The sequence below is a fragment of the Sander vitreus genome, chromosome 10 (assembly GCF_031162955.1).
Source record: "Sander vitreus isolate 19-12246 chromosome 10, sanVit1, whole genome shotgun sequence".
NCBI classification, from domain to species: Eukaryota; Metazoa; Chordata; class Actinopteri; order Perciformes; family Percidae; genus Sander; species Sander vitreus.
The window spans coordinates 16,087,234-16,375,591 of record NC_135864.1 but is presented as its reverse complement, the minus strand read 5'-3'; the positions used below and the strand labels follow the sequence as shown (position 1 = coordinate 16,375,591).

At 39.0% G+C, this 288,358-nt stretch overlaps 1 protein-coding gene across 2 annotated transcripts; it reads right to left on the bottom strand.

Moving 5' to 3' along the window:
- Positions 1 to 49,785: 49,785 nt before the first annotated feature.
- Positions 49,786 to 179,075, bottom strand: pcdh11 (protocadherin 11). Of its 2 annotated transcripts, XM_078260523.1 has the most exons (7): positions 178,702 to 179,075; positions 172,303 to 172,883; positions 163,346 to 165,853; positions 123,686 to 123,745; positions 102,414 to 102,449; positions 96,635 to 96,833; positions 49,786 to 54,186 (listed from the first exon to the last, which is right to left on the bottom strand). In XM_078260523.1, exons 2-7 carry the CDS (start codon positions 172,840 to 172,842, stop codon positions 53,726 to 53,728), a joined length of 3,804 nt encoding a protein of 1,267 aa, XP_078116649.1. In that variant the 5' UTR covers positions 172,843 to 172,883; positions 178,702 to 179,075; the 3' UTR covers positions 49,786 to 53,725. The 2 variants fall into 2 exon arrangements, with proteins under 2 accessions (XP_078116649.1, XP_078116650.1); XM_078260524.1 differs by lacking the exons at positions 49,786 to 54,186; positions 96,635 to 96,833; positions 102,414 to 102,449; positions 123,686 to 123,745 and adding an exon at positions 158,525 to 158,763.
- Between the last annotated feature and the right edge of the window lie 109,283 nt (positions 179,076 to 288,358).

Sequence of the window (288,358 nt, the reverse complement as noted above, 5' to 3'; positions counted from 1 at the left end):
GCCAGTTTAGTTGTAATAGAATCCATTTCTTTGTGGAAACAGTAAACACATATTGGGATCATGAGTTTGAAAATCTCTCCTTAGAGTTATTTCTCGGCATGCAGTTATACTTTTCTTTGAAGACAGAACTGCGATGTAATCTTTTTTTTTGGTGACATTCTGCTCTGTCCTCCTGCACTTACTTTGAAAAGTAAATTTGGATTGCTTGCTGTTAATGGAAAAATGGAAGAAACCTCAGGAAGAGCAACTGAGGAGGGATCCCTCTCCCTTGACAGACATGCAATCAATGTTGGTTGTACAGAACAATACAATTCCAAAATACACAATCCAAGTGACAAACATTGTACATGGAATATAAACATATATGAAGAAAAGGGAGTTAAGCAGCTTCCAGGTGTCATTAAACAGCTAGAGCCTCCTCTCCACCATGTACCCTGGCTACACAAACACACAAGAAGCAAAACTGAAGCACATCATGCACACAGAACAGAGCATGTAACAAACACACACACACACACACAGGGAGAGAGAGACAAGAGGAAAGGCTGAATGTTCTGGTGGACAAAGATCCAGATCCAACATGTGGAATGAGGCACTGAGATCCAGGAGAGAGAGAGAGAGAGAGAGAGAGAGAGAGAGAGAGAGAGAGAGAGGTCTCAGGACGGGCTCTTCTAATTGGAGAAAAGACTTGTTACACGAGTGAGAAATTCACCACTGATCTCAGCTGGTTTAGGTCTCACATTACTCATTGTCCGCCTGGGTGATGAAAGCCCTCAGATTAAAAAAATCACCACATGCAGAGATTGTAGCCACATTATGTTCATATACAGTATATATGAATCCTGCACGTATCATCTATATGAGAACATATGACAAATGATGAGCCCATGCCCACTGTGACTTTTACTTTGAAAAATAGCCTATTAGTGACAGAAAAAAAGTTTACTGAATGTTTCTAGTCATAACAAAGAACAGTTGGTTTAGTTATTATCAGAGCAGTTTTATTTGTGAATGATGAAAATTGTCTGTGAACTACAGGCAATGCTGAACTTATCAGTTGAATACATTGCAGGATTTTTATCCTGTTAATATATCCTTCAAACTCATTTTTAATACATATTTTATCGCCTAGGGCTAAACTCTGTTTCTTTGATCCTCTGCAAGTCTGTGCATAAAGGATCATAAGGAATTGTGCCATTAGGATTAGGGGAACAGCTTCTTTTATCAATTACATCAAAGTTTCAGATGGTGCCCATTAAATACATGCTCACACAGACACACAAACATACAAATGCACATGCACACCATTTCATTCTCTGGACACCCAAAAGATTGTTGGTAAAAATAAGGACCACAATTTTGTACTCGACTTGACTCAGTGTCTGCATAGTAATCAGCTTGTAAATTTGGGTTGAATCACAAGTCAATCCTCAAAGCATCATGCTTGTTAGACCCATAGGCTTGAGGCTAGGAGCTTGGAAGAAAGCCAGGGGCATTTAAAAACAGTCTTCTATCCAAAGAAGGAATGAAAGCCTCCTTTTAACTCCTGCTATGCTGCCAGTGTAGAAAGTGCACCGCTGACACTGTTGCTGTGTTCTGTGCAAACATGCTGAAATGTGCACCGTCCATAGATGACACTAATGATAGTAAGCAGCAGGGAATGTTTTGTTATTACCAAACTGTGTAGAGACTCTGTAGAATGTAGCTACCTTTTACTTTTAAAATAAGTTTACATCAAAAAGAGCATTGTTTCTGATCAAGACAGAAATACACTTTATTTACAGTACTCCTGGAAATAAACCAGCGGAATTAACACTTAGTTGTAGGACGTAAAAAAGCCCAACCTCTACAATGCCCTTGTGAGACGGTAAATTTTATGATGGAGCCCTCTGTGTTGGGCATTCATTGAATAAAATCCCTCATGACTTGTTATATGGCAGCTAAGAGGAGATGAATGACCCGTTCAAAGCAGATGTTGCAGCCACACACAGGGTCCTCTGAAAACAATGTGATCCTCGACGACTCAGTAAAGCACACACACACACAGGCAGACAAAAACAAAACACGGACTCACACACACTGATCTTAATATATTGCATGGCCCTGCCCCCTGCTAGTACACTTCGAAGACACACACACACACACACACACACACACACACACACACACACACACACACACACACACACACACACACACACACACACACACACACACACACACACACACACACACTCTATCTCTCCTTTTATATACTTTCAAAACACACAGACACACAAATACAGCCACAGATACACAATGGGATTTTGCTTGCACACAGAAACGCACATCACCAAGCTTTATTTGTTTGCGTTTTATCCTCAGAGCGGCTATAGCAGAGAGGACATCACACAGCGAAGAGCTGTCGATAAAACCCGCTCAGCATGCCCCGTGGTGTTTATTTTAGTATGAAAGGTAAGGTCATACCATGCTACAGACAGCAGGTTACTATAGAGCAAATATGTCCTGAACACTGATGTCATATGCAATCGCATAGGATTTATTCTGAATTTGTATTCCATAAAGATTTAATTGATGTGTTGAACTCCAATGTTATTTGTTTTCAAATAAAGTAAAACATGAATTCAAAACCATGCACGCTCTAAAAACTTTGTAAATCTCTGAGCTTCTTCCTAAAAAGGAAGCAGCTCATAGCGGACCATTTTTTAAATCCTTTTTTAATATCCCTTTTTCCTTTTAGAAATTCAGATGCTTGCATGTTTTGTAAAGTCACCATTGCCATGGGAATAGAAATGGAGCACATGCACACACAGAGCTAAATGTCAACCTGCATCCCTTGGGTAAATGACTCATATGGTGTTAGGAGACTGAAGTAGAAAGGTGTGTAAAAGTCCCAAGTTAAAAGTTGGTGGTTGCTGGCCTATTAAAAAGAGAGCATTTATTTTGTCATATTTCATACATTATGAAACTATCTATCTTAACCTTGGTGTCTCAGCTGCAATTGAATTGAGATTAAGTGTTTATTCAGTATAAAGAGAGATGCATGAGCACACATAATGTAAGCTTACAGAAAACTTTTATCTTGCAATCTTAGGTGAAAGTCCATCTGTCCTCAGCAGGAAGGACAATGCTTCGAGCTCTATGTGCAAACTTCCCTCATTGTCTCTTTTGTGTGATCTGTAAATGAGAGACAATTTGCATTTGGTGGCATTGGGTAAGGGAATAAGGGACATGATTTATGCTCGAAAGACATTTATCGTTCAAAGCAAATGAGTTTCTTTTCTCAGCGGAACAATGGAGGGCTGCCTGACTCCTCCCTTAATCTTTGTGAACAAAAAAGGCTCACTAAACTGGAACTGAGGGTCCATGTAATTCAGACCCTGATTAAGCCACTTCTCCCTAATTTTACATTAGCCTAGCTTTCTATTCCCCCAGTTATGAGCATTAATCACGGTTACACAAGCCAATCAGAGGTCAAAACAATCTGATGGGTTACTTTTTTATTGGTTATTGTCGAGACACGGATCCAAAGGATTAAATCAAAGGTCTTTTTTATTGTAATAGTTTCAAAATTCCAAGAAGCCAACGATTTTCCTTTTTTTCCTTGTCCAGAGAGACATTTGTAGAGCTAAAGGTGCCTTTCATTTCTCTGAAATAGGCAGCCGCAAAAAAAAAGTACTGTTTACTACTGTCCCTTTTGAAAATGATTTGTTGGAATTGGTCCCTGACACAGCTCCAGGATATTTTGTAGTTAACATCCAAGATCTGAAAATGTTTTTGACCTCCTCCAGCACAGCAGACCTGCACCACAGATCTGAAAACACACACTGTAAGTCCTGTTTGAACCTCGGTCCAGAAATACCATAGTGGAGTGCTCCTTGTTTAGTGTACATTATGTGTTTTCCACAGTCATCAGAGGTTTGTCCTTAATCATGATGAGCCCAAGGGGACGTCAGAGTCAAAGGAGTCAATATGATTGGCATGACTTTCAACCTAGGTGGTGGGGCTTGGCGGTGAAATTTGGGAGGGGGGGGGGGGTTCTTGGCTGTTAACACATGGCATGGTACTCAGCCAGGGAGATTAATGGTTCTGACTGCATCAGCCCAGTGACTGGGGATCTGAGGATGTAATTGGGTTGGGTCCTAGACAGCTGCTCATAGCAGGAGCCAATCACATGCTCCCATCCCTGCCATGCTTCCAGTTGTTTGCCACCTCAGGTAAAGATACTTCAATCTCTTATGCACTGGAGAAGCTGCTTTGAGATTTTGATTACTTTGAAGAGGTTCTTACCAAAAATCAAACATCAATTAATCCAGAGACTTAACAGCTACTCAGAAAAAATAATCACTTTTTAATATCACTCTGAAGAACTACTTGCAAAAATAACATTAAACACCACTGTATTATATTAAATGGGTTAGGTAACATTGATTTATTTTTAACCCTTGCATGGTGTTCGGGTCTGTGGGACCCGTTTTCATTGTTTGCTAAAAGAAAAATTATGCTATTTATTATTTAACTAACTAACTCTAACTCAAACTCACTGGCCTTGGCTCATTTTCTGTGAAGAACATAAAAAATGACTTATTTTCAATGACTGCACATGCTACACCCCCCCTACACATAACTATTACATATGAGGTATTTGGGTCTACTGGAACCGAGTGTATTTAAATGTAGGTGCTATGAAACTATGTTGTCTTTCACACCTGCTATTCCCACACAAAGCACTTTCACCTGTTCTGATTAAGTTCTAAGAAATAAGCACCAATAATGATCACAAATCTATTTTTATCTGTTTTTATTTATTTTTATTTATATCTATCTAATTTTTTTTACCTTTTTTATAATTGAATTTCCTTATTTTCTCACAAAAAACGAAAATGATCATGTGATCATAAATGTGATCTCACAGGGGTAAATGGCATATGTGAACCATAAATGATGTATATATAATTGCTAATTGAGCTAAAGTAAACATCTGTTAAGTATTTTTACATAAATTGTTATGGCTGTATTGATTTAAAAGCCTAATAATGTGGTGGGTCCATCAGACCCAGGAACATTGGCTGTGTAACAAAAATATGAACAACATACAAGGGTTAAATAAGATAAGGTACGATAAGATATGCCTTTATTGTCTCCTATAGGAGAAATTTGTTTTGGAGAACAAAAAACTGTTTAAAACTTCATTTTAAATACAACTACACATATTTTACTGTAACATGGCCACCTAATATCCATTACATATGCTGTATAGAAGAAATTATTCTAGCACATTTTTTCCCATGTATCAAAAAGCTGGGTGTCCTGGTAGTCGAGTGGTTTATGGCATACCATGTAACTGCAAGGCTCCTGGATCTCCTTCCTCTCTCATACTGCAAAATACATGCAACATGGCTTTTAAAAAAGCATATCTGTAAAGCATGATCAATTAAAAAGAAAGTCATATATTTCTCAGTTGAGAGGTACAGTGTATAAGTATTGTCATGTCTACACATTGGTGATTAGAGGGTTTTTCATATGTACAAATTTTACCTAACTGTACCTAAACGAAGTAATAATCTTTACTTCAAAACTAGCCAACTTGAAAGGAGCTGGTCCTGCTCTTTTGACATTGTCACGCTCCCCTAATTCCAGCAAAGTCCCCACTCTGATCCCAGCTGTAGCAGAGAAGAAATCATGTAAATTTATTGGTGACATTGAGATGGTTCTTTGCTATTCAAATGAGGCCTGCCTCGTCAGACGCTAAATGGTACTGCGTATTGGCTGGTAGCGGTAACCTCCCTGCAAACAGCTGTGACCCCATGCAGGAAGTCAGACATCCCACTTCCTGTGGCAAGCTGTGCCGCTGGCTCTCTTGGCCGAGAATGGCTTTCTAATTGGTGTCCTCTCACCCTTTTACTTTGAGATGCTCCTGCCTGACAGGTCTTGGCAGCGGGAGGAGATGTCCTTGGGGAGAAAAAAAGTCAGATCTGAGAAAATGCCAGAGTACAACATTTTAGAAAACGTCCCTCAAAGTCTTTTCAGAAAGTAAACTGAGGGGGAGTTTTATTGGAACAACGAAAGAAATAATCCATGTGAGGCTTCCTTGAGCTACAATGTTGATTTATTTGAGACGCTTTGAGAGCAAAGAGAACTCCTTCAGTGTATTACTTATTGTATCTGCTAGTTTAGGAGATGGCATTCTGTCAATCAAATTGTATCTTTGTATGAGAGGCTGAATAGGTGGGTATATAATGTGTGAATTGTTCATTTATAAAAACTCACCCAAGGTTTTAGCAAGCTGTAAAAGAAGTCATGAAGATTTTTTCTTCTTCTTTTTTTTCTGGTTTTGGTTGAAAGTGCAGTATTCAGTTGTATCTAAGTAGCCTAAATGTTTTTTCCAAGTAAACTGAAAGTCAAAGGTTGAAAAATAATTGAAGGGGTTTTATAAACCGTTAACAGGAGAAAAACATAGGACATAAATATTTCTTTGATTGGTGATGATCCTATGCTGTGACATTATTTCAATACTAATATTTCAAAAGATAAATCTCTGTGATAGGCAAAGGCAACTAGACTTGTTCCACATTCTGAATGCTGTTTTTGCTTCTTCAGTTCTGACTGAATAATGGGGAGTTCCAGATATTTAACCTCTGGTGGGTTGTGTCACCTGAGGGTCGTTAACTTCAAAAGATAAAAAACCCTAGTATAGAGCTAGAAAATGATATTGAAATGAGGATTGACGCAATAAGTTCAGAGCCGTATTCCCTGCAATGTAACATGCACAGTATGCTCAAAATGTTCTTTGCTCTGTAATTGGCTTTTTTTTAAATGCATCTAGCCATATCCATCATCAAAGAAACAAATACTACCCACTTAAACACACAGGGGTCACTTTCCCTTATGATTCACATGCTGCACTTTTGACTTCAGGTTCAGTTCTGGATCACGCACCTCCAGCAGTTCTTTGATGATTTCGTTATAATAGGTGTCTAGTGGAGTAAGGAGAAGCATCTGCAGCTAAATGTCAGTAAGATCAAGGGGCTGCCGGTGGATTTCCGACAGAGCGAAAGCTACTGACATCTGTCATCATGCGAGGTGAAGAGGTGGAGATGGTGAAGACCTACAAGTACCAGTGCGTGCACATCAACAAAGCTGGCTAGTCTGACAAAAGAGAGACACTGTGCGAGAGAGGGCAGCGCAGACTGCTCCTCTAGGAGACTTATGTGTATGCAACATGCTGCTCTTCGTGTTTAATCCAGCAGCTGAGCCCAGGGCATGTGGTTTGGGTCTATACATTTAAGAGTTAGAGTCAAAGGTTTAAATACAGGCTGTACTTAAGAAATTGTGAAAAAGGCTGAACACCTCCTACTGCTATTTTGTTCTTACTGCTGTATTTTAAATATTGTGGTACACTGATTCATGCAATTCACTGGAGTTTAAGCTGCTCTAGAGCTGAAACTATCTATTTTGTGTATTTTGTGTAGGTTTACATTAATTTATTTTGCTCTATTTCTATTAATATTCTTCCCTGAATGTATCCCGTTCTCCTATTCTCCATTTTCTTTTGTAAGTGTGTCCCCATGCAGTGATTCAATTTCTGTTTTATCTTATCTTCCCATTGACAGAACACAATATTTTCAACTCAAATGTCTGCAACCTATATACAATCAAATTGTATGGGTATAGATACTGCAGTAAGAGTTAATAGAATAGAGGAATTCAGTGTGTGGCACATACAGCATGCCTGATTTTTGATATTGAGTGCACTAGCTGTGCTTTCAGACGTTATCTGATGATGCACAGAGGAAAGAAGCACTATCTATATTGTTAAAGCCAAAGCCTGTGGGCGTCAAACATTGACATGTCAGAATTGGGCTAAATTCAAAGGATTAATTATTTATATGGCCCCGGTAAAGTAAAGGCTGTACATGAGGTCACCAGCAGGCCTCACAAGCAAAGGAGAACTTGACAGGGAGCAGCATACAAGTAGTCTTCCAACCCCTGTTAGGAAGAGGGGGTGGGGGTGGGTCATCACTGAAGCAGCTGTTCAAGCAAGCAGGGTAAGTGACCTGCTCAGTAAACCATAAACAAGTGTGAAGAATATGTAAAAAAATAAATAAAAAAAAAGGCTTCTGCACTGTACAGTGAGAGATAGCATGCTCACCTTGGGGAGGTGATGAATTGAGATGAGAGAGGCACGCCAAGTCAAACACACTGATGTCACCGCAGATCTAAGAAAGCGTTTGATCACGCTGATGTACCCAGCATCATGACAGGAATCTTTGCCACCACCTATTAGATGACAAGAAAACAATCTTGGGTCAAATGAAACACAATGTTGTTGATTGAGTTGCACTGTGGGTGCGAACGAGTAAAATAAATTTGTTCTTTTCTCTCAGTTTAATTTAGATAGCAATAAAGCTTAGAGGATTACAGACACATCGAGACAAAAGACTAAGACAGGTAACAAACATTTGATCTTACAGTATGTCTACTGAGGAGTAACTCCAGGTAGATATGATAGCTTATAAAAGATTATTTAGGCTGATACAAAGGGGAAAGACACGGAGTTCCAGCTGTTATCCTTATTTGCTGGGACAGTTCAGTCTATATTAGACAACATTTAGATTCCTTACACAGCCAGTGAGAGGACAGAAGTGTTTATCTGTTCCTCCTAATCTGTAATGTTGCAGGTTGAAGGTTTAAAACTGATAGTATTAAGCTTACTTAGATTAAAAACTTGGTTCAAAAATGGCAGTTGATAAAATCAGTCTCCCATTATTTGCTAAGAGGCAAAGGTCAAGGCTGTCATTTCTCTGTGTAGCCAGCAGTAAAAGCGATTCCTTTCCAGCCACTGTAGTCTTACACAGACATAGCACCTTCCGCTGCCTCATTCACATTACAAGATATAAGAGGGCAATACGAACACACATTGTGATTCCATCCCTACCTTGCCTCTCTGGTGCTGCGCAGCGATTCTCCCAGGTACGTCAGGCCAAGCTTCTCTAGCGACCTCTAGTGACTCTGTGCCGAGCCCCGCTGTGATCCGCAAGACGAAAAAGACAATTGTAAATAGTTTTGGCTCACGTTGTTGATGTAGCATCATATTAATAATATTTTATTTGTTGATAATTTGCTTTGTATACATTGTTGTCGTTCTTTGTGTATATTTTGGGTCCTTCCAAAAGTTGAATTGCTTAGCGTGATGGTAGTTTGTGATTCCGTGGATCCTGTGAACTGACCATTATTTTCTTTGTGTTTTATGATCACAGACCAAGTGGCGTGATCATCCTTTCTAGGAGTAGGGGTTCAGTTGTGATTAGGGCCCTTATCTGCACTTCACTGAGCCATAATTGTGTATGTGTGGAGTAACGGCGTCCTGAGCAGCGAATGAAGTCACACTCCCTCTATGTATGGTGTAATGTAACCTCTTCTGTTCTTTGTTCTCTGTTTTTTGCTCACTCAGCATGTGCATGTGAGTACATGTGGACTGAAAACACGCCAGTATTTCACGCATTAGGGAACAGTTTGTGAGAGCCGTGTGGAGGCAATACCAGCCCGCTGTTTTTTTTTTACAGTATTTCAAGTACAGCCCCTTTAATATGTAACTGATCAGCTGATGTATTTCAACTAAAGTAGGCCTATTCTTTAATAACTTGTTTGTCTATAGTGTATTGCTTGTTTAACCCAAATTTTTATATAATACACATTTTACTCTTGGGAGAAGCCCTTGCCTCTACCTTTTGTTGACTACCAACTGTATAACTTATTGAATCTATGGGGTTTAGCTGGTTTGTAGTTGTTTCACTTTAATGTGATGTTAAAGAGCCATTTTAATCCAAAGGTACTAGCTAAATTAGGCCTTTCCACGGCCTGGCCACACTCGATTTCACACATTAGCTAAGATTGTTTAAGAAACATTGCCCATGTCAAAAATACTGCTTCAAATGTCATCAATCAAACCAGAGTGGAGTGTTACCTTTGTATGCAGCAAAGTCTTTTTCTTAGTGTGCGTTCACATACTCATATTGTATACTGTGCACACATCTAGCACATTCTGAAAACTGAGTTGCTCTTAAGAGAAAGGGTGTATTGAGCCAATTAATCCCTAAAGACAAAAGCAACCTCTTCCTGTCTTGCAAAATCTTCAAAAACACAGATTGCTATATTTCTATAGTGCATCTCTGTGGCAGTGACAAGGAAACCAATGCTGACCTTCATTTAGACTATAGAATGATAATACCGGAGGGGAATAAGAAAGTGAGGGGGAAAAAGAAAAACGGAAAATCAATAGCTCATTTTCTGCTTTTTTGTGTAGGGATTCAGATGTTTGCTGAGATAAAGGTCGACAAGCCTGAGAGATCTCTTGCACCATATCAACTTGAACAACCCTGAAATTGCTATTGTGTCCATGGCAATTTAAACTGAGGAATCAGATTCTGCCCGAGACCCTTTTAATGTGACTAATGGAAATAAGGCTCAAATGTGTGCATATTTATGTTGTCCTAATTCCCCAGAAAAAATAAGGCATATTATTCCTCATGTATGTTGAAAACTGAGCATTAATTCAGATGCCTAATCTAAGATCTGCAGTGTATATTGTTTATTAATTATCAAAAGATTTCTTTGATTTACAACAGTAATTGGTGTTAACATTAAGGGTGTGACGAGACACAGCTCACGAGACGAGATTATAATGTAAACTTCAATGTCGAAATATGAAATAGTCTTTTTTTAAATCAAAAGTCACAAAATGAAAAACAAGCACTGTGAAAGGTTTTGCCACAAACTCAAATGACGGGCTTCACTCCTGTATAACTAACCTCTTCAGACCCAATAATTACAGAGTGAACTTCTATCTTCTAATTAAAGCTGTGTGACCTTCTAACTGAACTACTTTAGTTTTTAAATAAAAACAGTAAAAATAATTTAAAATTAATGACTAAGTTTTTAGTTTAGTCTGTTTAGTTTTAAGTAGTACTCTCTCAATAATCAAAGGGCAAACAGAGAGTGAACAATTTGTTTCTTGAAGCATGATACACTGCTAAGCCTAAGATATGTACAGGTATGTTCTTTTTCAGGAAGATGAGCATGTCCACGTTTTCTATCGTATCAAGATCTATCCATGGAGAAATAGTCGCTTCACTCAGAGAACCAAGGTTACAACGTAACCAAGCGTTTTCTGGCTGTAGTTGAGACCAGTTGTTTTGTACTTGAATTTGTCATTGTACAATGGAGGGAGAGAAGTAAAGCTTATTTTATGATTGTTTCACAGTAATTACATTCTAAAGCCCTAATAATTAACTATCAAACACTCAACAGATGATATTGTGGAGATGCTCTTTTCTCCTCTGCATTTCATTCATTGCAGCAGTAAACAAGGAAGTAGCTACTCTAGTATTGATTGATGACCATTTTAAGACGAGGGGAGAACATTTTTCTTGGTTTAGTTTTGCTTTGCCAGACTCTCCTCCAAAGCGCGCTGAAGGAGGGTCTTACGGTGGCCCTGAGAGGCCACAACACGCAACATTAAGAAAATGCACACAAATAGACCACAGCACGTAACAATAAGAAAATGCAAAAAAATAAACCACAACACGCAACAATAAGAAAACACACGCAAATAAACCACAACACGCAACAATAAGAAAACACACGCAAATAGCCCACAACACAATGGAAGTGTTTCCAGGGGACACTTTTAAGTGATGCACACACGGCTGCAGAGATGTGCTGTTTCTCAGTCTCAAGAATGCAAAGAACGGATTTGTGTTCTTGGGGAGAACGTTCCTGCTGGTGGTTCTTGGAAGAATGAACTCGCAAGTTCACAAGCACAGAAACAGTTTGAGACGATGCGTTCTTGCTGGTTTTGCGCAACATCCCCAGCACAGAGGCTACCTGCAGTACTCCAAAATAACAGCTAGAAATAAAAACCACAACAATATAACCACTTTGTATTTAAACAATCTCCGGACAACAAAACCTCACAATGTTACAACTATTGCAATAATATTGAAAAATAAAACTTATTGAGCTTTAATTATTGTTTATGGTTTAGCTCAAACACCCCTAACTTATTCAAAAGAGTGGAACACGATCCCAACTATTAGTGTATTAGTTTAAGTCAGTTTAAATTACAAAAAGAAGTAGGCCTATACACTGGCGTGTCCTAGGTGTCCCTATTGGTGTTATGTGGAATTATCATTTCTATATTATTGTAGTGCACTGTATATGCCCAGGGACAACAGATGGAAATTAGCAATTCAAATTATAAAGGTTGGTGTCTCCCCTTTAGTCTACATAACATGCCATAGCATGTTACCACTTTATGTACAACTGTTCATTTGTTCATTTATCAACCTTAACTTCTAATAAATCAGAAAACAAACACACCAAAAAAAGTATGAACTAAATACCAAATCTAATGTATATAGCCTATGTCATAATTTAAACAAGTCTCCCAAAGAGAAATGGGTATCTCTCTCTCCCCCGCCTCTGCCTGCTGCGCTGTGGCTGTATGTGTGTGTGTGTGTGTGTGTGTGTGTGTGTGTGTGTGTGTGTGTGAGACGGACGGCCAGTGAGGTTGTTAAGCCTGCAGGCACTTGTGGAGTTCAACTCCGAAAAGGCAGCTAACCACAAGTTCCCTTTAATCTTATGATGGACATGTGTTGTGATAAATAAACAAACGATCCATCAAAATAAAAGCCTCTTATTTACAAGACCGGTCTGAGAGACCTCCAGCTTACAGCGGGGTCTCCGAGCATGACTGTCCGAGCAACGAACTAGAGGCCCCAGCAGGCGCTAGCTGGCTGTCACGTCACTTTATGGAGCTTCTCAATTCCGAAAACTTTGAAGCAAACTGTCAATTCGGGCAACGATTTTCGCAAGACTGCCTATATTCGAAATCTAAAAAGTTCATTTCTGGCGAAAATTGTTAAAATTGTCCCGTTGTTGGTCCGTCTATGTACGGGAGACCGGACCCTCATTGAATGCCGAAATGAATGTTGCCAAGTTCATACAAGTTACCAAAGCCGCTCTACGGAAAGCCTTTCCACTCCCTATTCAGCCCCATTGTACCAAATTTGGTTGCAGTTCCACCAGAGTTCCACTGGGGGGTGATCTTGGCAAGTGCTAAATGAATGGGACTCTATGGAGCTAGAGGGCTAAATTTGTCTCTTTCGCCTGATTGTCGTTGAGAAATCTCAGATTTGATTGTAGTTTTTGCAAGTTCAACATGGATTATAGGTCAAAAGTTGAATGAACGAGTACTTGTGTCCTTTCGATTTCTTACAGGTTGAGTCGTTGTTGCCCATAACACGCTAGCATTCTGCTAATGAATGCTGTTTGGTAAGTGAAGGACTGATTACGACCAGAGATCCCGCTTGATGGCATCCAAAGCAGAACCAGAATGTCAGAGTGAATATTTCGGCGTGGTCTTTAAAACATTAGCAAACCTCTTTCTAGCACGTGTACTGACAGGGAGAGTCTAACCTGTCAGCTGTGTTGTATTAACAGGGAGAGCCTAACCTGTCAGCTGTGTTGTCGATGCTTCGAGAGAACAAAGGAAGTGACTCAGAGCTTGCCGTAAAGCAGTATCTCTGTCCGTATATGTGTATGACGTCATTGACATTTTAAAAGGCTTTTTAGGAAAAAAAAGCCACTTTAAAAAAATTTAACACCCAGCAGTGTGTATTTTCTTAGCCTCCCCTTTCGAATGCAACGTTAAAATTACTAGACAAAAAATTATATCCTGAGAAAAGTGGATTTTGAGGGGTATAGCTCCATAGAGTCCCATTCATTCTGCACTCGCCTGTGAGCGCCCCCTATATGGATCAAGAGTGGAACTGCAACCAGTTCAGAAGCTGGAAGTAACGAGAGAGTGGAACTTCTTCCCATATTAGAAATTCTTTGAAGTTATCAACCAATGCATCCTCGGTAAAATGGGTCAAGAAAATTTCCGGGACTCTTAACTGTTGCGAACTTGTGTATTGGGACAGTACTTTGGCAACACAAGATGACGTTTCACAGGGACACAAGAACACAAGTCAATAGAAGAACACAGATTGAAACCATAGACATATATAAAATGGACCAACAGATCCCGTTGCTCTGGACGGAGACCAGTGAATGATATTAGAAGCACTTTTCCGTTGATGGCTGAGCATTACTGTGCAGCCTCCAACTGAGAGAGACAACGTAAATGTGACGTGAGCAACCTGTCTGAAAGTTGTAAGTCTTCTGGTAGCTGTGCCAAGAGAAATCTCAGTCATTCTGAATCGTGCAGAGATGGAGAGCGTAGGTATGTGTAAGGAAATAACATAGGCACAGGCTAATTATTGCTAACTAAAATAATAGTTAACATTAGTAATTAAACTTAAACAGCTAATGTAAGCCGAAACTGCCTGCAAGCTTCTCCTGTACAACTGTAATTCCTCTGCTATGCGACAGTAAGTCGCGTGGTTATGACACAATCGTTAGCCTATTTTTACAAAAACGTCCACTATGGAGCCATAATGTGAGATACAAGGTAATGGAGCATTTTATACATTATTGTGTTTCTTTATAAATAAACAATGGCCAAATAGAGTCTTTAAACGCTTCAGATGTAAAGTTATTCGCTGTCAAAGTGGCACCAAAATGAATGGGAGTCAATGGAATGCTAACGGGAGGGGATGGCTTGGTAGCATCAAAATGACGCCATAGGAGCTACGTGTTCTGGGGAGAGGCTTACCCCCTTGATTGAAACGCCAATGGTTGAGGCACGTGTGCATCACTTAAAAGTGTCCCCTGGAAACACTTCTGTTGTGTTGTGGGCTATTTGCATTCTTATTGTTGCCTGCTGTGGTTTATTTGCGCGCGTTTTCTTATTGCTGCATTCTGTGGTTTATTTGCATGCATTTTCTTATTGTTGCGTGCCGTGGTTTATTTGCATGCATTTTCTTAATGTTGCATGTTGTGGCCTCTCAGGGCCACCGTAGGGTCTGGCTACTCCACATAGCATTCAGGAATGGTAGGAAAACGTGCTCTGGTTTAATGGCATTTCTTTAAACCAATCAGAAGCTTCATGGGCGGCGCTATGCTCTGCACAGAGCCGTTGCAAAATAGTTGTGCGAGAAAAAACTCAGATTGGACAGATAGTATAGCTAGCTGTCTCAATTTACCCTGCAGAGATCTGAGGAGCAGTCAACAATAGTCCATACACAAAGAAAGCAGAAGGAAACGGAAAATACCTGACTAATTTTAAAAAAGTGGGGCCACACTGAACTGCAGGCTGCAGACGTGTGTCTCGGGCGGGGAAGAGAGGGAGAGCGGTGGTACTTTCTAACGTTCTAACGCTGGGTTTTGGGTTTTACAGGCAGTTTTTTCCGATTGCAACTCCACTGCCGCTGTGTTAACTTGGAGTCAACTGGGCGGGAGGATCTTCTATGCTAATTTTGAGGTCAAACTCAGACTCTTTTTTGCCTGCTGCTGCTCTGTACTTGTGTACTGATATCGCGAGACAACTTTCACCAACGAGAAATCTTGTCACGTTTTAATATCGCGTGGGACTCTCGTCACACCTCTATTTACAGTAACATAATCCAATTGGATTATGTTAGCACATATGGATCACAGCAGATAAATATGGATTTTAGAGAAAAGCATCCACACAGCTGTTAAGGTGTGTCTAAGCTGTGTATTAAACATTAGATACAAGATACTTGAAGCAAAACACCAAAAACAGCTTGGATGGGAGGACCAACCAGATGTTAAATTCTGATATTATGAATTACGATTGATGAGGGGATGTCTTTGAAGCAAAGCTATTGACTAAATTGGAGCAATTAGCTTGTTGACTGAAACGGTAACAATTATAAACATACACACATCTGTCCTGTGATCAGGATGAGAAGAGAATAAAGTTACATAAGTATAAGTGCATCAGATGTCTGAGAAAGGGAAAAAAATTAAAACTGACAAAACCATAGGCATTGGTCATCTCGTGAAAAAAACTGAATACACTATTCCGAATTTTACAAAAAAGGAAAATTACCAAGAAGCATTCTTCTTCGTTCATCAGAGAAAACAGCTAAAAATCTTCAGTAATATGGATCATTCACTAATGTCAAAATGAATTCCTTCTTCCCAGTTCAGCAGAGCTGTCTGTCCCTTACCAGATGCTCCCCGTTGTGCGTTCTCACAATAATTTGTAGGTCCTGAGAATGGTGTGATTATGTCCACAGGAGACTTCCACATCCATCTTCACTTCCATCATTTCTCCCATTCAAAAGGGGACAAGTGTCAAGTTCACGGCCTCTGGTAATTATGATGTCTTTTCTCAGCAGGAGGGATGTGTCGGGATGGGTCAAAACCTTCAACTCAACCTGTGTCAGGGCTACTTTAGAAAGACAAAAAAGTGGACAGTAAAAAAAGGTTCTTCATTGTGACATCTTCATTTATAGCTGTCCACTCCTCCATATATAGCCTCAGTACTAGTGAATCATGAACATGAGTGTTTGTGATGGAGAATGAGAACCAATGTGTTGATGTGAAAGAGCTCGCATGATCAGCCAACCCACCCTGTGTACACAAACATCAAATAAATGACATCATAAACTGCTCTGCCCGCTAGGGTGGGTGTTTTAAATTAGATATGTTTGTTTCTTCAACGTTGTACCATGCAGAATTAAACATTAGGCCATCAATCAACACAACCAAGAGAGTGTGTATTGAATTATGCTGTGTACTGAATTTTATATTCCATATTTTGTTTTCGTTGAGACTGTGTTAGGGAGGTGTTGATCCATTTTTAGGCCATATTTTGTGTGGTTTTTATTTTCTTAAACTTGGTTTTTGCAGTTATTATATATAGTATATATAAATATGTACTATAGTGATGTTTATGATAGTGTCCAACTCTATAGCAGGTGTGCTTAAATACACCCTCATTGACTTATATAAACATGACTTAGCGCTTAGTGCCATTTGTGGAAATTACGCTTTTAAACAAATCCCCTGAAAAGACCCAAACAAACAATACGTTATTCTGTCTGTGGCACTCACCTCCAAACCAACTAATTCCTACTGAAGTCATAAGTCTTTAAAAACAAATCACAAATAAATAGTTCCATCAAAAAAAAGGCTCAGTAATCTCCTAAAGCAGCTTGGCACTATAGTTTTTAGCCACTGCTACTCAAACAGGATTAAACAGTATATTTGTTGGGACCTATTTTCAGCTGGGTTGCTCTAGTGAGTATTTACCACAGCAGGACGGTGTATGTGGGACTGACTTATGCAACACCAAAGCACTTTCCCTCTTTGGTCCCCCTACAGGTTGGAAGCGGAATTGTTTGCAATGCAATGCATTCGAACTACAGATCCGCTACTCGATCAAACTTGCATAGTGCGGTTATAGCCGATAGAGGTCCACAAAGCGAATGCAGAAGTGCCGTTCACCCTGTTACGAGTTGATGAACCACTGAAACAATTTTGAAAACATTATTTTAAGGTACAAAATAATCGTTGGTGTTGTTTTAAAGGTGCCGTAGGTAGGATTGTAGGTAAGGTAGGTGTAGGTAAGATCCAGGACTTAGCCAAAAAATTTGAACATCGACAGTTTCTCAGTCCCTCCCCCCTTTCCGCTAAAGCCCAAAACGGTCTTCTAAGCCCCTCCCCCCACAAGGGAGAATGAATGCCTGTGCATGAGCAGAGATTGACACACAGTTAGACACCCCCCCTGGCCCTGATTGGTGCATTTGAACAGGGAGCGGTGGATTTTTGCAAATCACACTACAGGCAGTAGGTGGTGCCAGAGGGAGCCGTTTTTTTTAAATTACCTGCTTCATGTAGTTCTACTGGAACATAGGGTCAGTTTCAGCAAATATGACAGAATGTTAGTTTTATAAGGCTTACCTACTGCACCTTTAAAACAAACACAGCGCCCATGTTCATTTTAATAAAGAAACCTGTCACTGCAGTGATATGTTTTTAATAGTTTGTGAACAACAGTTGAGCTCTATGGCACAGGTGATTAACATATACTGTAATAAGCTTCGGATAGACAGACTGTTTGCTAATAGCGTCAATTCATTGTTGGTTTTGGTCTTTTTATGGGTTATGTTGGAAAAACAAATATAGAATATCTCCAGCCTTACAACTTAAAGCACCCATATTATGCTCATTTTCAGGTTCATAATTGTATTTTAAGGTTGTACCAGAATAGGTTTACATGGTTTAATTTTCAAAAAACACCATATTTTTGTTGTACTGCACAGCTCTCTCTCACTGCTGCAGATCCTGTTTTCACCTGGTCTCTGTTTTAGCTACAGAGTGAGACCTCTTTTCTTCTTCTTCTGTACTATCTTTAATTGCACTCGCACATGTGCAGTAGCTCAGATGTAGATCATGTCAGCTAGCTAGCTCCATAGACAGTAAAAGAAAGGCTGTTTCTCCAACTTCGGTCAGTTACAAGGCAGGATTAACTGGGAGACTTCTAAATGAGGGCGCACATGTAAGTAGTTCTTTTGTAGATTATGGTGAACGTGTGTGTTGTAGCAGTGCTTTGCTATTGAGAACGAGGTAGCATGCTAGCGTTAGCATTAGCATGCTAACGCTACGAGCTAATGGTTGCGGTTAGCCAGCTCGTTTCGGCTTGTGATGTCACAAGCCATGCCGATGACTGAAGGCAGGACACATTCAGAAACCGTATCTCACTCAAAACAGCATGGATGGATTTTTTTCAAAGTTTGTATGTGTGTGGAAGCACCAGAGACACAAAAGAACACCCCAAATCCCAGAAAAAGTGTTTTTTTTACTTTAAAGGAGTCAGTGAAATATTATATTGTTCAAATTTAAATTGTTTTTCTATTTTTAAGGTCTTAAGTGGTGAGCGTATGATGAATTGTCATCTTCTCCTATACATCAGCCACTTGTTTGTAGACTTGTCCGTGAATAACAGTTGTCGTCAAGCCATGGGCAGTGTGTCAAATCATGTGCTCTTAAATCTGTTACAAAATATGCTCAGCTCCAATCTGTCAAGCTGAACACTAATAAAATAATACATGTACAATAATCTCCAATACGACACCAACTTTGTTTATAAATAATGAATCAGGGATAGGGAAAGGTAATGCAGAAGGCTGGCTGTTAAAGTACCTGTAGCTGTAAAACCACCTGTTGTATGTGATTATTTGTGACATTGATGGCATAAGGAATGGAACCAAATAACAGATGCTTCCATCTAACCAGTCTGCTGGGCTACTAATGAATCACAAAGCCCTTGAATGCTAAGTGGCATTTGAGACGTCCCAGGGTATGCTTGTTTTTTTAAAGCCAGAATGGTTTTCCCAGTGCACCTGCACTATGACAGCTAGATGCCTCTCTTCCAGTGCATGATATGGGCAGCTTGTCAAGTGTTTGGTAAGGGATTGTATTACCTAATGGGGAGATTAAATTGCTAACTGGTTAGAAATGGGTCTAAGCTACAGACATATACTGTATTTATGGCATATTTGACCAAAATGTAACTATATTTCTGAAGATAAAACCTGCCAGGTTGATTTTCTGTCCATAACGATGCCCACCTATCAGTGAGAGTGACTAGTGGGATGCTAGAGATGTTTTATCTGAATAAGCAGCATCCTTTTGCCCCCTACAATTGACTTGCACACATCAGCTGTTGTCTGCTGTGATCAATTACCTCAGATGAAAGTGACAAGGCTATTGCACCTTTATAATGCAGCATTTCCTGCCTCAGCCCAAGGAATGATGGGATGTCTCTGTCAGCAAATCTATCTCTTGAAATTCAGGCCTCTCAGCTGTGACACATGCTCAAACAGCAACAGAGATGTGACTAAAGTATGGAAGAGAGGTGTCAGTTATTGAATGACCCCCTCATATATTGGTGGAAAAGAATGAGGTGTCAGAACAAAAGTGGTAATAGACTGGAATACATTAAATTATGTGGTGTGTCTATCGGACTGGAACCAATTCTGCCCGTTTCTTTAAAGCTCAGTTGCCCGAGAATCAGCAGCGGAGAGTGGACCTGTGTGTGGTTTAGGGGATTATGTGAGGGTGGGGAAATAGAGATGAAAAATTGAATGTAAACAAAGCTGTGTGTGCTCAAAACCATCTTTGATTTCATCTGTATTTGGGTGTCAAATTGGAAATTGTTATTTTTTATTTTGTTGTCACAAAGTACATCTACAGCATATTTGTTTCTTATAATATCACAGTCCAGGAAATGATGAAAGAAAATACTTGTAATGATACCATAATAAATGCCTTTTAAACCACATAATTGACATAATTATGACATTAATTAAGTACTTGCAAAGTATTTACATGGTTATGTTATTTACCTTTTGAACCTAATTTTGATTAAAATAATAGATTTTTGCTTTGAATACTAATGTGTAGGTAATTTGCAACAATTGATAAGCTTGACACTTTAAAGTGCATATAGTAGGCTTTTATCCATTTGCTGAGCCTTTCAAAAGAAAAACAAATGTCACAGCTTTATTGTACTATCCATTTGCATGCTTATTGCATGTACACTTAAGCTTCACTGCATCATCATTATGGAAACATAATGCCTCTTGTGACTCTTATTTGTCTAAGATTTCAAAATATTTCAAAGTACATCTATGCCCCTCCCCATCACACACACACACACACACACACACACACACACACACACACACACACACACACACACACACACACACACACACACACACACACACACATACACGCACCCTCCTCTCTAGTCTAGTAAATCTTATAGCATCGGCTGTGAAAGCTGCTGGGATCTGCTATTTTGTTCTCTTTGGGATTGCTGCCTCTTCCCACTTGATCCAAACAGTCAGCTTAGGGAGCTTGTGGCACACAGGCGTACAAGTTGCCAAGGAGCTGTCACAGAGATGTCCGCACAAAAGATTTCTGCTGCAGACTAGTGGAGTTTGATATACAGAACAGCACTTCCCCTCGGTATTTGAATGTACATAGCGGTAGGGGGTGATCCAATTGCAGCCCCAGGAAATGCTGAGTTTTATGCCACAAACCCAGTTTAGTAACAAAATGACAGCTTGAGAAATAAATGGGTGTGGATGAGGTACAAGATGCAGCTTGACAATACTGATGACAGGATTTATTAGCAGAAAACAGTTAATATCTGATGCCATGCAAATAAGAATCAGGCAGAACTAGTAGAAGGCAGTTGGGGGTGATAACATGATTATCATGTATTTTTTCAACCTGGTGCTCTAGACAGGGTGATATAAAGTATATAAACAGCAAGAAGACAACAACAGAGTAAGACAGGATTTGAAATACACAGCGAGTGTTGTGAGTCTTCAACTACGACCAAATCTGTAGTCTTTTTTCTGATCATAACTAAAAAATAATTAGCCTTCTTTCCTTCTGATTATTACTGTAATAATAGCACAGCCCTCAATGATTGTTGTTTATATTTTTCCCGTCAGTGTGCCCCGATGATTACTGACACACCAGTGTCGCTCAGTGTGGACAGGTTTGGTTCAAAAACTCCAGAGTGAATCTTCAGCCGCTGTCCATCTAATGGCATCAGAAGCTGGAGCGAGCCCCCGACCACAGACAGCACTCAATCAGTCTGAGCCTTCAAACTGACCTTGCTCTGCAATCATCTAGCTACAGGGGATTAGGCAATCACTCAAACCACCTGGAAAGGACTGTTTGTTCACATCCCACAGCCTCCATCATATTACAGATATACGTCTTTTTTTCTTTTTTTTTTTAAAGCCCCAAGATTCATCAATATTGTTCTGATGAGGGAGTTTTTCAATATGTCAATTGTTCATTTATCTCTATAATATTTTAGATTGAGGCATGCCTATGCATCCCTAATTGGACATTGTGGCTTGATTATATTTATTATACAATCAGGATTATGAAGTGCTTCACAAGAGACATGCTGCCTCGACTGCTTTTAGCAATTACTGATACAGAATATCACATTCGCTCATTACTCTACATCTTTTTCTTCTTTAAAGTTTTTTTATAATTGTTTGTCTTTGTAATTGCTGCAGTATTCAAAAGCAGTCTTACATTTTGACACTTATTCCCACCAGTGGGAGGGTGTTATGGAAGTGTCCCCCTCCCTGCCTCCCCCAACAGCATCACCAGGTTGTTTTGTGACAATTATTCCCCCTTCTCCTCCCAGTGGTTTTCATAGTTTACAGTTAGCTCTTTAATTGCAAATGAGACGATCAAAGACTAACGATGACAGTAGATCGCACTGATATTGTTCTGTTTTTTTATTGCCTTTGTATTTTTTGATTGGTGTCATTCTTTTCAGAGAAATTGACACCATTTCAATTTTCTTTTGAACATTCATGCTAGTTTTTTTTTTCTAAATGCAAATGTTATTTGGAGAGTGAAACAACATTCATGATCACACTGTGTCAAAATGGACGTGTGTTTCAGTGGAAGCACATGTAGCGATCAGCATTAAATAAAAAGTGTAGCTGTGCTTTTACTTGCATTGCTGATCAGCTGAACAGAACCACATCAGGGCTAAGCATGAAGTGAAGGAGCATCTAGAGCAACTGACACGTTTTAGCACTGTGGTAAATACATGAAGGATGCAGAAAATATATTCAGCACTTCCACAGAAACCAAAAATTGTGTTTTGGTTTATGAATAGTCAGAATTTTTTTACTCTAAATGTTTGTTTGTCGAGCAAAGCCATTGCATCGGAACTCTGTGCCCTTGAGAAGGTAAAGTGAACTTAAAACGCAATGACAAATGTCAGTACATTATATATATTATGCATATTCATTCAAATCTGATGCCAGCTGTTGGAAAGTAGCACCTGAGCACCTACTCAATGTCATGCCTTTGCAAAAATGCTAATAAATATGATACTCATGGCTTCATGTGGTACAAATAGAAGCAATAAAAAAAAAAAGCATTAACATGACCATCTTCTTCTATGGTACAATTTCTGGTTTAAACCTGCTGCCGTAACTCAGTGACATCTGACCAAACAGTAAAAGGAAATTTATTATTGCATGAAGTGAGGGAGCCAGCTCAGGAGTGACTTTTCAACTCAAGACACCAACCATCGACTCGGCTCGTTCCTTGACTCACCGCTAAATGTCAATGTGTTACTACAAATGAGAGGGATTTGCTGGCGGTCATTTTCAATTACGCAGCAGCATCTCTCTCATCATCTCAGTAGTGTTCTCTATTATAAAGCCTTGTTTCAGGAGCAAAAAAAGCCCTGTCGCATCGTTGCTTTACGTGATTTTTCCTGCATCGAATTACGGGCCACATTAGGGTAATTTTCTCCGAGTGCTGCATTTGCATTCTGTACGAGACAGGCGACAGGGATGTCAGTCATTAATCATGGCCCAATGAGGGCTGTCAGAGCATTGTCATGCTTGTCAAATGTCTGCTCTCTAAACTCCCTCCAGTTATCAAATCTAGATCTCTGACCCACCTGCAAAGCTTGACAGAGCTGGAGGTGACCTTTTTGAGCAGGTAAAAGCATGGAGGAAGGGGAGTGCGTGTGTTTATCTGTCTCCATGTCCTTCTTCCTCCCGCACTTGCCCCATGTCACTCTCTTTTTGTGTGTGTGTGTGTGTGTGTGTGTGTGTGTGTTTGTGTGTGTGTGTGTGTGTGTGTGTGTGTGTGTGTATTCTGTTGTCTGAGATCTTAATTAGCTAATTACTGTTTGTTGCTTGTGTTTTCAGGGTTTGCGCAGCTGATAAAAACATAATAGCTAACTGAGTTCTAACAGAGACTGGTGATTGTGTGCGAACATAAAGAAGAACCCAATGATTAGATAGTGCTAAGCAATGCTAATTCAGCTGTGGCGATGCAGGAAAACAACAAAAAACACTGTTTTCTAGAGCCTGGTGGTGACACTAAATCCATGCCAGAAGCGCCAGATGTGAGACAATGAAATGTTTGAATTGGCTTTATGTCACCTCTTCTTTTTCAGTCACTCCAAATAACACCTTGATGTCCATTATATGCACACATAATTGCTATATTGATTTTCCCTGTTGCTTCTTTCTTTTCTTTCTTTTCATCCCACCGCGCTTTCGCTTGCCATTGTTCAATAGATGTTCTTGAAAGTAAAGGTTGATTTGCTAGAATAATACTTAATTGGAAAGGGATTAAAGTACCATACCAATGCTTTTGCCCAATTACTAAAAATCACACATATTTTACGTTATTGCTGTCGACTTTTCAAACCACACTGTAGTATTTTAGATTTTTTTTGTTCTGTCCAGGTAATCGTTTTCTTCTGTCCATATTACCACTGCATGAAAATTTGTTTGCTCAGATGTGAACTTGTTCAGTCCAGCACAGTCAGTTTTGTTGTTGTTGCCACAAGTTTATTTTCACAAGTTTATGGGAAAGGAACAAAGAGCAATGGATATGTGGAAAGTAGGAAAAAGATGATTACAAAAATCTAAAACACACATGCCTATGAGTTGCTAATAACAATGTAAAGTATACATGATATGGAATAAACAGGTTAAAATAAGCAGGTACAGGATATATAGCAGATAGACCAGATAAAGAGATAGGTAAGCAAAGTCAACATACAGTGTGGGGTATATTATCACATTCATTATCCATTTAGTAATCTAGCAACAATACAACAACAAATAAAAACCTCTAACCATGGAAATTGATTATATATTCAAATCACAAACACAACACACTCTGCATCAACACTGTTGTTTTGTTTGATCTTCTGGATTTCAAAGAGGAGGTAGAGGCGTCCTACCATCGGAGAGACTCTGACAATAAACTCCATGGAGGAAGAGCTTCAGGGACTTGCTGCCTTAACTGCAGGAAAGCTGCGTGTGTGCTGAACGAGAACAGACTTGTCAGGCACAGTGGCTGCCCTGTGATGCTGTCTTTAGATTCGCACAAAGAACTCGCAGTAAAAGCACTTTCTCTGATGTACTTCCTTACTGCGATAGGGCATGGTATGAACTTATTTTCTCTTTATTACCTATCAGGCAATCCAACACTATACATGTTTTATCTTAGTTTTTTACTTAGGCAGGAAAACCCTAAAGGGGAATATCGAGAGAGTGGTGGTTTTATTAAATAATTTAAAGTAACAAACAATTGTATACTGATACATTTATATTTTCACTTTTTTTTAGGGGCAAGGCTCTATGGCAATGATGGTCTGGCTGCTGCAACACATTGGTTGACTGAAATATCGCAAACCTTTGAATGAATTGTCATGAAATTGTATACAGACGTTCATGGTCCCCACAGGATGAATCCTACTGACTTTGGTGCCCCGTGACTTTTCATCTAGCACCACTATGATGTTGACAGTGTTGGTTTTGACTGAAAAAGTTGATCAAATATTGATGGATTGCCATGAAATTTGCTACATATATTCAAGGTCACTTTGGTGATCCTCAGACCTTTCTTGTAGTGCCACAAGCGGGTAAAAATGTCAGTTTTACCAATATAACCAAATACCTACAAAACAAATAGCACTCCTATAATGCCAGTCAACTATTTAATACTTGACATAAATGCATCAATTAAAACTGAACTGAATGGTTAAATTGTTAGTTAGTCTCACATTGCCAGACCTATGTATTGTGGAGTAAGGTCTGGCTACAGTTCAGATACATTTTGGGAAAGAAGAAAAAAATGCTCTGGGTTGTTTGCATTTCATTAAACCAATCACAGTCATCTTGGGCGGCGCTAAGCTCTGGACGTAGAGAAGGTGGCTCTGCAAAATAGCCTGGGTAAGGAACTTGTTTTGGTGGAAAATTTGCATCCCGCAAAAGAAAACGCCACATACAATATTAAATAAAGTAATGTGAGCTTTAAATTAGCTGGATACCAGTGTATCACTGTGTGTATTTCATCCATAGCAATCCCCACCAATCAGTCCCATGTTCCAGTTAGATGGTAAATATCGTAAACATATTTTTTGTAAATCTTTACAAGCATTCCCCCAAAGAACCAAGCACGCCAGCCTTGTTGCACAATTCAAATATTCTTCAAAACTTGCCATTTTCAGGGTGTAGCTTGCTAGATCGAAGTTTGCTGTTGTTTCCCGAAGCAAAGGGATTTTGAGAACAGCAACACACAGAGAGCACGGGCTATCAGGCTATTATCCTGGAAATGTGCTTCCGTTGATCCAGACTAAAGATACTGTGATCACTGGGAAGGGCAGTGCAGACACATTATAGGAGTGCCTACTTACAGTAGCATCAACAATATCACTAAAATGAACAAGAACATATTGCAGTTCACAGTAATATCATTACAAAGTACATAATACGTAAATGGCTATGGCCTTTAGTACTTTGCAAATCTTCTCAAATCAGGCTTTCAGAAGTGTGTAATAAGCATTTTAAGAATAAAGACACACAGCTGCATGATTTATTTTGCTGTATGGTCTACTGTCTCCTATCGGTAATTGCTGTCTAATGGCAGGGGGAGATTTTCTGGCATGGCTTCAGCTCTCTAATGTCCAAGGGGACAAGGTCAATGTTAATTACCACCAATTACCCAAAATTTTGACTAATCATTTAGGTCCTTTATGATGGCAGTATGAGCGCTTTCACTGACCCTCTTTCAAAACCTCCCATAAATACTCAACTGAGATCATACTGAATGAGGCTATTCAAAGGGCCCAGTCATATGTTTTACATCATTGTCATGGTGCTCAGTCCACTAGGTGACTAATTGTGCCTATGTAACAGAGACATTATCAACCTGGAAGAAGTCCTTTTGTTTTTTTTTACTCCTTAGGCAGAGCTGATTTTTTCCAGATTACCCAGATTCCTCATCAGGTTCTTCTGGTGTCACTTGAGTTCCACATGTTGCTTTGAGGACTAGTTTCCCTGCTGTTTAAGTATTTATGTCTAACAGAGATGTGGAAAACATTTCTTTGCAAGGTCCCAGGAGTAATTTCTCAAGGTTGAGCAGAGATGGGAAATGAACTCTTCAGGACCTCTGCCCTTTCTGTGCTGTTAGTGGTTGTTGAAAGTCACCGTAGGAGGATGAATCTGTTTAATCTGGGTCAGTGTATCTTTTGGTCATTCAATTTTCATTTCATAAACAGGTATTAAAAAACAAAAAACTAATGGTTGTTTGATTTTCATTTTAAAATACAAAATTTGAAATTGAAATACAGGGCGTTTTTTTCCTTTTCGTGGTCAAAAGGGGATGAGAGATATTTAAAAATATTCTTTGATATTAATTTTCTATTTCATATAACAAAAAATAAAATCACTCGAAAATAGAAACTAAAAAAGGCCAGTTTTTTCACATTCGAAGACCGGATGTTGTCATTTCCAATGCAACAGCGCCAGTTTACCAGTGTTGCTTTTAGCACAGGCTTTTAGTTCACGGCCAGGGACGGACTGGGACCAAAAATAGGCCCTGGCATTTTGGCCCAGACCGGCCCACCACATAAGATCACAAATACCACCCTTCCTTGCGCTCCCCTGAATATGTATACCAACTCCTACTCCTTAAAACTACTAACGCCATGTAATGAGTAAGAAAGAATCAGTGAGAGTTGACACATAATCATAATAAATACTTCAAAAAAGTGCCATTTATTAATACAATAAAACGGTATACTCCTCATCAGTGTTGGGCAAGTTACTTCCAAAATGTACGACATTATTGATTACTAGTTACTGTCATTTGAGAGTAATTAGTTATATTACAATATTACTGTAGCTCTCTTCACGACAACACAGACACAGGTTGATTCTTTGAAACGGGCGTTTATTGCTTTGCTCTTCTGTCCTTAATGCATCCACGTCACGCCGTGAGAACTACATGAATGAAAATAGTAAGCACTTCAAATTAATTATACATTACTGAAGAAAATAAAGTACAAATTCCGCTTGCGCGAATATAAACAAAGTTTCACATGTAAGATAAAATACCTCGTTGGCTGCTTGTCCTGAAAAGAGGTTCTTAAATCCTTTGGAAATCTTTACATTTCTTTTTGACCTCCGACAACAGTGAAACTCCAACTTAATTAGCAGAGCGCCATAACATGTGATCACTTTACATGCCCCTGTACTGCAAGACAGCACCTCTCCACAGTAGGCCTGCACGATATTGGAAAAAAACTGACATTGCGATATATATTTTTTATGCAATAAGAAAAAAAGACAAATTTTTACAAGATGACATACAGTAATAAATAATTCTCGACTACTGATTTTGTAGGAGAGTGCATCTACATAGAAAATAAAAATAACAAAGGAAAGTTTCTAATGTGAACCATTCTTTGTTGAACTTTAATGCTTTATAAACAACCAAAGCAAGTATGTGTTGTGATTACTCTTTTGAAGAGATTTTGGAGAGGGAAATTAGGTAGAAATACACTAGTTGACTGATGTGACGATGGCTACCTGTTTTAAAGGGGAAGGGTTGCCGGTGAGAACAGTGAAAGTTTACTTTTCTATCAAGCAGCAAAAAAGTTTTAGCGTCAACATCGCAACGTCCTGCGATGTGACTATCGCGCATGCATACATCGTGATGTAGACAATGAAAGAAAATAACGTGCAGCCCTACTCCACAGGCTGAGGAGGTTCAACATCGACTCCAGGATACTCTGCAACTTCTACAGATGCATTATCGAGAATATTCTGACCGGCTGCATCACTGCCTGGTATGGCAGTTGCTTCATCCTCACCCAGAAGGCTCTACAGAGGGTGGTTAAAACTGCACATCACCAGGTTGGAGCTGTCATCTATGGGGGACCTCAAAATCCAGTGGTGTAGGAAGAAAACCAACAGGATAATCAGAGACCCAAATCACCCCAGTCAAAAACTGTTCTGCCTGCTGCCGTCTGGGGGGGGGGGGGCAGTAGCCTACTGCAGAATCTGGACCTGCACCGCCAGTCTCAGCTTATTTCATCCCACAGACCAAGACAAAGCAAGAATGTTGAACTCTTGAGCTCATCACAGGACACTTTCCCATAATGATGTCACTTTACATTTTAATTACTTTTTACTTTACACCTCTCTCTAACCACCCACTTCATTAGGTACACATGGATAATGTAATGCAATCAAATGCAACAGCTCTGCCATTAATTATACTTTTACAAAGCTTCAAATGTATAACTCTACTTTATGTTTCACCCCCAAATCAAAAATACAAATGTTTTCTGTCTCTTACTTTAAGTATCCATTGTTTTGGTGTGAGTTGCCCAGTGTCAGAGATATCGGCAATAGAGTTGCCTGACTTTTTTTAATATAATGCCACTATATGGCACTCGGCTTGCGGTGTTTAAAGCACAAAAAAACATTGTTTTTGTTGAAAAACATAACAACAATGTTTTTTTCATAATGTTTTTTCCAGAAATCATGACTCAATTACCCAGGGTTACATGCAGACCTCTTTGCAAGCAGTTTCAGGTTGGAACTACAAAAATGAGTATGCTGTACATGAAACTGCTCACAACAAAGCTGTAATTAATCAAAAAAGGCATCTCTGTGACCGATATCTCCAAAACTCGGCTACTCACACCAAAACAATCTATGATAAATAGCACTACAGGAAAAATATTTACTTTGATTTTGGGGTAAACTGTCCCTTCAACCTTGACTATAAGAATGTTAGAATAATTGAATGTTTAATTTATTAGCTGTTAATATTTTGCTAAGAACCTCATTAAAGATTAAAGTTATGTCTTAATTTCAAACACTGTCATTTTTAATAGATAAGATTTCAGGTATTTCCAATTGTAAATACGGCTACTAAAATGTCTCGGACAGGTGCATCTGAGGGATATCATTTTCTATGTACAGTTTTAAAGAAGTATTTCTGCACACTGCCTACTAAAATCAGTTTTATTAAATACCATGTGGTGTTCCAACATTGGAACAATAACCTACATGCAGGTTTGATGACCAAAACATGGTATTCAACAAAGCTAATAGTAAGTAAAGACATGGCACTCTGGCCTCATTTACAATTACTGGCTTTTTCTCAATGCTCTTATCTTGTTTTAAACTCACTGTTTTTTAAAAGATGAATCCTTGCAAATGTGGACAGTTGGGGTTTTAATGTCTGTGCGTCTTTAACACGTCTTTAATTGACATTTATATTACGTCCAAAAAGGACGTATAAAAAACTTTCATTCTGGCTCCTGTGAGGACGTCTTCTAGATGTCTAACAATTACATCTTTAACACATCTTTAATTGACGTCTATACACCATCCAGAAAAGACGTAAAATAAACTTTCATTCTGGCTCCTGTGAGGACGTCTTCTGGATGTCAAACAATGACGTCTATTATACGTGTTCTAGACGACTTTTTGCTCATTGGGTGGTGGAACATCTTCTCAACGTCACACATTATGGCAACTGGACCTTTTCTAAATCGACATAACACTCCAACTAATGTACAGTAGAACAGTCGAAAACCACACAGATCTTCCCTGGTTTGTGGGGGTGGTAAACTCCATGGTGTGGAATGTACCATGCTGGCTGGTTATAGAGTTCAGGCTGTGGAAACTTCTCAGCATCTCCTTGGGTTATTATGTAATTCATGAAATGGACATAATCCACATAGTACTGCTTATTTCTCCTCAGCCGTCGCTCTGATGAGGTGAGCCTATGAACTGCACATTGTCTATTGTCTGGTAGATTAGGTTTGTCCGTCTTGAAAGGAAGCGGGAGCTCATAATGGCCGTCTTCCTTCTGCCTTATGCCTTCTTTCACTTTAAGCAAGAAGAGAAGGTCTTCCTGAGAAACTGGGTTATCATCTGTAGTGTGATCTGTGAAGTCAGATTCGAGGACTTTGATTATGTCTGTTGGGTTGATTTCTTTGACTCGAGTTTTACAGACAAAGTGTACTTCTTTCTTCAGCTCAACGGATGGTTGCACAGCAGATGTCACTTGTCGCACTATGATTCTGTGACTGGTTCCTATTGCGCTGCCGTAGTCACTTGCTGGATTCGAGCAGCCGACAATGCTCCAGCCGAGATCAGTTCGCTGTGCAAATGGAAGATTTTCTTCACCACAAAGGATCTCTCTTGGAAGAAGGGCTTGATGACAATTATAGCCTATCAGCAGACCTACTTCGCAGACCAGTGGTGGTGGGATCTTGTCCGCCAATTGCTTCAGATGAGGCCATTTTAGAGCTGTTTCAGCGGTTGGAATATGTGATCTGTCGGCAGGAATAAACTCGTGTGAAAAGTGGTGGCAATGGGATCCTTTTCTCTAAGTTGTATCTTCTCACTTGTAGACTTGTCAGTTTCTGGCATGGTATATCTGTCGATCTTGAAGACATTGTGGACAGACGCAAACTAACACTCTCTTTATTTGTGTTGAGCTCTTGGGCCACTTCGTCTAGGATGAAAGTTGTATCGCTCTGCATGTCTAAGAGCGCGTAGACTAGAACTTCTTGATCTGGCTGTTTTATGGACGAAACCCAGACTGGTATGATTGAGGATGTTTGTATGTTTGGGCCTACTTGTACGACTCTGTTGGTAGTTGCTGTTGCAGCTATTTTTTTGGTATCTGTTCCGTCCTTTGAGTTGTCGTCTCTTTTTGGGGGTGTTGACCTTTGATTTGGCTTGAATTTGTCATCATGCAAACATGTTGGATGTCTCTTCTGACATATTTCACATGTGCTTTTGTTATCGCACATTTTTGAGTGATGACCAATCTTCAAACATCCAAAGCAAAGTTTTTCTGCTTGCACAAACTTAACACGATCTTGAACCATCCTTTCAATGAACTTCCTGCACTTAGCGAGGACGTGTCCAGTTCTTTTGCAGAAGACGCATGATGAGATGTTGCTCTGAGTTTGTGGACAGTGTCTTTGCTTGAATGGTTTGACTTCACAGTTGCTTTGGTTTCTCGCTTTCTATACTCTTAAGAGCTTGCACTGAGGAAATAGGATCACATGCAAGATCGGCTTCCTTCGATATAAAGTCTACAAACACTTTAAATGGAGGGCACTAAGAAGTTGCTTGTCTGGCATGGTTTTGCAGTTCCAACTGGATACCAGCCAATCCGGCAACTTCATCAGAATTTTCTCATTGCAGTCATTAAGAACATCCAGTGACTTAATGTAGGGCATTGCAGCTTCGCAGCTCTTGAGAAAGTCTGCAAAGTCCCTTAGCTTACAACCATTCTTAGAGCTTACTTTTGGCCATCCATGCAGCTTGTCTCTAAAGGACTTCCCAATTATGAATGGATCTCCGAAACGTTTTTCCAACAGCTGCCAGGCTGAGTCATATGCCGCACCAGTACCTAGGAGGAAAAATCCTTCAACAGTTTTCATGGCGGCCCCCCCTAAGTACTTTCTTAGGTAATACAGTTTTTCCTTCTTTGGAATGATTTTCCTTTCTATTAATGTTTCAAAGGATAGGCGCCAGTCTTTAAATTTCAAAGGATCTCCAGTGAATACTGCAGGCTCTGGTGTTGGGAGATGATTTGAACTCATGGCTTCTGCAAGCATGTTGACCAGATCAGAGCTATTCTGCCCGTGTGGCATGGATATTGAAGTTGGTAGGGCTTGTGGCACAAATTGCGGACTTTGAGAACCAGGACTTCTTAACTGGTAGGTGCTGAGGAATGAAGGAGGGACTTAAAGCGTGGAGGACTTGTGTTGTGACTGGCGGTAGTTCAGGAATGCTGGGGAACTTGTGGAGTTAAGAACTTGAAGTTCTCCTGCTGGTTCAACTTCATGCAGAAAGTCAGTTGGCTCAATGCTTCCTTTGACTTGATCGTAGACCTTTATTCGAGCGTTTGCAGCATTCAGCTTCTTCATTTCTTCTAGGCGTTCAAGCGTGTCTTGCGTCGCCTCTTTTCTAACTAGGTTCTCAGATTCAAATTGTGCCAGGAGCTGTTTACCTTCAGCTTCTAGCCTTTGAAGCTCTGTCTCTTCCCTTTCCTGTTCATCCAACACTGCCAAAACTTCCTTGGACGCGGCAGCTTCAGCTGCAGCTTCATTTCTTCTGACTGAGTGAATGCTAGAGCGAGTAGATCCACATTTTGAATGACGAGAGCGTGACTTTGATAGAGAATCTGTTGAGTCTAGGATGGAGCCGACATCAGGCCAAAGTTCATCCTCCTCATCTGCAGTATGCCCTTTAAGTTGTCTTTCTGCCCTTTGAATGATGAATCCTTAAAGAGATATGCACAGGTCAACTCTGCGTCGCAGGCTTGGTTCAGGAGTTTGCATTTGACGTAACTCTTCATAAATGGCTTGTACATCAGAACACGTTCCTTTCATGTTCTCAATCAGTTCATTTAATTCTTCCTCAGAGGCCGCATCAGTCAATATCTCCTTGCCAATTCTTGCATTATACTTCCATTTCTCATGGATGATTCTGTACCGACGCTGTACTCTCTTCAGCCTTTCTTGAAGTTCTTTTCCTTTCTCTGTTAGTGTTCGGGTTCTTTCATTTCTTCGTATTCTTTCCACTTCTTCTGTAGACTCAGTGTCTGTAACTTCGGGTTGAGCAGGTGATGGGGTATTTTCACGGCAGGTCTCAGTGCTCGTGTCTGACATTTTGAGAATGCTATGGTGTGTGTAATTATTGAGTTAGATTTATATTAGGCTGTGTGAATGTGAGCTACAGTAAGCCTAAATGTTGGATACTAAGAAGGTTAAAAGCAATATGAATTCCTTAACTGTGTGAAGACTAAATGAGTAGCCTAATTTTTAAACCTAAACTTCAATATTGCATCAAGAAAACTGTATCAGAATGTAAACTTAGCTACACTTCAAGTTGACTTCAATTTCAAAACATGAAAATTAGACATTACTTTGGCAAACTTAAACTTCAATATTGCATCAAGAAAACTGTATCAGAATTTAAACTTAGCTACACTTCAAGTTGACTTCAATTTCAAAATATATGAAAATAAGACTATAATATAATTACTTTGGCACAGATAAACACCTTGTACACCTTAATCAGTGAGCTTAGAAATGAATTAATGTATCACTTTACATAAGAAATATTTTCACATCAGCAGAGGTGCCCTTTAAATTTCACTTAAGGTGCTCTTTAGGCTTGGTTAGCACCGCTCTTCATTAAGCACAAAATTCACAATCTGGCTCATCTGATCAGCGGGACCCTCGTTGAGTCGGAACGGCGCGCGGCGGCCTGGCAGTCTCTCCTACCCGTGTTGAGCAGGCGAGTTCTCACTGTAGCTCTCTTCACGACAACACAGACACAGGTTGGTTCTTTGAAACGGGAGTTTATTGCTTTGCTCTTCTGTCCTTAATGCATCCACGTCACGCCGCGAGAACTACATGAATGAACATAGTAAGCACGTCAAATTAATTATACATTACTGAAGAAAATAAAGTACAAATTCCGCTTGCGCAAATATAAACAAAGTTTCACATGTAAGATAAAGCGCCGTAACATGTGCACACGTTAGGTTTTCTTTGGTCCATTAACAAATTCCACAGCAGTGGAAACCACAACAGAGAACTTTAGTTCCGAGAGAAACAAAAAACACAATGGACTAAAATCTAACTATTACATCACATTAATTTTAACTTTTACATTAAACACATTTCCTATTTATTTACTGTATGAGACTATGAATATAAACTATAAATTTGCTATGAATTTTGCATTAATTATGCGTCATAAACACAGCACATATTTAACAGCACTTACAATTACTGTCTCTGTCTACTTTTGCGTTACTTTTGAGTTACTTAAAAGCGGAAGTCTGACTTGGCAGGTAGCTTGTGAATTTCACCACCGGATCAATAAAGTCTCACCTTTATCCACTATATACATCATCATTTATTAATATTATTTTGTATTATTAATCTCAATCTGCAAAGTAACTAAAGCTATAAAATAAATAGTTAAGTAAATCGTGCAATAGCCTACTTGACTCTGACTTGCGGTGGAAGAAGTAGAAGTAGCCTAATAAGTAGGAGAAAATTTAAATACTCAATTAAAAGCACCTTACAATTGAATCAAAGTAGCCTACAGTAGTATAGTTACTTTCCACCGCTGATCAAATGTAATGATATTACGTGTAGCAAGACTAAACATTAATTCCCGACATGTTGTTATCTGTCAGGTGCTCGGGCACATTGCTGTCGGCACTGACAGGACACAGATGTCCCTGGCCTACCGTCTCTGGTTCTGGCTCTGACCACGGGAACAGTGACAGGACACAGATGTCCTTAGCCTACCGTCTCTGGTTCTGGCTCTGACCACGGGAACAGTGATGGGACAGCTTGCTTCAACGCAGCGTAAAAAACTCCTGAAAATAATGTCCATGTCGCAAATGTATCTGTCTCTGCAGTCATTTCAACCACCGAATACAGCAACAGGAAATAACACTCTAACTCTAATAACACTCTCTAATTTTTTAATGTGCCGAAATGTTTTGCGGTGTTGGTGAATTCTAAACAAACGGCACTAAATGCCGGGTTAAAATGTGTTGTAACTCGCGTTACTGAGATTGGTTTTTGCTCAGTTTTATCAAAGGGCAAAGTGTTTTAAGGGGAGTTCTGCTTACCGCAGGTTCTACACTCACTCCCTCATCTCTGTCCCTCTCCTCCTGAGTCTCCTCCTCACTGTGCATGCCACTGCCGCCGACACCGACACCACCACCACTATCATCAGCCACGGGAGCTGATGAAGGTCCTGCTACTGCTGAAAACATGTCTGTCAATTTGACACATTTGGCAGCGTCTGCCTGAAGGGCCTGTTTCTTTTTCTCACACAGCTTCTCTGCACCTCCTTTGCGTTTCTTCTCCATGATCTCTATCACTATTCTAGCCTGGCAGATGCACACTAAAACTGCATGCATGCAGACATCCCAAAGAGGATGCTGTTTAAAGATATGATTGGGCCAGTCCAGTGTCAATTAAGAAAACAACCAATGGGCCGCTGAGCTACGTGTTTCATGGGCCTCGTCTGTCAGAAAAAAAAAAATCTAGCCTATGTGATATTTTTGACTAAAGTGTTTTGGGCCAGCAGCCCACTGTCAATTGAAAAAACAATGGGCCGCCGATCTAGGCCTAGCACTTTTATGGGCCAGTTCATGGGCCGGACAAAAAAAAAAAAAAAAAAAAAATAGAAAATTTAAATAAAGTGTCGGTGGTCGGCCCAAAAAGCCCACCAGGAAAGTGCCAGTCCGTCCTTGTTCACGGCTGTAACGTTACTGTTACATTAATGTTACTGTGCCAAGGTCTGATCCCAGCAAACTTTCTGTTGCTGCCATTGAGTATGCTGATCTGGCGGAGAATCACAGGCGGTTCGGGATCAGATCATGGGATCAGACCTCCGGTGCTGGGTCTAATATTAGCTGCTGCCGTTTTCTTCAAGTAGCAGCTAGCTAGCAGCTAGCCATCAGCCCATTGTGACCATAGGTTGTGACCCGGGTCCCCGGTGCTGACTGACTCTGGTCCGTGTGTGAAGCTAGTGTGACCCGCACTAGCTAACATTAGCTGGATATCAGACGAATCTGCCGAGCTCTTGTTTTATTCATGGGTGTATTAAGGTTTTATTTCCTTTGGCAGATAGTGATATGGTTTGATGCCAGGGAGGCTAGCTAGTTGCTTTTAGTCTGTAAGATAACCAAACTTAATTTAAATATAACGTGCAAATAGGGAAATAAATGTGTAACGTATATAAAATAAAGTCCCCTGAAATAAATAAAAGTAAAACATATGTATTTATTGAACTATACTGACAAATTTATATCTTTATATGTAGTGCCTCATTTATTAATTTCAGGATGTATTTCATGGCCATATTTATGTATATTTATGTAAAGAGGTGAAAAACAACAGAAGATCAGTCGCTCAGGAGGTTTCCCTCAACTGCAGAATCAGACGCTGCTGGTGTCAGATGAGTCCATACAGTCTAATCAAGTCTCCTCACATTTCTTGCAGAAAATCCTCTTGCACCCCCACTTCCCTGTGAAGCCATGTCTAAAATCACATCAGAGTAGAAATCCAAAGTAATTTTGGCCTGTGCTGAAAGCAACACTGGTATACTGGCGCTGTTGCCTTGGAAATGACAACATCCAGTCTCAGAATATAAAAAAAAACATTTTTCATTTCTGTTCTCTAGTGATTTTATGAAATAGAAAATGAAAATTAAAGCATATTTAAAATTTCTCTCATCCCCTTTTGACCATGAAAAGGAAAAAAAAACGCCTGTATTTCAATTTTAAAATTTTGTATTTTAAAATGAAAATCAAACAGCCATTTGTTTTTTGTTTTTTAATATCTGTTTATGAAAGTAAAATTGAATGACCAAAAGATACACTGACCAATCTGACACTGCTACATCTCTCTTTCTCTTTTTGTATTTCCTTTTGTCTATCTCCTCTCTTTTAAGTAACATTATGCATTTCGTCAACAGTTTTTCTCATGTTCTTCAAAAGATCATTTTTTATCTCAACGGGGTGTCAAATATATTTAAACAAAAGTTAAATAGGACATAATATACATTATGTTTTTGTAGGTAGTAGCAGACAGTAGATTTAATTTGAATTTGAATATATTTTATTTTTTGTTAAATAGATAGCAGGTAGAAACTAGCCTGGCTCTGCCCTCAATTTTTTTTTTCCTTCAGTACTCCATTTGGGTTTGCGGTATATTTTTGGGTTTTCTCTGGCCAAATATTTGGCGGTCCAATCAGCGAACAGAGGGAGTGGCTGAGAACGATGACGTTGAGGACGTGCGCTAGAAAGATGCGAGCGAAGCCATTCGGTCCATTGTGGCAACGCTGCCGAATATCCAGAAGTTAAAGACCGAGCAAGAACAATATTTGCTGAGTTCCCTCCTCCCCACGCGGTTCGGGAAACGTTTGATTTTCCAGCTCGCTCCGTTAGTGGTGAAGGAGTTGGCTAAGGCTAACGCTAGCGATGCTAATGCTAAATATAAGCTGATAGTTGTTGTCGGTCTACCCTCTTGTTGCACATGTGCATGACATGTTACGACCAAACGTTAGCAATTGGTTATGGCAGATCCAGAGTGGCTCTGGGCAGATCCAATAGTTTTAAACTTCAACAGAGTACCCGCCTTCAAGGAACACTTGTCAATGGAGAGTGGCCAGACTCTCTTTACAAATGAAATGTACAAGAATCTGGTAGGACCAGGCTAGGTACAACCACCAGTACAAGGATTTTTTTTGACAGTCAGCAGAGTTGAGTCCACTGTAAAGAAGAGTCAACTTGCACAGCAGGATAATATTGATTCTTAAGCCACCCTGTGACAAGGCCATCTTCTCTCTGAAATCTTTTACATTAACTTTACATGATTCAGTCTATTTTCTGGTCGGTAATATTCTTCTTTGTGTCGGAACACATTTAATTTGGTCTTTCAGGGCTTATCACAACCATCTAATTTTCTCTTTCACAAAAAAAGCTACAGTTTCATCCATCTGCTGACCTCATTTTCATGGCCAGGCTGAAATCTTTGAGTAGAATTTTCTGTGTGTGTACACTCAGCCGTCCCTTGGATGTCGTTGGCATGTCTCCGAAGCAATTTTCTCAACTATGAATAATTCACTACATATTATTTCAAAGGTCATCTTATAGTAATTAGTACCCTGCTGTTGACTAAACAACCTCAGGGTACCTGATGGCCAGTTTAATTACAATTTAAAATGAGTGTACTGTTTGACAATCTCTATATGTTCTCCTGACACTTCAACAGATGACACCTTGAGAACTAAGTAGGCTAACAATAAGTTGGCTTGTTAGCACATGGGGATGGAGGGTGTGTGTGGGGGGGCAAGAAAAGAAAAAAGAAACTGAGAGCGCTGTTAGGATCACGAAGTCCTATCTGTTCAAATATGCAGTAATTACTGGAAATGCAGATTGGTGAGGTTGGGTATGCATGTGTTTTGACAGTGTGGACATCCTCTGCACTGTCACTGTCTCATTATTAGCCAATTACCATGGAAAAGTAATGGTGATGGTCACAGCCGGCTCTCTTAAGGAGATTGGGGACTGAACATATGCTAAAGATGTGGCAAGATGACACAGTCCAGCAAACCACAGTAGTCTAAAGTAAATCAAAGTTGACATTCTGAGCAGCCACGGCACATGAATGAATACATACTTTTTTCTACTCCTGACATAAACTTACATTTACTGCTTGGCCCAAGAACCAAAAAGCTGAAATTATGGTTTATTGTATTGTATTGATTTTCCTCTGAAATGTATAGGCTACTTCCTAGAGTCTGTGGCGTACACTTTTATGATAATGGCTAGACAGTCTAATTAGTAAAGGAGCAACCTTGTGACGGGAAGCTCATTGATTTGTATGGTTTGACCAAATCAAAAATGTAAGAATTGATCAATGAGTGCTCTGCCTTTCCTAAACAGAAACCATCCAAGTGCCCTTTAGACTCTAAAGGTGCCACAAGCTACATTTTAAATTCTTTTCACCACATACATTTGAGGTTTATTGACATAAAATGGAAGAATTTGGCTTACTCTATGAATGAAAAATCTGCAGTTTGAGTTTCATTCTAATTTCATGATAACTGCTACAATGTTTAAAACATTCCTGAGTTGTCAGGGTGAAAACACAAAATCCAGAGCACCAATTTAGGGTGTTATTGATACCATGGATGGTATAAAGAATACCTGTCTGCGATTAATTTAGCAAAGTTAGATGCCATGCACATTGTGTGGAATGGAAAGTAGTGATGGAATTGATATTAACAGTGGATTTTATGACTAACTAGAAAATACATTTCCTGCAGAAAATGCTTGTGAATGCTGAAAAGCTAAATTGCTAAGGCTAAACATTGCTAAAGTAACTGATCGCTAAAGTAACTGAGACACTTCAGCAGGTACGTAACGTTAACGTTAGCTACTATGGTTAGCTGTCTATGAAGTGGAAGTAGACAACTTATCAACTAGCTAGCTAATCTGTCTGCTTATCAACTCCTTGAACGGATTATAGTAACTTTTAGTACGATTTATTGTAGAAAGGCTACCGCAAGAAAAACGTTATCAAAAAGACATTGGATCATTGATGTTTGTTTGACTGCCGATATTAGCTAGCAGCGTTAGCATGCTAATGTTAGCTCTGCTAACATTAGCTCTGCTAGCTAGCGTGCTGCAATCATGTACGATGGCAGATGGAATTGCAAAATAAAAAGCAATCCAACAGCACATTATGCAATGTAAACAAAGACACGTTATAGTGTTGAGTCTTTTACAAATGATTCCGTTTGGATGCACTTTTTTTTTTTACACGGTTCCAGGGAAGACGGGGAAAAAAAAGATTGTTTTGGTACGTGTGGTCGTGGCCTAAGTGTGTTGAAAAAAGTCATAAAAAAGTCATAGTATAGTAAGTCAAAAAAAGTCATAGTATAGTATGTCGAAAAAAGTCATAAAAAGTCAGTATGGTGTGTCGAAAAAAGTCATAAATGTTTAGTATAGTGTGTTGAGAAAAATCATGAAAGTCATAGTATAGAGTGTTGAAAAAAGTCATAGTATAGTATGTTGAAAAGTCTGTACATGCCATAAAATGCACATAAATGATTGGCAATAAATAAAAAAAATTGTTTTCCTGTAAAATACATAATTGTTATTTCTGTATTTACCTAAATTTGCAGTGGTAGCAAGCAGGCCTTGAATCCAACGCAGGTACCTTATATGTCTAGAACCAACCTAATGCGCCACCAACGTAATTACACTCAGAGGCGTTTTCTTGGCTTATTTGAGGTGTGAAACCTAAAAACAAACAGACCATAATCAGGTTAAAATCCATGACCAGTGGGGTCTTCTAACCAGCATTATATCACACTGAGCCATCTTATCTGACACTCAGCATTATTTCGTACTATATTTGACTTCTTCATTTTGGGTTTAGACCTTAAAATTCAATGATTCTCACCGGGTTTGAACCCACACTCTTTAATATTCAGGCAGATCACCAGGTATTTAACACACTGAGCTATTTACAAAGTTGTAGTGGTTGGACGTTGTGTTTATTGTTCAACGTTACTGAGGATAGTAAATGAAAAACCCTGGATCACAGGAGGGGATTGATCCTTCAACCTCAGATGGTGGACTATCCGTAAAGTCAACATCTTACCTTGGTGAGATATACCTAAGGCATAAAGTTTGCCATTTTGTGTGTTTATTAGTTCTTCACACCACTGAGAGGAATACTTGGATAATCTCAAGATTGTTTTGTTAGACTGGGGAGCCGGGATTTGACTCACTTGCTTCTCTTGTCAAAAACTGGGTCCATATCCATTAAAAAAAGTTTAAAAAAAAGCCATTGTATAGTAGGTCAAAAAACAAGTCATAGTATAGCATGTTGAAAAATTTCATTAAAAGTCATAGTATAGTATGATGAAAAAAGTAATTAAAAAAAGTTCTTGTGTATTGTCGAAAAAAGTGATAAAAAAGTCGTAGTATAGTATGTCGAAAAAAGTGATAAAAAAGTCATAGTATAGTATGTCGAAAAAAGTCATATTATAGTACGCCAAAAAAGTAATAAAAAAAAGTTGTAGTATAGTATGTCGAAAATGACATAAGTCATATGGCAGAAAAAAGTGAAGAAAATCATAGTATGTTATGTCGAAAAAAGTGATTAAAAAAGTTGTAGTATAGTATGCTGAAAAAAGGGATAAAAAAATCAAAGTATAGTATGTCGAAAAAAGTGATAAAAAGTCCAAGTATAGTACGTCAAAAAAAATCATATTATAGAATGTTAAAACAATTGTACTATAGTGTGTTGAAAAAAGTCATATGTCGAAAAAATTTCATGAAAAGGGCCAACCCAAACAAAATAAAAAAGTCATAGTATAGTATGTCAAAACATGGTACAGTATGTTGAAAAAAGTGATAAAAAAGTCATAGTATAGTATGTTGAAAAAAGTCATAGTATATGTCGAAAAAAAGTCATAGTATAATCTGTCGAAAAAAGTCATTATATAATAAGTCGAAAAAAAGTGATAAAAACGTCATAGTATAGTTTGTCGAAAAAAGTGATAAAAAAGTCATAGTATAGCTTGTCAAAAAAAGTCATACTATAGTATGTCGAAAAAAGTGATAAAAAAGTCACAGTATAAAAAATAGTATAGTATGTCGAAAAAAGTCGTAGTATAGTCTGTCGAAAAAAGTCGTTGTATAGTATGTCGAAAAAAGTGATAAAGTCATAATACAGTACGTCAAAAATGTCATAGTATGGTATGTCGGAAAAAGTGAAAAAAGTCATAGTATAGTATGTCGAAAAAAGGGATAAGAAAGTCATAGAACAGTATGTCAAAAAAAATCATAGGATATTATGTCGAAAAAAGGGATAAAAAAATCATAGTATGTCGAAAAAAGTGATAGTCGAAGTATAGTATGTCAAAAACATTCATATTATAGAATGTTAAAAAAAATGATAGTATAGTGTGTTGATAAAAGTCATATGTCGAAAAAACGTCATGAAAAGGGCCAACCCAAACAAAATAAAAAAGTCATAGTATAGTATGTTAAAAAAATGGTACAGTATGTTGAAAAAAGTGATAAAAATGTCATAGTATAGTATGTTGAAAAAAGTCATTGTTTAATGAGTAGAAAAAAGTCATAGTATAGTATGTTGAAAAAAGTCATAGTATATGTCGAAAAAAAGTCATAGTATAGTCTGTCGAAAAAGTCATTGTATAGTAAGTCGAAAATGTGATAAAAAATCATAGTATAGTCTGTCGAAAAAAGTCATACTATAGTATGTCAAAAAAAGTGATAAAAAAGTTGTAGTATAGTATGTTGAACAAAGGGATACAAAAATCATAGTATAGCATGTAAAAAAAAATCATATTATAGAATGTTAAAAAAATTGTTGTATAGTGTTGAAAAAAGTCATATGTTGAAAAAACGTCATGAAAAGGGCCAACTCAAACAAAATAAAAAAAGTCACAGTATAGTATGTCAAAAAATGGTACAGTATGTTGAAAAAAGTGATAAAAAAGTCATAGTATGGTATGTTGAAAAAAGTCGTAGTATAGTCTGTCGAAAAAAGTCGTTGTATAGTAAGTCGAAAAAAGTCATAAAATGTCATAGTATAGTCTGTTAAAAAAAAAGTCATACTATAGTATGTCGAAAAAAGTGATAGTCATAATACAGTACGTCAAAAATGTCATAGTATGGTATGTCGGAAAAAGTGAAAAAAGTCATAGTATAGTATGTCGAAAAAAGGGATAAGAAAGTCATAGAACAGTATGTCAAAAAAAATCATAGGATATTATGTCGAAAAAAGGGATAAAAAAATCATAGTATGTCGAAAAAAGTGATAGTCGAAGTATAGTATGTCAAAAACATTCATATTATAGAATGTTAAAAAAAATGATAGTATAGTGTGTTGATAAAAGTCATATGTCGAAAAAACGTCATGAAAAGGGCCAACCCAAACAAAATAAAAAAGTCATAGTATAGTATGTCAAAAAATGGTACAGTATGTTGAAAAAAGGGATAAAAAAGTTGTAGTATAGTATGTTAAAAAAGGGATTAAAAAGTCATAGTATAGTATGTTGAAAAAAGTCATAGTATATGTCGAAAAAAAGTCATAGTATAGTCTGTCGAAAAAAGTCATTGTATAATAAGTCGAAAAAAGTGATAAAAACGTCATAGTATAGTCTGTCGAAAAAAGTCATAGTATAGTCTGTCGAAAAAAGTAATTGTATAATAAGTCGAAAAAAGTGATAAAAACGTCATAGTATAGCTTGTCGAAAAAAGTGATAGTCATAATACAGTACGTCAAAAATGTCATAGTATGGTATGTCGGAAAAAGTGAAAAAAGTCATAGTATAGTATGTCGAAAAAAGGGATAAGAAAGTCATAGAACAGTACGTCAAAAAAAATCATAGGATATTATGTCGAAAAAAGGGATAAAAAAATCATAGTATGTCGAAAAAAGTGATAGTCGAAGTATAGTATGTCAAAAAAATTCATATTATAGAATGTTAAAAAAATGATAGTATAGTGTGTTGATAAAAGTCATATGTCGAAAAAACGTCATGAAAAGGGCCAACCCAAACAAAATAAAAAAGTCATAGTATAGTATGTTAAAAAAATGGTACAGTATGTTGAAAAAAATGATAAAAATGTCATAGTATAGTATGTTGAAAAAAGTCATTGTTTAATGAGTCAAAAAAAGTCATAGTATAGTATGTTGAAAAAAGTCATAGTATATGTCGAAAAAAAGTCATAGTTTAGTCTGTCGAAAAAAGTCATTGTATAGTAAGTTGAAAATGTGATTAAAAAGTCACAGTATAGCTTGTCAAAAAAAGTCATACTATAGTATGTCAAAAAAAGTGATAAAAAAAAGTTGTAGTATAGTATGTTGAACAAAGGGATACAAAAATCATAGTATAGCATGTCAAAAAAAATCATATTATAGAATGTTAAAAAAATTGTTGTATAGTGTTGAAAAAAGTCATATGTTGAAAAAACGTCATGAAAAGGGCCAACTCAAACAAAATAAAAAAAGTCACAGTATAGTATGTCAAAAAATGGTACAGTATGTTGAAAAAAGTGATAAAAAAGTCATAGTATAGTATGTTGAAAAAAGTCATGGTATATGTCGAAATAAAGTCATAGTATAGTCTGTCGAAAAAAGTCATTGTATAATAAGTCGAAGAAAGTGATAAAAACGTCATAGTATAGTCTGTCGAAAAAAGTCATAGTATAGTCTGTCGAAAAAAGTAATTGTATAATAAGTCGAAAAAAGTCATAAAAAGTCATAGTATAGTCTGTTAAAAAAAGTCACACTATAGTATGTCGAAAAAAAGTGATTAAAAAAGTCATAGTATATTATGTTGAAAAAAGTGAAAAAAAATTATAGTATGTCGAAAAAAGTGATAGTCGAAGTATAGTATGTCAAAAAAATTCATATTATAGAATGTTAAAAAAATGATAGTATAGTTTGTTGATAAAAGTCATATGTCGAAAAAACGTCATGAAAAGGGCCAACCCAAACAAAATAAAAAAGTCATAGTATAGTATGTTAAAAAAATGGTACAGTATGTTGAAAAAAGTGATAAAAAAGTCATAGTATAGTATGTCAAAAAAATGGTACAGTATGTTGAAAAAAGTGATAAAAATGTCATAGTATAGTATGTTGAAAAAAGTCATTGTTTAATAAGTCAAAAAAAGTCATAGTATAGTCATTCAAAAAAAGTCATTGTATAATAAGTCGAAAAAAGTGATAAAAAGTCATAGTATAGTCTGTCGAAAAACGTCATTGTACAATAAGTCGAAAAAAGTGATAAAAACGTCATAGTATAGTCTGTCGAAAAAAGTGATAAAAAGTCATAGTATAGTCTGTCGAAAAAGTCATTGTATAGTAAGTCGAAAATGTGATAAAAAGTCACAGTATAGCTTGTCAAAAAAAGTCATACTATAGTATGTCAAAAAAAGTGATAAAAAAAGTTGTAGTATAGTATGTTGAACAAAGGGATACAAAAATCATAGTATAGCATGTCAAAAAAAAATCATATTATAGAATGTCATGAAAAGAGCCAACCCAAACAAAAGTGATAAAAAGTCATAGTATAGTATGTCAAAAACAATGGTGCATTATGTCGAAAAAAGTGATAAAAATGTGATAGTATAGTATGTCGAAAAAAGTGATAGTATAGTATGTCGAAAAAAGTAATAAAAATGTCATAGTATAGTGTATTGAAAAAAGTCATACTGGATGTCGAAAAATGTCATATTATAGAATATTAAAAACAATTGTAGTATAGTGTGTTTTGTCGACAAAAGTCATATGTCGACAAAACGTCATGAAAAGGGCCAACCCAAACAAAAGTATAAAAAAGTCATAGTATAGTATGTTGAAAAAAGTCATAGTATATGTCAAAAAAAGTCATAGTTTAGTATGTCAAAAAAGTGATAAAAACGTCATAGTATAGTCTGTCGAAAAAAGTGATAAAAAAGTCATAGTATAGTATGTTGAAAAAAGTGATAAAAAAGTAATAGTATAGTATGTTGAAAAAAGTGATAAAAAAGTTGTAGTATAGTATGTTGAAAAAAGGGATAAAAAAATCATAGTATAGTATGTCGAAAAAAGTGATAAAAAAAGTCATAGTACAGTATGTCGAAAAAAGTCATTTTATAGAATGTTAAATAAATTGTAGTGTATTGTTTCGAAAAAACGTCATGAAAATGGCCAACCCAAACCAAATAAAAAAGTCATAATATAGTATGTAAAAAAATGGTACATTATGTCGAAAAAAGTGATAAAAACGTCATAGTATAGTCTGTCGAAAAACGTCATTGTATAATAAGTCGAAAAAAGTGATTAAAAAAATCATAGTATAGTCTGTCGAAAAAAGTAATAAAAAAGTCATAGTATGTTGAAAAAAGTCATATTATAGAATGTTAAAAAATTGTAGTATAGTATGTTGAAAAAAAGTGTTAAAAAAGTCCTAGTAGTAGTATGTCGAAAATAGTATTAAAAAAGTCATAGTATAGTATGACGGAAAAAGTCATGGTATAGAATGTTGAAAAAAGTGATAAAAAGTCGTAGTACAGTATGTCGAAAAAGTCATATTATAGAATGTTATAAAATGGTAGTGTAGTGTGTTGAAAAAAGTCATACTGTATGTCAAAAAAACGTCATGAAAAGAGCCAACCCAAACAAAAGTGATAAAAAGTCATAGTATAGTATGTCAAAAACAATGGTGCTTTATGTCGAAAAAAGTGATAAAAATGTGATAGTATAGTATGTCGAAAAAAGTGATAGTATAGTATGTTGAAAAAAGTAATAAAAATGTCATAGCATAGTAAACTTAGTACAAAAAGTAAGGACATTTGTGTTTGGTAGATTATTTCTCTGTGGTAACAATCCTTTTTGGCAATACATTTTAAACCGTTGGAAACCCTGTTTAGTTCCCTTTCAAATGGTGCCTCATTTTTAAGGAACATGCATTTGTGGGATGAGCAGCAGCGCTGAGTATGTGGGTTGCACCCATGAAAAATTTGCCAAATCGTCGAGATAGATTCTACCCAACCTAAAAAAAACAGCATGTTTCTAACAGTTGTGTGATCAGAGATGTAACAAACCGCGTGTAAATATTGGATATGTATTTGAAAGATGGAGACAGCTTAGAGCCTAAAATGTTGCAGAGTTGGCTAATTTCCTCCTGAACAGGTAAGCATTAGCTTCAGGCAAATTAATCACAGCTACAAGGGATGAGCATTTTATGTCATTTCAACATTCGTGTACTCATGTTGAATTATATAGCTAGAGTACCCAAGTTGGTTACTCGCAAAAACAATAGAGACACCAGCCAGTAAAGTGATCCCGACTGGTCCTGGCTAACGCTGCCATGCTAACCCTGCTAACTGCTAGCTAACGTTACTGGAGAACCAGGCAAGCGGGCCTACACCGTGTAGCCTGTTCAGCGGCCGGTGCCAACAACGGTGAGTTATTTTAGGCCAAGACAGGGGGGCTGTAAATCAGGAAGAGAGGACCAAGAGTTTGCAGTGTGTTTAGCCAACCCGTTCTCACTCCGAAGTCGTAAAATACGGACGTTTGGACAGTGGCTGTCAGTGTCTGAAGCGACGAAAAAGGCGTCCGTCAGCGTGTTTGTATAACGTACCAGGGAGAGCAGACAGCTACATGGGGTTTAGCGAGTAGTATGTAAAGCCGAAATTCCGTGTAAGGAGGTTGGTTGGGGTGGCAGATAGGTCAAACACAGGACTTTCACACAGTAGACCGGGGTTCGTGTCCTGCTTGTCATGTTTCCTAAAGTCGCTTTCTTCTTTAACCATCCTGTTATTCCCGCGTGACACGGAAGCATAAGCCCACCCACGACCTTTTTCTAAACCCAACCGTCCCGTTCTTCCCGCGTGTCACGGAAACGTAAGCCCACCCACGACCTTTTCCTAAACTCAACCATCCCGTTCTCGCGTGTCATGGAAACATAAGCCCACCCACGACCTTTTCCTTAAATAACTGCATCAAAAGAGACGCCAATAGAGCACACAGCGGGTTCCGGAAGTAAAAATACAATGCAATTTCTCCATTGACAATTGGAGTATAAGCCATAAATCGTAACCGTCGACGGTAGACTTAAAACCAGCATGCCGACATGACTAAGCAATTGTATATGCTCATATAGACAAAAGTTCGTGGGGCACCAACCTTGTTTTGAGATAAATGTCTTTTATTTGTGATGTCTTGGATAAGTACTTCATTCAACAATCCCACAATCCCACAGTGGTGCCTCTGATTGGTGGAACTCATGCTGGTGAGGAGGGGGAGCTGTCGGTATCCGATCTGTGCTGCCTGCACGATCCGACCTGTGCATGCGCAAGATGATAATCCTGTTTTTTTCGAGGATTTACGACACTGCACAAATCACGATCTGTTCCACGTTTCTGCCGTTAGCCTCCACCAGGAAGCTAACGTTAGTTTAGCTAACCACTAATTCAGCTAACCGCTAGCTGACAGCTTGATTCAGTCTAAAATAACGTTAACTCAAACTAAACACTGGGAAAAGCAGGCTACAGCTGACGTAACAGCTGTTATATATTTTAACGGTTATTTTCAGGTTTTATTTTGACAGTCTTTTAAAGTTATTTCATGCTGTCTCAGCTAGCGGTTAGCCGAATTAGCAGTTATCTAAACTAACGTTAGCTTCCTTTATTCAGTGGTGCGCGGTGGTTTATGGGATGAGTAGTTCCTTCACTCGATAATGAAAATATGTACACAGTCTTGTACCTTTGACTTTTTGGGGATTTTCACTCAAAATGATATGTTGTATGCTTATGAGTCACGTCACGTCTGGTTAGCCTAAGGCATGGTCTAAAACTCTCTATATATGGATTTTTCCAGATGTCATTGGGAGAAATGAATGGGAAATTTACTTCCTGGACAGCAAGGTAGTATTATTTTTAGCGGTTCTCAGCATATTTCTAAGCCGAGGAAGTGTCTGTCCGTCGAGTGGAGAGGACGGTGAGGCTGTTGTGTTTTTAGCGGTTCCTACCATAATTCTAAGCCTAGGAAGTGTGTCTGTCCGTCGGGTGGAGAGGACAGCGAAGTTGTGTTTTTAGCAGAGCTCCGCGTGAGCACAGGCTTTTATGACTGTCAATGTAGCCAGCATCTAACGTTAGCTACTCCGCTGTGCTGTGAAGTAATGTCTGGCTATGTGAGACAAGCATCTAGCAACATTGTTGTGGATACTGCAGTCTCAGCCTGGCAACCTCCGTGAACTTCGAGTCTGGGGACGACTCTCTCCAGTATTTTCAATTTGTACTGCAGTAACTATTTTAAACCCTAGCTGTCAGTATTACATATTGCACCTTTAAAACAGTTCTTGACAGTATCTGTCAATTACTTTTCTACTTTTTTATGTTTAAAAAATATAATAATAATAATATAATATAAATATGAATGTTAATATATATTAATATAAAAATAATGCAAAGCATTAGTTGCCTTAAAAGAGACATATCGTGCAAAAAACCTGCTCAGTCCTTTGTTGTAGGTGTGAAAGTAAAACCCACTGTTGAGCCTACTCCTTGTAATTTTTGCAGCTCCTTACCGTGTTTAATAAGGGTTGCATTTTTCTTCTTCTTTTCTCGTCCTATAAATATACACATATATGTCATAGGTTGAGTTGTATTAGTTTCCAGAAACGATGAAGGTGAAATACCATGTCCAATGTGATTGGTCTTATATCATTAGCTTGTAATTGCGATAAATAGAATACAGTATGCTCTCATGTCACATCTATCAGTGTTCAGAAAAACCTAATCAAACAACAATGTAAAGTGTGTAAAGTGACAAACGTGATCCGTGCATACTTTGACTCAATATTTAATGGCTCAAGTAAAATTCAATGACAAGAAAAATCATTTCACCATATGGAAGGTCATTTTTTTCAGAGATTTAAATGGGATATCTTACAAAGGCATGACAACACAGACTATATAGCTTTAACTGACCAAAACAGATTTGCTGGCAAGCACTGAAGCCTTCTCTCAAAGCAAAACTTTACCTGACTCACTGATGACTAATTTACAAGCATATACTTAAGTCTTATATCATATTTTGATACAGTTTTTGTACAAGATACATTTGTGTACATAAAATATTCTGGCAAGGTGCATGCCAGTACACACATATGCACACACACACACACACACACACACACACACACACACACACACACACACACACACACACACACACACACTCATACATGCAAGGAGACACACACTCCCTCACAAGATCACCTATAAACACATTCAAACACTCTCATCATTATTATGCATATGTAACCATTTACATTACAAGAGAGATTGTCATCTCATCACTTCTTATGTTTTCCCTTTTCCTTTTTATCAACATAGCGAATTTCAGTATTTAGCCTGTAGCTTTTAGTCTTTACTGTATGTGTCTTTCCAGTTTGTAATCAGTATTACTAGTTCTTAGGGGTACTGCTATGTACAGTTTAAAATCCAGTTTACCTGACAGTATAGATAGTTGTGTGTACGTGGAGGCATAGGTGGTATGCACACTTCACAAAGTTTGAATGTGTACACTGTGTAACATTTGTTTTGTTCCATAAGACAGACAAACAGGTAGAGCCGTAAACATCAATACTGACACTGAATCTAATGATGGATGCATGAACTATATAGTCAAGTGTCAAAAAATGCCTTGTGGAGGTCCAAACAGTTCATGCAAATTATGACACAAGTTGACATGGTATTCATGACACACATTTTAAATAGAAAAATTCTGAAAAAAAAAAAAAAAAAAAAATGTTCAGTTTTATGTATACTATATTTGCTTTTAGGGCAGAGGGAATTAGAAAAAGAGAAAATAACAGTGAGAGCAAAATCATGCAAAGTGAAAACCTGTGATCACCCTCCACATTTTGGCTACTTCACCGTGTGTTTTGTGAAAGATGAAAACCTTTGTTGCAGAGCAACTCTATTTACTCAGGGAGCCTCATCCTCCCCAAAAAACAAATGCACATTCATATGGTATGCTCTTTGTTTGTGAAATAGATAAATATATAAAACACCACTACTTTTACTTCTATAAGGGCAAATGGTAAAACAAAATCGGACTGCAGTAGACAAAAAAGTCATGTTGGTATCAAAAGCAACATCCTACAGATGTACATTCATGCAGTTATTATATTATTCCCTCGAAGTTGTCTTTCAATTAATGTGCTGTAGCTGCTGCAAAATTACAATACACAGGAGTTATGTAGGCAGAGTAAGTGAAAACACAGTGAGCGTTACAGATAGGTAATATTGTGCTAACTGTACACATGTGATTGGATACATTAATTCGAACAATCACATTTTTTATTAAATTGTGACAGTGTATTATCCTGTAAATATTCCATGGATATTCTCTTCCTCCATTGTATGAGGAAGGGCACAATTTAATGTGTTATATTTATAAACACTCCAACAGCAGATATTGTCTGCACTTCTTATTGTTAATGAATGGGAAAGTTTCTTAAAAACCTAATTGTTATTTTTCAGATTTATTTTTGTTGAAAAAAGATCCAACCAGGAATTTATTTGACCTACTTATTCACATAATTGTAAACAGAGACTGAAAATACTTTTTTGGGCAACATTTGGATAAAAAACAAGTGTTGGATTTGCATTTGTTAGATAAAATTCCAATTTTCAGTGACACCGTGATGTATGTTCTCGTTGATATGTGCTCCTTTTGATTAAATATGTATTGTTTATACCATTTGATGAAACATGTATGTACTTTAGCAATGAAATGAGATGAAAAGTGATAGAGGAAACATAAGTATTAGTAAATGAGCTGAAATTGGATTCCCAAACTGGGACATTTTCATCAAGGGATGTTTATAGGAGAATGTATTTAAGTTGTTTGTTTTGAATTCAATTCATTTGCGTAATTGCCTGAGGTAAAATTGAATTGCCCCTTTTCCGTGTCCTTGACACACCGTTCCTTTAAGTGATCATTTCACTGACTCTCAGATAAATCCTCTTTATAATGATAAGAGTCCTGACCCCAAGTATCAGAGAGAATAGGCGTGGTAGGTAAGAGCATGCAAATACAATTTGCCTCGCGCCTTCCCTCGAGAATGCCACGTTGCATTATAGATTTAGGCCTGTTCCCAATTTGCAAGATGGTACAAGAAAATGAATCATATGAATCATATACCTGATGATGTAGACACCTGGCTTGGATGTTACTGGAAAGAAAAATGGATATCAGCAAAGTCACTTATTGCTATAGCAATAGCTTATACTGCACCCAATCTGTTAGAGCAGCAAGTTAGTCTGAAATAGTTGTCATCATCAGAACAATTTATGCACACAGGCAATGATCCAGTGCATATAGGATGAAAGCATGGCAAGGGGCAGCCTGCAGGGAGGGTCTTTCAAATACTGCCAATGCCTATCCCTACGATAACTGCAAAAATAACATTACCATCAATAATTTAGTTAGCCTCCGGGCGGTGAAGAAATTATTGCACCCTGGTCTATTATTCCAGTGTTAACATATAGTAAAAACTGATAATAAAAACTTTGCAGCCAATCTGAGTTGAATTAAAACACACAATAGCAATTAATAGCAAGAACAAAAGGTGTTATTAATGATATGATGGGAAGAGAGGGAGTGTTTTAAGCTGCTATTTCTGAGCACTTTTCACACATTTCCATTGCCTCTGCACATGCAGAGCATGTTTCTGGCTAGCCAAGAGAACCATTCCGACCTCGTAACCACAATGATGGTCGCTACTGAGATCACACATCAAAAAAATTAGAATAGAAAATTTCATAATTGGCTCCATAGCTTTTGTTACTGTGTGTGAGTGTTTCTGAGCAGCAAAATGTGAGAAATAGAAACAAAGGGTACATTTCCAAAGCGCATCTGTCTGCGCCTTTCAAGGCTAAGCTGCTGAGATAAAGAGTGAACACTTTAATAGAGTTGGCAGAGATGGAGCAACCACCATATGAAAAAGATCTTGGGTATGTGTGTGTAAGTATTTTTTTTTTTTTTTTTTTATATGTTGTGTGCTGGTCCACGGTGAAAATGTAGAATGCAAAAGATTACCGGTGTTGTCTACCATTGGCCTAGTTATGCTGTGTAGACTTTTTTTTATCCTTCTGCAGTCCCCTGACCAAAATAGACTTCTGAAAAACGTTCAGGCAAAACAAAGAAACATCTTCCACCACCAAAGGAGTTTGTGCTGTGTGTTATACAGAGCAATACTTCACTAGAACTTGAACAGAAACACCATCCACTCAGAGCTCATAATTAACATTTAGCCCAATTTAGCTCACTCAACACAAAGTACTGTATTTGCAAGTGTTTCTGCACAGAGTAATAGTCTTTTAGGACACAGTTTCACTAAGCTGGGCCCAAGGGGCTTAAAGCCTACATTGCCCTTTCTTATCACTAAGCAAACATCACCAAACTGAAAGCACAATTCTTTTTTTTGTGTTGGAACTACTTTGGTATAGAACTACCTTTATTTATTATAATGTAGATGGGCCTGCTATGTTAAGCCTTACATTTCCTTCCAAATGCTTTAGCTGTCAGTCTGATCCCATGTGATTTTGTCTGAACAACATTATCATGATTGAATCTATTCTCAGATGTCTTTATCAGTAAAATGGAGCTGGTCAAAGTTATTCAAATTATGCATACCTCCACGCGTACGCATACATACTGATCATAAAGTCATTGACAACAAGCCAACTATGGATCGAGTCACATGTATGTCAGGGCGATGAAGATCTGTCTTTTACTCTTTTACAACTGGTGCTCATGTAAGAAAGAGCTGCTGCCCCCGCCAGTGGGTGTCTGCTGCCCAGGGGAGGAGAAGCTCGCCAGGGGGATGACCTTGATGGGGTCCTCCTTCTTACTGCAGTGTCTATCCAGGGTGTTGTAGAACTGCGGCCGGTTGATCCCTTTGTCCAGTTCATCTTTTTTGGGCACAGACCTGCCCAGGGTATGGCGCCCATCCATGACCCCCATGCTGACCATGTTAGCTTTGGCTCCCCGGGCGCAGCTCTGCTGGAAGCCAAAAGAGGGCATTGTACCGGTTATGGCGGTAGTGATAGGGGTGGAGGTGGGGCTGTTGCTGCCAGGACCCTGGAACTGGGCCAGGGCTGGGGGCATCCAGCAGCTATCAGAGTGGCCCAGTATCAGACACTCCTGGGTACAGGTCTCAGAGGCCTCAGCCAAGGCTTTCTGTAGGTTCACTTCAATGGCTGTAAAAAGGGAAAGGAAGAGAGAAAGAAGAAAACAACATTGTTATTCCAACAGGTCAGAACATACAGAGAATGCAAGGATTTTACCGGGGTGCTGCAAAAGCACTGCATAAACTCATGAATCATAATGTAAGTAGAAGAAAGTTGTCGCCTTATCAGTGGTTGACCCACAAAATGTCAGCCTTTTAACGAAATGAAAGTCAGTGATAAATGTTTCATTTCATCTTGTAATGAGAAAAACACCAGCAGAGCATTTAATTTCCATTGATATTCCCATGACTCTGTCTGTTTACCTACAATATGCAAGGAATTCCCTGTAGCTTAATTAGAGTTAGAAAAAATTGTCTTGCTGTTTGTGTCTCGGATTGACTTTACTCTGTTAAATATTTAATCAACATCTTAACAAAGCATTGTTTATTTTAATCACTGTCAATGTGGCACACCTTATACCTTTCTGATCTTCCAGAATCCCAAATAAATCTGGTCAAATAAGAAAACTCAAACAGGGAGAGCTGGGAATGATAAAATACCATTATCCCAGAATCCCGCGAGCATCGTTAGCATTCAGGTACAATTAATATACATGGTTAATTGTGGCAGCATTTCAGTTGCATGCTTGAAAGGGAAGAAAAAAATGAAAAGTGAATGAGGATGCGACTGGGCAAGGCTAAGCACTCAAACTATCTTATCTCATTATGCCGGCAATGACATCACGTGGAATAAGTCTGGGATGAGGCCTCAGCATTGAGCCTCAGCAATAAAGCCTGTCAAGCCAGATAATTAGAATGTAAAACAGTGTGCACCAAGGCAACCAGGAGCCTGCAGTGTTATGTTTCCTAGGCCATGCAAAGAATAGAGGGGTCCTCATTCAAACATCACAACACTCCTCTAGGCCTCAGCTTCAAGCTGTCATGTATAAATTATTTATTATATTTGCATAAGTAAGGATGCTATATATATTGAAGCGGTCTTTCGACCCCCAGTACACAGGGATGACTATTTCCTTCACTCACACAAGTTCTGCATGCTCTGTGTAATTCTATTTCACGAACATCTGCAAATCTTCTTGCCACCTTGTTTATTGTTTAATGACATTCTACAAAATGAAAATGAATATTCTGATTACTCCAAGTTAGTGATACCAGTTTGGCCTCCCAAAACTATCTAGATTGTTGTATAATGCCCCAATGCACTCTTTTATTTTTTTGTTATTTCATGCGACCGCAGATTGAATAGCACAGCGTCAACTTTAATTATGAGGGCAGTGTCTGAAAATGAATCGCCTGGTATTAATTGAGAGGATATATTTGGAGTGCCCATGTGGAGTCAAATCTGTCCTCTCCATATTGAACTGGAGCCTTGGAGCAGAAGTGTATAAATCCCCTGGGCGGTAAATGTGTCACCTTTCAGAGGGTCACTAACTTCATTAAGGCTAAAATGGATGCTGCTTTCTCATTCTCTGAGTTAGCACAATAGGGCCGAGCCAAGTCTCAGCCGTGCCCTGACTCAATGCTTCTCCAAATGTTTTCTGCTGTGGGTAATGCCTTTTCAGAGTACTGTCATTTTTGATGAGGTAATGCTAATATCATGAACTTGTTATTCCACAAGCATGCACTCTGAAACACAAATAAATGTTCCTAACAGAAACACACATCCAAAAGTGCATCCCTGCCAGATTTCTTTCCTCCTCCTTAACTTTAAATGATCAGTGCAGCCAGAGGTGAAGCTGTCTTTAACATAGCATACTTTACAAATGAAAGGGAAGTCTGTGGCTCTGTGACTTCACACAGCTTGATCTCACATCAGTTCTGTGTCAACAGCCTTCGGTGCCTACAAATTCTGTATGCAATATTTCACATCCAGCCTTTCAAAAAAAGATATGGGCCTGTACTATTTTCTATTCCTGTGGGATAGTTGGGATAGGCAGTGGCGGGTTTGGGAGGGTGGGAGCATGGCATAAATGATGTCGCTGACAGCTCTGGCTGCTTTCGTCAGCTCGAGGTATGCCGCAGCATGCTTGTGATGCCGCTGTCTTTTGTATTCAGGGGAAACAACTGTACCCCGCGGAGCTTTCGGGAGGAATCACACATCACTGATGCCACAGATCCCCTGATGCTGAGACTTATTTTCTATGTTACCTTCAAGGAAATTTGAATGGCAGACAAGTGGGGATAATGGCAAACAATTGGATGTAATAGACAGCATGGCTTGGATCAGACCTTCTGTACTGTTCTCATTTGAGATGATTCATCTTCAATGAGCAGTGGGGATGTGGTTGAAACAAAACTGTGATACCTGTGTAGTTACTCTGCAGACTTTACTGAACATCTAATACTAAGTTCACCTGCAATTACCCCGATTAAATGACTGCTGTTGACTCCAGGAATGAAGTGGTATTCAATTCATGTTCTGATTCCAAACAGCTTGCACGCTAATTTGACTGCTCTTTCATAAGGTCATCATCCATGGTCTTGTTGTGAATTTGTGGACAACCCGCAGTGCCACGGTCTCAGGTTTTCTATTTGATCTTATGGTTATATGCAAGGTCCATGCCAGTGGCAGCCTACAGTAATCTTGTTTTGCAACATCATCAATCCTTTGGCCAGCCACAGATCGAACACTGCTGCGTCACCTCTTCAGCTGACCTTTCATTCGTGCGGTCAAATATTACAGCTTGTATAAACATTGGGCATGTGAAAGAGAGAGGTAAGAGAATCCTGAATGCCATGCAAAAAATTACAGAAACGTGTTTTTTTTTTTATACAGCTGAGAATTTGACTGGACACATTCTGTATGATGTGATTACTTAAACTCTTTTAACTTAGAAATGTAAGAGGGTTGGACACAATAACTTGAATGCTTGCTATCTTTGGCTGGAATCCAATCCAATCTAGTGGCCCCATAAAACTGTGTCAGACTTTTTTTCAGGGTAAAAAGTAACATGAGCACAAGCATCACGTAAGTCATTCTAATGCAGTCCAGTACACTACCTACGACATGAGCCCACTACAAGCTGAATAAAAGCCTTTCTGAGTCAGTCTTAACAAAAACTTCTGTTTACATCTTTTGTATTAGGTTATATTATAGTGTAAATATGTTCAACTTATTGTATAAAGCCCCTGTTTAAACACAGTTTATAATATTTCAACAAGCTGGCATTCAGGTGATTCATTGATAATAATGTCCCTTAAGTGCACCTCTGTTACTGTACCATCCCAGAAAACAAATCCATGTTCTATTTTAAAACAATTAACACACCAGTGTCTCCACTACAATGTTTTATAACAGAGGTGAATATGTGGCTACACTTGTTGTGTTTGTTTGGCCATTTCTGTTTTGGATATTAATACAGGTTGTAATGCTGAAATAATAAGCAGTAATTAAAATTCCCAGGCCCATGCTGCAGCATGCTAATGGTGAGGTTACTGTACACAGTCGCTAATATAAAGATAATTGGTAAAATTTCGGCATAGAGTATGTAATGTAATGATTTGATTTAGCCATAATAAACAATGCACAGCTCAGTCCCATGAGGTTGTTGAAGTGCTACCTTGCCAGCCAGATCTCTGGAATGTTGACATTTTGTATGTATTATATTTTACCTTTTCATTATACTGGTATGCTTTCAATCTCACTTATTTTCTCTGATGGCCATGAAATCCACTAATGCAACTACAAGTTCTGACAGGTAGACACACGCACACAGCTAGGATGCATGTTAGCCGGTGTTTCAGTACAATAGCATGAGATATTTAACATGACAGTTGATGATATTTACTGACAGGGCTTGTTACATCTTGATGAGCTTCACATCAAGGTCTGCACACATATCACGATTCAACTTATTATTTCAGCATGCACAAACTCATTACTGCTAATTAAAAGGATAATTGCATGCATCTAGGACATTAAATTCCTCAAACAACCATCAGGAAGGTGGACTACGCCTCTGACTCATTCTACAGTGTTGATTGGTGAAGTCTTTTCATTTAAAAAAAATCCTGAAACATATATTAAAGGAAAACTTTATCACATGTTGCAGACTTATGGCCATATTTAAATCATTTTGTTTGTTTTTTTGTCACGTTTGCTGTATTATGAATACAAAGGGTCCACATCTAGCCCATGGCTGCAGTAATGTCCCCACTGTTGAAATCTTGTAAAAGAATTTTTTTTTTTTACCATGATCAATTGGGGCTGAAGGTTTTCATTTCTTTTTCTTGTCTAAGGTTTTAATACATGGGCTGTCACTATGCAACATAGTTTCTGCCAACATTCACTGCAAAACTCAAAAGTTTATTTTTTATCTAGTCACAAAACATTCACAAAAGTGCACAAGTTCATACATATTCCTGAATGTAACTTTGCCAAGAAAATAAACCTTTTAATACCCAAAGCATTATCACTAACAACGCTGCCTCTCTCAGTGTCAAATAAAACAGGTTTAATGGTGCCAGAAAAGAGCAATGCAAATAGGCTTATATTCAGCTGTATTTAAACAACATGCTTTTCATCAAGAGAACCATTATGTGTTCTTGTGTGATAGGGGATGAGATGAGACCGAGGGTGAGAGGAAAATAGACACAGATTGTACATGAGCATGTGTCTCGTGTCTGGAGGGAGACCAAAAGACAGAAACACAAGAATACGGAAGCTTCTTTCAAACAAATAGAATCACAGTAGAAATAATTGGGTTTGTAATTACCAAGAATTTATCACTTCATCCGGACTTATACCCACTCCAAATGTACAATCTGAATAAGCAAAAGGATGGTCATTAATAATAATAGTGCTATTAAAACCCCTTGGTATTGCACTGAAAAAAGACATGCCATTACTTTCATCACAGCTCTGGCAATCATTGTTTGAAGGAGAGACTAATGTCTCACTTTCACAGAATTACAAATACAAGACAGCTCTTAAATTCAAGATTCTATTCCTGATATCGCAAAGCTCATGAGAGTCTGCTTTCTGAATGAATGAAAATTATAAGAAATACTAAGAAGTCCTGAATATACATTATACTTTTGAATATGCAGGCTTGAAGACGTCTGTGACTTCTCTGGAAAAAGCCTGTCGCAATGAGTCTGAAAATTAACTTTCCTCTGCACGTCAGACTCTATGCTATTTGGTTTTCTTTACTTTTATCAGGAGGAGGTACGGTATAATCCCTGGCGAAGGCAATAAGAGCTGTCATTGTCACTACTGACAAGGGCATGGAGGAGTAAGTAAATATTCCAATGTACCAATAAAACTTGCCGTGCTGTTTGGGGGGCAGATATCAACTGTGCCGCAGAGGTCAGTGGTGCCATGTAGGCGGCTGACGTGTATTAAGATCTATACGGAGACGTGCTGGGGCAGACAGCTACTGTAGAATTTTATTATCACGGTTTTATAGAATGTGGAATGGAACAATAGAAATATCTCTATACAGCCTGTCTTCATTTAATAACCATTCTCACCAGCTATCACATGCTCTAAGAACTGCATGCCAATGAATGGTAATGAGTTACCAATGATAATAGCGTATTGGATTTTTTCCACTGAAACATAAATTTCAAGAGCAATTTGGTGCAGCAGCGATACAAAGTGGGATATAAGAAATGGCAAAGCCCATTGCTCCTGCTTTTTTGTTTTACTTACTTAAGACAAATAGTGCCAGATGCAATGAATGGCCTTTTTTAAAGGAGACAATGTGACGCAGATAAGAGGGGAGTGGGGTTGACCATATATACTCTAGACTAATTACTTTTGATGCATTTACTGAGACGCCGCTGAACACCGTGAGTCTCTGAGCCACATACGTATTTATCAGCACTTGTGGGACCTATACAGTTCCTCATCTGTAATCCATCTAGCTGTGTCTACTCTCGACCCCTTTTGCTTTCCTAGTGTTTGACCCATTGTAACTGAAAGTAATTGCAGGCAGAAAACAACATCTAATGATTACTTTATCTGGGAGTCTGGGAGAGAGTGAAAAGTCACAGACAGGTACTTTCAACAAAAGGAGAAGGCCTTTTTGTTCCCGACACACAATTTCAGACAACAAAGAATATTATTGACTTGGCTGAGATTAGAACACCAAAACAAATAACAAAGCACAGAGAGAGGACAAAGTGCACAAAGAGAGAAAGGATCTCTTGAACAACCCAGTGCCAAGCGCTTGCTTCTTTCTTTTTGTTACAATTGATTAAAAGTATGTTGTAGGTTGAAGTACCCATTTCTTTACTGAGAATTTACAACAGCTACACAATGTACATACTTAATTTAAAGTTAATTCCTTTATCTTGAAGTCACCTTTGTTGTCGAAGGGAGAAAAACACCTCAAAATGTTCATATCGCCTCAGCATAAAAAGTTTACAAAAAAAACAAGCCGCAACATCAACAACAGGAATTGCGTGATTTCCATCAGCAGAGAGCACAGTTGGGAAGGTAGAGCACAGAAACAGCTTTCTTCTTGACACTTTACTTTTTTGTGTGTGACATTGGTTGATTACATCTCCTTCATTATGTCTGGACTACTATTGGGCCTCCCCACCCAAGGACAAGCTGCCGGTGTCACCATCAACACAATCAGGCCTGGCCAAACACTCAGCATGGGCCAGATAGATGAGAGGTGCAAACACCATAACAATCTGCAATCAGCGCTCATCACCACAATGACACACAGAGGAGGAGGCACAGAGTTTCTATGAGGGGGGTAGAAACACAAGACATGTCATGTATGAACACACACACACACACACACACGCACACACACACACACACACACACACACACACACACACACACACACACACCAGTACTCTTTGTTTGAAATCTCATACAAAAGCAGCCATTCGTTCTCTTCTTTGCGTTCTCTTTTTCGTCTGCACTTGTTCAAATGCTGGAAGATGCTGTAGGTGCGCTGTCACTGACAAGGAAGCAATACATAAATGCATATTTATAAGATAAAAAAAAAAAGTGAATCCAGCTTTAAATTCATTGCACATGGATGAATGTCTGAATATTTCCATATAGTGTAGATATTGTGAGGTCTAGGAAGTGCAAATAAAAAGCGCAGAATGAAAAGGAAGTGAAATTTATTTTAGAGAGATTAAAAAAGAAAGGAAAATAGGCTGATTAAGTGGGACCCAACAAAGCTGTTTGATATTTGCAAGGAGATTGGATTGTTCCAGCAGGAATACTATCTAAACAATCATGATTTTTTAGGAAATGACTTTGATCTAAAAATGTGAATGTCACTTATAACACTCTTAGCTTTCCTTTTAAAATCAAATTAAAAGCTGTTTCGAAGCATAAGCCAGTCCTCAAAGAAAAAAAAGTCCTGTTGCGTTGGGACCCAATACGACTGGATGTTTTCAGATAATAGCTAATAAAAATGAGGCCTTTGCTTCACATGATGGAGGAGAAACGAGAGAGACAAACTGTACAGCAGCCACCACTGTGCTACATCCTGTGTCATGTAACGAGCAAATTCATCACACTGACCCATTGCCCCCAATTATTATGGAAAACAAGAATAAATCAAATTAACATTGAAGAAGCTCTGGCAGCCTGTCTGTATAGCCGATGGATCTAGCAGGAGGAGAAAAGAGGGTAATAAACAAGGTGCCACTGCATATGCTATATATCTTGCAGTCATTGATGATTAGTTCTGTTTTCCCTTAGCCATATATTACTGTTATTGCCTCCATGGCCAGGCAGATAGCAAGTGGATACAAAGGCATCGTCAAGCCCATCTTTCAATGGATAACTGGCAGGCTGAAAACCACTCAGCACCAGCGGCGGCAGGATTTCAGTGCATGAGTGATCTGGGCATGGTGGAAATTGTAATCTCTTATATGACAGAGCTCAGAGGAGGACCTGCTGTACTGTTTTTGTTGTGTGTTTTTTTCTAGGGTGTGTGTTTATTGTACAGTGAAGTGAAATCATTCAATGTAGTCACAGAAAAGTGAGAGTTTCTCTTCAACTGTCAACAGCTCAAGTCCCCGTGTTTTGTCCTACTAGGCAATCCTGAAAATGTGTAATCTATATGACGTGTCAGTGTCAGGAGCAGACACACATGCGCTCCCTTTTCTGTTTCCTTTTCTTCCTCCATCTTCAAAATATTATGAGGACAGCTTAGGCATGAATGCAGACTATATACAGTATTGGTCACGATCATTAGTGCTGAGCAAACTTATTTGCAATATCAGTATGTAGTGTAGCATGGTGAAGGTTTTAACATGAGGGGCAGACTCTCTGCAGATCCCCCTGTGCATGTACACTTTAAAGGTTTTCCTTTTCCGGAGCGCCACAGACACTCCTCCGGGGACAACTATTAATTTTTCACTGAAACCTCCCTTGAATAATGAATTCTGTCCTATTTATACGCTGTGATAAGTCCATTGAATGTCTAAAAAGGGGTTATCATGAAAAGGGTAAGGCTTTCAGAGAAAGACCTGTTCCTGCATAACATGTTTAATTCATCCGTATCGCCATGTTCTTGAAAGCAGGAGAAAAGTCATATAACGTATCACTGGCAAACATGAAAGCAGACTCAAGCGGCACATTCAGTAAATTACAGCTTTTTTTTTAAAAGATTTCTTTGGCCATTTTGGGCCTTTATTATATAGGACAGCTGAAGATGTGAAAGGGGAGAGAGAGGGGGAATGACATGCAGCAAAGGGCCGCAGGTCAAAGTTGAACCTGCTACCGCTGTGACAAGGACTGAGCCTTTGTACACGGGGTGCACCCTCTACCAGGTGAGCTATCCAAGTGCCCCAGTAAATCACAGCTTTACTTGTACTGTTTTGATGTTGACTGTCACAATCCTCCACCCAAACACCAACTGTTGAAAGTTCAGATATATGCCTTTTACTCCCCCAGGCCCAACTGACAGATATACTCTCACTAAAATCACAGAGGTACTCAGTGGCTGGCTTGTGTTAATGTTTCTGTCACTACGCACTTTATTTGGGGTGTGTTGAGTGCAGGCATTGTCAACTAACATTCCCAACAGCGAAAGCAACAGAAGCAGACAGACACATGGGTGTGGGGGAGGAGGTAGGGGGGGGACAAAAAATATGTAAAGTTTAGTCCATGAATAATGCCATAAAACAGGAACATGTTTTAAAATAGGTGAAGAAACTGAAATTGATAAATATTTTTGATACTTAACATAGCTGTTGCTGTAGTGACTTCAATTTACTCCAGAATATAAAAATCCTAATTTTGTTGCTGTTTGTATTAAAACTGAAGGAAATCATTCATTACAGTTTCAATCTCAGACCAAACAACCATGAGGCTGTCTCATCATAAAAACTGTTCCCCCTACACAAACACAATTAATTGACGTTACACCAAGTTGTATCACACAGTGCTATTGACACAAATTACCTACACATAATAAAGACGTGTGGTGATCTTATTCAATACTATAACTCAAGTATTTTTTAATCATGTAAAATGCAATTATAACTGAATGCAATTAGGATTCACTTTGTATTCAGTTCAGTTCTACTTATACACTGACAAATTGCATACATGGTATTGAATTACTGATTATAATAAAAATTTGGCCATAACTAGTTTCTAAAAAACAATTAGCTTTTTCCTGTTTATTATATGTATGTCTTAGTTCACTGCCATTGTTTTAGATCTGATCTAAATATATTGTGAGCAGTTTTCATCACAAGGCAATCAAACTATTTGGGCTTAAAAACCTTTTTTTGTGTGTCTTCAGCACTGCTTTCATTCCTTGGGTGGCAAGTCTAACAGCTCCTCTTTGGTTTCTAAACAGACTCAACAGGAAAGAAAATTTATAATAAAATAAAAGGGCAAAAGCAGAAAGTAGGTTCACTGATTGTGCTCTGTCTGTGATGATGAAGAGAATGCTCCAGTGGTTACAACAGTCCACAGAGGAGGAGACGGCGAAAATAGCCATGCAACTACTTTGCTCTAGAGACTGCCAGCAACCCATTGACCTCAATGTCTTTTATGCTGTTTAGCCTTGAGCGCTAACTATCAGATATTAGCACCCCACTTCTTTGATTTTGTGTGCCTGTCAGGCCCTGAGGACACTTGTATATATTGTTTGTCCTGGGGTGCCATCCTCTTTATATCAGTTGTTTCATCCTCCTCTAACACGACGAACACCCACAAAGAGGCAAGGTTATATCACATTTCTTCTGTCTGGCATCTAGTATCGACTCTAAAGTTGACATGTCTTAGTGTAGCCTGGGGTTGGCACGGAGAGACAGCAAGTTCACAAAAAAATAAATAAAAAATAGCCCTGAATGTCACCATGTCCGGGTGTTTGTAGAATTGTGGGAGAAAATTGCCAGAGCTTCGTGGCTCATTACCACCACCACCACTCTTAGGATGACATCACTATAGCCAATTTCATCCTGCAGTTTATTTCAAGCTACTGTGTGTGTGTGTTTGTGTGTGTGTGTGTGTGTGTGTGTGTGTGTGTGTGTGTGTGTGTGTGTGTGTGTGTGTGCACGCATGTGTGCAGGTGTGTGAGTGTGTGACGGAGAGAAACAGCCTCGCCCTCCATGTAATTCAGAGTGTGTGAAGGCACCTATACCCATCTCTATGATAATTTCCTATTCACTATGAGCAAAGACAGCAACACTGATACAATTCATTTCCCCTTTATTAACTGGTGCGGAAATGCTGGGCCCGGCAGAAGTGACATCTGAAGTCTTCCGGGGCTGAGAGGTGGCAGAGTTTGTTTTACGGGTGGGAGGAGAAAGCTACTTGTACAGGGTCGATGATTTTTCGGAACCATGCATCCATAATAATGTATTTGCAGAAACAAGAAACTTAGTTTCTATGAACGTTTAGTGGCCACTGCATGAGACCCTGGGTCAAAGCAGTTCCAACGATACACTTGCCTTGTCTAAGAAAACAGAAATGACTACTGTAGTCACCTCTCTAAACTTCTGGCAAAGTTTCATGTCTTGTTTGCATTACTTGTTTGAGTTTCATGTGTGACACCCAAAGTCATGTCCAGTCAATCACAATGACATTCAATTCACTCGAATTGATGACTTGCCACCAGTCAGCCATTTTTATCTCTTTATTTTTCATCATCCTAGACTCTTCCTCTCGCCACTCTGATATTGCTAATTATTTCAAACTATCAGATAGACAGTTTCAATTTCAATTAAATCTCGTCTTCTCCGCTGACCTTGGGGTGGGGAACAGGGTTGCTTTCTCAGCCCTGAACAGTTTCTCTGGCAGTTATGGGTGCCATTTAAGAAGAAATTTAAACTCAATTTCAGCCTGTCTTCAGTTGAATACACGCTGAGTTCACCCTTGTCCAGACAGAAGTGTGCTCAGTATATGTATTCCAGTATCACACTTGATGTGATAATTAAAAGGGGCCCAATTAAAGCTTCAAGGCATAACTGGCTACTCTGATACATCCTCGGGTAGCTGTGAAGGAAAGATTTACAACCATATGCAGCATAATCTACCCTTCTAGTATGGGTTATGAATCTCAATGCCCTGATGTTACGATGACATATTGGGTGATGGTAGCGTACAAACACTATGTTTTGCTCACAGTAGCATCACAAGAGTAAATGTAGCCATAAAATCGCTGTCTTGGCAGCTAATGTGTGCACTTCATAATAACGGATCAAAATGATAATAGGTTCTGCACAATGGCTGCCATGCAGGCACATGTAATAGTAGAGGTTGTAGCAAAAAACAGAGGGCACCATGTATGTAAGAAAAACAATTACGTGATATTGACAGCTAGTGCAATCAAAGGCTCCCCTGCCAGACTCAATGAGGTGCCAATCAACTGAGTGTCTCTGCCTCATGTTGCCGCTGCTGCCTTTCATTTTAGAGTCAGAGGAGATTCTGCCATGGTGAATCATCAGTCAATAGCTCAGAGCTGATGGTTAATGCTGATTGATGACATTCACCCAAACCCCCCTAGACACACAATAAACAGTCAGGGTGCAAGCTTAAAATCCGGTGGGGAAAACAAGAGGAAACAAGCAAGGTCTTTTTCTCAAATTATTATTATTATTATTATTATTATTATTATTATTATTATTATCATGATTAGTAGTTGTTGTATAGAAGTTGTAGGAGAAGTAGCAGTTATAGGAGTGGTAGTAGTTGTAGGAGTAGTTAAAGCCTTGTTTTGAGTAGCATTGTTCAAACTAGCTTGTTTTGAAGGCTTTATTGTTTCTCTTTGCGAGAAACCGGTTGCTCATCAAATGTTACTAAAGGTCGTCCGTGATTGATTCAAGCTATAATTAAAATGATTATTAAAATAAATGATAAAGCACCAGATACTTTCTCTTCACTCTCCCCTGAAATAATGTGAGAATTAGAACGTCATTCAAAGCATGGCATTAGCCAACACAATGTACAGGCGTCGGAGAACAATTTAGTGTGCGTGTGTAATCAGTGTGATTGTATCAAATGTGACATTTCTATCACCATGATATTCTGTCTTGCTCTCTCCTCTTGCTCTTCCTTCCCATCACCTGTGGTGGCTTGGTCATGACCAGAATAATCTAGCAAGATCGGTCTTCAGCAGCAAAAAAAAAGATAATGACTGCGAAATATCTTAACGTGAATTTATGTGAAACATGGCTATGGTGAGCTGTAAGAGGTACTTTCTAACCCAGAAATGTCAAGCAGGAGGAGGAGCAGTGCAACAAAACATGGGTATGATATTAAATTTGCTAGAAGTGTCACCCCTAGAAATAAAATAAAATAATTATCTTCCTCCTGCGGTCGTTGCCTCTGCTCTCTCTGTCCGTCTCCATCTCTTGTTATCATCTCTCTTATATACTTTCTTCTTGCTGTTTCTTTTTTCTAGATTTCATTCTCTTCTTGAGGGGACAATTCCAGGTGTTCTGCTTTATTATTAAAGCATGCAATGGATCAGGGAAGTTCTTCTGCAGGTCTTTACTATATGGAAAAGACAGTGGGGTACAGTCTAAAAAAACAGACTTTATGTTGGACATTATGGTGATGTTTTCCTATACAGCAGGGTTCGTAGCATTTCTTTTATTATCTCTCTTCCACTCACAACCCACACATCCACTTTATTTATTTACAGTGGCTCTCAGGGAGTCAACATATTGAAGTCAGTATGAAGAAAGGCTGGATGTTAACCATCCATCTCTTTGACAAGCAGATTGAACTCATTTTCTAATTTGCAAGCATGTGACCCAAGTCATTTCTATTCATAATTCATTATGGAAATATAATCAGACATCATACCTCACCTTACGACAAAATTGAGATTGTTGAAAAAATTGTACTGCAATGTACAAGGGACCTTTAAACAAACTATCTGCGGTGCTGAAACAATCTCAACATGTGCTCAGTGCTTAGAGACTGTGAGGAATGCGTCTGGCACCCATCCTCTTCGTTTCAATTGCTCTTTGATTCATATAGGTCTTTAAAGAGCAAGGTGGGACAATTACCATTTTAAGTGGTTAACATGGCCCAAATGGTATTTCTTTCCATTTCCATCTGAAATATTATTAATTTTTTTACTATTAAACATATTTAGAGCACTTTTGTTTGCTGGGCTATATTGTACATCTTAGTAAACAGACAGAAAACTCCTGAAACCAAGTGGCAAGAGGGGAATAATCATTAAGAAACAGCTTCCTAGAGACACTTTCCAGTCAAAAACAATTATCAAGAATTAAAATGCTATAAGGAACAAATCACAATGATATTCCATATACGACACTTAACTCCACTTCTCATCCTCGTTCAGTCCGCACTTCACAGAGCACACGACAAAGAATTGTAAACTCTACTGGCAGAAGAAGAAAGAGTATTCATTTTCCAACCTGGAAAGTGTAAACTGAAAATACCTGTGAAGTGGATAATTCTGTCAGGGGGAGACATGTATTTTCCCCTTCCTTGTGTCAACACAACTTCTTTTGAGGTGTGCAGTGATGTCTGTATGGACCTGATAAGTCTCTTATTCTCAGCAAAGAATAATTTGCAAAATGCAGACGGCTGTACACAGACTCTCCACATTGGTAATTAAATCATTCTGCCTTTGATGTGTTCTCAGGTTTTAATGGGAAAATAACAAAATGAAATAGGATGCTGCCTTCCCTCCTTGCAAAAAGAATGATCCATGGATGGTGCATAAATTATTAAAGCTGAAATACTGTAAATAAATTAAATTAACCATAAATAAAACTGCATGACTTCCTACTAAAAGCAAAGTATTGTTTTTCTTTAAAGCTGTCAAGGCACTGGCATGCATGTGAAATCAGGCATATCTTATTCACAGTTATTTGCACCTTTTACCTGTTGCCAAATGAACATAGAGCATATGGCAAAAGGGTGGGGACATTCTTTGTATGGTTTCCCCCAAGCAATGTGTAGTTTTCAGTCCAACCCGACATTAACATGTATACATGCAAGTCAGACCAATCCAGTAAAGCCGATTCAGAATGAAATAGGAAAACATTAGAGGTCGCTTAGTTGACATGGTGGTTTGGAGCCCGATGATTGTGATAATATTCACTAGAATACACCCGTCATCCCGTTCTCCCCTCCTGCAATCTGCCTTTTAATTTGATCAATAAAGTTTAATTTCTCTCCATAATGAAATTCTCCCAAGTTTTCTGAAATGTCAGGCAATAAAAGGAGATTTTGTTTCAGAATAAAAGAAACTGCCTAATTAGTTTACTCTGCTCAGCATGGGGCTGCTCAACAACAGTCTTGCTGAAAAGTACAACGCCATCCATTTTGTTTAGTCACTAACTTCCAGGGCCACACATATGCTGGGAGTATTACATGGCGACCTTTGCACTAATCAATCTACGATCACTTTGTGTCTAAAGAGTAAGGTCTGCAAATCAGGTGTGGACAGTGTATTTTCCAAGTAGGGTCAAGCTGATAACAGAATACAGCCCCTAAAGTGTTAATGGCAGGCTGATTATCTGAATGGTTGGTGTTTTTCCCTCCGACCGCTAATTACTTCCAAGGCTAGTCTTTGAAAAAGCAATTATGAGCTGGGCTAAACTGTACATCTCACTTTAACGCTTCAATGCTTTTATAATTAATTTGTTCTCATTTATAAATATCAGCAATAAGTAGATTAAAAAATAAATAAATCTCAGTTTCCTTTATTTCTTGTACAATGTGCCTCCATCTGATCATATCCATTCAAAGTCAAATGCCTATTATAATTCAACTCTGCCGTAATGAAATCTACTTAACACGTTCACACCTGTAATCATCCCTGCAAATAAAGTTAATGTATTAACTTGCAACATGGTGCAAAATTAAGCAAAAAGCTTAGAGGGTCATGGACACACAACACATTACTTATTTACTTTGCCTATGTACCTACATGTGATATCTGTATCAGAAAAAATAGAAAATGAGTAATATTGAGCACATTATGTCAAGTGAGCACATAAGGAAGTCTCAACTAAACTCTCCTGAATTATTTGCTTTTATCCACCAGTAGAGGGCATGTAGTCTCCCTCAGTGTGTATTTTCAATGTATTGCTGTATTGAAAAGTTGCTTAAGACCTCACTAATACTGCAGCTAAGCCCTGTGATGTGCCATTTGGTCTGAGGTACTGTACCTCTGGAAGAGTCTCTGTTGCAGTGTGTTACTAGCAATATATCCACCAAAAAACATATGTGGCAGTGCACAAAGGGGAGCAACAGAAATGCCCACTATCAAGAAATGTGCAATGGCTTTCTATAGTGCACACTTGACAGAAAGTGGATTTTCTTGTCTTGTGGTCCTCCTTGAACAGTAAAGTGCGGTCAAAATGAACAAAAAAATGTATTTGCATATTGTGTTTTTTATTCTTGGTATATATACGTAAGTTCAACTATATTTAATAAATCAAATGTATTTAGTGAGAGCTGCACGTGAGGTCAGATTATTTTAAGCTATTTTGTAGGATTGTGAAGGTGTGAAGCGCCCACTTAAATAATGTGTCCTGCTTCTGTCTCGCCACAGATGTCCGAAGACAACTTGACAGCGTGGCCCCACAGACAGGCCCAAGATTAATGATTTGTGACAGCTTCAACTACCCAGGATATGAACAGTCATCCTGCAGCCATTACATAAGTAGAAACAGCTGTTGTTTCAGCAGAGGCTTTGATTTCTTACTGTACCCGTGCCTCATAGAAGCGTGGCAGGAGAGGGGGACATTCCGTCATATACAAATAGGCTGAACAATATTGTGGAGGCAGCAGGTTTTGTAGAGAGCCAGCGAGTGGCTGCTGCACTGGTTGCAATTTTAAGAGCTGGATGAAGTGACTCTCTAATGTCCAGTGTTCCTTGTAGCACTAGAATATTGAGACATCGATGAAAACAACTAACTGTATCTATGTAGTTTATATTGATGGCTTTGGAAGCTCCTGCTAATGCCTGTTGTGTAATTATAACCTGAATTATGTTTGGCGGTAATTCTGCAGAACAGACTATGCTGTGATTACCACAGGTATGAATGGAGCTAGATTAAACCCAGTTGGAGAATATAGTGAAGAAACTGCAATTAGATACAACATTATTCATTTTCTATTTGATTCGGAGAACATTGCCTTGTTCTGCCACAATAGGATTTAGATAGTGCCATTGTGATGAAAGCCTATTTTGAAACCTGGTGAATGTACAGAACATGAAGAACCACTTTGTTTCAACAAGACAAAAGACAGGCTTGGCATGTGTTTTCTGACAATTGCCTTTGCTTGCTATTTTCTAAGTCTTTTCTTTCTAGATCACCCCAAAGAGCCATCCAGAGGGGCTTTGAATAGACGTCCTGGAAACAGTCGAGAGATTGCTTTGTACTAAATTGGTACAAATGCCAGGTTGAATCCTTTTGAATGACCATCTACCTTGGTTTGTTACATCATCACCACTCTATTATTTTGAGCTGTTATTCAGTTGTTGTGATTCGGAAATAGTAACACTATTCATAATTTAAATTTAACAAATATTTAATTTAGCACTTATCAACAACTTCACGTCACACAACTGCAACAAAAGGATGACTGACAATTTCTGCCCAATTTTAAATCATTACATGATCACCTCCACACTACCAAAATACATATTATCCAGGAAAGCTACTTCCTGATACATCCTGAAAACAATTAACAATTCTTCCCCATTCACCTTGTGTACAATTCTACATGAGTTGTGCAAGATGTCAGTGTCTGGGTTTGCATGCCTGCATGCACTGTCCTTGCTTAGGATTCAGCAGATGGAACCATGGGATGGAGGTTATCAGCCATCCCAGTCCCCTCTGGACTGTAATTCGTTGTCGACAATGTGCTATGGACCCTTAAGGCCTGCCATCTGCTTACTTTCGCTCCTTCCAAAGGTGAGATATTTCAAATCACCACCTGGTTGATGTTTTAGCCACGCGTGCCACCAAGTCACTTCTGCCCATGTACATATTGTGTAAAAATAGAATGTTTACATGCAATAAAAGACGTCACTAGCTAAAATATAATTAGCTGTGTAATTAGCAAAATTAGAAAATTCTCTGTAGTGACAGGGTAATCTTAAAGACCGCTTTAAGGTTTACAGCAAATAATACATCTTTCTTCTTGAGTTTTAATAAAAAAATTCAAACGTAAAAAAGGAAAACAACTTTTTGTTATACATGTAAGAACAAACCTTAATACCAGTCTAAAAAACTATTTCACTTTCGATAGTGCAGAACAAAATTACTATTTACAGTATATGTTTTTAAACATGTTTTTTATATGTATTGAAGTGGCCATATAAAACTTTGTCACTCATATTCTGCTCATTCATAATGTGTCCAGTCATTCATGTTCTGCTCTCTGTGGTCACAGACTTACTCACAGAGGGAAAATAATTGTCTGGCTCTGAACGGATGTCTTGTTGCTTATGGATCATCACTGTGTCCAGAGATTGCTTTTTGACAAGCAAGCCACCCTTAATACTTAGTCGCACACTGTTGTCAAGTTGTGTGCATTTGCGAAAGCACATTTGGGGTGTGTGCAGTGGGGTTTACACACAATGTAATAATCTGATCTGGCTGGAAAATGCTGGATCTTGTACAGTATATTATGTTTCCTCATAACAAAAAAGTTTCATGATTAATAGTGCAGTCAATTTAGTGAAGATTTTCAAAATGAACCGGTTGGGAATGGAATGCAAAAACACATTTAAATATGAATATGTACATATTATAGTTGTTAATTCAGCTGGTGGACTAAATGACTAAACATTAATGGAATACTACCAGTATATTTCTACATTCTCAAAGGCATTGACATTTTTTTTAATAATTCTGAATCAGATTTTTAAGTTAACAATAAGCACCTTTGTAGCCATGTCTCCTCACATATTTTGGGTTAACTTTACAATTTAAGCAGCTGATTCAAGCGGCCAATTATGAATATGGCTCATTTAGCAAAAAAATATATGAGGATGTACTGATCACGACTACTGCACATTTACTGCAAAGTTGGGCCATTTCCCAGTGCAATGCCGTGCCACGTTTCTTTTTGCTGAATTAAGCAGATGTGTAAAATGTGTAGAAAACATAGAAGGTGACTTAACAGATACATCGTGTCCCATGTGTCTCTTTATACTTAAATATTGAGCTCTTACTCCACGCTTCCTGCCTAACCCTCAATACATCATCAAATTGATCTAGTGAGGAAGATTTAAGCCTGAGCTCGGAGACAGAAATCTCGTTCCAAGGTCAGGAAGTGGGAGGCAAGGTTCAGGGGTCACCTGTCTCCTCACAACTGCCCTTGATGTATCCCCAGCTCAACTCCCTGAGGACCGAGGAGATTCCTATTCTGCTGATGAGTTAAACCTGCTTGAGCCACAGAAATCCACAGGATTTCTATCGGCCTTGTCTGCTGCTGTGTAGGACAGCAATCGCGCTACTTAGCTACATCAATCAATATCCACGCAACATGGACACAGCATGTAGCCACTGATGTAGCCAATGCATGATGTCCAAAGTTTGCCCAGTGAACCAAAAGTTTATCCTAGAAAAACTTCAGGCAATTCATCATCAGATGGATTATTCCAAGAAACTTTGACTCTGCATGGGCACATGGATTCCTCAGGAGGCATAATCTCATTACACTAAATCAGTCATTCCCTTGATGCATAGATAGGAGAAGTGGTAAACTGTGTTGCCATACAGTACAATTCAGGGTTGCTAAGTATAGATGCAGCCCATAGAAGCTGTGGACAGAAGGCATCCTCTGTGCGCTCAGAGAAATATTACGTATTAAATGGAGTGGCAAACTTTCTCTTTTTTGAAATGGGGCATTATGTATGCATGTGGGGATGTTTGTTAAAAACCCTTGTCGGCTGTCAGGCTTCACCTCCTTTCCCCTAAGCTCGGAGAAGGAAACGTAAGCTGTTTACAAATACAGTATGACAGGTTGGATACTGCTAACTTAAGTTTTCATGTCAAAACCTGTCGGTGACATTTAACAAGAAGAAAAAGCACGTCAGATCTAAAATGATTCTAGAGAAAAAGACCAAACCAGCTGACATGTGGTTGAAAATAGCACTTAACCTGGGATGCACTAAAGCACATCTGTTGTAATACAAAATGCTTAATAGCTTAATTCTATATGTTGATGTGTTGTGATCCAATATATATTTCTATGTTTTGATGTGGTAATGTAATCTTATAATAAGTCAGTGGTAAAGCAAATCGCGTCATTGCATAATAATTATTTATTGGATGAACTACAGTTTCTTTGTATGTGGGCAGGTTGAGTAAATTATACTGTAGGTATCCTACTGTAGTTCAGTGCCACAACTAATACAGTTTTTGATGTTTCTTGTCCACCTATAGCAGAATGTATACAGGAAAAATATTGAGTTTGGTGAGAATAGGCTTCAGGCTGTTTTGAGTTGAACTGGGAATAGATTTCTTTTAAGGGCAGTGTGCAATCATGGAGCTGTGTTATTCCCTATGATTGCAAGTCCACTGGCAAAACGCACACACAAACCAAACACGTGCATGTAGCCAAACGAAGCTGTGTGAAAATGTGACTCCACAACATCAACAAAATATTCAAAGGGAAGAAGATCAGAGTGAAGAGACATCACACACCCAAGTCCAGGTGATATTACCATTTGTGTGCATCAGGCTGCCCTTTTCTATGGCCCAGCAGTTGTGCCCCTTGCACTGTGGATTAGCCAAGTCTGTTGTCAAGGCAACATGATGGACATATAAAAATAAAGATTAGGAGGCTTTTACAGTTACAAGAACTTCTCAACATGATGCTGCAGCAAAACAGGTCAGTGTAAAAGCAACAAAGAGTAACTGGAGAGAGTGGACAGAAATACGGGTTCAGTGTGCAGTTTCAAAATAAGATGGACAGCAGCTGTACATGTTTTTGACAATTAAAATGGATATGTAGAATTTTGATGCAAAATATGTCATTCAGTGAATATGATTGGGAGGTTGTGTCTTTTTTTCTGATGGAAAAAAAAACTTTTTGTGAAAAAGATACATGGGTATACTCTGTGTCACCCATTTATGCAAAATACATCTTTTTATTTTTATTTACTGTGCATGGGGGTGTTTTGTGATTATCTGAGCGCAGAACACAGCTACCTTTGGTCAAATTAAAGAAGACTGCACTAAAATGTCAACAATCAAATGTTTTGCTGGTCAGATTAATTGCTTTTATTAAGTTATCATTCTTTTTATGTTCCAAACTTTGTGATTTGTGTGTGTGTATATATTTTCGCCTGCCTGCAGTGCTTTGGGGGGTTTTAGTAATAAAAGGTTAATAACTTCAAAGAGATTAACTCATCAGCAGCGGATAATAATGAAACAATGAGATAACACATTATTTTCTCGTCCTGTTGCAGCCTCTGTATTAGAAATCCAGACAGAATATGTTATGTTATTTGATTAGATTTTCTTTCTCTGTTTTTTTAGTTACATTTTATTAGAAAGAAAATTTCAGGGCAAGGGCAGCCCAATGGCTAACAGCCAATGAAGTTAACAGTGGGTTTAGGAAACCATGACTGAGCCTGAGATCAGAGGCTATTGTTCTTCGGTCACTGAAAGCAGCAGTGAAAAGTCAGGGAGCAAATCAGGCCAGATCATGAACCCAGTTGGTGGGAGAAATATTTGTTTTCCACAGTAACTTATGGTAGCAGCCAAGTTAGTTACCTAGGAACTCAGCAATCAACTTATCAAGGCAAAGTATATTAGAGAAAGATACAAATGTGCAGCTGAGACTGTGGGTGGTGAATAGCTTCGAGCTTGTTATCAGGGCCTGGTCAAGTTATGTCGGATTTTAACAGCCATTCGCACAGATTGACCTCTCTGGCACTCTGAAGGCCAATAAAGCCTGATTCATCGCCCCTTTCGTTTGCAGAGGGCATGCAGAAGGCAGGGAAAAAGCAGCGCTCAGGTATGCTAAAGTAATCCATGATGGAATCTGTCAACTCTGCAAATGGTTCGCTTTCACCCTCTTGCCTTGTGCGTTTTATCAGCTGAAGGAGTTGATGACAGAAAGTCTATTGAACTCTGACTGTCTCTCCATACAAATTATTTATTTTCTTTGGGAAAGGTTTGTGTAAGGACAGAGCTTGATTATCAGTCAAATTTGGGCCTGGCTTGCCCAAGAGGAAGGAACCCTTACTTGTCAAAAGTGCTCAGCCTCCTTTTTGCTGGGAGCATCCCTGTTTGCTTCATATCAGCTGTTCTTTTTTTACCTTCCCTTTGGTAATTACAATTATGTTGGGAAATTCTATTTCGTTGCAAGGCAGCTGACAACCCTTGAGAATGAAAAATACAATTTAATAATTTTCCGCTGCCGACACATCTTCAAGCACAGCAGGATTTGGGGGCAGAAAACAACGGGTGGGCTTTGCAGCATTATAAATGCTATTGGATCATGTTTTGAGTAACAGATAACAAGCTCAGAAGCCCAATGAAGTTTTCCCTAGATAGATGCTTTACGCTAGTTAACAGACCTGTTTATTCTCATCATTAAAACACATTATCTCCTGAGTGTAAATGTGAAAATAAGATTGACACACTGAATCCATTTTCAGTAGATTTAGGTTTTGGTTGATCAATAGCTAAGCTTCGAATATGTGTTTTAAATATGTATGATATATTAATCATTCATTCTGTCTTTTCCTGTAAAAGCCTTTGGTTTTCTTTTCAGAGTTTCCCTGCAGATGCTCTGATACATGCATTTGTATGTATGTATGTATTGTGAGTATTTATGCTGTTGATAACAAGGACAATCCTCAAAGTAGAGTAGCTTAAGGATTTCTTTCTTTTCTTCAGAAAGTCTTAGTCTACCATTGTGTTGCTGTGGTGGAAAATAGAGTTTCGGATTTAGGCATACTGAGTGCGAGGCTGCCTCCCTACATTTTGTTTCCCTCCACTAGTCCAATTTCATATTGATGAGCTCTGCAGCAATTCAAATTGCATATCTTCTTTAAACATTTAACTAGTAAAAGAGAGCAATCACACTCTTTGCTCAAATCCTGCCTCTGTTGAAAAATGCAAATGCTAGTGCTGTGAAAGGAAAATCAGAAAGAGGTACCTGAAGAAGCTCAGATTTTTCAGCTGATAAGATCAGGCTTCAGGTCTCATGACCGGGACACAGTAGGTTGAAAAAATGCAACCACTCCACATGATGGATCCTTTGTAGTTCAGCTTCCACCCAGGATCAATAATAATACTGAATTGTAATATCACCATCTGTTTCAATACGAAATTGTAACTTGCTCTCAAGGATTTGCCGTGCTGCATATGCATTGCTCAATGGATGTCAACTGTATAAAACAATAATGTCTGATATTTGCTATGAAGTCCATGGAGAGACCACTGACACTCGTTTAAAAAAATAAAAGAGTCCTCCCTGTGCACTCTTGAGTTCAGTTCTAGGGCCCTTTTTAGAAACTAAAGTTCATTTGAATTCTTTAAGAAAATGAAAACGTACTTTTTTGCATCAGCACTGGGTATGATATTGCTATGTTATTCCCTAAATAAAAACAAATCAACTTGGAAATGCATTATTCTGATGACAGTAGACTGTTTTGCTCAGTCCTTGAAATACATAGATATGACAGCAATGTGGTGAGGCTGTATGTGTCAGATGGGGGACAGACAGACAGACAGACGGATAGATGGATAGATGGCTAGATGGCTAGATAGATAGATAGATAGATAGATAGATAGATAGATAGATAGATAGATAGATAGATAGATAGATAGATAGATAGATAGATAGATAGATAGATAGATAGATAGATAGATAGATAGATAGACAGATAGATAGATAGATAGATAGATAGATAGATAGATAGATAGACAGATAGATAGACAGATAGATAGATAGATAGATAGATAGATAGATAGATAGAGAGATAGAGAGATAGATAGAATACTTTGTTAATACTAGGCTCACAATGCTTTTTGGACAAAATACTTGCTTGGATGGGGGTGATCATTACATTTTTAAAGCATATGAAAGAAAGTAAATTGGAAAAATAGTTAAATTGGTAAGGTCTATTTTTTTTTTCAACCCTGGCTTTTATATTGCTCATTCTGGATGGTCCCAAGAAAGCTGTTTAAAAATGATAATCTAGGAGAGGAAGGGAGATTCTCCACAGACTTGCCTCAAGCCCACTTTCAACCCTGTAAGAAAATATTATGCAGCCTTCCAAAGAAACCTAAACTCCTGCCTTAAACTCTGCTGCCTGCATGCCTTTCCCTGGCCTCATCGCTGTTGCTGAGCATGTATCACAAAGGAAATCCCAGAGCACCTGTCAAATTACTAATTGCTAATTAAATGGTTTGTCTTTGTCAGATTTCTATACAATATAAAGTACATTGTCAAACATTACAATTTAACATTTTGTTCTGTTTTTATTTGATGTAGTCATTTTGGACTTAAATCCTCCTGTAATCTTAGCAAGGTAAACATTACAACGCAACAATAAGGCACCCAAAGGCCCTCTATCCCCTGTTATTGGAACATACTTGATTTAACCCTTAGCTCAACCAGACAAAATGTACTTCTTTCAATTAGTTTTTACAATGATTAATAAGATAAAAAAATGCCCAAAAGTTGTCCTGTATGTACCTCAATCAAGGTGAAAAATAGAGATCTTAGGTTTCTCACACTACCAAACCAAATCCCAAAACAGTGACGAATAGAAGAGGGCTCTGCTTGGCTTCGAGCTATATACGTGACACTGCCTCGGGCAAACTGTGGGACTCTTCATTATATTTGTCAAACGCTTCATACCGGATCAGAATGCATTGCAGATTTTACTTTTTGAAAAAGTAGATTTTACTATAAAAAGCATGCAGCTCTTTCCTGGTTTTATCAGTAAGCTTGATTCAGATGTGAACCTTTCTCTTAGCTGTTTTAAACGAGGGTGATTAAAGTGCACTGGCTACATTAGTTTCCTACTGTTGGGTTATAATTCAAGGATTCTACTGTTTAGCTTATACTGTAATGTTAGGGAATTACAGCTGATATGTCTGCACTGAACTGTAGCTAAAGGCTGTCTCTCCTACTGCTATCCAACACCTTATGATCACTGTTAATGTACATTTTCTTTTTAGCAACAGTGTCTTGTAACACTGTATAAATGGTCAGATGTGTAGAGATTCAATCAGGTATGAATAGATGTTACGATATAACATCTCTACCCATCAGGTGGCCTTGTTCACCCAGCATGCATTTCAAACAAGGGGAAGGCAGACAGAGTTCAAACTCAAGTACATTAGCTTCTCCAATGAAGGCTTATGTAGATTTTATATTTTGAATGAATGCATTCAAATTGCAATATATTTGATTTGTTTTAAGTTACTTTCAATAGTCATAGACAGCAAGCGCCCCTCCAAACATTTAATGTGGCTAAGGTGCTGTCCAGCTCCATATGCTTAGTGATATTTTATGGAATTACTGGATCCGTGTGGGCCCTTGGTTTGGTTTAAACTCAGTGATTTGTCAATATCCATCGCGGCTAAAAATCTTCTAGTACATGCAGTGTTCAACGACTCCTTTAAAGACGGTCTCTCTTGTGGCATATATGTCAATTTGTCGGGTGATTTATTTGTTGGCTAACTGAGCTGGTATCACCTAACTCATTCAGGTAGACAGAGTGTGTGTGTTTTTGTGTGAGTCAGAGAGAGAAAGAAAATGAGTGAGAGAGCGAGAGCGAGCGAGAGAGAGAGAGAGAGAGCGAGAGAGAGAGAGAGAGAGACAGAGAGAGAGACAGAGAGAGAGACAGAGAGAGACAGAGAGAGACTGACTATGCAATACAATCATACTTGGCCTGCATCCACTCACACTGTAATGGGAAAAGCAGCGTGCAGGCATAACTCTCATGAGAAAACAGGGAAAGATGAGAAAATAAGTGGGTCAAGCACTAGGCGTGATGGGCAGGACTGGTGAAGAGGACCCCACAGAAATCAATGCACTTCTCAAGGCTTGCTTTGGTTGGATATCGAACACCAGAAAAGTGTACTGTGGTGGTAAATGACGTGCTAAAAGCTGGAGGTGCCCTATCTGAGTTTGATTATATCATTCCCAAGGCATTCTTCGTCATCAGATCTTGTGAGTTAAGTATCATAATAGTTGTGTATTTTTGCCGTTACAGTAAATGCTACCCAAATTGTCGGCCATTATAACGCTTGTCTCCCATGAGAGAAGAAATGATACATCACCGGTGTTCTGGTGTTAAAAAAGCTAATTGGTCTGTCAATCCCTGTAGTAAAAACAGCTGGCTTTTAAGGCAACCAAACCAAAGGTATATTCCAATAATAGTAGCAAAAAAGAACACTCACAATAAACAATATCATTTTAACTTTTAAGTCAGACCTTTATTTTTTTGTCAGTTTTACATTTTGATTCGTTATCAAGACCAATTGGCCTAAAGCCTTGACCTTTCAGAGGAAACCTGTTCTTTATTGGTTAAAACGTGATGAATTTGCAATTATGTTCATTATAGTCTATTATATTATTAATCTATGTAAAAATGAATTGAGCAAAGGATCTTAAAATAACAAAGACATGTATTAAGAGGCCTACAAAAAATGTTTTAACCTGGACACTGATTAATCTGACTAATATTCTGGTAGGTCACACTCATCTATTTTACTTTCTACTGCCACTGCGCGTGTGAAGTAGAAGAAGACAATAATGCTATCAATTTTATATTCATAAATTTTGATATTCATTAACATAGCAGCAAATAACTATTTGCTATGTAAAGATATAGTTCAAAAGGCGTCCTGAGCAGAGCATGAAGTCACACTCCGTCTGTGTGTGTTGTAATCCGAGTTTATCTGTTCTTTGTTTTGATAGCTGGTCCGGCCGTGCGTGCATGTTAGTGCATGTGGCTGTGAAAAAGCGTAGGTATTTCATATATTGGGGAATAGTCTGTGAGAGCCATGTGGAGGTAATCCCAGCCCACTGTTTTTTTCTTCAGTATTTCGAATACAGCCCCTTTAACATCTTATTCTCATCCTCACACTCTCAAAATGTATTTTTTGTGGCTTTTCAGTGGTGCCGAACATATATGTAAAGCCAGCAATGTGCTATAACAGTAACAACCATTCTATTCTATCTTTCCTAATGAAACCAGTGCTTTTTCCTCACACGACAAGATACTGTATGTCCGAATCACATTATGTGTCCAGATGTATGCAGATGAGACTGTTATATGTGTGTCAGACAGGACCACCATCTCAAGCTTTCGCACTACAGCTCCATACATATCAAAGTTAATTAACAAAACAATGTCCATGTGCTGTTTTTGGTTCAGAAGACAGCATTTAAAAACTGCAGCAGTAATATTAATGAACAAATTATACAGGTTTCAGGGTTAAAAATCTTTGTCTAATGTTAAATTGTGCACACAGGAGCAAAACTGAATTAATACACATTTAAATTAGTTACAACTTATTCACCCATTTTATTCAGCATTTTCCAAATAACTGTGAAGGTCTGATAATTGCTTTAAATTTGCACACTACACTTGTCTAAATGTTGACGTAACCTGGCTGCTGAGATTCTTAGTGACATGTTAAAACCTTTTTGGGCTTTTGGCTCAATTACCAGAGGCGCTGCTGTGGGAAATTGCAAAGTGCTCTGTCACAAAACCTCCTTTAGACAGACAGCTTTTTTCTATAAAGGGTATCAACATATGGAATCCCTTACGCACACAACACAAAATTGACCATAATTGGGACCACTTTAAATACAAAATGGAACACTTTCTGAAGAGCAACCAGCCATGATGGAATCATGGGTGACCTCGACTCTGTCCCTGCCTGCTGCATCTCTCTGTATTTCACTCTTTCTCCAGCCCAATTGCACTCTGGACATTTTCTACATATGTTTTTTCGAAGCCAGTCACATCAATCACAATTTAGCTTATGATACAAATATTAAATTTAATATATATATATATATATAAAATTGTCAATATATTATACATTAAATTATTATTTTGATTCATGTGCACTAAGTATATGTGGAATCGAAGACTACTGGATGGAGTTTCAGTGACTGTCAACCATTCATATACTGTTGACTTAAATTATTTTAAATCATGGCTAATTCAATAATTTCTGCCAGCAGGCACAACATTTAGCCATCAACACAACATTTTTACACTTGAGCTTCAGCAAAATGTAAGCAAATGATAAAATGACAGAAATATAATATAACTTTTCCAGAGCCTTCAGGGGACAATCCAACATTTCAATGTCATATCCATTTTATATAGCATATCAATATGATTTGGTCAGCGCTTTAATGTGATATAAAGCACCATGGGTCAAGTTAAAGGGGGGGTGGTGGGGGGGATCCCATTTACAAATTGTGTCCTCGTTTGTTAGTGCCACAGCACCTCAATTACCCAGTGAGCAGGTTTTTATTTATTCATGCAGACAAAGTCACGTATTCATGAGGATTAACCTGAAACTCGCTCTTAGACTGGCAGGCACAGATTGCATATTTTACCATATGAGGAATAGCTGACGCATTTACCCTCAGAAGATTGAGAGAAAGCAAAATGAGAGGCGGAATGGCTGCGTGAGCTTTTGGTTCACTGCATGGTCAGTTTCACTAACTTTATATGTTTTCAAGAATATATAAGGAGATATTATGAATAATACGTGTGCAGTGGAGAGTGTTCTTGCTTGGGAGAAGTGAAAGAGCATATGGCACTATAACACAGGAAATATTGTAACCCTTTGTATTTGTAACCCTGTTTTATGTTTTTCCCCGTGGAATATGTGACTTGTATCTGAAACTGCAAAAAACTATTTGAAGGGAAATATTGCCTGAACAAATCCAAATACAACACCCACAGTCACATACAAGCTTAGAAACAAAACAGACAATATGTGCACCAATTCCTATAACTTCCAAAGTCATACAGTGTTACACTGAATGGCAACAAAATACATTCCCTTCAGATCAAATGTACTCTCTCCGGAAAATATCAAATCATCCTAATAGCCAAATTTCTCTTCAGAAATTGTTAGGGAAATCCTCTGTCCCCTGTCATATTACCCACATTTATCAGGATGCAGCTTAGCCATTACGTCTGGGGGTTTATCAAATTATCTGCTTGCAGAATGGCCGAAAAGGGACACATTACAACCAGCCAACTTTGTCTGAGCTGCTGCAAAGCAATATTCCGGGATGCTGCAGCAACCAAAAGCAAATTATGGTGAACATAACACAGAGTTCAGTGGAGCGTTAACAGAATGGATGGCCCTATCCTGATTTTCTATCTGTTGGGACAGATGTCCCTAAGTCTCTGTGACTCGTGAGGTGGACAGCCCTGTAAGCGATGGCAGATGCTCTAAAGGTAAGACAGATGGGTTTTGCCAGGGTTCTGTGAAAGTATGCACATTTGTCACTATGGAAAAATTAATATTAATCCTGTACAACACTACAATAGTAACTGTAATGCCAAGCTGAAAATTAAGAAAACACAAACTTAACGTCCTTCATGCAGCGATAAACAAGATATATCTTTACAAAAGATTTAAAGTGCTCATATTATGCTCATTTTCAGGTTCATAATTGTATTTAGAGGTTATATTTAAGAATAGGTTTACATGGTTTAATTTTCAAAACACCATATTGCTGCTGCTCCTCTTTTCACCCTGTGTGTTGAACTCTCCGTTTTAGCTACAGAGTGAGGAATCTCACTTCTGGACCATCTTTGTTGGGAGTCACACATGTGCAGTACCCAGGTAAGGACTACTACCCAATCAGAAGCAGGGTATGAGGGTGTGCCATGCTAGCAGCTGGGTGAGCATTATAACATGTGTTACAAAGTGACACACGTTCGTCACGGAATAAAGGCTGGACTAGAATAGAGCAGTTTGGAGCAGTTTGTGAACAGTGTTTTCTGTTGGAGATGGTAAGTGCCTTTGGGGTGGACTTTGGGCTTTTTCACTTTGTAAACCTATAACGTGCACAAAAAAGATATATAACACAATAAAGGAAAAGGAAAAATCCAAAAAGCATAATATGAGTACTTTAAACTGTTATATTCCAGTATATAAAATATATTTTCAAGGCTTTTTATAGGGAACACAAATCTTTAGAATAACCAGAGGCTGGAACTTCTTTGCCTTCTCGACCTTAATGGCAAAACATGTACAGAACACAGCACAGTAAAAAGAGATATGTGGCTCTGAGCAATAACTGAAAACCATTCAATGCCTTTGATGAGCGTGATTGTCTTTCTGTCTGCATTTATCTGCAAAACAAATGGACGTGTGGGTGTACAGTATGTAAAGTAAATGAGTATCTGCTTAGAGGAAGCAGGCATGTGTCTGTTGCGCATGTGAATATGTATGCACGTATGCCTGTTATATTCAAATGCCAGCAGCTGCTGACAAGTAGCCCAAACCCAGTATTTCACAAACACCATGCCTTCTAATACACTGTGTTATCGAGCTCTCATTGTTGGGTAATTGCCACTGATGGAGAAAAAAAGAACAATATCTTATTCAACACAATCTGTGGTAAACTGAAATCAATGAGGCTGAATAGTGTGATTAAAATCTGATCGGATCACTGACGACCAACAATGACAACAAACATGGAACAGAGCTCGTTTTTTTGAACAGACAAAGCCGCTCTGTGGTTTAAATGTTGCTCAGTGTGGCCAGGATAATGGCAGCCTACTGATCCTTTAAATTTCTGAAATTTATTCTGAAAACCCCAACTTTTTCAGTGCCTTACATTCATTTAAAAAAAGAGAGAGTGACTCTATGCGAGACCTGGTTATTGAGAAAAACTGGGAGACTTTTCTGTTTGAGTTTTGGAACGTTCTTTTGTTGGGCTGCTGTGTTTATGTTTGATCTCTTGCAGCAGGAGAACCACACTGAAGAAGGATCAGCAAGTGGAGGCTTTCAAAGACCCTTAGGTTTTCAATTGTAGTGTTTTGTTCTTCTTAGTTGTACAACGTGGGAGGTTTGTTCAGCTAGATGCAGATCAAGGTGTATGTGTATGTATGTGCTTGTGAATGCTGGTTTTCTCTGTATGCCTGGTGTTTTGAAGTATTTGCTTGCGCTGTGCATCTGTGAAAAAAATGGTGATTAATCAAGTAACCAAATAGGATTTTAAAATGTTTTTTTATAGAACACAGCAAATATACAGAAGAGAGGAGGAAAGTGGGTCAGGCTATAAGTTTAAAGTATGACAAAGTAGGACTTTAAAAAGGAACAATCCTTGCAACCCTTTCTCATTGAAAAAATGAACAATTACGGAACAATTAGTGATTATTTTTAAATAACACATATTGTACATGTGTGGTCCATTTTGTTTTATACTATAATGTGTACACTGAACTGCATTTATTTTACTTAAGACAAAAATGGTCCCAGATTGACATTTTCTGGTGTTTTTAGCAGCTGCCTCTTTCTTTTACGCATTATCTCTACCTCCTTTCATCTTGAACATTTATTGTTTGTGCTTTTCCTCTCCATTGTATGTTTAGACATGCATAACAATGAAAGGTTTAAAGATCAACGTTTTAAAAGAGAGCTTTTAGTCATACAATTTATTGAGTTCCTTCAAGGAGGACTTCAAGCTTGCATTCATAAGACGTTGAGGTGCGAGAGAAGGTTTCGGTTATGGTGTGTTATATGGACCTGTGTTCCCTCAATCATCCTTTATACCACACAAAATACAAGCCAGCATGAGACCCCCATGGCACCTCTGTCTACACCACCATGTGTTGCATTAAGGGTGTATTATAGCATGGACCAGTGAATCCCAGATGCGACAGCAGGGCTGATCATCAATTATTATACCTCAGTGGATCAAAATGAGCATATCCGCTCATTCCAACATCCCCAGAGCTGGCCTGTGGCGGCTGAGCGGCAGCTTAGTGCACCTCCAACCCCCCGTCCACCATCCCCTCTGCACCTGTAAGCTCAGCGACACCAGCCGGAGCCCTTGCTGAACCAGTGGGACATGCCTCGAGACAACATCTGCCTCCCCTTGGTGACCTGCCGAGTTAAGCCAACTGCAGAATCAAGGGCATGCTCGCAGAGGTCTCTGATTTTATCATAACAGAGACTTTGCTGCCGCTGCTGCCTGTAACTAGCTTCAGGAGACGTGCCAGTCTATTTTCTGCTAACACTATGAAGTCACTCTGTCTTTCTTTCACTCTATATCTCTTTCCCTTTCTCGCCATTTTGTCTAAAATGAATCGAGGGATACATTTAAAGAATTCTGATTTGTGTCTGTGATGACATCAGCTGCTTGTTACCAAAACAAGATTCAAAAATGATTTTAGAAACTTTGAAAAAAAATATTTTTTCCACAAACAAATTGGAAATATGCTAATTCCTTTTGTTAATCCAATTATTGTTGCATACTCACAATCAGTTCTGTGAGGGTTTTGCTCTTGTGAGAGTGCTGAATTAGTCTGCATGAGGGCGCCTCCGTATGACAGATGTTTGACACTTGAAATCCAGCGGGACCCCCGGCTAAATGGAATCAGGACAAATCAATGCAATCATGCAGGTGTCTGGGGGATATGGGGACAAAGGCACACAGTCTGTGCGCCTGCTCGCAATAGCTCCTAGCAAGGCTTGAGCACCAGGACTGCTTTCGTCTTCTGCATGGCATGGCAGAGAGCTGACTGACCTCACAAGTGCTACATTGCCTTGAGGTCTCCACAGATGCCTCACAAAGAGCCCGGGCAGAAGTGCCTCGTGAACCTGACCACGATAAATGTGATGAATGCCACGGCTCGCTTGCTGAGGAGGGTACACAACAACTGGGTTTATATATTCAGTGTCAAGACCCTCAAAACCCCATGTCATTTTCTGCCAAACATGTCCTAACTGAAAAACTACTCCATCAGCATATCCCATCTGAAAAACCGCATCCTCTTCGTTCTCTCTTTCTTCATGCGCTCATTCAGCACAACTCCTTTTTCCTTTGCTTGCCACACTCTCACTCCATTTGTCAGAGTTACCAGCCTGTGAGTGGTTTCCAAAGTGATCCATTTGTTTGTGAATACTAATTTATCAACCAGTCAGTGCATACATTGATCGGGTGTGGATAGGGCCCTATACAGTACAGTGGGGAGTAATCCCGTTCATGTGTGTGCATTCAACACCTGGATTAAATCACAGCGGTAACACAGAATGCAGATTAGAAACATACTGTAACCTGCATGATTTATTATGTTCCGACCAATTGAATTAACTGCTGGTAACTTCATCAGAATTCTAGAGTGTATGTGTGTGTGTGTGTGTGTGTGTGTGTGTGTGTGTGTGTGTGTGTGTGTGTGTGTGTGTGTGTGTGTGTGTGTGTGTGTGTGTGTGTACGTGCGTGCGTGCGTGCGTGTGTGTGTTGTGTGTTGTGTGTGTACTGTTATGCATGAGATTTATTGAGATTATATGCCCGTGCTTGTGAAATAAATGATTTCACATGAAAATGTAGCATTTCTTGTGAATGACACATTTTACTTGAAATATGCTAATACGTGAAATATAGACAGATGGCATTATAGTTGTAGCCGTCTGTCATCATATCATTGATGTCATTGCAGCAATAGTGCAGCAATCACTGTAAATTGAATCTAATCAAAACTGCAGTCTATTTCATAGTGATTTCTTATTGAAAAATAAGTCAGAGCAATATAGCATTACATTGGTCACAGCATTTTTGTTCCTTTTTTTCATCTGTCAGCATACTTGTAACATTCATTTTGTTCTGATACATCAATAAACATGCTCTTTTTTTAAGACAATGAAGCTTTAAAATGACTTTGCCATACTGCATGTTTCTAGCCTACCATGCTGTTCTGCAGCATATCAGGACAACCCAGGTCAATAACACTAAAGGCTGAGAGAGTTGGTGAAAATACAACCCCCGTGATGCGGTGGTCCGCTCAGCCTTCAGGAGACATATTGATGCACAGTTATTTTGGTCAATAAGTCCATCTGAGTAGAGGCCATCCTTATCCTTGAGACCAACTGCATGTGAAAAATGAGAAAGGGACGAGACCATGCATTTTAATCTGTCTATGGCGCGATATCTTAAGGAGGGAGAAGGGATGGGGGAGAGAGGGAGTGTGTGGGGAGAGAAAAAAAGGAGGGAGACAGATGCACTTCCTCTAACCCCGTCTCAGCCTCACTAATGCAGTTGTTAACAATAAACCATCCTATCGGTTATACGGAAATACACCACATCCAAGCCAGAGCATAATGGTTTTATTGAAATACGAAGCAGGCTAACCTTTGACCTCATAACAGAATTTATATAACATTAAATCTCTAATTAGGAGATTTTGTGTTCCCACATTTTCATATACACCGATTTTTTTTCTTTTCGTTTGAAAGCCAAAGAAAAATCCATCCCCATTTCAAATTTGATATTTGTTGCCAAGACACTGGAAATGACATGGGACATAATGCAATGCCTTGGGTTTAAGTTTAAACTGGGAAGTGGCAAGTGTGTACTTCGTGTACACAGTGTTAGTGTACATAGTAGGGACAGGAGCAGTTAAATTGCAGGGTGAAATGTTAATGTAAACACAAGCTCTAAAACTAAAAATGAAAAGCATTGGGATTTTTTGTAAAATGCTATCTATAACAAATGGCCTTGAATAAAACACGAGCACATCTATATTTTATATCTTCCCATATTTTCCTCCTGCTTCTGGGGGGAGTAAAAGTTTCTGCTCTTTCAGACAGGTATAACCTCAGCTCATCACACTGAAAGGACAGCATGGTTCGTGAGAAATGTTGGTAGGTTTGTGGTGTCCAGATCTGCCGTGAGTTTTCGTTAAAGTTTAAAAGTTCCAGTAAGTTAGAAATGATCGGAGGAGCTCTGACTTCACCGTTTTTTTTGGCTGCTTGATTTCAACTAGATTAAATTAAACGAGGAAAAACAATATTTGATATATCACCTTTTGTATCATAGGCCACAGACACTACTAGCATCCATTTCTTTTCACATCAGGTGTGTTGTTGTTTTTAAAGATTCATGATTGATGTTACTGGGATCATATCAGCTGCATGGGATCAAGGACCAAGGTAGTTCACCTCTTCTGAACCCAGCATTTCACAGGTTTAATATGCAGTCTGAGCCATATTCCAGTTTAGGAATCACAGAGTCAGTGAAATGGAACAATGTAAATTGCTGGCTGGGGCCTTTGAGCCTCCATCCTTGTTTGAAGTCTCTCTCTTTCCCTGCCGAGTTCAGAATACATTGTCCAGAGACATGATCAAACTTGGCAGCTATTGATCCCTTCCCAAACCAGACAGAAGACTTACTGAACATGTTAACAACTTGGGAATGAGTATTTTAATTGAAGAGGTCTTTAAAAAGCCCACTCAAGTCACAGTCCTGCTGAATGCATTTGAAGCAGCACCTTTTGGACAGTCAAACATGGTGTAGTCTCGCTTTGCCAGACCCTCTTCCAAACCACGCTGGAGGAATGTCTGGCTACTCCACATAGCATTTGAGGATGGGAGGAAAATGTGCTCTGGTTTAATAGCTTTATCAGAATCGTCATGGGCGGTGCTAAACTCCACACGCAGCCGCTGCAAAATAGTCGTGTGAGAAAAAAAAAACTCAGATTGGACAGATAGTCCAGCTAGCTGTCTCAATTTATCCTGCAGAGATCTGAGGAGCAGTCAAAAATAGTCCTCATAAATCCACCGAATTTAAAATTCCAAAGAAAGCGGAAGGAAACGGAAAATACATGCATCCCAGAAGATGAATGCGAAGGATATAGACTAAGCATGGTGTATCCAGCCAACTTTCCTGTTTTTCTCCAAAAAATCAAGCTGAAGTCTAGAGTATTCAATTCACATCTCACAGGGCACACTAGAGCTTTAACACATGTTTTAATAAAAGTATGAAATGATGCACTAGCAACAGAATTTTATGTCCTATTTTAAAATGTTATCTTATACCCTAAAATAGTTAAATAAAATAACTAAATAAATACAGTTTAATTAAAAATTGTTCATTTCTAGACTTTTGGTCACAACCAAAAAAAGCAATCATCTCTTGCACCACAACTAAGTTTAAAAATAAATACTAAGTATGTGTCACTCATAATGTTTACAGTCAAAACACTGCTTGTTTGTTTCAATTAGTTTGAGTCAGCTTTTAGCACTGTGATAATGTGTTCGACTTCCATTATGTGTTATTTTCTTCTGGTTGTGACATTGAAGCACTTACAATGGTGTGATAAACGTTAAATGCCATGCTCAGATTGTCCCAAAATCTTTTAATATCTTTTTCTGGCTCATCCTGTTGAGATCTGGATGATTGTACCAGAAAGCCCCTGTCTCAACTTCACAGAAGACTTTGGCAGGGCAACAAAGACAGGGCCTAATACTCTGGAAAAGGGGGTTTCTAACATGACACTTCTTAGTCGTTTGAAGGAGGGTGGAGAGAGATTTCTGCGAGCTGAGTTGACTCCTCCAGATCAATAGCTTGTCTCTCTCTCTCTCTCTCTCTCTCTCTCTCTCTCTCTCTCTCTCTCTCTCTCTCTTTCTGAGACAACTGGTGTGGCATTTGAACCAGATACAACAAGGGTTCCCCTTCACCTCACCTCTGAGAACTGAGCACTTCCACCAGATCCCAATCGGTTGAGAAGGATACAGATGAGTCCATCTAAATCCCCTTCTGACTCAGCTTTAGACCCCCGGCAGTCAAAAAAATGAGAGAGGAGAAAAAAATCTAACATCATCTTAAAAGGAAAGGTCCAATCTATGTAGGTTAATACTCACTGTTGCTTCATTTAGCTCTGTTGCAAGCCCACTGGGGCAGTTGTAAAAAGTTCTGTGAGCCAGAAGGCACAAAGGCTTTTATTTATTTATATGAGGGAGAATATATAGCGAGAAGCAAACTGATGCAAATTATGTGAAAAAAGGAGTTTGAAAAAGTTATCTTGTAGATTGTGGGAAAACTGCAGAAAAGGAATGGGCTGCATTACCATTTTATGTGCGGCATGAATTAAATATACACACCGCAGCCGGAATATCTCTGATAACACGACAATTTGTAAGGTCATGATGTGAAATGAAAGAGAAATGCTTCCTCCCATATTTCAACAACCACCAGCGATGTACCCTTAAGCAAGGCACTTCATTCTTAATTACTTTAGTGAAGCTGCTCATTTGTCAGCAGCAGATGACGAGATGGGCTGGCAGGAGGGAAAGGTTGAACTCAGTGTGTAAATGTGGAGAAGGGCATTACTACCACAGAGAATGCCTGCTCAGCAAACTTTACATGAATAAAAGTTGTAAAAAAAATAAGCCTTACAGTCTTGCAACAGTTCATCATCTTTCCTACCTGTGGTCAGCCAATTATCTGGATCTTGCTACAATGTTGGACTTTAAACTCTCTGAACAAGGGTCCTCTTTTACTTTGCCTTGTCAGCTTAGTCTTTCCCCCTGGTCGCTGATGACATTGTAACACTAATTACAGCTAATTGTTCTATGCTGAATGGATTTAGTCACATTGTAAATTATATGCCATTGGTCAGTGTCACAATGTTTCCACAGAAAAATTCAATGGGGAATGGAAATTTGCACAAATGAATGTAATTAAGAAGCACATTCATTACTTCTAATTGCATATGAGAACCCTCAAAGTGAAACTGGGATTGGACTCATATGAATAATTAATGTATCTAACTGAACTGAACACTATGACGTTGTTACCGACACATAATGTTGTGCTAAACTACTGGTATGTATGACAAAATGTAGTGCTACAGTTTTGCGCAGATGTTGGTCCCGCTTAGTCGTAGAGTTCCAATCACAAACAACCATCTTTTTTTTTCATGCTTCCTCATGAAATCCCTTTTGTTCATGGGCAGATTGTGTCTAGACAGTTGAATTCCATCTTAGCGCAAGCTTGGTATTGGTGGCCAGACATAGAGACTGGGTAAAGTCAGATGTTTGAGAAGTATTAAAAATTAAAGTGGTCCCTGCACACTAGATCAAGTCAAGTGGCCTTTTCTGAAGACATGGAAAAGGGCAGTTGTAAATCAGTCAACTGGAAACTCCGTCTGAGAGCTATTATGAAAATTTTGGAACTACAGAAATCAAAGAGTTGGGAACATAACCCAGACAAAATATTAACCCAGGAAGCCTTTAATCAGATTATTTGTCTACTGGCATCAGGCACTATAGAATGTGCTATAAAAGCCTGAGACACAGAATTGCACAAAGAGAAAAATAATTGAAATATCAAACAAAATTATTGAATGAAATCTGTTGTTTGATGAAGCTATTGCCTATTGTAAAAAGTCTATAGATTTATAAAACACTGTGCAGCATGTGTAAAACTATAATCGTATTATACTTGCAGTGTTTAAAAAGGATTGGCTTATTTTAATAGCAGATTTAGATCTTAGACAGACAAGGTGTAAGCTGGTCATTTGAAAGCCATATGCCACAGATTAAGATACGGCACTATACTGTACAGCTTTTTCATGTTTCTTCCAGAGACTAATGCACTGCGTCAAAACTGCCTATAGTGAGCTGCTTGTAAGTGGGCAAAAGCACAGGCTCTGAAATCCCTTAGCTCCAGCAACAGGAGAAAGAAATAACTATATTACAAATCATCCAGAGAACAAAATTGTGTATTGTTTGAAAAATGTGAAGGATTTAGACTCAGGGATTTGCTCCCACTTTGCTGCACTTTGTCTGAGGGCTTAGCTTTGTTCGCTGTTCATGACATGATGATTCCCATCATTCAGAATAAAAGCTTTTCAGGACATCAGGCTGTCCAAAATTAATAAATACATACAAATAAAAACAAACCTTAATTGATCACATGTGCAGTCACATCAGAACAAGGCCAATGATCATTACTATTAAAACACAAGAAGGACACAGTGTCTGAGCCAAGATGGGTCGCTTTTATTTCAAAATGTTTGTGTAATGGCAGCCATAACATTAATGCACTGGTGCTGAGAAGGAGAAGAATGAAGAGAAAGAGAGACACATATATATATATATATATATATATATATATATATATATATATATATATATATAATATGTTGGCCTTTTGCGGGGTTATGGCTGCAAATTCACTACAGAGGTCTGTGTGACCGGATGACTGATTTGCACACCAGGACCGCTATGGCCACCAGATTTTCCTCTGGCTTCGCCCTGCCCAGGCATAGTTCACCATCTTTCGGGTCCTATCGCACGCACTGAGGACAGTCCGCCCCGGTTGACAGCCGCACCGGGAGCAGTGGGCCCCGTCCCTCCCCACGGAGAGAGAATGCGCAGCGAGGGTTATTGAGGTAAAAGTCACATCAAATCCGCCTTGGTTGTTCACACTGTGGCCGTATTGAAAATAATCAGATCTGGGTCTGATTCAGGACCACATATGGAAGTGGCCTGAATCTGATTTGAAAAAATCAGATCTGGGCTAGATTTGAGTGTTCACACTACTTCTGAAGAAGTCTGACCTGGTCACTTTGACCCCACTTGGGCCACTTTTGCCTGCAGTCTGAACGTAGCCTTAGTGAATCCAGGAAAAGTCAGTCACTACTGATGCCTAGAAGGCAAAGCTCTATGAAAGTGCCGAGGAGTCACTGCATGTATATGAGAGAACAGCAACTGAAACAGTACATCCTTCTTATTTGAGGGAAGAGATGCATAGCATATCATTATGCATTCCTGTTTTTGATGTTTTGATGAAGTGTTGCAATTTGGCCCAAAGGGACAGGTACGATTCATCATGGCTAATTGTTCTGGATGTGTAGTTCTGTAAGAGCCAGTTGTCAGACGTATGGGGGTTGGACCTAAAAACACTTGCTAATGATATTAATTTGCAGCTTTTATCTTTTTGTCGAGACAGAGGAGGAAATATCAAAACCTTTGGAACAATGTGTGACAAAAGAGGCGACAGCACAAAGACTGATGGTGGGTGGTGAAGTAAGCCTGGAGGGGGAAGCAAGAGCCCATAAAATGAACAGCCGCCTAACTCATAAATAATAGAAACATAAAATGTCATATGAACTTTATTTCAAGAGTGGGTGGTCTAATAAAGATGCAGGTTTAAAGAGGAGTTGAGAAATTCATTGTCATAAGAAGGCCACATGGCTTGCCTTTGGCACAGACAATTATTCAGTGCAAGTTGACATTCCGGTCTAAGCTGAAGCACCTTTACGAAACAATACCGTGTTTGACTCCAGAAATTCTCCTTGTACCCCGTTGACGCTTGGGTCTTTCAATCTCTCAGCTCTATTTCCTCCTCTTCACTTGGAGTCATTCCATCTCCTCTCTCCTCTTTCCACTTGTCCTTGTTCTTTCTGCTTTACAAATTAAGTCAACATGATAAGAGATTGCTACTGCCATGCCAGCCTGGTACTCATTGATAAAACTATATAAAATCCATCTTAGACCCCCCTCTGTCACCAATGCACTCATCTCTGAGACGGTCAACATGCACAGGATCCATCCATCTCTTTTTGAACTGAGCAGCACAGTCAGAGTTTATCTTTAAACTTCTGGAAGGAGAAAATGGAGCCAGATGAGTCGGCAACTTTCACTATGTCTTCAAATAATGTGCAATTGTGTGTGTTAAATCAGCGGCATCTAAAAGCAAATTAAAGAACTTTTTGGACTTTAGGTGAGAATATGTGGGGTGTAAAGTGTATTTACTTAAATTATAGGAATATTAAATATGAACTTACTGTATTTATTAGCAGCCTGGAAAGGCAATCAATAAATATCTGAAAGCTGCATAGTTCTACATATATTTCATAATGAACAATATATATTTACGTACACTTAATCACTTCTTATATGGTGTTCACACAACCCTCAAATATATACAGGTATCTTTTTTTACGGTAACATCAGTATGAATGACATTAACTTTAATATAATTTGGTGTGATACAGTTACAACAGAGCATTACTCTGAGCTTTGTGGTCATAACTATAACTAAAATGACTAATATTAGACTCCAATATCACATTCTCGGTCTGTTCACACTCTCACTCTGATTTCTAATGCAGCAATTTGTAAAAGTACACATGCATTTACTACATTAGCATGGTCTTCTATCTAAAACTAATCCACTTCAACAAATATTACCCCAGAGGGAAAGTGGGTAATAAGTGCAGAATTGGAGTAAGTGTGAATGAAGTATGAGATGTTTATGTCACTGAATATTGATGAGATGATGAGCCTCTGTTTGTGAATGAATAACATATATGAATCACTACTGTCACCGTGGTGAATACATTAAAGGGAACAGCTAGGGAAGGAGAGGGTTGATCATTAGATGTATGTGTTTGTATGTGTGTGTGTATACATGTGCCTGGTGTACGGAGGCGTGTGCGTGTGTGTGCGTGCGTGCGTGCGTGTGTGCGTGCGTGTATGTGTGTGTGTGTGTGTGTGTGTGTGTGTGTGTGGAATATGGAAGTCATCTGGTTGTGTGTGGCTATCTTGCTGTAACTTGCAATATCCTCTGATCAAAAATAGGAAAAATCTCACATGGGACAGACCTTTGCATGTAAATGAACAGGAATCCATCGCCAGGATGTCACCCATCTTGTCTAATGTCTAACAAATGCATTCACAATCCCACTCACAGTGACACCCAAGCCCTGTCAGTGCAGCTGCTTTGGAGGCAGATGCACAAAGGATTGTTGTCTCACTTACAGCTATGACACAATGGCTATACTGCACGTAGGTGTATGCAATGCAATCTATTTCTACCTGTCCTGGAGTTTTCTCTGCTGGATAGAAGACAAAAAAAACGGACTTGCATTCATTATTTTTTTGACAGGTCACTCCGTGCAATGGCTACAGCATTTCTAGAAATGATACACATGGGCCATAGTGGGAGTGAAGGTCTGTACTGGTCTGAGTCTCGATCCAGTCTGCAATATATAATGCAGGGTTACCTCCGGAAAATAAAATCTAACACACTGGACTAGAATATCCAGCTTGAAGTGGAGGGTGGATATGACACGGACAGGGATTGGGGACTCCGAATAGCCTTGTTCATGAGGTTCATAAGGTGGAGCAAAATCCTTTCAGCAGCATCATTGGCATGCTGCTGGTACACAGGCTTTGGATCTACACTACCACTGGTGGAATAGTCCACGGTCCTCTATGGTGTGTCTAAAGCACACTTCATCTCCCCTCAGCCAGTTATTTGAGCAATGATTTTAAAGAAATCTGTTGCATACAGTATGAGGAAGGAGTGGTGCATCCCTGCGTTCAATGGGGCTTTTCATTGAGAACATCATTGGGCAGTAAGCCATGCAGTGACAAGTGTCTTGTGAATCATTTGAAAAAATTCAGCAACACAGTTCCAACTTCAGAGGTAAAATGTCCCTCATGTTGTACAGCTCAGCACTGGACAACATTTACAAAATTCAGCCTTACATAATGAATTGTCGAAAAAAGATGCACCGTTGTGAAAGTGACACAAACAACAGATTCACTGTTTGTTTTGATCCAATAAATCTGATTGATTGAATCCAATTTGTTTGCATTTCTAATATGACTTAGGTGATTTTTGGTTTTAAATTCCAACACATAAAAACATATAAATATAAATATAAAGATAAATATACATAACAATAACAAGAGTTTATTTCCCTCTCAGCAGTGCAGCCCTGCATTTCAGTTGTCCTATTCATCTAAAGAATGACCTCCCAAAAACAGCATGTATAGCAAACAACATTTTGCTTTGTGTTTCTACTAGTTATTTGACAGAAAATGGTATATTGTTAAATGTTTACAAGGCTGTGTTGTTTCTATTAGAATCACAGCTGTAATCTCAGTAAATTATTTTACTGTCTAAAAACACAGATGGCCAGATGTAAATTACATTATGGAGAGTCAGCCTCAAACATTCACACAAAAATTAAAACCATAAAATAACAGATTTGCCTTCTGTGTGAGAGAAATTCAGTACTCACTAGATTCAGGGTCTGAGTTCCCATCTCCCTCAGTGCGGCTGTTCGGTGATGTTTGCTCATAGTACTCCTCCTGGGGGAAGCTGAGGGGAAGAGGCTGGGTGGCGCTGGCCGTGCTGCTAGGCTCCGGGTCTCCCAGCCCGCTGTCACTGCAGCTCTCCTGGGAACCGTCAGGAAGATGGAACGTCACGCGGCGCTGGGTCTGGAACACACCAACAAACAAGAAATGTTCTGTTAGAAACTCGTCTGTACTGTTCAAAATGCCCAAAAAGTGTGAAAAAATAAATAAATAGACAACTTTAAAAATAGGAAGTACAACAGTGTAGTGTGTGTGAGAATGGAATAAAAGTCTGAGAGCCAGTGTCATTGTCCTGTAGGTCACACCTAAAGACTAAAGTTAATTCTATTGACCAAGAGCTCGAGACGGCTGAAATACCAGTAAGATAAATCATTTAACAATTATTAAGTAACATGTCTTCAAGGGCCCTAAATAATGTGTAGCTACTCTGACACTAAAGACAGTTTTTACTGTAGAATAAAGGGTAACACTTTACAATAAGGTACACTAAAATGTAGGTAGTTACTGAGGAACGAATGAGGAACAAATGAGTAACAAATGGTTTACTGATAGACTGTAATTCAAGCACTAATGATTAGTTACTGGTAAACAGACTGGTAGCTACTGTTAAATGAGTGAGTAACGAATGCTCGTCCAATGCAAACTGTTCACAGTGAGGTACAGTATGTCCAGAGGAACAAGGACATTGCTTCTGAAGGACCCATTGTCACTGAATAAAAAGAAAGTCAATGCTTGAGCGCCACAGAATTCAAAATTCCTTTCCCATTCATTGTATTGAGGTAAGGACAGATATCTCATCGATCTCAAAACCTGGGCACATAAAACCATAACTATCGTCAGGGCTATATCACAAGGAGAAACTATTTATTTCTTTTCTTATGTGAATATTTCTTTGACGATGTCATCGTCAATTCAAAGTTTGACCCTTGACCTCAGTTATTGCTAAGCTGTCTTCTGTGTATTCTTATCAAAACACAGACTTATTTATTGGCCACCAGAAATAAATATTTAAAAACACGTCATATGTTTCCAGGGATACATGCACCTTGGTACAAAAGAAAGACTCCTTTATAGGTATTCGCTGTCTTGGCACACCACCACTGACAAAGATTATTAATATCATCATGAGGGGTGACAACAATGCTTGTTTATGAGGGAATGAGTACTGTGAGGTGGTATTTACAAGGGAAATCCTTTCCTAATTGCATCAAGTTTTGTTGCTACATGCTCAGCACCGCATCCATCATCTTTACCTGCTTTTACTTGGAAAATGTGCAGCCTGTCACCAGGGGGATTATTTGAAACAGTGACCTCATAACCCAAAAATGATTTCTGGTAAAGTTCTAGCGAATTACTTTTGGGATAGCCTAATAAACCGACTAAAAAGATTTATAATTGAGACTTCCCGTCCTGATAATAGATGGGATGTTTATTAACAGGTTGAACTATGTCCTACTTTTCTCTCTCACCCAGTTTAGACCCAAAAGAAGTGGAAATGTGTGTGGAGGCGGAGACTTTTGATTTGTAGTAAGTGTCTTGGGAATCACAAGAGTGTGGGCATTTTCTTGTGAAAGGTGCAGGCCTCTTTGATTTCTCTGGTGGTTTACAGAAGTTCATGTTGCGACCCTTATTTGGAGCTAAAAAAAGGAAAACACATCCTGTGTGAGCAGTGATGTCTGCTAACATGTTAGCGATTCCTCCAGAAAACAAACCACACCGTTACAATCATTCATATTGTGAGGCACAGTGTGTTTGTTACTTCAGTTTTCTTTACATCTTTTCCTTGGAGTTTGACAAAGAAAAGAATGAGGAATAAGGAGATCTGACTTAAAGTAATACCGGTAAAATTGTCGCAATGATATATGCTGTAGTTTAAATTCATGTCTTCATATGACTTTCTAAGTAGCATAATTCTGCATCACACATGTATAGGAGCATAAAACACATAAAATATAATTACGCCCTCAGCTTCAGTTAATGTGGTGAATTTTATTCGTCCCATTATTCAAACTGATAAGAGACTTTTTTTATAAGAGCAAATACAACTGGAGCGCAAATTACTATCTTGATTTTCTTCATCGCTGTAGTAACAAAAAGCAATATGCGAGTCTTGAATTAAAAACATCATTAACACATGCTCCTTTAAGCTCAGGAGCAGGTGATGTCTCTATCGCAACATATTTTTTCCTCAGCCACTATAGTGCGTAGATAAAGCACATATTGTTCTTTGATAAGACTAAATAAGGCTTGGAAAATAGGAGAGAAGGAGAGTGAAATAAAGTCTGGCACTAATGAAGGACACACTGCCAAAAACCAAGTGCACAAAAAGCTTAATTTAAAAACTATCAGAGAGGGTTGACTAACCTAAATCCACACAATTAGCACCCTAAAAGCACAACTGAGTGGTTTTCAATGCTGGGATGTTGAAACAGCTAGCCTAATATTCTATTTTCTTGATGTACTATCTACTAGATTTATCTTGATCCTGAGGCCACAAATTACTGTGTGTATGTGTTTGTGTGGGGGTATGCTTGTAAGTAAAAGAAAGATAAGAAATAAGAGAAAAAGAGTGGAAAAAAGAGCATGCAGTCAAAAAAACAAACACAAAAAAACACAAACAACCTTCAACTCCTGTGAGATAACAATTGAAAAACAAAAAGCTTTTTTTTTGCTGTTTGTGTTAGGAAAATAAGAAAGAAAATAGTTATGTGCTCACATGCACCACACTAATTTATGAACCACATACAAATATATGATGCTGGACTCCTTGAGATTAATCTTGGTTTTTACAGCATGTTGTGACATCTTCTGCTGCCAAATGTAGTGGTACACTTCTAAGGTTCTATATAGAAGAAAAATGTTTTTTCCCTCTCGTCGTGCGGTTTTATTATTTTTCTAAGACAGATAGGGGACGAATACCTTGTTGGCAGTATCCTATACTTTAGTTCTGTGTACCATGTTTCCCCACGCTTTCAATAGTCTAAATATCTACTTGTTCTCAAACAGTGTTGGCAGCTGTTTCTCAAATTACTGGAGGATACATGCAAAAACCAAAGTCCAGGTTCCAGCAAAAGAAAGAGCCCACTTATGGAAGGTTGGCAGCTCTACAAAAAGCATGCTTCCTCTCCACATGATTCTAATTATTGGAAACTTGCTCCAACAATGGCATCCAGAATCTATTAGAACAAACAGCTGTCCGTGACAATTAGGACATAATCATTTTGCATAAGGGAGTGTCTTCATTTTTAGACTGCTGTTTATTCAAGCCCATTCAAGTTGGTGCCAGATGTTAAGAAAAGCCTAATTTGATTTCACGATGCGCTCAATACTAAGTCATTTTGAGCTCCAAAATTAATTACAATTAAATACCATTAATGGGTCTTAAATAAATAAAAGTTTTGCTCTCAGTGGGAAAGGCTAATGTGAATAAAACATTAATGTCGAAAGACAAACATGACAAACAAAAACAAACATTCGCGGAGGAGTCAAGGTGAGTGTTTTGCTAAGCATTATCACTTATTTAAAGAACCTGCCAGAAATCCATAAAGCAAAGACAAGCTGCGGTAAGAGATATCAAGACCAAACAAAGCCCGTTCAGCCAAACACTGCCTTGAGAAGTATGTACACAGAGATAAAACGAACAGGAGAGATGCATGCCAAGTTCTACCATATAACAAGCCAGCCAATCTAAAACCCTCCCTCTGGTAACCACACAGACAATAGGCAGATGGGGCTGGATTCATGGGTTACCGGATTAGAAGTCCGTAATATTTAGATATAGATGGAGGAGAGGCCAAGTGGCTGCAACCTTGTCCAAAGCTCTTTGAGTTTTATTATTATATATACTTTGCCCCCCAACACCATTCTCTAGAAATAGCAAGGAAGTCAGTGCTGTGCAGAAAAGGACTTGGCTGACAACCACCTCACTTTGAGTGATAAACAGGGACCACTTAGGAGTGAATCAGGGGAGATTGGCTCTGCCATTTCAGATAAGGATCAGCTTGCGGGCACACCTAGACCTGCATAAATCTGTTCAGAGGGGATGGTGATTTGTCATGTCGCACATGTCTTATATGGAGAAAAGAAACAAAAAAAAACAAAACAGCAATAGCAAGGCATTTATCCAAAAAAAACAATATGACATAATAATAAGAATAATATAACAACTATTCTTGATAGGATACAAAAAGCTGTCTGTGATTTTACTTTGCGGGTGTGTCCTTTTGTTTTGAACATGCTGTTCCAGTGCAGCCTATTATGTGTGAGGTGATATGCTACTGTGTGTGAAATGATGAGTTAGCGGGAACATGCAAGAGGGAGGTGATTGTAGCATGTGGGCTGAGAGATTACTAGATGATTTCTGACAAATCAAATTTTTTTTTTATCAATTCCATCAGTTATTGAGTCATATGCTGTGATGATCCTTTCTGTGCAACATGAACTATGACAGTATATGTAATATTCCTCAGTCCTAGCAAAGCAGTGTCACCGAACTGTAATGTTCTTCACAGCACTAAAGAAATGTAATAATATGTAGAGGGATGTTACCAATATAATGGCTTAGAAATACATAAGCAAACACATTTCTAGCAGTTGTATTATAAATCCACATCAAATAATAGCAATATTTAACAATATTAGACTGCTCCCACACAAGCCATTATGTGCAGCAACATTCTCTGCTGAAAAGTGCAGGAGGAACTCCCTGCTCTCATGGACCAAAGACTAGTCAGCTCTGTGCCTGTGTGCAGGCATGAAATGTGAGATAAAGAGAATAACTGAAACATTTAAAAGAAAAGAAAGGGTATGACGGTCAGATGCCACAGCACATTTGGATTTAATGTTAATGGAAGTGTGAAATGCCCTTGAGCTGAGTAGAATATTTCACTTAAACAAGCAACAATACAGACATTACAGACATACAGAATTAAAAGTAAAGACATTTTCATGTCACTCTTTTTTTTAAGATAATTTTTGGGGCATTTTCGGCCTTTATTTTGATAGGACAGTTAAAGACATGAAAGGGGCGAGACAGGGGGAATGACATGCAGCAAAGGGACGCAGGTCGGGGTCGAACCCAGGCCCGCTGCATTAAGGAGTAAACCTCTATATATATGGGTGCTTGCTCTACCAACTGAGCTATACGGGCGCCCAAAATACAGTATAATTTAAAGAAGCTGTTGTCCTTAATACAAAAATATGAATGAACACATTTCTGCTATTCCCATAAATACTACACGGTTTGATAAAAAAAAGAATCTGGCATCTTAAAAACCTCCCCCACAAATATTTCCATCATATTCATGCAAGAATATGGTCATGACAGTAACAAAGCAATTTTACAGAAAGCTATAAAAATAACAAGTTGAGTCATTAATAAGATGAATAGATCAATAATCGCTGTTGGATAAAAGCCTTGCATCTCTAAAATATTCTATTTATTAGATACTTTTACCGAAACCACAAACTTGTTTCATGACCCTGATGGATTCTTAACGTTTAACCCACAGGCCCTTTTAACTGAAGTTAAAACATTAACGTCAAAGTGTGGTTTTGAGGGTTTTAAATCGCAACAATATGTAGATGTAGATCGGACAAGAAAGATTATAGGGGAGACATGCTTATGTACCTTTTGTGAAATATAGTGATAGACCTTATGCTTATGAAAATGCACATGCAAGAAAGAGCAGAGAACATACTTACATTCACAGAGGTTATCTTGCCAAGTTGACAGGCCTCCTGCAAAGACAGAAGAACAGTCATTTCACATCACTGTCAGACTGTAACTGGATATTTGGAGCCAACAAAGGAAACTGCACTAGGAACTTTTCAGTCTTCTAAAAGTCAGTCAGAGTTCACAATTGACAACCTCATAGATTATGTGGTAATCTTTTTTTTTTTTAGGTATTGAGATTTAGGATACATATTGATTTCTTCCTCAGATGCAGCTTTTTACAGCATATTTCTGTGCTCAGTTGGCACGCCAACAAACTGGGCTGCAGAGTACACACCCTCTCCCCAGAAATGTAAAGAATAGGCCAAACCTGACATCCTGACAACACAAGCCATACAACTGACATTTTGATAAAGATGTTTTCTCTGCATGTCAGGGAGGAAAGTGAACAGAATATCAAATGAAGCATCAAAAATTAACAATAAACAGCGACAAGCTTCTAAATTGGGAACAAAAGACACCCGCAAGCCTGCAAAATAGCATCCTCTCTCTGGGGACTGAGATAACTCACAGAGAGATAAGAGTATTTGATTTTTAATCACCAATTTTGTTTTCTTTGTACTGTGTATAATAATCTGAGTACATGACTTGATTTGCAAAGGAAATAGAAGAAATCTGGTAGTGTGGAGGCACTTAGACAGGGGAGAAGCAGAGAGGACTGCTGGGGTGGAACGGTAAAACAATTGAGCGATAGCGCAGCACACCCAAAGCTTTTCATCAAAAAACATAAAGAAGCTTCATAGTGGACAACAATTCCAATGTAAGGGCTCCAAACTTCTGACAAATAACTGCCTGGTAAAACAGTTGTAATGTAGAGTATTTATAAACTTAAGTGAAGTTTGTGTGGAGGCATATTTAAAACTTATGCAGATAACCATTAAATCATTGCCATGAGGTAGCCTATCTAGTCTATCTAAAGGCATATCAACAATATGTCACCAACAGTTTGTCTCTTCTTCAACAGTCTTAAGATTCAGATTTTCAAATATATTTTTTTGTAATATTGTATTTTTAGCACTTATAGCCATCACGGCACTGCTCTGCTCTATGCCAACATCTTAATTTTTCAAAGTTGTGCTGAAAAAGGTTGTTTCGGGACTGGCTGTTACTTAGCAACAATAACTTAATGTCATGTCCAACCTCAAAAATGTTACATTAGTAGGGCTTTTTTCCCCAGCAAAATAGCTCTAAAAACCAACAACCTAACCAGTACCCAGCGGCAGACAAAGTTAGCGACCAACTGTTGAAAATAGTAGAGCATTTAGCAACTAAAAAGCCAGATATTTCTCACAGGAGTTGGTGGAGACCAAATCAGAGTTAATATTAGAGTAAATATTGGACTTGCATTCGCCAGGTGGCGAGAAACATGACTCCTAGAGTGACAATGTTGCTTTGCTTTAAGTCTGCTTTATGCAGTAATAACTTTATAAGTTAAAAAGTCACTGTTGTGTTTACAGCTTGCTATGCTTCCCCCATTTGGCAAAAACATAAACAAATGCAGGTTTAATTTCTGAAATAGGTGACATAAAAGAATATTATGACATATGGCACATCAGTGAGGTAAGTTTGAAAGTCAGCTCAGTAAATGTTTTTATATATAATATTAATTCTATGAATTATGATCTCAAACATGCAGTCATCAGACTCATTAAGGATAATAACTTGGGAAAATTACAAAACACAATGGATTGGTACAATTGATGCTGTTTAGATTATTTTCATTTAACATGAGGCATGAACAAGAATGCTATGCACACGTTGCATATAGACACATTATTCACGAAGTGCTGCATATGGAGATATATATATATATATAGGTTATGTCTAACTTAAGATCTTATAATCTTGTCATAAGCTGGTAAGTTTAATTAATACTCTACCTATCACTACACCAGACTGACATCATGGCTGGAACATAGCACTAACCCTATACATTAATTGATAAGGATAAGGAAAGTAAAATGTTTCAACTTTATTTCTTAATTAAAATGTAATACAAAAAAAATAATATATTTTTTTATTTTATATATATATATATATATATATATATATATATATATATATATATATATAAATGTGTTTTTTCTTCTACTTTTTTGCATATATGAGCACACTCATTTGCATCCACTGACTGGTCATTTAAAGCAGCATTTTACTTGAGGGTGCCATCAAGCAGTTGTTTCTTCTCCAAGTAATGTTTTATTCAGCATCTCGTGACACATACTTCAAGTTACAGACCTTGCCAACCAATTAAATATATGATAATGTACATGGGGGATCTGAGAAGGTGACCTATGCTTGTCTCATATTTAGATGACATTCAAAATAGTCGTAGTACATCTGATTGCTAGCGATCATAAATGTGCGAGTTTTCTCTTTTTTTTTCCTCCTTAATTTGGATTGGTCAGTGAGCTTCTCTCTGTATGTACTGTGCGTCTCTCAAACTAGCGGTTTCAAAACACCCGCATGCAAGCCTGGGAGAGTTATGCTTAAGATAAGTGCATTTGTTGGTGAACCACATCAAAGTACAGAGGGATGTCTTAGCGAGCAAAGGCAGTGGAGCGGGAACCGAGTCTTTGATCGCCCCAGGCACTCTGATCATTAAAATATTGAATAATAATTGATTAAAAACACCAGACCTTATTGTGCTCTGTTTCTGTATCCAAATGAATCCCAATTTTGAGACACAGTGGCTGCACAATGCATAAATGTACAGGTATGTAGGTAGGAGTGCAAATTCTGATTACAGTGCAGTCTTTGAGTTCCCCAGTTACAGTATGAACTGGAGACAGGTGGAAGTGCTGCAATAACCCATCTTATTCAGAGAGGGTCTCTGAGCATGGCAGGTTAGCACACAGGTAGAAGGACAGGGTTATAATCAAAAGGCATACACAGAAGGAAGGTAAGAGTGCATTCCAGCTGTGCATAGGTGACTGGAGGGTATCTAATATTACATCTCTGGTGTAAGCCTGCAGTGTGCAAGAAAAAGACAATGAGCCCACTGTGTGCATACCAAGGATATTAAAAAGAAAATTTTCCATCAGCTTTAGTACATACGCTAGTAAATCTCCCTTATTACATTCATGTTTACATTTAGAGTATACAAATAGATCTAAATTAATCAAGATTTCTAGAACACAAGGCCACAGAGTTATTTATGTATTACTGTGCATGCCTCTAAGTATTAAAGCTAAGCAATATATTTCACACAACTATTGGGTTGCCAACATAAGCACAGTAAGTAATTTTATTAGTAGGCATGTGTGTCATTTTAACACAATTCCTGTACTGTGATATAGGAACAATAAAAAAAAAATAAAAACTGCAAGTAATGCTGTGGAGGCCACAAGAAACACGGCAAACCCGTTCACTGTAAGGGATTGACAATTTTTGGTGAGCTGTCTCATCTCAAGCTGTTCTCATGAAACATTTGTACATATAGCTATGAAAAGTAATTCACTGTAATTTGTATGTAGTCCATGTATTTATTACTGTATGCCGCTCATTGATTGCCACTGTACAAGACTGCAGAGATTGCGTAGGGAGGAGGCTGAGGGGGATGTTTGGGTCATAAAACAGAGGGCCTTCAAGCGGGAGAGTGGAGTTTGTGTCCCGGAAGAAGTTAAGGGGAAAATACAAGACTCTCACTCAGGAAACGGATGTTCGTGTCCCAGGAGTACTACTTAAGGGGATTGGTGTTTTAACCAAAACCACAAACTTGTTTCTAATCTTAACTAGTCATTTTGGTGCCTAAACTTAACTGTCATCAACGCATGACAGTCAACTTTTATCATCTAAACATAACTGTAATAACTGTAACTGTAATACTGTACGGCCGCTGTCATGAACGTCACGTGGCGGTACCCATCTCACAGTCACCTTTTGTCGGCTAAACTTAACTGTAACGGCCGCTAAACTTAACTGTCATGTGACAGGTCATCTAAACTTTGATACGTGACCGGCTGGTGGTCACCGTAATTTTGTACGATATCATACAAATCCGAATGTGGCTTGGGAAAGGGAAGTTTGCGGTCTACTGCTGAAGCTGCTGAAGCTGCTGACCCCGCGACCCAGCCAGATGTGCTGTTTCCAGACTCAGGCATATTTAAACAAATAAATAAATATCTATATCTAAATTTCTAAGGTCTTGTTATTCCAATTTCTTTGATGAGATTTGCTCTTTATGACACAGAGGTCTGTCAACATGAGATTACTAAGGGATAACAATAAACTTCATATGCATTATGCAATAACTATGGTGGGTGTCAAAATAATCAGTTGGCTTTACAAGTATGTATTTCACTATATTATAATCATATAGAAAATAAAACCCAGTGTTTAAACCTTTTTATATGTCCTAACTAAATTGGCTGACCTCTTCAATCTGTCAGGAATAGGACAGCACCACAGCACAAAGCTTTGCTGAGTTATTTCCATTAGCAATAGGTTCAAAGTTTAAAAAAAAAGGGTGCCTCAAGATGCCTTGCTACAGTTTTTGAAATAATATTTTTAAGAGTGTATGATGTGATAACTCCAAGCTATGAAAGCCTTAAAACACCTCCTCCCTAGGGGTCCCCATGCTCCTAATAGTTTAACACTAATGAGATCTGCTGCTCCCATCTCTACAGCCTCCCACATTACAGTATACTTCGTAGTGTAAATACCTTTGAAGGTGGGGAGAAGCAAGAGACAGGAAGCATGCTAGCTAGCCCCGGTCTCCTAAACTGCCAAAGTTCGCCCTTGCGTATTTCACATTTGTTTTGACTCTCACTCAGGGGTTCATTGTTGCGGCTCATTTCAGCGTGCTGCTGTTCAATTCCGCTAGTCTCAATGCATGAAGTCTGTGAAAATAATGGTCAAGCAGGACTTGTCAGGACTGTTCAGTATACCAGAAATGTCAGGGCAGTGCCACAGTCTGCGACTTCAAGCTGTTTAGAGAGGGTGGGAGAAAGGCATGTGGCCTGCTATCAAGGGCATTGTCCACACGGATGAGATGGTTGTGCCTGAATTTATCAATAGAAGATAAATGACAGCTTTGTCAGGTGGCCGTGTCACAGTCACACACATGCAGACATATGCATGCATAATACAAATATCCACAGTGGAAAACTTGGACGTGCATGCCATCTGCTCTTGTGTGCAGGTACAAGTAATGTGGACATCTTAGCCAAGAAACACTGGGCAGAGTTCAAGTTTACATCTCTTATATTTCTGGCAAACACAGCATGTCTTAGACAGTGTGATAAAAGTGTTGCAAACAAAACACCTCCTCATCAAAAGGGGCTAATAAAGTCTTCAATATACTTAAGTGTAGCCTTAGATAAATAGAATCCCCATTTCCCTCTGCATTGGTGTCCAGTTGTCCAAAGTGTATTGATGTACTTATTGACATTCAATAAAGGGAAACCCTCTCAGCAAACCACACAGAGTGGTGTAAATCCTGTACACGTCTTGAGTGTGCACAAGGAGCAACTTTCCTTTAACACAATTACTAGACAGCAATAATGTCACAGTGTGTTCGAACCAATTTTGATTTACAAGTGGACAACATGTTGCCTTTTCATCAGCTTATTATTATTAAGTGGTCTGTATATGTTAGATTCCCCTGGACAATCCCCCCTCTGGCTTCACTCTTAGCGAGGTATTGATCCTCCCAGTGTACCGGCCCCTCCGGATTTCATTAGGCTAGCTGCTGTTAATTACTCCACACTCTAACCTTTTGCTGTTTCATTTGGACCGACAAATTGGGTGAATTAAAAAAGAGGAGGAAGGAAGAGGGAAAGAGAGAAAGGAAGGAAAAAAGCTCCTCAGCAGCTGTGGTGGTGGAACCCCCTCCCTCTCTGTGGCACTTGTGTCAGAATCCCAAGCGGCATAATAATTAAAAAAGTTCATCAATTTTCTCTTTGCTCATCAAATTATGCAGAAAGAGGCTACTCCGGTAATTGTTGCAGAGGATTCATTTATGAAAACCATACCAGCTAGATCTAGTATGGTTGTCTGGGGACTTGGAGTGCCTTTTTAGATGCCTTTTTTTTTTTTACTTCTTTATGTATTTGTAAAAGTTGTTTTCAGCTTTAAGCAAACACATTTTATTAATTTATTCATATTTATTTACAAGGATCATGTGATGAACGGACATCACTAACTTTTAAATTCCGTTTTACACCCCTTTACTGACACACCAATTTGTCTTCTTAGGGAAGGTATTATAAGACTATGATATGACACATAGCTGCAAATTTATAATTAGACTTCAATACCTTATGTCATGAGATTACATGTGCGGTGCATGGCGTCTAAAGCATACTTAAATCGCAGGGGAATGTAACTGATTAACCATTTGAGACTGGGAACCAGATGATGAGGATGATGCTCTTAATCCATTTTAAATCAATGTAGCCACTTCCTACACAGTGAGGGATTATTGAGAGAAATTACTAGCAGCTGTAATTGCTGATTTACAACACATCAGATAATTTCTGGCTTGGTGCATCAACCTGTTTATGCGTACAAGTGAGTCACAAACATTTCACCAGGACTGCTTTAAGTAATTACCTCCTTCAGAATGGGACACTGTTTCAACATAGATACATTTCTAACCAAGCGAGAGACATTTATAGGATCTTCTGGATCCTTAATATGAAAGATGCCCTTTCCTCAAGGTTGAGTACATTATAGTTGAAAAGATTCTACATGATGCAGAAGGAGCCATTCAGAGTACTCCCTTTGGCTGAGATAATAACTTCATCATAATTAGCTTGTGGTGCTCAGGAGTGTTGAATTGTCGGTTGCAGTGGGATCTGGGCTGATTTATTGCTTGATTTAATTACGTATCAAAATTCAATTAGACATGCTTTCAACCAAATTCAAAGTGAGTTTTGTCAAGCTGTCCCTTGAAATCAGACGTGGCTTGAAGTACATCCTTCATAATGCAGTTACATCTAACTTAATAATTATCGCTTACCAAAAATCACTCGTGCTAAAAGATGAAGATAGAAAAAAAAATTGCTAGGCCAGTTTTAGAGAAGAAGTGCTTTTTTTACTCTTTCATTACTTGTTTCACATATCAACTGATATCAACAAGCTTCAAATAGTGCGAAACAGACCTTGATTCAGTAGTGATGTGTAGGGTTGCAGGTGTACTTTACCAAGTGAAGATTCATGACAAAATGCTCTTTGAGGTTGACTCCAGCTAAGCTTTCTTTACCCACATCACTCACTGCCTGCTCACCCCCTTTTGCTCCAGACTACACTAGGGAAAAAGGGGAGCTGTTTTGAAAAAGTGTCACACCAGCCTCCAAGAGCTACATTGATCTTTACTACTATGCAAATTCAGGATATCATGGTGGCTGTGCTAAGAAGCTAGGGAAGGGAAGGAATGTTTCAGCCAGAGTGTCCTTTACCAGTGTTGTAAATACATTCATTGACAATTTTATGAGATACACCTTGGTATTTCTGTGCATGGTGTTCTTCGACCCTCAGAACAGCAACATCTTTTTTTTTTTTTGAGGCATTGATTCCACAAGGTGCCAGAAATGTTCCATAGGGATATGATCTATACCGACTTGACAGCGTAGTTGTTGCAGTTTTTCAGTGGCACAAATTCTGTGAACATCCTACTTCACCTCATCCCCAAAGTGTTTTATTAGGCTGTGATCTGGGGACTGTGCAGGCCATTGGAGTAAAGTAAAGTAATTTCCTGGAACCATCTTCAGACAATGACACATTATCTTGCGAGAAAATCCCCTCGAATAAAACAGTACACTGTCAATATGAAGGGTTGCACCCTGGTCAGCAACAATGTTGGCTGTATTTATAGAAGCAAATATATCATAAGTACACCAACTACTGGCAGACATAAGGCATTTTCTGCTTTCATTCAAGCCTCTATTTGGTCCCTATAATATGAAGTAATCATTGCATTGCACAGATGAACACCTTGCCCTTCCATACCACCAAGACCTTTTACTTTCTGTGTTTACCTTGCATACAGTATATGTGCAACCATATTGCATTTACTGTTACAATACACAACAACTAAACAGGTACTGTACTTTTTTGCACCATCCCAATGTAGTTATGGTGTATTGCTAGCCACTCCATTAGCCATGTTTGGCAGAAATTTGTGTTATATTGTTATGTCAATATAGTTTAAATAAATGCTGAAGCAATAGTCAGTTTGCTCCTGTTGTCATTGGCATTCTAGCTCCCTTGATATTGATGTGGGTAACATACAACATGCATCAAAACAGTCATGTTTCCTGTTCAAAATGAAACACCTGGTAGATAGACACCCATTGGCATGGGTGGATGCATGTGAAAGAATATGCCAGCGACCTATTTTGCAGCATGGACGCCTGTTGATGTTCCACAAAACCATAATTATTTCTCAGATTCACTCCCTCAATTAGATTACTTGACTCTTGTTTGGTGATAGCATGTCAGCTGTAGCTGTCACAATGCATTACAAATACATGAGCTCTATCCATATTACCTTCTGGTCATGGGTCCAAACTGCCAAACAGGAAGTGGGAGCTTCCAGTGTGTTTAGAGCATAGACATTATATAAAATGGACCAACAGATCCCGTTGCTCTGGACGGAGTCCAGTGAAGGATATTAGAAGCACTTTTCCAGTGAGCGCTGAGCGTTACTGGGCAGCCTCCAACTGAGAGACAACGCAAATGTGACGTGAGTCTTCTGGTAGCTGTGCCAAGAGAAATCTCAATCATTCCCAATCTTGCAGAGACAGAGAGCGTAGGTATATGTAAGGAGATAACATGGGCACAGGCTAATTATTGCTAACTAAAATGCTAGTTAACATTAGTAATTAAACTTAAACAGCTAATGTAAGTTGAAACTGCCTGCGAGCTTCTCCTGTACCATACGGTAATTCCTCTACTATGCAACAGTAAGTCGCGTGGTTATGACACAATCGTTAGCCTATTTTTGCAAAAATGTCTGCTACGGAGCCATAACGTGAGGTACAAGGTAGTGAAGCCTTTTATACATTGTCGTGTTTCTTTAGAAATAAACAATTGACAAATTAATTTAAATCATTAAACGCTTCAGATGTAAAGTTATTCGCTGTCAAAGTGACGTCAAAATGAATGGCAGTCAATGGAATGCTAACGAGCGCTTGTTAGCATCAAAATGGCGCCATAGGAGCTACGCGTTGTGAGTAGAGGCTTACCCCCTTGGTTTAGAGGGAACACAGACCGTACGATTTTGAGAAGAGTACAGAGGGGGGTTTTTATGGTTTCAGGAAATGGTTTTCAGTCATAGATATATATAAGTAGATACCGCATTGGGTGCTGCTGTTCATGGAGCATTATGTTGATGCTGCCTTGATATTGGTACGCACATGCCGCGCCTCCTAAGGCATGCATGTCTATCGAGGCAGGAGGTCTAGCCACAATTAAAATCATATTTCCTTGCTAAATTTCCAACCAATATTCAAGCGGTTTGCTTTGCTAAATAGGCCACACATGTATTAAAAATGTTGGTTTTCATACCAATATACCTTATCTTGTGAAGATAGTAACATTACACAGCTTTTAGCCTTAATATAATTTAAACAGGTGAGTTATAAAAGATTTTAACCCCCGCACAGTTTTTGGTACCAGGCTGTAAACATGTTTATTTCTGCTGTAGAGTTGGATTCTTTTAACATGCACGTCTATGGGGATTGACTCGCCTCAAGTGGCAACTCGAGCAACTGCAGTTCAGCCCCGGAGCTGCTGCTTTAAAACACACATGAAAAACATCCTTTTCATCATCTTACTAATATATTACCTAATTTTAATTAATTAATTACTTAAATAAAAAATACTTTAACTGACACAAGCTACCATTAGCTTAATTTAATATCAGGACAGTCACATAACTTTATGTTAGCTTTAAAGAAGGATTAAGGTTACCTCTTGTGATATTAAATTCAACACGTGTGTAACAGTAAAATCTTGTAAAACACATTTTCATCTCTGAAATGTAATTCCATGTTGTTTAGTTTTGGCTTTTCCTTTGCATGAATATCCAAAAGCAACACAAAAGTCACATACAAGTCGCACAAAAGTCTGTCTTTTTCTATGAGTCTTTATGGTCAGAGGTCCACCCAAAGATGGTGGAAGGATAAAGGCTTCTCACAAGCCGTATCTATAGCTTTCAGTACCCTATGTTTTTCTCAACCTCATCAACACCAACCTGAACTGCTTGTTTGGGTTATGTAAACATCATATTAAACATACCCTGGATGAAGATTACTCCGGCCTCCATGTGTAAAACATTCCTCTGATGTTGATACCAGACAGGAGAGATCCATATATTTTGGCGATCTTCATTTTGCAACAGAAACAAAGATTTGTAAGACAAGTTAAGATTTCTTCTATATGCGCCTACTGAAGCTTCTACAATATGTTATGTCTATTTCAAAGTCCAATTGTCTCCCTCCATGCAGCCTTTAACTTAAATGAATATAGACACTGTAGACTGTAGATGATAGTGACACATAGGTTGAGCCTACAGGGTTACCTGGACAAAAAGTAAACCTCTTAACCTCATCTGCTGTCTGCCTGCATAGTGAGTCACAAAGGCTTGACTCACTGTCTGGGGGAGTGAGCTGCATTAATGGGGAGGTGCGTGTGATAAAATGGGCACTAAGTGTACTGTCAAAGAGGAAACATGGTGGAAAAGAGAATGGAAAGCCCCTTCATGTGTCAAAACTTCAGTTTTATCAAGATTTGCTAGTAACGTGAATTGTTCATCTGTTTGATCTCTCTCCCATTGACAGATCTGACAGTCTTCTTCATTGAGACTGGCAGAGGCATTGTCCGTAGATTGTGATGCGCAATTACATACTGTATCACAGGCTCGTGTTTGAAGCAAAGAGACAGAATCATTGTCATTAACTGACAAACATTAGGCACAATGATGATACTGATTAATGATTATTCAGAACATTTATGGTAATGATCTTTTGGAAACTGGGAGTTGCTTATGACTTTAATGTAAAAAATACAATTGTTAGCTGTAATAACATTCTGCTAACTTCATCTCTTTTTCAAATCTCCACTATCCCCACAAGCAAAAGGATTTCAAAAAGAAGCTTGTTAAACATTAACAATTCAAACAGAAAGCAGGAATGAAATGTGAAGTGTTGATGGGTCTCACTTCAAAAAGGCTGCATTTGTTGCTATGTAATTTGATCACTACAAAGAGATCAATTTTTATTGTATAGAGAACCAATTTATTATAGAGAAAACTGCATTATATGTGTGCATCTGGAATACAGTATATGTACAACCATATACTGTGGGTTGTAAGTCAAAAACTTCTATCATTGTTGTTATCTGTTTGTCTCAGTAAAAAAGTAAAGAAAACCCTCTTTGAAATGTCCAATTAGATAAATACATCATCATATAACCTCTACTATGTTATTCCACTTTACAAACAGCGATCACAATGGCCATTTCTTACCATGACTAAATGAAGGGAATATTTCTCAGAGCCTGCACAAGTTTGATATAATTGAAATACTACCAAGCCCAGTCAGACTTATAATTATTCTTGCAATTTTAGCATCATCAACACATTCCTCTACTTCCCACCTCATCAATACATTTTGAGAGTGATGCACGATGCTGTTTAGTGAAAGCATGTGTGATTATCAGGAGGTTTTACGTATTGTAAATTTGGTATTATTTGCTCTTTACTTTGGACAAAACAAGTAGAGATTGTGCACAACACCCAGGCAATGTCATGTGTTTACTTCTACAAGTGAAATGGTATTAAAAGCTTAAGCACACACAGTAAAACAGGAAAATAGACATTGTTGACATGATTGTTAAAAATTGGCAACTGCATACACATGAAAAAGACAAGTTGCTGCTTAATTTCAGTAACATACAATGCACACAAGAACTAGCCTACTTTGACTTTGCTGCAACTGATAACATATTTATAGTCAACATACTCAATATTTAGGAAGAGACATTACTTCTGCCATCGTATCGGGTGAGAAAAATGCCAAGTTCATTAATATTTTCTCAGGTAATCCACATGAATGTGAAAACCAAGCAAGACGATTACTTAATCGTCTTTGGTTGCAGCGAATCCTTGTCTACATAAGCTCTCTATATCTAAATGTTGTTGGAAGTTTTTGGAAGGTACGCATTTCTAAACACACAGTAAAAAGGCAGTAGGTTCAAATACTGGGTGAGGGCATTGTTTTTCCCTCTATGTTCCTTAATGATGAACGGCATACATTTGATTGATTATTTTTCTTTAACCGACAACTTCTTTCTAATGTGTACTGTACTGTAAACTCTTGAGAGGGAACACAGACAACCCTTCTTGCAAAGCCAGTGGCAAATACTTAGTAAAACATGAATAAAGCACAGAGACATCCTCATTTGCTCCATGCATATCTTCCTCAAAAATGTTGATGTCAGTTTTTTTCTGGCAGTGCAGTCAGTTAAAATGTGCCATTGATGTAATTCAAAAGCCACTACAGAGCTGTCTCTCTTCCCCAGCCTGCCTTACCCAATTGGGGTCCATCACCAAAACAAACTGCTCCTCACTGCCTGGGTAATTTTTCCTTCTCTTCCTCCGCTGAGCACCAGTCATATTAATATCTTTGTAGAAGGCAAATCTGTGCTCCAGGAAGCCAGTCACATGTGTTTTTCTTCCCTAAACCTCTTGCTGTTTCTCTGGCCACAGCCAAGTGCATTAACATATGTTCTCACAGTGCACAGTGCTACTCTGCATTGGTAAATGCCTTATTACAGCAAGACCTGCTCTGTGCTCTTCCACTGAATATCCATAAGTAGTAAACACAGCCATATCTGCCCACTCAGAACAGTAGGGATGTGTCTCACATGACAGGGGGGCTCCTTAACATTTAGTCAGAGGCCCTCTTTGAACAATTGATATTCCTCCCACTCACAGTAATGGCGGGTGGTAATAATGACAAATAAAGGCAATATTGCTACTGCATGGTACACACTAAGCGTAATAAGGTCATCTGCTGGTTATGTTTTTTTTTGCCTCTCATATATATGCCTTTTTAGCATGCAGAGTCAAATTCTCTCAGCATGACTTACATCTCCAAAGACTACGCCAATGTGAAATATGCAAAGGCAGAGTGTGAGAAAAATATCCTGAGCAATGCAGCATGATCTTGCCTAGAGAGCTTACACCCTTGTAATAATTTCCAAACTGCAATTTCCTCTTATTATTCCATTTGGTTTTCCTTTCTGTCTGAAGTGATACAAGGCATTTTCAGTGATCATGGAATCTGTGTCACAGTACTAAAGCATAAGAACTGTGTCCTTTACAATAGGTGCAAAATTGGGAGATGACACTCACTATTGTCTAAACAGTCTTTCGGCAACGATGCACAAACTGCAGTGCACTGAATAAAGCAAACAAAAAAATAATGAGGCACATTGAGGTACCTCTCATAGTGTAGAGGGATATTTTGACACAACATGTGTTTGCATTAATTTAACTGACGTGTGGGCATGTAGTAGCTATATTTAAAACCTAAATAACCTCTTCACTTCGTAAAACATCGAGGTGAAGACATCCAGGGAAACTCTTGACATATTAACATGAATCAGAAATGCAGCTTGATTAGCATTTACAGTGAAAGTGTTGCTTGTATGACGATAATAAATTGTGAAATTGGAGAACCGACAACACACTTGGGCTATCTGTGAATGCAGCTTGCTGATGATTATGTTGATTGCTGCAAAAATATGGCTTTGGGTAGAATGTGTTTGCAGATATCAACCGGCCACTGGGGTCGTTTCAGTTTGTATGTTTGTGGTCATTGGCTCCTTGGGAGTTTTTTTTAAAGATTTATTTTTAATTTCTAATTTGGGTGATCTTTGTTCTTTCTGCCAAAGACACAGTTGTACTGTGTTGATATGAAGACAGACTCTAAAAGAATGAGTTTCAAACACTACAGAGAACTTCTTGCACAAAGAACTGAGTGCTGGCATCTATGTCATCCCACAGCACTGCACTGATTTATAATGGTAGGGAGGGAAAAATAGGATACATCACTGAAACATGAAGGCATTGAATAATACTTTGCTCATGAATAAAATCATTAAAATAAGCTATTTTATAACTTAGACCTCAACCGTCAATCTCAAACGTATGATTAATGCTTCATCTATAAATTAAATGTTTAGGAATTCAAAGGTTTTTATTTATATATTTATTTATGTTTTTGGTTATTTATTTTATTCCTGTTTTGACAGGCCAGATCACCTGAGGACACAAGTTTGGTTTGCTTTAACTTCTGACATCTCTTTTTTTAGAGAATCTAGTTCGAGCTGCACCACTGTGCAAACTAATGAGGCCTCAAAGGCTTTGTTTAAGTCATTAAACATGGAAATCTAACTACACAGTCTTCTTCTAATGGCAAACAATTACATGACAACGACCTGGCCAAGAAAACCAATGCCTGTGAAAACTAATGTAGTTTCATTGTTTATGTTTCAGCCAGGGGGATTTCATGTCTGTCCAAGTATTAGAAATGCTTGACTGGTCACCCACAAACAAGTATGGAAAACATTATATATATATATATATATATATATATATGAATAAAAACATTCTCTGTAACCCTGGCATACTGACATAATCTCATCCAACCTAACCAAGTAGTTTTGTTGAATAAACCTAACCAAACTGGCTTTACAGTTTTTCTAGTGCACTTCAGTTCGTACATGAGAAGCAATCGTATTACTGTTCACAACGCTGCAACACTCAGATCTGCTTCTGACTGTCTTCAGTTCAAATATAGGTTCCATCTGTTGGTGGTTCAAACTGTTCTGTCCAGTTCAATACAAAACTAAAGCTTCACAAGCACTGTTTGTGAGGTCAGTAGCTCAGCATCCACCATCTTGCAACAGCTGCAACAGTTACATTGCGATTTATTTTGTTCTGTAGCTTTTGCTGCGTTTCAAAAAGCTTGAAAGTAATCATGGCTGATGCCATCATTCTCTAGATGGAAATCACTTTCCACCTTCATTCAGTGGATCAAGACAGTGTAAAGCTAGTTTAGCTAACTTTAATTCCGTCAAGACAAGAAGGACACATAAATATGCAAACAACCCCAAGACACAAAAACATGCACCTGGTGAGCCAGAGCAGCAACAGCTAAGCAAAAGATTATGTAGAACAGGCCCTGCCACACTGACCTAAAAAACGTAACTGTAGGTGTATTCACTGAAAGGTGGGTAGCTGACACAGCATCAGTCCATGAGAGAAATGAGACCAACTGTATGTTACATGCATCAACAAAATAAACCCATAATGAATTGCATTACCTGTACAGGGCGTATATTCCATGAAAGTATTTCTGTATTTAGTGACGTCAGTCAGTTCTTCCGTAGTGCATGCATGTTACATATCATTCTCTTCACTCAGGTGAAATTGCTTAGAGTTTTTGTGGTTAAAGCGTGGAGTTGGTATGGTAAATACTCTAATCACAAGAACAGAGTTTACATCTAATATTCCTCCCACTATTCACCACTACATCAACAGGGGCGAATTGCCTTTCTCTCAAGCCTGTTTAATGAGTGAACCAATCACACATTAATGACACAATCAACAGAGGAGTGCTCCTTGTTTGGAGAATTTCCCCATTCGAGACGCAGTTTGTGACTATAGAATTGCCTTTTGACATTGTGAAAAAGAATTGAGCAGCAGGGAAGAGGAGTTATCAATGACTGATGATGATGATTTAAAGGATATAGGGAACCCAAAATCTTTGACTTGAAGCAGAATAGATGTTACATGTGTTGGAATAAATACCATTAACTATTCTTTACTTGTATCACAGGACATTAGTATTTCACAGGAACAACATCAATAAAACAAGTAGAGAGCCTGATTTTTACACTGAAATATCTTCTCAATATAGGCACATCTGTTTTTTTTTTTTGGTGAATTTGTTAAAACTGTTTTGCATGTTTTTCTTCTCATGGTACAAGTTAACATTATGATTTACATTTTCTGCATTTATGTTACATCTGCCATCAATATTTGCACGATTCTTAATGTATTATTATATCTCCCCCTTTGCCCAGTTATTATAATGAATGTATGATAATTCAGATCACTGCAGTGGCATTTTATCAATTATAGATTATATAATTTATTTCACACACCATAACTATATGGTTGTTTACCTATTCGTCAGGTTTTACTGTCAGTACTTGGTGCTCTTGATCTTAAGTTTCCACTTTTTCTTTTATTTCACTGTACACCCTTTTTATATTATCACTGCACTGTACGTCTTGAGTTCAGATGTATAATGTTTTCTGTCCAGTGTTGACAAGAGAAAACATCACCTGCAGCATGTGCACTCACATGATGAAAATCTGAATTTCTGTCCTCCGCTTCAGTGGATTGACTCATGTACTAAGGTATATTTTGTCGCAGCAGGTCAAATGTGATAATGCTGCACTTCAGAAATGAACCTTGGTGCACTTCCTGCAGCTTCTGTGCAGTCGATATGAACACCTCAAGTAGATCTGTAAAAGTCACATTTCTCCTGCCTTAAAAATAGTCCAAATCATTATGGTAGCCTGGGACTAAGTATTATCCAGTCAGGCTAAGATGCTCATACATTAGCAATGTAGGGGACCAGGCAGCTGGACAACAGTCCTGGAGCACTAAAGGACTTCCCATTAATAGGTTGCGGAGCATCGGGAGAGTCCACCCTGAGCAGAGATTTCCATGTGGATGTGGCCTTTGGCACAGGGGTACCTGCCCCCAGCCATCTGCACTGATTTGACAAATGATTCTATATCAAAGGGCTCTGCACTGATTTGGGTGGTAATTGATTGGAAGTGAGGTCCTCAAATCCCTGATTGGTTTAGATGGATGTAGGGGGGAGATATTCTGTGGCAAGGGAGAGGAAAAGACAGCCAGCATGAGAGAGGGAGAGAGAACGAGGAAACGAGAGAGAGAAAGAGAGAGAGTACAGTGCAGGAGATCTGGTAAATATACAGAACTCTGCCTCATTTGCACTTTGAGAGAATTCAGAATGACATTTTATGCAACACGCAATTTCTACACGCAATATTCATGGTGTAGTTTTTGTTACAGAACCACCCATGTCATCCCAGAGTTTCTGTTTCTTTTTCTAATGTAACTGTCAGTATATCCAATTTGTTAAGGTGTCCATGAAAATTGGATTCCACCATTCAAAAAGAGGAATTTGGTTAGAAATGGAATATTATTGATTTGTTCCACATGGAGGTGTGGTCTGATGCAAATATATGAGCATGGAAAGCCGGCGGGGAGGCAGGGATTATTTATTCCTTTATCAATTTCCCCTGAATTTTTTATGCTATTAACCCTTGTTGTGGAAATCATGTGACAAGAGAGATAATATCAAACATGGAGGCTAGCGATATTTAGTGATTCCCCTGAGGATTACCTCAACCTCATAAACCATTATAAGAAGTGCACTGCATGAGAGCACACAGACATGAATGAATGATATGCTTAATACTTATTATATACTGTATATATGCCATGTCATTTGCTTTATGTTAGGCATACATACTGAATATTTGAATATGTCACAGAAAAGAACTTTTGAAGCCATTAAACATATTCTTTAATGACATCAAATACAATTTAGGATCATTTTGTCAAATGATCACTATAAATGTGAATCCAATCGTATTTATTTATAAAGTACTTCATGTGTGGTAAAGCTTGCACAACGTTAGCCATGTTGTGAGTAGCCCTCAAGTTATCCAACCAGTCATGTATACAGTATGGCATGTTGGATGTTCTGCAGATAAGCCGAGAGACTGCAGAGCCCTGAAAATGCAACTGTAGTCCCATGTACACATAGGCCTACCGCCTATATTACACGGCAGGCTGGCTGCACTGCATACCTTTTGACATTAGACACAGACATGTGGTGCTTGCCAGTGACAGATGGTGCACAGTACTGGTCCCAGAGGTCACAAATGACCTTTTGGATTGTCTTTTTCAGTCACAAAGAATTATTTGTTTGACGATGGCCACCAATGCAACCCCGGGCACCCTGATGGAGCTGCTTGTCTTCTGAAATCACATTTACCTCATATGAATTGTGTGTGTGTGTGTATGTGAGATGAGTTGAGTGAGTGAATGTGTGTGTCTGCAAACTTGAATGTGCCAGGACGTGCATGTGAACGTACGTGTTTAGGACGATGCCTCACTAACCACCCAAAGTCAGCTTGATTCCTTTAACTAAGCTTAATTGCTGCATGACTAGCCTCTTGTTTGGGTGCCAGAGGGATTTTCTTTTATTATACAGAATGAATCATCATTAAGATGTGCTTATTCATTGGCTTAAAAACACTGTTGCACACAGGATACCTTTATTTTTCCACCTTTATTTGACAGGACAGCTAGGTGAAAAAGGGGGAAGACATGCAGGAAATCATCACAGGTCAGATTTGAACCCTAGACCTCTGCATCGAGGAATAAACCTCCAAGTATATGTGTGCCTGCTCTACCCACCGAGCCAACCCAGCCACACAGCACACAGGATATCTTAAGCATTGTATCTGTGGCAATCTGCTTGTTTACATTTGCATCCTAGTCGGATCTCACAGGATAAAGTGTGCTTCAAGAAGCAGTGTGTCTGTCTCGCATGTCCATCACTCAATTTCTACATTGTTAGGTGACATTTCACAGGAGAGGTTCTCCTTTTGTGCGGGAAGTAAAACTGTGAAATGGCATCCTGGAGTTGCATGGCTTTAGTTTACCTTAGCAATTTCAGAGCTGGCAGGAACAGGGTGCAGTGCAGGCCCCATACTGTCAGAGGTGCTTGATCCCCACCCCCACCCCTCGCCCTCTCCATCTGTCACCTAACCAGAATGCACTGTTCACATAGACACAACATTTATTTATGCATGCATGCACACACACAAATTCTTACGCACATACAGACACAAACACAATAATATCAGCCAGTACACTGCCCTCCAATATCAAATAACTCATAACTACATGTTTACTATAGAACATTTTGTCGAACACAGAAATAAACTTGTGCTTAATAGTGATATTTCAGAAGTTTCTGTTTACCATCTGTGCTAAAAATGTGATTCTACAGTTTATGTAGGAGGACATGAATTCATGTGCGTATCCCTCTTCAAGATTCCTTCCTTTCCTGTTGTGCCATAATGGGAACATTTTATTTATGCTGTAGATTCAGAAGAAAGCCTTATGAAAAACTGATAAAATTTTCTGCCGCCTGAAGCCTCGTGTCAGAAATATGATCTTACCCTCACCTCTTACCCTGACTGCGGTACTGTAATGATGCTCTGAGGTGAGCCCACTCATCAATTATTCACAGAATGCAAGATTTTCATTCTTTATCTTCTCGCCAGCTAGAGGAGACCATTTAAGAAAAATCAAGGAGGAAAAAAAGGAAAGGAGAGAGAGAGAAAAAAAAAGGCAGCAAGCTGCTTGGTGGATGAATAAGAGAGTTTGCGGTGGACGGACAATGCTCTCTATGTGAGTTATAATTGTAGTTTAACAATGTGTGGACGTCTGGGATTTTCAGTATGCAATATATGGCCTTTAGACTAGGATTGCTATGGAAACCAAAGGGCCTGAACGACCTGCAGTGCCCACCCACTCGGACAGCCGTTAATCATCTTCGCTCAGATTCTGGCACTGCAGAATTTGGCCAATGTGTCAAGAAGCAATTATATATACTTAGTGCTCCGGCACCCCATCTCCTCCCTCCTCTGTCTTTCCTCGCTCTCACAGTATTAATATAATCACAGAGCAGTCAGTTTAAAAGCCCTCTGTTCATTTCAGTATCTATCTGGGGGATGCACACAATGCAGATGAAGAGAAGTGTAAAAAGACAGAGGATATTCTATTCTGATAGCTATTATAATCAGAATATTCTTTTCATATAAATCATATCCAGCCATTTACTCGTTTAACCAGCCTCCTGAGCTGACTGACATAATAAATTAGCCCAGCTGGCCCATTGCATTCGCTGCACATATTAGGTTGGTGCGGATCATGGAGACTAATGTTAGCTGAGTAGAGGGAGATTTTGTTCCGCTGCTAACAGCTAAAACGTGAATAACACAATCCACAAACCCACGGTGTTCCCCCGTTACATCAGCCCTGATCAGCTGTGTGAAAATGGAAAGAGCGCAAGGGAGAATGAGATGGAAATGTGGCAGACAGAAATAACAGGACATAGACAGACACTCTCTAAAGCTATAGAAAGAGAGGTGTCCCCGTATTAAAACTTCTGTAACATACCATCCTATACCAAACTATGCAATTTCTCATTGAGAGCAATGTAAATATAAAAAGTACAGGTCCTAAGTGAAGGACATGCTGTGTTGGTTTGCATTGACAGACTTCCAAACAAAAGTTGATTGCCTTCCCTATGATTTCCCAATGACAGGCACGGGGGAAGGCGTATCATATTTTATTATTATTCACCGAACTACCACCGTCTGCAGCTTTCAATGCCACCAAAGTCCTTTTAGACAGCCAGCTGTGCATTAGCGATGTAGAAGAGTGTTAAGCTTTGAACAGTTGATGACAGGCTGTCAGACAGCATCCCTCCATTGCCCTCCTTCTACCAAGGTCCACTCTTGAAACAAGCCACTCTCCTCCATACCGGCCATTCATCCAGAAAAGGACACAGGCATTTTTGGCACATTCGGTGCTAAGTGAACTGAAATTGTGTGAATTTCACTACATAGCACATTATCACATTTGCAAGAGGCATGCACCAGGAGCAGGAACTGAAGGGGAAAGTTACTTCAGTGTGTGGGGACAACTTGAGACCCTCTGATGGTCTGATGGAAGTGAAGACTTTGACTGTGCATGTACTGGACTAATTAGCATTGAATAAATCTGCCCTTCTCACCCCATGTTGAATAAGAAAGAAGTAGCAGAAACAGAAAAGAGATGCTTTTTTTTTTTTTAAACATTGTCTTTTTACTGATCAAACAAATTCATTTGCAATTATTTTGATTCAGACTATTGTGAGTCATATGGTGAATAGAATATCAAATTTGAAAACACGAGAAGGGTCTTGACATTATATAAAGCTAATTTACAAAATGTAAATAGGCACACAAACAAAACCTAATAAGAATATTAAATGCTTAACATGTCTGTAATTATTTTAAATAATGTTGTTTGTCCCCTGCCTGAAAGCAAGCTGGAGCTTACCTTATGAGGACAAATGGGGGGCGGCGAGTTAAATGAGATCTCCGGTGTCTGGCTCAGGTTCTACAAGAAAAACACATTATCAGGGACATGTTTTTAGTGGAGGGCATCTCCTAGCAAATTTTCAGAAACAGAAGTTGCAGCTTAATTTCTAGTCCTTTCCATTAGCATGTTTGCAATATATTTTAGAGGGGTTTGGCGACTCTCAATCAACAAGCATGCAGGTCTTTGCCGGCCGCTAATCCTTGACCACAGCTTTTGTTGACAGTCGTATTTTAAATCTTTATCTTGACAATATCATCTTATTGCCGTGTGAGTGGGTATAGTGAGTATAGTGATGTATTTTGTTTTGTTTTCCAATTCCCCCTTCCTTCTATCCCTCCACAAGGATTATAAATCCTTCTTTGTCAGAAGATTTCACTCAACATATGGTCAGACTTTTGCATACACGCCTGAATGCGTTTTTTGAGGTTAAATGATTATCACATTGTTAATACACCAATACATCACTCAGATACAAGAAAACACCATTAAAAAGCAGACACAAGGTAAGTCAACAAGCCAACAACAGATGGTCCCGCTGCTTGTGATTATGCAAAGATCCAAAGTATTTGCATACTCACAATGCCATCATAAAAAAAAGAAACAAGAAGCCATCTTGAGGCTGACCTCAGTGAGAAATAAAAAAAGAAATGGGTGAGGCAAACCCAGCAGGGAAGTGGATGGGCTCTGCAAAGTTCTTTGGGGATCTATCAAGGGCCTGCCTCCTGGGAAGGCCCTGTTGATTTCCAAGCAGGTGCTTTCAGTTATGCCCTCATATCCAATTATGTGCCTGTGGTATGTCTGATGCTCCCTGACACTATTAATGGCTGCCTTATGGTATCACCAGGACAGATGAGACACTCAACTCTCCAGACTCTTAACATCTATATTTCATTGCAACATAGAAGGAGAAGACCTAACTGGCCAAGGCAACTGAGAGAGAAAAAAAACAGCTAGGCTTTCACTGCAGCATAAACACTGCATCATGAAATAAAAATGAATAAATGGGCCTTGCTGGGATGATCGAATTAGTGGACAAAATTTTCCCTACAGATTGAAAAGTCTATATAACTATGATATCTTAATTGATGTGACAAATAAATATGAGTTATTTTCTTTGGCGATAAGAGCAATAAATGGAATGACCTTGATTCCAGGCAATGACTCCAAAATTGTGATTTACATATTCTATATTGCTGATTAGATATTGTATATTGACAAACTGAGGACAGTCCAATTAATAATGACATGAACCACAGCTTTTACAATTTGCAGATGATTCTGCCCTATACCACTACTGATGGTTAATCAACTGTAACAATACGGAAGATAGAAAGCTTAGATAAAACTCACACCAAACATTTCCAATTCCACTCCCAGTCACTCTAGAATAGTTTGAAGTGTTACTAAAAAAGTAAAAGGTCAAAATCTTCTGTGTAATCACTGTACAAAATAAGAACCGCAATATGCTAAATGAACTGAGCAGAACATTTTGAGATTTATTTAAAGTCTGTTTAAAATTGCAAGCAAACAACAGTATTTATATCCCATCTTTATCAACCACCTTAATTTGAAAGCACAAATGATGTGGATGAAGCAACATTTAAAAATACAAAAATAATGTGCTTAAAACTTTGCTTGGATTCAGTGCTTTATTTCTTAAAAAATAAAGGAGCCTATTAAAGCTTGATACCAACTATAGATAATCTAAATCCCTTTCCCTTTCTTGGACACACACACAAACACAAAGCAAGATATCCCCAGGCTATAATCACTGTTGTTTTTTCCCCATTACAATCTCCTTTTATTTTTTGAGCAGAGCAATACATCACTTTTCATTTATGCCATGTTCCTTTGTCACACAGCTCCAGTGTAAGGCACACATGTAAAAGGTAAGTATTAATCATTAATTTTTCATCAGTGCGGAATGCATGCAGCTATATATAACTCATATTCCTTGTACTGTTTTACAGGAAACACAAATGTGATGATGATCAGAAGATATATCAGATAATTCATAAATGCAAATGGAATGGAAGGGAGGAAAACAACTACTGTAATTTTTCAACTCACCTTTGCTCTGGAACATTTTGCATCTGATAAGGAAACACTACTGACAAGCCATGCAACAGAGGGCCTTGGATTACACCATATATTGATGTTCTTGTCTTTTCAGAGTGCTTGGGGTGGTTATTGTAATTTGATGAGGCCCAGAGAGCACACTGCTATGATATACAACAACATTTATTTTCTGAGGAAACGGAAAGATAACTGAAACATGATGTTTCTTTGTCTGATTTCTTGGAGACATGCTAATTTAGCAAGGATCTTTTCTGAGGTTTGTTTTCCTTCAGCATAATTCCTACCCTCACTTGAGAACCATTATAACCTACAAATTGCCCATGTCTTAACTATGTACTGCATAATACATATTTAGGTGAACCTTCAGTGCAATACAAAATAACAAAGAAGCAACTCAAGCTTGCTTAAAATGAATATTAGTCAAACCTTGCTTAACTTCCTCTCTGTTTCTATTTGCCAGATGTAGTAGTAGTCTGGTCACATTCAACAAGCCAACTTCCCTTACAAGTCCCATAAAAAAAACAAGAACACTATTCAGTGCTGAGTGGACAGGGACTTGTGGCACATTTGTGTTTCTAGCCCCATCAGCTCAGCCTCCATTCTCCACACACACAAGCAGGCTTTATGCTGTCGTCTTCCCCGGCTCCCTCAAAAGTGCCATGCTACATTTAGTAAACTGCATTTCCAGTGGCTAGTTACTGCGTTTCTAGCTCCGTCTGCGACCCGAACATTGTTTCCCCCCTCTCCCCAATAAAATATAGTTATTTCACTAGGATTAAAGGAGCAATGTAGTTCAAGGATTATCAAATGCCTTTGATCATGTGACTGCCATGTTTTTGATCTGCAGCACACAGCGCCAAATATATTCTCTTTTTCTTGCCTTCAGTCTCAGTCCCTCTCCATGGATTTCCCTTTGCTTGATGGTTCTCTGCAGTGTGAGAAGACCTCTTGACAGGCAGTGAAAGAAGAGGGTGTAACAAGCGTAAAAGACAAGTGCTATACAAGATGTTGTATATATAGCATTGTGTTGAAGTTTGATTATCACGTTTATGACATGTAAGAAGAATAAGATGCATATTTATTTGAGCATAAAAATGTTTTTTGAGTCCTGTATAGCTTTTATCAGTATATTAAACCACTCATACAGTTTAAGGCAATGACATGTTTTCGAGTATTAAGCAATAGATTATGTGTAAGTGCCTTTGAAACCAGAAGTAAGGTTTTAGATGCCTCAATCCCCCCACCGCACCCCAAACTGCACCCCGCTGCTGTTCATTAGCAATTTCTGAGCCTTGGGCTATTTTGCACTGTTTCAATCCCTGCATTATTATTATTATTTAGTGGCTGACTTGGACATGCAATCAAAGGGACACGCAATACGTGCAACACTTGTATTGCAAAGCAATGCCTTTACCATGATGCCCAAACTAAAACCCTGTAATTGTGAGCCAGGGATTCAGTGGCTCAAATTTAGTCAACATACCTCAAAAAATGGACATATCAAAACAATTATTTTGATGTGCCTTCAAGCAACACAACGTTTCAACATGAACGGCACTCAAACCTTGAATCATTATGAGGCGTGGTTTCAGGCAAGAAAAGCCCATCAAAAAATGATTGAATATCATTTTAATGGGTAAAAACCCTACAAGGCTTTCATACTGTCTACCTGCCATGTTATTAGATAGACCATGTCAGTCAAGCTAAGCAACACAGAAACAACATACAGACAGGTTGACAAGACACAAGTACGCTGCCTTCCATCTTCGGCTTGGCATGTTTATCTAGTCTTCCATGTGAGCTTAGTGCAGTTCTGTGCATATGCATACAGAATGATGAAGGTTCAGAAACTAGTGCCTGAAGGAAGCTGCACATATAGTACAAACTCTTTGAAATTGTGCCAGGGTGGGCCTCATTTGCAAAGCAATTTGATAACAAAAGTAAAATACTCACAACTTCAAACCAAAGTCTAGAGATGCCAACTAGTACAGCTCTGCAGTTTGCTCTGCAGTTTACTCAGAGAGGGTTACATATGGTGTCTTGTGTGTGTTTGCTTTTGACATGGCTTATTTGCAGACCTAGCATCGCACCAGTGCAATGTCATGATTGCTTTGGCAAGGGAAGAGGGCCTAATTTACATGGGTGGGAGTTTTACAGGCACACAGGAGCTTGCCTTTGACCAAGGTGCCAAGAAGCCTGCAGAAAAACACTGTAATTACAACCTGCAAAGCTGCTTTGTTGAGAACAAACTTACTCTAAATACAGCAGGACCAAATACTAGTAAATCACTATTATCCAAATGGGCATGACTGAAAAATGTGCTAAAATAAAGTTTGTATAATGGTTAGAATTCATTCATTGTTATACACTTAAATCATATGTAAACTATAGAGGCAATTTTGGATTCATGATTTCATGTATGCATATATTTCATGCAAAATGTCCAGTACGTTTTATTCTCCCCAGATAGACTGGAATCCAGTGCAACTCCAACATTAATTAATCGGTCACTATCCACTCCATCACCAGTCCTCATTCATTGGAGTTCATTGGATTTTTTCCTCCATCCCTGTGATTTTGAACAGTCTCTGGTACCATGCATTGTTTTGACAAGTGCAATATTGCTATGGATTAACTAGAAGGGGATTTTATACCATGTGGGTTTATGATAATCTAAAATATGTCAAGGAAGCTTAATATTGTTTTTACTGCCTCTACAACTGCTACGACTTTGCATTAGGCCAGTGAGTGTTCAGAACCCTGATACCTACAGAAAAGGCACATAGCTGATACTATTTAAATTGAGCAATAGAGCTGCTGTGTACCACAATGCATGCAGGGCATATTTGGTGTATCAATTCTGTGCCACAACCATGGAAACTATTCTTTCTGAAGTCAAAGCTCTACGTCAATACTAAACAAACAAAAAAAAACATTTAACATAGCATTTCTTTCCTTGTTGAAATAGTGAATTAAGTAATAAATTCTGAATAAATACTTCATCGGTGAGAATTGTATTAGCATGGTATTATACCGTACAAGCAATGTGAATTTTTGCTAATAATTTCTGTAATTGTCCTGCGTGAGTTATGTAAATGTCCTGGTGAATAATGGGAGAGGGCTCCTTGGATTATGTTGGATATAATTACATGTGTTCAGAAATTTGTAAATATTCCAAGACTGTTGGTGTCTTCAACATGAGCTAACAGGCAAACACTACAAACTCATCGTCCCTCAGTATAGTTTGGAGAGGAGGAGCAGTTTGATACAAATTAAGGCCACAAGACTAGAGAGTGTGTTGAAAATCTCTCTAATCCAGTAATATTTTGGGTTACTTTCTAAGATAAATACTTTGGCATTGTCTTGATGAGAGAGCTTCGCCATATTTAAGTGTCTTTGGGATCCGGCTCAATCCACAAGGCGGGAGTCAGACTTGTACACTTGACCATATAATGTGGCATGCTTGTCACAACCCAAAATGCATTTCTCTCTTCAAAGTATATTTCTTGGCCTGCTCTCGTCACTCACTCCCTCTAACCAATTTGTCATTCTAAGCCGAGCCTCTCTGCTGCCAGCGCCTAGATGATAGCAGTGGGCCTCTCTGATCCAGGCAGTGGCTAGGGAGCAGGCCAAGTGTTACGCGAGCCACCCTGGGACACCAAGCAGGCGCTTCTGCCGGCTGATGCACTCCTCCACGGCCGAGAGGAACTGGCTTTGCAGATGCTTTCAATTCGACACAGAGTAAGACTCATCGACTTTGTGAGGACATTTGCTTTGTGTTTAGTGCACTGCATGCTGTGCTTGTTTGTGTATGTTGTGCACAAGTGTGCATGAGCATACATGTGTGTGTGCGTCAGAAAGATTAAGAGAGGTCTGCGTGTGTGTACACATTTGTGCATGACTGAATATAGCTGTGTGTGCATGCATGAGAGCGTGTGAAGCTGTTTTTTTATATAGAGACACAATTATCCTGAAATGAGGCTGAGCTTTTTTTTTCTTTTTTGGTTCACAATTATAGTATTCACTGTTCGAATTACAGCTGGTATTGGGGGGATCTGACCCCCCTAGATGAGACTTGAACCCTCCCAAAAGGGATGACAATAATAGTTTGGGGGGTACTGAAAAAAAATGTAATAAAAATAACGTTAGCCTCTCCAAAATCATATGTATTTAAATGCAGTATTACCATCACATACCAACAATTCAGGAAATAATCTAATGAAATACGATTTTCAAACCCTCACTCCCCATTGGGCTGTACCATTTCTCTGGTACGTTCAGACTGTGTTGCCAATTCAGCAACTTTTCAAACCCCTTTAGCGAATTTATTTTCACAAAAGTGACTAGTGACAAATCTGCCGACTTTCTGTTGAAAAGACGCCAGTATTGTCTGGCGAGCATGCAGGGTATTTCTCTCTTGTGGCCGCCAAAACAGTCACCTCTCTCCAGGGGCGATTCTAGGCTCAGACCTTTAGGGGGGCTCAGCCCCTAATGAGAACGTGACAAGGTGCCTTGCAAAAGTGTTAACCCCCCCCCTTGCTAAATCAGTAATTTCATTATCTGATAATCTCTGAGCTAGCTACTGAACAAACACTACACGACACTATTAACACTATGATGGAACTAAACCTGACACTTTATAAGTCACAGTAATAACAACCAATTTTACACAATGTTCTAACATTCTGCAATTTTAGTTTGTTACGTTTTAATTTGGGTTCTAATCTGCGCCGTGAAATGACCAACTTCTTCTCTGGGGACTACCAACGTTAAACTTCACAACCGTCTCCTGCTCTCCCTCTGACAGATTAGATAGATGCCCCGTTTACACGTACATGGTTATTTTGAAAAACGGAGACATTTCCCTTCGTTTGTGCCCTTCGTTTACACGCAAACGGAGAATTTGCCTCTGAAAACGAGTCTTTCTAAAACCTCCGGCCAGAGTAGAGATTTTGGAAAACTTTGTTTGAACGTTTGCATGTAAACTGAAACAAACAGAGGTTTAGGCAGCCAAGAGAGAGAAAGAGGAAGTGATTTGTTGCTGTTGTTGCTATTTTCGGGATTCTGATTGGCTAACGTGGGCTTGAGCGTCTTGTTACACTGCCACCTACAGGTTTGGCATGCTCTTGTCGGCATTGACGGCATATATACACGGGTACGTGTAAACAAACACTTTTCTGAAAACTGACAGCTGTGCACAATGTTATTTTTGAAAACGGAGAGGTTGAAATGTCCGTTTATGAAAATAGCCGGACACGTGTAAACGTAGCAATAGACTCAGCCAAAGGCGGGAGTCTGGCACAACCACTTCTGATTGGCCAACACTACTTTCTGTTGACCCTTTCCTTGACTGGGTTACAGGTGCATAGCATCGGCTACAGACACACAGGATAAAAAACCTGTTTCAAGCCCTTTGAACCTGTAATTGTTTGTCCTCTGTCACGAACAGACACGTTCGCAAACTCTAACTTGAAGCACTAAGATTGATTTAAAAAAATAATTTTTTTTTTTTTATTATTATGATATTTAGGGGGGCTGAGATGAAATTTTGTGGGGCTTGAGCCCCCCTAAAAAGGGTCTAAAATCGCCAATGGAATGTGCTATGCATTAGTAAATCCATTCTACTGCCTTTTGATATCTTAGTAGCTTTTGATTTAGGTGATACAAAATATTTGAGGAACAAAAGGATGCAACACTAGTTGCAAGCAAATTTGGCAAACGTATGCTAATCATCATCTGTTTGTGAGATTACAGAGAAGCCGCTGTGTTGTGATGAGCAGTCTACTCTGCTCTCATCACAAGTGCTCAAAATCGACCTTTTAGACCCCTATGTTTTTTTCTGTTAGAGCCATTTACAACTGTGTTTAGGATTAAACTATGTACTGTATGTCTAATGCATTTTTACACGAGTAGACATATTTATCTTTAGCGCATAGACTGTCACCCACTATTCGGCACCCAACAAACATTCTCTGAAAACAGACCCCTTCCTTTGTCTGCATGAGAATTGAAACTTAAAGTAACTTGTTGAATGCTTGGCCTGAGCTTTCTCGTAAGACATTGATACCCATCTCACAAAGCAACACCAGCCTTTTATCTGTCTGAGCATGATTCAGTATTTGATTGGGAATGGAAGGCTCCAATCAGTTTCCCTTGTATGAGCACAGTTAAAATGTGTGTGACTGCTCCTTGAGCACTGATGGCAGAGACATGGGCGATTAAGGCCAGAGCCCCAATCAAACCAGCTGTGTGCCATTCCCTCCATGGCACTGGTTGTGCCAGGCATGTGTTCCACACTACTAGCAGGCAGAGACGCCTCGACCAAACTCCCAGTCTGGGGAGTTATGGCCACACATGAACAGGACATGTAGGCAGATTGGGGTTTAAACTATACAAACATTTTTCAGAGACAGAGCTGCTATGCAAACAGAAATAATCTCATTGGTTGCGTTAAACCTCAGTGGAGAGTTTTATGGCCAAGCAGCAGTAGGCTGCTGAAGCCCAGTGCAAAAGGCAGGGGGTAAGGCAGTGGGTAGCTAATATTATGGATTCCTGAGTAAAATAATGCATTTTACCAAAACTCAGACAATTAATCCGGGTTAGATTGATACCATTTCTAAAAATGACCATTTCTTTTCTATTTCTGACCATTCCAGTTAGTTAGCCTTTGCTCTGAAAAATAATATGATTATATAAACCTTAATAAACAACACATTTAAACACAAATCAAAGTAACCAATAGCAAAGACAAATTTTAATTAAGTAAAAAACATCTAAACATTTCCAACAAGAATACATGGTTTTTAAATTCCATTTTACCATCTCATATTTAATAAGCATTAGCATTGGATCCATCTTTGTGGTGATTGTGGGTACTTGCGCCAAATAAGAGAAAATAAGTCTGCTTTTGTGATTACACTATTTTTATATGACCCTCACTTTTTGAAATGTAATTTTCAAAGAAATATAACATTCTATTTACTCCATAGCTAGACATTGACATCTAACAAAGAATATAATTCATACCAGTCTCTTAGGTATTATATTTTCTACAAGCCCAACTAAGACTGAACCTCACATTCCCAGTACCAACTTCCCATTTTGTTAGTGGTGATAAACATTTAGCTAGCTCACACAGAGTATATCACTAGCTTCTTTCTTTCTTTTTAAATAAATCACAATACAATTAATTCCTCCAATCATGCCACCACATAGGCTACAGTAGCACACTTGTGATTGGTTTAAAGAAATACAAACAAGCCAGAGTATTTTTCCCTTATCCCAGAATAGATAGGTAGTGTAGCCAGACCATACTCCATCGTTGACACAGTGCTGGGGAGATAGATTTGGCAATGCAAGACTACCGCCAAGGTAAACAAACACAGATTTTGCTCTGACTGTGTCGTAGTTCATGTGCTGAACTTCTGGCGGTAACCGACTGGCTTTGGCAGGAGCCGCTTCTAAAAACGCTTTGATTTATTGGGGACCTCTCTTGCAGGTACGCGGTTGTCAGGGCGGTTCCCACATAGTGGTGTGAAAGCAGCTTTAAATTCAATATAGCAAAAGTTTTTGGATTAAAATTGGGTGTTTTTTACCATCAACATTACAGTACATTATGTCTTAGTATAACACAACTGGGCAATGGGAATCTTGTAAGAGGAGTAAACTCAAACTGCAGTCATTTAGAACAAAATACTGTCTTAAAGACGTGGTCAATAACTAGTGTTGCACAGGGATCAATCAGTAACCAGTAGCCCTGCAGGCTGCCCTGTCAATCCCTACATGTTTCTACCATAAACACTGGGGTGTTATGATCATGAATGGAATTGCAAATCTGTTTTTTCTTTCTGTTTCAGGTGGACATACTGTACATGAATTATGCAAATCTACGGTGTTACAAATCTAAAAGAAATTGGTTTTGAATAGATGTTCTCGTTCTGCAGTCAAGACCTCAGCGGACCTCCAAAAATGTTGGTCTGGCTTCCGCCCCGCCTCCTCAACACAAACCACTTCTTCTGAATGACATGCCGAACGATCAGTCAGCTATCAAACGAATTGAGCTATACGAATTGAGCGAATTGAGCTATACGATCAGTCAGCTATCAAACGAAGGCACTTGCAAGGCCTTCTAAACACCTATTAGAGCTATCGATGGCAGAGGCAGAGGTTATGACCATGAAATGGGGCGGATATTTGTGTCTCTCACTCCGCATTACCAGCATCTTTGGAAAAAGCTTTTATAGATTTGGACAGAGGCGAAGGAAGGCTTTATCAGCACCAACACAGAGAAACACATTAAGGGATCAGAACCCCAAAGGTCAATTGTGGCTCTGTGCAGTGCTTTGTTATGGCGTCCTGTCTGTTTGCACTGAAGCCAAGTGACATATAGTGTACTCACATAGTGAAATATGTAAGTAATGATACCAATTTTGTGTACATTTTAGAAGTTAAAAGTTCTCATTCTAAAACACAGAAACTGAATATTTTTCTTTCTACTTAATATACAGTGTGTTAACATTTATACATATTCCTATTTTCTGTGAGATAGAAGGATATTGCTCTGTATTTGCCCTCTTTTATCATAACAATAGGATAATAGATGCTGATGTAATAAAAAAAGGTGACAGTGGAAACAAAATGTCAGAAAGCTTTTTGGTAACCAGCTTGCAACTTCCTTCATCTGCCATCTGTGAACTCATATGTGACACAAGAATATAAAAACTGAGCCCAAACGCAGTTTCTGTTACTGAAACTGTAGCTGAACTCTGCTGCCAAACATCATTCTTTTTCAAACCTCAATTCTATGACATGCTGTCATTAAAACAACACATTGCTTCAGAGCATATACAACCTCTCATTTTTTATTTTTTCAGGATCTGAACAAAAGACTGTGGCACTGTGTTGTGATTTATTTATTTTGCAGGGCAACACTCACTGTTTGAGACAAATCCTTAATCCCTCACAAGATAGTAATAATACTAATAATAATGTAATCCTTATTCCCAGATGGAACCATTTTTTGGCCCTGCAGAGGTTCCATTCAAGAAGAAGAGCAATGGGATGTTATTTAAAATACACTGCAATTAAAAAAAGACACACTGCCCAATTCTACCCACCATGCTAATCCTCTCTGACAGATGTAGCTATTGCAGTGCAAAATGTTTCTCAATTTACTTTATCTATTGTGTATCAGGTTATAGTATTGCACTCTTACTCCATCCCCAAGTGTATTTCTTCAGAAAAATTTATTCTTTTCAGCTGCCAGTAGGTGCATCTAGTGATCTGACTGCTTGTCATTGTCACAATCTTTTAGTTTAAAAAAAGCAAGTTTACAACATGTTAGGGAAAAAGGGGAAAATATGGCTGCAACAGCTGCTGCAGTGCTACTGTAGAATAAATGCAGCACAGATGAAAGATGATGAGTGCCTTTTAACTCCTGGACTTCACAAGAGTCTAAGAACACACACATGCGCAGGCGTTCATACAAAGAAACGCATCAACAAATGCAAAATACGGGCAAACATACGACTGAAGACATGCTGCTTAATGTTTTTCCTTTCTTATGCAAAAGACAACCAATGCGAGGAACAGATGGAATCATTTCTAACCATGAAAATCATTCATGGCCACAATTAATGATGGTGAATAATCCTAATGAATGCTACACCATGTTCGTGATTGCCATCTTGCTATCTGCATACAGGCTGGTGGAAAATGTTAATTGTTGTGATAATCTTTTAAACAGAGATGCATATAGATGAGCAAAAGCACAAGTATGAGGCATGTCAACATTGTTTTTTTATTACAAGTCTATATTTAATTTATATATTTAAACTTTCTCTTTCATTTTCTGCCTTTTTTTCTGTTTTCTATTTCTTTTTGTCTTTCATTCTTTCTTTTTGAATGGCAGTCTCTCAAAATCCAATACAGTTTCTCTCAGCATGAGGCAGCTTCAAAGCCCTGCTCTGTGTTCAGGCCCGTCGATCCTCTCACCCACCTCCTGGTTGTTTAAGAGAGCAAAAGCACAGCAGTGCAGTTTCTTAAACACACAGATTCACCCCAGCACCAACAGAGGGACCGCTGTTTGGCAAAAGAGCCTCTCTCTCTCTCTCTCTCTCTCTCTCTCTCTCTCTCTCTCTCTCTCTCTCTCGCTCTCTCTCTCTCTCTCTCTCTCTCTCTCTCTCTCTCTCTCTCTCTCTCTCTCTCTCTCTCCTCACCTTGGACTCTGACACTCCCCCCTCTCTCATTACCCACCCTCCTCCATAGACCTCATTATACCCACATACTTCTCTCTCTCTCTCTCTCTCTCTCTCTCTATATGTATATATATATATATATATATATATATCTCTCTCTCCACCCCTCTCTCTCATACAATTTATCTTCCGTTGCCTCTCTCACACTCACTCCATCTGTCAGTTACCTCACCCTCTCCATTCCTCTACCATCATTTACCTTTTTTCATCCCCAGCTACTTCAGCTGTCCTCACTCTTCACCTGGCACTCCATCCCAGTCCCGTGCCTCCCCTCTATCTTTGCTACAACTCAATCCCTATCGCCGCCTCTGCGCTGCCTTTCGCCTCACTCTCGATGTAAAGTGATTGATGCCAAGCCTGGGCTCCGGGCCATCCCTCCTACCACACAAGCAGGGACATCACACTGAACCCGGAGGGTATGCTCAGAAAGGGAGTTGAAGTGGACGCTGTCTATTGAAGGATTGGCGAACAAGCCGTGCCCACCCATGTCTGAGGGGAGGCAGGCCTGGGAGGCCCCTTGGTGGGGAGCACGAATTGGTACACTGGAGTGCTCATTATGGCTCTGTAGGGACTGTCCTGCGGGGCATCCACTGTGTGGCTGTGGAGCTCATTACGGCAGGCAGCCACAGAGCTCGAGGCACCCAGAGGCAGCAGGGCTCGTTGCAGAGATAAGAAAGGGGAGGGCTGCCCAGATTACCCTTAATCAGAGGCACCTGTAGACAGCCAGTGCCTCCCTCCTCAGTGCCTTCCGTTAAGCCTCAACCCCTCCCAACGTGCACGCACACTCTTCCTTGCTGCTGTAATTATTGCAATTGCTCCACTTGACTGTCATTTCTGAGCACGAAGTTGCACAGCTTGCCTTCTAATGAGAAACCCAAGCTATGATCCAGAGGTGTTATTTTTTTAATTTAATTATTTATTTAACACAGCATGTATAATGTCAATTATTTAAATTAGTGTGATTTTAACACACCATGCTCTGCAAAGCTCTCTCTACTGTGCGCTATCTGCATTCAACTCACATCACTCTCCATCCACCTTTATGTGGTGGATGGAGAGTTAATTCAGTTTTAATGCGACATGTGCACCAAACTGAAGGGCTATGATTCAAATCGGCTATTATTGAAATTGGAGGCGACACATATACTTGGATTACATAAACATCTGCAGTATCTAGTAAAATGAAAAAGTAAATGGTTCAGACAGTGCCCAAAACAATACATGAAGCGTGTGTGAATGGATTAGAAATGCCTGGTTCAATATCATTCAGATGCAATCACAGTTTAGCTGCTTTAAATTAGTTGTATTGGAGCCGAGGTAGTCAGATTTCAGCAGTTTAAACTGACAGAAGGTCAACTACTTCAAATTACATCATTTCAGTTTTTAGGTCAGCAGGAACTGTGGAAATCAAATTTTGGAAGTGATCATTTAATTCACCCAGTACATCACTTTTCCACTACCTGTAACCTGATGTGAAACCAGTTCTGTCATACGCTGAGAACAACGCAAACTCCTACCTGCATATTTGCATAATAAGAACTGTTACTGTCAGTTGTTTGGGCAAATGTCTATTTCTGAGGATGACACAACAAACAAGTGTTGACTTTGATGTGAGTTAGAGGGTGCTAGCTAAAGTCTGTTTTAAGTGCTGAGAAGATGTATAGTAGGGATTAAAAAAAACAAGAACGATATGATGTGCATGACTGAACCACTTTTGTTATTCTCTCCTTCCTTACACACCTCCCTTCAGGTACTGAAACATTCTTTGAAACCAACTGTCAAGCTGTTGTCTGTGCAGGCAGCATACAAAGAGTTCATCCAAAACCTGCACTTTATTTTTTTTTAAGCGCTTGAATGGATGTGTGGCTGGGCTTTTCTTATCACACTATTCGTGATATGTTCGAGACAACACTAACCAACATTTATCAATGTTGTCTAATTCTAAACAAACATAATATCAACCACGGCGCTCAGTGTGATTAGTTGTATTATGTGTATTATACAACATCTAGGCCTACAGTACGCCATAATCACACTACAGGGGAAAAGTAAGACTCTGTATTGGAATACGTGAATTGTTATTCCTCTGGCAAATTACATTATTTCATGTCACTTAATGGGTATTAAGAATTATAAAAACCAAAAAAGCATAAACATTTAAACTCCTTAGCAGCTCAAACTCCCCACCCACATCCCTCTATCATGTCACCCAGCAGATTCTGCCTCAATTAAATTAACACGCCCACTTATGAACTGGTTTGCTGAATTTATGGTTTCAACGTTTTAATTTTAAGCGATTCATTTTGGCTTTTCATTTTTGTTTCACTGTTTTGAGCCTCTGTTGGTGCAGTATTGTGGTTCAAAGAGCTCTAACCTACCCTGCATACTAAATGTAAACAATGCAAAGGAATTGTAATATGATCTTTGGTTAAATAATCACAATAAACAACTATTTGACAAAAGAAGAAAAGTTCATAATCAAATAAATATCAAAAGACTTGTGTCACTAATCATGGAACATGGCCTCATTATATCAGCTTGATGAGCTGCGACACCTGACAGAAATATGACATGAATAACAAAAAACAAAAAACTTGTGTTGAGAGGCTGATCAGCTCATTCCCTCGGTGCCCAGTCAGAACACATGCTTCATGGGCTACACAGTAGCTGCACCATGGGGGGAAAAATCAAGTTCAAAGAAGTTTAGAAGTCTCACTTACTGGAATAAAGTGGTGAAACATTCACAAAACATCCAGTTTACTGTAATACGTGTTTTATCTCCGAGTTTAGTTGATGAAATGGAACCGCCACACATTTTGTTTTGCCTGCAGTGGAAAGGCAAGAGGTGAAACAAAGAAACAAAACGCAAGAAATAGAAAAGAGACTCTTTCAACAAAGAAAGATGTATTTTCAAACTCTGTCATGGTCACATATCAAAATCCCCCAAGTTTTATCAAACCTGCCGCCCCACAAGCCTTCACTCGTACTCCTTTATTCTGTTTGTAGTTATGCAACTCTGAAAACTAAAAGCTAAGGGCTTATGACAGAGTTACTGAAACTAAATTGTCATACATTTCTGTTACTTACAAGATGATGGATTATATTCATCAGTGTTAGGCCTCTAATCTAATTGGGAGCTGCGCTCATCAAACTCCTCTCAGAGGAGGTGTGCTGATCTGGGATCACTAAATATGTCCTTATTTTCTTCCATTTTCGGCGTGATCTAAAGCTTACACTGATGTTAGAGCAGCATGGGCACTTTGGAAATAATAGTCCTGATCTCATTTGTGCTTTTGATGAAAGAGCTATAAAAGACGTAATCATTGAAACATCTCAACATGATACCCAGATTTGTTACTGCTGAAACAAAATGAGAATTTTGCAATTCAAATAGATAGATAGATAGATAGATAGATAGATAGATAGATAGATAGATAGATAGATAGATAGATAGATAATACATGTGTTCTGTACTGCAGTAAAATGTCTATGGAATAACTGCAATCTGGTTTTCAGTTTCAACAGAGGTCTGCTATTAGGACACATTTTGGCTTTCCCTCTCCCTGCCCACACATAACGACACACATGAGTTGTTAAGCCTGACATTCTGCATAGACCAGGGCTACGGTCCTCATACCAAATTACACTGGAACGTGAACTGTGGTGGAGTGTATTTCTTTTCTTTGCCTGCCAGTACATTTGTTTTCATTAGATGGGATTGGTCAGCAGTCTAGGCCCTTGTGTCCAGTAATGGAGTGTACAATTGCGGGCCCATTATAGACTCACAGTGAAATAAATGATGTATTGATCTTAAATATTTCACAATCTTGTGTCTCTCTGAACAGCTGTTACTGCCAGCACACAAACATCTTTAGGGAATATTCAATGTACTTCATGCATCTCGCTCATTGGGTGTAGGTACATGCGGTATACTGTATGCAACATTTCTTAAGATATTAAGACCTTGAACGATAATGCAACAGACTTGGTAGAGCGATCACAGCTAATGTAAAGCTGTAATGAAAACAAACTATACGCAGAGGTGCGACACTGAGCATTAATGAAATTACAGAGCTGGAACTCAGTAGACTTCTCTGTGTATTGTGCAATGAAACAGAACAGGACAGGAAAGCAACTGATGCATGCAAGTCACAGTCACAATTACTATTTCATTAAGGAGCTGCTACCATTGGCAGCCGTTCTCTGGCATTGTTGTGGAGAGGCTGGCACGGCACCGGAAGGGGAGTGGGGGATGAGGGTTTGGGGGCGGTGTCAGGGGGGGATTTGCAGCGGAAGGGGGAGCGATGGGTGGGGAGGAAACATGCTTTAATTTGGGTCATCTCCCAGTCTGCACAGGGTCGGGTGACAGAGCCTCCCTTTCACCTAATCTAAAAACACATATGTTGTACTGGGCATCCACCTGAATTAATTAACCTAATTATTCCTGATACAACAAGGAGGGGGAGTTAAATACAGAAAGAAATTGTGTAAAATGGTATAGCATGTTTGTCCTACAAACGCTCATTGCAGTGGCATGCATGTATTTAGGGAGATGGAGGCTATACCTGTCAAGATGACAGGTTAGCCCTTAATTGCTTTAAAAGGGGGAAGCACATGCTTTATGATAAAGAGTGGAGTGTGGTTGTTGGGGGGGGGGGGGATCTTTCTTACCACTACACTCACACGCACACACTGAAGCAGACAGGCGCCACGGGTCAAGATGCTGCCTTGATTGACACATTGCACTGCACTGAACAGGTCTTATGTTCCTCAGTTTTTTATACTCAGCCAAAAGGACAAAAAATAACCCAATAAACAGCAATAAAAAATTGAGAATTTTGAGACAGAGAGTAAAAGGTGAAACCTACAACTGGTAGAAATTAACTTTTGCTGTTGTGACACAGTTTAACTGACTCGAAGAACAGGATATCTCTGAAGCTAAGGATTACAAAGGGCTTGGGGGGGTTTGATATACAAATGTACTGTATATGAAAACATTTCAAAACCACACAAATATGTGTTGTGGTAAAAAAAAGAGCTGCTACTAAAATGTCAGTGGAAAGACAACAAAAGGCTAAGCAGGGAGCAACTCACTGCAAAAATAGCTAGAATTATAGTTCATTACTGTTTATGTCTAAATTGCCTTCAGTTAGCCTGACCACTTTAACCATCACATAACATTGGCTGATGATGGCTAATTTCTGCAGGTGTTATACTGCACTTTATTCATCTCACTTTATGTGTAACTGGTTATGTTAATAGGATTTCAACTCAATTTATTCAAGTGCTGATCAATGGCATGCAATCTCGGCACTTCATGCATTATGTATTTTAATGGAACTCACTTGCTTTATAGCTGAATGGCTAAAGGTTAACAGTCCCAATAGGTGGGACTCCCTGAAGACTAATCTGAACTTCAAACACAGCTTTTTCTTTCACTCCACGAGGCAAAAGCGCACAACAACAGAAAAGTTGTTTTTATCACCACTTCTTATGGCTCATTGGGAGAAAGAAAGCGATTTATTACCCCACATCCTTTACTCATATTAATGTGACTATAAATGCCCATTCATTTCATCAGACATTTTACTCTCTGTAGGAAGTGAGGCAGAAAAAGGAGGAGTTAGAGGTTGGGGAATTAGGAAGAAGGGTACTGGCGCAAGGGAGGGAGTGGGGGAAAGAGGGAGGGTGGAAGAGGAATGAGTGGGTGGGGTAGAAGTGAAATGAGAAGAGGGGAGAGGGTGGGATAGCAAAAGTGGGATAAAATCACACACCAACAACATAGATAGATATGTCACAGTCTCCATAATTATGCTACTTTAACTCGCATTTTGATATTGAAAATGAAAGTAATTTCACCAGTGAGATCTTAAGCCTCTCTCTCTGCAGTTTAATATAGAACACATCCGGGTGTCTCTGAGGGTCCTCGTCTCTCTCCACTGCCACTACCTGCTCAATAAAACTGGCATGCTATTCCCACGATGAGAGTCCCACTGGACTACGTGAGGACTGTGAGGTATAAAAACCCTCCAGTCCCTACTAAATCTAGAAGTGGAAGACAGAAGGTGCTAGAGACATATTCTGTGAGGGTCACTTGGCAGTTTTCACCTTATTGTATTCTCAGTCATCAAGATTTGCCTGTGGCTTTTGGAAAATGATGTTGAGCCGCCCATGAGATGACTTTTTCTATTCCTATGGAAACTGTACATTTTTGTCACCTTGGCAAAGCGAAGCAATATGAAGATTTCAGTCTATTATACAGAAAATATTAGCAGTGTAATGAATCAGTAAAGATGTGATCAGTGGTAATTTAGAAGCAATCAAATGATGAAAGATGAAAAAATGAAATTTGGCTTTTTCAGGGCTTAAATGGACAAGTGCTGCAGTGAGTCTCACAGCTGGTCTGCTTGAATATGGATTGCACTGCTGGGACACTTTACACTATTGCTAGGTAAACAGGCATGAATATATGAATCAATTCAAAACAAATTAATGAGAACAAATCTTGACTCGTGCAATCAGAATTTGGCCGCATTAGCTGCCATTATCATTCTGTCATTGTTTTAGTTTCACATGGATGAAAGTGGATTAATGGTAAGATGTACGATTGCTGAGGGAATAGGGGTATTTGGTGAGGCGAGTGGAGGCTTAAAGCTGTCAGAAAATCACTTAGTCGACAAAAGATTCCAGTCAGAAACATGACGTATAACCTGTAAAAAAGCACTTGCCTTCAACACAGGCTGAGCTGGGGCCAACCGTTTTAACTGGCGCCATCAGTCTTCTCCAGGTAATGCAATTAGATGCCACTAATATCTTGGGATGCTCTTCATACTGCAAATGCACTTTTGCTAAATAGCACGCACTATAATAACTAGTGACAGCACTCAAGGAGCCAGATTGAAAAAGCTTTTGCATGTGATTGGTTCAAGTAATTGCACATACAGAATGCTCCCACTGATATAACTCATGAACTGAAAACAGATGTTATCCAAGACTATGCTAGCTTGTTTGCTTTGTTGCCAAGCAACACAACTCACCTTGGGTTAAAACACGCATAGTAAATTTGTAAAATGGGCTTGGGCCAGTCCTAAGGTGCAATTGCACTTCTGTGGTCTGTTAGTTGGAGTTCTGCCTATAGATCAAGTCACCAGGTTCACAGACCACAGAAAAACAAATCCACTTGGTGGACGCTATTTGGCTCAGGCCTGCAATTTGTGGGATTAGTGCTCCATTCCAATAAAACAGGGAACCAAGTGTCTTGGAAACCATTTCTTCCACTGCTAGCACATACATACAAAGAAATTAAAAAATAAAAATGTTGTTTTTACTTAAAACAACATTAAGAAAACTCTAGCTCTCCCAGATCATGTCTATGCTTTGTCATTCAGGTCTAGAATGTAAACCACCTACAGTAGCTCCCAAGTAGCTTAAGGAAAGCTGTGGGGCTGTCAGACCATCGATGGCAATGCTCTCCCTATCTTGTAACAGTCAAAGTCGCTCACACAAAAGATGAAGACAGCCACCTTACTTAACACACACAAACACACACATATATACAAGTTCACATAATGTGCATCAGGAATATGACTTAGGGCTACAGACATCAGTAGTGCATCATCAAAAGTTCATTGAATCACTGTAGTCTTGGGCTAAATCTCTTAACTTGACGGATTAACTGAAATATATATGATAGTGACTATGTATCCAGAGAAAGCGAGATAGAGAGACAGAGAGGGAAGGAATGGGATCTGCTGCTTGCTCCCACTATTCCCCTCAAGGCAACGTCAGGATAAATCTTCTAAGGGATTATCCCAGCTACACAATGTTCTCTGTTCTGCCCATTGTATGCCTCTTTAAGCACAATTGATAAATTAGTTATTTATATTGTGGATGGATGAAAGTCAAACACTGGATTTTCTTTTGATTCAGCTGGTTTGGGAAGCATTATGAACAATGAGCTGTGTGTGTTCTTCCCGTGCCAGATTTCACTGAGTAGACATTCAAGAATCTGTATAAGATTACAAATTGGAGTCAGGAAACTTTAGCATGCTAGAAGTTTGTACTTGCAGATATGGTTTTTAAGTACAGAACTGTCAGCTGTGTTTCCAAGCTAAAGAAAGGACACTCAGCCAGCAGGTTTTAGACAATACTATGCAGTTGAGATGCAATGCTTCACTAATTTTAGTTCGCTTGCCAGCTCAATAGGGGCCCAAATCAGTCTTAAATGAGTTACACATGGGATCAGATATCTCTGTGGGAACCCTCCTGCTTTTAATTTAAGGTAAACTAATAGCTTCATTTATTTGTAATTAGAATATCCTGCTTTAAAACTGTATCATGCTTTCAACTGGCAGCTCACTCTTCAATAGTTCATGAATTTTAATTCATTTTGGTGGTCAGGCCAATCCCCCAGTTGTATGAAGTGACAGAGAGTTTTAGTCAAATTGAATTACCCTCTATGTTTCAGTGGTCTCACCCCCTACCGTCCTCATTTCCCTTCATCATTCTCCTCCTCCTCCACCCTCCCTTTCATTTTACCCTTCCTATGTTTCCTTATTTTACCCATCCCTTATAACTTCCTTATTTCCCTCCTAGACTGCCTCTAGACAGCAGCAAGTTGTATCTCCGTGTTTTAACTCTAGTTGCCCCTAGCACATGTAAATGACTTTGGTACTTGATGTTTGAAGAGAAAAGATGAAGAAAAAAATCCCTAAGTGCAAAATCAAACAGATACGAGGCAGGAATTTTTACTTTGCTGGGGAATGTGTGTCTTGACATGCACTGCCTTTTATGTTTTCCTTTTTAAAGTAGTCAAGGACAGTTAGTTTGGGAGGCATTCTAATTCTCAATGTTAGGAATACATTGATGCGTTTCCATTTCTGACATAAAGTCTTTTTTTATGAGACATCTTATAGAAGGTGAACAGCCATTGCTATAACTTTCAAACTAAGCCAAGCTGATGTGTACAGGTTGGCCCTTGTGTTATCACCCAGCCCCATATGCTCTGCACTCCGGAAATAGTCTGGAGTGATCATACATACAGTAGTGTGAAAAAGTGTTTGCCCCCTTCCTCATTTCCTGTTCCGTTGCATGTTTGTCACACTTAAGTGTTTCGGAACATCAAACCAATTTAAACAATAGTCAAGGACAACACAAGTAAACACAAAATGCAATTTGTAAATGAAGGTGTTAATTATTAAAGGTGAAAAAAAATCCAAACCATCATGGCCCTGTGTGAAAAAGTGATTGCCCCCTAAACCTAATAACTGGTTGGGCCACCCTTAGCAGCAACAACTGCAACCAAGCGCTTTGCGATAACGTGCAATGAGGCTTTTACAGCGTCCCTGGAGGAATTTTTGGCCCACTCATCTTTGCAGAATTGTCCTAATTCAGTTACATTAGAGGGTTTTCGAGCATGAACGGCCTTTTTAAGGTCATACCACAACATCTCAATAGGATTCAGGTCAGGACTTTGGCTAGCCACTCCAAAGTCTTCATTTAGTTTTTCTTCAGCCATTCGGTGGTGGACTTGCTGGTGTGTTTAGGATCATTGTCCTGCTGCAGAACCCAAGTTCGTTTCAGCTTGAGTACACGAACAGATGGTCGGACATTCTCCTTCAGGATCTCTTGGTAGACAGCAGAATTCATAGTTCCTTTTATCACGGCAAGTCTTCCAGGTCCTGAAGCAGCAAACAGCCCCCAGACCATCACACTACCACCACCATATTTTACAGTTGGTATAATGTTCTTTTATGAAATGCAGTGTTCCTTCTACGCCAGATATACTTGGACACACACCTTCCAAAGAGTTCCACTTTTGTCTCATCGGTCCACAGAATGTTGTCCCAAAAGTCTTGGGGATCATCAAGATGTGTTCTGGAGAAATTGAGACAAGCTTTGATGTTCTTTTTGCTCAGCAGTGGTTTTCTCCTTGGAACTCTGCCATGCAGGCCATTTTTTGCCCAGTCTTTTCCCTGATGGTGGAGGCATGAACGCTGACCTTAACTGAGGCAAGTGAGGCCTGCAGTTCTTGGACGTTGTTGTGGGGTCTTTTGTGACCTCTTGATGAGTCGTCGCTGCGCTCTTGGGGGTAATTTTGGGCGGCCGGCCACTCCTGGGAAGGTTCACCACTGTTCCATGTCTTCGCCATTTGTGGATAATGGCTCTCACTGTGGTTCGCTGATTCCCAAAGCTTTGGAAATGGCTTTATAACCCTTTCCAGACTGATAGATCTCAATTACTTTCTTTCTCAATTGTTCCTGAATTTCTTTGGGTCTCGGCATGATGTGTAGCTTTTAAGGATCTTCTGGTGGACCTTACTGTGTCAAGCAGCTCCTATTTAAGTGATGCCTTGATTGTGAACAGGTGTGGCAATAATCAGGCCTGGGTGTGGCTAGAGAAATTGAACTCAGGTGTGGACAACCACAGTTATAGTATGTTTTAACAAGGGGGGCAATCACTTTTTTCACACAGGGCCATGATGGTTTGGATTTTTTTTCTCCTTTAATAATAAACACCTTCATTTACAAATTGCATTTTGTGTTTACTTGTGTTGTCCTTGACTTTTGTTTAAATTGGTTTGATGTTCGAAACACTTAAGTGTGACAAACATGCAAAGGAACAGGAAATGAGGAAGGGGGCAAACACTTTTTTCACACCACTGTACATACGCAACCAGCCACAGTCATATAATAAAAAAACAGCTAGAGAGGAAATAACTCACATGCCAGGAAGTTGGTTGCTCATTGCGTTTGAGGCTATACGCCCACATGACCCACATTACATCCGAGTCATTCAAATGACCTCTGAGGTGTTATCTCCAAAAGGCAAACATGGCAGCATTACTGCCCCCTCCTCCTTGCCAAGGATGGCAGAAAATATCTGACTTTGCAAAGATCCAGTCTCGCTGCATCTGCAAATTCACATTTCCAAGGTCAAATGTTGTATCGAGAATATGGGAGATAATGGTGTTACAATAAATTATGGGAATGCATCTCTTACACAGTTCCGGACGAATACATTGATGGTTGAACAGTCCTCAGTATTAAAAGGAGGGACAACCTAGCATGTCCTGTGATACGGACAGCAGCAACCTTGGCAAGACTTAGAAAGAGCATCACGAGCAAAAGGGATAAGATTTGGTGGGAGTTAAGGTTAAAGGTAGAGTGAGAATAAGATTAACGTTTAGATTATGAAATCTAGAAGGTTGAGAGGTTAGGGTCTGTCTTGTGATCCCTCTTAAGAATCTGTTCTTAACTTCTGGTGTGGAGCACTTTGTCCTTTTCCGACCTGGATCATCAGCAGTAAACCCATTAGAAAGAGAACACCAGATGACAAATACCCCAGGATTATGCTGAGTATTCATCTGCCACATTTGTGAGTGACAAAGCATTTCCTGCTGGCAGGGAGGGTCAATCTACAGGGTTACCATGCTTGTGGCCAATGGTTACGTTCTGTACACAACTCAAAATCAACTCTCTTGATCTCATTGACAATGTCTGTCATGTCTTAGGATGGAAATAATCCATGGACACTTCCATACAGTGAATCCCACAAAGGCTTAATTGACATTGTCTGGGGAGAAGACGCTGGCCTCCATTTCTTCCCAGCATGTGTCTAAGCCCTGAGACAAGCAGTTGAACACTGAGAAGAGGATAAAACTCCATAACTTAACCAGAGAGACTGGACACCCCTGGCAATCTCTTTGTTGTGTCTAAAAATAGTGGGTCCCAACGGTCTCTCTTGGAAAAAGCAGGCACACTTCATTATTTCATTATATCCCCCCTATTCTGATTTACATTCACAGCAGAGGAAGAGTAATTTTTATCTGAGCGTCATGGCTGTGGCGAGTAGCTGTGTACTGATCCCCAGCAGAATAGCAAGACACAAAAACAAGCCAGAGATCCACTCAGTGCATCCCAGCCTCAAGAGGCAGACATGATCTCATGTTATCCATGTTTCCCCCGAAGCATTAAGACACATATGCATCATGTCAATGAGACCTGGACTAGGAAACTCAGCCTTTTCAGTCACCATGTTAAATAATGCATCAAGTAGCAGAATGGAGTTTAATTTGAGGCAAATCCAGGATTCAGTGTTGCATCATCATTTCTAATGCACTCAGCTTCATTCACTTGATGTTTTATTTTGCCATTTTGCCTGTATGTGATGCATACTTAAGTACTTAGATGTATTTTCATATTCCCTAAGAAACTATGAATAATTCTTCATTCATCTTATTACATCGACTCACATTGCTTGGCATTACTGGGCACTTCCATTGATAGTTGCCATTGAACTATTTGTGATCTCAGTGACTCTTCCTCTGTGCAGTCAGCACCCATTGTGAGTACATAGCAATAATGGACACACCAATAGCAGCGTGCTGTGCAGCATTCATCGATTACACTGTATATCATATCGTTGTCCAGTTGAAAACAAATGAGGCCCACTGATGCATAAACATGTATGTCTTGTGGCTCATATCTGTAAGCTTGTTGCATCCAGAAAATGATGTGTAGGATGAAATACAGTTGGTTACTTGTGGAGTTCAACTTTGGTTTGTTACCAGAAATCTAAAGACCTTATGTCATGTAAGGAGGGAACAACATGTTTTCTTACACCTCCCAGGACAATAGGGTACTAAAAAATCAGGGTTTGTTCTTGTAGGTGTATTTAATCATCCTGACACTCCTCCCAAACAAGTTATCAATGGCTAATGTTTGCATGGAGGAGGAATCCCACAAAAGACTACCAAAGGATTTGCAGACGTAGGTCGTTGTGAGTCACCGGGGGTTCAAACCAATGTGGTGTGACTTTGTGACCTTAATCATTTCCAGGTTCATCCAGGCTCGGATTTCACTTGCGTGCCTTATTTCAGGTCACTGCCTCAAAGTCAAAGTAGGGCACAGTCATTATCTGAGGGAGCATAACACAATCATCCACACAATACAATAAGGTTGGCACAATTCACTGAAGTGTTGTCCATTACCTCTGGGCTTGAACATGTGTGCTCCATCACAAGCAGTGCTTGTCTATATGTATGGAGCATTGGTAATATATGTAGAAAATTTGTCTGTAATACATGTGCAATTTTCCTGGATGTCTGGGTCTCTCTCTTTTGCTGAAAAGAGAGAATGTAACCCCAAACATGGCAAAACACAGGCTGAGAAAAACTGATTTGGAGAGAACATAGTTGAAATTCCAGAGTATACATGTCTGTGTACATGGGCTCTTAAAATATAAAACAAGGTGAATGCAGGCAAATTGGATTGAGGTGTTCTAATCCAACTATTTAACTATTCTATTCACATTGGATTGGCTACAAATTTATTGGAGAGGAAGACCTTAAACCAAAATGATCATGAAAGTGGTCAGATTCTTGTTTCATTGGTTTCACTTGTAAAAGATAGAGAACCTGCAATAGGATAAACTGTAAACTAAGTCAGTTATTTAAAAAAAAAAAGTTACAGTTATAACCAAGACATAACTGCAAAGGGGTGTTAAAAAAGAGGCATCTCAAGGGGTTTGTGAGAAGCCCCAACTTCCCTCAAAATTCATGGTGCAGCATGACGTGAAGCCATTTTACTTCATAATGACCGTCGGACCAGTCAAGCACAAAAACCTCTGCAACAAAACAAAACTGTCAAAATGACATGTAATAATCTGTCTGACTGATCTTGGGAATGGGTTGGTGCTCTTTTTGAAGACTGCATGCACATACATTCTTTATGATCATCAGTGAATATCACACACATTATTTAAGAACACTCTTTAACATATCCCTGATTCTATTATGCTTTCATGTTTAACACTCTAGCTTTCCACTTTATTGTGGAATATGATCCCAGGCACTATAACTTTATTCTACATTACTACCTACTGTATATTAAAAGCAACATGCTATTCAGTTAAAGGTATTAAAGAAAGCAGAGCTGCTTCTGATGGAGGAAAGAGATTAGGTCAAAACTTTGTTAAAGGCTTAGAGATGTTTGCTTTTGTTTGCTGTACAAGTTAATGCTGTGGGTTCGACTCAAACAGCCAACGGTGTCCTAACATTGGTATGGTAGAGATCCAAGCCATTAGAGTGAGCTGTACAATGGGTATTACCACTGACTGGTATTAGCTTTTTGTGGTCCACCATCTATTACTGTATTCTCTGCTAATGGCTCTATGCATACCTCCAAGCTGATATGCAACCAGTTTTCACACAAATTTCAAGCGCATGACATACAGTGGATTTATATTATGAGGAAGCAGTTACATAGCACAGCACTGATGTAAAATGTAATTACTGCATTAATCATAGCAAGTATGACACAAAGATATCAAGCTGTGGATGTAGTTCCAATTATACCGTGTAACGTTCGTGGGTCTCATACAAACGGCTTTCAATGTAATCAGATATTCATATTTGACTGTTTCTCAAGCATTCCCTTTGAATCCTTTTGCTTGTCACTGGATGAAGCGAAAGAACAGAAAGAGAAATCAGCATGCTTTTGTGTATGTGTGGATTAACTTGCACTGTGTACATGTTTGAGCGAGATGCATTTGGGGCTTCTGCTTGTCTTTTGTGTTTCTGCCCCAGATTGAGCCTGACAGCCATGTACAATATCCTGTTATAAAACACAACTGAACAGACAAAGGGTGAAGGAAAAGCATCAAATGCTTTGGTTAAACAGTCCTTCCGTACGTGCAAATCTTTCCACAGTCATCCTACTTATGTCATGGAAAGCTCTAATTAGTTAATGGGCTGATCTCATTAGACACATGCTTTTGTTGCAGGTGTCCAGTCCAAGCCGAGAAGACTGCCAGAGGCATAAGGTTAGAGATGTGGGTTTAGAAAACCAATATAAAGGACTTAATAGCTTACAGTATATGCAGTCATGTTTACACATGGCATGTGATCAGAGGTATTGCATTGCCATTACTAGAAATACATGATTCTGCATTTTATAGTTGTTACAGTGAAATTATATGCACACTGAACTTAAATAAGAGTTGTCTTGACATCTGTTGCAATTTCCAATATGGCCAATTCTACTATGTGCAATTGAAATAAGAGCAACTGTTCTTTTATTCTGTCTTTATTTTTTATTGTACGACATAGAAGAGAAGGGGCTTGCCTCTGTCTATAATCAGAAGAGGTCAGCACACTCACTGTTTAGTCCTGAAGTATTACAGTTACCCTGGAGTAGATTTCCGGGTTGATAGTGTGAATGTCATCACATTGAGGAACAGGCAGCTTCAAACGCAAGTACGTACGGAGATATCACTCATGAGATGTCTTCTCACGGCAGGATATGGCATGCACCAAAACAGGGGGTGTTCGAAATGCAGTGATTAGTGCAATGTCCAGTTAATTTTAACAGGGCTCGCAATGGGACTAATCAGGAATTAAGAGCCGGCATTGACTTTAAAACGCCTTCTTTACGCATTCGTTGGGGGATACTGTCAGGATGGAAAAAGGCAATTGTCTGCGGTCTCCTGATTATCCCCTCCAAAAGCCTATAATCTGGCTGAAAGTACTTAAAGAGTCAAGCAGCAAAATAAACAACACTGATTATCATCCCACTGTTCTTTTTTTTTCTTTTTTCGAGGTGGACCATGCAGATAGGGAGGGGGTTGGATGCTAAGGTTGTGCCATCCCCCGTCAGCGCCATCTGCTTTGGCAAATGTTAAGGCAGGCCAAATACCCCCTGATTCCTCTGTTTAAAACAGATTATCAGCTATTCTAAAGAGGCGGACGAGCATCTTATCATCTCCCAATCTCTTTTACAGAAGCAGAATCCTGTACAAGGATTACCAGGATTAAGGAGGACAAAGACATGGCCCTACTTGGACAATGTCTTAAATTGTTGGCTTTCAGTCTGGCTACCTTCTACAAACATGCACTGTTTGGTTGTAGTTTGTAGAGCTCAAACTTTCAGCAATGCTTGTTTTTGTGATGACTTATTTATGGTTAACAGTTTGCAACACAATACATCAAGTATAGCACCACGGTGTTCAATTGCATTCATTTATGACTGTTGGAACTCAATTAGTTGTAGAGCTCAGTTACACTTCAGAAAAGAGCCTCTGCTTTACACAATATTGGCAGCATCACATAGTGTTGGCCAATGCCCCACAGTGGGATGTGGCTAGGTTTGAAAACTGCATTCATTAGCCCCAACAGCATGATAGATTGCTGGACAGGTTTTCCACTGTATGCTTCAAAGAGGATAACACGAGGGCCAGATTTTAATGCAAATAACTTCTATGTGGCTGTAGCTTAGTCGCAGATGTCCACAGAATGCAGATGCACCTGGTAGCTAAAATGGTACATATTGCCTTCTCTTTACTGTGTTTGGCTTTGTGTTCAGAGGGGATTAGTGTTAAATCTGCCTGGGCAAAACTAAGGTTGAAACCTCGTGATTACTTCAAAGAGGGGTGGAGTGAGGGAAACAGGGGGAGCGGGTGTCTCTCAAAGAATGCTTGTAAAGCTCACTTATCCCTACTGCACCAACTGGAACATATATTCAACAAAATAATCAAGCACCGAAAAATCCGTGCCAAAGCAACTACGTTAAGCATGCAAGGGCATTATTAATCCCACATGAACGATCAGGGTGGATTTTTCTACCTGGGATATTTTAGGGAAGACAGAGGCACACTAACTGTCTTGCAGGCACACCAGCAAACCATATGCTCCTTGCATACTATCAGCAACTACTGTTTTAGATCACACTTTTAACAAGGAACAAACAATTCTACAAGCAATCGATGTTCCTCAGATCCCCGCTCCACAGTCACACCTCGTTTAATCAACAGAATTGTTTTCAATGAAAACAATCTCCGGGCTGTGGAGCTACTCAGTGTCTCAGAAAGAACCACTCGGCGGGCTTCCACACTGATTTGATTGTTGCACACACAAAGGTAGCTAGACCACCGCAGCTATGGGGGATGATTGAATTATTCAGTTTGGCAGAGATTTGGCAGCAATTGTGAGGAGTGTTGCCTTGAGTGGAGTGCAACATTAAGACAGCATCTTCTTGTTTCCTGCACCACTGCACAGCACATGCATAAATAGCCCCTGCTTAGACAGTCAGTAACACTCCAGGACAACTTCACATCATACCATGAACATGCCTGCTGCTCTGCTAATTGACTCACACCTCCCCATAGACACATTTAGGATTAAATGATCAATTTAAAATAATGTATCACATATATATTTGAACATTTAAATGAGAGGCATGGTTAAGTACAAAAACGTCAAACTACAGTACAAGTTCCATGTTTAAAGCGACAATATGTAACTTTGTTACCATAGAATAACAGCTTCAAAATAATTTTGATGCTACTCTGACTTTTAATAGGGAGAATGGGGCTTCTGTCATTCCCCCTTCGAGCCCCAAATGCCTGTTCTCGCACTATGTAACTTTGGTGGGCGGTTACGATCTCACGGGAGAAGTGCTGCAATTGCTTAAATGCCACTGATTTTAGTGAAACTGGATCATATATTATGAAGAAAACGTTTTCTGGTTTTCCCTCTGATGTCGTCCAGCTGCTCTGCCTGGATTATTGTTTCTTTTCGGAGTTTCGTGATGGACAGAGAGCTTTATTTGTTGCTAAAGTCATGCTAAACATTGTAACTAAACGTTGCTGTAACAAACTGTATAGCTGCTCCGTCAACTAGTTGGCTCAGTTAGCTATGCAGCCAGGAGAGAGAGCATGGAGCAATGTTAATGTTTACACTGCTAGCACGGGAGTTTTGGGCCGATGGGAGAAGGTTTTCAGGGATGGCGGTGGCCGCCTGTTCCTCACGGCAGAGGCTAGAAGCGGAAGAGGACACGGAGGAAGCTAAGAAGAGAAAAGGACAGAGTGACCGAACTGCTGTTGGACAGCTCGCACTGGCTTTTAGTCGTTGGCGAGAGCTTCGCAAAGTAAAAGGCTGCAAGACAAATGGCGAGCTGGCCATCTTGCTGTTGGACTAGTAAGTAATATTAGCTGGCTTGCTATGTGTTAATTTGTTGCACTTGCTTGATGTTTGGCTGTGATAGCAAAGTTGTTGACTTTCTGGTTTTTAATCATAAGAAATGCATAATTACGACAGTGGTGTATAAATGAATTACACTCTGAAATTGTAAGGGCGACAAATTGCAATAATATCAAAAGTTCCTCAGTGTTGCTTTAAGGCACCTTTATGTATCTGATGTCACCACTTAAAAACACACTGATGTTTTAGGATTTCATGAAGGCACGAGTGGCTGCCAAAATCATTAAATTTGTAACTTGTAAAGAGGAAGAATAAATCCGTACGGACTTTCAATCACTGATTTCCTACAAGTTTAGAGAAAAGTCATAAAATACCCTTGCTCAGATTACTTCCTGCACATTGTTTTTTTAAAAGTTAGCTGAGACAGCGACTGCAGGGATCTTTTATTTTAAACAATCTGTAATCTTGAATTGTCATTCTACACCGCCTGCAGCGGATGACTGTGATCTCAGCGGAGAATGTGAGTGACTTGAAAAATCAATGTAATATGAAGAAAAAAATGTGTTTTGCCATTTCAATAGCTTCTTTACAATGTTATCCACACGAATAACGAATAGGTTCTAGTTTTATGTTACATTTATCAGAGGGGAAGAATTGATAACAGGGGTGAGGTACTGATTGCAATGATTGTATTTTCAAGGTTGTGGAAAGTCACTGGGCTTTTACCACTGCACTGTCTTCACAATGACAAACTTTATATGTGGTTTTTGATTCATCTTAGAACGTATTATTCGTAACTGATAGACATGTATGCTCGATGACTGCAGTGCATCGAAAGGTTTATATTACAGGAAACTGCTGTGCATAACAAACTTTACTGAAAAAGCCTGATAGCCATACTGTGAATGGTGAAATAAAGAAATCAAAAAAAGGAAAGAATACAATTAATGAAGACCATATGGATAGCCTCACCCCCACAGTGCAATGAATTGCTGTGTGTGTCTGTGTAAGCTCCTCTGTGCGGGTCTGTTTATGTTGCTCCATCTGCAGACATATCATGAAATGTAATCAAACTGACTACATATAACTAGCTTCCTGATCTGTTAGATGAAATTGAATACTGTGTCCTCAAAAATCATGAATCAATATGTCAGCAAATAAACTCTGGAATCACTTTCGTCAGTGACATACTGTAATACAACCACAGCACAACCTTTTAAAAGTCACTTTATGGATGGTAAAAATCGCCAGGAATGCACTTAATGTGAGCTGACCAAAATCCCAAGCACATGCTGGGACCCCTTTAACAACTGCACATTTCTGTGAGAACAAAGGAGCAACAACAAAATGGTCCAAAGACATACCAAAGACATTTTCTGTTATAAACCAGACTGGCAACTTCCCCTAAATCCTTTCTTGCCATCCCTTCTTTCTCACCTTTGACTTTGCACTCCAAAGCAGAAAAAAAAAATCCTTTTATCGCCTACTCTATCTTCATGCACAAATGTTAAGACTCATTAATGCTAGGGCTTTGTTGGATTTTTTTTTAAATTAATTAATTTATGGCTCATTTGAAAACATTATATTACCTAATTATGCATAACACAAAAAATCAAATTATAATTTATCTAACTCAAAGAGATACAACTACCTTATGATCTACCCGGGCTCTGTGTTATTTAAGTAAGAATGAGGCATTTAGCAGGTTTACATTTATCTATTAATAGAAGGCTGACATTTCTGCACTCACTATATGAGAATGCTCTACTTGAGTGTGCACCATTTTCTCAAATCACCAAGGATACTTTCCCCAAGGGAACTGATTAGCTCTTTCTCATTTTTAAATGTGAAGTAACTTTGATAAGCAATTAAACATGTTCTGTTGTCTCTACTCTGGCTTTGTTTTATGCCTTTCAAGTCTGTATTTTTGGATCAAATCCGCGTAAACACTGCATAACACAATGTTAGAGTGGCGGTTATTGCACCCTCTAGCATCAATTTCCCTCTAAGATGTGTAAAACCCTATGTTTGTGTACTACTGTACATCACAAGCAGGGTTATCATTATCAAATGATCATAATCAGCTCTCATGAAGGAGAAATAAAATGTTCCAAAAAAAGCTTTTCTTCTACTGTTTTGTCTGTGCACTTCAAAGGATGTGCTCCCACCAAATTTCCATAACTTATCTGTAATCTGTTCCTAATGAGCAATGTATATCTAAACCATTTCTTCATCTCATTATCCTAGTTAAGAGCTATATTGTTGCAAAATGTAGCAGAAAGGGAAGTATGGAGAGTTTTTCTAATGCTGAAATGAGTCAATTTACAATGTCCAAACCAACACAGCCACACATACTTCTATAGGCCACAGCCTGTTTGATATATACTAGATGCTACTGGCTAACTGTATATAAGAAAAACAAATGATTATTCTACAACATGAGTTTTGCCTCACTTTAGTTTTACTGTTCTATTTTGTATAGACTTCGCCCTCTAAGAGCTGCCTATTCTCATAGAATCTTGAGTTACAATACATAACTATCATTCTTTTTAAGCAGATGCCGTATAGTGTGCAGAAAACTGAACTGACTGAGGGATGCAGACTAATATTGAATGCTCAAAGCAATGAATAAGAAGAGTCGTCAACATGTGCAATACAATGCAAAAGACTTTAATAAATTTCAGAAGCGTACACATACATAAACAAAACATTTACAGTTTTCTCCACACTGGCAAATCAAAGTCAATTACAAAGATCATGTAAGGTGCATATTGTACTTCACATTGAATACAAGTGAGGTTGTCTGTCTCCCTTACAAGGACAAAAGCTCTCCCCATGTATGAGTATTTTTTTTCTTTTCTCCAAAGATCAGGCAAATCTAATCATTACACAGTGCTAGGATGCTATGTATATTTCATACTGTGGCTCCTACGCAGTAGTGAATACATTTGATACCATAATAACATGAATATACCTCCTTCAATAATAACAACCTGCCTCACAAAGAGGCAACACATACAATTAAAAGCTTTAAAATAGACACAGTCTGTAGAACCATGACATATTAAGACTGGAACAAAATTAAAAAGGCTTCTGGCCCGTGCAGTATTTTCATTTAACTATATATAGTCCCTCACAAGAGGGGAAACAGTGTCTGGCCAAGTCCATCTGTACATTTCCAATTGAATACACAGGCTATGTCCATTTTAATGACTCTAATTCTATGGTTATACTGTATGTATGTACTGTAGGTGTCTTTTATGCCTTACCTATCAAAGCAGTCTTTAGCTTACCAATAAACAGGACTATTGAACAACAATGCTGCTAACCCATCAAGCCATTTACTGGTGTATACTGTAGAAATTATTCTATTCAGGACATACTCTACCATAATGATTCTATAGGTGTAGAAACAGCAGAAGCAAAATGATGCTCTGAACCAAACGCTTAAGAAGTAGTAAGTGCCGTTTTTAAACTGAGGCCTGGATTACCTTTTCATTTTGGTGTTCGATGTTCTTCTCATCAGAAAATTTATTTTGTCAGTGTAACTAGGTGCACAAAGTCAAGTCATGTTGCTTAAGCCACAACTCATTTTAAAAAGACTGCCTAAGGATTATTATTATTCTTTTGTTTGCCATCTGGAGTCATTTTAACATGGATCTCACATATTAAATCACTTCCGAATTGAAAGCGGCAGACAAAAGGTCAGGCTAAGTGCTATTCAAATCTGCCCTATATAAACAGCTTTTGATTTTAACCCCAAGTAGTTAGTCCCTTGTGATTGTGGCTTAGCGTAAAGTATTAAACTTGTACTACTATTCCTCCCACTGTAATAACAGCATGGCACTCGGTAGCACGGTTGTAAAATTACTACAGATGTGGTAGTTGTATTGTGGGGCCATGTGTATTTCTGTAAACTTAGCCACGATTGTCACTACCAATGCTATCAGTGGCATCAAAAGTGGGACAGAAAGAGGCGAAAGTTGACAGAAAAGGTACACTGTGATGTAGGCTTACATTGGTGTTGACACTAATGTAAGCCTACAGGTTGTTGACCTTGCAGCATAAATACACTATAAGTCATAAGCTCCATGAGCAAGCCCACATAGAGCAATGTCAAATGATACAAAAATCAGAAAGTAAGAAAATAAAATGGCCACCAGGCAGTTTTGAAAACAAGGCAAAGAATTGGAATCAATAAATATAAACACCATCAACTGTGATAGATATACATACATACATATAAACATACTGACTGTATTTGACAGCTATTTTACAGAGTGGGTGCTGGAGAGGGACATTTTTTGAGGAGGGTTCAGGGCATACAGTACGGTCCTCAATGACACAGGTAAGTAATAGCATAGGACTCAATAAGCATGTCTAACTTCCAACAGATTCACAGGAGGACTTTTGTCAAGTTTCAGGCAGGCATCATGAAGCGTCTCTCTTTTTCTAAAATGCCCCCCCCTCCCCTCCCCTCCAAGTTCATCTTTTCTCTCGATTGTATGAAGAGGTGGGGTTTGAGGCTTTCGAGACAGTAAAGTACTTGTTTCACCTCTTCAGCTCTCGCCTTCCTTCTTTCCTCCCTTTGCCCTCTCTCTCACTCTTTTCTCTCTTTTTCTCGCTTTAGGTAGTGGGAGCTAGAGATTGATTTTAATCCTGTGGGAGCGAGTTGTACCTGTGCCACAGAGTGTGCCATAGTGTGGTGGTTTCAGTGCCGTCTCCTGAAATATAGAGAGACAGACAGATATAGGGAGATTGTAGTTACAATGTCATCGAGCTCTGAGCAGCCTAAGCTGTACCCTTATCAGTGTGAGGCTACACTGAACACTAAATAAAAAATCTCCGAAGAGAGTGTATAAGATTTAAAAAAAAAAAAATAGCATTCTTCAAGGCACGGCTGGCAATCAAGTCATTATCTTGTCAGGTTTCCTTGAAGAATGCTACAAGTGTCACAAGCTTGTGCATTTTTCCTGTACTTATCAGAGCATGCAATCGTATCCAATTATCACTCCCAATTTGTCTTTTTGTCTCCCACCACACTAGTGCAGCACTCTTCATTTCCCCTCAAAAAGCCATTTGGATCAATTTACGCCCACTCTTTCTTTGGGACCCTTGCCAGTGGGTCCTCTGATATGTACAGAATATGACATGTTGCTGTTCCCAAGAAGGTTGCAACACATCTGCCAATATCTGAATCAGGAAGAATCTGACCGGATAGTGCTTACATTAGCAAGGCCCAGTGATGCATAGGTGCAATGACTCAACAGAAATGAGAAAAAACAAAAAACAAAAAAACAATGATAATAAAATAAAATAAAGCCACAATCAGTCGCAAGGATTTAATACTGGCATCATATTTGATTAACAAGCCAAGTTGGCCTTTTAAAATCATGGCTTCTAGCCTTGGCTATGCACCCACTATGAGTCAGCACAAGCGCTTTGTCATCAGACCATGGGTGGCTGGTGTGAAAGGCCCATACCTGCACCCACGCAAATGAATGACGGAATGCAAAGACTGTGTTCACTGCTGCCCTCGTTATCCAATGCTTCTATTAGATATTATTTTTTTAGTAAAGATAATATAATAAATTGCATTATAAATAAGGCATAACTGCAACACTTATAGTCTAGGGTATATTTAATCAAACTGCAATGTATGAGTATGTGATACTACAAAAACACTAACAGTAGGTTCTCTTATGTTGTGATATTCATAGCAGGTACGTTTGGTTAAGCACTGACCCTATGTGCTCCATGGGGCCAGAAAGACGGGCCAAACAAAAGAATGTATTAGCCTTTTTTAATTCATGGTGATGTCTGAGATCACTCAATAGGGTGGTACTCATTTAATCTGCCTCCGCTAAAGCACATAGTCTCACAAGAGCTCCTCATCACTGGAGGCAGATTGACCTCTAATATCATGGGGTAGGGGTTAAAAGAAGATGATGAGATGCGTAAAAACTGAGAAGAGAGCGGAGAGGTGGGAGGAGGGTTACATTTGCAAATACAGCTCTCGCTGTATAATGAAGCCATATGGTGACACAAATCTGTGGTCTCTGAAGTATTTTTTACAAGCTTTACTCTTTATCAGCTACAACTGTAAAGTCCCTGAAAACATTTTGGTGACCTTCAACCATAATTATCTCCTTCTGCTTGCCCTCCACATCGTTATTCCATGGGTGGGCTTTTTGTCTTTGCTTTACTTTCAGCTGCTTTAGGTGTGTGAATGGTGTGGGCCAATGAGAGATCACTGTAAAGACACTAAAGGACCATCTGTCAGTCTGATGAACAAAAAGAAGAACAAAAAAAAAACCTGCATGTGATCTTTACTTTTGGACTTATGGTTTTAGGTTTAGGCTCAAGAGAGACTGCATCGTTAGCAGTGACAGACCAAATGAAGCACACTTAAAATAATCTCTTGAAATTCTCGTGCTCAAATATTCTCTTTTTACCTCCAAAGATTAAAGCAACAGCCATGCTTTGTTGAAGACATGCTGTTTTTAAGTGTTCCGCTTTAGACTTTGAAAATAGATTTTCTTTAAAAGAGCACAAAGATGAAATCAAGCAGAGATGAAATTATAATAGATTCTACAAACAGGAAAGCTGGTCATCTATTGTCACATCACTGTGGATCCTGAGAACGTGACTCACCCAAGGATAGTACGTGGCATCAAGGACGGCTGTCTTTTTTTCTTCTTTTTTATCAGCCTCATTCGAAACCTAATTACGGTGATTTTAATCATACTGTATTACGAGTGATTAACCCTTTAGTGCATTTAATTAACCTTTGCAGCCACTGATTCTCATCAGGCAAAGCTTCATGCTATTTTTTTCCATGACACAGGCTTTAAATAAGCACACTTAAAACTGGTGGGAAATCTAATGTCTAAAGTGGGAGGCATCACTTGTCAATTGCTCAAGGGGATGGGAAAATTTGATGTATTATCAGCTTAACATCACTGAAGATATGGTTGGTGAGTAGAACCAATGAGGACATATTTTTCTTGATAATATATTCAAATTGTAGGAGCATGTGACAACAAAATATGAGATTATACAGATTAAACCTGACCTCTCTTGTAGAGAAGTGAATAAATATACAGCACCTAGTAGAAATAAACTGATTCAAACAGAGCCTGAAGATTTGATAGGATGTTTACTAATCATATATTCACTGGTTTTAAATAATTCCGACAAAAATACTCCACTCTGATCAGCAACGTAAGTGAAAATCAATTTAAATCCTTGATGCATAAAATTCATGAAGGATAATAATTCAGAATTGTAGAACACATACTGAATATTTCTGCATATTTCAGGGCAGTCAATACTAGTAAGAGGGGAAAATCATCCTGACAACTTGTCTGTGTGTCGTGTTAACACATTATGAATTAAATCTTTGGTACCATGGGCATGTAGTTGGCTTATGTATAATGTACCATGGCAGAGCATAGCTTTTAACCAGGATTTCAAATAAAAGGTATATGAAGGGAATGACTATCAACTCTGTGTGGGTGTCTTCATAAATTATCCTAAGCACAATACTTCACGGGATCAACAGTAATTTATCAAAACTATGCCATGAGGAATTTAATGCTTGCTAGACGTCACACAGAAGTGTACTGGGAGAAAAACTAAATAAAAAATGAACCAACTATCTGAAAAATGTGTGCAATATGAGGGAAGACACAAACAAAAGCAAGCACCTCATCAAACAAAATCAATTATTGATGCAATATCATGAAATTGACCCAGAATTGGATGAATGGCAGTTGTGATAAGTATGATCAAAACAGTAACACAAAACGAAAGCCAATGCAACCAAGCAACAACCAAGCCCTATAAAAAAAAAAAAATTACAAAAAGAAACAAAATGAAAAACAAAAAATGAAAATGGCTGAATATGCCAAGAAATTCAACTGGATGTTTGACACTGAGGGGAAATATGGAAACACACTTATCAGTATCAATACATTGCTACCCCGTGCACAGACTAGTCAGCCTTGATTAGTTCCATTGTGCTGATGATAGCAGGTAAAAACATCAACACAAACATACTCTGTCATGTATTAGAGATACAGTTTTCTTCAGTGTCTTCTCTAACACAAACTACACATCACAGCGGCAAACCTTTGTTGTGATGCCATTACAGCCTCTCTTATGTGAGGTAATTTAAAGAATGTAAAGAATGTGTATCTACATACATGCCGTTTATAACAATAATTGCGGCCATTAAAGTAGAGCATTTATGGCCTGAATGCAACGTCGGCCTGGCAGGCTTTTTATGGACTACTGCTCCCTTGGTGTTTAAGTATATTGGTCTCAAGGCTCTCCGTCACCTTGATCCCTGTGACCCCCTACCCCCGCCCCAAGAAGTACTCAGTCTTCCCCACAGCGATCTACTCTGGCTGTCAGCACTGAGCAAGGCCACCTCTCCTTACCTCTGATTTACATTTATTTCCCCCGCCAGCTTTTATTTATTGGGGCACTTCGCATTTGGCACATATCTCTTACGGAATCATAAGCCCTTTGCTGTACCCTGGCATTCAAATGAGTTCTCTCCCACAAAGCCTCACTGGCAAAGCTAAGACAGCACTTAGTTTTTTGAGTAAAGAATCCACAAAAGTGGGACTATTAATCAAGCTGTGTTAGCGCATCAAGAGCAAATTTTTTTGTTATGTGCTTTTACCTTCACACTTTTTGCCCAGATAAATACCTGATGAATTGTCAGTGTCAGTGTGTTTCTTATTTTCGTATTTATTTTTTGCTTTGCCTCGTTAAAACATGTCATTCAAATATATTAGCACACAACATCATTTGCCCTTGACCTCAAATACATCAGTAGAGAGTGCAATCATTGCCGCCTATCCCAGGCTCTCCTAAATCTGGCTACATTGCCACCAAGCACTCACACTGAAGTTTAAAATAGCTAGCCATCATAATTGCACTGCTGCCATTACTCAAGCTTTTGAATATGAAATTAACCTGCACATGTATTTTTGTAAATGATTATGCAATTACGGTTGCTTATGAAGGAGGGTGAATACATGAATTAATAACAGTCAGAACAGTGAAAGTTTCGCTGTGTTAATTGCGACAAATTATGTTCCATTTTTTTGTTTTGTTGCACACTCATTTTTAAGTGCAAATTACATTCATGAAGACATGGTCATGGTCTGTACGGGAAATCTCCCTGGCTCCATGCTGCCACCCTCCCCCTTTCACATCACCTACCATGGGACAGCAAGGGGAGTGTGAGTGGGGACTAGTGTGGGTGGGTTTAAAAAGGAAGTCATGAATTACCTGTCGGGTGGTGATTTGCCCCGCAGTCTTGAATCCCCCCTGACAGCTGCACTCTGAGACACTGTATGGGTCGGAGCTAGTCGATGAGCACTTGGAGAGTGAGTCACAGCCCACCACAAACGTGTTGTCCAAGGGGAGCTCCTGGATCACATGGTGTTTCTTTGGGGCCACTGGAGTCTCCGGTTTAATTTGAAATGTAGGCTGAGGGGAAGCAGACTTGTAATGCTTGGCTAAATCTGGGCTGTCGGGTTTGAATGTGGTGGGCGTGGTGGCCCAGTTGTACTTCCCCATGGTTTGCTCCTCTAACTCCACAGGGAGATCCAGTGTACCATTAACATGCTCATGGGTGGGGTCGTCAGGCTTGGATTCATCTATGGTCACAAAGTTCAAGAGGAGGCTCTTGGGGGATCGCTTCTTTCTCTTCTTCTTCTTCTTGATCTGACGGTTGTCTTGGTTGGGTGACACCCACTCGCCACTCTGCTTGCCCTTCTGTACCACCTTGTGTCTGGGTGTCTGTCGGCAGCGCACCAAGGCAGTCACAAATATCACCAAGATGACAGTCATGGTCCCTGCTATGATTGCTATGACAACAATCACATATCCGTTGGCTTGAGGTGTTACCTCACTGTCCCCTATGTTACGATCCAAGGGAGTCTCCATACTTTTTCGCAGCTGCTCTTGGATAAAGGTAGCATTTGACACAGTGTCATTGACAAACAAATGAATAAGTGCGATAGCATGTAATGACTCAGGCTGGCCTAGATCTTTAACTTTGACTACCAGCCTATGCAGCCCCTGATCAGCTGTCACAATTTTCTCCTGTAGTGTTATGTTACCCGTTGTTTTGTCAATGGCAAAGAGACCTCGAGGGGAGACCCTAGATGTGATGATGATGCTGCTGATAATGCTGTACTGCAGCTCAGCATTCATACCTGTGTCATTGTCAATGGCAAACACTCTGGTGACCACAGCTCCAGGGGTGGTGGTGGTTCGCACTAGGTCATATGAATAATTGGAGGATGGGAGGACGAACACAGGGCGATTGTCATTCACATCGACTACATTGATAGTGACCTTGGCGTAGGAGGAGCTTGGAGGTTGCCCTCCATCAACTGCCTTTACCATAAATGTGTAGGAGCTTTGCTGCTCCCTATCAAATGTGATATTTGGTTTGATCACACCGGTTTGGGGGTCGATGATGAAATTATCCTTCCCATTCAAAACGGACAGGGTTATAATGGCATTATCTCCCGCATCTGCATCCGTCACTGTGATTAAGCCCACAGTTCCATAGAGAGGCAGGTTCTCAGGCACATAGAAGTTGTACTCAGGGTGTGTGAAAGCTGGGCTGTTGTCATTAAGGTCCTGGACGATTAGCCTGACAGTGACATTGCTCTGCAGGGACGTGGAGCCATTGTCCCTCGCTATGACAGTGAATGAGTACCTTTCCTGCTTCTCTCTGTCCAGTCGCTTGCCAACGGAGAGAATTCCTGACCGTCTGTCTATGTTAAACCCGTCAGGCGCATCAGGGCCAAGAGTATAAATAATCTCAGCATTATGTCCGCTGTCTCCGTCAGTGGCGCTGATTTTTATTAACTGTGTAGAGGGGTCATTGTTCTCCGGTATAGAAAGTTGGATTTCCGGCTGGGGGAAGATGGGTGCATTGTCGTTCTCATCCTTGATTTTAATTAAAACCATAGCTGAAGTGTTCAAAGGAGGCGTTCCCCTATCCGAGGCCACTATCTTAATTGCATATTCTCGAGTCGTTTCATAATCTAGGGGGGCAGCTGTCTCTAGTAAGAATTGATCATTAAAGACAGGCTTCAACCGAAAAGGAACATCATGGTCAGTGTAGCAAGCTACTTTGCCATAAAGATCTGCATCCTTGTCAGTAACAGTGATGAGGGCTATTTTGGTGTTGAGAGGTGCATTCTCAGACAGCAGAACAGTCCCATTAACCAGGTTGATAATGTAGCGAGTGTCTATGGAGGGAACATTGTCATTTACATCTGTTACATTAACAATCACTGTGGCTCTGGAGGGGGTGGAGCTGCCATCACTGGCAAGGACGATGAGTTTGTGAACAGGAGTTACCTCCCTGTCCAGTGGCTGCTTCACAGTGATCAGTCCCGTAGAGCTGTCGATGGAAAAGTGACGTTTGGTTGAGGCAGAGATCTGGTTGCTAAAGGCAAAGTGGATCTGTGCGTTGGAACCCAGGTCTGCATCCGAGGCGTGAAGCTGAGCAACTGATGTCCCCATGGGGGCATTCTCTGGCACTGAGACCTCCAGCTCACTGTCCTTGAAGACGGGACGATTGTCGTTGACATCGGAGATGGTGACTTGGAGGATGGCAGTGCTGGACTTGGGAGGGTTGCCGCCATCCTCTACCTTTATCTTCATGACAAATGTGTCCTTTTGCTCACGATCCAGGTTCTGCTGAACAATAAGCTGCGGCCACTTGTCACCTTCAGGAGTCTCTATGATGTCTAAGCCAAACTCGCTGACACTCTGCAAAGAAAAGACAACATTTTGAGTTACATTTATTCATACTCATAATATTCATATGTCAATACCACATGCAACATTTTACCAACAAAAGTTTTGATTGTTGTTTAGATTTTTTTTTATAACAAAGAAAAGTGCAGATTTCTGTAGTGATGTATTATGTATTCTGAAGCATTCTTCCTCCTGTTTTTGTTCTTGTATCACAGATTTGTCAATTGTCTTAGAAAGCCGAACAGCTTGTCAAGGTTTTTCTTTAGGTTACACAGGTTCATTTGTAACCTTTCTTGGGATCAGGCTTTTATGCAGAGATGAATGTCAAGAGCAAATTAAACGGCCCAGGACATTTTTAAACAAGGCAGCTGGTTCTTGGCTCTGCTCTGCTCTTCTCAGTTGGGCACCCGTTAATCAAAAGCGTTTTCAAACATGCTAATCATCAGCTTGTTTTACTTTTTCTCTACCTTTCCTACTTACACTATACAATACTTTATTAGTCCTTTTACAAATGTGCCCATTTATCGTAGCAGTCAAGTCCCTCAATCCCTCCGAGCAGCTACTGCTTGAAGGGATTCATTTACCTCTTTAGCCTCCTCATTCTGTTTTTTTCTGCCTTCACTAAAATGAGATTTCACTCTACCTTCCTATCTTGTGTCGAGTTAGAATAGAGCAGGAAGCCTTGGAACATTTCAACTTTATAATGGGAGAGAGAAAGCAGGAAATGGAGACACAACAATGAGCTCCCATTTTAAATACACTGCAAGACCAGATCACCACAGATTAAGAGAAGGGAGTGAAAAACCCTGCATATTAGAAAGGGTTTTTACACAAGAAGGGCTAAATCTAGGCAAATGTAAAGCCAGAGGAAAATAAAAACAAATGCATAAGTAATCCCTATGAGAAACCGGAGAAACTGGCACTGGCTGTTAAGAGTAATTGCCTTCCACCTACAAAACTTACACTAATATTTACAATTTCAGATGGGGTATGGTATGGTTCCATAAATGTTTTCAAATTAGATGAGAGAGGAAGGAAAGGAAGGATGAGAGCGAGACAGAAAAGGAAAGGAAGAGAGAGCAGGGGGAGAAAATAAGAAGAAGATCAAGCCCATGAATGAGCTGCATGCACATTATGAAACAAAGAAGCCCTTTGAAGCTCTTTCAGTCAGAAGCAGTTTCATGGTAAAACAAGAAAAAGCATTCTCTTTAAAGAGATAAGCTTCATGCTGCACATAATGTTGGAAGAGATTACTCTGTCTAGGCACAGCTATCAAATGAGATTAAGATATATACATTATCCTCGTTCAAGGAAGGAACATTTAAACCAAATTGTGAGCACAAGAATCCTCACTAGGTTTTAAAATCTAGAACCATCCTCATGCCAGCATAGTATTGTAGCCGACACAAGGAAACGTGCAGCTGCAGCATGTAAATTATTATCTACTCTGAAAAACTGCTTGCAGAGGGAATGTTGTCAACATATCAGTGATTGACAGAACTACTTAAACCAGCGAACGCTGCAGCAATGATCTTTCAGACCTTATTTTGTGATCCTTCTGGCAAGCAAGAGTCATAGGAATAAGCAGACATGGTATATATTGTAAAATATGTGTTGAAAATGTACAGTAGAGAAACTGCCATATGGATGAACTGTGCTGAATCTTTATGCACATTGCAGAACTATTTCTGTCATAACAGAAAGGTCCAAGACAACATTCTGTGGGCTCCATTGCTAAGCACTACTCTATCCGCACAGAGCTCCTCAATCCCCAGTTGTTTGAATAGTTCACAGATTTGGCACAGTAGCTGAGTATCTGCACACTGATATTTGGCAAAGACTGATTTAATAGTAGAATGTTGAGTTAGGATGCGTCAAAGGGAATGCTGTACAATGATTAATGAGCTAGCATTTCCTCTATGCTTTTGTCTTGGTTTCACACAATTTTACAACTGACAAGGCAGCACTCAGCGCATTTCAATAAGTTGAAGGGAGCTATCTCTCAGGCTGTGCATCCTCCTGAATGCAGAATTAGTCTGGTGGATTGTGATAAGATCTAGGGCAGGCTAAGAAAAGGCCAAATACTTGCATGAATCACTCAGTGGAAACCATAAGGCTTAGCGAGAAGGACAATGCTCTCTTAATAACTAGGTGTGAACATTATTATGTGCCTCACACTTCTGCCACACATATAATGTACAGGTCCATGTCTTCTTGAACTTTGATGACTTGCCATTCATTCCTCATTAAAGGTCCCTGCAGTGATCAGAGAAGTATCAGGGCACTGTATTTGTGGGATGTGTGCGGTTAACAATCTAATCAGAGTTGGCTAATTCAAATGAAAATCATTGAGGGATACTGACAGAAGCAGAAGTGGCTGATGATGAGGGAAGGATGACTCTGAACCCCTTTTTGCAGACAGCGCCTCAGATTATCAGTGGATGCATCTTTCAGTCAAGTTGATAACCTTATTAAAACTAAGAGGAGACTGAGATTGGGCTGTGAATATATCAGGAGGACTCTAGTCACGGTGATGCCCATGGATAGGGCTAACTGGGGAGAGCTATTCATCACAAGCTATAGCACCTCTTTATAATGCTGATAAAAACTCACCCTTTTTCTCTCTCTCTCTCTCTCTCTCTCTCTCTCTCTCTCTCTCTCTCTCTCTCTCATTCCTCCCTCATTCTTTCTCTCCATTACTCATCCACTTTTGCCCCTGGCCATCATCTCATGCATATAATTAAGACAAAAGAAGCTGGGAATTGTTTGTCTCTTTTTGTCAACCCCTAGAAGAGGATAATGTGTCAAAATAGGATGCTAATGAAAACTGGAAATGCTTGACAGTGAGCTATCTGCCCAAAACCCATATTCACTGCCTATAGGCAGCATGCAATACATTAATCACATTTTTCTTGCTACTTGGGAATGGAGCTTGAATAAATTTTGCATCTTCAAATGCAAAGTTAGAATCAGTTAAGGAATAAAATTATTCAAGCTCCGACTTGGAGTACCAGCAAAAATACCACTCCAACTCAAAAACCTATATTTTCATTTTTATCTATTTTATTATGTTTGTATACTTCAGAAATGTTTCAAGGAAAAAGCTAGGTAAGTGGCAAAAGGTTAAGTCTAAGAGCCCTCCAGATTGCCCAACCAAAATACAGACACCCACTCTGTCATCCACTTTAAGTGAGGTATACCCCAGCCAGCAGTAGAACATGGATCTACATGAAATGACTTGAACAAGATGCCCACCTTAAATGTGTCTGAAGATGCTGACTTAGATGCAATTTTGATTAATATAGTGTGTGATGTTGGTGACTCATACACCAATGGAATAAGTAAAGGGGCCAATGTTTGTGTACAGCCAAAATCCTGAGCAAACCCAACAGCAGTATCTTCTTTAGTCTTGAGTATTTATCCGTGTTGGTCTCTTAGTTATACGTAAAGTGATCAAATCTGCTTTCATGGGAGATCTTCCTCCATCCATGCATGTGATTGCTTTCTCTGACCTTGAGTATTTCTTAGGACGCCTTCTCTGCAGTTCAGGTGACGTAGCACACCACTGCACTACACTGATGGAAGAGTTTCACTAAAGGGGTGATTACCATTACCATTATGTGTGATGCTGGAGCACTGTGTTGGATGAAATTACCCATTGTCCCTCTTAGCTTTGGAAAAGTACAAAGTTAGACTACTATGTTTCTTTCATTTGTTCTTTTGACAATCCAGGCATGCTACATGTGAAGTGGTGGACCATTGAGTGTTGGCTCATTGTGCAACACAATGGTAGTAATTCCTGCACCATGCTATGCACAACACAAGGAAATTGGGCAAACTATCATTCTGAGGGAGCTTCTGAGACAAATCTCACAGGACCATACAAAGATAGTCCATGGGTGGCTTAGTGGGCCAAGAGCTATTCTAGGAAATGCTTGCACATTCTTTGCCCACTAAACCCTTGGCTTTACTGCACTTCTGAAATAAAAGATGCCAAAGGATGCCATGTTTCTGGCTCCTTTAATACTTGTTCCTGTGTTTTACTCCTATGGAACCTGGAACACAAGGAAATTAATCTTGAGTACAATGAGACTATAATGAGAAGAACTGAATCAGGGTCTCAGTGCTGAGGATGCTCTAACAGGAAATTCCTGCAAAAGAGAATACAACCACAGTCTAGGCGAGGGTTTTCGAATGTGTTATATTGTGAAAAGGGCAAAGAAAATGATTGCAGATGATCTTCATAATAAGCAGAACATTTGGTTGGTGATTTTCCAGGCATGAACAATTCAGGACATTGCGCTGCAGAGGCCTTGGCAGTGAGACTCTTTAAAAATGCAAATTGGTATTCAAGGCAGACACGGACAGCAACGATTCTGTTCATTCCAACCCAGTGTTAACTTCATCTGAGGCTCCAAGATGGACTTGTCATTCCTGTCTCGCATCATGCCCTCAAAATCCACTAACCCTTTATTTATTAGTGCTTGCATCTCCCTCTTTGATTACACTTAATTTGTAAGAGCTCATGTCATCTCCAATGTCTATCCACAAAGCATAGTCTAGAGTGTTGTCTAGACAATAAATGAAGAATGCATGATATTATCCTACATTTCTAGATGTAGGGCTGACTCCATTAGGCAACAGAGACTATTGCACTGCCGTTAAATAAAGCATCAATTAGATTATACTTTTTTTTTCATAGTTCTGCATGAGACACCTATTAACATAATACAGTACACATTTCTGAAATCAACTATGTTCAGCACATGTAACATGTTGCTGGAAATTGGACATGCAGAAAATTCTGTGTGTGCACTACTGCGTGTTCTCTGATAAGAAAGAAAACTTCTTCTTTATAGCCTTCTCTCATTATGAAATAAAGCATATTGAAATATTAATGGCTGGTATAAAACATTGTAAGCTTCATGACATATTCCACTTTATGAAAAAGTAGGTCATTTTCAACACATCAAAATTAATTTCCTATATGGATGTAAACTACAGCACTACAGCTCTAGCAATATAGCAAGTTTAGAGGAGAAGCTATAATGCAGAATCGGAATCATATTGCATGAAAACCATATGGGAGGAAAAATCTGCAGAAAGCAAATATCATAAGGACTCACTGATTTAAAAAAGTCAACCAATCAGACCTTATGTAGACAGGTATATGCCTATGCTGCAGGCATAGCAGTGTGTCAGAGATCCATTAGTAATATGTGTGCGGACTAGTGTTGGGCAAGTGACTCAGGAAATGTTACCCTTTACTTATTACTCCTTAAAAAATAAATTATATTACTTTACTTATTACTTAGTATCAAAAGTAATTAGTTAAGTTACTCGTTACATTACTATATTACTGCCCCCCCCCCCCAAAACGCTTAACCTTCCAGCTCCTTTAAAGCTCATACTACTTTATTAGAACAATAATTAACCTTACAGGAGGTATCAGCATTCAGCCAAACTGTAGAACTGCAAGCATTCTGCATTCAGGCTGTTACTGTATGTTATGAAGACTATAGCACATTCAAATAGGCCTATTAAGTTTTTTTGTCGAATTTCACATAGAATTACATTATGAAAAGGACCCGGCGACGCAGATTCCCATCACCATAGTAACTCGCTCTGCCTGCATGCACAAGGCGAGAAAGAAGAGGGACGCTGCTCTGCTCACAGTGACATGTTGGATGGCATCAGTGTTCCCACTCGGATCAAAGCCTCTATATAATGACAATACTTCCAGTTGTTGAAATTATTCCTCTCTCTGTCATCGTTAAGATTTTGGCTAGTAGCCGACGTGACGTGACCTGCCCTGGCCCTGACCTGCCACACGTTAAATTATGCCAAGTGTAATTGTTTCTCCAAGATATTGTAGATTGCTACAGTGGTCTTTGGTTTATCAAATATAATCGTAAGCCTATTTGTTCTACTAAAAGCTTTTTATTCTATTAAGTCCATAAAGCAACCAGTAATGTGAAGACTGTACAGTAACATGAGGCTTCAGGCCTGTATCTTTCACTATCAATATCTTTCACTCATTCACTATTGATCTAAATGAATTTATACAAGATGGCTGAGATGGATGATATTGCAGCAATACAGCAATGGCCTCTATCAACTTCAGTTAGAAATTCAGCTTCAGGTACCAGCAAATATAAAAAACAAAGATATATAGGAGTCATGATTGGCATGTGTAGAAGTCCTGGTGTTAGACAGACAAAATCATCATTCATAAATGAACCAAATGGACATTCAGCATTTAGCTTCATATATATACACAAAACGTTTTTTTTACTGACTGTGATTAAAAAAAAATGTTTTCTTTTATAGATGGGTTTAGAAAATTATTAATACTTCTTTTTATCAAAATTAAGATAACTAAGGCCACCCTGTCACATACAAACAAAATACATATTCATTTTCTCTTTCTATGTGAAAGATGAAACAGGAGTGAGCCTCACCTTGACCAGTTCATAATGTTGAATCCCATTGATCCCTACATCAGGGTCAAATGCTGAGGGCACCGGGTATCGGGTGTTGATGGCTGTGTTCTCCGGGATGGATATGTTTATTACAGTGGACTGGAAAAGGGGTGCGTTGTCATTGACATCCTCGATCAGGAAGCGGATCTTGACCAATCGGAAGATCTCATCCGGCAGCACGGCCACCTCAATCTCATAGTAGCAGCGTTTCTCAGCGAAGACCCCTGAGCACAGCTTCTCCCGGTCGATTCTGTGATTGGTGGTAAAGATCTCCCCTGTGTTGGCCTCCACCCTCACCAAAGGCACGTCACCTGTCTTGTACACAGGCTTGAACTGCAGTGGTGAGGATAGCCTGATGTTGGGGTCCAGGTTGAGGTCCAGGTCCTTGCGCAGGTTCCCTATGCGGACGTTCTCTGGCTGCTCCTCCTTTACCGTGTAGTCCCTCTCCTGGGCCCGGCATAGCAAGACCACACAGGTGAGCAAGACCACCAGCACATGAGCCTGACTTATTAAGTCCATACTCAAGGGTGGATGGAAGCTTCACTTCTACAGCAGCAATTCTGCCACAATAGAGACAAGATAGAGAGGGAAAAAAGAAGAGAGAAAGACAGAACACACGTCAGTGCACAAATTACATGGCATTCAAGTTCTGCTGCAATTAGTACTATTTTCCCTCACGAAGAGTTTTCAACTTGACCTATTCATCCTAACTAGTTATGAGCCCACATCCTTCGCAAGTCTTTGAGAGCAAATTAACGGTGGTTTTACACAATTAACCTTTGATGACATCCATTGAGCAAGCGAACACGTAAAGGTTAGTAGTTCACGTATTCCATCAATCCTTTTCATGGCTGTAATGAACCATTTCATATTTGTACTGAGAAGTATGAAAGCAGTCGATTTCAGTGTCACAACAACATTGTTTGCCTTGAAAGCTTGTTCTCAAACTACTGTGCATGAAAAAAAGGGGTGCAGAAAAAAACTTGAACTCGTATCTGAGTCAATGTGAATCAATATGGTGCAGCGGTGTCTTCATAAACTGCACCTTACATCCAGACTTCAGCTGATGTGGAGGCAGCAGAACTGAGACTAAAACATCGGTGCTTCTATGCACACACACACACACACACACACACACACACACACACAAAAGCACACACGCACACACAAACACGCATGTACGCACACAAACACTCGCACACACGCATGCACACACACACACACATACATGCACACACACACACACACACACACACACACACACACACACACACACACGTAGTGGTACCGCTTGACAGCAGCAATAATGGAAAACCTCATTTGCTCTGAATGTAAACAATTGAGCTCTGAAATATTTCATGAACACCCATGTGTGTAAACATACACAGTATGATAAGAGCACTGTTTAGAGTATCTGCTGTGGAAGGAGACAACAATGTGAAATTATTTATTGTGGGAGGCGCCATCAGTCAAATTAGTGAAATTTAATCTTAACCTGATGAATGTGTTTTCTCCAACATCAAATTTGAACAGCATTCAGTTTACGGTTTGTGCTGAATGATGCCTATGATAAAACACCTTTACAGAAAATGTGGTGCAGATGGGTTTACCATCACTGAACATTATTCATTAATACATTTTCTTGTGTTCTTGTATGTGTTGGTTACCACTTTATTTGATGCTGTTGTTCTACAAAATCTTTAACTGTTTTATATGTGCACATGCTAGCCAAAGGGCATGAACCCCATTTGCCAAAACCCAAGTAGGTCATTGGAAGATGATGGAGTCATACTCTGCAATTCCTTCCCTGTCAGTATATGCTAGCATGAAATATTGACGGCTTTCCACCAGTTAATTAGTAGCATATTTAGTAAGTTATTAGGGGAGTTACTCCCTGTGGTTTGCTAGCTCACATTTGGACTTATTTATGTAGATATCTTTAATAAATGAAATTCCATAATTTCCACCACAATCACACTGGTCTTTAAATGCATGGCTACACAGGCTTTAATTGGCTTTTGACATTACAGTGGTGGTAATGGAGTGTAATTACCAAAGTATATCCATGTTGGGTTTTTCAGTAGAACAAAATGACATTACTGGTCTTTAGATTGTTTTAAGTCATGACGCGTCAATGCTCAGCTATGTTTACTTCTCATAATAATCCTGGCTCCCCATGTGTATTCCAGCCCAATATATTTAACGGCTAATATAATTTCATGGCCCCTATCCCACTGTGTATTTAGATTCACTAACCCCCCATATAGTTTATCAACTATATGATTTCCCTCAGGATATTGGTTTGTATTCATAAGGCAGCTGCCTTGAAATCAAACATCCATTTCCGTCAAAATATGGCAAAAAGTGTATGACAGCCATCACAGAAACAACGTACAGCTGGTGCTGAAAATGCTCACATACCAGCAATAACAAGGAACCACAAATAGCTCTTTGGGAGCCGTAATAGTTTCTACTTTATGAAATTTCCATCCATTTACATGAGTCCAACAATATCCTGTAGAAAAGGTACGACTACCTAAACTGCACTACAGGGGTCCTCTAAATTGGCCAGGCAACAGCGTTCATAGGCATTGAAGCTCTCGGCCTACAGACAAAGGGGAATTGATTAAAAATAAGAATTTAATTAAGCTGGTTTTGAATCAGCAACAATTGCAAGGCATTAAAGACAGCCTGTAAAGACAGATTTCTTCTCACACATTTTATAAAGTAGTCACATGAGACTCATTAAAGAACAGTTGGACAGGAAAAAACATGGCTGACATTGATCAGTGTGAGGGTTATTCATTCTACACATATAGCACAGGCAGTGTTGTACTGTCATGTCAAAATATTGATGAGATATATCCCATTAGCAACTGTGACACACTTTACTTTGAAGTGTATGTCATCTTTCTGAGAGTGAGCACCAATTGCTTTACTGTGATGATCGCCAGGCAGTCCAAGGCTGAGCTCGCACAACGCATAATGAAGTTTAAATTACATCCTTAAATGGGATGTGATTCGGTGAAGTGTAAAAAAAGAAAGAAAAGATCAAAGCATGATCTAGATTTCCTCTCCCTTGTAAGTGACAATAATGTTCCGCAGGATGAAGTGGTGTAGTATGTTTTTGACTCAGAGTACATGCAGTAGTACAAATGTAGCAACAAAAAAGATACCCCTAGAATTGCTAATGTCATGTTAAGAAACCACATTTTATTACTATAGGAGATCTACATGTATACACTAGATGTATCTAAATGCTAAAATGATGTTAGGTATTTTAAAGACAAGAGGCACAAGTTGCCCTTCATCACTTTACGGCCAAACGTGTTTAGTCCTCTTATTCTTGTAACTTAATGCAGGTACATTTTTCTTAGCGATGAGTTTCACTTGTCACAACTCTTTATAAGTCTGTCCATGAGGATATCCTAGGTGAGAGAAGGAATTGTGCTGGAGGGGAAAAAAGTAAGAGGGAGGGAGAAAGAAATCCTAGGTGTCAGTCAGAGTGTCTCCTTTGCTTACATTTCACTAGTCTCCTGAAATGCTATTTTGAGCCCCAGACAGCAGGTTGAATCCAGTAGGCAAACTCAAGCCTCCCTCTTGGGAGATACAGAGTGAAGAGGAGCAGGCCAGCCCAGGATCACTTTACACAACAAAGTGATGGACAGGCCTTCCTGGAGTTTGCATCAGCTGAAGGTAGCAGTGAGAGGGGAGACATACAGCTTCTGTCACCCTCTACCTTCACCCCTAAATATACCCTATACTGGAAACTTTCAGTGTAGTTAATCTGAGGCTGGGAACCAAGACATATGGCCCTTTAACTGTCAAAGGCAGGTTTTCACCACTGTTGTATCTATCAATATTGCCTTTGGATCCAAAGAGATTTTCAAAAGAGGGCATTGGTAGAAGTAATACTTTTGATTGTCTTGGGCTTTTCTCTTTTAACCGCTTTAAGGATCGCTGAAAGCCTGACAGACCAGGTTTCTGTCAAGATCAATCAGTTCTTTTTCAGTCCACATAGCCAGAACAATTCTCTTTACACAGTGGAGGAATAAATGTTGTTTTCTCTTGGGAAACTTCAACACTGAATATATTATATTAAGCCATGCTGAAAAGTGAGAAAGTGCGAGAAAATTATGCTCGACATAAACGGCCACATTGACAATGTTAAGAGTAGATTTAATACTGACAAAAGATTGATATTGTAGTTGAAGATCAAATTTCACTGGGATTTGCACATTACACTATCTCGTATCAATGAAACGGGAAATAGATGATATATCAAAATTCTGACATAATTTGTGGCACAATGTTTGCATAAAGTCTGGCAATGCTGTTAAGCTGCATAACCCAGTGGCTTTTCACATTTCAATCAGTTTCTTAATTCTTAGATAAAGTTGGATTATAAACATTTGTACTTCTTGGATAATAAAATGGTCGCTAGGTAACATTTCTTACCCTCCTGCATTAGCAAAATGGCGTACTAATTTACAACGTTGTAATCATGGACCTCAAGAGGGCAGTCCATACATGCAAGTGTAATCCTAATGCTAAATGAGATTTTCCGGTGTAGCTTAACGTCATCTTTAATGTTAAATTTGACTTTAACATCCATTATTTTTAATGAAAATATGACTAAATTCTAAATTATAGACAAGTAAATAAATTGTCAGAGAAACCATGCAATTAAATGAAACTAATTAAAAAATGAATGTAACTTTAGTCTGAAACCATGTATATTATGAATAATTGCTAAAAGTAATCATTTAAATAATAGTGAAAAAAAAAAACATATTGGAAAACATTTTCATATATTTCAGTGTGGTCATATGTCAGGTCAAATTTGTGCTGTACACAATATCACGGGTTCTGAAATAGGCAAATTCAATGTGGGTAGTCATTTAATATATGATCCTTGATGGGAAGTACACTTCAACTACTACATGGCGAATATTAGAAAGCTATTCAGGAGATCTAAAACTAAAGATGGCCTTAAATGATGGACACTCTTAACTGACTGAGTTTTTATATGTGACTGTGGAGGCAGAAAGTTTAAAGGAGCTTGATTGTGAACAACCAAACATAGGCCTACACTGTGAGATAAAAACTAAAAGCAAAAACGATATTGACACCTAGGAAGCATCTCTGAGACTACAAGTCAGTTACTCTATGAACTCTTTATAACACATACAGTTTCCTAACCCCCAAGTCAATATTTAGCTGAATTTATCAGAGGCATTCAAAACAACTGGATATATGGTTGTAACACATACAGTATATTAGGATCAATTGCTCTGTACTACCTACTGGTGAATTTGAAATGTGGATGTGCATGAGCAGATGGTTTTATTGCGATTTTCAAATCAAATACTTAGCCTGCTTCCATTTACTCACTGGCTCTTCTTTTAATATAAATACCTCAGCCTACAGCCCAAATATGCTGCTCACCTTGGGAAGGTTCATATTACCATTTGATTTAATTCTCCAGCAAATACTGAGTTCAGTATAGGCCTTATGGGACTCTTTAAAAAAAAAACAGGCCCAATAATAATCTATTGCATATTGAGGTATACCATATTTGGAAGCCAAACAACCAACTGTGGCGGTTAATCTTCAGGGCAACGGGGAATTACATCATGACTATTTCAACTATTCGTAATAGAAAACAATGAAATATTTATATATTATTTTCCTAGAGTCTGAGCGTGAACAGACTGAGAGCCCCTGGCCTGAGGTGATGGTCTGTGACAGTTGAACCGCTTGACCAGGAGCGCGCTGGTACCGCGCACCCACGCACCGAGCTAAGCGGCCAGGCTGCTGAGAAATCTGCACTGACAAGTCTCTGCAGTTGGATGCTCTTAGAAAGTAGGCCTATAGATCTATCTAGCGATCAGTGTTGAGCAAGACTAAATAACGTCCGTAGTCGTGACCAATCCCGCGCGGTACACATTCGTAATGCGATATCTCAGGTTAGATTCTCCACGACGCACCATGTCCGTGGATAATTTCTATTTACATCAGGTGCGCGGGGAAGCCTGTTATATCTTTGGAACAGCTCTAGGAAAACCCACGGAACATCAAAATGACCCACAATCGCAACACACTGATTTGTCCAAGTGCCTTGTAGACTATTACTACATTTTCGCCCAGCTTATGTTGCTCTCAAGTGATTGTAAATATAGCGCAGGTCTTTGCCGGTATTGAGACATCAATTTTATTTTATATGGACCACATAAATTAGACTGTTGGGCGCTAGCGTCTCTGAATGCGCTCCGGGTACAGACCAGTCATGTGCATACGTAGCCTATGCTCAGAGACCACTTAAGTAAAATACATTTTGATCTCAAAAGTAAAGTGATGATTAAGAGCAAAGCTTACCTTTTCCGCTCGAATAGGATGAAAAATCAGCCGTGAGTACCGTGGCGAGACATCACTGATTTACAAAAAAAGAAGTGCCATGAATTAAACTGAAGTGGGGGAAAGGATCCTCATCAGAAGCGGCAGCAAAACGCAATGCAAGTAGAAAAAAATGTTATCCACTACAAAAACTTATCCATGCGCTAGAAAAGCGGTGGTCCTCATGTGCAGGAGAAAAACAAAATCATGCACAGCAATCAACTTTGTTCGAAAAGGACGCTGTAATTCCTCTTCAGGAGTCTTGGGCTCGCAATCCCACGGCCGGAGATACGCATACGATCCAAGCTCGTTTTACATTAACTTTGTATCCCTAGCCTACGTTTGCCTTGAAATTCCTACTTACCAGCTTAAAATCGTTGGCACCAAACTTACACGTGTGCGTTAAAGGCTTCTTGACCCGCGCGTAAAACGTCAATCCATGAGCGCGAAAAAAGGACTTTTGATGAAATACTGAAAGCTTAAACCTTATTTATTTTATAACCACTTGTTTTGACTGATTCGAGGTTGTACACGCTCCCCAAAAACTCTCGAAGGAGGGATGCAGAGAGCGCATCGCCCCCCAATGGAGTTGGATCAAAGTGTGCCTCAGTGCAGCATCACTTACAGGAGCCGCGATAGGCGGTTCACCGTATCTGTCTGCTAAGCTGTAGATGTCTCAGTAGTATTGTATGAACTCAGTTCCTCAAAACTGCCCACCTCTCTCCCTCTCGCTCTTCCTCCGACTGACATCATGGCGGAAGGAGGAGCCAACCGCAGATTTAAGAGCCCCGGCCCGGTCCTCTTAAAGCCGCACTGCGTTGGAGAGATGCTTGCACTGAGATGTAGGTGGATGGCTAGGTTTGTGTGGACCACAGATGCCTTTGCTGTTTGCAGCAGCCACAGTGCTCCAGAAATCCGCCTGAAAGCAAGAGGGGGGCACTGTTCACTTTTATATGGAGCTTTGTTTCTGCTTTTCATTTCTGCTTTTCATTTCAATTAGGTGTAGACTACTGTATCATCGCCACCTCTGAATAATGATGAGGTTCAAATTCTTTTCAGACATTTCCAAGAGTGACAACAGGCCATGGCAGAGCTCTTATCAGAGATGAGAAAAGAAATTAGTCTGATAATGGATTTGTTCACAGTTTCCATAGTTTCCATGTATAAAATGGTGTTGAATAATCACAGTTCATTGTATTACCATGACGAGTTGAACACTTGAAATGCAAGAAATGATAAAACCTTGAAAATGAAGGCAAATGTCGTATAAAAATTAAAAAGGTAACTCAAATGCCTCTTTAAAATGATACTGAAGTATCAGTCAGATATTCAGTATCAGCAAAGTGCTAAACGTGGTTTAACAGCGTGCAATTTGGACCATAAAACCTATTGAGCTGAAACATCAACAAATGTGCTTGCAGCTGAACGGCACAAGGTCAGACATGCATCAATGCAACATATCGATTGGCTCAAAAATCCCTGATCACAACCCATCAAGCTGTCACTTTTCTGCTGCGGCAAAGTGAATGGGTGTTCCATTACCAAATACCCTAAAGTAGATTCTAACAGGTGCTTTTATGGGGGTCATAAAGGGTTATGGTCATACAAAGGTCAAATCCTCCCCACCACCATGTTACAACTGATTACCCTCATTCTTTTACCATCACCTCATACAAGAAATGGCTGTAACTTTGCATTTTAACAAGTTTAGCCCAGGGCAAGGTTTCAAAAAAAGCCTCATTCACCTGACCAACATTTTCCCCCACATTATTTCATGTCACAACACTCATCCCTGAAGACAAGGGGGCAGGGGTAGGGCCAGATGACTGTTTTTTGTTTAGGCCAAATAATTGCAGAACCATCTTTATTTTTCTATTGAGAAAACATCATTCAACAACAGTTTCTGAGGATTTCTTACAGAATTCTTTGAGGAATCTGAGCAGTATAATCTGTCACAATCATGCATATCATTCCTCATGCATGATGCATATGGCTATTTTGATATTTTCAAAAATATCTTTCAGAGGAAACTTTTGGCATTTCTAATAAATTGGGGTAAATAAATCTATTATATGCACTGTGTCCAATCGTATAGGATGCATTAGTGGACTGTTATAATTCACTAAACCAAATATTATGTGTGTGAACCCTGCCTGACACTGGTGGAGATTACTGTTTTAATCTTGATGATTATTCAATGCTTACTTAAAACACAAAATCAGGGGACTACTATTGTGTTTTTCCACTACAATGATAATGAGCATTAACATGAAATGCTAATTTAAGACATTTATAAACATTTTGTCTGAACAGTACAACCACAACTGTTTCCCACAATGTTAAATCAAAATGGTGCCCTGCTAAAAGACTAAATGGCAGAAATGTAGAAAAGGAAAGCCTGCTTTTGTTTTCTAAAGATACTGATCAAATAGACCTTTTTCTCAACATTGCCTTTAATCATGCTTGCTGTTTGGCCTCCCACTGAATCCGTGACTCGTCATGCACACATGTACAGTAAAAGAAATAATTGGAAGAAAGAGCACTCACTAATATACCTTATCAGTCTGGCACAGCTGGGCAAGGGGATGGGTGAAGGAAGGGGTTGCAGAGCTAAATTGCAAGGTTGCCGTGTATTAACATACAGCGGTTTTGAAGAAAGGATTCTTTGCCCACCATACTCGATTTAATGCCATTCTGTGGTTTTGTATTATCCTCTCAACTTAAACAGCATAAGTTGTCCAAAGAGACCACGGTGCAGTAACTGCTGTAAGGTGTGTGTTTATGTTTTTTTCTTTATTTTATATTTAAGCATTTCAGCCTAAATTGTTAATGTTGTCTGTCCAGCAGTAAAAATGAATACCACATAGAATGACAGCAATCATGTCCCAATCATTTTCTAATTCATTTTCTGTGCCATTTTTGAAGAGTTGGAGACATCCTGACAGTCTGTTTCTTTCTCAAGTATCTCTGGAGAAAGAAAAGGATTTGAGAAAGATGGAGTGGACAGAGGGAGAACAATTCAATATTTACTTTAGTCTTTTTGGCAAAAGAGGTCGAATTTCAGAGAAACGATGTAGAAACCCAAGATAGAAAAAAAGATACCCCAAATGAAATAATATTTGAATATTTCAATACAGTATGAATATGCAGAAATCATGACTGGGGATTTATCAAGAGCAGTGGATAATGAAGAAGAAAAAGCATCCAGCCAAGACGATTACAGTCCGTCATGTCTGAGGTGAAATAGCTAACAATGGAGAGACAAATCCAGCGGTATCACAGGGTTATCCACATTAGACTATTGCTTGTATTATCAATTATTTATGGGAAGTCCCCAAATACGAAAACAAAGAGATTTCTAGTTCTGTTTTAGCTTTTGAAAATCTCTGATTAAGAGGCAAAAATCCTCACTTTGAGAAATCAAATGTATCTACTGATACGTTGTCTACTTTGTATTTATGTACTGTATACTTTGCAAAAGTAGTTCTCAGTTGCAAATCACATCCTCGGAGTCGAAGAGAAACTTATTTTCAATTGCTCTGTATGTCTGGCACATATTGCAGAATTGACAATAAAGTTGACTTGACTTGACTTGATCCTAGTGATTAGATTCAGGGAGAAACCGAAAGGTTGTTGAACTGAACATTAAGTGTAATTTCTTTAGACTGTTTCCCAGAAACAGCGGTTTTGTCAATTAAGTACATATAAAAGACACCTGATTGTGTCACTCCAATGGGTGATGCTATATAGGAACCAAAACCTACACCCTGGGCTGTCATGTGATATTGGACTATAAAAATCCTAAATTATCATAGATCTGAAATAATTTTCTTCCAAGTGCGATCACGTTACAGTAACGCAACATTATGTAACTATTTTACCTTTAAAAAATTGTTACTGCAGGGAGGAGGAGGTTTTCAGGCCCAGGGCAGGGGGGAATGCTGGCGGGCACAGCGCCGGTGTCATGCCAGAACCGGTGCCGGGCGAGCAGGCAACAGAACCGGGTAGCCCCTACGAACATCACGAGGCAAAGAGAACGTTGGCGGAGGTAGATAAGCAGAGTGTGACCGAGAGAGAAAGAGGCTGCTGGACAAGAGTATAAGGGCTCCTGCACACTGCCTGCATGGCGTGAGCTTGGCGTTTCTGTTGCGTGTCAGTTGCGTGGCGGCTGCGTTGCGTTTTCTATGTCTTTGCACACCAGAAACGTGTATGATGCGGCAGCACTACTGCTGCTAGCCTTGTCTGTACACATGTATGTTTCACATTGATAAAATTAAATAATAGCGTGTTCTTCAACTTTATTTTGTCAATATTTTTGTGTTTGTTTGCACATATTTTGATAAATATATTGTTATATTTCAATTCCTTTTCCTGAGATAATAAAGTCCATTTTATTGTTTTATCAGAATCCAACTGAAATACAATTTAAAAAGGAGCTCAACAGATTTAGCTAAATTGTTAAAATGTTAAAAGCATAGGCTATCCTGCAGTCCAGCATCCCTCTTTCTTTCCCTGATTAAAAAGCTGTAGGCGACGTATTTCCAGGGAGGGCTATCTTGGGACATCTTTTCGTATTCTATTTTGCCTGGAACACGCTTGCATGTCACGCAGGCAGTGCTCTAACCTGTTAACATTGGAGCCGAAAATAAAAACAGATATGCCACGCAGCTGACACGCTCACGCCACGCAGGCAGTGTGCAGAAGCCCTAAATCTCGGACTGGCTTTAAGTCATTGACGAGAGTTTTGTGAAATGAAAGGCTGTATATATATATATATATATATATATATATTATATATATATATATATATATATATATATATATATATATATATATATATATATATAGACTATTCATGAATTTTTCATTCTAATTTATATATTAATCAAAGGACTGCACATGATCTTTAAATGTCCTAAGCACAATTTTATTTGTCTCAATCAACCAATCAGCCTCAAGTCAACATGAAATTCTTATGCTGAGAAATCCACTGTCAATAATATCTCGTCAGATGAAGTTGAAGCATGGCTAAAGCAAGATGAGGCAGAATTCTTTACAACCACAGAACTCTTGAGGCTAATGAAGGGTCTTGCATTGAGTGACGTGTATTTGCAACACACCAATTAGACTATAGCCAGCACTGTGAACCACCATTATTGTCAGTTGAAATGTCCTCCTAACCCAATGTTCCACTGGCAAATGATTGTGTGTGTGTGTGTGTGTGTGTGTGTGTGTGTGTGTGTGTGTGTGTGTGTGTGTGTGTGTGTGTGTGTGTGTGTGTGTGTGTGTGTGTGTGTGTGTGTGTGTGTGTGAGAGAGGTCCAGGTTATTGTTACACGAGCGCTGATTCAAATGTGTGTTCATGTCTGAAAACTACTAATTGCATATACAAGCACTGTACAGGTCTGGTTGACTTCCGTGTGGTTTTGTCATGTTTGTCCTTGATAGGTGCTAGACTGCTAATTGCTTTTGGCAAACCAACAAGTAAGGGCGCTCTTACAGTATCAGAATATACTTGTGTTTGTTTCTAAGAATGGCCTTAAAACTTTTCATGCTAAGGTTAAATACAAAATCCTGACAGGGTTAGGGTTATTTAGCCAAAAGAAGAAAAAAAATAAGCCTTTCAATGTGAAGTCAGCAATGCCAATTAATAATTTATGAGTCACCTATTTACAACACATAATAGGGTCTGTGTGCTAAAACGTGTTCCATGTTGTGTTATAAATAGTGCAAACTGAATGTGATCATTGTATGATGGGTGGACAAGTGTCAGTTAATGACAACATATGTAAATGATTAATGAAACAGTAGTATTGTGTTGTTGTGCTCTGTTTCTTACATCACACATCTGCTTTCTGTAGCGATGCGGTGCAAGATCAATTTGTAGAGCAAAAGAAGAACAAATGTTTCACCTACTCACTTGTATCTGTCACTTTCTGCTCAAAATAAACAAATATTACAAATGCTTTAAAATACATGAAGAACATCAACAGAAATCAACTTGTCAGTGTTTCCTTTTTAAGATACATGCCTAAATCATAATTCTGCTGTCTTGGAAAAGTTTTTTTTTTTTCTCAAGAAGTAACTGTTAGAACAGCCTTTGTGTGATGTTTGATGAAGGCGACTGTACATGCTGTGGTGATGTTTCCTTCCATCTGTCTATTGTGAAACACAGCCTGGGGCAACACTGTCAGAGGACCAAAATGGGTGACATGGCTGTATACTGTACATTTAGCTGAATAAAGTCCCACCCTGTATTCATGCGGATTTGTGCATTCATTCATTTGCACAATAGTTGGGAACAAACTAAAAAAATCCTTAAGAAAAGCTCTTTGGACTGTTGATTTAAATCACTTGCGAATACTATTTTGATCAAAACACTCTTTTACAAAGGTTACTACATGTCCTTAAAAGTGAAAAGATGAATATGATGACGTTTTAACCTATTTCATGTTGCCTAGAGAGGTCTTATTCATAAAGAAATGCAACACTTGTTAAACAAAGTGCCTTAAATTGGGATGGGTTTGACAATGCGCTTGCATGGTGAAGGTCACTGAATTGATTTCAAATAAAATTTGATGTGATAAAGATTTCGATCTTAATGTGAGGTCAGGAACTAGACTGGCCGTGGTGAAAACAAAAGCAAGTGGAAAACAAACTGCATGGAAGTGAGTTAAGAGTGGGACGAGGGGTATGAAATCAATCGTCTTTGAATTGGCAGTTTTTTTCCCTCCATGTTAAAAAAATTCACCTCGCTGTTTCCTTTTCACACAGGAACGGAGAATCAGACCAATGTCACAGGAATACATGGTAAGATCAATACTCACACATATTTCTCTATCATTAACAATGTTTTGGGTGTGTGACGTGAGAAAAAGAATAGTGGTTTCATAATCACTAAGGAGTCATTATTTGGCACTCTTCCTTCCCAGATGGCCGAATGCTTGATGTTCATGTCACGTTGTGTTGCATTTTCCCTGCCCTGAATGGGCTGTGTACACACCCATTGTTTGATGAGTAAAATTGAAGGCAAGCCTTGTAAACTGTGGATGCCCCTTTGCCAAAGACATGGCACTGAAAAGACAATGTGTTCAGACATCTCTTTCACACTCTTGAGACTTCATGCTCCTTAGCTTGAGGTTTAAGAGAGGAAGCAGACTGTAGGCCTATTATGTGGGGAAAATGGAAAACTTTTATATGCTATAAAGCTTGAAAACTGTCGAAAGAAAATAACATTTGACCATGTTATAATTACCATGCTAAAACCACAGATTAGGTGGCACAGAAGATTATGTCTAACTCTTAGTAGTGCCCATCTGTCATAGCCCCCTCTGCCAGCACCACATATAGAAAATATTTTACATTTTCTTTCATTTAATTTTTCATTTCAATTTTTTTATCTGATTATTAGACATTCTTACTATACATGCTTTTAGGAACACCAGAAAAACATCAAACATAGCCAATATTATTATAGAGTTTTATAACCCAACCGCTGGATCAATATTGCACCGGACCAATAGTAGTTAATTTGACCCAGCAAGATGGGTTGGTCATTTTTAACAGATGAGTTAAATATTCTACCCAAATGCTGGGTCAAATTAAATACAATTCTGGGTTGATTCAACTACATATTTGTTATATAGTGTACCCAAATTCTGGGTCAAATTAACCCATATGCCAGATTGAAAACTGTTAAACTACAAACCTATAACAGAATACATGCTAGATGTATGCATATATTATGCAATAAACACTTAAACAATACAAAAACAAAACAACATAATGGAATCTTTGAATTTATTATAGTACATTAATTAATAACAACAATATAGTAGAACTGGTGCAGTTCATATCGCTCAGGTAGGAAAACATTCAGAGCAAAACAACAATTACGAATGAACTGGCTGAACATTCAATAGGCAACAGTCAACAGGTCTATAGTGAACAAATTCAAGAAATTCAAATTCCTATTAAAACGCTATTATTAAGAGCCATTAGCTCTACTTGCAAGCAAGTATTCTACTTTGAATAATCTTTACCATTTTAGACTCCCCTCCTGGCATTTCATATATTACAGTCTGTATGAATTCCCACACATGTTCACACTGCTTCGGGTATTTAATGTCAAAGACAAAGAATGCCTTGAAGCAGACATCAATGGCCTGAAGCAGTGCTTCTTGTTCCAGGGCCTGTCCACCTATTATGACGAAGGCCTGAAATGCACTCTGATCATTTCCCAGCGTCAGGATGTGGGGGTATGGTTTGCATGCCTTGGCCTCATGGAGGTACTCCACCATGTTTATTCCAGGCTAAAAAAGAAAGAATACAAGACAGCAAGTGAGAGAGTGCGAGTGAGTAAGGACCAAATGTCTACCGACTACTATAGTAGAATTAAAATATAGACATTGTTAAGACCATTTTCCTGGTCCTCACTAGAGAAATTATTGTTTTATGATAAAGTCTAGTTAGCTTTACAATTTGGAAAAGATTCAGTGCATCTCTAATTCATAAAGTTGAACTGTAATAGTCTACATTTCATTGCACATAACAAAATATTCCAATTTTTTTTGATTTATGATGACGGTCAATCTCCCTCAGTCTGGGGCTCCATGCAAGATCTCACCTCGTGGGGCATCAATGATCATGAGGAAGGTGAGGGATCAGCCCAGAACTACACGGCAGGACCTGGTCAATGACCTGAAGAGAGCTGGGACCACAGTCTCAAAGAAAACCATTAGTAACACACTACTCCGTCATGGATTAAAATCCTGCAGCGCACGCAAGGTCCCCCTGCTCAAGCCAGCGCATGTCCAGGCCCATCTGAAGTTTGCCAATGACCATCTGGATGATCCAGAGGAGGAATGGGAGAAGGTCATGTGGTCTGATGAGACAAAAATAGAGCTTTTTGGTCTAAACTCCACTCGCCAACCGTGAAGCATGGAGGTGGAAACATCATTCTTTGGGGATGCTTTTCTGCAAAGGGGACAGGACGACTGCACCATATTGAGGGGAGGAAGGATGGGGCCATGTATTGCGAGATCTTGGCCAACAACCTCCTTCCTTCAGTAAGAGCATTGAAGATGGGTCGTGGCTGGGTCTTCCAGCATGACAACGACCCGAAACACACAGCCAGGGCAACTAAGGAGGAGCTCCGTAAGAAGCATCTCAAGGTCCTGGAGTGGCCTAGCCAGTCTTCAGACCTGAACCCAATAGAAAATCTTGTTCTCCCCACTGTATGTGTACAATGTTCTGGTGTTCACAAAATGTGCTTGTGGGTCCACATATGTTTGCCCTTCTAGTGTAATTACATTGACTCTAAGTGCATCATACTCAGCAACAAACTGCTCCAATGCAAATTCCAGTAAATTCAAAAAGGCGGCATCATCTGCAAAAAGCAGACATATTGATTCAAACATTACCAAGACACAGACTCTCCAGACCTCTGCTGTACTTTGATATTTTGTCCATGAATATCCCATACCAAAGCAGTGAGAATATTATTCTCAAACAGCTTTTGAAGAATATCTGGGCAAACTGTAACTTTGAATACACAGCTCAAACACTGAATAAGTAAATGTAGTGCCGAAATGAAAGTTTAACAACAAAGTCATCCATGACAACTTATTCCTAAAACCAGAACCATATTTTTGTTTTTCCAGCTGTTTTGTAGTTACTTGGTGTGCTACAGTATCTTGCAATTAAAATGGTATGCTTGTTTTTGACCATACTTTTCGAGCCTATCAAATGCTTAGATTTAATCATGTGTCATGTAGTAATAGATACTATACAACTATACAAAATATAAATGTATATATAGAAAATAAAAACACATTTCATATATGAAATGTGTTTTTATTTTCTTTACTGTTAAATCCTCCCTTTGGAGCTAGAAGCTATCTCTCCCACTCAAAATGTTTCCTTAAAGGAGTGATAGAATGATTATATAGGGTATTTCACACTGTTCCTTAAGGTCTCGTAATAGGGTATGTAACATTGGTTGGGCTGAAAATTGCTCGAATGCTATTTTATGGGTCCTTAACTATCCTGTGAATATGGCCCTATTTGTAACAAGAGCTTTTCTTCCAAATATGGTATGCTCATGAATATTTAGATGAGCTGCGCGCTGATTGGTTTGAGCGAACCACATACACATCCATTGGAGACTAGAAAGCAGGTCTCATATTTCAGACACTGCAAAGTTATACATTGTTTGTCTGCTATTTCGTTATTAAATTCACTTCTGAGACTATTTTATGTGAGAAATCAACTATATAAAGCTCAAATATGGGCCGTTTTACGAAAATTGATGGCTAATTGCAAATTTGGTAAGACGTGTCGAACTTTAGGAGCTCCACACAGTCTGACGAGAAAAAGGCAACCTCCATACCCAGTGAAAGTCACCTTTTCTTGGTTACTGGACTACCGGGGCTCGGGGCTCCGCGGAGCTGGCTGGTTGCCAGCTGCCAGCATAACTAGAGTATATTTACAGTTTGAATTTCGTCACGCCACTTATATAACATATACCCCAAGGTCTTATAAAGCTAACAATGGTGTCCGATTTCAATTTAATGCATTTTTGTGAACATTAGGGATTTCGTTAGCTGCTACTGTCCCTTCAATCCTATGTGTACAGATCGCGGCTAGTTAGCTTCACTTTCGGCATAATTAGAGTATATTTACAGTTTGAATTTCATCACGTCACTTATATAACATCTACCCCAAGGTCTTATAAAGCTAACAATGGTGTCTGATTTCAATTTAATGCATTTTTGTGAACATTAGGGATTTCGTTAGCTGCTACTGTCTCTTCAATCCTATGGGTAAAGATCGCAGCTAGCTGCAGGCCCTGGAGCTCCATCAGGGCCTCGGCATTTTGTAGTCCAGTAACCCAGAAACGGTGACTTTGCGTGGGTATGGAGTGCCGCGGGCTTCCCTTCGTGATGGAGATCCAGCTAGCTCACAGCGAGCCGGAGTCTATGAAGTAGGACACGCCGGGCGGCGAGGCAGCACCGGCCGCTGTCACGTAGCCTGCTGAACTCCTGCTGAACTGTGACACACAGTCGGACAAAATTTGCAATTAGCCATCAATTTTCGTAAAACGGCCCATATTTGACCTCTACATAGTTGATGTCTCGCATATAAAAGTCTCAGAAGTGAATTTAGTAATTAAATAGCGGACCTCTGGAGATCTGCATGACCTAGCTAGATTCAGAAGACTAAGCTGACCTCAGGTCAGTGGTGTAGCCTATGCAAATGTTGGGGCGTGACAAAGACTAGGACTTGAGATGCTTACGTCAACTTTTAGCTTTGTTCAGATTCACCCATTTTCAGCGGCAGTTTCAAAATGTGAGATTTGCATAGTAAAGGGGTATCAATGGGATTTTGAGCTTCTATGTATGTCCTATTTACCCACCGAACTGTCGTTATTCAACTATGACAAGGTAAAATCGGTTTTGCATTCTATCACCCCTTTAAGAAATCGGAAGCTCTGCATGAGTGATACTGTGTATATGTTTGTAGAGGCATATTTAATCTAATGTATAAATGTTACTGATGCAAAGCACAGTTGATAATGGCCCACAAGGTGATTCAATGGTTTCTGCTCCCATTACCACTGTCACACAAGGATGGTAAATTATTGCCAAGTACTGTTAAAGTGGTGTTATCGCAATGGAAGAATCACCCTGCTATGTCTGAGACAGTTCACACAGACGAGATACAGTGCACAGTCTTTTTTTAAAGGGGACTGGGGGAGCAGACAAGCTACGTGACAGCAAAGCAAGTTTAAAGAAGTGTAGCAAGGCGAGGGAGAGTGGTTATGAGGGAATTCGCATGTTTAATCATTAGTCATACCAATTTTTTTATTTCTTTGGGTTGGGTGGGAAGGACGGGTGCCATTTTACCTAGGACACAGTTTACTTTAATTGACACTTTTTTATTGTTTCATTTGCAAGAATGAAATTGGTAAAACCATGGGTGCAGAATAGGAGCAGCTAAAATGTGCAGAATGATTATCCAATTAATCTTAAATTCAAGGTGGAGTGTAATGATGGGAGCAAATGTGGCTTCACTGCTTGCATTTTGATGTAGTGGATAAGTAATCTGTGTTTAACAGCAATAGAGATTGTAAAATGGTCCTAATTGTCCATAAAATTGTCCTTATAAAATCCCATAAAAGACAACATTAAATACACGTGTTCCTCTTATGTGAAGAGTAAACTTATTTACTCTTTCGGATTGTGAAAGAGTCAAACACATTTCTACAATCACTTTGGTAAATACAGTCCAAGGTGAAATGTAACGCAAAGCTATGTGTTTAGTACCCTTTTTTTTCTTCTTTTCTTTTCTTTACAACGGCTTATGTGAAATAATTAATTTCCTCCGGAACACTTTAGTGACGTAAGGCAGTCACTGACCAGTGATGTCTATATATCTATATACATATATATATATATATATATATATATATATATATATATATATATATATATATATATATATATATATATATACTATTAGTATACTGTACTATACTACTATACATATACATATAATATGTACCAGTCAGTTAAGAGCATGCCTGATTGACAAAGAAACCCCTTTGCCACACAAACACTGACCCAGGCATATAATCAAAGTGGCCTTTTTAAGGGAAACACCGTTCAACGATGGTCAGCCACCTAAACACTCATACATTTAACTAATAAGTAAGCAAATTGTCAACCTGTGCTGAGCTTTCCCCAGTGTAACCCCCCCTTTTGTTAGCATTCAGTCAGCAATTACAGCTCCCGTGAGTCAGAGGTGCACTGTTAAATTCCCATGTGCAAGCTACAGTTATTGCATGCTTTGTTGAAATTATGAGGTGTTCAAATATTTTACTAGCCAATACCTGTCCAGCTTAGAACATAGACGGAAAACCTTTCCAAAAAGAAGAAAAAACATCTATGAGAAAATACATTGTGAAGCTGAGGCTAGTGGGAAAGAGGCTAGCTTGGGAAGGTGTACTTTATACTGTCAACAAAAAATATAAGGGACAAACCCAAATTTCCTAGTCTTTCAAGTCTCATACCAAGAGTGGTTCACCCAGACATGGCATCTTTCCTATTGTGCCAGAACTGGGGCATTGTTCACATGCCAGTAGAGCTTTGTGCATATCATCAGCAAGACAGCCAGTCAGATTTGTTTCCTGCAATCTTTATGGCATGACGTAATGCTGGATGGAGAAGAAAAGTTGCTACACAAAGTTGCTTTTCAAGACAAAAGGGGAAGAAGGTTGCAGAAGACATTAGTTTACCACCAAATCAAAGGCTAGTAAGCAGTTGAGATACTTGGCAGACAAAACACATTCTAGCTAAATAAAGAGAAGCAAGAGAGGGTTACTGAACAGAGAGCCCTAATGGGATTTAACAGTGTGAACAAAGGTACTCACCACTAGTACTCAGAGGAAAACTTCCAAAGGATAAGAAAAACATAGCCAGAAAAAGTTGCCAAACAAAGCTGAAGCCTATTACAGCATAGGACACACACATTGCCTATGTTAAATTCTGTTCTGACTACTGATGGCTGGATAAAGGTAGCTATGTCTGTGCTGCAAAAAAGAAAAACACAGTCTAGAACCGAGTAGCCTGCCTTTGTGAAACAGCCAGTGGGGTGTCACTCTGCAGTCCGCAGATTCTCCTAGGAAAAATAAAAGCATGTTTGTTTCACAGTGTCTGTGCATGAACACTCTGCCTTGCCTGGGGAAATTTGTCAGAAGAAGAGGGTTCCAACAAAAAGGCTAGGTTCACCTGCTCCAGCTCCATCTGATGGTAGCACAGAATCAGGGAGGGGAGCAGCTCTCACCGGCAATAGAAAGCTACAGGCTACAATGAATAAAAGAACCTGTAGAATGCCAGCTGCAAGAGCAAATCATATTCTACCAAGGTGGATGCTTGTGTAATGGAGGAAGGGAGAGCACCCTTCTTCCTTCACCCACATATTGTTTCTCTGACAACAGCTTAAGTGTGGGCTGGAGTTGTTGGAACAATGAAGTTTTACGTGTCAGCATGCCTCTGCAAGTTCCATCAATCCACTTGGATCCTAAAGTAAGGTAAGACACTGAAAGTAGCATCTTGCAATCCAAACAACCGTGATGGTCCTGGACACTACCAGCAGCAGCTGAGCTCTCAGGCAGATGTTGCAGGCCAGATAAGGATCACCTACCATTATGAGACCTGGACAAGAAGGTCAGCTTCAAATACCCAAAGGCTGAGACAAGGTCCTCATTGACTGTAACCCTTATTTTCCACCGGGTGCGTCTGCGCTCCATTCCGGAGGCGCCGCGACCCCCGCGAGCAATTGCTGCCATTCAAGTCAATGCTTGATATTCCACCAGCCCCACCATGGCGCATCCCAGAAGCGGCTCTCTGCTCCCCTCCCCAGGTCTATTTTCACGCGAGCCGGGCAAGAAGTAAAACAGCGAGAGTATCCAGTCAATACATAATAAACATCACAGATTTTTTTTTATAAGGACAACACCAGAAAAGAGAAGGCATGGAGTTTAATTGCAGGAGTGCTTAACCCTAAGCACTACATGCGATTCTTCTGTAAAGTACTTGTAGAGGCAATAAAATCTGTGAGTCGGGCAGCAAGACGCTCCGCATCTGTGACTTTCCCGGTGTGGTATGGCACGTGATGGAGGACGGAACAAAACGGGAACGCAGCCGGAACGCAGAATCGGAGTAAGTCAGCTTAAGGTGGTGTTGCTATTTCAGTTGCTAAATCAGAGAGAATGCCCATTGTATCATAATATGCTTCAATACCACAAGAAAAGACTACCTAACCTTGATTAGCCAAATTATTACTTACAAATTTCAGTACACTGTTCCACAGAGGAGAGTAGTCAGGGCCATTGAGCCTGATAGACGACAAACAGTGTTGGGGAGTAACGGAATACATGTACCGGCGTTACGTATTCAGAATACAAATTATGAGTAACTGTATTCCGTTACAGTTACAATTTAAATAGTTGGTATTTAGAATACAGTTACATTGTTGAAATCAATGGATTACATGACGATACTTCTCTGTTTCACGGGTTTATTCGCTCTCGCAACTCCATGCATTTCCCAGAAGCCCCAATATGAAAACAAAAAATGAGCTATTTGCGTGATCACTGATAGAGGTAAAGATGGAGCCGGAACCGGCACAACAGAGCCAGGGCAGGAATGCGTTTCTATCTTGGAAATTCAGACAGCATTTCACATTAAAGAAAGAGAGAACGAAATATAACTGTGCACTGCAGTGCAACTTCTGCTTGCCAGCAACCAACTTCCTTTCAGCGTCCAAATTACTCCACCTCCAACCTGAAGAAGCATCTTAAAGTAAGTTATTTTTAGCCAAGGGTAGTCGTCTGCTGTAGTTTTAATGGTCACCTTGCTATTTTGTAGTTGACGTGCGACTTTACATTCTCCTACATGCTGATTTACTATCCCCAGAGCCGTTGAAAGACTAGCCCCGTTTGACATGTTAGCTAACGTTAGCTAAAATTAGCTCATGGTAGCTTAGACTGCGGTTAGATTTTTGTAGTATGCAGTTCGGGACTACAAATACAAAAATCTATCTGCCTGTTCAGGTACACATTCAGCCAGTTGGAAGAGAAGAACACACCAGAATAGGCCTGTTTAGTAAGCTGGATGTGATGGCCGCATTCCTACTTATAAAATGCAATTCAATGTGGAAGTAATCCAAGTATTCAGAATATGTTACTCAGATTGAGTAACGTAACGGAATACGTTACAAATTACATTTTTGGGCATGTATTCTGTACTCTAACGGAATACGTTTTAAAAGTATCCTTCCCAACACTGACGACAAAGCATGGGTGAAACAGAACATGGCTGAATTCTTTGTTTGTCTTGCAGTGTTTACCTTCATTCTGGCATTTCTGTGTCTTTGTTATTGACTTTCTGTAAGTTTTACAGAACCTGCATTGTGATAGGCAAAGATGGACAAAATATGAGAAAAACATCTTCAATTGGCATATGTCAAATATCTTTCATTTCAAATATATGTTTTCCTTGACATGTATTTTTCTTGTAATTTAACTTTGATTACAGTAAATAATAATTTAATGAGTTGGGTTGTAAAATGCTGCCTGCTAACCAAACGGTTATTCTTGAGTTTTGGAAGCTTAGATCAAATCTCTGTTGTATAATGCCAGTTTAGTGCAGAATCAAAGCCAAAACATTGAAAAAAATATGTTTTCAAATCTACATTAATGTGACATGGTCTAATAGCAGGATGGTGACAGACGAGAAGTGGGAGAGGAATGGTAACAGAATGGAGGGAGGGCAGAAGGCCGGATGCCATTGCCAGGGCATTGATGACCAAATGAATAAAATGTGTCCGCACCAGCGACATTTGCAGATTGTTGTTGCAGTAGACAACAACTCGCTTCAGGGGCACTGCTGCCATCTGTATTGCTTTTTTCATAGGAATTGTTGGTATGCATTGTAATAAAGTCTGAGAGCCAACTCCAAGGGTGATCTCTGTATGTAGTGAAATGTGTACCAAACCATAGAATGCAAGCAGCGCAAAAGTATGTTGGAATTCAAAAACACATGCATTTGAGGTAGGCACAAATTCAAATGAACATCCACAAACAATCCTGAATAGTACTTACTTTGTGATGGTTAACATATTTTGTGTAGTTGTTTTTCAGTAATCTTTTAATAAGAATTTGACAAAATAATAGAGGGCACAGTCACATTATGAGGACTCCGCTCCTATTCGTGTTTACCTCAGTCTGCAGAAGGTAAACCATTGAATTTTAGGGTTAAGACTTGTTTTTTTGGTTAAGGTTGATAAGCATGTAGTGCTTAGGGTTATGGTTAGTTTCCAGGAAATTAAATTAATTAAAGAATAATTAATGTGTGTGTGTGTGTGTGTGTGTGTGTGTGTGTGTGTGTGTGTGTGTGTGTGTGTGTGTGTGGGGAGGGAGGGGAGGGCATGCGTGCGTGTGTGTCAGTGTCATCCTATAGTGAGGTTCAACCTCATTTCATGTCAGCTCCAGTATACAGTATGAAGATTATTCACTTTTTGAAACTTAACAAATCATTACACTTCAGTGCAGAGTTTCAGCCTGAAACACAAAAAGATTAACTATATATCACAGGATGAGAAAATATTTTCTTTCATTCATGCAAATGTTTCCAAATATTTTACAGTTTTGATACAAATACTTCTCCATTCCTGTGACCGGGATGAGTCTCAACTGCCGAACATATGACCTATAGCCTTTCATGTGACACTTTGTGTAAGATTACATCCCAGAACTCCAAGTGGGTGAAATTGATGAAGTATTTCAGGTGAGCAATGAAATGTTTTCAAAACTACACTGGATCTCCAGTTGCTTTATTATAAGTATACCTATTTCTAAATACTGTATTTCATGACCAGCAATAGGGAAAACCATTGGTATATACTATTTAAATCAGGAACAAAAGCAACTTGTGGTTTTAATTATATGTTTTTTTGTCTCCAAAGACCAATTCTAGGGATGGAAAGTGCAGCAAATTACAATATAATAATACATATTTTTTATGTAACCTTTACAAAGTGTGAAAATTTGAATTGCACTCTTAGGAAGTGTCCAAATATGAAAAATGGGGTGCAAACTGCACTGTAATTATCCATCCATCCATTACCTATACCCAAGTCAATTACATGGCTGGTACTGTAACCACCCAAATATAATGTCTTAGACTGTACATTTGACATGACATATTGAGGTACAGAAACCTCTCATCTAGTAGTATCGATGTGGTGATGGTGCAGTGGATATGACAAGTGCCTTGTGTAGGAGTAGGAGATCTGGGTTCAATTCCCACTGCGATACATCAACCAATGTGTTCCTGAGCAAGACACTTAACCAGAGGTGTGTGGCCTCTGACACATATATATATATATATATATATATATATATATATATATATATATATTTTAGGGCTGTCAATCGATTAAAAAATGTATTCTAATTAATTACATACTCTGTGATTAATTAATCGATATTAATCGCATACATAATTAACGGTGCCTGAACCGATACTTTTTAAGAAAGTAAAAAAAAAAAAATAACAATAACTTATTTCACTAGTAAATTGCTGTTGAATGACAAAAACAACAACCAGATAGGAAAAGGACATTTACAATAACTTCAAATGCACCACGAGGCTGTAGTTTACCAGTTTCATTGAACGCACCGTCTGTGTTGTTTCTCCGATGGCAGCTGCAGATTGTTACATACCGGTGTTGAATCCTCTACAGTAAAACACAGTCAAACTTTACACCGTTTAGTGTAACCGTGTTTAATCCAGCTACTAGCTAGCGGTAGGCTAACGTTAGCTGCTGTTGAGTATAGTGTTAACTAGCGTCACATGCAGCGGGGTTTGTGTTTCCTGTAACGTCTGTTTCAGAGCATCAGAGAGAAGCGCAGACATATCAGTGGCACCAGATTTTCGTCTGTATGCAAACGTCAATATGGAATGGATTAATCTGAGTTAATTTTTTTAACGCGTTATTTTTTCAGATAACAATTGTTAGTCGTTTTGGATAATATGTATGTAATGTAGTAGTTGTTGCTGTGTGGTAATGCACAAAGAATAGAACACATGTATTGCAAAAAGAAAACCCCATATTCACAGATTAATACATTCATAAAACCCACAGCTAATTGCTAAAACCATCATCATTCAAAAAACATTTGAAAGTTTTTGCATGCCAGTGTTGTCTGCAAGCAACTTAAAGACATGATCATGGCCTCTTCCCACACTGCCAGATGCTGTAGTTAATGAATGCCTCACATAGTGGATTGTACTTTGCAATTAATATTCTTCACTTGAGATAAAAACCTGTATTGTTTCACGCTGTTGTGCACATTTACTCAATTGTTGGATGTATTATCAATTAGACAAAGCTAAAAATGTGCCCTTGTTAGAGCATATTGTCTTTCAAGTCTTTTGTTTTAACGTAATAGTCTATTCACGCAAGATGTGTCTTCCGATTTTCAAACAAATCATCTGTCATGTCATGATGTGTGGACCTTTGAAAAGGAAGTAACGGGAAGCACAAAAAACAGTTGGAGACAACAGCACAAACTCATCCGAATACACTTCCTTGCTGTCGGCAAGAGATTGTCACAATAGATCACACAGTAACTTCAGAGCTGTCTGTGTTAGTCCATCAGTCACATTAACAATCTAAGTGGGGCTCAATCAAGTGCAGTCTAGGTGAGTTAGATCCGTCTGTCCTCTGTATGTGTCCATCAGAAAGGAAAATGTTGAGTATTCATTTCATATCTGGAGACCCTACAGACTGCAGCTGGAAGTGACAGTGAGTGACTCAGCTCTGTTTGGGTGACAGACAAAAGCTGAAAGAGAAACAGCTTGAAGGTGCACAGAGAAACGATGAAGCAGATCTTTAGTGTAAAGTAATTTCTGCGTGACAATGTCATACGAACACTAGGTGCCAACTAGTTAACATAGCATCATTGAACTCATATCTGTTAGCTTATTTTTGATCAGAAGAATGACAGCATTATGCCAGGTTTATGGCAGTCTGCCAATCCATGAATGCCAAGACAACAGCTCTGAGTAAATTCACATTAATCTTCTTGCCAAGAAATAACACACACAAAAACCTAAGAATAATGAAAATGATGGTATCAGTTTTTTCCTGTTTTCATGTTTGGTATGCTGCCATCCCTGTTGCATATTGACTGTTGATGTGTATTACTTGTTTTTGTTTCAACGTGTTGTGCCTGTCGGACCTTTATAATGAGGGCAAATATAGAGGCCAGGGCTTATAAACAGAGCCAAGTTAGTGTTACGCTAAATGCTGGCTGCCAAAAAGAAGTGATGAACAAATCTTACTGCGAAGTGTAGAATTAATTTGTGACTGTTTATGTTTATGGTTACATGACACTTTTTTTTTTTTTTAATCAAAGCATACTGTACATCTCCTATTTAAAGGAGAATGTGATCCTTTTACACATGAATTTCAGTACTACTACTCGGACTGTGAAGGGGTGTCTAATGAAAGACTGTCCAGGTGCACTATAGGAAAATTAAGTCCCAGTGTATTTGGAGCTTGACTAAAAACAAATGTCAAGATGCTGCTTCAATTTTGTCCCTTTTTTTTGCTTTTGTAAGTCCCCCAACCTTATGGGAGTTGATAATAAAATGCTGATATACCCGTTTGCAAACATTTTCAAAATGAATATCCATTCTTTTCACGCACACACACTATGTTTGAAAAAGTAACATATGATGTCTTCATATCGGCAGAAGTACAGCGTTGTTAAGTAACTATCTACTGTGAGAACTTTCTTCCCTGAAGAGCTGCGTGGATGAGACAGACAGATTCCCCTGTTGTCTTGTCTTTGGATTGTTTTCTGTATCATCAAGAAGCAATTCTTAGAGACACCAATTTATTTCACACTCACCCACTGAGAAAGATTTTGTTTGGGAATATCAAAGCTCCAAAGACAAAAATAAAGAATAGTATAAAAACCACATGACAAAACTCACCTCACACTCAAACTCTTCAAACATGTGAATAAAATGAAAAATAACAAACAGTTTGATTCTATTTTGAAACAGACCGCAGACATTTTCACTCAGGCAAAATGGCTTGTATTCAATGTTTATTAACAAGCTCTTGAAGTCCCTCCCTCTACTTTGTCAAAGCAACAATACAATCCCGCTTTAATTTTTTTATTTGGGGACTTAAACAATTCTCTTTGAAGTGTCTCTTTTTTTCTCGTTTTTTCTAAGGATGCAGATTTGGCTTGTAACCATGGCTTTGCTTTTTGTGCCACACGATTTACATAAAAGCCTGCAGTCTGAAAAGTTTTGAACAGATTCTGGCAAAAAGTAAACTAAGGATGAGTGACAAAATGAAAGCCTTAAGGACCGGTGGATGGGTGTGTGTGTGTGTGTGTGTGTGTGTGTGTGTGTGTGTGTGTGTGTGTGTGTGTGTGTGTGTGGGTGTTGGTGGCGAAGGGAAGAGAGAGGGACACTGAAGGGGTTGCTGGGTAGCTGAGCTTTAGCCTGGCTGTGTATGAGAGCAGCAAATCCGACTTGGTTGGTAAACAGAGGCTCCAGGGACTCTTCTTTTGCATGCAGGCTGCTGCGTACTAAATGGAAAGTCTCTGTGATGCTAATAGAGTAAGCTCATAGAAATCACTGTAGAAAATGCCAATAAGGCTGTCAGCCACCACTACAGCACAACACAGACTCTTACTCAAACACATCAGCACTGAAAAATTATACAAGGTTCAGCATGCACAAAGCAGACAAATATTTTTAAAGCCGGCGTGGGTATACACGTCCCTTTCTGTAGAATAACTCAGTCTTAGCCTAAACTAAATCATAAGGGCATCATCTCCTTTTAATTCAACCCCCATTGGCTTGGACTGGGCTAGTTAAAAGAAAGCGTAGTGCTTTTCATCTGTACACAGCTCAAAAACTCTTTTTGGTTGTGGTTTTCAAAGGGGAATGTCACACATTTTAGAAATTTTCAAACTGCATGTTATTCTTTTGCCCTTGGACAGCTGAGTCAAAAGCTGACTTTGTATGGCATAAGATTGTTGTAGCCAAATGAAGGTCACATTATGCTTCACAGAGCTGGAATTTTAATTTCATTTTAGTGTAAACTTAGTATGTATGCACGCAGGCAGGGGCCAAAAATCAGTGGGCCCCGACTTTACACCCCGGTGACATCACAACTTCAAGGTTTCTGCCTCTGATTTCTAGCTTTAGGAAAGACTGACGCAAGTTCCCAGACATCGACCAAACTGTCCTGGGACACCAAAATAATCTATGAAGACTTAAAAAGTCTAGCATTACCTTTTAATAAGCCTTTTTCTTGATCTATTCTGCTCTGGGCTAATGCTCTGTGTACAGTACTGTATATGGACAGTCATCTCTGAATGTACTGTATAAGAAGATAAGACAACCTCCCCTGAGATCTGTTCTCTCTTCCTTTTCTTTCTGTTCCTTTAGAGTGAGGCACCTGTAATTTGTCTTCATCAACTGTTATGGACATCCTCAGGAACAAAACCTGGACTCTAAAAGTATGAAAACAACAGCACATTTTTCAGAAAATGGCAGATTCAATTTTATACATGTCCCTGAGGCTTCCCTCTAACTGTTGGTGTGCTGATCCTTCACTCATTTGATGCTGCTTCTCGCAGCTTAGGAGGAGCTTTTCAAGATTGTTTCTGTCTCCTGCAACCTGTGAGACGGGCCGACTTCAATTGGAAGAATGCTAACAAGATGTCCCAATGATGTTCAATATAGCACCTTGAAGACATGTAAACCTGCCCGGCCAAATCGCAAATAATCTACATGAGACATAAGAGATGGAGTATCATCTCATTTTGACATCTGGCGAGATAGCGTTGTCACTTAATGTGATGTGTGGTAGGAGAAAAACGCGGCAAATGTTGATTTTAATCTCCAAAAGACTTAGTACCTTCTCTTTACAACTTCCATTTACTCACTCATGTTAACAAAGTGTCTAAAAGGAGGCGCACTGAACTTAAATCAGAGGTTGTCCTGCTGAGGATTTAGAAGGATCACAGAATAGACCATTATACACTGACTTACCAACCCTAAGTCAGTACATTCACAGTGAACAACTTTTCATTTTGACATTTTCACTCTGCTCAACCACAGTAGCGTTTCATTTGCTGCCGATCCACCTGCTATATCCCATTAAATATATAATTCAAAGACCTATTTTAGACCTTCAATATCAAACTGAGAGAAATCTTTGTTAGTCTGCCATCAATCCTACGCCAACTTTTATTTTGCAGTGAAACATTTCTTTATTACACATTATGTTTGACCTCACCTCACTTTTTATATGTTATAACTGATATAATGTAGGTTGTCAGCAAATTAAATTTAATTTAGTTGGACCTTCCAGAAGCCATTAAAAATGTCATATCATTTTTGAATAATGAACAACTGACATGTACAAGGGATTGATTTGGGGTGAAAATAAAGGAAATAATAACCATAGTATGAGTATGCAAAAAAACATATGAAATGTGATTTTTGCAAATCAGATCCAAAACACATTTGGAGGTGGTTTGAAATTTTGATATTTACTGATGATTCTCAGTCCCGATGTGTCTTAGTCCAGATGCTCTGGCCGCTCAAATCGGATTTCGAAGTATCTTTTGCATCACTTGTGTAGCCAAGGGTTATGAATTATATATACCTATACTTATGCAGATAATAAAAAAAATACAGAAGCTCTGTAGTCAGAACCAGTGTGAACCAAGGCAACCTTTATTTACTTCCACATTGGCTATGCAGCTGTACTCCGGTGTTGGGACCAAGCAGTGTGTTAACTGATTTTAAACAAAGAACTGATTTTAAACAAGGGATACATAGGTTCAACATGTGCCTGAGACAAAGAACACGGCCTACAGGCAACCGTAGAGCCTGAGATCCTTTTTCAAACAAAGGGTTTCTGGCCTACATGTAAGCCTGACAGCCTGGAGATGTCACACTCCTTTGAGAACTCCACAAGGAAAGGGGGTTTCAAACTGGGGAGGTCTAAAAACTACAGACGTTGTAGTTCACACTTTCTAAAACTGTGGATTACGATCGGCTGGCAAGACCCTGAACACATCGGGAATCCAGGTCCGGTGGCCCGAAATATAAAAACTTCACGTCACCCGCCACTCCTTGCTTTCCACCACAACTCAACGTTGTAACAGGTCAGCATGCAGGCACCTGGATCCTGAAACCACGCACCAGTGTTTTCATATCTGCAGAAGAGAGAACACCGTTTCTCTAGAAGAAAATCCGAACAACACAGACCCCATTTTTTCTTTAAACTGTTGACTGGACTTTTCCCTCCACTGTCCCGAGGAGGAACTGCTCGCTAATCATTGACGAATGATTCAAACCATACCAACCAACAACACACCATAAGGCTTTAGTTCTGGGCAGAGAGATATAGAGGTGTGTTTATTAATATAGTAACCGCTAATGCTGCGAATTGTGTTATGACATTAATGTGATTTGATTAATAATGTGCTACTGGTGCGTGATTGATTATTAATCTAATGATCGGACCGCCGCGTCCAAGTTTTCTGTGAAAGCACAACTGATCAAGGTGCATGGTTGATATGTTGTGTTGAATCATGTAGCTTGTGTGAACTGTAAATGCTACATTGCTGCTCCTTCCACGGAGTTTAGTTACTGCACAGAGCTGTGGTTATCTCGCGAAGAATCAGCTGTTTAGCTCACCAGAGTGTGTATAATGAACGCCCCCTTTGTTCAGACGAAAATCTCAGAGTCTGCCCTAACTTCACGTTAGTCTAGACCTGGGTAAACGAGAGGACTGGTCATTATCGATAATCAAGATCCAAAGTGTCTTTTTTTTCTCTAAATGTGCTTCTCTCATCTTTTACACACTAACCAAACACGCACACACGCGCGTGCCTGCGTTCTTTTGTCTGCAACACATGTTTCACACTAGCTAAACAGCTAGCCCCTAGCCACACGTGGCACTGCTGCAAAGCTTCATACACGTTAGCTTCAGCAGCTAGCCTTGCTAGCTTCCACAGTCCCTCACAGATAAGCTAACGGATAATCTTGGGCGTTGCCTAGCAACCACCCGGTTTCGTCACACCCCCCTCCTCCTTACACACACACACACACACACACTCGCATACCCACAGACACAGAGACATGCCTGCTACATGTCTGTTGTTTGTTGCTTTTGGTTGTAATTTGTAAAAGGTATATAGGTATGGATGATTGAAGAATTATTGATTGGCCATTGATACTTTTTTATTTATTTTTTTTACCTTTCACAATAAAAGCCCAATTCAGTGGCTAATGTGTCAACTCAACAAAATAGCTTAACGTTACCAGCATGGTGACATACAATGACAATGTCAAACCCCGAGTGACGGAAATGCTAAGCAGATGCTGCTACTAGCAGAGCGCCATGGAGGACAACATGGAGGGGAACAACAGTCAGGTCGGGACTTGACAGCGCAATTGTTTGGAGGGCGAAATGATGGACCTCCATTTCTCAAGCTTCCAAAGCCACATCACCACAGTACACTGATGCCTACACTGTTACCACAGAAGCATGCAGATAGGTTATTTAAATCTGGACACACAAATAACAGTGCAGACAGTCTGTCTTAAAAATCTGATTTGAGAAACAGATTGGATTTGCCTGCAGTCTGAGGCCCTGTTTATTTTGTATGTTCCTTAATCAAGGATATATAATTCTACAGATCTTTTTATTTATTTATGTGTCATTGCTTCATGTCTTGTAAGTAATTAAATGATAACATTAAGAATGTAATCATATATCCTGTGGTTAAGGAGGCTACTGTAACATTTTTCATGTTAGTAGAAATTGATTAGTACTTGCTCAATTGCCTCCCACATTGATATTCTATGTGAATAGAAATCTTACAAGTGTATAAACAAATGAGGTTTTCCTCTGACACTAAAATCACATTCCAGCAACTTTGATTGGAATACTTTATGGGTGTGGGCCAAGAGTGGTATCAAACATTATGGATTGGGTCCACTCCTTATACTGCAAACTGTCAGGTTCAAATGATAAAACCAGACTGAAATTGGCCTGCGTGCAAAGGATTGCTGAGGGCAAGGATTATAAAGGTTTTTCAGCCACCACCTTGCCCCCATATTGATTAAGTATAACTAGGAGATTTATCAACACACAATGTTTGACAGGGAGTTCAGTAACACTTTAGAATTAAGTTGCAACTACCAGGGTGGAATAAAAATGCCACCACAGTAGGGATTTAACATACTGTACATATTTAATACATGGCCTGTTTTAACTGAGAATTATAGATCTATACAAAACCACCATCTACCATTTATTTTTACATGAATTTAAATATATCCCATCCCCTTGCTTTTTTGGTCTATTCTGGGTTGACAGTGTCTCAGAAAAACAAGGTGCAATGCTGATCCAGTGTCATGCATTAGAATCCTAAAATTTGGGAGTTATTATTATTGGTGACAAACATTCTACAGGCTATCACACAATTTAGATCTTTGCATGCTTGCATCAGATGTATTCTTTCCTTCAGTATTTTGTGTGATAGAAAATACTTAGCATATGCTGGTAAAACATATAATTTAAAGCTATGTGGTTGTGGCTATTAGCTTTAGAAGAGACACGCACATAAGGATAATCTAAATTTCAGTGAGAGTGTTCCCCTTTTAGGAATGTAAGCTTGCATACATGATGAAACTGTTCACATGAAAAATCTCTTACATGCATTGTGCACATGTTCAAACAGCCAACTGTACTCAAGATTTCATATTTTTTGTTGAGAATTCAAGATACTATGAATATCTTTTGGTGTATCTAAGCCAATACTTATCACTGAGAGAACATTTATACCCCATCTGTTTAACTCAGCAATGTTATCTTTATGGAAAGCAGGCTGTGAGCCTTGCGTTGCCTGGAAGCACATGTGGGATGAGATAGGAGACGGATACAAGAAGATGGGAGACAACACAGTGTGCAGAGCATTGAAGCAAAAAAGCAGCAAGGGAATATGTCAAGAAATCAAAGCCCAGACAAGTTGAAGGGGAGAGGATTCAGATGCACACCACACACATGCACTGTGTTTTTCTCAGACCTGGAGGTGGAAGAGCACAGCTCAAATGAAATTTCACTTAGCTATTTTCAAACTTGGGCCTGCTCTCAATGTAAAATAGTTTTTCACAACACCTTGTTCTGCCTCAAAGTGGGACGGCCAAGCCAACTGACCCACTTGTGTAAACCTGTGATGTTAACTCTAAAAGGCTTATATGTGCATGTCCCTCCAAAAACGAAAATAAAGCATATCAGAGTCTCAATCATTTTAAACACAAGACACAGTTTAATGATTTTTAGCCATGTCATTTGAACATTTCAACGTGCAGCTTTTTATAATATCAGTTATCGATTTGCATGTTGCAAGATTCTTTATTTTACGTTCACAAAATCCTAAACCTCTTTTTTCTATTCAAATAACATCACCGTATATCTTTTTCACAAGTGCTCTAATTATGTTTTTTAAAAGGAACATATCTGTACTTGGTTCTCTGGTTTGGACAGGATATGGTATTTTTGATGCTTATGTTTAGACATTTTCTCTCTTAATGAATGGTATTGGAATAACTAAGATGGAGCTGAACCTGAAAGAGATACATATGTTTGCAGCTGCTTCCTCTATTATAAATTAAGCATTTAGTTTAGATTCTCAGGCAAAATCACAAATCATATTCTTCCCTTTTTTCACTGGGTCTCCACCTTTTAGTTATTATCACAATGAACTCCCAAGCATTGGCTCACAGACGATCATTCTGAGGAAAGAATATTTAAACTCCCTAACCTGTTATGTCTCTTTAGTGTCAATTCAGTAAATTCTGCTTTGCTCCACTTTCACCCCACTGCCATCAGTGTCAGGCTCGAGGCTATGGCTCCCAATGGGGATCTTTGCATGATTTCATCAATGGCCCTGATGCCAAAGACTTTTGAATTATTTAACACAAACATCTGCATTGTTGTTTACTTGTTTTTTCTTTCCTAATTGAACACTCATCTGCAATAAATGCATCTTCTCCTAATGTTTTGTTTCCCCTATCTTTTTTAGTTTTTAGTTTGAGTGCATAGCTTTCTTTTCTATTGATTTTGGACTCATTCTTTGTTGGAAATTCCCCAATGCCAACCGAGGTCTTGTATAGAAATGTTAATTTGATGACAGAGACACCACATGCATGATGAGGCTACAACTGATTCAGACTTCCTTATTTGTGCTTAAGGCCAATGTCTAGTCTTGGGCAGCTGCAAAGTTGATTGAAAGTCGTTTTCCCCTAAATAAAAACTGTAGCAATGGCGCCGCTGGCTGTACATCTATAGATACATTTTCACAATGTACTCTGTGTGGTGATTGCAATGGTTTATCATTTTGTGCCATTTGATCAATTTATGTTTTGCATTTTATGTATTTTTAAACAGCACAAAAGGCCTTACAGATGCCACGCACTTTAAAATCAACTTTGGTTAAGCTGTTTGGCTACATGCACAGGCAACACACTTACATACATTGTAGGAACACACTGATAAAAATGTTTAACTCTGAACTCATCAAATGTGTTGTTAATGGAAACAGGGTCAACGTTTCAGGGTGTGATTGTCAGTAAGCCACGAACAAACTGGTACAAGCAAATTTAGTTTAGTTCAGTTAGTTTAGTAAGACAGCTTATTAACATATTTAGGAAGAGTTATATTGTTTACTTCAGCAGCATCACATCACATCTTGCATATCACTCCAAATAAATGTTCTTGTTTTCTCATATTTACAGACACTAATTAGACGTTGTGACTCGTGAATCAATAATTTTTCATTGTTCCTCAACGATACAGTTAAATATCATTTTGATGGTTTCGCTGATAAACAATAGGGTATGCAAAGGTCAGTGACATTCTGTAGAGAACATCTACAATTAAGAACCACAGACAAGTATTAGAGCTTGCTTAAATTAAAGTTATCTTTGCAATTACTCTGCACTTGCTTATCTCTGATGATATTGGCACATGGCAGCACAGAATAATGATGAGACAGGATGACATTTGGCTATCCTTGTTTTGTCCTTTCCGCACTTCAATAAAAATGTAAACAATGTTTACACTTTGTCCTTAAAGGCCGAAAACTCCTGACACCACAGTATTATAATTTACATAGATGGATGGCAGGGGACAGCATGCCACATTTGATTATTTAATTTTAAGAAAAAAAGACAAAAAAACATTGTGATACATTGCACTTGTTACAGGACTGATATTTGGCCATGCATCCTTGTGACAGAGCCCGTCAACATCACAATCACATCTCAATCATCATCACCAAAGATGTGTTTTCCTCCTTTTAATATGTTTCCCCACTACAACTGTTATTGGCTGCTATAGTTCTTACACTTATGCATCCAACATCCTCTATTTGTTTTACACGTATCCCAGTGCTTGAGATGTATTCCAAACTAAATGTAAAGCTCCATAGTGATGCACAAGGACACCAGTTCAAAGGTTTAGGTGCAAAGGAAGGACAATCTATCATGGGACTCCAGAGCACCTGCTGGGACCCAGATGTGATTTGGCACTTTTTTACAGGGTGGCTGGTGGAGTGCTCCCTAAGGGACTCAGCATACAGCTGTGACAGTGGCTACAGTACGTCTGGCTGATCTACAAATCTGAGCCCTTCCCTGCTGGTTTACATACAGATGTGCAGAAGCCAGTCTGGAGCACTCATGCATGTGTCTTGGCTTTATAAATATAATATACATGTAGGAAGAGAGAAATCTCAAGAGCACTGCAAATGGAGATGGTGCATCATCCACACTGCAAGACCGGAGCACAGTGTCAGACGCTGAGTAACAGCCTGCTGCTGATAGGTAATTATCTATCCAGTTACAGCAGGCTATACACAGTACAGCTATGATAGTGTAGAAATGAAAGCGCTCTGCTGCCACTCATGAACCATTACGCTGCTACTGATGAGTCAGTTTCTTCAGACTTGAAACAGCATTTAATTTGTATTTTGTGCATTTAAAGGTATGAACAGGTCACTTTTAGAAATATGTTTGATATTATGCTGTTACAGGTTAAGGATAGGCATCTGAACTTTTCAAACAATAACATCTATTTTTAATAAATAAAATACAGAAGTGATATACCTTCACATATACTGTATTTGTAGACAATTTTCTGTAAGAGTGCAGCAATTTCTTTACACATGCAAGTACACAGGCTAGAGTATTAAATTGTTGTAACGATATGTAGATGTACATACTTTTTTTGATTACAGCCAATTCCCACAAAGCACGTACAATGCTGTTGCAAATACTACCATGCTACAGGATGTTGTTTATCCTGTTTATTGCAGACAGCATGGGTGTAAGTGAGTCACTGGAGGGGAGGTATTTGCAGAACCTTTGCCAGGTCATAAAATCTAATGTTTGTCTCCAGAAAGACAGAGGCACAAGAGCAGAAAGAGTTTCTCTGAGGAACAATGCCTCGCTGATTCAATTTTTTGCTGGTGGATGGTCACTGTTGCTGCCTACAGTGTCCCATTTAAAAGCAGCTATTGGCTTTCTATAGAGTTTTCAAGCATTTGGCTGTTTGAGCATGCAGCGTGATGCATCTTTTGTTATTCTTCATGGCACCATATGTGCATCTTTGTGTTGTTGTTGGATTTTGTAATGTTTAAACAACTAATTGAAATATGAGATTTGCTGTTTTTATCTGATGGCCTTTTACAGGTATCTGCTCCACTCTTTGTTCAATTGGTGATTAAAAAAAGGCCTCAAGGGGATGGATTTGTCAAAGGCAAATTAATTGTTCCCTTTGCTGTGTCATTATACAAAATTCTGAATAATAGACTTTTACCTGATGGAAGGTTTGAGTTTGTTGTCTCTTCTTTTGATTTGCACAGGAATGTGATCCTTACAAGTGGGCGTTTTAGACTGTGAGCTGTACTTGACCTTATGATTCAGATCAGACTGGGAATTGGCAAATGTCAGACCCGTTGTTAACCTGTACAGAAGCTGACCTGAAGACAAATTACTGAAAATAAGGCAAGTGCATCCAAATGTACAAACTACAAATCAGATCTGCCAGAGTGACATTTAGTCCCTTCCTGATTGTGGTAAAAAAAGTCAACTCTTGAGAATTTGGAGAAGGATACACAACCTGTCACATGAAGGCAAATGGCCTCGAAGCCTCAAAACAACCAACCAAGTGCTGTCATTTGTCAAGTATCTTGCCAGCAGCGACCCAGAGGCTCAGCCTGTGTAAAACAGACATTTGCCCAGAGGCCTTTTTGTTGTTTTTTCTTTCTTTCTTTTTTTAAATTTTTTTTCTTGTAATTTATGTTTTGGAATCCACCACTACCTTCACACCTGGTATCTCAGTGATTCTGAAGGCATCTGCTTTTGTTAGAAACCAGGGCAAGATGAACACAATGAAAGATGACTGTGATGCTGAGGACTACGTGTGGTTACAGTTTTCCTGCCTATTGCATTTTGCAAAGGAGTTGAAATGTCTAAAAAAAGAATACAAAAAACACACACACAAAATTAAAAGTAGAAACTGTCCTGCATAATGTATAAAACAATAAAAGATTGGAGTCCAAAACTGTCACATATTCGCTGGCGTTTTTTTATTTTTTATTTTTTACCTTTATTTATCCAGGTAAATCAATTGAGAACAATTTTTCATTTGCAACGACAAACTGTCACATTCCTACAGTTACACGTTCATACCTGGAAGCGGCCCACTACAACCACAGTCTAATCTGCTGGCCACTGAGTAGCTCCCAAGTAAGGGTAAGCTTCTCCTCGGACCGCGAACCTCCTATGGCGCCATTTTGATGCTACCAAGCCATCACCTCCCATTAGCATTCCATTGACTGCCATTCATTTTGGCGCCACTTTGAAAGTGAATAACCTTACATCTGAAGCATTTAAAGACTCTATTTGTCCATTGTTTATTTCTAAAGAAACATGACAATATATAAAAGGCTCCATTACCTTGTACCTCACGTTATGGCTTCGTAGCAGACGTTTTTGTAAAAATAGGCTAACGATTGTGTCATAACCACGCGACTTACTGTCGCATAGTAGAGGAATTACCGTATAGTACAGGAGAAGTGCGCAGGCAGTTTCGTCTCACATTAGCTGTTTAAGTGTAATTACTAATGTTAAGTAGCATTTTAGTTAGCAATAATTAGCCTGTGCCTATGTTATCTCCTTACATATACCTACGCTCTCCGTCTCTGCAAGATTCGGAATGATTGAGATTTCTCTTGGCAAAGCTCCCAGAAGACTTTCAGACACGTTGCTCACGGCACATTTACGTTGTCTCTCTCAGTTGGAGGCTGTGCAGTAATGCTCAGCCATCACCGGAAAAGTGCTTCTAATGGCCTTACCCGTTACCGGGCCGCTACAACTACAACCTATGAACTTCATCACACTACATTCTGTAGATTCTTCCCACATTTGATAGAAGACCTAAGCCCATACATATTTATATATCAGGGCTATAAAAGACGCACATACTGAACAATTAAAAAGTGCTTAGGTGTAGCTGGACTGTCCTCATAACCAAGTGAACCTTCAGGAAAAAACAACAGTTGTTGCTCCTCTAAATATATAGACCCTAAATGATTTAGACTATTTGCACTAAATTTAAAAGACAGGCAGCCCTTAAGAACAGATTTTCAGAATTATCTCTCCTGCTGTTTATGAACATAAACTTGAATGTCTCCTTTAGAAGTACACTCACCGGGTGCACTTAAAGGACAATTCCAGCGTAAAACGAACCTAGGGGTTCCCACTCGATCGCTCTCTGGGACATGTTCTCATGCTAATCGAATGTGTTTGTAGCTTGAAACAAGCTAGCGTGGACCGCTGATTAGCTTACAACACTAGTATTCGGGGCACAGGGAAAGTAAAAACAAATAAACAAATATCACCACACTTCAACGGTAGCATAATGAGGGTCCCTAAATGTTAACCAAAGCATTGAGAACTTTGTAAGTGTACAGACAGTTTATTAAAAAGATAGTTTAGAAAGACAGTAGCTCCCAAGAAGGCGGCCGCCTTTATACGAGAAGGCGATTGTCTTTGTTTCAAGCTACAAACACATTCGATTAGCATGAAAACATGTCCCAGAGAGCGATCGAGTGGGTACACATCTGTTATTAACCCAGGTTCATTTTGCGCCGGAATTGTCCTTTAAAGGGACAATTTTTTAAGTGGGGTTGTATGACATATTATCCATAGTTATTGTATTACCTGCAGTAGATGGCTGTCGGCAAGCCCCCAGTTTGGAGAAGCAGGCACGAGTACTGGCACTGTGTTATTGCATGACTTTTTGTTTTAAAGGGTTACTTCGGATTCCCCATTTTACACAATAACACAAACTACAGCTGTAGACCAACAACTCCTGGGATCTGCATGGTAAAATGACTGTTTTTGTTAAAACAATTAGGGCTGCATGATATGGTGAAAATATCTAATTGCGATTGTTTTTGATTGATATTGCGATTGTGATATGATTCATGATATGGGAGGGAATGATCATTTTTGAATCATTCTCATTTACATCATTACATCAAAAAATGTAAATGATAATAGTGTGATTTTTGTGAGGATCTTTACCAAAGATTTGTCTTTAGTCTTTAGGCTGGGACATCTCTGCAGCACCCCAATACTTAATTCAGAATGGTTTGACACATAATTTGCCTTTAACAAATAATGCGCCCCTCCCCTCCCTGCAATTTGGATATTGCACCAGTCCTTAGATAGATAGATATAACGGCTTCAGTTCCCTGTCTGAAAATGCTCATCAATTAATAAATAAAAATAATCAATTAATATGAAAAATTAAAAGAATACTGATATTAACCGCTTTAGGTGGCTAAAATACGTTTTGTTGCTCCACAGCAGAACACTGCTTATCTTCCATGCCGGTACTTCTGCCTGTATGGCGTCAGGATTATGTCATATCTCGCAAGCGCGATAGGAAGAGGGAAAGAATGGCTTTATTATTGATGTAGCACAAGATAGCACCATAAATAAAGGAATGTATAAGTGTCAGTGAAAACAGAAAAATCCTGAATGATAGCTGTCAATCAAGGTAAACCAAGGAGGTCCATGGGTGAGATTGCCTTGAAAGTGACCAATCATAGAAGGGCCCGTCAAATGTCAAAAGTCAGTTTCATTCCGGCGTGCAGAAATCTACTTCGAGAGCAGAGTTTACCTACGAGAGCGTGTATGCCCTCCAGCGCTCGCAAAGCAGACACTTGCGGGCATGTGGTGGCTGCTCTGTGCGCGTGCTGCTTAGTTTTATGCTCACAGGTGCTATTCTTTCCCTCCCCCTATGTTTTGTTTCACGCTTGCAACTGCCTGTCCAACTCTCGATTGTTGAATGAATTGGTTGAATTGGTACACAAAGATTAAAATCTGCGCTTGTGAAATAATTTGCTCCTTAGAATGTTTTATCATGCTCGCAAGATATGCCATAATCCTGACGCCATACTGCCTGCTTCTCCAAACTGGGGACCTGCCGACTGCCATCTGTAGTTAATACACTGTCTATGGATGAGTACCTCATACAACTCCACTTCAAAAAAACTCAAAACTATCCCTTTAAAATGATATGTAATCTGTCAGTATCACATTTTCAATCCACTTCATCTATTCGTTTTACAGTTTTCTTGGTAATTTGCTGACTTTGAGTTTTTGTTTTGTGGACAAAATAGTTTATTCTATTGCTTTTCAGTTATCTTCAGTATCAAGTGCTGTTTTAGAAAATTGCTCAAGTGAAAGTGCGCTGAAATATCTACATTAAGTCCATGCTTAATGTTTAACAAGAAAGGACCAATTAACCTTGAGCTTAATTGCAAACTGTTTTAATTGGATTATCAAACCAAGGTTTGGGGATTATCCTTTTTTAATCAGATCATCTGAAGTTCATTTAATTTAGGTGAAGATATTAAATGCATTAGTCTCACTCTGAAAACCAGCAGTCTGTCATGAATAAAAACAAAACACTATGCAGCTATCCATCCACCAAGACTCACATGGTGGTATTTTAACTACATCCTGTTCTTCTGAAAAATAATTAAATTGGGACAAATTGACTCTACAGGTTTCACTTAACTTAAAGTGACTGTCACAGTGTTTGTGTGACTGCTTTTCTTTGGGTCATCATAATTAGAAATATGTCCCTTACCTCACTGTGAACCTCACCACTTCACCACTTATTTCTGCCCCGGTGACACATTATCTGGCTGTACATGCTCACAAGAGCAATTATACCAGCTATGAGGGTGCCTTGGTTTCTGTGACTGGTGTTAATTATGTGTTGTCTTGTACTACCGAAGAGCCATACAGAGCTCAGGTTTTACTGCAGTGCAATCTATTTATTGCGGATTTGTGTTACTATAAGGGCCCACATGCACGGTGTGACTGCAGCTTTTCTAATTATAACAAGGATGCAAGAACCATTTATAAATGTATGTATGGGCATTCGTTTTTAAAGGCTATCACAATTGATGCTCTTTTACATGTTGAATGTAGCATTTATTTAAATTGCTCTACAAACACTTGGAAGAGAAGCCCAATTGGATAGTATCCAACAATGAAGAAGATAATAAACAAAGTGGGAATTCTAACATAAGTGGCAGTAGGTTATATAGGAAACGTCTCAGGAAACACTCTGAATCACACCTCAATGTCCCATACGTTCCTTCATTTCCTTTACAGGCTAATTATTATTCAGAGATATAAACTCCAAGCATGCAATGGGCAGAAGGTGAGGATTCACTAACTATACTAACTGGTTGCCAGTCCATCACAGGACTTGACTGACACATATTGACAATTGGGAGTGCACCTGAGTTGCATGGGGAAAAAAACTACAGCCAACAAGAAAAGAGAGATTGAATTAAAGCTGAGGTCTGAACCAAGGCATTGTAGACCTGTTACATATCATTGTTGTGCCACCCTCATGAGCTCAAAAAGAAAAATATTCAAAGCTCTTATTTGACCTTAATACTTCTCTACTTTACAGGATAACATTTTGTTACATTTGTTATCAGTTTAGAGGGTTCTGTTCCTTGCACTAATTGCTTGTAATGTTGATAAACTGTTACTGCTATTTTGCTTTCGGTAAATGTGTCAGCTTTACACTCACTGCATGAAAAATATGTAAATGATAGAGAACGGTGCACCTTGCTCAGATATTAGTAACGGAGTGTATGACACTAACTGTGACACATGGCAATCTTGTACATCATAAAAATGATGATGATTTTTGTTAAAACACTAAGGCACTAGTTTGCCTCCCTGTTTATCATCACTATATCTGAAAAATGAATGCAGGTACTTGGCTTGAATAAGAGAAAACAGGCCAACAAACTATAAAATAGTAAATGCACACAATGTATGCATTAGCCATACTTTAAAATATGGCACCTGAGGTCAATGATAATAGCATTGGATGAACTTTTTGGCTCACCCACAAAGAGCTGGTAAACTAGAAAAGTATGTGCCAGAAAAACTGGCCAACAAGATTGTGTGTTAATTTAATATGTGCATATTTCTTTTAATAATGAAGCTCAATACAAGTCAATGAAACAGGCATTCAAACTGTTCACGGCCAGACTTGCAGCTGACTCATTGATTTTAATTCCCCTTCAAGATATATTTTAACTGCACTTAGCATGTTGTGTTTTAGACAATTACCAATCTTTCACTCATCCTAATATATTGCCACCCACATTGAATGCCACTACTACATACCTGTAGATACAGCTTTCTGCTGTTTAATAGCCACAAAAATCCTGGCGTATGCAACTAAGATCATAGGCGCCGATACCTTGGGATCCCAATCAATTATATTTCATCAAATATCATACATAAAGTGGGCTGGCATCTTTAAATGTATCACTTTTATCACTGTCATTATCATGACCTCATCCAGTTGAATCACAATAAAACAAAAGTTTCTTTGAAGAGTAAACAAGTTGAAGAATAGATCAAATTTATTTTATGTATAAATAACGCAAGAAATAGACTTTTAAAGGAAATAAATAAACAATGTTACAAAAACGCAGTACTTTCATCCAGCCTTGTGCAACAGAAAAGCCTGCCATTATACACCAGCAAGAATTCTTCAAATGGATTGAGAAGCCCAACAACTATCGTTCTTGCTGCCATTTTAATGGCAATATTACTCGCAACTTTTCCAACAACCACAGAGAGAAAGAAAAGGACATAAAAGTGAAAGCTGCTTTGCTTCACAGCCTGCTGCTCTCGTGGGTTTACCAAGACATACGGTTACTGCTTTTTTTTCTGCTGGAATCTTCTGTGTGGGCCTCCATCATTATAGCTGACATCTGATATGAAACAAGCAAAATGATTTGTACTAGTTTTTGTGGAGTAGAGGATGTAAGATTAAAACCGTATTCAGATACGATTGATGACAGGGACCCCGATGTTCGTAATTGTGGTTTGCTGTGAGCAGTGAATACATGATACTGTTTATGGAGATCAGAATGTACTGTTTCATCATATCAGACAGATAGTCTTTTGTGAAATCTTGTATCTACAGTCTGAATTGGACAATCACCCCACTAAATGCTTTGCTGTCAATATTTCAGGACTAGAAGAGAAAAACAAAGCGAGTGAGAGAATAATGCTGCCAGAAGAATCTAATAATCATTTTATTTTTATTTTACAAATGCAGTATAGATGCATTATCGCTTGCCTTAGAATAAACCTTGGTGCCACACCTGACCTAAAAACTAACTTTTCACTTACAAATTAAATTGAAAGCTATCAGATGGTAGCATCAGAAACCATGGGAAATATGATCACTGGACCCAGTTATTCTTATAATGCTCAGGATAAAATGTCAATGGGCATTAGCTAATTTCATCAGTGATGCTTTTTATTAAATTCTTTTAAAAGCCATTCTGGTTTCCTTGCCAAAGATGTCATATTAATTTTAGGCTGGGGACCTTGGAAGAAGGATAACCCAATTCGTACATTAATATGGTAAGTCTGTGGTACATTTCAAGGGAATTAAAAGCACACGCAGCAAAATATTGCCTCCGATACAGAGATACTCAATTGAAAGGTAATGCTTTTAAAGTCCCAGTTATCAAAAGGCATGCCTATTTTATTATAGGGCATTTATTTCTCCAGAATGGCAATTTAACAATACAAATACATTGTTTCTCTTGTTTTGGTAATAAAACAATGTGTTTCTTTGGGAAATTGACTCTCTGTGTAGGCTATACTGGGCTGCTGTACATGACATACTTACCCATGTTTTCTTGTAACACTGTAGATCTCATGACTTCATAATTACAACCTGTTGTTTTGCACTGTTTTATTAGTCCTGGAACTGTCTGCATACATCCCACATGGGTTGACATGTCTGACCAACACTGCAGAAATGCATAGGCATCAGTCAAAACCTTGAGACGCAGCTTATAGAGTCCTGGACATGTTACATTGCTATAGGTTCCTATAAAGGAAGATACAATGAAAGACTTACGCTTGTTCCCACTCATTTCCTCAGCGCTTCTCTGTTTGCATGGTTTCCGTGGTAACAAGTGTAGTGCTTTGCTCGTCCTAATTCCACTGCCTGAGTTTATGCACCAAACAAACAAAGACTTTTACTTTTTGACATATGAAGTTATATAATTCTGAGCAGTATGGTTTTTATATTATCTTCCAGCAAACAACCAAACTTGATATGATGACAACTGGTAACATCTGGATACAATTATGTAATCACCTCTTTTTAAAGGACTAACCATGCATAAGGATTACTGTAAGGACCAATTAGATAATGTCAAAGTTTATGCTTTGAGTTATTGAAAAAAACTATACATAAGCTTATGTGTTCCAGTAGCATTGTCAAATATCGCAAAACCTACCAGCCTGGCTTGTAAGTAGTAAGTATTATAAGTTTCTACAAATGTAACTGGGTGGTTTGAGGGCAATATAATCATTACAACAATAGTTTATACTCCTCCATTTTGTTCTCAAAATGCACTATACAAAACAGTTAAGTAAGAGCAGATAACATTTAAGTGTTGCGTGTATTAGCTTCAAAATAACTTTTACTTTAAAAGTAGAGTGATATTATAATTTCGCCGCAGGCCTGTTCCCTTGCTGTGAAACACCAGCCATGTCACTGTCTTGTCAGTATACTGCAGGTCACACTGCGTCGATGAATACGAGCTTAAAGGGCATGGACACATCACTGACAAAAGTTGCGATCTGTAAGCCAACACAAAGTCAAGACAGTGCAGTAAAATATTACAGAAAGTCAGTATGCAGTAGTGTGTCATTGGAAAAACTAGCATTGTGAAAGTGCAGGAAGTGTATTCAGCATGGCGGACACACACACAGACACACACACACACACACACACACACACACACACACACACAGGAGCAGATTTGTGCCTGGGCATGTGTGAGGATATATGTTGTGTTCCACCAAATTCAGACTACAGTCTAATTAATGCAAAGTAATATTGGCAGACAATTGCCATTTAATCGCACAGAGCACCGACAGGGAAGAGGTCTTCACTTAAAATAGTTGATGACTTTATTGCCACAAGGCAGAAACAATTGCTTGACAGTCAGATTGCGACTTTTAATTTAAAAGAACTGTCAGTAAACAGAAAAGGCTGCGTGATACACCAGTGAAATTATTGACCTTACAGCAGCTGGAGGGTACGAAAAACACGACAAATAGAACACACAAAAGATGAATAAAAAAATGTTACTCGTCATTTCCTTGGGTTGAAAAATTAAACAAGGAGGGCAATAAGGAAGCTAGTTTCAACAGAAAGTCTCCAAAGATTTCTTAAATGCCTTCAAGCAATGCATGAGAGTGACTAGTAATATAAATGTGCCTTTGTCTTTTCAGCTGCTTTTCATTGTCTGGAGTTATAAAAAGAAGCATTTTATATTAAAATACAGAGCCTTGCAGGTATCCGTGGTAAACCTTTTGATAATTTGTGTGTATGTGATAATATGTAACCTCAAATTGATTTATTTTCTACCTTGAATTAATAATTTTTGTGAATCACTTGACAGAAAAAATCTGTTGTAATATGGATTGATCGCTGCCCAAAATGAAATTAATATGAACCCCAAGTGGCTCATTGAAATAGTCCCTGACCTGACCAGAACCTGGCTTAAAGGCTGATATGAATTTGAAGAAATGACCAAAAAGTGTGAGAGAAAGAACGAAAACCAATAAATGCCTTTACAGCATAGTCTGCACTGTGTGCTAACACATGGAGGTTTCCTCACCATCTTTTACAAGTTACAAACAAACATTAGCTGGCAAAGTGGATGCACCTGGAAAAGGTTTTTCTTTTATCTATAAAACACTGTTGTCTCTACTCATAAAATAAAAAAAACATTATTGCAGGTGAATGTTTTCTTCTACTAATCTGAGCTAGCATATTGTTCATACAAATAAAAAAGCTTCCTAAAACATCTTACAGCTAACAGATTATGACATCCTGTAAGAGCGTAGCAGTGGTTCGTTCCTTTCTGAAAAAAGATATATTCGATACCATACAGTGTTTACAACATGTATTGCAGTGCAGTGGCCAATCAAACTTGTCATGGCTCATGTCCAGAGAAAATCCTCCAAATGAACAATTAGTGTTAATAATTAGTGTTATCGATGAGTTATGGGTAAAGCTTTAATATGACAGTTGCACTTTAACTGGAAATTACAAATCCCTGTTCAGGTACAAAATCAAAGTATGGCTGCAACTAAAGCCTAATTTTCATTATCGACTAATTTGCTGATTTTCTAGATGAATCAATGAATGGTTTGGTCTATATAAAAATTGTAAAGCATTCAAGATTTCCTATTGCAGTTTTCCCAGAGCTCAAAATATCTCCAAACTAGGGTGAGTCTCTTATGACTAGCTTCGGCACACAATAATATTTTAGCAGATTCCAGATTGCAAAAGGGTCACAGGTTTAAACGATAGCCTGTGCCCACATTACAATCTAAATTATCACATCCATGTAGATGCTGATAGACAAAAACTGCAATAAACAATACCAAACAATTTAAACTATTTCTTTTTTTAATTGCACTGACTCTGTTGTTATCAAACCAAGTGTATTTAAGTCAAATTTGTCTTCATTATAACAAGTTAAAACAGAGCACATTTAATTGCTGCAAATATGCATTCATCAACTGTTTTGATCATACAGTAGTAGTCATTTTAGTGTTATAAAATGGCATGCTTTGTGACACTAAATTCAAGAGGACTGTGATGGTTTCTGCCTACACACACCTGGTTATTGCCTAAAAGTCATATCCAGAATGCTTAATGACCTCGTTTAGCTGAGGGGAGGTGAAGGTGGTCTTAGCCTGCCACAATTTCCTAATTGTTTTTTAATTACACCTCAGACTGTATCATCTGCAGTAATTTGAGACAGCAGGTCAGTTTACAGATGTATGAAAAATGAGGTGCAGTTCCTTCAATTTGTTTATATTGAGGATTTAATTATTTTGAGAACAACATTTTGACTCACTTAGTGATTACACAATTTCAGTAAGTGTAAAGTTATGACAATTTTTGATTGTCCATGTGGAGCCCAAAATGGTCTGCGTTGATTCTGATGTAATTATCACTGATCATGAACTGTACATTGATATGTTCAAGACGGTTATTGCAGCTCTATTTTACAAAGGCTTCATCCTCCAACAGGCTGCATAGGTTTGCCTGTAGAGCCTGTCTGTCTGGACTGCAGGATGTTTCTGTAAATTCAGCTGCAGCAGTGGAAAGATATTTGAGGCTGTAGATCTTATATTAACGATGATGACACAGAGTAACCCGCCACTCTACAAGCCGTGCTCGCTGGCCATATCCAGCTGTCTCTCCAGAAGATGATGACCTTGAAGTGGGCAGCAAGGCACCCTTCCTCTCCTGTACCCATTTCAGAGAGTTTCCCATCACATCAATGCAAAAAGACTTCCCAGTTAATATCTCCGCAACAGCAGGAGCCATGCGGACACACTGATCTCTGCCCGAACTTGGCCCTATGTTTCTGGGGGTATGTGACTTCAGACAGACTTCAGCAATGTTGGTGTTTCATGCTCCTTTCATGAGCAAACTTTGGCAGTTGGTCAAGTAAGTGTGGCAGGAGACCTTGCAGCAAAAGCCCCAGGTTCCAATGGTTGTGACTTCAAAAGACTGTCAGGCAAATCTGAGAAATTCCAGTCTGGTGTTGGTTATGTGGATGAAGACGTGGTAGTGTTTGTTGAGCTAGCTGGTCAGGCAGTAGTTGTTCTGCTTCCCTTGTAGTGGAGAAGAGATGGTAAAATATCTGAATAACATCTATCTCCTTACTGCTCCAGCCAGCAGCAACATGACCCTGCTCAATGTATTTCAGCACTGCTTGCAGGTGATCAGGTAATGCCTTCCCCTGAGCAGAAGATACACTAATTATATATACAGCACAGTATGTGTGGTCAGCTGAACCTGCTTAGTCCACTGCAGGGGGAAGGGTTGTATGTTCTCAAAAAGACCTGTGGTTGACAGAACTGTACAATCTTAGTGATCTAAGATCAGCAAAAATAGTTGGCCTCCACCTCGTTGCTAGTCAATATAATTGATGTCACTTCTGGCCATCTTTAGAATGTACCACTCCAAGATGGTAGTGTTTTTAGGTTCCCCTGGGTGTGGTGTGTACCCAGTAACCTAGTTGGCTAGTATTTTTCAGGTTCTAAGATGGAGTCTCAACCGCACCTTGTCCCATTTTAGGCCACAGTCAAACAAATTCGGGAAATTAACATTGGTGAATATTCCTGTCCTGTTCACTTTCATTCTATGCAAGTGAAGAAGCGAATACAACATTCACTTCCAGTGGCAAATCGCTTGGAGTTCAACTTTGGTGCACTTTGACTGGCAAAGTCGCAGCCTCAACCAATAGCAAAGAAGTGTGTGTGGTTGACCCCACTCGGCTGTCATTGGCTGTCATTGGCTGTAGTTTTCTTAGTGAACCAAGATGGAGGAGACATTGTTGCAGTGTATAACCAGCCAGTATTGTATGATAACAACTACATCAACTCAAAAGGATTATAAACCAGCAAACTTATAACGTGCGTCACATCCTGCACTAACCACATTCAGCACGAATATCACCTCGACATGAAATGTTCACTCAACTGCATTCACGCATGTGTGACTGTGCCCTGGTGGTACTTATGTAAATTTGCCTTGTTGTCCCTACAAGGCGAAATGGGAGAGGCCCATTGAGGTGCTGATTATGTGGATGCTGGTTTGGGGATAATATGGCCATACAAGCAGTGCCAGTGTGTGTTGGTGGGTTAATCCTGATTAGCCAAACAAATACATGTAAATAAGAGTGTGCTGCTCCACAGGAGTCAGTGAGCTGGGTTATAGAGCCTACAAGAGGGCTCTATCTGTGCCCATAGCACTAAGGTTACAATCTTAAACTATAGTTACAATGATAGTGGACCTTTTTTAAACTACAATTAATGGTAAATAAATCAGATGTTTGAAAGCCCACAGAAAGCATGTCCACTTATTTCCTTGTATTCCCTCACCCGTTGCGCTTTCATTATGTGTCAATCTCGACAAACTCCATTGAAGTGGAAGCAGTCAATATCACCCTGCTCTGTACCATGTGAAGGGTGAACTCTAATCGTGGACTGCATTGGGTGCATCGCTCCTCTTAGGGATGGCTCATCTTCCAAATAAAACGTGTTGAAGCAGAAAGAACAAGAACCCAGATTGCTTTTAAAATACTGTACTTGATAATCTACTTGCTTAATATAAAATGTTTAGGCTCTAAAGCATGACACAATATCTTCACTGTGATTTCAGTTTCATTTGTCATTCTGCCAGGTAAGTGTTTAGTCAAACATTATGCAACAACATTTAAGACTCTTTCACCCCAACAACATACAAAACCCATAAGTCTTCACAAGAAGCTTTACAACTTGCAGTCCTGTACAACAACAGCAGCCCCTGTAGGCTACCCAACAGTTCATTTGTATGTAAACCCCTCAAGCTGAGCACAGTTCTACCAAGCTACCAGCAAACCAGCTGTTGAGAGATCAATTAGTATGCTATTTTTATAGTATGGGACTTAATTTTTGATTCAATGTATTTTTAATTAGGCATTATTTAAATGCCTTTGATATCATTACATCACTTAGTATTCAGTATAAGGAAACAAAGATGTCAGCAATTGCCTACCCCAATAAGACAGCATACTGTGGCACAGCTACAACCCAAATGGCAAACCCATTAGACTACATTGTTGAATGTAATAACCAAATGATGGTTGCTGCTGGTCGTAATAGTGCCTTAAGTTTATAGCTGTCAGTGATCATCTCCAGCAATAAGCATTACAGGCTAAGCCCTCCCCACACCCATCCTCCAGGACCCATAAAGGCCACCCTGCGCTTTTGTTCAGGCAATCAAGATATGCATGGACATTAGTTCCGAAAGCCAAATGGTGCAATTCAACCCTGACCTGCCTTCAGCTTAAAATGAATTGAGACTGAATTATTCTCCCCCAGTTACTTTCCTATGCAGCAGCACCATCATAAAGAGCAGTCGCTCTAATTTCCTTTGACAAATCGTTAAAGAGCCCCGGCACTAATGTGTCAATTCATCTCCCCTCGAGCTACTTTAGTAGAGTACAGTATCCACACACACACACACACACACACACACACACACACACAATTTAAACAAAATATGAACTGCAGCACAATATAATGTTTGTTTACACAATAAATAATCAGTAAACTAGTTATGTACATATTTCAATTTGGCTTTTGAAAAACATGAGAGCTTCTTTAAACCCTTAGTCATATGTGTTGCACATGTCACATTATTATTTGTAATATCTGTAAAAAGGCTACCCAAAATGAATGTGCCACCTTAGTTACAGTATAGCCATACACGATAAACTGTTGATATAACATTTATGTAAAAACAATTATTTTGCACCTTTAGAAATGTAGATATTGTTCTGAGATTTAGTGTGTGACACTCAAACTGAGTGATTTGTTCAGTCTATGTGATCAAAATAATCTTTAATTAAATGTGAAGAGTTCTTACCCTTTCATGTTTTCCTCTTTTGTAATGTTGGCTGACATTATAAAGAGCAGCACCTGCACATTTGTATTGATCAAATGGAGAGACAGAGGGGGCTACAGCCAGTTGAAAGGTGTCAAAGAAACCTTAATTTACCCGGACGGCACAGATATACTAAAATGACAGATCCTGCATAACAGTTAACCTTTTAACACTATTCATTGCTACCCCCTTAATTTACTGTTCGCGGTCAAATTTGACCGGACAGTTTTAACTGCTCTTATTTTAACATAAATACCAATAAAAATAACAAAAAGTATTTTTAATAGAACATTTATTGTAAAAAGAACCTTATTAGAAATTAAACATCTACAACATGTGTGTTTCTGTGTGTGCGTGCATGCATGTGTGTGAGAACATTGGTGGTTCACATGCACAAGTGGCAACATGACAACATGAACTGACAACATAACTGTGTGTGTGTGTGTGTGTGTGTGTGTGTGTGTGTGTGTGTGTGTGTGTGTGTGTGTGTGTGTGTGTGTGTGTGTGTGTGTGTGTGTGTGTGTGTGTGTGTATGAGTGGGTGTACATGTGTGTGTGTGTGTGTGTCTGTGTGTGTCTGTTTGTGTGTGGGTGGGTGTGTGTGTGTGTGTGTGTGCGTGCATGCATGTGTGTGCGAACATTGGTGGTCCACATGCACAAGTGGCAAATGACAACATGAACTGTGTGTGTGTGTGTGTGTCTATGTGTGTGAGTGAGTGTACATGTGTGTATGTGTGTGTCTGTTTGTGTGTGTGTGTGTGTGTGTGTGTGTGTGTGTGTGTGTGTGTGTGTGTGTGTGTGTGTGTGTGTGTGTGTGTGTGTGTGTGTGTGTGTGTGTGTATGTGTGTGTGTGTGTGTGTGTGTGTGTGTGTGTGTGTGTTTCTGTGTATGCGTGCATGCATGTGTGTAAAGGAAAGTGTAGGAAAGTGGTAGGAGTCTGTGTATGGAAATGTCTTTCATCTCCTGGATGAAAATTATACTCTTTCCCATTAATTTCCTATGGTGGTAATTTTTGACCATAAACAAAAAAAGTGTGACCAACTTAAGGCCCCTTAAGTTAATGAAAAGATCGTGGCGGGACAACGGGACGGTTGGGTTTAGGAAAAGAAGAATGGGACGGTTGAGTTTAGGAAAACAATAATGGGACACTGGAAAACAATGGGATGGTTGAGTTTAGTAAAAGAAGAATGGGACGGTTGCATTTAGTAAAACAAGAAAGCAACAGTTCGGTTTAGGAAATGTAACACGTGGGACACGAACCCCGGTCTCCTGGGTGAAAGTCCTGTGTTTGACCTATCCACCACCCCAACCAGCCTCCCTATGTGGATTTTCGGGCTTTCATACTACTCAATACCGTAGTCGCTCTTAATGCTACGTCATCTTCTCATTGACTTTACTTTGGCATTGTTTTCCGTGGTGGCCACACAGAATTTGCACACATTCCGTGCCACCCCAGAAACCTCTTTAATGCTCTGATGTATTTGCTGAAAAAACAAGGCAAAACTTGACAAAATAATTTTTTAGTCAACGGTATCTGCTCTAAAGTAAACTGCAAACATTAGCATGCTTTGCTTACTATCTACAATGCTCGTTAGTAAGCTTGTTATTTACAAAGGCAAGGGGCATGTCTATGGCTAACTGTTATATACAAATATAGTCGTAGTATAAATTAGGTTAGAAAAACACCTGCTTTCATGCCATTGCCTCCAGACCTCACACCAAGCTAACATGTCACAGACCAGTCTTTTCAACAAACACAGAGATCTATTTTGTCAGTCACATCAGCCAAGTTGAGACAAACTACATTACTTGCATGTTGACTTTTTTCCCCTTTTTTATTCAAAATATGTTTTTCTTTATTTTGCTTAAAAATATGACATTATGTTAAGGGTCTAATGCTCCCTTTGGAGTTCTGCATTGAATCAGTGGTAATGTACAGTATGTAAATGACAAATGTGGAATGTGCTTTTTTCTCTCTACAGGTTGCACCTCCTGCTTGTTTTCTGGATGTACAACAAAGTGAGACCAATTAAACTGATTAGGTAAATTGCAGTACTAGCGTGTTTCTGATTCACACATTATGTGTACTGAATGTAAATAATTTAAAGTACTGGAGGGCTCTATCAAGTGTAATTATTGTAACTGATACCAGCAACATTATATCAAACCTTAACATTTAAGTTTGACATGATTGTAATCCTCCTTTTAAGCACTGTTGTTGGCTGACATGCCAAGTGGTCTAGTACGTCCATTGGTTTTCACACAAACCAATTTCCCTGGTGATGAAAGAACACTAAGCATAACATAATTTGTTGTTTGTCATGATCATATCATGGCATGGTTTAGACAAAAAGTTGGTGATTATTAAACCAATTGTATGATTAAATACATGGTGTGCAATTTCTGGTGTGAAGTTCCTTTGTTCAGTAAAGCAGGCACACACAGCATGCATTGCATGTTGTAAACATGCAGTGGATTTGTGGCATGCCCCAAATCTTTTTTTTAATTGTGGGGGCGGGAAGAGTGATCTTCCTTTTGTGGCTGTTCTCAGCCTAATGCCGCTAAGACTATTAAGATCGAACCATGGCAAAGGCTTTGGGAAGTCTTTTGTTAAGTAGATGTTAGTGCATAAGCGATAACAAGATTGAGTTGCTTTCATGGTCCACAACAAAGTTTTACGATAATCCACCGACGAAGTGGGGGTAATGTGGTGTGGCATCAACAGGAAGGGCTCCAAGCTCATCTTACTTGTTGGTTCAGCTGATTCCAAAATGAAAATCTTACCCCAGTCTTAAACGGAGGGAATAAAAATATAAGCAGGCACAGATGACTCAATTACCTCTAATCCCTTCATTAAAATGTTTTTCACTTTCAGGAATTCCAAACATAAATATGTACAGCTTTCCCTAAAGAGGTTCACCCTGAGACGACAAGATGCAAATACAACATAATGCAATAATATATGAACAGGGACATAACCAAACAATGTGGAATGAGTTGAATGAGAGAAAAAGTATATTCCAGAATGAAATCAAATCCTTGCTTGATTGTACTGGTTATAATAAGTGAAAGTAAATACAATCCAAAACACAATATAAAAAATGAGATAAAAAAGTACAACAATACCAGCAATTAACAAAAAAACTATAAGATAAAGAAGAGATTTAAAAGAGGATACTGAGTTTGCCTGATCCTTATGTTTTACCTGCTGATACCAGATTACATTGCATTGCAGTAGTTAAGTCGAGATAAAAACATGGATGGCCTTTTCTAGATCTGCAGATGAAAAGAATGACTTGATCGCCGTTAACCTATCTCAGTTGGTCAAAGCAGGACTGCATCACTTGACTTTAGCATCAAAAGACAACTCTGAGTCAATAATAACACCTAGGTTTATGGGCCTCATTTTTACTATTAATAGATAAGGCACCCAGACTACATGAGAGATCGTTAACACTGCTACTGCTGGGACCAGAAAGGGTCATTATTTCTGATGTGGAGTCATTCAACTGCAGGAAATATGTGGACATACAATTGTTAATTTCAGCTAGGCAGCACATTCTCAAGGACACATAGGTGATACCAGACTTTAATGGGACGTTGTATGTGTTATCTGCATAGCAATGGAAATGTATGTCAATGCATGCCCTAGGGATAGCATGTATATAGTAAACAAAAGGGGACCCAGAATAGACCCTTGGGAGACCCACCAAAAGTGAGGAGCATGAGAAGAGAAGACATCTCCAAGCATACCAGAAGGACCAAGCTGACCAACAACGTCCTCATACCTAAACAACACACTACGTCGATTGCCAACGACTTCGAAAACAACATATATTCACCTTCTTTTTAAAGTTGTGAAACAGCCACACAGTTGCCATTTTAAACACATGACTATAACACATGACCGTGGTGGAAGTTTTAATTGCATGCCCGTTCTATTTAAGTTAATGATTTTTAAACACGTAGTAAACATTGTAAAACGGAAGTAGTTAAGTTAAGGCAACAAAAATAATTACCACAGTGATTGGTTAGGGTTACAAAAAAAAAATCAGGGATTGGCTTAACATTCACAGACTTAACTACGTCAATAACGTAACTACACCACGGACGTAACTACGTTACATACTTGCGGGCGACCGTTGAAGCTTCAGCCAGCCTCCATCCAAAACGCTGCCATTTCGACCAATTGACAGTTTATACAACATAGAAATAAAACGTATTATGGATAATTTTATTTCTATAGGTATGAAACAATGATCATGCCATTTTGGCTATATGGGGGTGCTCAATGTCTGATTTTAGTTTAGCGAGTATTGTGAAAGACAAACAACACAGGACTTTCATCCAAGAGACCGGGGTTTGTGTCCTGTTCTTCTTCTTCTTGTCCTGTTACTGAAACGTACATTTTGTAAACCTAACTGTCCCTTTCTTGTGTTGCATGTCAGATACACGTACATCTGACCCAGAGCATAAAAGAGTGATGCCAAGAGTCCCAACCAAGCGCATCTAAATATGACGCTAAAGGAGACTTTTTGCGTCAATAAAAAATCCGCATTTTGACGCTATGGGAGTGAGAATGTCTTGACATATTGCTGTAAATAAAAAATGTGAAAAGAAAGAAGCTTTTAATAAATCTTTTTAAAGTGTATGAATAAATGTAAACCAACCGCCCCTTGACAGAAATCCCAAGTCATTCTGTCAAGTGAAGATGTGTTGAATATTCAGACAAAGCAAGCCCAGACAGGGTTTGTTACAAATTGTATATAGAGATAATCTAATATATAAAACTAATATACAGTTGTTCTTTGGTAAGGTTAATTTTGTTTCAGTTTTCAATAATGTCAGTCTTTGGCAAATTGTTCCTGTAACATGCTTCTGACAGCACCACTTCACACAGTTCCTTCTCACAGACGACCTATTCAGAGCTCCTTTTTTTAAGTACTGGGCATTTGAGACAGCATACGCTGACAAAAATTGCATACGTCGCAGCAAGGACTTAGGAATGCTTCAGTGCAGTCTGAATTTGGAAAGTAACAAATTTTACATACACTATGTAGCCTATGCTAAGAATGTCTTCAATCTCTACAATGATGATGGTGAATGCAATGTAACAGTAAGTTATAGGTATTTTGAGGTCAATCATGTACTGTACATGTACTGTATACCTAAGGTACGGTACATTATTTTTGACTCAAGGCAGCAAGCTCCCATACAGTTGGTTAAAGGTTGTCATTTATCACTTTGCCAGCTCCTGCTAAGTGTCTCTTAGAAAGCCATAACAAGGTCTGAAGAATCAGATGAATCAGATGGCAAAAAAATTTATAAACATTATGGTTGTCACCTATGGCTTTGACCAAGCTTTGTTTGCAATAAATTTAGTATGCTATTGTTTTATTTTCTTCATTCTACCACTGTTGTTGTTCCATTGCGCTCTGTGTTATCTCACTTTAATACATTTATTTGACGTTTTTGTAACATTTCTTGAACCTAGCAACAGCTGAGTGTACCAAAGTGCCCACACTGCCATAGAAGATTTGTTTAAAGTCAATTAACATGGTCTATGTTCAGGTTCACAGTCCGTACCAAGCAGGGAGGAAACAAATCAGAGAATTAGGAGGAAGTTGTGACAGCAGCAACAGGTTATTAGTACAGGGAAGCACATAAAACACAAATAGCTTGAGCACTAAAACAGCATCCTCACAGGCAACCTGGCAAGCAACACAAAAACTGCCTCTACATACACAGACACTAATTGGGGATTAAGAGTAGCTGTGAAGGCAGGCAGCAGATCAACACTGATAAGAATGAGCAACAGGTGTGAAGAACGGGGGAAAACACAGAGGTTACCTGGTGGACAGGAGAAGAATGGCCAAGTCATAAAAAACAGATAGGACAATCAGAAACAGCATGAAGAGAGGAGTGAGGCTAGAAAATTTAGGAGAGGATAGAACATCTGTGGCCATGACAATTTGTAAGTTTGGTATAAAATACTTCCCAATGAAATAGTGGTCTTTGCATTATTCTGAGTAACTAAGACATTGTTTCTAGAAAGACACAATTAGGCTTGTCACGATAAATTTTGCTGGATGATAAATTGTCCCAGAAATTATTGCGATAAACGATAATATTGTCATTCTGAGACCACTTTCATCTAATATAATGAAAATGGCATAATAATGCAGGTACACCTTTTCAAAGATCAATAAACTTTTATTTCTAAAGAATATTTAACACTGGAACTGGAAGACATTTTAAATATCCACAATATGTCTTTGATCTCCTTTAGCATGTCGTCTGTCACGCTGTTGTACAGTTGAGGAATTGCCGTTTGTGACACGTATGTTCTCCCAGGCAATTCGTACTGGCTGTCAAATATTAGCAGCATTCCTCGAGTGTTTGTGCGATAGACTACAGACTCTATAGACATTTAACAATTATTTATTAAACACTAAATATTACATTTAAATAATAATATATAATTAATAAATTATATCTATCTATAGCTATGTGGCTATCTGCTACATGGCGAGTAAATGTTTGTACCAAAATAGTTCTGTTTTTCAGTCTTCATTTTGGCGAAGGTGCAGCTACTTTCTTCTGCTCCTCTGCTGTCTGCATGTCGGAGCTTCGCGGGGGCGGGCCGACACACACACACACACACACACACACACACACACACATCACTTCTGTTTACTGATAGATATCGTTTACCTCAGGCTAATTAATTAGCTAGTAAGTGGCGATTTTTGGCAGCCAGCCTTTCAAAAGAAAGCACAATGAAATAAAATAACCAATCATTAACCGTTGACCGACAAGCAGGTAACAGAGTCTCAGTTCACTGTCCGGGAGCCTCTGACACACTGACAGCGGACAGCTGTAGGCTTGTACCGGTTAATGTTCTGTGCGTTGTCGGACACATGCAGCCACTTTCCTGAAACCGCTTGCGAGACTGACAAGTCCCCAGGTTGTCAACTGTGTGGATTGGAATGAAAGAGAGAAAACAGGACACAGAGTAACACGGCGGATATCACTCATGTACGCCGCCTTAACTGCAAAGTGCTGCGAGAAACTCTGCTCCAACTCTCAACTAGCGTTTTCTGTCTCTCTCTCTCTCCGCCAGGAGTCCCGCCCCAACACAAAGACCATGTGACTGACAAGAGGGTTCACTCCTCGTTATACTAAGGAACCGAGAGTGGTCATCCAGTCTCTTTGGTATAGAGAGAGAGAGAGAGAGAGAGAGAGAGAGAGAGAGAGAGAGAGAGAGAGAGAGAGAGAGAGAGAGAGAGAGAGAGAGAGAGAGAGACAGAGAGAGAGAGAGAGAGAGACAGAGAGAGAGAGAGAGAGAGAAAGAGAGAGAGAGAGAGAGAGAGAGAGAGAGAGAGAGAGACAAGGAAAACAAACAAGCATGCAAAATCGAAATTATCGCGGCCGGAAAAATTATCAAGCTTATTTTTTTTATCGTGCGATTAATTGATTTATTGACTATCGCGACAGGCCTAGACACAATTGATGTTGAATTATCCAAATATAAGTTTTCAGTGCATTGAACAACAAGAACAAAATGGTTTCACCTCAATTGTATTGGGGTGACAGCAAGAGTCTCTGTGACACATTTCTTAACATCTGGCCAAATAAAACCAGAACTGAAAGCATAAATACCAAGGGAAAGTTATACTGTATGTGTTATTGTGTGTCTTTGCATAATTTGGATGAACTGACCCTTAAAGTCTTGTGCTGAGCAGTTTTGTCGACTACTTTCCTTGTCCTTATGTTTCCTTGTTTCCTTGTCCGTATGACAAGGCTTTAATAATACCAACATCAAAACGCTGCTGCATTAAGGTTTTTAGTGATTTCAGACCAGTTGGCCTCACTTCCTTCAAAATTATTATTATTTTAAAAACTATGCGAGCAGAGCTTTTAAAAAGAACCAACCATGCTCTTTACCCCTTTGCACTTTGGTTTTAGATCAAACAGAAGGGTCTAGGATCCCGCATTTGCCCTGCTTCATATGTTTAACAGTATACTGTTAACATCGGAAAATAGTACTTATGCAAAACTTTATAGACTTTTCATCTGCTTTTAAAACTATTCAGCCTCACATTATAGCTAGATTAATTAATTAGGTATTTGTGTTGATTTGCTGAAGAAAGCTTTATCAGCTCTGTGTGCTAAACAGGTTTATGCATCACTTTGAGGATAATTTCGTTTTCAACTTTAAGGAAATTAGTTGAATTATTGTACAATAATCGAAGACTGTGTTGAAAGAGCCAAACTCCTGAACAGGTAGATAAATACTAACTCTAAATTGACTTTCTAAAGCAACTATGGAAAAGTATGCATAAAAAGGACAGCATCACCAACTGATGGTAATTGTGGCATTTGATCCCCCAAGACTACACCTTAGGTTAAATACTCAACTTAAGCGATACAACTTTCAGATGTGTATTCAGAATACATACATGGGGTCTCAGCACCACTCTGCAGTAAAAAGCCTGACTTCCCACCGTCTCTGGGTGGATTAGTACTGTACGTCTGGATCAGGTTTTGTTGGTGCAGACTGTGTGAGTACAGACAACTAAATTTAAGTTAGGTAGTATATTCAATCTCAGTATGCCTTTTATTTATAATTTAGTAAGTAATACAATATATAAATACAATTGTTTAGTATCATATATATATATATATATATATATATATATGTGTATTTATATATAATTTTATTTGTTTGTCTTCTTGCTTGTGTATTCTCTATACACTCTATGTGACCTCAACTTATCTTGCGGTGTGAAGTGATCTGCAAGAACATGTCACACATTTCCAGGAGGTAAGACTTTCCCAAAACAGATATTGGTTAAGTTACTCTCCTCCTGACAATATTCAAAAGAGGTGATGTGTGTCAAATCAAATATTGTATAACTGCACACAATTACACACAGAGTGGATATATAATTTGCTAGGGAATGTCGATTAAACACTGAATAATAGATCAACATGATGCATTATGATGACCCTGTATAATCAAATCAGATACTTTACTGTACTTTCTTCAGCAGTGCTTTTTAAGAAGAAAAATTGGACCGAGAACCAAAGTACACGCATAGAGCAGATCCTGTTGACAAGCTTTGGAAAGTTGTCAAAACACTAAGTTAAGTAATGTTGCATTCAGTCCATGCACACTGGACCAAGGGAAATCTGATTCGGTCCGCTGGTGAGATTGATCCACAGCCAGAGTTTGTTCTCCTGCACACAACACTGAAATCTTCCTCCAGGTTATAGACTGGGGCTGGCCAAGGCTAGATTCACTTCCCCAAGCCATGAAAACTCTGTATCCCCAAGTCCTAATTGGCTTTTGTGATTGGCTTGTTAGATAGCCAGGGTCCTATCCCTGAAATTCCTCCTCAAGTGTGGGGGGCTATTCATTTTCACAGTGAGCCACTGAGCCTTAACAAGAAGTCCAGACCTGCAGGCAGGCCGCTATGATCCTCCTGAGGGCAATCAGTAGACTTTCTCACCTCCTGTGTCTTAGATATGGACTCCCTCAGGCGATGACCAGGGCCAGGGATCAAGGAGTGTGTCAATATCACACTCTTACTCTTAAACACAAGTTCATTCCTCAACCCCCAGTCCATTCTACTAATTAAATCTGATGCTCGGGAAGAAGCCTGACTTCAGCAGTTATATTACCCACAGTAATAATCACGGCCAATGCAGAGCCACCAAAGAGAACCAATCTTTTTTTTTTAAGCTTCAGAATCATTGTTTGTACACCTGTGACGAGTACTTCACTGCATTTAACAATGTATCCATGGGGACACAGCTGTTATTAAGAGCAAAAATGCAATTAATAATATTGACATTGTGGCATCTTATCTTTCTTAATATCCTGTTTAAAACATCTTCTCCTTATTGATTATGTAATTGACTTTTTAAAATGCAATATTAGGAGGCATCTCACAGTAACAAGCAATGTGGCTTTTAATGACAGAATGGATTTACCAAGATGCCATACAGATCTTCACAGATAAATGTTATAACTCAAGAACTTTATCAAGTCAGTTAATTCACCAGAAACATTATTGGTCTGCTGGTGTGAAGCTGAGGATTCCATAATAATTAGTATTAAGACATGACAGACATCTTCTCCTGAGAGGTGAAGTGAACTTGGAGCCCTTCTACGTTGTACAGTCACCATGAAAAAATGTTTACAGAAGACTTGTTTCTAATTAACTTCATCTCAATAACAGTAATTGCTTTCAGTGTGCAAAAGTAATTTCCTAGCAATCCAGACAGAAGAGCATGTGAATGGAGGTTGTTCAGCGTGCATATTTCTAAATGCTGTTTTTCTCTAAGTTTGGAACAAATTAATCCCCCTACATAAGCATGGTCAGTGGCCCAAGACTACACATGGACTTTGTGTCTATGCATCGAATGTTTTGGAAAATTGTTACTCGTTCATAACAATGGCAATTCACTTTGTTTTTGTATTGGAAAACACTTTTGTTCTCCGGGGGTAATTGCCTCAAATAGCAGGTTGTTCCAGACCAGAGAGAGATGACTAAACACAAGTGATATGTAGCGAGGCTGGGGTCAATTAAGATCAGGAGTCTGGGTTGCTGCTAAATTTTAATTTCTATTTTTTGGAATCTGATTGAATGTTAGTTAATTCAAAATGAAAAAAAAGGCAACTGAAATTGTAAAATATTTAATATGAATGTCCCCATTCTCTTAATGCCTGTTGTCTAAAGATACACACACCACGCATGCAGAAGGAGAGTGGGCAAACTTTACAAGAAAGGAAGATGGATAGACAGACAGAGAGATATATACTGCAAATAGACTCGTTTTCACAATTAAGATTTAATAAAAAAATAATAATAATTCACAATTCCCTCATTTCTTCTCACTCCAGCTGCATGTTTTAAGAGGGACTGTTGATCATTAGCACTTTCCCTTACATTGTGCTGTCTCTGGCATCACTCCCTGCTCTGTCATTGGCACACTCTTCCATCTTGTGTTTTAAATTGTAGGAAGCAAAGAATGGAGCTGCGTGGGGCTTGTTTGTTAACGACACAACACCCTCATGAGTTTCTGCTGGCAGCATGCCTAACCACCAGAACTGTGGCGCACTACACTAGAAAACTGGAAGTGAACCCACTCTCATTTTAAACGTTACATATTTATTTAGTCATTTACCCAGCAGTCATTAGGGCTATGTGTGCAGCTTTTTTCCTGCAATCTACTCACACTAATTATATCAAACTTGCTCTTTGGGTTTTAATTTGTTTAGATGATATTTTAAGGCCTTTCCTCCAATGGCTTCACAGATGATTGAAGTGTTGCACCAAAATGCAGCTGCACTGGGTTTATGGCTCGACCAGGATGTCCCACACCACCAACTCAGTTATTAGTTACTAGTCCTTTGATTGGACATATGCTGCAGGTTTACAAACACTGGCTTACACCTTGCAAAATAGTTTACTGTTGTATGATGGACAATTTGAATTACGCTAACAGATAACTAACATACCACAAACACACACACACACACATGCATACCACACAGAGACATTGCGATCCCACACATCCACACACCCATGCGACATGTAAATAGATACTGATGGACATCTGGGCATTTACAACATGACCAGAAAACGAAGAGAAAAGAGCATCAAGGGGAGCTCACTCTAAAACCAGTTAGCCCACAGATTTCACTTTCACTGTTCACTCTTCTTTACATGTAATAAAATGTCCTCATTTCTACCTCAGATTGACCTAAAATGAAAGTAAGACATTTTCACATACTGTCTCTTTCTTGGTTTTCACAGCACTCAGACATTAAAGATGCACATATTTCAGCTGGCAGTTGCTGGAGACTTCCACAGTCTATTATAAACTTAGTTCAATATTTCACATAAGAGGGGCATCAGATGGACACCATACAACTGTGTGGAGTGAAGTTGATAGGCTTGGCTTTATATTGCTCCTGGGTACTGCCTAAATAATGCATGAAAGCTCTTAAGGTGGCCAAAGACACAGACTCATAAACTTTTAATAATAAGCACAATGATAGCATATTACTCTTATGGGATGCTGGAATTATACATTAATGATTAGGTCTTGTACTGAAACCTTACGCTGAGTGTGAGGCTTTCAGGGAAGCAGGTTCTGCCTACAGAACACTCAAGCAGAGAATGGATGAGTATTGTCATGCATATACTACACAACTTCATTGTGCATTGCCAGAGACAACATAAAGACTGTGATTCATCTGTTTATTACGAGTGTTAATACACAGTGTGAGCGAGTGTTTTCACTCTCATAAAGATGAATCAAGCCAGAGACAAAATGCATCAAATTATCAAGGTACTGCCAAGGGTATTCATGTTTGTACAAGGTTTAGCAGTGGGGTGGGAAACAGTTGTAGGTTGTCAGAAACCTTTGAGGATGAATAAATATGATGAAGGGCCTTAATTATGTGATTGCTGGCTTGGAAACTATATCACTGAAAATAGACAAGAGCTCGGCAGGGAGGGAGAGAACTCCCACACCCTTCACAGAGGGAGAATGACAGGTACTTTCTACCGGGTGTTTGAATGGTGCGTTTCTGCATTAGCTACAAACACACGTCTATGCACACTTAATTGGGTAGGGCTCAACTGAAAGAAGTGTTTTGGATTAATCTGAGGCAACGTGTTAAGAAGATTCCAGTTGGACGACTGCTTACATCTCAGATAGGAGCTCATTGTTGCTACTGCTGTTCCACTGCTACATTTACATTGAAATTCAGTAAGCTGGTCTTGGTTATAACGCAGTACAACTCATACTTTGAGTATAAAAACCTGGTTAAGATGTTCAACTCTCCCTGATAAACTGCTTACTGTGATATGGACAGTCTTATTCCTTCCACTTTGTGTGTTGTTGTCTTTGTAAAATCAGATTCGCACAGCACTATGGGTACAGTTTAATGTCAACAAAAACATTGCAACAGCAATACTTGCTTTTACTATTGGGATTATAAATGTAATATAAGGATTAAGCACTTGCTCAAATAGTCTGGTTTGGAGATGAACCTTTTCATACCTTTCTGCTGAAGTGTTGTATCCATATAGGGAGCACCTCAGGTAGAAATTACTATTATTAAATGGTTAATTTATAGCACCAGTGCAGTCCATCACCAGATATCAAAGGCACATGTTTGTAATTAAACTTGAATAAGACTCTAAAGCGTGGCCAATAGCCGACTCTGTGCATGCAAATGTATCCAAGGGTGGCGTGACTGTTATAATTTAGTAATAACAATAGCCAGTAATCATTCAATTGGCAAGAGTGTAATATATTCGGCCACTCCACTGCATGGAGGTGCTATACTGGTCGCTAACAATTCTATGTTACACGGACAAACATCACAAGGCATAAACTGAATAGACATGTTTATTTTCTTGCAGGTGATTGTCTTTCTAATAATGCTAATGTTGTTTAGCTCCTGATGAGATAATGGCTGAAAATCACTTTTTCAGATGAAACAAATATGCCATAAAGTATGTTCACGCAGAGTTGACTTAACAGGGAGTCCCCTATTGATTCTTTTTTTCCCTACAGCTCTTTCACACTCTAATCAGACTAACAAAACAACGGGACAGGTGCTCCTTGAAGATACTGGCAGCACCATTAAGTATTTAACAACAATGGTGCACCGCAGAGGATGTATTCCTTACTAGGGTAACCTACTTATCACCACAGTATGAATGCAAATGCTATGTTTATTACGGTGTGCCTGCATGTTTAAAACATTAGTCGAATTTCGCACGTCTGTTCACAGCATATGTCTCAATTTTTTTTTTGTATGCCTACTATAATCTTATGGTTTCCTTCTTGTCTGTCCGCATCACCCAGCATATTCAGCCCATGCAATGCAAACACTGTAGGATACATATTTGTGCGTGTTTATTTCTTGGAGAAACCGCTTCAGATCTGCAGATCATTCCAACTCCATGCACCACAAAAGATGGTTGTCTTTAAAGTGAGAGCCAGTGTGTGCAGTTGTCACATTGTTCAAATGTGTAACCTCGCTTTTTGTGGTCCCACAGCAGCGTGAGCCCTGCTCACACGGAACAAGCTCTATTGCCCTTGTTTTTTTGGACCACAATACCCAAGGGTAAGAGTTTGGTCTGGCCCAGTTGACTGTCAATGATGCTGTTTTGTCTCTACCAAGCCTGAGGAGGAAGTATAATTGAGAAATCAGCAGGGCCCTCTCCTCCTCCTCAAAGTCATTTGCTTGGCTACTGTGTTCCCACACCAATCATCAGCTTAGTGGCTTAGCTGTATTTGTACTTGAAGATTGTATGGATGTTGCCGTCAGCCGTCTTATCCTGGCAGCGGCTGTGAAGGAGAATAGAAACTTTCGCTTCGGCATGCATGTAACATTGATCCATTTGTTTTATGATTCTCTCAATGAAATTCAGTGATTACAATCACTTGCAATACAACAACTGTATCTGTGGGTGAATGACTTGAATAAAGGTTTTCACCAGAGTAAGTTTTGTTCATGATTCTGAAAGAGCGATTACAAAAAAAACATTTACTTGTAAACCAATCCATTATGTCATTTCACCCTGATTAGAGAAAGATGGATTCATTGGGGATAAACCATGGCGAACCATCTGTCAGAGAGCAGTCCTCTTCACCTGCCCTTAGGCCTAAAAAATACATGATGGGATGACAAATAGATGGAAAACATTATTAACGGCATATGGACTAGATATTTAAAGCACTGGACGATTAATTGTACGGTGCTTTTGGAAAGCTTATCCTTAGCTATAAAGCCTAATCCATCATCCTTTTCATATACTATGGTATCAAAGTTGTCTTCTTACAAAGTCATTTAAATGTTATTATTTTATCAATCTACATGTTTGGATGCAAAGGTGCTATTACATCACTGAGAGGCCATTTCTTTCCTTTTTTCTTATATCTCCATATCTTAAATGATCCCTCCCTGCTGTATTGTCACACTGTGAAAGGCTACAATCAAATTCAAGATACACTGAGGAAAATGCTGAGGTCTAGGATTTTCCACAGATTACTGTGTCATCATTTTTGGGGGTTATGGTGAGGAGTCAAGCCCTTGGAGATGTGACCATTCTCCTATTTTTAAGGCGAGCAAATTGTCTTGTGAAGTGGCAAGGCCTTGCCTGGCCTGTCTGGGTGTGAATAAATTCTGAAATTGTTGTACATTATTCCTCAAGTAATCTCTGAGCCAAAGATAATACACCTTGCGGCTTCTGAAGAATAATGTCTACAGAAATACATAATACATCACCAAAACACCATGTACTATATATTTCTTTTCTCTTAGATGCAAGTACTGCAGCATATCATCATAAGAACTACCCTTTGAATAAAATTAAACCGAACGACAATATAAATGATATCCCTTTAATAACCGTCAGATGTACTCCCAAGTGAAACATGACTTCCCTGTCAAGACTTTATATGCTGACATTAGAGGAACCTATGTGAATTAATAAAAGAGACCTACGGTAATATCATGGCAGCTCATACTATGAGAGATGAATAATTAAAATTGGCAAAGGGAATTAATGTTTTGTGTCAGCAGTTGATGAATAAGTATCAAAGGCTGGCATGTCTAATTGTCACTACCCAATGTGTCTAACCCATCCAGCAAGCTTGCACAGGTGCAGCACCTGCAGATCTTGCTAATGTGAAGGAAAAAAGAAAAACATCCACCGTGACCTCCTCCATAAGGCTATGTTCCCACTTGATGTCCTATTTTAAGCTGCCAGTGTCTGTTTTACATTATAATCCTATGGAGTAAACCGTGTTTTCAAAAAGGTCCTGGGCACTTTTTTAAACTTCTTCTTGAAGTTGAAAAAAGTTAAACCTTTCTGAAAAAACGCCCTACGTCAAGTGCTTTTTTGACAGCCGATCAATGACAAGTGGAGTAGCCAGACCTTCTCATAAAAACAAGAAAAAATGGAGTCGGAGCACAGCAAGTTATACAGTGTGACCGTGTGCTCCCTGTACAGGGAACTCGCTTTGTTTTATGTAACGTTAGCAGCACGACTTTCTCTCTCTGTTCTTTCTCCAGCTTGCTCCACCGCTTTGTTTTATCTTACGTTAGCACCGTTCCACATAGTGCTCTAGCTAGGATACTGTAGCAGTAGCTGTTGTTATAGCAACAAAAGACGCTCTTGGCTGCTTTTTGGAATTGAAACGCTGCCAGCTTCTTTTTTTCACTACAGAAGCGCCTTAGTCAACTTTTTTCTTGTCAAAAAAGACGACTTCTACAGGTTTTATGCCATGTGACAACATACTTCCGCCATCTTTAAACAGTCATTATGCTCACAACTGCAAGAGGTCATTTTAAGCATGGGAACTAACAAGCAATGCTGTTGTTTTAATTACACTAACTTTTACAAAACATTTCACCTCTGTAATGTCCTGCCATGAAGATGATATTAAGCTGAACTAGTTATGCTAATTAGATGGTCAAGCTAATTATTGCATCCATTACGAAATATTTCTGTCAACAATGCTGTCCTCACATAACACACAGGCAGAGCAAGGCAGAGTGTGGAAGTTCCAAGGATTCTTTTTGTGAGTTCTGTGACAACAGAGCCCACCATGATAACAATGCACCATGGTGATGACTCTGAATTTATTTGTATTGATCTAAATTTCATTTATTGGCTTTCCATTACATTTGAAAATACAATTGAATGAGTTATTGCGACGTGCACAATATATTTTGCAAATGTCCTTGGAACCATTCCATTCAATAAAACTGTCTCTCCCACTGGCGGATGAGTATTACAAATGAATGTCCATGCATAGTTTACAGTAACGTTTTCAAACAAAATAAGTATTTCTTATGCTGAATTACAGAGAGAAAAAACATTTAGAAGCACGGCATTGCTTCATAAAATCCTTGGAACAAGTGGACAAAGAATTATTATTTTTTATCTAACTTTTAAGTAATCTATGGAAACATATGAGGGAACACTGAACATTAAATGTTAATATGGGGAAATTACTACTATCAACTATTGATGATGGTAATGATAAACTTTTGATTTGATTTAAGTTTCCTTTACTGACAAAGCAACACAGCTTTTCCCCCTGCGCTTTTGTAAATCTCTAAATCTTTTGTTGTGTATATTCGTGTGGAAGAGAGGAACACCCGCAGCATGCAGGTAAATAGCTATAGAAAGAGGTCTGCTGATGGAGCATTGACTTTAATCCTCAGGCGTTAACACACTAATCTTCCCATCTGAAAGGTTTGAAACATGGCAGCAGTGTTTCCTGAAGTTAAAAGACAGTAGCTTAGGGCACCGAACAACCAAGGTGGTTGTATATAAAAAAGGCAACAGTAAAGGTGCTTTGCTTTACAGATTCTTGGGGTGGGTGATATAAGTAGCCTGAGTAGCCTAAGGCTTTGGTGGCTGTGAAGATTTAACTTGATATTATCCACCTGTGAGTCTGAGCTCTCTTAGGCTATTCATTTCATGAAAAGCAAACATAAAGGTAAAATCTATTACTATTTCTAATACATGTTATATATTATATTATAACTATTAACTAATGCACAAAAGCAATTGTATTGACAAATAGGAGCACAGGTTTTTTTCAGCTGAATGTATTGCTGTTTGCGTCTGCCTAAAGCAGCTTTTCACAATGACAACTTGTGACAACTGCTGCGTCATAGCAAAAACACAAAAAAGCTTTGTTTATTTATTCACAACTTGATCGGTTTGTAGCATATAAACAAAGTGCTTGCAGTTCCCCATGCAGAAGTAACTTCATGGTAATGTGGTGGATACTGCGTTGTATCATCTCTTGGTGCAAATATACTTCTCCAATGAAATACACATACCTTGGAATCGTGTACATGTTCTAGATTTTATCATCAGTTGATAAAATCATTATGTATTCAACTTGTTTTGATCACATGGTGGTGGTGGGCCAAAGCAATGTTCTGTGCCTGCTAGTTATCAGTTTCCATGGAGCTGCATTACTTTAACCTCCATGGGAAGCTAAAAGGTCCAAAATCAGTCACATATTCTTCAATATACTCTATAAATACAGACTAAGGCTGTCAATCGATTAAAATATGTAATTGCGATTAATCGCATGATTGGCCATAGTTAACTTGTGATTAATCGCAAATTAATAAAAAAACATGTTTTAATCTATTCTGAATGTACTTTAAAAGGCATATTTTTTAAGTTTTAAATGCTCTTATCAACATTGAAGTGGACAAATATGCTTGCTTTATGCAAAAGGTTTATATTATTGCAACAATCCAAAACAATGACAAATACTGTCTAGAATATTCTCCAAAATAACCTCAAAGGTACTGTATGCCTAAAAAAATATACAGAATGCATAATATGGCAAACTCATGCATATCAAGCAACAACAGATGGGAACATATGACCATATGACATATTATCCAGCGTGGTCTGCCTTTGGCGAGAGGGAGGAGGGTTCACTGCCTCAGCCGTATGCTTGGCCAGCAAGTGGTATTTGAGACTCGACGTACTCCGTGGCAACTCAATTCAGATAGACAGTACATGCAAATACCTTTAGTCTTGTCGAGAGAACCATCTGGAAGAGTTTTGAACTTGCCATTCACTTGCCTTTTCATTATCCATTGCTGCTCAAGAAGGTTGGTTTCTGCTAGCCATCCACAACGTTACTGCTGCATCGCTTCCTGATTTCCCGAAACTAAGGGGCGGCCCAAAGCCCAAAGCACAGAATTGGCGTGCATCAATCGCGCGAAAAAAACTAAATGAGTGGCATTAAAAGGAATCTCTCTTTATTATCGCATTTATTTTTGACAGCCCTAGTATAGACACGTTTTTGACATCTTACTGCACATTTCTTTCAGATAAATAATAACGAGGGGATAAATGCACAAAGTGACATTTTAAGTTTGAAAAGTTCACATCAATTCAAACAGTGAATAAAATAAAATGACCCAGTGCAATTTTCTTTGAAATTTGGGACAATCACCATAGCATCAACAACTAGGTATTTATTTATTTTTTTACCATTTTCTCTGGTCCTTTTCCTGGCATCATATATCCAAATTAATCTGACTCCATTTGCTTTTTAATTACTCTGGGAGAAAGCTGAATATTCTTCAATCCAGCTGTGAATCATAATGTCTGCAGTAGAGCTTCGAGATTAGAAATCCTGCTCGTCAGCTGTTCTCTGGCCCCCTTTCTACTGGTCTCAACAATAAAAGAAACTTCTTTTTCTGTTTTTAAAAATGTTCACAGAGGCTCTCCCTGAGGTGGAGGCTTGCCATTTAGCATATTTGGTGTGTGTAGCTCGCCCATTAAGAGGTAACTTTTTCAATTGCACAAAGAAGAGCTTGTCACACACATCATGTCTTTTCAACTTACTTGTCTATATTTATATTTATTGCACTTAAACATGTTCCCTATTCCCCACTGACTGAAAATGCGCATTGAAATCTGCTTCAACCAGGAGCTCTTCAGAGATTCTTTGATATTTTGATGCCTTAAAAAATAATACTCTATCACTCAGGTTGGTACAAAAAGCAACTACTTCCAGCACCACTTGAACTACTGATAGTCTGCGGATGCATACTACTTGAACCTACAGTATATACAGTATTTGTGTCAATTAGACACAACAGTTGTTATTGTGCAGGACAAAATTCAGCTAAACTTTTATAAATCCGAGAATCACTTTCTGTTGGAAAAAAAGTAAAAATCTTTTCTTAGAGAGGGTATCTGTAATCAGCTTTTTACACTTCTGTTAGCTGTGAACCGAGCATAAACTCTACAGAGTAGAACTTCAAACTTGATAGAAACAAAAACAACACAAAACACCAGGTATACACTCCCACAAGTCATTCACCCATTCACTGAGAAATAATAGAAAATATCGTCAGACAAAAAAAATACTATATAGCACAAATACATTTTTGCCATGCATTATTTACACCGGGTTCACCTTGGCAGTTTGCTGTACAAGATTAAAAGAATAATTTCAAAGCTGTAAATAATCGGTGCAGGCACATATCACATCCTCTGAAGTGTCGTGAATTATTTATTGTAATCTGGCAATGCAAGGTTGTTTATCACATATTAATGTGATACATCAGGAGAGTAATTCTCCTCTGGCACACCACAAGCAGTTTCACTCGCCATCAGGGTACATACTCTATCTATGAGGATTCATGAGGCTGTAATCTGAGTGGGAGCTAATCTACACCTGCAGCACCCTGTCAGGGACCGATGCTGATTATTTGCAAAGACTTGTCTGACTACGTACAGATAAATTGCTCAGGTGTTGATATTCCCAATACAGACTTTGAGGCTAAATTGTACAGAAAGGAATGTGCCCTTTGTGCATTGTTCTTGATTTTCTAAGCAGTAATGAATGAGTATTGCCGATGCAGCATGGAGACATTTTAAGTGTGGATTTATAAAGTGATGCTACTCATGCATGGAAGCCTCAAAATTATGTTGGCTGGGGCTGTGCACGTACAGTATATATGTTCTGTTTCAGTATGCTGAGATGGGCTGATACACACTGTCTAAAAATCAACACATCATTAACATCATTTTTCAGTCCTATTGTAAGTGATTACTCAGCAAAAACTGTGTGTGGAATTGTTTCAAACATCAGAGAGTGGGATTGTGACTAAGAGCCAAACTATAACTATATATATTACGGCTGTCAACGTTAACGCGTTATTTTTTTAACGCAAAGTAAGGATTTTATCCGCAGCACTAATGGTTACGCTTTGTGTGATACGTGTGGCTTGGCAAACGCGAGTAAACAATGACAGAGGAGACGTGCCCGCTCTTCTGAACAGCAAGTTTCATTATAAAAAGCTTCCAGGTGGAAGTTTTGATAAAACCAACACATTTTTGCTGATGTTAGCAAAGATGCTACTGCTGAGACAGGGTCAACAAGCTGTGATCGTCAAACGACACTGGCAATGCTAACTAGTGCAATTGCTAAATGGGTCGCTACAGACTGCAGGCCCATCAACATAGTTCAGGACCGGGGTTTTCAAGACATCATCCAGATCGCCAGAGGCAGTGTTTGGGAAGTTACTTTTAAAAAGTAGTGTTTGCTCGTTACTCGTTACTTCTTAAAAAAGTAATCCGTTACTTTACTTTCTTACCCCCTATGGAAAGTAACTTTTTACTTTACTCGTTACTTTTATATTACTTTTAAAAGCAGGCGTCTCTGGCAGAGACTGAAGTTAATTATACCAAACTTATCTTTGACCATAAAGCCAATCTATGGTTTATTAGTGAAGTGTCTAAACTACACTGCAGGCTGGATTCTCTACTCACAGAGTGACGGCTGATTGATTATGAACGAGTCCAGCGCAGGTTGAATGCAGGTCATTGGCGTTACAGAGTGTTAGTGTATGTAATGTCTGTATCGACTTGTATCGGTCGCGCAGCCACGACGGTCCGTGCATTGTCGTAGACACATGCAGTCTCTTTTCTGGAAATCCTTGCGTGTCCGTGCAACCGACACAAGTCCACAGCGGTCTGCTGCGTGTATGTATGAGCCCGTCTCCACCGCATCCATCTGTGAGGTTGTCAGCTTTGTGTCTGCCTGGCTCAGAGCGCCGTCCAGCAAAAAGCCACGAAGCTTAACCCTTGTGTTGACTTTGGGTCACATTGGCCCGTTTTAAATTTTTGTTTTATATCAGAAAATATTGGACATAGAAATAAGCACTGAAAATGTGTAGAAGAAAAATTTTAAAATTTAAAACGTTGGAAAAAGCAAAAACAAATTGTGAAAAAAAGGCATCACAAATGTCAGAAAAAAAAGCGTTTTTTTTCAAGGTTGAAGGGAAGACAACACAATGCTCTCAAAAGTTAACTTTGGCTGCTTCTCGCTTGCCATGATTACTCTGCTACCAGCCTCTGTCACGTCCCACGTGGAGCTTGTGAGCGCGTAGCTGAGAAGGCAGTGTCGCTGTCAAATCTGTCCCTGGGAATTGAAATTGAATTGAAAAAGGAACTACGTTTCGTTACCAAATTTTCAGTAGTAGCGTGTTACACTACTTTTTACTTTTTTTTTAGTTACATTACTTTAACACCCAAGACTGGCCACAGGTGACCCATCATATCAGCTACCTTTGAGGGGAACTATTGTTACAAGAATACATTAACTGTACGACGCTGAAAAAGCTTAAGAAAGTGAGGCAGTTGACAGAAGGTACTTTTATTGCACTTACTGGAGACCACTGGACATGAGTAAGTAACCATAACCACCTCAGAGTAACAACACACCTAATCGATGACAACTGGCAGCTGTAATAATTCATTTTGGGCGTGTTAAAAACAGAAGAAAGATATTTTGCTGAAGCATGTGATAGCCAGTTTCTTGAAGTTGCAAATGAGTGGGACATAACGGGAAAGGTCAAAACTATAGGAACAGACAGCGCTCGCAATATGATTGCCGATGCAAGGAGTCAATTCAAATTCATGCATTTGCCATTTGTGGCGCACATATTACACAGGGTGATCACCATGGCTTTATGGGACAGCGGATTTGAGTGTTTTAGCCAAATGCTGTAAAATAGTCGGACACTTCGCAAACACAGCAGAGCTGAAAGCTCAGCAAGCCTCTCGTGGACTAATAGAGGAGTCCCTTGTCCAGAATGTACCGATGCGCTGGAATTCAACTCTTGAAATGATCAGGCGGATTTAACACAACAAAGATGGCACAGCAAAAGCACAAGTTAGCCATGCTAATCTCAGGTGAATATGACAGGCTGGAAAAGTTGGAAACGTTGCTGGAGCCTTGCAGGTAATGTGGTTTCTCTGTCTTCTCCAATTATGCTGATAAACATAAGTCATTTGTAAGTCATTTAGACATAATTTAAGGCCTATATACTAAATAGATCCCCTCTGAATGAAAAAAGTAAATCCTAGTATTTTAAATTTGCAATTAACCGTAATTAATCACAGCCCATGTCTGTGATTGTAACTTAACTTAATCGAATGACAAGCAGCGAAGACAGCAGCAATAACTGCTGCAAGGTGCTGCAAACGCTGTCTCATTAACCGGTGATCACTGGACGTCAGTGAGTAATCAACATTATTTAGGAGTTACTAAACACTATATTGACTCTAGTAAGGATAGGGTCTTTTAGTTTCTTAGTTAGGTACTTGGAGGAATTGTGAAATCATGACAGATTCACACATTTTTCTTTTGTTTAAAGTAAATAAATAATTACAAATCTTAAAATCAAGTTCATAAAGTAACTTTATTTGCATTCATTTGCTTCCCAATCAAGATACACTGGTAAAAATTGCTTTCGATTGTTAATATGTACTTAAAAACTGTTCTGAAATGCAACATAATAGAATTTTAATCATGTGATAAAATACGCGATTAATCACGATTAAAAAAATTTAAGTGTTTGACAGCCCTAATATATATATATATATATATATATATATATATATATATATATATATATATATATATATACGGAGGCCCTGGAAGTTGAACACACTACAAATTAAGGAAACACATGCAAATACACAAGGAGAGGATTTGTGTTTTGTCTATTTGCATGTTTTTTCTTAATTTGCAATGCGTCGAGCACTTAGAGCCATCTCAGTTTGTACGCAGAGTACAAACTGGTGGTGACAAAAAACATAATTTCCTGCTGGCTGGTCCTCACTCTGTGGGCAGACAATATGTCACCAGTTGCACAAGACCCATGGCTATAAGGGAATGAGAGATTGCCTTTAGGCTCATTAGGAACAACAGCTGGTTGGGTAATGAAGAGGAAACAGTGTGTCAAGAGGTTCCCTATACTTCCCAAGTGATGCATTTCCAGAGTATGCAATCGAAAAGAAAGATTAATGTTGATGCATCATCACTTTACCGCACTTAAATGACTCTGAGAGTAGACTAGTCTCTGTTGGTGGATGTTATAATAAAAAATACAGCACATATTGTTAAGATAATGCAGTTGTAGTGTATTCACTAGTATATGAGTAAATGTTAATGTAGTGGTTAGGAAATTAGTATCCATTACGGATGAAAAGCTTATTTTGCAGTTGCTTTATAAAACGTTTAAGGAATAGTCTGATGTTTTGAGAAATCTTGGCTTAGATGAGAATATCACTACACCTACTCTCATGTATGTACGCTAAATCTGTAGCTGGAGTCAACAGCCAGCAAGCTTAGCTTAGCACAAAGATTGGAAATAGGGCTAAACAGTTAGCCTCACTCTGTCCAACGGCAACGAAACCAGCATACCAGCACCTCTAAAGCTCACTATTTTACATGTTTTATCTTGTTTGTTTAACAATTTGTCTTTTTTAGGGGAGGGCAGGACCGATAACTTCATGAAACTGGTTGGCATTGCAATGCTAAACTAAGCTAACCACGAGCCTGGTAATAATCTTTTTATCTAACCTTCAGCAATCAAGCAAACAGCAATATTTCTTAAAACAGCAAGTTATTTGGGGATTGCACACTTTTTGTAATACAACTACAACAATATGCTTTCCATTTTGATTTTGTAAGATGTGTTTCCACCACTTGATTTATAAATGGTACACACTTAGAAGATAATTAATTTCCATTCATATCCCATCCTGCCCCCTTAGTGTCAGCTTGTTAGGAAATAACCTCCACATATTGTCAAAAGGGTTTCACAGGGATGCTAGCCAATGTTGTTTCAGTACTTCCCACAGTAGCATCAAGTTGACTGGAAGGAGATCTCTACTCCAAATGTCCAATCTCATCCAGCAGATGCTCAATTGGATTGAAATCCTGTGACTGGGCAGTCTATTGCAGTAAGCTGACTTTACTGTCATGTTCATGGAGCATTTCCTAGACAATTTATGTGGCATGGGGTATTACCCTGCTGAAAAAAAAAAACTTTTCACAGCAGTGCTTCCATGTGGTTAGGGATGCACCTGATTGGCAATAGCACTCTGCTATCCTGTGGCATTAAACCATTACTTCTCTTTTATCAAGGGAACAAATATGTGCCACAGAGAAAAAAGACCACACATCACCGTGCCACGGCCTGATGTGTGGCATGACTGATGCATGTACTCATGTGGATTTTCCTCCATACTCTAGTCTTTTCATCAGTCTGGAACAGCAGGGACAAGGATTCATCTGTATTTCCAATCATCGAGTGGAGTGTTTTTTTCTCTTAGTCCGCTGAAACCACAGCAACCTTTTCAGCTGAAAGAAGTTAAACTCTGCAAGGTCACTCGCTGCATTGCGTCATTGAGTTATATATGCTTTTGTCAAAGTATATCCTTTTTCTAGAAAGCCAACTTAAATGTCGCTTAGGTATGTTGTTTATTGACTACAGTTAATAAATTCTATCCTTAAATATCCATGCAAATATAAAGACATCGCATTGATGGTTTACAGTATGTGGCACAAGGTAAAACTGTTACACTTTAACAAGGGACAGCTGGCAATCTGTGTTTGCCCAGCACTATTTATGATACAAATGCAGCTATCAAATACAAAATGAATTATATTATTGTTGCCACTGTCTTTGATTCATGTGCCAGTTGGAATTTGCTGCCAAATATCAAAATTATTGTTGGAATGGTAAACCATACCACACTGCTACAAAAAACTGCAGCACTATTCACATCGCATGGATGAATTATGGGTGCAGGTTGACAAGGATATTTATCAGTGGGATATTTGATAAAGCAGAATGGAATCTTACAATGTGAGAAGCAGAAGGCAACAGAAACTTTACAGACCAATTCACATCTATTGATGCATTTGCTAAAAAAATGTCTAAGTGAGTCACAGTATGAGAAATGATGAAGATTGGCAGAATAGGTCAGTGTCATTCTGGTTGATTATAGCAAAGAGGATGATTAATACCATACTTTTTATGTGGCTCTTATTCATTGTTGAAAAATACTTATCTTTTCCCATTCTTCTGTTACAAGAATTCAGACGTGCCAGTCAGCAAAGTGGCTCCCAGTTGTAAGTCTTCAGGCTGACTTCCTTTATGATCAGCATGCTACCATTACGTGCTTTGCATCTTTCCACTTTAATAGGCAAAAAGGGTTACTTTGCTTGTGAACATTGCTAAATCGTGAATAAAAATAAAATTCATCAACACCTTTTCTGAGTGTTTGTGTGTAGTATTTAAATAAGATATGCACAAGCTGTCATCTCCTCCTTTGTCCCATCAGCCTCACTTTAGATAAACAAAAGGGTTGTTTGAAGTTTATGTGACAGGATGTATCACACATTTTCAACAGATAAGAATGAACTGTATTGAAATAAATTGTTTACCTTTGGGCCCGCTGTACAGTATGTAGACTATTGTCATACGACTCAGCAGAGTTCAGGAAAGAGGCTACAGGGCAAATGAAGGGCAGATCTATGAGCATCATAGCAGAGACTTGTCATGTTTTCCTTAGTTTGACGGATGTGCTGCCAGTTTCAAATTGTCCCATAATGTGGGACTAAATCGCTCCAAGATTACAGCATTCTCACTCTTTTTTCATGTCACCTGGAATTATGTAATGTATATGGATTTGGGTTTTCAAATTGTGACACTGTAAAGCATTAAATGGCATTAAGATACATGTGTTAATGGGTTCTCTGTCAGTAATAAATTATGTGTTCATGTATGGGCGGCCTGGCAGGTACAAATGTCTATACTAACCTTTCTCAGCGGCTGTGGCCGTTGGGTCTGCTATTGAATTTATAATTAACTTGTGAGGAAATGTGGGCATTTTTCTATTAAAAGAGACATTGTGTCAATTACAATCCATGCAGAGATATTCACTGAACTTCCTGTTGGAAGAAAGGTCAATAGCTGTGTGTAATGAGTAATTGACTCAAGGTAGAGAGCAGCTCAGGCTCAGACTGTGGTTCTGATCATGTAGCAGAATGTGATTTATTTCCATATCATTTTCTAACATGTTATAGAAAATCAGGTCTGATTGAAGTGCCACTGTTGGGGCCAATTCATCACCAGAAAAATGACTTAGGAAAATTGAGCTTAAATGGGCTGAATGATGAAAAGAACATGGCTTTTTGAATATGAGAAATGGCACAGGCAGGGACTAATGACCTGCTAGGCTGAATATCAGACTTAAACAATGGGCTCGTGTTTGGGGTCCGCTGATGATGGAACACAGAGCTAACAAGCACACAAGAGTGAATAGTTTTCAAAGGTTTGACATATTGTGGAAGGTGTTTATATGCCAGACTAAATTAAATAGGAAAGAATGGGATACATATATGGAAGTAGTCAGATTTCCTTCAAAGTTCTATATTAACTTCCATTCTATGGTATACCTGATGCAATAAAACAAAATCAAATATTTTTCTTCAATATATGTGCGCTCTTTTGCAAGTCAAATATTGATAGCAGAGCATTGTTTCTTGTGTCACAGTTGGCCAAATATCTCCCTATATATACATTTGTACATCAAAAAGTACCGTAAACTTCCAAAAGCAACCAAACACACACGTGAATTTACGACTGAATTCATAAGCTGAAGGATGCTTTAGATTTGGCTTTTATTTTGACGAGGTTTACATTCAGGAAAGTAAAACAAAAAAAAAGGAAGGAATGATAGTTGAACAAGAAAAATAATTCATAAGAGGGCACAGAAATAAATAATGTAACGGGTGGTGAGATTGTTTTTTGGAAACTTGGCGTCCGGCTACTAGTCAAGCTGATTGAATATTTATAGAAATGTATGACTAATGACAGAGACAATGCAGTACACACAAAGAGTGTGATGATGGCTTTTGGGCATATGAGGCATGAGAGAATTATGTTTGTAGGGGATGCATACACACACAATCACACAACCAAACCACAAATAGCATGCACATTAAACACACCCTGCTGACACTTACAGTCTTTTATGGGTTTTAAACTTGATAACAAGGATATAAATTAACCTGTCCAAAACAAAATTATTACCTAGTGAAAAGTTTCAAACTTCTATAAGTGTAAGGTGTTGCCTTGAGGCAAGATCATTCACTTTGGCTCACAAGTCCCCCGGATAACATGAAAAGAGTGAGGGGGGGAATTCAGCCCCATGCATTTTTAGAGGAAAATGAAAGATTTGGCAGTTTTTCATCAACTGGCCAAGGAGTTCCCATGATGCCAAACCAATATCACACAGACATCACAAAGTCACACACTGAGGCCATAGCTTAGATGTTCCTCTCCCCGCCGAAGGCAAGATATGTAAACATATTTGGCAGTGTTAATCTTGACAACTGTTTAACATGGATGTATTAGGTCTCTATGATGTTGAGCCTACACAGTTGAAAACCCCATGTATAATTCTCTGTGAAGTGCAAACACTAAAACTCTAAATGCTTCTGACAGATCCCAGCAGGTAAAAGTTTGGAGAGCTTTGGGATATGGATTTTAGCTGCTTCATTGAAAGTGGTGGAACATTTCCAGACTGTTTCATAACGCAGATATTTCCACCTCCATCAAAGTCCTCTTCATATAGAACTAGCACAACCCTCTGCTATTCTAAAATCATCATCAATGAAATACATGATATTAAGCTTTCTATCAATGAATACCAACCCTCTTCATTATTAAGACTAGTGAAAAATTCATGAGCCGTGGATTTTAAATGTGATATAGATTTAACACGTTATTATGTTATCCATGATATACTGGCAAAATATTAATAATGATATCATTAATCAAATGTCATACAGTGATTTGATTCTATGCAACACTTTATAATGTGTGGTGCTGGAAATGTGACCTATATAACATTTCTTTATAACACTCAAGCAATAAGAACATTAATGATTATGAATTTATAAAATGTAATCAGGACTTACATTACATTCCTTAGACTTGTGACTCATAATATCTGCTGCTCAGATCTCATAGTTGAGTTTTTGTGGCAGGTTTTCAACAGGAATGGCCATTCTAACCCGTAGAACCACAACAGAAGCTGAATTTCAATGGATTTTGTGGGGTGGGAGTATTCAAATTGAGAAAATGTGAGTGTGTGTGGGATGGAAGGGTCACCTATGGGTGGCTAAGGGGACCAAGTCTTTCACTTTCAAAGGAACATGAGATCTGAGGGGCCTAAAATATAATTGTGTCTGTAATCATTTTGAATATTTTCAAACCATTTTGATGAGATTGGTTCTTGGAAGCCATTGTTACCGTTGTGTCAATAAAACTCAGTATTGCCGTACCTTACTGAGATTTTGTCACAGAAAATTACATTTTGCTTTAGATGGAATCTTACATGTCAAAGAAAATAAAGTAGAGAACCAAAGCTGTCTGTTACTTTGAACTATAGAGTCCCTGGGTCACACACAGCCAGGGGTTTAGCACAAACACTCCTATCCTCAAATGCATTTCATGAAAAGCAAGAGAATAGAAAAATGAAATTGAGTGAGGAGTGATGGAAAATACATTACATTTGTAGACTGCCCAACTGTCCACTTAACTTTTTCATCAAGAGGTGTTTTCTTCCAGCCGCTGTTCATTTGTAATGTCAGTCAGCGGCCTCACAATCCTCCTCACAGACATAACACTTGTCAGTAGCAAATGTCATGACAGTCCGGCTGACCTAAGATGTCAAATCACCGCCTTTCACGAGGGCTTTAAAATGCCATCACATGATCAAATGGAGCGAACCTACCACAAACAAGTGGAGGTATTTTCATAAATTATGATACCTAAAAGACTTTTCATATAAGGTTTTCTGTCACATGAATGAAAGCACCATGGAAACAGGATAACCCTGAATAACTCACTAAAAGCAACCAGCAGTTAGAAAACATAAAAATCACTTCAGCGAGTATCCTGCCTCTGCTATACCAGACTATTTTAAAATAGCTTTCATGGTATGTAATGCTGCTCTGAGAGTGACTCTGATCACTGAAATTACTTTAAAATCAATATATCCGTGTACACTAAGAGCTCAAAAGGGCAGATGCAGCCTGCACTCTTCGAGAGGAACAGGATGTTCGAGAGGAACATGCAAAAACACTTTGAGTTCCTTGCACTCGCAAGGCACAAGGTGATTTTTCATGGAGTTTTTGATCTTTGCTGCCACTTTCTGCTGTGTGTTTCAATGGAAATACTAAATGACCGTAATGATGATGCACAAGAATGTAGAGGTAGGTGTTTGACATTCCTCCAGAAGCACCCGTCTCCTCTACAGAGCCATCTACACTGTATCAGTGAAGCCTCATTAGAGCCGGAATCCAACTGTAGAAAGGGAATTTTTGCAACATTAACTTCAACATTGCCAATCCAGTAAATAATATTATAGTTATGGCCCTGATCACCTGCTACAAAGGATGAGAGAGAGAGAGAGAGAGAGAGACAGGAGCGGGTTACAAAAAACGGGAACTCACATATGTGTTTTGCTTAAAGCTTGTTTTTGGTCATTTAAAGGAAATTTAAGAGAAGTGTACATCAAGATACAATGATACTGAAATTGCCTTTTAGGTTCAATTGTGTAACATTTCTGCCTGATAGAGAAAATTGTGATCTGTGACCTAAAATACTGTATGCGACTGCAATGGATGAATAATTCCAGCAATCTTTTTTGGGCACTCTGTCTAAAATAATATATATATAATATATCAGTGAGAATTTTTTTTAAAATGTTGGTAAATATTTAGCTTCTCTTCAAGTTATAAAACACAGAAGTTATTCAGCACTTGACACCAGTGTCAAGTGCTTTTTTCTTAAATAAATTCACCATAACAATAACAATAATGTGTATGCCTATATTACCGTGGTCCTGCTCTGTGCCCTGCTATGCCCTGCTACACCCTGCTACGCCCTGCAGTGCCCTGCTATGGCCTGCTACGCCCTGCTACGCCCTGCTATGACCTGCAGTGCCCTGCTACACCCTGTAACGCCCTGCAGTGCCCTGCTATGCCATGAACTACTACAACTACTATTTCTAGTCATATTTCCATTATCTTTATTGTGATTATTATTGCCACTGTTCATCACACCCCCAACCGGCACCGTCAGACACCGCCTAGCAAGAGCTTGGGTCTGTCCGAGGTTTCTCCCTAAAAGGGAGTTTTTCCACGCCACTGTCACACTAAATGCTTGCTCTTGGGGGAATTACTGGAATTGTTTGGTAAATTATAAAGTGTGGTCTAGACCTACTCTGTAGGCCTGTAATCTGTAAAGTGTCTTGAGATAACTATTGTTATTATTTGATACTATAAATAAAATAAAATTGAATTGAATTACAGAAAATTAGCGTCAAATCATTATGTGACTCTTGGCTGTAGTGGATATAATTTTAATATTGTTGATAGTGCTTATTCAGTACTAATATTGTAGATGCAGTGTAGCTGTTGTATTTTTGTTAATGTAAGATTGTAACTGGTATTGGCTTTCAGTTACTATAACAGAAATGTGGTAATAATGTACTGTAACTAAATAGTTATCACATTTAATAAAACATCTGCAGTTTTTTTTTTCTCACTCTGTCTCTCTGATGGACACCAGCTGTGATTCTGTTATATCTAGTGTTAGTGCAACAGACCATGCTTGTTTTTTGGGGGGTGTTGGAGCTGGTCAGTCCAGCAACATCAAAGTAGCACCATCAAAGTGTTTTGCTCTGCACTTCAAAAAAAGTTACCCGTTAGTACAGTGCAATATACATAATTTATACCATACGGTTTTAAAAAGAAAATATGTTTCACAGATTACCACTATGAGGTGTTTCACTAAACAAACTAGGCTGTACCTTCTTTAATTAACGTAGGCACATATGCAGCTATTTTGCCTTTACTACAAGACATGTTTAACCACATTGTGTTTATAACCAATGTAACAAACATAAAATGTATATTATATAGATCGGCAAAGCATTAATTGCTAAAATTTTTCAGTTGGTTATTCCTGTGGTACCTGTGACTGCAACGTCAAAGGGTTAGGCAATTAAACCACTTGGTCAAGGTTAGGGTCATGGATAAACCATAACAATTTCAACGTTGACTCCTACGGCCCTATCTTGCACCCGGCGCAGCACGGCGCACCCCAGAGCAGAGCAGAGCCCGGCGCAAGTGTCTTTGCTAGTTTAAGATCGACGCAGTTGTCAATTTCCCGTCCAGCGCCCATGTCGTTTAAATAGCAAATGCACCTGCGCCCTTGGTCGTGCTGGTCTTACAGGGAGGTGTGTTCAGGTGCATTCTTGGTGTATTGCTATCTTGAGGCAGCGGAAAGTGATCGCGCCATTGATCAATAAAAACCTGGTCTAAAGTCAATAACACAGCATTTCATTGTTTTAACAGCGCATTAGTAAAATGTGCCTAGGCTCGTGCACAGCGAGCGCACACTATGCTTGTTACACACACAGGGATGCGCAGCAGCACACAAAAATGCAAAAGATTAACAATAAAAATATTACGGTATGAAATAGTATTATGATACGATCTGCTTGTGTGTTTTCACTTCACGCACGAGCAGATCAGTTTCTTCTCCTGAAAATCTCTCCTTCCTGCTTAGCAACTCCACCATCATAATAATAATGCGCCAAGTTACAAACGCGTCTGGCTTTTAAAGAGAATGGGAGATGACACTCTGATTGGTTTATTGCAAGTTACGCCCAAAACACATCTATGAATTAATTAAGACACTAAGTACAACCCTTTTGAACCATGCGCCTTACGCACGGACCCTTTTTTCCGCCGTAAACTAGCAAAAGTGGATTTGCACACACCCTAAACACACCTGCGCCAGGCTACGCTGTGCGCTTAGATCACTAAAATAGTCAATAATCAATACAATAATCATAAAGTCAATAAAAGGCATCGAAATGTAAGTGTAAAGTAACTTTTAATATTTAATATTAATATATTTTTTGTGCATTCATGCAATGAGACACATATTTTGCATGGTGGGTTGTGGATATTGACAGGGCCTGGACATATTGATGACTAGTGTCGCTTAGCTCATACAGGGTTATGGGTGATTTCACAAATCTGGGTGTCCAGTGGCCCACTGTGCTCTCAAAAGACCTCAAATATCACTGTACTACTACTTTACTACTACTACAGTTGTTGTTGTTGTTGCTATATAGTACTACTAATAATGAATGAGCACAGCAGTTCATGTATTTGTCTCAAAATGGTGGCTTTACCGTAAAGTTATCATAGAGACAAGGTCAATGGGATTTCTAATGAGTTTTTAATTTCAGCAGTCAACAATTTCTCAATATACATGCTGTGCTCTTATTTTAACCTTGTCTGAATCAATAATGTAGAGAGGCAATTATAGATATTATTTCAAGACATCCTGCAACCAGACAGCAAATCCATGGGTCAGTTGTCAAAATACAGTGGGCTAAGGAATTACTTCCTGGGACCAAATACAGACAAGTAAGCCACGTCTGTAGCGAGCATGCCTGGACCTAAAAGCTTAAAATAGAGCCAGAAGTTATTTAGTTTATCTTCCAAAAGGTGCCCTCCTGTCTCTGCCTTTTACTCTCTGTTTGTCTCTCCCTCTTTTTCCTTTCTATCTATCTTTCGATCTATGTGCTGAGTTGGCTAAAGTGGAGTTAACGAGGATAAGTGGACCACACATGGGCGAAATTGTTCAATAAAGAAAGCTAGAGCAGATGTTAATGATTATGGATTTACAAGGATGGGGTAGAATACATAAACAATCCTCACCTGGATTTACAGCTTCACTATGTACCTTTACTTTCACTGATAACGTTTGAAAAACAGAGAGAAAAAACTATTTAATTTAATTCACTGTTTTTAAGTATTTTCAGAAAATGGACTTGTATATCATCAAACAGTTTAAGAGTTTAGAGTTTCTCTTACCTCTTACGGTTGGCTTCATAACATTTTCTGTTGTGCTATAAGAAAATGTTCCAAACAATTCACAACTTTCATCACTTTATGTTTGGTGACATTTTTTTTTCTTCTCCAATCTCGGTGCCAACACATTATAGAATACTATCAGTTCCACTACCTTGCCTCATATTAATTTTTCCCCTGGTTGGTTTTATATCCTTTCTCTCACCCCTAACTCTTAACTCTCCCACATTAAGGCTGCATACCAATCATTCCAGTTTTAATACCCCACTGAGATTAGAAGGTACAATATTATGGGAGACATCCACAGTACTGTAGTACAATGGCCAGCAAAGTATCCAAACCTGCATAGTAGTTTATAATAGGGAAAATGATTGTAATATATACTGTATATCTTATCACTTGAAAAATTTAGTAATCGTGCAACGTTAGAATACAGTTTAGTGATCCTTAAAATGCCATTAAAGCCAAAACTTGCAGATGAAAGCATCAATTATGGAACTGTATGTCCACTGCCACATTGCAAAGTTTATACTTAAGGGGGTGGGGCAAAATAATCAGAAAGGTCCAACCTTTCTGCAGTTGAGCTATCCATTAAGTAACAAAACAGGTCATTGATTTTACAGCTTTTTCCAGGGATTTTATGGGACATAAGTGACTCTCATAAGATTTCACTATGCATCATTAAATCAGAGATGAAGATGATCCCCCAAACATTTTCCCCTCTGTAATGACAATGAGCAAAGTCCTTAACATTGCCCCCAAAGATGTGCAGGGTATAGCTGAAAGGTCTACGCAAGGTCAGTGTGGTGTTTTCTATTCCTGAGCAACGGCCAAGCTCGCTAGAGTATCATTACTGGAATAAAGCTAAAGCTAACTACATGAATGGCTGTATTATAATAATGTTTTCTTTTTTTTCTTTTTCAGTGTAAAACAACTAAATGTGGTAATTCAGCCACAGCTAGTCCAGTGAAGAATGGGACACACGTGCTACACCCTTTTCAAAATTAATTTCATAATACATGAAAAGGCTTTTAAAGCCTCGCGTAACTTAATGGATGACCTTCTTGTGAGACAGTTGCAGTGAAGTGCTTGCTGAAATTGTTGCTTGATCCCGAAGAGTGCGGGTAGACATGCAAATGGTGCCATCTGTCCACTTTGAAATTAATATCGTAATATGGGGACAAAATCAGACTTTACAATATTGATGAGGTGCCCTATTTTCATCATCATGATTTCGGAATGATTTTAACTAATATGATGGCACTCATTTAACCTATTAAGCTGCAAGTCCCATGACAAACCAGTGACAGGAATGTGTAAAATAAGTAATTTTGTACAACCACTTGTACTCTACATTTGATTTAAATAAGTTTAATTCATTTTGCTCTCCCTGCAACAGTACATTTGAAAGAAAAGAAAAAAAATCAGGGCTGACTTTAAAATATTTGTTCTACTCCTCGCTCATCTTTTAGACCATCAAGTGATAGTTCTGAAACTGGGGCAGATGATGCAACTGCATCACATGAGCCGTTTGCAAGGGAAATGTATCTAACTTACTGTACCAGTGCGTGCACAGAGACAGATATGGGTTGATTGCTGGATTTGTTAGAGGACATTTACAGTAATGAGGTGAAACATTGCATGAAAGCCACACTGAAGGCAGATAAACAAGTGAAACTCCTCAACCCCTGTGATCTATACACTTGCTGACAGTGGAAGCTTGGATATCGCTTTCAAGGTTATTTTATTCTCTGTCATCTTTCCACTTTACAAGGAAAGCTGCAACCTTCAGGGTGCCATTCAAGTCCCACTACCATTTTACTTGCAAATATGCACATTTTGTAAATCATTTAGACATATGGTGAACATTTAGTAGAACATAGAACATAATGAATATAAATTTGCTTTATTCTAATACTGTCACTATTCAAGCTTTAGTTTAATTTTATTTTTTAATGTTATGGACTGTACTTAGTGGAACATTCTTTTATTGGCTTGCATGTTGGCTTAAATGAATTTCGAATGACGCAAGTGCCAGAGTAGTCTTGCTTTGCCAGACCCTCCTCCAAAGCGCGCTGAAGGAGAGTCTGGCTAGTCCACATAGCATTCGGGGATGGGAGGAAAACGTGCTCTGGTTTAATGGCATTTCTTTAAACTAGGGCTGTCAAACGATTCATTTTTTTTTATCGCGAATAATTGCATGTTTTATTTTGTATTTCAGAATTGTTTTTAAGTACATATTAACAATGAAAAGCGATTATTACCAGTGTATCTTGATTGGGAATCAAATGAATGCAAAGACAGTCACTTTACGAACTTGATTTTAAGATTTGTATTTGTTTATTATTTATTTATTTACTGTGAACCAAAGAGAAATGTGTGAATCTAGTCACATATTTGAATCTAGAGTCAATATAGTGTGCAGTAACTAAAATAGTACCTAAATAATTTTGATTACTCACTGACGTCCAGTGATCACCTTGCATCACTTTGCAGCAGTTCCAGTTTGGCTGCTTTCTCCGTGTCATACAGGCTGTGAAACTACTGTCCCCCCTCGATGGCAATGTATAATAAAGGTCAGAACATGCCAACCGTAGTACGTCTTTAAGACCTGAGTCTTCTATGATGCTGGCAGGTCTGCAATTAGTTGCCACCCATTTTGCAAGAGCAGTAGTAATTTTTTGGGATTTGGTTTCATCCACAGGTCGGCAAGTAGCACTCTCCAAAATACTGCTTTGCCTGAGCCTGCTAGCATCAACCTGAGTCGCGTTAACTGTACTACTATGCTTAGCTCGTAGGTGGTAGCTCAGGCTTGTCGTGCTTCGTGAGATTTTAATTCGGCTTTACACAATGTGCATATGGCTTTCGACCCGTCCGGGAGTTTTGGAAAATAAAAAGCGCCATTCAGAATTGTGTTGCTGCTGTCTTTCTCAATCATGCCTGCAGCCTGCAGCAGCAGGATGTGTTACGAGGAAGTATGGCAAAGTGTGGCAAAGGGTCAAAATAGTATCCTGTTAGGCACGATGCGAAGCCGAGTGAAGTGTAAAATAAATTAATAAATGGTGGCATGCGATTAAAAAAAATTAACACGTTATGCTCGGCCCTTAATCGCATTGCGATTAACGCGTTAATGCTGACAGTCCTACTTTAAACCAATCAGAATCCTCATGGACTCAGTCAACAATAGTCCTCATAAATCCACCAAATTTTAAATTCCAACACAAAGAAAGCAGAAGGAAACGGAAAATACATGCATCCGGCAGAATTTCCTGCAGCAACGGAGCAATCACGGAAGTGGAACGCAAAGGATATAGACTAGTGCCAGAGTGACTTTACATTTAAGGTTCCCTGTGGAGTTTTTGACCACTGTTGGTGCAGTAAAAGAATGTTTTCATGAGCGGGTAGAGCACTGTTTTGACAAGCAATGTTTTGGGCTCGACCACAGGGACGCTTGACGTATTTCTGCAGACAAAAAGGGCAGAAAAAGTGGATTGTTCATTATTTATAATGCTTTAATTGCTACAAGTTTATAAAATTGTTATAAGAGCCTAAAACACAATAACAGTGAACAGCATGAAAGTTTTGTTTATATAAACCTAAACCAAATTTTGGTGCAATATAGCTCAAAATGAATATAGTTATTTAGGAAAAAAGGTTGGTTGATGTACAGCCTAGAGCTGGCTCATTCTGTGCTGTCTTGTGTTCAATATAAGCACATGTTGTGTTTTTTGTATGAACTGGGATTGAGAATGGGTTTAGATGTTAAGATGTTGAAGAAACAAATGGCACCCTAATTACGGAACGACCAGGCTGCCATGATGATTGGATCTTTTGCTCAATAAGTCAATTTTGCAGGTTGTGATGGACATGAAATATGCAAATATATTGAATATTTGCAGGAAATTGGTTTTAAATGGCCAAAATGTCTCCGGGACCCTCAGAATCCTCTTCTATATTCTACAAACTTTTTTGACCTCATTAAAATTTTGTTTCATGACACACACGGGGGGGTGACAGAGGTAGGCATAAAAATTGATATGAAAACAAGCTCAAGCAAGCAACTGGAATCATCTTTGCAGCAGCAGGGATAAAATTGCATTTGTAAATAGATGTGTATGTGATGAAGCCCAGATACTGAGTGTGACCCGGAGGGGACATAAATGAGATGAGGAAATATTGTCTGGCTCACTGTACCTTACAACTGCTTGGTACAACAACAGAAACAAGCAGACTAAAAGTAAAGAACGCAATAGTAAAGTAATTTTAGCCTGACACATACTTGTCTGTTTACATGTATCAAGACTACAGTCAATGAAAATGAGAAAAACAGACACTGTAATAGAAATATGGAATTTATCATGCATTTTTTTATTTTAAAACATATCATAAAGCTGATATTTTTGGCAAATATAAATGGATCAACACATTTAAATATATACAGTATATTTGTTTTACATTTCTAGCCATTTAACTTCCCAAATCACTGCCTCCTTTGTTGTTGAGTTGGACAGCACACGCAGCTAATGCCTTTATTCCGGTAAAAATGCTTGGTTATCTACTCGTGGTCTATTCATTATTTCCCTGCTTTTGTCAATTACTTTGATTTGGGGCTGTGCTTGATGAGGTGCTCTCTTGTCCAAAGGGATTACATGTCTGGCTGGTGTTGCAAGTGGCCACACTGGTGTGGGAGTGGCAGCGCAGTTATTCACTGTAACTGAGAGATAGCATCTAAATGTTTGTCAGATCCATTGCCCACTGTTTAAGGCTGCAATTACTTATATTCTGTCAGGATTGTCACTTCAGATGGGGAACTGCATCATCTCACTGTTGTCCCCTGAAGCAGAATCTGTACAGGAGGCTTTGTTCTTCTCAAAGATACAGCTTCACTCTTGGGGACTCTGGGTTATGTATCTCAGACCTGGATTTGTTAAAAATTAAAGTGAAAGGTTTATGATATTGTCCATTATGTGCTGAAAATGACGTCATGGCTTTTCTTCTTTAAGACAGCAAGGAAACAAAGACTTGGAATAGGCTGTTTCTGCACATACTGTAGAGACAACATTTGTTGCAACGCATTCTCACTCCCAACTTGGCACATGCGGCTGCCTTGGCAACACGTTTTTAATGCTTTGGGCACCTGTCTGTGTAATTTTTCAAGGTGCAGGGTATGGTTAGGTTTAGGCAACAAAAGTACTTGGTTAGGTTTAGGAAAAGATTGGGGTTTTGGTTGAAATAATTATGTTTGTTAGGTAACTTAACTTACGTATGTTATGTATATAACGTAAGTTCAAATAAGTCAACGTTGACATTTGGTTTAACACGGGACAAGACAGCGGTCTCCTGGGTGAAAGTCCTGTGTTTGTTTGACCCATCCATCCCTACTTGGACTTTGTCGCTCTTTACTACATCATCTCACTGTACTGCGGTCAAGCAGATGAAAGCCTGGTGTGTCTGTATCAGACGCTGATGGCCAATGACTAAGCTGCCGACAAGATGGAAGTAAGAACGGGTTGGTCTCAGCCCCCTGATCAACAAGTGTACTTAATTAATGAAGCAGATAGCTAATTTGTCAACACTTGCTTCTTTTCATGGACTTCAGAGTCAATTATATATTTATCTAGCTATGAACATACATATATACATACTGTATATATATAATTTTTTTTTTTACTTCAAAACAAATGTCCTCCCACATGGATAATTAGATAAGCTGCCTTCAATCAAAATGCTGACAGGTGACAGCAGTAGCAGTTAACTTAAATAAGTAAACATTTATCTTTTTCACAAACACCCCCGCTAGTCAGCTCACTTGAATAAATGCTTGACCTGCTATATCACTAATGCAACATTGTACTATATTCATCCTTGTAATTTGTTTATATATTCTGAACTGAATAGCTTAACACTGGGAAAGTACTGCTAGTCACAGGAGTACTTTCCCAATGAGTTGACTTAAAGGAAATAGTAGTATGGGCATAATATTGTTTCTGTTCTAAATGAACAAACCGCAGTCTAAACATTTTTTAGGGTTGCTATGTTCTTTAGGTCGTTGTGTAGAAAGTTACAGAAAAAAACAAGACATGAAATGATGGTACGCATATATTTGAACTTCATTTTTGTGTACTTTTGTAAAGTTCAAAACAGGTTAGTCTATGAAACAGCAAATTCATTGAATTAATGATGGTACAGTGCTAAATATTACATACTTATGAACTTTTTTTCAATTTATTTTCAGCATTTTAGCATAATATAACATCATCCAATGATTAACTTGATGTAATATGGCACATGTATACAACAAGGCACTTTTGTTGGTCCTGGCGTGTCTGTATCAGATGCTGATGGCCAATGACTAAGCTGCCGACAAGATGGAAGTGAGAACGGGTTGGTCTCAGCCCCCTGATCAACAAGTGATGAAGTAGATAGCTAATTTGTCAACACTTGTTTCTTCTTTTCATGGACTTCAGAGTCAATTATATATTTATCTAGCTATGAACATACATACAATTTATTTTCAGCATTTTAGCATAATATAACATCATCCAATGATTAACTTGATGTAATATGGCACATGTATACAAGGCTTTTTTTTGTTCCTGATTTTCACATATGTAACCTTGGTGCCTGATATCTGGACTGAGATGTTTTTATCAGTTCTTGCAGCTCTGTGAACAGAGATAGTTCAGACTACATGATAGAACAACATCGATCTGGGTTTTGAATTCATTCAATGATATCAGTTATTTGGAGATTTTTTTGTTTTCTCATGCATTCTTCATGAAAAGAAAAATCTATATTTAAAAAAAAAAGGAGTGATGAATGAGAATCATGTTCACAGCAGGCTTACTTTATGTATGTATTAGCCTTTGGCCATTTATACAGCTTTTACTTGCCAGTCTATGTGCTTGCATGGCAACTGTAACTTAGTCTGCTCGGTTGTCATCAAAAGTATGTTAAGAGCCCACTCATAAAAATGATTTATCTTCAGAGCCAGCATAGAAATCTACAGCAGTAAACTAATTGTATTGAACATTGTTTGAAAGAAAGAGAAAGAGAGATGAGAAGAGAGAAATAGGGAGACAGAACTTTAGTAATCCCTGTGGGGAAATAAAGTCAGTTTGGTGACAAAAGACAGGAAGGTAAAATAAAACACCAAAATAGACGGCTAAAAATGTCAACATTTCAAATAGCGTATAAGTGAAACACATTGTAAACAATGCATTACCATCTTCTTAATCTAAATGAATATGTCACCTGTCAATATCTTTGTAGTCTGTGCTGTATATACTGCATAATATGTGTGTGTTAATGCAGCTTGGGGAATTAAGTGCTGAATCTGTTTAGCCTCTCACCTATTTTTAATACAAAGAAAACAACCATGCAAATTAGATTTATATAAAGTTAAATTAGATCTGCAAAACTATGAATCATGAACCTTTGCATAACAAGCATGTTTACTGTTTTTCAGGCTGAATATGTGACAACACAGCTAATAAATGTGATTTCAGATCTTTCAGAGATTCTGACCAACAAGTGAAGGCTCCAAACTTATCAACTTCATACACTCTTACAACTTTGTTATAATATACAACGATCACATCCCTTGGACCTAAATCGAACCAGATATAATGTTTGGTTTCTCAGCAAAGCAATTTTTTTACTAAACCTTCAAAGAAGCATAAGCAGTTAAAAAACAACATATGCCTACTGAAACTTCTTCTAATTCCAGACATTTGTTAATAAATAGACACAGGGCGCCCGGATAGCTCAGTTGGTAGAGCGGGTGCCCATATATAGAGGTTTACTCCTCAACGCAGCGGGCCAGGGTTCGACTCCGACTTGTCATTCACCCTCTCTCTCCCCTTTCACGTCTTCAGCTGTCCTAAAGGCCTAAAAATGCCTGGAACTGCTCCAAGGTGATCACTGGACGTCAGTGAGTAATCAAAATTATTTAAGTTACTGCACACTAAATGCCTAAAAAAAAAATTCTTAAAAAAAAAATAGACACAGTAGAAATTCAAAGATGTATAGACTTAAAAGGATAAATAGAAAAAAATGAATGGGTTTTAAATGGTGTCCAACAGTTATGACAGATTCATCAGCCTTTCACAAAATGATGTACTGCAACCCGAATTCTATTTTAAACCGGCTCACCCACTTCAGCACTGCCTCATAAGATAGAGCAAATGTATCAACAACCACAGACATTTGTATCATATAGACATGTCAAGGGGCAAAAGGGCCACTCACTGCACTGTCCAACCTACAGTTTGCATCACACCGCTACTGACGCCTTGGTGGTACATATAGGCTGGTACATAATGCCTAATAGCTGCCCTCTGGAACCTGCGGCTACTTCACTGAGAGGTGAAAGTAAGTTAGTGTGGCACTAAAAATGCACAGATCATACAGATTATATGAACGAGAGATGAGGCCACCCTTGACTGGTATCAATGTTGCATTGCGCTTTTGGTTGCTGGATGAAAATTGCATGCAGGGGCTGCAGCACTTCACAGGAAAAGAATCATCCTGATTGACTGTGTGAGTACGGAAGGTAGCCAAGCACATAGAGTGCATAGCGTGCATAAAACATAGAAATGCACAGTGCGCTCCCCTTTATTTCTACTGCAAAGTGCCCCTGAGTCTTTTCAGCCAAAGCTTTTCCCAAATTCACTTTCTCTACTCATGTTGAAGTGCATACTAATACTGTACCTCAGTCTTAGGTAAGTCATATGATACTGAAATGCAGATTATCTCTGTGGGCACAGAATACATACAGTACGCATGTGCACAACAAGGCAGTAGAAGAGTTCTCTCTGAGCCCTCCTTGCTCCACTGAGCTGAGTCCAATTTGCCCTTCTTTGAATATTTGCTGTGGGAATGCAGCTGGTGCTGGTGGTCTCCCCCCATCTATATGGAGAGGTGAGTATACCTTTGATTGGCAGTAGCGATGCCTGAACTGCGACTGAAATCTCCAGCCTTCGAACCCACACGCTGCCACGGCTTTCCTGATTGCTCAGTGGTTATTGACACATCCCTTTGTTAATTATCAAGGTGATGTGACACATGTACTCATAGAGATCAGTGAATCTGCATTGCAGACACATTCCCCGCTCAGCATGTTGGCTAGGTGTCCTTTTGAAGCAAGCCTCTGTCTCGGGTGATTAAAGATCCTGTCATGTTATATCTTCCAGGGCCAATAATTAAAACCGAAACATAAAGCAGGGGCTAATGAACTGCAGCTTGATGATTATTTCATCAATAAATACATAGCATTCACGTCTATTTTCCTCCCTCGAGTTAATGCCTTGCTTGCACTTTAGGGATATGTCAATTATTGTATGGGGCAAATAAGTCATCAAGAGCAAGAATCTTAATTGTAAGAGAGACCTGCAACTGTGTGTACTTGTAATCAGGTATATTATCACATGAATAGCAATGAGTTTACACTGGTTTGATTTGTGTGTATAGGAAAATAAAAGTAACTTCATATTGTTGTCTAAACAGTTGGTAAAGTCAATTTCACCTCAATCAAATCAGCGTAAATTTGAGAGCTGCATTTTTTGCCATTTAAGTTGGATGTTTTTAATATTTGAAGGAAGATAATTATACACTGTTTTAATTAAACCCAACCCTGGTGGCAGTTTTGTTCAGCTTTAAATGTATTCATCCATAAAAACATCACATTTGCAGTATTTGCATTCTTGTCATCCAACACTGATTAAAATAAAAAAAAAGCACATTGAAAATCTTTCTTGAAAACAATGACATTATGGGGTTAAGTGTGAGTACTTTAGATTGCATTCTAAGGTCCTCCATGGGTAAATGCAACAAAATGATAAAGTTTGCAAAATAATCTCAATGTTTTACCTTAGATGGTTTGCTCAGCAGATTGTGGCACATATAGAAATGAAAACCTTTTCTATATTAATTTAAAAGTCAAGGCCCATCTTAGCAGCAATGACAATGTCAAATTGATGCCTGACTGTACGTACACAACGCCGCCGACTTGAGCTGCAAAATAAGCTCTGGCCACCCTGTCAAGGAAGCTTGTCAAAAAATATGGGGACGCTTTGGCCGCTCTGACGTGGCAGCATTCTGTGTTGGATCATGTCCAACACACGATTGAAGAAAAAGCACAAGCAGCCACTGCACGGCCAAAACATTGACACTAGAAACCTTTTATAAATTACATATATAATGACAGAATTTTTATTGTTTGTTGTCTGTTAGCAGTTAACTCGCTCGTTAGCCGCTGAACCGCAGCAGAATGCAGGCAGAGCGAGCAGCTGCCAGACTCTGTTGATCCGTGCAGGACTTTACTGTGAGCGGACTGTTTAGAGACGATGTGACTGGCAGGTAACGTTAACTGGTCCCTATATGCAAACAAAGTCATAATATAAATTATAGGGAACCCAGCAACAGCGATGATGAGCTTTTCTTCAATTTTCTCGGAACTAATGTTTTGGTAGGAACGAAAGTTTACATCGTACGTTTCTCTGGGATTAACCAGCACGAAGGACGTCTATATTCCGATTGGTTGCTGGTCGTTTGCCACTGAACCGCGTCATAGCTCATTACCATAAAGTTGACCAAACTTCAACTTTCTGCTTGACGCTCTGTTCGTTCAACACGCCCAAAACGCGACGCCGACTGATTTGCTGCTTCTTGCAGCTGAGAGTATCCAGCTTCCATTGAAAATTAATGACTTCCTGTAACTTTGAAGCTCAAGTCGGTGTGTGTGTACGTACAGTCAGTGGCAGCCCTTCCCAGCTCAAAATAAATATTTTAATGTTTTAGTAAGAGAAATGCTAATGATGTGGCCATGGTTAAATAAATGCAATTTTATGCTCAACGTTCCCTTCAGTGAGATAGTGCATTATACACAAATCTGCTCATGCCTAATGATTTTCATATATAAAGCATTGTCTCTCATTCTGCATTTAAAGTTAGGCTGACATGATTAATTCAATGGAAGTCATTACGTGGTAATAAGGTGCTGGAGAGTGGACTGGTAGACTGGTGACTGTGCTGGTGTGAGACAGAATGAGTTCCTTTCCTAATTAAGATCACTTTGTTCCCCTGTTACGTCATATTGTTCTCGAGTATTAACGCTTCTTTATAAGAAGGTCACAGCCTGCTCTACACACACTATGGCTCATATTTTAGGGCATCATCAAGCCTCGGGCACAAAGCTAAACGCCAACCTGGATGAGCATGTCCGTTCCACTAATGATGGCAAGTCACATTCATTTTCATCTAAGGCTTCATATCTCCATGCATTTCCTTTTAAAAGGGCCAGTCTGTGTGCCGCAGCTAAACAAAAGTGTAACCAGCAATAACCACAATGCCGTTAATCACACATTTTCAGGGACAGATTCAGTGGTTGACAATATTTGTTAGCTAAGAGGAGTCTGGTGCATTAATTAAATTCTGAAATACAACAAGACAAGTGTTTTATGAAGGTTAGAACAGTGGCAAGCTTATATTCTTGTTTAAGCTCTTAGAATCATGAGCAGGAATAGTGGCTTAGACACAGTCAGAACAATGTATTTATTCATGAGTGACTGATTCCAGTATTACATTTACAAATGTTATTGTAAATTTGGAGGGGATTAATGGTAATAGAGAGGGGACAAGTTACTAAGTTCTACAATACTTCTGCTTGTATTCATGATGATATATCCGCCAATTCAAACCTCTGTATTCCGTTTGCACAGCTCAAAACACCACAGAAAGGACGTCAAATGGAGCGGGCAAACACTGTGTTTGAAAAAAAATAAAAGTCTGAATAGATGGCTGGCTCTGGTGTGTATGCTCTACTGCTAACATGTTGGAGTGGTAAGGAGGAAAAAGATAAGGGCTGTGAGGTTTTCACACGACTGAGGGCTGTGAGAAGGCTCAGGAGTGATATGTGGTGACAGCACAGTGCCACGCTGTTGACACAGCCTGCATCTCCTGGGTACTGAGGGCGAGATGGCCCCGGGCTTGATTATTTACAGACCTGCATGCCTTCAAAAAATGTTCTGTAAGGACACCCTGAGAAACCCTCTTTTGCCAGGCCTTTTAATTGGATCATTGCTATCATTTATTAATGGGACTGACTATATGCAAGTCTAGTTTTTTCATGCCCCATGATTATTAATGGCTGCTGGATCAAAAGACTGATATGACCTGTATGATACTCCATGTCAGCCTGAAAGAGGAATACATTTCCATCGCCAAATTGCAGGGAGTGGATGGGAGAATATGCCGTTCACACAGGCAGGAAAAGCTGAGGGTTTTTGGAGTATGTTGACCCTGTAAGACATACCCTGGTAATTTCAGTGAAATCCCGTAAAATATTGACTTGCATTGACTTGCATCATGCAGTCAGTTTGAATGGAGGGTTAGACACATAGACTGTAAATTAGTGGACAGAGCATGTGTGACGTCACCCATTGGTTTGTGGAGATCTGCTATGAGTCGTCGAGTTTGCCGTTACGGGCGCAGCCATCTTGGTTGCGGATGTGACGATTTTAGAAGAGAGGGAGGAGTGAGGGAGGAGCCCTTACACTCTACGTTACGTTACACACTTTCACTGGCAATCACATCATAGCCATCATTTTGGAGAACAAAATCGAAACAGAATGAATTATAATAATACGTATGTTTAAAATGTGGTTTTAACACTTAACCCATAACTAATTGGACTACACTTAATTAATCAGACATGTATCTCCTCTTCTATTCAATCTCCCCTAAACTACTAAAAGCCTCCTTCAGGGTTCTCTGTGGCATATTCACTCATTATCATTGATTTAGGGACTGTTTGTTATTTAATTAAGGGGCCACCGGAGGAGTTTTGTAGCCTCTAACCTAAAAAGACTTGAACCTCCCCTCGTCAGTAACAATTTTCCTATGACCCTCTAAAATGATTTGAAAAAGAGGCATGGCCCTCCCCTTGCATGCAACTTTGCACTTAGCAAAGAAGTACAGATGCCATTTGATTTTTACAGCACTGATGTACAGTTAGAGTTAACCTCTGCATTCTCATCTTATACATCCCACTCCTCTGTTATGGTGTGGTGGCCATTTCAGTACATTTACTCACTAACTTTATTGTGGAAACACAATAAGCATGGAATCTAAATGCACACTTCATGCATTACTGCATTACTTCAAATACTAAGTTACTCCTCTAGTAAACTAGTATTCACATGAAATAAAACAATAAAACATTGAGACCATTCAGCAAAGGCTTCGTCATTGTATATTTTAGCACATAGGTAAAGTTGCCGAAGCTGAACATTAGGCTATATTCCAAAACACGTTTATTTTTAAAGCAGATTTTAAGTTACATTGTAACAATTTAACAATTCGCCCTTATGAAATTGTCAGGACCGGTGACCAGAACGCAGACGTAGACCAGAGGTAGTTGCAATAAAAGGTGATTTTATTGAACAGAAAAGGCAGAATGTGGTCCGGAAGGCAGGTGGTAGGAGAGTAAGAGAGAGGGAATGGGGTCCGGGCTCCAGAAGTCTGGGTCTAGCGGTGCAGGTAGGTTAGTCAGGTTTCCGGCACAGGGCGAGGTGGTTGGCTGAGGTGAGACAGGACAAAAACAGGTTAGCAAAAGGTATTACTCAAAAGTGAAGGTTACTAGGTTGGCTGGCGTGTTATCATACTAGTTGATTCAACGATCCGGCGGAGACTGGAAGGTTGGCCTGGCTTATATGGGGAGTTGATAGATGCTCAGGAACAGGAGTACTGAGTGGTGTGATGAGCCTCAGGTGTGACAGTGGAAGCTCCCATGACCACGCCCACCTGTGACTTCTAGAGCATGAGGGGAGAGGCAAAACACAGAGGGAGGCCAAACCAAAACACACCAAGCACACCAAAAGGAAAAAAAAAACACAAAATGTACATTCACACACACACACTATAAGGGAAGGCCAGGGTCATACAGAAATCCAATCGCGGCACGGCTGTCTTGGAACGCAATAGAGAGACGCTTAAATTCAACTAAAATGTAACAGTGAACAACCAGTGTTGGACCTACAGTCTGTTGAGATGCCTCTCCAAACGCAGAAACGATGCGCAGTCACGCCATAAAACGTTAAGACACGTTGAGAAAAAAGATCCGTAGGCTATTTTGCCGTAATCCAATGACACAGGAAAAAAAGTAATCCACAGCGATCAGTAGATCCACAAAAAGGTAAATGACACGGTGTATCCAGCAAGGCCTATACGAGCGTCACATTCACCAGCCAGCTCCAAACAAGTGAACGAGGCCTCTCCACTTCGCCATTTAAACAAAGTGGAATAAACGTATAAAAGTCCAAATCTACACAAAACCAGCAATCAATTAGTAAGCTGACATCACATGTATATACATGGCATTTAGGAAACCTTTACGGCAAGATGTCCAGACATAGTGCAACAGTAACTTTCGTTTTTTGCGTCCTGCTGCTCTCATCGTCAGCCAGGTAATATTTTTTTTTACTAAAGCAGTATATGAAATCAGATGTATTACCTACCACCATTTAGTTGTTTAGTGTTATTTAAGATATTTATAAAATATCTGGTCATGCCAGATGTAATTATTCCACTCATTTTTTAAACAATGCAATTAGCTGTTTGAGCCACCAGGGGGGCAGTGCTCCTCCTGCCCCCTCAGCAAACTCCGCGTATGCGGTCAGACCCATCTGCTAGGGGGCCGAGACTGAGAGCTACATGGATAAATACGCACCAAACAAGCCACTTTGAAATTTTGCTCCTTTCATGAATAAAAATGTTGGGTGACCCCCCCCGCCCAGACTAAAAAATGTTGGAAGACCCTCCCCTCAGCAAAAAATAAAAAGACATGACCCTCCCCTATTTTCCTCCGGTGGTCCATTCCATAAATACCGAACGGTCCCCCCCAAAGTGGGAGTGCACTTGAAACATTTAACAAACGCTTAATAAGAGCTAAGAGAATTAACAAAATAAAATCCCTGCTTGGAACATCACTTCTCTTACTAAGATTCACTAACACATCTGTGTCACTGTGAAACAGGATATCCAGAACAACCTTCCAATAATATCCTATAAGCCGCATGTTTCAGGCTTGTCACTGTCGCTCAGCGCAACCGAATGAGACGTGACATTCTCTTGACTGCTTACTTCTTCAAATTAATTATTTATAACCTGGGTGGAAAAGTGTGTCAGAGTGGAATTTAATTGTCAAAGTCTCATTATACTAAAGGACATTTTCTTGTCACTCACTGGACTAAATTGCCTGAGCATCCTCCTCAGGTCAATCATCGACATGAGAATATTTCATATTGCAAAAAATACAAGGAAAAAGTCTTATTTTGTAATTGCACAACAGAAAACTATGAATTTATATGACACAAGACACCACAGAGCACAAAGGTGAAGGATAAATGCTACCATACGGACAGTATATATGAGGTATTGACCAAGCATTTTCAGTTGGGATAGAAATGCATCAGTGTCAAACAGGAACCAACAAGGCGACAGCTTCCAGCCATGTGCTGTCCCTATTAGTTAAAAATGAAGAGTGCATTGAGACTGCCACAAGCCCTCTTTAGAATGCCACTGAGGATGATAACACCATACGTCAATCACTTTTATGAAAGATGCATTAGGGTGACAGTTGCAACTGAAAAAGGAAAATGCAAACACTCGTCTTTGAAAAGCAAACCCTTTTTGTAACCCGTGCTATATCAAGGTATTACCGTCTACACATCAGGATGTATCAGTATTTTTTCACTTCTGTCCTGGAAATAACCTTTTGTCAGCAAATACAAGCAAATGTACCCCCTTTTTTTTTAGTAAAGCTTGAAAGATTTTTGAACCCTTAAGTTCAACATGATTGTTTGATGTGACAGATGTTAGAATAGGAGTAGGCGGACTTGACTGATGTTGAGCTCTCAGCACTGTGCTATGATTGAGACTGGAATTACAGCTGTTGCTGAACCCGTGCTGTGTCTATCTGGGCACGGGCATCACTTTATGCATGATCAGTACGTATGCAAATATATGTGTGTGAGTATAAAACCTGTTTAACAACCTTTCAGCAAATGAATGTCTGATTTATGTGTTATCAATAGATAAGCACCTTTTCTGAAGGCTTTTAAAAAATGTGTTGCTATTACATTTCCACAAGGGTGCTGTGTTGAATGACGAGTTGAAATAATCAAGAGTACAACAATAATACACAATGACTAGGGGTTCTCCATGTAGCAAGGCCTTAATGTGCTAATGAGTTCAAACATGCAGTTTAACACAAGACTGTCAATCAAGCCTTTGGCATTTTGGCATCTGACAGTTAGGTCATGTGTTCCTCTGAGGGACGCAAGCACTTTGCCCACATTACACTTGGCTTTGTCACAGATTGTTGAGCCCCAGAAGGAAAGCTTGTATTGTAAATGTTAAAATTAACAGCCATTGCAATGCATGTTAATATCCATTGAGGGAAATCAATTTGTTTCTAGTGGTTAAGTGTTATGTATTTACCACCACGCTGTATCATTGACACATCCAGTCCAATTGTGTTCAGCCATTATCAACACTATGTAAAGTGATGCGTTTTCCTGGCTCTGAGATGCAGTAATTGCCTGACTCACACCAGCTAAGTTGTTGCAATGAACATTATTATTGGTACCTTCAGAAAGGAAATAGGCAGAGTTTAATTTCCAAAATGTATTCAAATATTTTTAGCAAGACTTTCCAGAATTTCACAGGGGTAAATATTTAAAATATCTTCCTCATATCAAACTACTTACTAATTACTTATTAGGAGACATTTCACATAGTATACTCATTTTTTAGGGTTTCTACTAGAAAATGCCCAAAAACCCATTCTTTTTACACATAATGTCTGTCTGATATACTCGTATTCACCCTATGTCTGGAACGCTAAAGGCACCAGAGAAACTGCTATTATTGGAGAGACTGACTTCTGCTAAATTCAGGAGTGTGTGTGTGTGTGTGTGTGTGTGTGTGTGTGTGTGTGTGTGTGTGTGTGTGTGTGTGTGTGTGTGTGTGTGTGTTTGGTGTCTGTGTGTTCAGATTGTAATTTATCTGAGAAGAAGAAGTGTGAGGTTAAGGTTAATAGTCTTTTTCCAAAAGTATTTTCCAGACTGACCTTTAAGAATAGAATCGTAAGAAGGAGCTCTATCACTGCGACAGTAACAGTAAATATTTTTCATAAGAGAACCTTAAAGTTTCTACAGCTGTAGACAGATATTATCCATATCTCAATTTTGGAATTGCATTCAAACAAGAGAAAGATTCACACTAAACAAAACCTTTAGAAATGCAGAATAGTGAAAACACATTGCTATTTGGAAAGATGCATCCACATATAAAACTCATGCAGCTTCTTTTTTCATAATTCCCTCCTGCTGTACTGACAATATGGTTCTATTCCACTGAGTCAATTTTCAACAATTAGCATTAGTTCATCTCTGTCATTTTCCTCAGTTGAGGTGAGAAATGAGAAGGCTTCAGAGGAAGATTGGTCAGATGGCTAGTTATCTTGAGCGTATGGAAACAAAGAGAAGGAGAGCGGCAGCACCTCAATACATTGCCTTGTCACAAGGGTCTCAAGAAAGTGACTGAAATTTAATTTTTGGAGTCACTAACTTTTGATTTGTCAGATCCTTGCAACCTGTCATCATTTCAAATGTGTCTGTGGGCCTCCACTGCTACCTTAAAACTCTGACTCAAGTCCTGTATAATTTCCCCATCTTCCCAGCTCCCTCTGTGCTAAATTGCATTGGAAGATGGATTTTTGGCATCTGAGGCTGTCAGGTCTCAGCCATGGAAGACTTTATGCACTAGTACACCCGCTATGAGAGTGAATTCTGGAGGGATGGAGGGATATAAGTGTGGTGAGTCAAGTACTGCCACTCCAGCAGGTCTTTGGGCATTTTTCTGGCTGTGATTGTATGCATTTAACAATGGCGTCAATGCTGTAGATCTCCTTTTCCCCCCTTCTTATCTTTCCTTTCTCCTTTTTTTCTCTGACTCTCTAAATATATTTATCCTGCATTCCCTTAATCTCACTCTCTCACAGGTGTCATAATGATGATAGGATCCGGCAGCAATCTGAACCCCTTCTTCATTCCAGACTGAACTATCTTCATTTTCATTACCGTTATTGCAGTGTGCATATGCATTGATTGTAGAACATATTTTACACTATAACATGGCCTGGGTGAATATGCTATTCTAAATTGGCTGAATGATGTTCATACATTTTTGATAAAGAGACCCCCTCCCTACACTAAACGTAGTTATCACCAGGGATGGACATTTTACTTGTGGGCTTGGGGAAAAAATCATGTCTGGCAAGTTAAATTTAAGGATGTCTGTGCTTAGAAGTAAAGATTTCCATTGTCTTTTCCATGTCACAGTCAAAGCGCTGTCACCGCTGTGATAACAACGTGAAAATCCAAAGATGTCGTGTTTTGTTGTCCTCCTCCATGTTATTTGTGCGAACAAGGCTCTTCCCTTCCCTGCATATTCACAGCTTAAATGTATTTCTCCCCCTCTACCTCATCTGATAAGCACACCTATACACACTTGAAAAAGGGCGAGCGCCACATAAAGAAGGAACAAGCAAGAAGCTGTCAGAGCAATCAAGCTGCCAATATTTGCTGACGGTAACTTGGCAATATTAGTCTAGCACTGTTTGAGGGAAAAAGCCTGCTGGTCATGCTAACGAAGCAAGTGGTCGTCTTTGAGAGGCAAGGATGCCAGTGATTCTCTATGGACTGTTGGTACTGGCTAAATGCACAAGGCTTATAGCGTTGATCAATTTGATTGATATTATATTAATAAGCTGAACTTATATATGTGGCAGACTAACCATGTTCATAACCTGCCAGACCGCTCTAATCTTATTTCCTGGCCGATACAACACATAGGACAGCAATATATCTTGGGCTTCAATGTATAAATTGTATAGCAATAAAAAAGAGCAATACTTTGTTGTAAGATAGCGAAAAAGTATAATAATAAACAAATTAACTTGTTACATGCCATCACCAGAATGCACACTTGAAACAGTGCATAGACCTAACAAGTGCAGCTTCTTATTGTGCACATACAATCTTTGTCTTAGTTACAGCAACATAGAACTAACAGAAGTGCAATACTTTAGATTAATTGGCTAACTGTAACAAACGGTAAGAAAAAGGTGCTAGTTGGAACTATACATAAAAAATGAAGCTGTGAATTTTATGCAAGATGGAAAAAATAATAATAATAAAGCCAGACAAGCTGTCCACATGACATTATATTTAATTAATGTTTGACACAGAGGCAAACTCCTCTGCACTCCAAAGTATTTCCCTTTGGGTGAAAATAATATAAAGGGAAGTTCTTTGTTTGTTGGTCTTCACATTGACCGTGATTTAGGCAGATCCAGTTCTACTTTAAGATTAAAGTATGCTGCTCTGCATTTTAATTGGTGACCATTATTTTTCGATTTCAGCCAAAGTCAGGTGGATGTGTGCATGAGCACACTCTCACACGTTCAATCCAGCCTTGCTCCTTTGTCTCCTCCCAACGCTCAAAGGCCCCTGTTTCCCACTCCAGCTTGGACTCCCTCAGCGCTCTAAGGTTTTTCTCTCCATGACACACACTAACAATGACTGATGGGTAACAAAGCTTGCTGGAAAATGTCACTTTTTATTCCACTCGTGTGTAAAAGCAAGTGCGGGGGAGGGGAAAGGGGAGGGAGTAGGATCAGTGAGGTCAAACGGGATGTAATGTCTACGTCCAAATGTAAAAAATGAAGGGAAAAAAGTATAGTATTATGGAATTGCTGGAAAAGGAGACGCATACATTGTACTTCTTCCATGTGATCATTTGTCACAAGGGATTACGTTTGACAGAATTAATGGCAGAGCACAGCATACACACAGTAGCCGATTGGAGGTCATTATCCAGCGGAGTATGTTTGTGTTCCTCAATCAATCAACCCTAACTCCTGTCATGGCATTATGCTTAGGTAGTCTTTTGGCAACAACTGGACAGCCAGAGGTAAGGTAATGGTAAAAGATCATCCTTTGGGCATTGTGGATGCTGGATAGTTAAAGCACTGTTTGATTTAAATTAGATGATAAAATACATTGTTAAAACTAACCATTAGCGTGGCTCTCATATCTCAAGTTAAAGCTAATAAGGTTGGTGACTTTCACAAACTTACAGCTACATGTTTGTACAATTGTACATTTCAATCCACAACAAGCACTATATATATTCAATAACTTGAAAAATAACATTATTTTACACTGTACAATACAAACAATGCTGCAGAATTAAGTAGGGGTGTGATTCTTCATTTGTCTCACGATTCGATTGGATTCCGATTATCCTGTCGACAATTCGAATCAATTCGATATCCCAATGCATCTTGATGGCGATGGAGTAGTGTTCTGTCCAACTGAAAATAAATCGCATTTTTGTGTGCTACAGCATACATATCTGCTGTTGAACGACCCAAGAAATATTCGCCGGGAAAAAGTGCCCCGCTCACGTCAGTTTGCGGGCTGGATAACTAATTAGCTGCTCAGCTGCAGCTCAATAAAGAGCATAGTAACGTACCTGCAAATGTCACTTTGGTCCAGTTAGACGCTGGTCTTCAATACCACTAACAACACACTGCCTGCCCATGACTTGTAGCTATACAGCGCAAGGTTGTTTACTTTGTCTCTCGTTCCCTGCAGTGTAACACTGGCAATCTGGGAGGCTGCTGTCAATCAAACACAGACATGCCCCTCCACCCGACTGAGACGTAAAGGAGATGCCAGATTTCTGATATTTCCCTAAATACCTTTTTTCTACCTTTTTAAATAATAATAAATTAAATGATGAACAATACATTTAAATTATGAATTTATTTTGACCACAAAATGAATAACTAAATGTGATTTCATTTTGGTTAATTTGTGCAAAGATATTATCAAGTGATTTTTTTTTTTACTTCATTGTCACAAGTTACTAAACAGTTTGCCCTGATACCTGCCAGGCTGAGTGTGCACTACCGGCTGAAATGGTTTAATGTGTAAGCCTTGAACACACACTGGGCACACAAATCCCATTAGTGGTGATTTTCTACACAGTAAATTCAGAAGTCAATTAGTCACCCACTAATGGGTGAGGACAAAGTTTCACTGTTATCTTATCAACTTTACTCTTGCAGTGTCATCGAGTGCATTTCTCTACATGCTGGGGAATATAAATACCTTGCTGCCATTCACTGTGTTCCAGAACATTTGAGCTGCATTTTAAAAAAAATGACATAAACAGGTCCGACCCTTACATAACTATAATCTAACCTTATTCCTTCACATAAAAGACTGATCTCTCTCTCTCTCTCTCTCTCTCTCTCTCTCTCTCTCTCTCTCTCTCCTTATGTTTATGCTTGAGAGCAACATTATACCATAATCTTGTCATTAATTACCTATAGATTCTCCTATGCAGCACTCTTTCAGTGCTGCCTTTATTCATATCTTAGGATGCTCTGGGCCATTTGACATTGTTAGATAGCACAATAAATAAGAACAACAAATTAGGTTCTGATTAGGTTCTGATATAACATAGTAAAGTACATTTCAATTGTTAACATTTAAATTGTAGACATTCAACAGGAAATACAGTAGAGCAGCAATTCTGACATAAACAACAATTGTCAAACTCAAGGATTTGTTATAGGTGTCAAAGCTAAGTGATTTATTTCTTAATATGCACATACACATTATGTGCAACATTGTCGCGATTTGTGTGACACTTTACGGAATCATAATAGGCTTTCAGGACGTTTTTTCATTAAAAGAAATGACTGGAGGCACACTGACATTTGTCCCTAGTCAGCTGAAGGCTGGCATTGCTGGAACAAATATCAACAAAACAGCTTTTGAATTTATTACATTTAGGTCCCAAACAGCATTGTGCGTGTTCACCACTCTCAAACCTAAGCACTGAGGTCTTTTTTTAATGATTTTTCTTCTTTGAAGTAAGGAAACTTATAAAACAAGTACAATTTCAAGAGCTCTTTTCACCTCCTCGACTCGCTCAGTTGTAGAGAAAAATATCACTGTGTGATGCTGATTAGCAGCTGTGGCTATGTCTTCATCCACATTCAGTTAGACTGGATCTACAATCGGGGTGCCCTGGTGTGCACCCAGGGGACGGGCATGACAGTGTGCACTTGTCTATGTATAGCGAAGACCGGAGAAAATCAGGAAAAAATGAATACTCTATATGAAGAGCAGATGTCTAAGGTTGTACTGTAGTAGGCCTAGCTTTTGTGTCTGTCCTGTCCATATAGACCAATCCAAGGTCAACAGTTTGCTGTGTATATCCCCATAAAGGATGTGTCGGTTATATATATATATATATATATATATATATATATATATATATATATATATATATATATATATATACAGTTGTGTTCAGAATAATAGCAGTGTGTTTAAAAAAGTGAATAATGCTCAAAATCCTTAGAATAGCTTTTAATTCCATAATATCAATGCATTGGGAACACTGCACATTCAATTCCAAATCAAAACATGACCAAAATTCATCAAGTTTGTGTTATACCTTTACAGAAAGTGAAGAAAAAGGAATATTAGGCTGTTCAAAAAAATAGCAGTATTTGCATTTTTCATTACAAACTCAAACATTTACTGTATAAACTGAAAAATGTCTCAAGGATTTGCTTTACTTTGAATCACTGCACTAATATTTAGTTGCATAACCATTATTTCTGAGAACTGCTTCACATCTGTGTTGCATGGAGTTGACCAACTTCTGGCACCTGTGAACAGGTATTCCAGCCCAGTACGATTGAACTACATTCCACAATTCCTCTGCATTACTGGGTTTTGCCTCAGAAACAGCATTTTTGATGTCACCCCACAAGTTTTCTATGGGATTGAGGTCTGGGGATTGGGCTGGCCACTCCATAACATCAATCTTGTTCATCTGGAACCAAGACTTTGCTCGCTTACTGGTGTGTTTTGGGTCATTGTCTTGTTGAAAGACCCATTTCAAAGGCATTTCCTCTTCAGCATAAGGCAACATGACCTCTTCAAGTATTTTGATGTATTGAAACTGATCCATGATCACTGGTATGCGATAAATAGGCCCAACACCACAGTATGAGAAACATCCCCCTAACATGATTTTTGCACTACCATGCTTTACTGTCTTCACAGTGTACTGTGACTTGAATTCAGTGCATGGTGGTCGTCAGACAAACTGTCTGCGGCCCCTAGACCCAAAAAGAACAATTTTGCTCTCATCAGTCCACAGAATGTTGCGCCATTTCTCCTTTGGCCAGTCAATGTGTCCTTTGGCAAATTTCAACCTATTCAGTACATGTACATTTTTTTCAGCAATGGGACTTTGCGGGTGCTTCTAGCTGATCGAAGCCCCCGCTGATCGTAACAGTACTCACAGGTAACTTTTAGTCTTCTTTGATTTTCCTGCAGCTGATCATTGGTTGAGCCTTTGCCATTTTGGCTATTCTGCGATCCATTCGAATGGTAGTTGATTGTTTTTTCCCACATCGTTCAGGCTTTGGATGCCATTTCAAGGCATTTGAAATTATTTTGGCTGAGCAGTCTATACTTTTCTGCACTTCTTTATGTGTTTTCCCCTCTCCAATCAACTTTTTAATCAAAGTCCGCTGTTCCTCAGAGCAATGTCTGGAACAACCCATTTGTCTGAGTATTTCAGTGTGAAATGCACTATAACCAGCATGCACAACATTTGCTTCCTTCCTTCCTTAAATATGGGCCATAATTGACACCTGTTTCTTCACAGAATCAATCACCTCACTAAGTGAACACAACACTACTATTATTTTGAACATGCCCCTTTCAATTACAGATTCAGTTACACAGAATGAGCAGCATGCATGTCATGACTGTTGGGTCTGTTGGTTTTCTATGACTCTACAACACTTACTAGTAAATTATTTGCCATGTAGAAATATCATTTCTACCAAAAAATTAGATTGATAAAATGATTTATGAGGTTAGTGATGTTGGTGATGTTAGACTGCTATTATTTTGAACACAACTGTGTATATATATATATATATATATATATATATATATATATATATATATATATATATATATATATATATATATATATTAGGGCTGTCATTGTTAACGCAAAATCCTTTTAACGCCACAACACGCGCACATTCTGTGATTTCGCTCCGTGGTCAATCCGTAATGAAAAAAAAAATTCTAATCCTACCAAACATTTTCCTTGTGTATTTCCTTTTTTATTGGGCATTTGTTTACCAATGGAAGTGTTGTTGATCCTGGGGTCCTCAGCTTTTATATGATATATCTGAATGTTATCCGTAGAAATCAGGAAGCTGCAGCAGTAATGTTGGTAACTTTCTTGCTACATTTAGCGACTTTTGAGACCCTCTTAGCCACTTATAAATATATTCCAATATATTTCTATTGTAATTCATTTCCATGCATGCAGTCCCCAGATCCTTGGTTAAACACTAAACAGTGCTGCTCTCTCCCCCTCTGTCCACTGCGCAGCAGCACTGCGCAGGCAGTCAGTAGGGGTGGGGTGGGGTGGGGGGAGGGAACCGGGCTGCTTGCAGCAGAGACGAGACGGCAGAACGGGAGCGGGTCTTACAGGGGCAGGGGCGTACTACAAAATTCTGAGCCCTGTAGAAAGGTATTCGCTCTGGGCCCTTCCCCGCATCCACAGCTATTTATTCTAGCATCTTTTTGGGTCCTCCTCACATGAGGGCCCTGGGTACTCAGTCACATTTCCACCCCCAGCCCGACACCCCTGCTACGGGTCTTATAATACGTCCCTAGAACGGGAGTTGGTGGCTAGCAGAAACAAAGCTCCTTGAACAGAAATGGATAAAGAAAAGGGTCTCTTGAATCGTAAGTTGAGTTTCTAAGCCTTTCCAGATGGTTCTCTCCACAAGACTAAAGTTATTTGCATGTACTGTCGATGTGAACTGAGTTACCTCCGGAGTACGTCCAGTCTCAAATACCACTTGGGCATTACAAATTTGAAAAAATATCCCTTTTGAAGTACATTTAGAACAAATAAAAAAATGTGTCAACTAGTACACTAATGCAATTAATCGTAATTAAAAACTGTCCTACTATGTACTGTATATAGCATGCTGGTAAAAGGGAAACAAAACTGATAAATCTAGTGATACAGCGGAAATCATCTACCGAGCTAACAATACACATTACTGGTAACAAAAACAATTGATTGTTGTTGATTGTTTCAGTGTGGTTTTAATCCAGACAGTGCAGTCATGATTACAGAAAAATTAAAGTGAAAGAAACTATTTTGTTTACTGCACATCACAAGATCTGCGGGGCCAATCAGTGCTTTCCTCTGTATTCATTTAATTGTGCATGTACAGTGAAATGTAATGCCCTACTATAACTGACCACATTTATTTTAGTATAAAGCAGCACTTTCATCTAAAGTAGGTTGAAAAAAAAAACGATGGACACTGTCCATACTGAGAATACAGAGCTAAATCCTTCTTATAGCCAGCTGGTGTTTGACTTGAGGTTGTAAAGCATTACACACTTTTCCCAGGAAATTGTACAAGGCGTTCGGGGCGACTTCTCCCTATTACAAGTCAGTGTACCATCACAATGATTTTTGAAGCTGTTGTTTTGAGGTAAGACATTTGCATAATGTTGCTTTAATAATATAAAACAACATCATTTAATAGACAATAGCCTAATAAATACCTAAATGCAGCCAATCAATAGCTAATGATCCATTTAACTGGTCATCTTTACTACAGCCATAGCACAGTCTATTGTGGGATCAGTGACAACAGCGAGGCTTGGCTGTATTCACTTTGTCTGTCAGCTCTTAAATCAAGAGACTCTCCAGTATTAGTCTTACAGGGCAACCGGGGTGATTTCAAAAGCATCGTTCTCCACAATGGCTATCTTGAACCAGTGAAGCAGGGAAAGAGACAAAGGTTTCAATTCTATCTTTTCTCACCTAGAACTCCAAAGAATAAGGCAATTTTATTTCCCTATGGAAATATGCTGATGATGTATCTGGCTTTACCATACATGTAGTTGTCGCTGACACTGATTTATTTCCTCTAATAAAATCCTTTTGCAAATTTATGTCACTAATGTATGATTCTGACTAAATCTTTGAGGCATATTTTCAATTGCACCTGGCAAAAGAAAACTGCACTGTTCTTTGAGGAAGCAAGATTGAGCTTTGAGATGATAGCAATTTTAATAATTAAAATACTTGGTCCATTACTTTATTTGTCATGAATGATACACTTCTCATTCTGTACAACTACCTGCAAAAACTACCCATCAGATTTATATATCAGGCAGCTCAGCTGTGTTCATGCAGAACACATTCTATAATTCATTGGAATAGGTTAGATATTTGCTCAGCCTCTGGCCTTGCCTGCTGCAATATTCTGTGCTCAATGGAGAAGGCACCAGGGGCCAAGGATATTTGCTACTAGCATTGCCCATGGCGTATAACTGCGCCAAACCAAAACAATATGCAGGCATTTTGTTTTCCTGAAGAAGTTAACCCACCTTTTGGTAGACAGAGTTTTAAGGCTATTTACTTTAATAGACCCTTGCATATGATATATGCATTTGCTTCATGGAAACACTTCAGCCCAATAATGATTGGTTATGTCTTCACATTAGTTTGTGAATAAAGTCATTTTAGAAGGTATTGAAAGAGAGTTTTCAGTGTGAAATTTCCTGGAATAGAATCAGAACTGTTAACTGAGCCTCAAGAGTTAAGCTTAATCTGCTGAAAGTGGAGGTTCTCCTTCAACATGCTCAATGTCCTTAGAAAAACTCCAACAGCAAGGTGCAGTTATTAGTCAGAGTTTGTTCGACTTGTGCCAGGTTTTAAGCAAAATCCCAATGGGATTGGTCTAGCTTTCATGAGATGCTTTCCTCTCACTGGCGCTCCTCTGTTTCAAAGAGGATTACATGCCAAGGACATTAATGCCATAAAATAAATTTTTTTTTTGGCATAAAGGTGACTTCTACCAAAAAGTTGAATTCAACTGTTAATTTTTTTTTTTTAAAGATAAGCATGCTTTTTTTGTCATCAACATTTCAAAAATAAAATATGTGAATAGCAGAAGCAGGTTAAGGTTATAGAGTGGAACTTAAACCCAAATTGTCTCTGACTCTCACAAAGCTCTGACCCAGGGGAAAACTTTGGGGCTATTGATGTGAGCACTCCACTCCAGTTGTTGATTAGAAAAATGGTTTTCTGTCCATACTGTCCTTGATTTTAATGTGAGAACACTTAAAATGACCAGGGCTTCCTTTCTGGATAGTAATGAATCTCTGACACTTATTATTTTGTAACTAATAACCCGATTCAGTAACATGCCGTTCCATAACAAGCATGACTTGACCATGGATGGATAATGAGCTATTCATATCCAAACAATTACTCAGAATCTATCATTTTACATTAATTTGCCACTGTTTTTTTACTGTGTTTTCTTCCCAATGTAATTTATTTTACTTTCGTTTCTAATAGTTACAGTTTCTATGGTGATCTCTGAATGTAAAAGGTTGGTGACACTGGCAGCACAGATCAGCAGGATATCACAATTATGCAGAAATCTTATTTAAAGAATTGCACAAAAAAAGTAACTAATCTCTCTGAGCTATGTATATACAGTACATATCATCTGTATGGTCATCAATAATTCTCATTATAATGTCAGTGCATTGAGAAAACCTGACCCACTCTTTTTTAAGAGACCTGAAAATGACCTCAAATATACAGAGTTTTTAACGAACACTCTGATTGTTCAACACTATACATAGTTAAAGAGTTATCCCGTATTCTGTCAGACAACAGCACAGAGGGAGTGGAGGGAAGCGTTGGGAAGGAAGATTGCCTTAGTGACTGGCAACAGCAAGGTATTCTGGGATAAGATGACAATGATGTGGTTTTTTTGCCATTTCTCTCATATCTCTTGATCTCAAACATGCAAATTATTCTTTCTCACTATTACAGTTAAGTGGAGAAGATGAGCATAAAGCGAGGGATTTGGTCTGTCATGGTTGAGCGAGTGAGCAAGTAAGGCAGACGCTGAGGCAGAGGGAGGGAATACAAACTAGATGCTTATGTTTCGGACATGATAGCCAACAAGAAATGGGTGTTAGTACGTATGTCGACCAGGGCCACACTGTCTCAACCCAATGAAAATTGGCTGAGCAGAGAGAAACAGTGACTAATTAAATTGGCCATCATAAGCAGTGTGTATGCTAAAAAGACAGAGCAAGCATTCCCTGATGGAATTAAAATCATTGCACTTAATCTTTAACTGCCACCTAAACTGAATTGCATGTTGGACAACAGCACTCTAACATGTTAGATGTGATGACATTACATCATACATATGGGACACTAAGTAGGGAGGGGTGACTCTAAATGATCTAGGTAGATAGATAGATGAATAGATAGATAGATAGATAGATAGATAGATAGATAGATAGATAGATAGATAGATAGATATATTTAAATGTATTTATAAGGGACAATGTGCAATTAAAACATAAATGTGACCATTTGATGCATTGCACCAGAGTTAGCCTTTGGCTAATTTGCATCTGCAGTCCCTGCATCCATCCATCTATCCATCTATGGAAAATGATTTAGATTGCCTTGTGTCTTAAACTTGGATTAGATTATACATGGCCACATAACCTCCACTGTAACAACTATCTCCATCGTCACACACAATACATTTTCCACAATTTACATTTTTTTTAACAGAGTAACAGATGGTCGACATGTCATTGTCAAATGCTTTTTTCTTTTTTTTAACACAACATATTTTGTATGGCTGAATGGATGGATGCATGAGATGGATTGGTGGGTGGACTGTTGGGTGTTTGGTTGGGTTAGAGGAGCACACTTCACTGCTGACACTTACTTGGCTATTCCGCGGAGTGACGCAGACAGAAATAAGCGGGTGGTGTAAAAAGAAAGTGACAGCATCAAATGACCAATCCTCTCCTCTTATTCCAATGTATGTGTTTCTGAGTGATGAGTGAGGCCTTAGTGGAGTGCTGCTGACAGCCAAGAAATGATCTTTCAAATAGAATTCAAGAATGATAGTACATATTGCTAGGTGTGCAGGAAACGGTCAAGGCTACAGCTATCCCGAGATACACATTTACGTTTCATTTAAAATATATATATTATTGATTGCCACATAAACACTGGACCCGCAGTGAATGCAAGGAGAGATATGATTTGGAACAGGAGACGTAATCCATGGTCTCCACCAAAAGATATATGAAGAAAGGCTTCAGCTGAAGATGTTAGGGGCCGTTGTCCACTGACAGCAGCTTTTAGCTTAATCAGACAGCATAAGCACCATAAAAATGAATTGCAAATAATTTTCCAGGTAATAAAGTATTGATGTTTGTCAGGACTTGATGTGTAAACAGCACAATAATTCATATGCTCTACAAAGTGCTGATGGTAGTGCATAAGTCATGACTATGTGTCATGCACAGCTTGTTAGTATATTGTAGTTCAAAGACTACTTAGTGCTATTATTTTTTCATCTTTAGAGGGACTTAATTTATAACTCTGGACTTTTCTTCATTTGTGCACAGGAAATTAAATCTTGAGAAAGAATGAAAATGAAACACATGGAATATGCTACAAATCCATCTGTTTGACATTTACTTAAATAGATGACAATTTCCCATAGTTAAGACAGTTTCTTTTGTTATTGAATTACTCCTAACAATAAAACATATTTAGACAGCCTTGTTTATGAACGATTCCAATAAAAGTTGCTGACTCCACCTCAGTACTAATTGTTAACATTAAAACATAATTAAAAAGTGACGATCAAGCAGAGACGCAACCAAGCTCTGCTTTGCTAATTTAAAAGTTAAACAATAATGTCATCCCTGACGTATCACAGTGTGACTGTTTTAGGACAAAGTTGCTAATGAGCACAGTAACTGCACATTTGTGTTGTTTTGCATTCACATATGGATAAACTGTAGAACAGTCATTAGGAGACATTATGCAATGTGGAACATTGCTAGTATGTCTAAACTTTTAAACGTTTGCATAAGCACTGCATGCAGTCTCCCACGTTACAGAGGACAAGATATTAATTTGTTCCACCACAGAGGGAAGATGTCTCCTGCATATTAGCATGTGAGGTTGTCCAGTCCCTGTTGCATACCATCTTCACACTATCAATACATATTCATCAGCATCAGAAACTATTCATTTGCTAGATTGGAAAATGGTCAGTGAAGAGAGCTTGACATTCACTTGTGCTGAATTGTTCTCACTTGACACCTCACTTGCTGATTGATGGGAAATATTATGGCCTGGAGGAAAACCTAAGTGAAAGATGAATGAGTGTAATGCCGGAGCTCTCGTCACATCTCAGAACCACATCTCTGTATTAATATTTTGTTTGGGGCTGCACCTATCCATCCCTGTTTACGTTACACATGTAGGATTGGATCTGTCATATCAGGTATTTATCTGCATTCGTCTCGTGGCTCTGTGTGTGTGTGTGGGAGTCTGTGAAAGTACCTGTGTGTGCGGGTCTACGCCTGCACTGAACCAATGTATTGAAATTGATCTCATTAGTGACACGTTCTACACTGCAGTGTGAAAAATACAGAACAAGCTAACAAAGCGCTCACAGAGGTTGCCTGTCCATGTTGTATAAAGCATCTATAAGGATAGATGATTCTACACAAGATCAATCACATGTGGTCACATGGACACTTTCAAGGTCACAATTGCGTTAAGAAAGAAAGAAAGAAAGAAAGAAAGAACTAAGACTAAGTCCTTCATCAGGCAGTGCATAGCAATGCCTGATTAAAGCTGCACAAATTCATTAATACCTTAATCTTGTCAACATCCTATTCCTCTGTTTCCTGCAAT

Excerpts from the sequence above, each read along its gene's own strand:
- pcdh11 (XM_078260523.1), bottom strand. The coding sequence starts at position 172,842 with ATGGACTTAATAAGTCAGGCTCATGTGCTGGTGGTCTTGCTCACCTGT. Across the intron at positions 102,450-123,685 it reads CCCCCATTTGTCCTCATAAG|GAGGCCTGTCAACTTGGCAA; the intron begins GTAAGCTCCAGC and ends CTGTCTTTGCAG. Across the intron at positions 96,834-102,413 it reads GCAAGATAACCTCTGTGAAT|ACCCAGCGCCGCGTGACGTT; the intron begins GTAAGTATGTTC and ends GGTGTGTTCCAG.